The sequence below is a fragment of the Tasmannia lanceolata genome, unplaced genomic scaffold (assembly GCF_043159265.1).
Source record: "Tasmannia lanceolata isolate RefF3 unplaced genomic scaffold, GAP_Taslan_0.1 ptg000002l, whole genome shotgun sequence".
Taxonomy (NCBI): Eukaryota; Viridiplantae; Streptophyta; class Magnoliopsida; order Canellales; family Winteraceae; genus Tasmannia; species Tasmannia lanceolata.
In genome coordinates, this window is record NW_027518679.1 from 16637461 (window position 1) to 16912267 (window position 274807).

General features: G+C 39.6%; 4 protein-coding genes across 5 annotated transcripts; 1 reads left to right on the forward strand and 3 right to left on the reverse strand.

Moving 5' to 3' along the window:
• Positions 1–246: 246 nt before the first annotated feature.
• On the reverse strand, positions 247–135324 carry LOC143880688 (ABC transporter D family member 1-like). The gene is made up of 26 exons (XM_077383679.1): positions 135027–135324; positions 134613–134804; positions 127778–128030; positions 119163–119387; positions 90810–91007; positions 89651–90105; positions 84906–85044; positions 84743–84824; positions 76387–76625; positions 75968–76272; positions 75448–75559; positions 75202–75360; positions 71601–71700; positions 71412–71520; positions 48684–48774; positions 47749–47873; positions 47517–47666; positions 47366–47438; positions 17993–18173; positions 17753–17911; positions 7786–7947; positions 7468–7704; positions 1202–1362; positions 1060–1112; positions 879–957; positions 247–790 (listed from the first exon to the last, which is right to left on the reverse strand). The coding sequence occupies exons 2-26, from the start codon at positions 134672–134674 to the stop codon at positions 704–706; spliced, it is 3996 nt and encodes a 1331-aa protein (XP_077239794.1). The 5' UTR covers positions 134675–134804; positions 135027–135324; the 3' UTR covers positions 247–703.
• Positions 135325–183622: 48298 nt separating this feature from the next.
• LOC143888643 (uncharacterized) lies at positions 183623–186809 on the reverse strand. The gene is made up of 3 exons (XM_077393082.1): positions 185085–186809; positions 183756–184994; positions 183623–183631 (listed from the first exon to the last, which is right to left on the reverse strand). Exons 1-3 carry the CDS (start codon positions 186807–186809, stop codon positions 183623–183625), a joined length of 2973 nt encoding a protein of 990 aa, XP_077249197.1.
• Positions 186810–196820: 10011 nt separating this feature from the next.
• On the reverse strand, positions 196821–200083 carry LOC143888647 (uncharacterized). The gene is made up of 4 exons (XM_077393084.1): positions 198427–200083; positions 198210–198340; positions 198049–198124; positions 196821–197974 (listed from the first exon to the last, which is right to left on the reverse strand). Exons 1-4 carry the CDS (start codon positions 200081–200083, stop codon positions 196821–196823), a joined length of 3018 nt encoding a protein of 1005 aa, XP_077249199.1.
• Positions 200084–239844: 39761 nt separating this feature from the next.
• LOC143882579 (putative glutathione S-transferase) lies at positions 239845–262352 on the forward strand. 2 transcript variants are annotated; one of them, XR_013252275.1, is made up of 2 exons: positions 239845–240304; positions 261903–262039. XR_013252275.1 is itself a non-coding variant. In XM_077386051.1 (2 exons), the coding sequence occupies exons 1-2, from the start codon at positions 260826–260828 to the stop codon at positions 262263–262265; spliced, it is 672 nt and encodes a 223-aa protein (XP_077242166.1). In that variant the 5' UTR covers positions 259487–260825; the 3' UTR covers positions 262266–262352. The 2 variants fall into 2 exon arrangements, 1 of the variants encoding a protein (XP_077242166.1); XM_077386051.1 differs by lacking the exon at positions 239845–240304 and adding an exon at positions 259487–261134 and having other exon boundaries at positions 261903–262352.
• The last annotated feature ends 12455 nt before the right edge of the window (positions 262353–274807 follow it).

Consider the following 274807-nt stretch of genomic DNA (forward strand, 5'->3'; position numbering starts at 1 on the left):
AATAATTAATGAATTTATCACAACAATCAATGGTCATTAAATAACAGAATCATTTGTCTCCTCATAAGGACCAACAAACTCCCAATAAGCCCCTCCTTCCCAGTAACCAATCAACATCAACTTGAGCCTGCAAAACTACAAGGAAATCAAGTATAGGATATCTTCAACTCCCAATAAAGAGAGACCTAAAATATAGATGCCATTGCCATTGCCATTGTCACACACTGCTAAGTTCAAAACTACATCTGGTGTTGAAATGAGCCCATGTACCTGCCTTTATTTTATTGATTCAGAGAAAGATTACAACTATATGATAAATGGGTCTGTCCCATACTTTAAAGTTTTTTTTAATGGCATGTGCCATTAGTGTTCAATTTGAATGCCTTGCCTACCTGTATATAGTTTCCTTTATGCATATCTTTTAGTGTTCTCCACAGTTATTAATCAAATTAAGCATTCGGGTTGCCAACTTCCACTTTTGTAATGCAATTTTAGACCAATTCGGCCTTCAACTCCTCTATCGACAGAGCTAAATCCGGCCATGGAATGTTATTGAGGACCTATCCATTGGACCTGGCTATTGGAGCCATTGTCACATCATGGCATGATCTCCTTTGTAAATTCACTCAGCCCTACTCACCTCGCGGCTAATGGTGCCGATAATGGAGGGCAGAAACAAAATTTCCAGGTCCACCGTAATAACTCAATGGTCGATGGAACGCAACTCCCACTCGCCCTCACCATCAATCATCCGTAACTCAGTGGAATGGAACGGAATCAGGGCTGGACGCTGTGAAAACCCAAGATATGAAACAAAGGTGAGAATTATGCAACATGGATGAGTGGCTTGATTACCTGATTTTGAGATGGAAACTTACTTGTGAGGTGGTAACGACGGTTATGCCCATTTCTTGTGAAAGCTTGTAAAGGTGCTCTTCAACATCAACACTGGTTGCACTGTTATTGAGGAAAAGAATATGCAACACCAGGATTAGGTATCTCTGTTCAGCCAACTGGTATGAGAAAAAGCTAAAACAGGTATTTACTTTTGTTACTTACTTTGTACACTCATCGAGGATGCCGAATTTAGGATGGTGAAAAAATAGGCGAGCCTAATACGAATAACATACAGCATCAAATATCAAAACTACACATAAGATTGTACAGAGGAAAAATGTAAAATTACGTTTCTTCAGCTTACCATGCCTAGTCTCTGTTGTTCTCCAAGGGAAAGAATGTCTTCCCAGTTAGGGCTAGCATCCCAACCTTCAGCCTCCCTTTCAAGAAGATAGATTAACCGTACGTTCTCAAGAATATTCCTCAAGTGTGTATCAAGCAGATGAGCCGCATCAGAAATTTCACCTAAAATTTAAATGAATCTCTCAAAAACTGTAACACCATTTCTAATGTACAAAGCATAAGAAACATAAAACAAGTTACAGACTTTTCTTTTAGGCTATCTACAGGAATTCTAGAGCTTTTTCTTAGTTTCTCAAGGATTGCTACATTAAACAGTAAGTAAAAAAAAGTTTAAATGCACCCAAAACGAGTCCATTATTTCCTACAAAACTTGGGAACCAGCTAAGTTCCAGAGAAAATTGTTACTTTAAGAATTTCAGCTCCGGCATAACCCATGCCAAATGCGAAAAAGTTGTTATAACTAATAAGTGTATAGATGAGATGCCATGTTTTCTCCATGAATTGCCTAGAAGCTTGCTTGTTTGCCAAAGACTAAGCACAAAAGACCATATTTTAAGCTTGTCACTTATATGATTAAGTGCTCCAATGTCCTGAATTTCTGACGTTTTAATTTATTTAAAGCTAGGCATGAACTTGGAACCTCAAGGCTACACCAGAGCACTATCAGATTGCACCAACAACTTGTGTTGTGATCATTGTTGAAGAGTGAAAAGAAGAAGAAGAAGAAGAAAAGAGTGTTGTGAGTTGGGTGCTCCCCCTCGCTAATGTATTCATATATCAAGGAGTGACCATACAAAAAGACAACTATGTCCTTAAGGCTAATATACTAACTTCTAACACTCCCCCTCAAGCTGGAATGAATATATTATACATTCCAAGCATGTTACAATTGTCATTAAATTTAGCATTACTTAAGGGCTTAGTGAAAACATCTGCAAGCAGGTCCAGAGATATTGAGTGAAGGAAACATGAATCTCGCCTCTATGTATTCTCTGGCGAATGAAGTGACAGTCAACTTCTATGTGCTTGGTTCTCTCATGAAAGATGGGATTGGTAGCTATATAAATCGCAGCTTTATTATCACAATAAAGCTGAGCTGGAGAGGATGAAGGAAAACCAATCTCTGATAGAAGAGAACGCAACCAAAGAAGCTCTCCACTAGTATGGGACATGGCTCTGTACTCTGACTCGGCACTGGACTTGGAAACTATGTCTTGTTTCTTGCTCCTCCATGACACTAAATTGTCTCCCACAAAGGTACAATATCCAATGGTGGGCCTGTTTGCAGGAGATCCTGCCCAATATGCATCACAAAAGCCTTCTACTCTGATATGCCCTTGCTTCTTGAATAGGAGGCCTTTACCTGGCGCTCTTTTCAAGTAGCAAAGAATCTGAATCATTACTGCCCAGTGTGAAGTACGAGGCGAGCCCATATGTTGGCTGACAACACTAACAACAAATGATATATCTGGATGAGTGACTGTAAGGTATATGAGCTTGCCAACTAGCCTCATGTATCTTCCAGAGTCTTCGAATAAATCTCCTTCTTCTGGAAGAAGTTTCCCATTTGGGTCCATGGGAACAGAAGCAGGTTTCACTCCGAGATGGCCTGTGTCCTCAAGAAGGTCCATAACATATTTCCTCTGGGAGAGGGAGATGCCTCTAGTAGAATAGGCAATCTCAAATACCAAGAAAATACCTAAGACGACCCAGATCTTTGGTTGAAAATTCCTTCAGAAGGACTTCAGCTTTTGTATCCCTACTGAATCACTGCCTGTAAGAATAATGTCATCAACATATACTATCAATAGCACACAACTTGCAGCGGAGTGGTAACTGAAGACGAAGTGATCCACAACACATTGCTTCATGCCAAAGCGCTTGATAGCATCATTAAATCGGCCAAACCAAGCTCTAGGGGACTACTTGAGGCCATATATAGATCTCCTTAACCGACATACTGAGGACGACATCTCCCCCTGAGCAACATACCCAGGAGGTTGCTCCATATACACTTCTTCAGTAAGCTCACCACGTAGAAAGGCACTCTTGATATCTAACTGATGCAGATGCCACCCTTGGTTCACGACAAGTGAGATAAGAACCCAAACGGAAGGTATCTTGGCAACATGAGAGAAGGTCCCGTTGTAGTCAACGCCAAAAGTCTGTGTATAACCTTTGGCAACCAGCCGCGCCTTAAGGTGCTTGACGGTGCCGTCAGGTAAGTGTTTCACGGCATAATTCTAGCGGCAACCACTGGCCGAGCCCTAAGAGGAAGGGGAACCAAATCCCATGCATGATTGGTCTGCAGGGCCTCCATCTCAAGATCCATAGCGGCATGCCAAGCCTGATGATCAAGAGCAGCTGACAAAGATTGCGGCAAAGAAACAAAAGACAAGGAAGATACAAAATCTCGAAATAGAGGGGATGAGAGTATCATAGGAAATAACAGAAGAAATGGGATGAGCAGTACAATGAGTGAGTATGCGAAGCAATGGGAGAATCTGAAGTAGCAGTAGGAGAGGGAAGCAGAGGTACCTGAGAGGAGGATGAAGGGATCTTCAGCTGAGAGAGTAATGGCGTAGGCTGAGGAGGATGGGCTCCAGACTTCAGACGGCGCTGATCTAGGAAGCACGGGTACTCTCCCGAGGTTCCCGCACCCGTACCCGACACGTATGGGGTGCGGGTACGTCCTGAGTACGTACCCCATTTAAAAAAGAAAAAAAAACCAATTTTGGTTGATGGGTGCGTGTAGGGTGCGCACCCATGCGTACCCAACACGTCCTGCTTCTTCTCTTTCCTCTCCTTTACTTATCTCTCCTTTCCTGTACTCGGTATTTAGTATTTACATGTAAATGTAAATGTCTTTACTATTTTATTGTCCATTTACTTAAGATTTACATGTAAATAACGGAATAACCCCCATTTGGATTTATTAAAAAGAGTTTCAAGACTCAAATCTAAAAGGAAAAAAGTCAACTCTCCTGTTCTAGTACAAAATTCAAAGAAAAAGGGTCGGGTCAAAATTTTAACTTTCTTAACTTCCAAACGATGGGGGGTACTTTTCAAATTCTAAAAATTCATAAAATCTATTGTGTCCAAACATTATTAAATCCCAAAAGTCCGGTAAAAAAATCGCATAATTTAGTCTCTAAAAATTATTTATCTTGTCAGACACTTGTCAACACACTGGCGACGTACTTTTTTTTCTAATGAATGATGTATTGATGCCTCATGTTATGAAATATGGAACTTAATCACTTATGAAATGAAAAGTAATATTAGAATTTCCCATTTTGGTGATGTTATTGATATTTGATTGCTCTACAATTATTTTTTAAATTTTTTATAAATATATAATAAAATATTAAAATATATTATTATATTCGGCGTACCCAAATGTACCTGCACCCGGTTTTTTTGGCAAATCACGTACCCACGTACCCGTGTCGTGTCGTACCCGCACCCTGTACCCGTGCTTCATAGGCGCTGATAGATCTGGCGAGTAATAGGACGGCTAGCCGGAGGAGCCGGTAAGGATGATGAAGGATCAGACACAGGGGTCTGCTAAGGAAGAAGATGAGTAGGATCTGGAAGGACGACCCGAGGGAGAGGAATATCCGAATCGAGAACAGTGGAACGTTGCACAGGAGGAGTGAGAAAGTAAGACTCTGACTCGAAGAAGGTAACATCAGCAGAGACAAATGATCGACGCAAGTGAGGGCTGTAACAATGATAACCTTTCTGAGTCGGGGTGTACCCAAGAAAGACGCATCGCTCAGCCCGAGGATCCAGCTTATCTAAGCCGGGGCCAAGGTTGTGAACAAAACACACAACCAAAAATCCTAGGGGTGAGAGGGAAAGGATCGTGATGAGGATGCAATATGGCAAAGGGAGAAGAGCCATCCAAGAACGAAGAAGGAAGCCTGTGGGCGAAGTGGCATGCAGTGAGGATATCATCACCTCAATAAGATTTGGGAACCCGCATCTGAATAAGAAGTGTACGGGCCCCATCAAGTAAAGATCGCATCTTCCTTTCCGCTACACCATTCTGTTGGGAGGTGTGAGCACAGGAAGATTGGTGGACAAAATCACGAGTGGAAAGAAAATCCTGAAAATCATTGGATTTGAAGAAATATTCCTTAGCGTTATCTGTGCGCAAGCATTTTAGAGTACACCTGAACTGATTTGTAACCTCGGCATGAAAAGTGCGAAAAGTAGAGAAAACCTCAGACCGATCTCAAAGCAAATAAACCCAAGTCATGCGAGAAAAATCATCAATAAAGACAACAAAATATCTATAGCAAAAAATAGAGGTACTCCTCGAGGGACCCCATACATCAGAGTGCACTATATCAAAAGGGTGCGAGGCTCTACTAACAAGCCTATATGGAAATGACACATGGTGGTGTTTTCCAAGTTCACAGGCCTCGCACATAAAAGACTAAACAGGAGAAGTCATAACAGGAGTGCGTCGTAGACAGTCAAGACAGGGATGACCAAGACGGCAGTGCCACAGGTAGGAGTCGACAGAACTGTGCAAAAGTGTGGGAGAAGGGCCACAGTCCAGATGATAGTCCATCCACCACTCTACCCGACCCAATCGTCTTCCCAGTCGAAAGATCCTGAAATAAACAATAAGGCGGATAAAATGAGACAGAGCAATTGAGATATTTAGTAATCTGACTAACAGAAAGTAAGCTAAAAGGGGTAGCCCATACCCCGCCATACCCACGTACCCTGTACCCTCGCTGTACGCCGGAACCCCCCCTTCACCCCCCTGTTTTTTGTTAAATCAAAACCCTAACCCTAACCCTAAATCTAACCCTAGACTTCACTCTCTCTTTATTCTAGTGCACTCATGCCCTAGATCCCTACTAGGAATTTATCTACCTCTCGTTAACTACGGGTTATTGTACCTTTGTAGGCGGTAACCTAGTGTCATGGAGAAGCAAGAAGCAAGATGTCATAGCCAAATCCAGTGCAGAAGCAGAATACAGAGCAATGGCACATACGAGCACTGAACTCATTTGGTTGCGCTCACTTCTATCAAAGATTGGCTTTGGTCCATCTTCTCCTTCGCAGTTGTGATGTGATAACAAAGTTGCGATACACATCGCTACGAATCTAGTGTTCCACGAATGCACAAAACACATTGAAGTGGACTGCCATTTTATTCGTCAAGGAATTCAGAAAGGAGCGATAAGAACTAATTTACTCGTTCAGTGGATCAGTTGGCTGACATGTTTACAAGGTCATTGAGCAAGTCTAAATTGAGTGATATTTGTAACAAGCTAGGAATGTATGATATATACATTCCAGCTTGAGGGGGAGTGCTAGAGTGTGTGATATGCCTAAGGGCATAATGGACTTTGTACATGTAACTCTAATATAAATATAATAGAGTGAGGGGAAGATCCTCTCAACTCATTATTTTCTCCTTAACTCTTTTCTCTCAACAGTTCTGATTCGCAAAAGACGCAACAAAATTTGGGGTAAAGCTAAGTAATAGAAAAATTCTTTTAAAAATAAAAATTATTTTGAAAATATAAGAGATCACTATTACATCTACCAAATTCAACATACACACCTTATTACTTAAAAGTTAAAACATCTAGCAAATGTATGTGGGCATGAAATTGGCTATTGATGAGTCTAATTAATATCACGATTCAGTTCAAAAATTATGATAAAATGACCCAAAATAGGGTAACTCCTTTGAATCTTAACTTTGGAGGCCAATAGGTTGTCCTTAGGTGTATAAGACCATGGATCTTATATTTATTTCTTGAATTCTATCCAACATATATTCCAATTCTAGTTGAATTCTGTCTTGAAGATCACATAGGTTTTGGAAACTTAGAAAATAACATATGTATGCAAGAGGGTCTTTTTAGATAAAGTATCATATGTATATAGAATATCAAATCAAATGTCCTAAAAGATTGAAGTTATGGACATTTCTGATTGTTTTGGAGAAAAGGAAAGGGTCATCTCAGAAATGTAAACGGTCACCCTTGGGGAGATGGGAGTGTTGTACTTCTCCGCAAAGTAACAACTACAAATGATAAAATTCGGTCAAGAACAAACTCATGACAAAACTGGGTTTACAAACGAATGCCTTCACTTATCAGCCATAGGCAGAGTATAAAATGGTTATCCTTGAAAAAGAATATAACAGACATGTAGGTGGCTTTAACACCTATTGTTTATAGAAAGAAATTGGGGTATCCTATTGAAGGCCACAAGAGATTGTGACATGCTTACCTTGCCCAAACATTTTGAATGTTCTCATTTCTGCTTCCCCATGAGAAAGAGGATAAATGATTTGATCCCTTAGGGTTCCCAGACATGTATACGGTCTCTGAGGAACATAGAAGACACTCAAGCCTAATCCAACCCCTTGATTGATATATTGTGGTGGTTTGACTAGTTTCCCACTCGCAATGGGCCACAGGCCCCGAAGGACTCTGAAAATAGAACTCTTCCCACTCCCGTTGGGTCCTTGAAAAGACATGAAGAATTTTTAGACAATGGAAAAATGGAAATTGTGCTCCCAGAAAATAAAATAATCACTTCACATACCAGTAACAAGCAGGCTCTTCCCTGGTACTATGTCACATGTCAACTGCCTAGCCAAAAACTTGTGCCCTGGCGTGATGATATCCACATCAGAGAAAGAAATAATGTCTTTGGCAAAAGCATCATTCTTCTCAGATGCTGCTCGAGAATCAGAAAGCGTAACTTCTGCATCATAAGCAATTGTTACAGTAAGAAAAACATTTTAGGACTGATCGAAAAATCTTGAGAATAAAAGAACAGCTAGCTAAATCAACATTTATCAATCAAACATCAGTTATGTAATTGTAGTCTGTGAACCAAATGCAAAAAGCACAACCAGGAGAACTATATTAGACGGAAAATTCAAATTGATGTTTGTAGGTCAAAATCACAAAATAAGGGTATAAACTAATAATTCAATTGAGAAAATTGAAAAATGTACAACATAAAGTTGCACAATCTTAAAGAGTGGGACTGCAACTATTGCCAAATAATCATCCCAGTTTCTATGTCCACCTCACTTATTTAATGATTTTGAAGTGTATGAAGGCATATATAAAAATGAAGCACATGGGTTGAGGTGTAATCATGGTTTTAAATTTCGGCCAAAATAACAAATTTCATAACTGAAATTTCACGAAATCCCAAATTTTGGCCGAAATTTCGGTTTCGGCTGAAACCAAAATTTAAATCCATGGGTGTAATTCACATCACAGAGTCAAAAATGCATGCCCGATGTCTTGAGATATAGACATCCATCAACTGAGAGTAGATGCCCACATGTCTTCGCTCTAGGCTCATTAGAATTGGGTTCTAGGTTTTTCTCGTCTTCACAATTTCTTGAACCTCTCGTGGTGCTGGTCATTTATGCTTCTTAGTGGAGCTCTTTGCATCCTATTTGTCTTTGAAAGCTAGAAAATCACACAAGTAAGTCGGTGAAGGCGAATATTCCCACTTTTAGATCATTTCTCACTTTACAGCAGACGGTAAAAGTGCAAGCTAAAACCTTTGGGGTTTTGGTTCGGAAGATTAAAAGATTGGTTTCAAGGTAATAGGGGCAATTAGGGATTTCAAAGATGGGTAATGGTTTTGAGATGTGCAAGGGTGGGGAATAGAGTGGTAGGGCATTCGAGATGGGCAATGGGGGTTATGATTTGGGTTAATCCAATGGTGTACAGTAAGTACTGATGTTGTTTGATGACGGGATTTGAGGTTCAACTTGTTTTTTTTTGAAATGTAACATAAATTTCATTGCAATAAAAAAATCACCAGTTGAGGGGATAAGGGATCCCCCGAACCATGTGACAGGTGTTTACAACCGGGTATTACATCCCAAAAGAAAGAAAGAAAATTACAACAAATTATCCATTTCTTCAAAAAATTCCACCAGCATCTGAGAGAGCCCTGATTTTTTGCTCCTGCCTTTGCCAGTTCATCAGCTTTCGAATTTGCAGATCTCAGTCGATGGGCTAATTGGGGCCGGATGATTCGTATCAAGCCCCTAACCTCATCGATTGTGTGCTAATTGCCACGGCCCATTACTTCCATTTCTAGCCCATGAGATCGCATGAGTGGAATCTTCTTCCACAATTACTGGACCCAGATTGTGGGTCACATACTACCTAAGGCCAAAGAGCAGTGCCGTGATTTTTGCTTCATTCGCATCGCATACGCCCACGGGCCCAGAAAAAGACATAATGATCACACCACCAGGGTTTCTAATCACCCCACCAATTCCAGCATTTCTCGGATTACCTAAGGAGCTTCCATCGAAATTCAGTTTTAGCCATCCTGTCGGTGGCGGTGACCAAACAGGGGATATGCTTGCTCAAATTCTCCTTTCGTTAATCACCATGAGTGAATTTCTCAAAATAGTTCCGATTGAATATGGTAATCCTTCTTTGGCCATCGACCATGACATAATTGAGATCTTGATATCTAACGCTTTATGTCGCCACGCACGTCTCTTATCAGTAAAGATGCGGTTGTTCCTTTCCTCCCACATATGCCATATAATTGCAAAGGGGATGACTGACCACATGGCTTGACCAAGTCTCCCGTGAAAAGCCCCTCTCCATTCCAGTACCACCTGCACGATACTCTGTTGGAATACCAAAACGTACCCAAAGAAGTTGATGAGGTCCATGAATAGATGATCAAGTGATTCTTCGTGATTAAGGCACAATACACATCGACTCGCCAAGCTGAAGCCCCGTCTCAGTAATCGATCAGCCGTGTTAATGCTCTTATGTAACAGAGTCCATGTAAAAGCCTTGATATGCGGTGGAATTTTGTGTTTCCATATATGTGAATATTTCTTTCTACCACCGTCCCCTTCAAGCCTTCGGAAAAAGGATTGCACTGAGAATCCACCTTGTGAGTCCGGGATCCACACCCACTGGTCTTTCTCATCTGGAGAAAGGTATATCGTTGATAGTTTGAGCATGAGAGATTCAAGGTGTTCAAATCCCAGAAACAGTGTCCAGAATCTTCGTTTCTTCGAAGATAATCCTCAATTTTAGAATCCTGGTTTGTAGCCAGTCTATATAGGTCCTGGGTATTCCTCACAAAGCAATGTGTTACCCATCCAACGGTCTTTCCAGAATCTAACTTCTTCACCTCTTCCTACTCTGAAACAAACATTACATAGGAACAAGTCCCTTGCTGCACAAAAAGATTTCCACACGCCGGATCCCTTGCCTGTGCTTGGTCGATTGCAGATCCAATCGCCCCATCCACTTCCATATTTTTCTCTTATTATGCTATGCCAGAGGGCGTCCTTCTCGGTTCCAAAACGCCAGAACCACATCCCCAACAGTGCCAGATTACGCAATCTTACTTTACCAATTGCCAAACCTCCCTGGGATTTCTATTTGCAGACTGCCTTCCAATTGAGGAGGTGCTTTGGGTTACGCCCATTCTCTTTTCCCTCCCACAGAAGGTCCCGTCGCAGCTTCTCAATTCTTTTCGCAATCTTCACCGGTATTTTATATAGTGACACATAGTAAACAGGCATGTTCGCAAGGGCGGCTTTTATTAAGGTAATTCTTCCTCCAAAGGATAAGTATTTCCTCTTCCATGTCGTAAGTTTCCACTCCAGACTTTCAACCACAGGGTCCCATAGAGTGGCTTTTATTTGAGGTTCGACTATTAATGAGATGAAAGAGTAGGGTTTGATTGAGAGAAAGTATGGAGAACGCTAAGAAGATAAAGGAGAAGCAAGAAATACGCAGTCTAGAGATTCGAAGAGGCGAAGCAAGTCGAATATTGTTAAGAGAGGGTATGATTGAGAGGAGAAGCAAGTCGATAACACTATGCTATGAAAATAAAGGTTCATGGGGAAGACCTAGGGTTCTAAAGAAGAATGGGAAGAAAGTGACGATCAAGGGGTTAGAAGACGTAAAAGAATAAAGTGTGTACCTATGTTGTATTTGTTAACTTACCAACTTCAACTTACCAACTACTCCAAAAGCTTAAGCTGTTGGAGAAAGGCATTATTTTTCTTTTATACTTTAACACTCCCCCGCACGTGTGGCCCACTTGGCAAACACGTGGCACATGTGGTTCCACTTTGGGCCGACCATCGCATGTGGATTTTTGCTATCCGGGAGGTTTGAACTCGAGACCTTTGGCTCTGATACCATGTTAACTTACCAACTTCTCCAAAAGCTTAAGCTGTTGGAGAAAGGCGTTATTTATCTTTTATACTTTAACAGTATTGAAAAGAACCTCTCTTGAATCTGGATCTAATACCATGTAAAAGCTACCTCAATTGAATATTTTCAAGAGAGGAGAGGAGAAAAACAGATAAGGGTTGAATTTCTTGGGCTTTTCTATCTTGTGAAACGACCAGTTACTCCATAAGCTTAAGCTGTTGGAGAAGACGTTATTTATTCTTTTATACTTTAACACTCCCCCTCACGTGTGGCCCCACTTTCTTTGGGTTGGCCTACACATGGCACATGTGGCCCCACTTTTGGGTTGACCATTGCATGAGGATTTTTTGACATCAAGGAGGTTTGAACTCAGAACCTTTGCTCTGATACCATGTGAAACGACCAGTTACTCCAAAAGCTTAAGCTGTTGGAGAAGGCGTTATTTATTCTTTTATACATTAACATATCTCATTATGTTCTAGAGCATACATACATGATGTTACCAAACAACCCTTATTGAAATACACCATAATACTATGTGGTTGTCTCCGGTTTTGTGTCTAGATGTGCTCGGGTTATGTTATTCCCTTTTCATTTTGTAAATTAAAGGAATGACTATACGATTCTGTCTTTGACGGGTAGTGTGTTCGAAGGATTGTGAAAGCTTGTCTGACGATCAAATGTGAAGGTTCTAATGGTCCCCAGATTTAATTATAAGTATGTTCCTTTTTGTTTGCTATATATGGTTTTAAAATCACAGAAACATACGCAAACATATGCAAACGATGAAATTTTAAAATGAAACTTTGGGAAATGCTAGAATAAGTACAGATATATACTTTTTTTTTTTTCAAAATTGACATATTTTCATTGATACTATGAAAATTACATTGGGGACCAGAAGTCCCACCTGGCATTACATAGTATCAAATAAAGCTGGCCAAGGCATACCCTGAGCCAGAAAGACTGAACAAAAACAACAAAAATCTGGGCCCTTTCTTCTTTAACCATGCCATGGGCGAGTCTTACACTACAATCAATTCAAAAAGAAGCAATGCCCGACCATGCCCAGCCAACTGCCCTGCACTACAATCATTCCAACCTACATTCATCATCTTTGTTAAAACAAGAGTTTAGAGAGAGAAATTAATGAGTTAGGGTAATCTCCCCTGACTCATATCTTTATACTAAAACATAAAAGAATGTACAAAGTCCTAAATGCCCTTAGGCAAGTTACATATTCCAACAATCTTCCTCAAACAGCCTCCAAAAAAACCCCAACACTTCTTTAGCAGCAACACCACCACATTCCTTTACTAATAGCAAGGTAGAAGCATTTCTAGGCAGCATTACCTCGACAAGCAAAAGACCATGGTCTCTCAAGCTATTGAGGATCTAATACTTTCCTCGGCGCACCTGGGATCTGATATTATATGGGACAATTACTCCTGCTATCTCTCCAATCCACCATTCTAAAGTATCACCTTAACACCGACCAACAAAACTAAAACCAACTTCATGGATCCTACAAACTAAATAACAAAACACCCCAATCAACCCCATTCTGTTTGCTAAGGGTCAACATCAGACTAAGTGCCCCACTCGAAGTTAAGGGTCCCACTCGAAGTCCCCCAATCAACCCCATTCTGTTTGCTTTTGTCAACATCAGACTAAGTGCCTCAACTACCATGATGAACAAATACGGTGCCAATGGGTCCCCCTGGCCACAGATCCCCCTAGATGCTTTAAATAATCCTTCCGCTGAGCCATTGATGATTACTGAGAAGGAGTTGGCTGATATCAGTGCTCTGACCCACTTCCTCCAGGATGGCCCGAAACCCATTTTGTCTTGAATGAAGTAGAGGAGGACATCCCAATCAACATCGTCATAGGCCTTTTCTATATCAATTTCGAACACAAGGCCCAGGCACCCACTTCTCTTCACTGAATCAATGAGTTCATTAGCTATTAAGACACCATCAAGTATCTACCTTGAATCAACAAAGGCTCACTGAAACTCCTCTGCGCAGAATGGTGTCATTTTCGTCCAGAAGGTTCAAGCGAGCCAATTGGTCCTCCTCTGATAATGGCCTTCCTCTGATAATGGTCCTTCCTCCTCTCTGAGTTCAAAGGAGGCCAGCCTGTTTAAGATGGCCTCTTTTCTCTGACTGGATTCTTCACAGAAAGCCTTTTGCCACTCCTTGATTTTGAGTTTAAGCCCCTTCAATTTTTGGCAAAGAATATATCCTTTCCAACCCCTAATCTCAATTTCATCCCACCAAAGCTTGACCTTTTCCGCAAAGCCTGGTACCTCTAGCAGATCTAAATCAAATCTGAAAGGCCGCGGGCCCCCAGAGAAGTTTGAAATCTCTAGAATAATCGAATTATGGTTAGAGTCAGTTCTTGGCAACGCTTTCTGGGAGATGAGTGGAAAACGTTCCTCCCATTCTCGGGAGAGGACACGATCAATTCTTTACATAACTAGGCGTACCTGATTGTTGGACCAAGTGAATTTCGCTCCGGTGAGCGGGATATCCAATAATTCATGATTTTGAATAAAGTTGGAAAAATTCCTCCTGCTGGTTGTGCTCCTCGTAACTATATTCTTTTCGAATGGAAAGCGGATTGTATTGAAATTGCCCCACAGAATCCAGGGCCCTGCCATGAGTCTTGGAGAGTATTCAACTCCTGCCACAGTTCGCTTCTTTTGGAAGAACGAACTGGCTCGTAAACGGCTGTGAGCATCCAATCGTCATTCCAGTCAGATGAAGAGAAGATTATAGACATAAAAAATCTCCCTTCTCTGACCTCCTTGCGACGGAATCTACCCTCTCTCCATATTACAATAATTCCCCCTGCTGTTCCAACCGCATCCTTTGCAATCCATTCTCGATGTTTCCTTCCCCAAGACTTGTTAATAGTAGTATCAGTAACCCCCATTAATTTTGATTTGATTATGGCCACCAAATCTAGCTGATTCTTAAATATGAAATTCTTCACCGACCGTAATTTTCTATCTTCCCTTAATCCCCTAATGTTCCAGAAGCCTATCTTCATTGGGAGCGGGGATGTACTCCCAAGGCTACTAAAATCTTCAGACAAAGACCGTCGCTGGCCTTGGACCCACGCAGGACCCTTCCTTCCAAGGCATAGCGGGATTCTCGAAGTTTCCGGTGCGAGGTAAGAGACGTTTCCAAGGATTGTGAACTTGGGATTATTATTTAGGCTCTGATTTTGCGGACCCATCGATTTTGTTTTCTTCCTTTTGCAGACCAATTTTTTGATGGATGTCCCTTTGTAGTCCTTCTTGGGTGTTTCAGGGCTTGCTGTAAGATGCCCAAGGCCCGGTTAACCTTTTTTGTTAGTCTTGGAGGGACCGAGGGCAAGGAGGTCGTTTTCTCTCTGGATCCTGGACGCAATGCTGCCAAAATGCCCGGTCTGGTCACTTTGCTAGATGGTTCTGACAAAGGCATTTGAAATTTGAATTTTGAAAACTCTTTTTTGGGGCTTTGAGTGCTTGCCAGAGTCTTCCAAAGCACGTGTTCGAGGCTGCCACGTGGGGACCGATGCACCGGACTTTTCACCAACACGTGCGCGAGGCTACCACGTGGGGGCCGATGCAACGACTTCTCGCCAGTGTTAGCAAGGTCACCAGAGCAATTCGAAAACAGCACTGATGCCCTTCCTTGCTTCCTTCCGGCAATATCCTGCACCGGGATGTCATCCTCCCCACTCCTTTCCGCAGATCGACCCCTCTTCAGAGATTCAGCATGATTCAAAGTTATTTCCTTTGATCTCCGAGCTTCCGCATTAACTTCTGCAATCGGTTTGACCCCTATTTGGAAGTAAGTACCATTAACCCGGAGGTCCACCAGCGACTTTTGGATTTTCCAAGCTGGAGCCATAATTCTTGCCGATGCAAAACTCATACAATCTTCGTGATGGCCCTTCATATTTGTTTCAAGAACTGTACCGAATAACGACCCCAAGGCTTGCACCGTTGAAATGGCCCAGACGTGAAGTGGAATTCCTGTGAATCTGACCCAAGTAGCTTCAACACATTGTTCATAGCTTGGATTCCATTCCGTGAGAGAGGATAAGTAGTCACCAAACGCTTTATCCCCCTTGCTCCTTAAGTTGGCCACCATATACTCCTCTTGAAACATAAAGAGGACTTCCAGAGGGGCTAGAACGGATGGTTTTGGTAAACTAAGAAGATCCCAAAACCATTTCGCCCATTTCCATACATCTTCCAAACATACCTCAGGGTTTTTCAAACACCCAATCAGACATGATTTTAAGATCTGTTGTCTCTTCTCAATCTCTTTCCCAGAAACCAGGACTGTCGATATTCTATTCATCTTGGTGATAAGGGTTTTACCGGAATCTAGCCATATCTTCTCCTCTCCTGTGATTTGGTGCCGAGGAAGTTTGTTTTGAGACATAGATGGCACTTCTGATCTACCACCTCGTCCACCATTACATCTTCTACAGACTTTACGCCATTTGAAATTCTGGTAACTACACATAGCGCAATCCCAATCCTTTCGTCGGGGTTGGTTTACATGTATTCCAGCTGGTTGTGGTTTCCTCGTCTCCATGAGGCTTTTCTTGGTATTGAACGCATGGCGTAGCTAGGACCCTTCCAATCATGTTTGAGCCTATGTTCAAATCCCCACAGCGAAAGAATGTCTGCCGAGTTCAAGTAAGGGAATGCTTCCCCCAACCACAAAAGGGCATATGGCCTGGCAGGCCTTCCCTTTCCGCTGGAGCTTCACGGGCATTGTCCCATTCCCCAGTCAGATGTTAGGATGTGAGCTATACTCTGTGAGAGCCACACGGGCGCAACTGATGATAATGTCTGGTAGGGTAATAGCTAGCCATTCTAGAGTTGTTTGGGGGTTCCGGGGGGGGCACTAACAAACCATACTATTACCATAAAAGTTACGTTTAACCAATCATTCAAGACATCCAGGGGTATGCTATGTTTCACGAATCTCGAGCAAGCATCTTCCCAATCGAGATAATTAGGGATCGCAAAGGGATAACTTTGAATTGGTTAGATTTAGATGCCCTCTCTGAAACCTCTAATATAATGTCACATATAATTTCACAAATGTTACAAGTTATGACCCTTGCCATTGGAGAGTCTAGAGTCTAGAGCATACCACAAGCATTTTTTTCTTTTGTTCTCAAAAGGATGATGCCACCACTTTCATGAATTGGAGAGACTAGATATTTAATGTAAGCTACGAGAGAAGTTGAATTGACAAATGAAGTGGGACCAGATTCGAGAAGTTCATGGACAATGGATCAATAGATGGGTCACCGTCTCCTCAGGGTTGCAGAAGAACATTCTCTAGAATCGACAATCTTACGGGTACAAAGCTGATCACCACTCAAAATCTTATCTTTCAAGGCAAGCCATGGGAAGGCGACAACGCTAGGGGAAGGATCATTGTTCCAAATAGGAGTGTCGGAGATCTTTTATGGAGTGGAGCAAGAATTGAAAGACTTAATCAAGAATTTTCCTGAACTGTTTAGAGTCCACATAGCCTCATCGTGAATATCTCCGGAAGAAATAACAGGTCATCTAAAGCCTAGCTGAGAATGATAACCATTCATTGGAGGCCCGGATAGAAAGGCCATCCTTTATTATTGGGCTGACAGAAATCAAGGGACTCTTTTTATCAATAGATTTAGCCAAAGTCGCCCTGGGGTTAACAACTTTCTCAAGGAGGTTGGGATAGAGTTATCCATTCATGAGGATAGAGTTTCCACAATCACCTTTAGATCTAATATCTTAGGAAATGGAAGGGATAATTTTCCAAGCTTTCCACATGAGATTGAGTGGAGTTCCATTCCTCAAGGAGAAGAGCGTCATGGTATTTGAGATACATTATTTTTGTCTTCTGACCATTCGGAGTAAGACCATTTAGTAGGAAGGCTGTGTTCCAAGTTCTCATGCATTTAATACCACCACCCCCAGTCACCACCACCATGGATTTGGGGAGATAGACAAGTTTCCGGTTGACCACATGAATTCTCCTAATGGATGGAATTGATCGATTTTGTCTGCCACCGAGGTGGAATCTTAAAGAGCGACATGAAGGAGAAATATTTGACAGAGGATTTTGGTGGCGTTATTCGTCCAGGGAATGTTAGATATTTACCTTTTCCAACACTCAGCCCACCACAAACTAAGACACCACTAGAAACAATTCAGATGAACCTAAAACCAAAAAACAACAACTTGGCATGAAATATGAAGACTACTTTCGAATATAATAATAAAACTAAAATTTACTAACTAAAAATGACGAAAGATGTCATACCTCTTTGAGCAGCATCAAGAAGCTCTTCCAGCTCAAAAATTCGACTGACGCCCCCGGAAAGTTCCATGTATTTTTTATTCAACTCAAGAATGTCACCAAAAGCAAGAAAGCTTTGTGAAACTATTGACGCTAAGAACCGCAACGCATGAGCTAGATCCCCTGAAATGTTTTGAGAAAAGGATTAGAATGGACATCATGAGTAAAATTACAAAGTTACAAGATTAATTTGTTTTATTTCACCTTGAGTAGAAGTCAAAGATCGGTCTCCCTTGTGTTCCATAGCATATAACAGACTCAGTCCCCATGTTACGTTATGTGGGAGTTGCTTCGTGATGAAATCGTCGAGCATACCAAACAACCACTTCTTCTTTAGAAGGATCTCAGAGTGATTAAGCAATTCCCTGAATCTGGAATCAGCCATCTGTTTAACATTTGGAGCACCATAGAGTGATCAAGGATGCAGTATATGGCAACAAAATGAGATTATCAGTCATAAACATTGTTTTAAATTTCGGCCGAAATCCGAAATCCCAAAATTTTGGATTTCGGTTTGGATTTCGGGCAAAATTTGGTCATTTTGATCGAAATGATCGAAATTTGAAAAAAAAAATTGGTTTCGGTAGGGACCGAAACCAAAACCAAAATTTAAATCCAGTCATAAATGGCAGAGCATGGTAAATAAATGAAGATAATATCAACAAAAACGTTGAAGTCCGCAGCAACCGTACCATATACATATCCAATGCTGATAACCGCGTTTATTTCAAGACCTTGATCATGCCACCACATTGACATATACATTAAACATAAAATTTTCCACAGCTACTTTGCTAGGAACATAATATCATCAAGTCATACGCAACCTTATTGCATTGATGAATAAAAACAGGAATCAGAAAGATAAAATGGAACTCATAACTGTCACCTTGATCGACTTCGTATTTAAGGAAAACAATGGTGAGGGATGTGGATGTGATGTGGAGAATTGTACTATGGTTTTCTCCCAATAACAAACAATATTTACAAAGTAACAATTGTGGGAACCAATATTAAGCAAGGGTTTTTAGAATGAAATATCATCTAAAATGGATAAAGAATAATGCCACGGCTTGCGCAAATGTCCGAATGTTGTCATGAATAAATCCAAGGCTATTTTAGTGGAAAACAAAGAGGAAAGAGAGAGAAAAAAGATGAGATGATGTATGATGTTGGGTTCCAGAAATTTATTATCAAGATAGGAACTCCAAGAAGAGAATGCAAGGCATGCTAAAGGGAAAAAGAGAACAAAAAGTAACATGAACAAGCAACCGTTGCTCAAATATGGAAGAAAGAAGAGCTGTATCAAAAGGTAACGTCCAAAATGGAACACCGCAATATCAAAAGGAGAGCCATCAAGATTCAAGGTTACACCGGAACCGAAAAATAGTTGGTTCCTAATATGAACCGTCTAAGGGTGAGAAGAGAAGAAGAAGAAGAAGAAGAAGAAGAAGAAGAAGGCTAACCCAAAAATGACTATCAGGGATGTCTTCAGGAGCTGCCGGATGCTTCCTCTGGTGGCCGCTGTTTCTGGCTTTCCGATGGATTCTCTTATCTGTTCGTGTGGCTTTAACCTTGACCATCTAGCGGGGCACTTCCTAAATTTTATTGAATCAGGGTATCACGCATTGGAAGTGTTTGAATCCTTGGGGGTCCTTAATATCTGCTGCCTGAGGACCTTAAGTTTGTTCGGGAAAGGAGACAATCTGGTTAGGTCCCAGTGGGCTCCTCCCAAATCCCATTCGGGGTCCTTGGGACGTATTGAGAACAGGGACACCAGAGCGAGACGGTTGGAATTTGGGGCTAGAAGAATCCCTGGCCGCAGAGCCACTGAGTTTAACCGACGTATGCCCTCTCATGGTAGCAATTGGATGTGTTCAAAATGCCATTACAAAAACTTTGGACCGCGTAATGTCTGTAGGAATGCTCAGAGCCCAAGACCAAATTGGCACCAGCCATGGTTTGGAGGCCTAAAGTTGGCCCCTCTCAGGTTGATGTACATGATGACCCCTTGCCCTTGAGATTCCAATTAGCCTGGTGGAGGAAAGACATAAGAGTCTTCAAAGTTGCCTCATTGGGAGTTTGAAATCTAGATCTTGGCTGCTAGAAGACGTATGGGAGTGGGCTAAAATATGTTGGTGCCTTTTCCGAGCTGCAAAAGCCTTACTCCATCAACTCAGTGGATATTTTGTTTTGCTTTGAGTCAGAATCCCAAGCCACTGCTATTCTCATGTGTTGAGGTGATGCCCTGGGGGATACCTCTCCTCCCTTCAGCATTGGTTTCCGGCATATAACACGGGCGCTAGAACCATTAAGATCATATTCTATGATATCCCTCTTCATGCCTGGTCTACGTCAACTGCGGAGATCCTCGGACAGCACCTGGGCCATGTGGTCCAGACTCAGCTCTTTGGTAACCACGATCATTGTATGACTTTTGCCTCGGCTTTGGTCATAACTCCCCTTTGGAAATCTATCCCCTCATCTATTAACCTAAGAGTAGATTCCAGCATTTATTCTGTAGGAGTTAAGGCGATCTCTAAGGATAGTATTAACAGTCTGGCGATGCTGGTAATGGGGGAATCAAGTAGTAAAGATAATTTGGCCGCTTTCGAGGGCCCCGATTTGCAGGTTTCCGACATTCAGTCGCTGGCCATGGCTGACCCACAGGAAAAGGTGTCAAATGCTAATCCCGAGGGTCGTGATAATGCCAAGAAGCCGTTGGTGGGCCCCTGTTTGAATTTTGAATTATCCACTTCCTCGCCAGGCCCAGCAACCAACAACTTGCTTAGAATGTCAGAGAGCAGACTGGAGGCGGGTCGGTACAGGAATCATTAATTGCTGCAGCACGAGGCGAGAAAGGAAAGGCTCTCTGTAAAGATATCGCCGACAGTTGTATACTGAACTCAGCAAAGGAGAAAAAGGCTCCACAAATAAAAACCAGATTTAATAAGGTAAGTAAAATTTCTAAGTAGAAGCGTCTACGTATAGGGAAAGGTAATATACCTCGTAGAAGTACTAATCCAGAAGTACGGGTGCTAGCTACCCGAGGTGGTTTCTCTGTTTTTACAAAAAAACTTAAAGGTATTTTTAGGAAAGAGGATCACAGTAAGAGGAGACTTGTTGTTGACTCTCAAAAGCTCATTCGAAATTTCGACAACTTCACTGAGCCAGCTATGCCAGGGAAGGAAGCGACTCAGGGTGGAAACATCTCGATCGCCCAGGACTTTTCATATGAGACTGGAGATCCTGAACTTCTGAAAGATCTTCGCTACAATGAAAAACTGGAAAGGAAGGAATCACCCACCCCATGTGAGGCTTCACTTAGCCCGCTAGGGCTAAAGAAGCGATGGGCACAACTAAGGAAAGATTCTACCAGCAACACCGGCATCAACCTTAACTCCTCTGAAACGACAAGTGATAAGAAATTGCATATGCCTCTCCTCGATCCCCCCATGTTCAGCAAAATATTAGAAAAGGAAAGGCGCACTCATCAGCGCCTCTGGGAGGAGGAAAAAAGGACCGTAATTAGGGACATGGAGAATGGTCGGGACAGCCCGAATGTTGAGACGTTGCTCCCTTCGACATGTTACGATGGGAAGTAGACTAGCGAGTCGAGGAGCTCCCAGGGCCTAGTGGGGATTCTAAAGGTAAGGCTAAACGGGTTGATGATAGTTCAAAAGAATCAAGGAGTTGTGGATCGTTCTCGGAAGAATTCGATGACTTGTTAACAATGGGGGATGTTTCTGGGATTGAATACGATGAAAACTTGGGGGCAACCAAAGACATGTTTCTAGCAATGGCGACAAGAGACAAGGAAGAGAACGAGGTAAGAGCAAAAGAAGCTGAAAAGAAGGTTGGGGAGGGGGTTTAAGCAATAAGTTCATCTTTTAATTCAGTCCTTCTTCTGGCGTAGATTCTGGATTAAAGGGAGGATGATTCTTATGTTGATTGGTTGGTAGTTTAAAGAAGTCTTTTTGAAACCCGCAGAAGAGGCCGTGGGAAGATTTTAAGTATGGAAGGTCCTTGATTAGCTTGAGAGAGTCTTTCGCAATTTGAGGCATTTTTTGTGGCTCCCATCTTGAGGATTTGTTCTATTCTGATTAAGTTTTTCTCTTTAAGTATTCTTGAGGAAGTACTTGACTGGATGAAACGATGAAGATCTTCACTAAAATTAGTCAGGAGGTTTTAGTTGTTGATTTGGGAATTTCAGAAATTGGGTTGTAGGTTTGTCGATGGTAAATCTTCTTGGTGTTCATCGAAGATAGCTAACGTTTAAATAGCATTGTGAAATACCTGTCTATATCCAGAATTACACAATATACAATAGTCATGGATTGAGAGACTCTGTCTTTCGCTTAGACTTTCTTGTCTGATTACTCTAGCCTTGCTATATTTTCTTGGAGGTTCACCTTTGATCTAGAGTTTTAGAGCTTCAGAGTGCAAGTTCGGTATTTGTTAGGAGAACTAGTTTATCCGCAGTTTCAGAAGGGTACAGATGAAGGTGTACAAAGAATGTTATGGGAGTTGTAAAGAAAGCATGCTGTTGAAAGGAATAAAGGAGAAGTTTAGGCTATTGTACTTTGACTTTGTTGCATTTTCGAATTGGCCTTGGGTATGCCCCTGTCTATACTTTTCAATATTTTGTAACGCAGGATGGGACTCCTGGTCCCGAATGCTATCTTAATATTAATGAAATATGTCAATTTTCAAAAAAAATATGGAAGAAAGAAGATATGGACAATACATATTTAATATAGCATGATTCTTTTACGCTAATGCACATACATTAGAAGTACAATTTTGGACGTAGTGATAGAATCCATTTGTATGTTTGGAACAGGACTAAAGAATCCAACTTATCATGAGATGAATCCACAAAAGAGAAATTAAAAATAAAATTTAGGAATATAAGGAGTAGAAGAAGATGGGATGCATCATCACTTTTGATGGTTAGAGAAAAGGTTTTAAATTTCGTTTTGGCTTCGGTGGACACGGAAATGGAAACATTTCGGTTTCGGTGGAAATCTTGTAAAATCATGGAAATGTATAAACCATATGCAAATAATGAAATTTCAAGATGAAACTTCGGAAAATGCTTGAATAAGCACACATACATGCTTAGAAAACGTCACATAAGCAAGAAAACTATCCATAATGGCTTAATCACATCGAACAACTAGTGACGTGTTGTCGCACATGGTGGAACAGTAAAGTCAATAAAGAAGTACAATGTATGAAGTATACGAAAATACAACGATCACTCATCCCTCCAAGGGCATATGTCAATATGACATAGAGATATGAAGTGGTATTGGTCTCGTGCCGATCTGACATCCCATGCATAAGATATGCTTATTTTATTGTGTAGTCCAATAATGTTGCCTACCAAATATCATTCTATACATTATTGAAATGAAATGAAATGCAAATTAAAATGGCTTACAAAAAAAAACATTTCTCCTTGGTTTATGCATTTAATTCGTTTCGAGAATTTCGGTCGAAAATTTGAAATTTCAACGGAAATAATGAAGTGGAAGGAATCCATGGAGATTTCATTTCGGTGGGGGATGGAACCATAAAAATTTCAGTTGTTTTGTATAGGTTTCGGTTGAAATTTAAAGTCGTGGTTGGAGATATTAGAAGGGAAGTAGAAGAGGAGATCCTGGGGAAGAAAGAAGCACTCAAATCTGTATTCAATCAAATAATCATCCAAAAGTAAACAAAAAGCTGCAAATCGGCCCCTAAATAAGTATTTAAGAATCCCTAAAAGAATAAAATACCAAAAAAAAAGAAATAAAGACTGAGATAGGTTCCTCAACGATATTTGATAATGATTTCCTTATCTTGGGACCAAGAGAAAGATCACAACCCTTCTTCTCAGCCGAGCCAAATAGCGCTAATAATACCAAATAATCCCCAAAATATCCCTACTAACAATAAACTAACCCTACAACTAATCAAAAAAGATCCTTACGGCGCCCCATGAGTGCAGCCCCGCCCCGTTTAGAATAAACCCGCAAGGGACATCTAGAATCCCCATCAACCTACATAAGTGTCTGATTTGAAGGTTCAAGGCCTGCAATAAGATAGAAGGATTTTGGGGGTTTCTAACATCTTATTTGTGACAAGAAAGAAATCCCAATATCTTCGCAATTGTCAATCGAAATCAGGTTCTGTCTTTCCTAGCATGATCCTACTACAAACTAAAAACGAGGGGCAAATTGTAACAAAAAAGAAAAGGTTTTATAGTGTCGTGCAAAGAATCAAATCTTTTAAGAAATCAAAACCCTAGCCTTTCTTTTCCTATTCTTTGATTGTGTTTCTTTCTTCCTTTTCAAGGAAAACAATGGTGAGTGCTAGATGAGTGTGTTCATTGTAGCCTTAAGGGCATAGTGGTCTTTTGTATTCTCCTCTATTATGTATTCACTAGTGAGGGGACGTATCCCTAACTCACCTTCTTCTATTCACTTTCTTCCTTTAACATGGTATCAGAGCCCTAGAGTTTTGCTCCCCTAGGGACCACCATCAGCACCTCCATCGGCACCACCATCGGCTTCAAACCTCGCCACCCAACACCAACTTCATCTTCAACCCTCCTCCCACCTGCCTGACGCTCCAGCCCCTCCCAACCCCTTCTCCAGCCGCCGTAACACGCTCCCCTCTGCTCCTCCCCTGCCGTATCCCATCTCCCTCCTCCCTCCTCTTTTCCCTCCCTGTACAACACCCCCCCCAATGCCTCCCTGTACGCCCCAGCCCCTTTTCCCGCCGCCGTATATCCCTCCTCTCTCCTCCTCCCTCGCCGTAACCCACATCCCTCCCTACCCGACACCTCCCCTCCTCCTCCCTCCTCCTCCTCCCTGTACGAACACCCCCTCCTCCTCCAACTGCCGTAAACCCCTCCCCAAACCCTCCTCACCTGTCGTCCACCTCCTCCCTCCTCAACCAAAGCCCCACCTCCACTCCCGGAGGCTTTCTCCCTCCTCCTCCACCTCCTACCCTTCAAAACCCTAACTTTACAACCTTAGTTCCCTTCTTCTCTTTCTCTTTTCTCATGTCTTAAATTCCTTTTTGGTTCTTTTCCTCCTATCTTCGTGACTCCGACCTCTTACATCTTTTTCTTCATGCAAATCTCATTCTCATTCTATCTTATCTTTCGTCGGGGTCGCGACCTACTCTCTACCATTCTCTAGTTGCCTCTTTATGCCCTAGAGGTTCTTTCTCTCTTGCTCTCTTGTTGTTGAAGATTCTTCGTCTCTTTTTCTCTACATGGATTCTCCCATCATTGAGGATCCCTCTCTAGGGCAGCCATCTGAGGTCCGGGTTACTCTACCACCTCCTGCCTCCTCTCCCTCCTCTAGTCATTCTTCCTCAGTAGATGGTTCCTTCCTACTGACGACCACAGCCAAACTCGATGGATCCAATTACTTAAATTGGAAAGTGGCTGTGGAGACCTATCTTCTTGCCAAGCGGAAGATCCATATCATCCATTGTGATCCTCTTACTACTACGGATCCCACTTATGAGCAGTAGGAATCGGATGACGCTCATATTCGTACTCTCCTCTAGTAGAGTATGACTACGCAGATTTCAGGGCCACTGATGCAGCTTCCGACAGCCAAGATCATTTGGGATCATACTGGCATTAAGTACTCTGGCGTGGGTAACCTCACCCGCATCTGTGCCACCTATTCCCAGTGGATGCATCTTTGACGTGGTGACATTCCTCTATCCGCCTACTACAGTCGGTTTGTCTCTCACTGTCAGCAGTTGGATGTTTTTATGCCACTGACGACCGATCTGACTGTGGTGGCACAGCAGCGGGATCAACTCAGAGTTGTTCATTTCCTTGAGACATTGGGCCCTGAGTTTTTACACCTTCGTGAGCAGATCTTTGGTTCCGGCACTATTCCTTCTGTCTAGGAGGCTTATTTGCTGGCCCAACAGTGTCTTGGTGGTGATTCTCTCCCTTCTGTCCTTGTTGATAGTAGTAGTATTGCGGCCTATGGTGCTGGTGACCGTTCTATCCGTGGTGTTGGTACTTTTGGTGGTGGCCGTGGCCGTGGATGTGACTTTGGTCGTGCTAGCCATGGTGCTGGCCTCGATTTCACTAGTGGCAAGGGTACTAGTGGCCGCCATCGACCCTACTGTTCTCATTACCGACGGGAGGGACATTCTCTGGAGACATGCTATGTTCTACATCTCGAGCGCCATCCTCCCCCTGCCCCCTATTTTGGCCGATCAACGCACCTCTTTGCCTCTGACACTTCAGACCCTGTGGCTCCATCATCTTCTGCGCCCAGCTATACAGCAACCCCTGATAGTTTCTTCCTTTCTCGCGGTGACTACGAGGAGTTTCAGCGCCTTAGGCAAACCAGCCACCCTCCTACTGCCAGTTTTGCTCAGCCAGTAGCTCTCCTGCCTCCCTTCTCACTAGCTCGAGCTCTTGGACCATTGATTCTTGTAAAAACCTGGATTTGGGCCAAATTTTTAGTCATGATTTTTTTTTTCAAAATCCCAAAATCCGACTCGCTATCCTAAAAAGGGAAACAACAACTAAACAATTCTATTCCATTAATAGAATGTTTATTACATGATTTCTCTCAACCCCGAAAGAAATCTTATGAGTGCTCTCTCCCATCCTAAGTGCCATGTAGACCTGTTCATCGGCAAATGCTCCTTCACTTTCCTCACTTACAAAGTCTGAAAAATAATCTAAGTCAAGCAGCAAGCTCATGTGACAAGCTTAGATAATAAAAGTGACAAGAATGAAAATCTGCATTATAAAGATGTTTCTCATGGCATTCACATGTGATAAGGAAAAGAAATAAGAATTACAAGATTTATTGTTAAGGATAAAGAATAACAATATGCACATGAGAATGGCAAGGGAAAATACTAAAGACGGCAAATCATGGATTCATATAAGAGAGCGTCAATCCTACAGAGTACATATAGAGATAGGTAAACTACGAGATGTATCATGTCATCTCGACGAGGTATATGGGCCATATCTATCTCCTCATAAGTATATACACGACGGAAATTATCACAAACCCGTCGATAACTATCACAAATCCGTCGATAACTGGCCACACGTAGCTCTACGGCCTTCCCGTACTATATCACGAGGCGTAATATTAATAATAAACAAAACATCATGTATATAGATTATGGCCTAAAAATAAAAAGTCCTACCACAGGAAATTCTATGGGGATAATCAGTTAATTCAAGGACACAGGTGCAAAAAGAATGCGAATAATCATAAGAAACAGAAATATAATCACAGAAATCATAATTGTAAGTAATATTATAAACGCCAGTCATCACTTGCTTTGATATTGAAGTCTAGGTGATCGCACGGAGTCCTGACATACTGATCTGAAGATGAAGATCTCGAAGACGAAAAACAAATCGATGCAAAACCGTTGCTTTTCTTCTTCCTTTCTGCTTTCTTCTCCTCTCTTTCTTTTCCTTTGCCTTAAAGTTTTAGGTGAATAAAAATAACCCTAGATGGGTTTATTTATAAACTTAGCCTAGAGTTTTATTTGAAGAAGGATTCTAACTAAGAGATTCCTAATTATAATCCAATACTAATTTAAGAAGGGGGAAAATATCAATATTAGGTTTCCTAGCTTATTCTAATATATTATTAGTATTTAGGTTATATTAGGTTACTTTTGCATTTTATTTTTTAAATAAAACAACCTTAAAGTTGCCTAATAAGACAAAACTCGTAACTATGCCTAAGCCTAATAGAAAAAGGGTCATAACTTGCTCAAATCACTTCCGAATTGCTAAATCTTGGGTCCGTTGCACAGGTATTCGACATACCTATCCATCGGGACCAAAATCATGTCGAACGGACAAGATTTGATATCCCAAAAATAGGTTATAATGAAAGTGACGAAAATACATTATGACCGCCGATTTTTAAGATTGTTTAATTTAATGCGACGTAGGAAATACAGAAGAATCTTAAAGATTTGGGATCGATTCAATATCTAATTTACATATCCTACGGTTCGAAAACTCAAAATCGAAGATCTAGCTGTTAATCTCTAATCGAAAGATTTACGGTCTAGATTTAATTAGTATTTGTATCTTTATAGGCCATTGGTGGGACCGGGTAATTATATTCTACCGCCCTTAAAGGAATTTCGTCCTTGAAATTCGACTCCCTACCTATATGGCTCCATACCTAGTTTTACCTATCTCACAACTTTGCTAGATACAAGCCCTAGGGCTCTACAGCCTAAGCTCTGATACCAACTGTAACGACCCGGATTTTGGGCAAATGTTTACACATGATTTTTTTTTTCAAAATCCCAAAATCCGAATAGCTACCCTAAAAAGGGAAACAACAACTAAACAATTCCATTCCATTAATAGAATGTCTATTACATGATTTATCTCAACTTCCAAAAGAAATATTATGAGTGCTCTCTCCCATCCTAAGTGCCACGTAGACCTGTTCATCAGCAAAGGCTCCTTCACTTTCGTCACCTAAAAATTCTGAAAAATAATCTAAGTAAAGCAGCAAGCTCATGTGACTGGCTTAGATAATAAAAGTGACAAGAATGAAAATCTGCATTATAAAGATGTTTCCCATGGGATTCACATGTGATAAGGAAAAGCAATAAGAATTATAAGATTTATTGTTAAGGATAAAGAATAACAATACGCATGTGATAATGGCAAGAGAATATACTAAAGATGGCAAATCATGGATTCATATAAGAGAGCGTCAATCATACATAGTACAATAGAGATAGGTAAACTACGAGAAGTATCATGTCATCTCGACAAGGTATATGGGTCATATCAATCTCCTCATAAGTATATACACGATGGAAATCATCACAAACCCGTCAATAAGTGGCCACACGTAGCTCTATAGCCTTACCGTATTATAGCACGAGGCGTAATATTAATACTAAACAAAACACCGTGTATATAGATTATGGCCTAAAAATAAAAAATCCTACCACAGGAAATTCTATGGGGATTATCAGTTAATTCAATAACACAGGTGCAAAAAGAACGCGAATAATCATAGAAAATAGAAATATAATCACAGAAATCATAATTGTAACTAATATTATAAAAGTCAGTCATCACACTTGTTTTGATATTGAAGTCTAGGTGATTGCACGGAGTCCTGACATACTGATCTGAAGATGAGGATCTCGAAGACGAAAAACAAATCGATGCAAAACCGTAGCTTTTGTTCTTCATTTCTCTTTTCTTCTCGTATCTTTCTTTTCCTTTTACTTAAATTTTTAGGTGATGAAAAATAACCCTAGATGGGTTTATTTATAAACTTAGCCTAGAGTTTTATTTCAAGAAGGATTCTAATTAATAGATTCCTAATTATAATCCAATACTAATTTAAGAAGGGGGAAAATATCAATATTGGGTTTCGTAGCTTATTCTAACATATTATTAGTATTTAGGTTATATTAGGTTACTTTTGCATTTTATTTTTCTAAATAAAACAACCTTAAAGTTGCCTAATAAGACAAAACTCGTAACTATGCCTAAGCGTAATAGAAAAATGGTCATAACTTGCTCAAATCACGTCTGAACCGCTAAATCTTGGGTCTGTTGCATTACGTATTTGAAATACCTATCTATCGGGACCAAAATCATGTCGAAAGAACAAGATTTGATGCCCCAAAAATAGGTTATAATAAAAGTGACGAAAATACATTACAACCGTCGATTTTTGAGATTGTTTAATCTAATGCGGGATATGAAATACACAAGAATCTTAAAGATTGGGGATCGATCCGATATCCAATTTACATATCCTACGGTCCGAAAAATCAAAATCGAAGATCTAGCCGTTAATCTTTAATCGAAATATTTACGGTCTAGATTTAATTAGGATTTGTATCTTTATAGGCCCTTGGTGGGACCGGGTCATTACATTCTACCGCCCTTAAAGGAATTTCGTCCCCGAAATTCGACTCCCTACTATATGCTCTTTACTTAGTTTTACCTGTTTCACAACTTTGCTAGATACTAGCCCTAGGCGCCTACAACCTAAGCTTTGATACCAACTGTAACGACCCGGATTTGGGGCAAATTTTTAGACATGATTTTTTTTTTTCAAAATCCCAAAATCCGAATCGCTACCCCAAAAAGGGAAACAACTATACAATTCCATTCCATTAATAGAATGTCTATTACATGATTTATCTCAACCCCAAAAGAAATCTTATGAGTATTCTCTCACATCCTAAGTACCACGTAGATCTGTTCATCGGCAAAGGCTCCTTCACTTTCCTTACCTACAAAGTCTAAAAAATAATCTAAGTCAAGCAGCAAGCTCATGTGACTGGCTTAGATAATAAAAGTGACAAGAATGAAAATCTGCATTATAAAGATTTTCTCATGGCATTCACATGTGATAAGGAAAAGCAATAAGAATTATAAGATTTATTGCTAAGGATAAAAAATAACAATACGCATGTGAGAATGGCACAAGAATATACTAAAGATGGCAAATCATGGATTCATATAAGAGAGCGTGAATCATACAAAGCACACATAGAGATAGGAAAACTACAAAAAGTATCATGTCATCTCGACGAGGTATATGGGTCATATCTATCTCCTCATAAGTATATACACGATGGAAATCATCACAAACCCGTCGGTAACTGGCCACACGTAGCTCTATGGCCTTCCCGTACTATAGCACGAGGCATAACATTAATAATAAACAAAACACCGTGTATAGATTATGGCCTAAAAATAAAAAGTCCTACCACAGGAAGTTCTATAGGGATAATCAGTTAATTCAATGACACAGGTGCAAAAAGGAATACGAATAATCATAGGAAACAGAAATATAATCACAGAAATCATAATTGTAACTAATATTATAAAAGATTGTCATCACTTGCCTTGATATTGAAGTCTAGGTGATCGCACTAAGTCCTGACATACTGATCTGAAGATGAGGATCTCCAAGACGAAAAACAAATCGATGCAAAACCGTAGCTTTTCTTCTTCTTTTCTCCTTTCTTCTCCTCTCTTTCTTTTCCTTTTCCTTAAATTTTTAGGTGATTAAAAATAACCTTAGATGGGTTTATTTATAAACTTAGCCTAGAGTTTTATTTCAAGAAGGATTCTAATTATTAGATTCCTAATTATAATCCAATACTAATTTAAGAAGGGGAGAAATATCAATATTAGGTTTCCTAGCTTATTCTAATATATTATATTTAGGTTATATTAGGTTACTTTTGGATGTTATTTTTTTAAATGAAACAACCTTAAAGTTGCCTAAAAAGACAAAACTCGTAACTATGCCTAAGCCTAATAGAAAAAGGTCATAACTTGCTCAAATCACGTCCGAATAGCTAAATCTTGGGTCCGTTGGATAGGTATTCGACATACCTATCTATCGGGACCAAAATCATGTCAAACGGACAAGATTTGATGCCCCAAAAATAGGATATAATAAAAGTGACGATAATATATTATGACCGTCGATTTTTTAGATTGTTTAATCTAATGCGGGATAAGAAATACACAAGAATCTTAAAGATTGGGGATCGATTCAATATCTAATTTACATATCTTACGGTCCGAAAAGTCAAAATCGAAGATCTAACGGTTAATCATTAATCGAAAGATATACGGTCTAGATTTAATTAAGATTTGTATCTTTATAGGCCCTTGGTGGGAGCGGGTCATTACAATTCTGGAGCCTCGAACCACATGATAGGTACTTCTTCATCCCTCAGTTCTTTTCGCCCTCTTTCCTCTCAGTCTATTACCCTTGCTGATGGGAGTTCTACTCCCATCTCCGGAATTGGGAGCCTCTCTCGCCTTCCTGGTCTTCCTTTATCCTCTGTTCTATGTGTTCCCAAGTCTCCTTTTAGTTTACTTTCAGTTAGTCAGCTTACTAAACATCTTAATTGCTATGTCTCATTTTATCCATCTTATTGTTTATTTCAGGATCTCTCGACTGGGAGGACGATTGGCTCGGGCCAGGAGGTTGATGGGCTCTATCATCTGGATGGTGGCCCCTCCAGAGCCATTTTGCACAGCTCCGATGCTACCTACCAGTGGCACTGTCACCTTGGTCATCCATGTCTTGAGCGTTTGCGGCGCACCTCTATTATATCTTCTCCTGTCCAGTCTCTTTAGGGCGAGGCCTGTGAACTTGGAAAACACTATCGTGTGCCATTTCCTCCTAGGCTTGTTAGTCGGGCCTTGTACCCTTTTGATATAGTGCACTCAGATGTATGGGGTCCTGCACGGACTACCTCTATTCTTGGATATAGATATTTTGTTGTCTTTATTGATGATTATTCTCGCATGACTTGGCTTTATTTGCTCAAAGATTGTTCTAAGGTTTTCTCTATTTTTCGTACTTTTTATGCTGAGGTTAAAAATCAATTTTACAGTACCCTCAAATGTTTGCGCACCGATAACGCTCGGGAGTATTTCTCCAAATCTCATCGCTTTCAGGATTTCCTTTCGACTAGAGGCATTGTCCACCAATCTTCCTACGCCCACACCTCCCAACAAAATGGTGTGGCTGAACGGAAGATGAAATCTTTACTCGATGGGGCTCGCACTCTTCTTATTCAAATGCGGGTTCCCAAAAGTTATTGGGGTGATGCCATTCTCACTGCTTGCCATCTAGCCAACCGGCTTCCTTCCTCGGTCCTTGGTGGCTCTACCCCCTTTGCTACGTTACGTCCTTATCATGACCCCTTTCCCCTTCTCCCTCGGATCTTTGGTTGTGTATGCTTTGTCCACAACCTTGGACCTGGCTTAGACAAGTTAGAACCTGTAATGACTGCGATTAACTTTTCTTTAATAACCCTAAGATTTAGGCTTTGGATCGATGGATCTAAATTTCAAGACTGAATTGTTAGAATTTTTAAACAAAATAATAAAAAGATTTGAAAAGTCAAAGATGCTTTTTCTTTTTTTGTTTAAAAAAATTTTTGGAGGGAAGATTCAAATTATGTTTCCCTCTCTTGTTTTAAAGCAAAAGACTTGCATATGTGGGGACTTGAACCCAAGACCTTGGTGAATGTGCTTGTGGTGTGTTTTCAAAACCAAAACCGTTTTTTTTTCTTTTAATGGTAATTAAGAGAAAAACGTTTTTGTCTTTTAAATGGTAATTAAGAGAGAAACGTTTATGTCTTTTAATGGTAATTAAGAGAGAAACGTTTATGTCTTTTAATGGTAATTAAGAGAGAAACGTTTTTGTCTTTTAATGGTAATTAAGAGAGAAACGTTTTTGTCTTTTAATGGTGATTAAAAGAGAAACGTTTTTGTCTTTTAATGGTGATTAAGAGAGAAACGTTTTTTTATCTTTTAATGGTGATTAAAAGAGAAACATTTTAGTCTTTTAATGGTGATTAATTATCCTCCAACAGTCATATTCTCATCTATAAAAAGAAGAGAACAGCACCATTGGAGATATAGTTTTTACAGAGAACATCAAAGTTTCTGCTTGTCTTCTTCCTTTCCTCCGTTCTGATCTGAGCACAGTTCTACGGTGATTCTGGGTGGACCAGTCAGCGAGTGCACGTGGACTGGAGCCAACTTTGGCTGTTTTATCTTGGAGCGTCACACAAAGTTAAATTATTTCATCAATTCAAAACCCTTGTGTGCGTTGAGACTTTTCAACCCCTTATCAATTCTTTACATCGACTTCAAAGAACATGGATATGATTTTATCTTCAGGCTGAATCCCCTCACACTCTCACTTAGAGGCCGTCCCAATATATACATCCGAGGTCTTTACAAGGCAGGTGATACCTAACTTTGCTCGTATGGCTTTTAATTTATCCAACAAAGAATGGTGAAGTATTTGATTTATATTGATTCTAAGTTATTCTATAAATAAATGAAATTATGTCTTTTATATTATATGTTGAAATGGATTCTGAATTCTGATAAAAATATTCAGTTTAAATTGTATTTCTTGTTAATCATATGAAATAACGTGGGAGCCGTATGTACACTTAAGAAATACCCAAAGAAGAAATGGGAAAGGGTGATGGGAAGCCATTGAGCTATCCTCGTAAACAAAGGTATACAACTTGGGAGAACCGTGCAACTCCAAGTTGATGTCGGAATCCTACGGAGACCAAGAGTCCCTAGGCGGTATGATCTATCGTAATAAGTCCCCGCGGAATCGACCGTGTTGGCAAGGGCAACAAGCTAGTGGGAGCTGGAGTGCCCTGGGAATTAAATTAAATCGTTATAATGAGAACGTAACGGATTTGTAATTATTCTGGTTGTTAGTTAATTATTCTCGTTCAAGTAAGTTGTTCACTTTAAAAATGATCTTCTTATATTTAAATTTGCAAGTAGTTGTATTTCTTTAAAATGAATTCTCTTATTCTGGTTTAGAAAATCTCTATAAATTATCATGTTGGAAAAGTATTTGTTCAGTTTATTTGAATTGATAAATAAATATGGATCTTGATCTGTTGTTTAGATTGAACTATCATACCTGCCAGGTTACTATCACTCTGCTTGACGTTGTTTTCTCCCCAGGATTAGAGGATGCCCACGAGGGTGCGTTTGCGCACAAGGACGTTTAGGAGCATCGAGCGATGGGAGAAATAATTGAAATGACGATACCTTCGTCGACGTCTCGGTTTTATTTAAGAAATTTCTAGTTTGGATTTTATTTAGTAGAACATGTTATTGAAATGTCGATGTTATTGTAAGGAACATTTTAGTTATGGAATAAGAATGGCAGTTGTTTAAGTTTCATAGATGGTTTGTTAAAAAATAATAATAATACTATGGGTATTTTGGCAGGTTCGCTTGTAGCGATCCGGTCATGGAAATCGGGTCGTTACAGTTGTGGTATCAAAGCCCGGGTTTACGGAGAACCTGATGCTTGTGGGTTGAGTCGTTAATTTGGGTTAGATAGCTAATAGGTGACATATGATATGTCACACCTTTAAGTTAACCGAGAATTTGAACGAGATAGGAGAACTACTCTAAAAACTTTAGTAAGTAAACACACGATTAGAGACTTCATGGTACCTCGAAATTTTAGTTAAGAAATGAAGAGATTTCATTCTGACCCATAGTTTTCTCCTCATTCCATGTTATTTTATATTTATAGATGTATCAAAGGAGGAAGAGAACTGGCAATGCTAATCAAGCTCCTGCACCTAACAACAATACTCAGAGCCCAACTCAGACTCAGAATCAAGATGGTCTGCAATTACTGGCTGAAATCCTCAAGACAAATCAAGAGGCTAATCAAGCTGCCCTTCAGGCTATTGCAGCCAGCCTTGGGACTCGTCAGGAGCCGAGACCCCGTGACAATGCTTCACAGGTGCACCGTCAGTTCCGAGATTACCAACCATCCGAATTCAATGGGACAGGCGACCCCTTAACTGCAGACCATTGGCTTACAGAAATAGAAGGGATCTTTACTGTAATTGACTGCACCGACGTGCAAAGGATTCGTCTTGCTTCCTTCCTATTAAAGGGAGAGGCGGGTGTCTGGTGGCGGACTGTGGTTCAGAACTATCCCGCAGTCTTGTCGGGAACTTGGGGACAGTTCAAATTCCGTTTCAACGAGCAATTCTTTTCTACGCGCATCAGGGATCATTTGGCGGGACAATTCGCTGATCTAAAACAGGGAATCTTGTCTGTGGCTCAGTATGGAGCCAAATTTAGAGAACTTTCACGCTTTGCACCCGGCTACGCAGCCACTGAATCTGATAGAGTTCGAAAATTTATTAACGGCCTTCGCCCTTCCATCAGGGCGAGTATTATTAACCTTGGATCACGAACGTTGGCCGAGGCATGTGAGAAGGCAGAAGTGGCAGAAGACTGCGAAAAATCTATGCAAGTAGATAGATCTCAGTCGATTACTAGCAGAAATCAGCAACCGCCACCCAAAAAGCCGAGAACGGATAGTGGTCCACCATCAAAGAACTTGTGCCCCCACTGTGGAAAGATCCACGCTGGGCAATGCTGGAGGACCATGACAGTATGTTTTAACTGCGGAGACCCTAATCACAGGAGGAGGGACTGCCCTAAGGCAGCAACTTATAATCAAAACCGCCCACCTCCGCCACAACAACAGCCAGCGCAGCAACACCAGGGAAGAGGAAATCAGTACCGTCCTCTGGCCCAAGATAAAAACGCACCGCCGGGAACTGAGAGGCGTTTCTTCGCCCTTGTCCACGACGACACTGAGGTACAGGATGGAGCGACTGAAGGTCAGAAATTTACTTATATGATTTCTTAAAATTATTACCCCTGTTACAATTTACAGCTATATTTAGTTGGAAATTTCGTTAAAAGCCTAGATTATGGGAAAAAGGGATCGTTGGGGGTAGAATGTCTACCTAAATTAGAAAGTTAGTAACGTTTACAAGGCAGTGCATAATACGTCGGAATTTTGGATCAGTAAGAGCGTACGATCTATGAAGCTAAGGAACTTAGAGGTAAGATGTTGATCACTATTGGAAGGAAGGGTTAAAACTTTTACGCCTAGGATCACCTGAAAAGGAAGATTTTGAGGATAACTCGAGGGAGTTAAAAGTTTAGGTGGATTGCACGAGGAATCGACTTTAATCATAATTAGGACTCGTAAAGTAAAAATGGATGATCATAAATCTGTCATGAATTGGGATGATAACTAACAATGTACCTAGAAGTATCATCGTACTATAAGGAAAACTTTGACGATTTAATTCTACATGATATGCTACAAAGAAAATTTGATGATTGCTTTCTACGTGTCTATAAAAATTTTGGATGATGATTTATGAGTATGTTATGAAAATTGAAGATGATGAGAACATAATACATTGAGATCTTATCAACAAAGATATTTTTAATTATGAAGATTTTCCTTAAGAATGGTGATATTTTAGATGGTATGTTGCAACCTGTGACAACCTTGTCATAAAATTTTAAAATTTCAGGATGGCACGTACAAAGCTGACAGCTAGAAAATGTATGTTGAAACCAAGACTATGGGATAGGCAGAGGGATCGTGAGCTAGAAGAAATTGCAAGGAGAGAAATGATTGCAGCAAATGAAATGGAACCTATTGAAATTTCCTCTGACTCCGAGGAAGAACATGAAGAACAAGAACTTGAAGAGGGAGAGCCACAAGAAGAGGAACCTGAAGAGGAGGATCCAGAAGAGGAACCTGAAGAGGAGGATCCAGAAGAAGAACCTGAAGAAGAGGATTCAGAAGAGGAGGACCCGGAAGAGGATCCTGAGGAAGAACCTGTTACTATCAAACAAGAAAGCATCAACTTATCATCTTACTCAATCGGTGATCAGACACCCCCATATTCTGAAGACGAGGTCACCAGCAAACGCCGCAGATTGTCAGTCTTCGGTAATGTACTGGACGTATACGAGGATGACGATTACGACAGTGGCAGTAACTGAAAGGTAGATAATTAATTTTAATTACATCATAACTGATAGTTCAATATGTTGCTTGGAATAAGAAAGAGCGGAATTTCGGGGACGAAATTCAATTAAGGGGGGTAGATTGTAATGACTGCGATTAACTTTTCTTTAATAACCCTAAGATTTAGGCTTTGGATCGATGGATCTAAATTTCAAGACTGAATTGTTAGAATTTTTAAACAAAATAATAAAAAGATTTGAAAAGTCAAAGATGCTTTTTCTTTTTTTGTTTAAAAAATTTTTGGAGGGAAGATTCAAATTATGTTTCCCTCTCTTGTTTTAAAGCAAAAGACTTGCATATGTGGGGACTTGAACCCAAGACCTTGGTGAATGTGCTTGTGGTGTGTTTTCAAAACCAAAACCGTTTTTTTTCTTTTAATGGTAATTAAGAGAAAAACGTTTTTGTCTTTTAAATGGTAATTAAGAGAGAAACGTTTATGTCTTTTAATGGTAATTAAGAGAGAAACGTTTATGTCTTTTAATGGTAATTAAGAGAGAAACGTTTTTGTCTTTTAATGGTAATTAAGAGAGAAACGTTTTTGTCTTTTAATGGTGATTAAAAGAGAAACGTTTTTGTCTTTTAATGGTGATTAAGAGAGAAACGTTTTTTTATCTTTTAATGGTGATTAAAAGAGAAACGTTTTAGTCTTTTAATGGTGATTAATTATCCTCCAACAGTCATATTCTCATCTATAAAAAGAAGAGAACAGCACCATTGGAGATATAGTTTTTACAGAAAACATCAAAGTTTCTGCTTGTCTTCTTCCTTTCCTCCGTTCTGATCTGAGCACAGTTCTACGGTGATTCTGGGTGGACCAGTCAGCGAGTGCACGTGGACTGGAGCCAACTTTGGCTGTTTTATCTTGGAGCGTCACACAAAGTTAAATTATTTCATCAATTCAAAACCCTTGTGTGCGTTGAGACTTTTCAACCCCTTATCAATTCTTTACATCGACTTAAAAGAACATGGATATGATTTTATCTTCAGGCTGAATCCCCTCACACTCTCACTTAGAGGCCGTCCCAATATATACATCCGAGGTCTTTACAAGGCAGGTGATACCTAACTTTGCTCGTATGGCTTTTAATTTATCCAACAAAGAATGGTGAAGTATTTGATTTATATTGATTCTAAGTTATTCTATAAATAAATGAAATTATGTCTTTTATATTATATGTTGAAATGGATTCTGAATTCTGATAAAAATATTCAGTTTAAATTGTATTTCTTGTTAATCATATGAAATAACGTGGGAGCCGTATGTACACTTAAGAAATACCCAAAGAAGAAATGGGAAAGGGTGATGGGAAGCCATTGAGCTATCCTCGTAAACAAATGTATACAACTTGGGAGAACCGTGCAACTCCAAGTTGATGTCGGAATCCTACGGAGACCAAGAGTCCCTAGGCGGTATGATCTATCGTAATAAGTCCCCGCGGAATCGACCGTGTTGGCAAGGGCAACAAGCTAGTGGGAGCTGGAGTGCCCTGGGAATTAAATTAAATCGTTATAATGAGAACGTAACGGATTTGTAATTATTCTGGTTGTTAGTTAATTATTCTCGTTCAAGTAAGTTGTTCACTTTAAAAATGATCTTCTTATATTTAAATTTGCAAGTAGTTGTATTTCTTTAAAATGAATTCTCTTATTCTGGTTTAGAAAATCTCTATAAATTATCATGTTGGAAAAGTATTTGTTCAGTTTATTTGAATTGATAAATAAATATGGATCTTGATCTGTTGTTTAGATTGAACTATCATACCTGCCAGGTTACTATCACTCTGCTTGACGTTGTTTTCTCCCCAGGATTAGAGGATGCCCACGAGGGTGCGTTTGCGCACAAGGACGTTTAGGAGCATAGAGCGATGGGAGAAATAATTGAAATGACGATACCTTCGTCGACGTCTCGGTTTTATTTAAGAAATTTCTAGTTTGGATTTTATTTAGTAGAACATGTTATTGAAATGTCGATGTTATTGTAAGGAACATTTTAGTTATGGAATAAGAATGGCAGTTGTTTAAGTTTCATAGATGGTTTGTTAAAAAATAATAATAATACTATGGGTATTTTGGCAGGTTCGCTTGTAGCGATCCGGTCATGGAAATCGGGTCGTTACAGAACCTAGGGCTGAACGATGCATCTTTCTCGATTACTCGTGGACCCAGAAAGGTTATCGTTGCTATAGTCCTCGCTTACGTCACTTCTTTGATTGCGCCAAGGTTTAAAATTTCGGTTTCGGTAACCGTTTCGGACCCCACCAAAAACCGAAATTTCGGTTCGAAATTTGGTAATTTGGTTCCAAATTCCGGACCCAAATTTCGAAATTTCGGCTGAAATTTTGTAACACTTTTTTTTTAATAAATAATGCCATTAAACCGAAATTTCGGTCCGAAATTTGGTAAATGGCGAAAAATTGAATTTCGGAAATTTTCGGTTTCGGTCCCCACCGGTATCCAAAATTTCGGTTCGAAATTTCGGATTTCGGTCGAAATTTAAAACCATGGTTTGCGCCGATGTTACCTTTTTCGAGTCAGAGTCTTACTTTCTTACTTCTCCTGAGGATAGTTCCACAGTCCTTGATTCGGACATTCCTCTTCCTCGTCACGTACTTCCAGATCCCATTCCTTCTCCTCCGTTGCCGGTACCTGAGTCTATTACTGTATGTGAGCCCTCTTCTTCCTTACAGGCTCCTGCGACTCCCCCGCCTGCCCCTCCGAAGACATCAACGCAGATCGAAGTCTGCAGCCCATCATCCTCCGTCTGCGCCATCTGCCTCTCAGCCAGAGATTTCGATCTCCACCTCTCAGGTACCTCCTCTACCCTCCTAGTATTACTACTGATTCTCCCATTGCCTCTCGTACTCGCTCTCATAGTACTGTTCATCCTATTTCCTCTGTTATTTCATGACTCTCACCCCTATGTTTCGGAGTTTTGTGTCTTCTTTGTCTTCTGTTTCTTTGCCGCAATCCCTCCTAGTCGCCCTTAACCATCCAGGTTGGCGTGCAGCCATGGATCTTGAGATGGAGGCCCTTCAGGCCAATCACAAATGGGACTTGGTTTCTCTTCCTCCTGGGGCTGGGCCCGTGGGATGTCGCTGGGTTTATGTCGTCAAACACTTACCTGACAGGAGTGTTGAGCGCCTTAAGGCGCGGTTGGTTGCCAAAGGTTATACTCAAACCTTTGGAGTGGATTACCAAGAGACATTCTCTCCTGTCGCCAAGATCCCCTCTGTTCGGGTTCTTCTCTCACTTGCTGTTAACCAAGGATGGCACCTGCACCAATTAGATGTCAAGAATGCCTTTTTGCATGGAGAGCTTATTGAGGACGTGTTCATGGACCAACCTCCTGGGTATGTTGCTCAGGGGGAGATGTCCTCCTCAGTGTGTCGGTTGAGGAGATCTATATATGGTCTCAAGCAGTCCCCTCGAGCTTGGTTTGGGAGGTTTAGTGATGCTATCATGCGTTTTGGCATGAAGCAATGTGTAGTTGATCACTCTGTCTTCAGTTGTCACTCTGCAGCTGGCTGCGTGCTATTGATAGTTTATGTTGACGACATTATCATTACAGATAGTGATTCAGTGGGGATACACAGACTGAAGAGCTTCTTGCAGAAAGAGTTTTCAACCAAGGATCTGGGCCGTCTTAGGTACTTTCTTGGCATTGAGGTTGCATATTCCACTACAAGAATCTCTCTCTCTCAAAGGAAATATGTGTTGGATCTTCTTGAGGAGACAGGCCACCTGGGAGTGAAACCTGCTTCTGTTCCCATGGACCCAAATGTGAAACTTCTTCCTGAAGGAGATTTAGTAGATAAGTAACCTCATATATCTTACAGTCACCCATCCAGATATATCATTTGCTATTGGTGCTGTCAGCCAACATATGAGCTCACCTCGTACTTTACACTGGGCAGCAGTGATTCAGATTCTTCGCTAAATGAAAGGGGCGCCAGGTAAAGGCCTCCTATTTAAGAAGCATGGGCATATCAGGTTGGAAGGCTTCTGTGATGGAGATTGGGCAGGATCTCCAGCAGATAGGAGATCCACTACTGGAGTACCTTTGTGGGTGGTAACTCAGTATCATGGAGGAGTAAGAAACAGGACATAGTTTCCAAGTCCAGCGCCGAAGCAGAGTACCGAGCCATGTCTCATACCAGTGGAGAGCTTCTTTGGTTACATTCTCTTCTATCAGAGATTGGGATCCCTTCATCCTCTCCAGCTCAGCTTTATTGTGATAATAAAGCTGCGATTCATATAGCTACCAATCCTGTCTTCCACGAGAGAACCAAGCACATAAGGTTGACTGCCACTCCATTCGCCAGCGAATACATAGATGCGAGATCCATGTTTCCTTTACTCGATCAGTGGACCAACTAGCAAATGTGTTCACTAAGCCCTTAAGTAATGCAAAACTAAGTGACATTTGTAGCAAGCTTGGAATGTACAATATCTACATTCCAGCTTGAGGGGGAGTGTTAGATGAGTGTGTTCAATGTAGCCTTAAGGGCATAGTGGTCTTTTGTATTCTCCTCTATTATATATACACTAGTGAGGGGGAGTATCCCTAACTCACCTTCTTATATATGAGGAATGTGGATGTGATGTGGCACATTGTTCTATGGCTTTCCCCTCAAAACAAACAAAAGTTACAAAGTAACTATTGTGGGAACCAATATTGAGCAGAGGTTTTTAGAATGAAATATCATCTAACATGGATAGAGTAATGCCAAGACTTGCGCAGAAGCCCGAAAGTTGTCATGAATAAATCCAAGGCTATTTTAATGCAAAACATAGAGGAAAGAGAGAAAAAATATGAGATCATGTTGATGTTGGGTTCCAGATATTTATCAAGATAGGAACCTCAAGAAGAGGATGCACGGCATGCTAAAGGGAAAAAAGGAACAAAAGGTAACCATAACAAGCAACTGTTACTCAAATATAAAAGAAAGATATGTTTAATATAGCAGGATTCTTTTATGTTAATGCACTTACATTAGAAGTACCGTTTCGGATGCAGTGATTGAATCCATTTGTATGTTTGGAACAGGACTAAAGAATCCAACTTATCATGAGATAAGGAATACAATCCACAAAAGAGAAGCTAAAAATATGATTGAGGATTAGGAGTAGAAGAAGATGGGATGCATCATCACTTTTGATGGTTGGAGACAAGGTTTTAAATTTCGTTTCAGCTTCGGTGGCCACGGAAATGGAAACATTTTGGTTTCGGTAGAAATCTTGTAAAATCATGGAAACGTATGAAACCATATGCAAATAATGAAATTTCAAGATGAAACTTCAGAAAATGCTAGAATAAGCACAAATTAATACATAGAAGCCATCACATAAGCAAAATAACCGTCCAAAATGGCTTAATCACATTGAACACCTAGTGACATGCATTGTCACACATGCTTGGAACAGTAAAGTCAATAAAGAAGTAGAATGTATGAAGCATAAGAAAATACAACGATCACACATCCCGCCAAGGAACTATTTCAATATGGCAGGGTTACGAAGTGGAATTGGGCTCATGCCGACAGGACATTCCATGCATAAGATATCCCATGCATAACATTACATTTCACCTTAGTTTATGCATTTCGTTTGTTCCGAGAACTTCGATCGAAATTTTGAAATTTAAACAAAAATAATGAAGTGGAAGGAATTCATTGAGAGTTCGTGGCGACAGGGATGGAAACGGAAACCTTCCGGTCATTTTGTATCGGTTTCGGTGGAAATTTAAAACCAAGGTTGGAAATAGTGTTAATAGATCGATTGCAAATTCTTTAGTTAATAGTCCAATATTACCAGTTTTTAGGCTCGTAGATACGTCTAACAATCAAAGAATGTAAACAATTTGTTTATGATTTTTTATTCCATTTTAGAAGTAGAAGAAGAAAATGCTGCACAGGTTGTGACCGATACTGTCACTGCAGATCAAAAGGAAAGGAAAATGTTAATGGAGAAGAAAGAACTATTTTTTACTCCTTGTGCTTCTCACTAATTGGATTTAATGCTTGAATTAATTGGAAAATTATCAGCTCATACCAAAACAATTCAAGGGCAAAGATGATAAGTGTGTTCATTAATAACACAATTGGGTTTTGAATCTTATGCAAACACATACGAAAGGGTACTTGGAGCACCTTGATGTAATAACATTTTCTACTCGTTCCATAACATTAAAGGGTTTGCAAGAACGTAAGGTGGGTTTGAGGTCAATGTTCACCACTGATATTTTCAAAGAAAGCTTGTGGGATAAAGGTTTTTGGCATTTGTGTTAATGGAAGCTACAATTCAGACATCTATTAAAAACTGCTTAAAGTGCCAAATCCTTTAATTATCGTCCCACACTAGTAGATTCCTACAAGAGGTCAATAAATGGCTACATATATGAAGCTATGGAACAAGCAAAGGAAGGACTTGAAAAGAATATGGATAATGTGTGGAAGAGCTATATGCACATCTGGAACATTATTGATGAGTGATGACCGTGTTGGAACCAACTGCTCAATTGCCCATTGCAAGCAAAGAGTTATTTCTTAAACCCACTCTTTCAGCAAAAGTAGAGTAAGCAAGGGTTACATACTTTTCTAGGAAGAGTGGTTACAAATTCAAGACAATCAGTAAAAATCAATAAGTAAAGAGACATGTTTAAAAAAGCTAAAGGCCTATATAGAAGATACACAACAAAGTTAACCAATAAAACAAAGCAGCTAGGCAATTTCTCATATTTAAAATGTATTTGTTATGTCATATGAATAAGTTAACAATCATAAATCCTAATAGCTTGTTTCTTTTTGAAAAATAGATCTATGGTGGGACAGTTACGGAGATCATTGTCCAAGATGCAGAAGTTTGCAATTACCATAGAAAGCTTGTGTGCGATCGATGTGATTGTGCGATCAACTAGAGCACATTTGCATAGGTGAATGTGAAATTATGACTTACGGATCTTAAATAGCTTTTAATTTTTATTTGTCCTTAGTTGGGTAATACCACTAAAATATTTATTTTATTTTTGTTGTTTTATAAAAACGCTTGGAAGAGGAATATACTTAAATAGAAGAGGTTGAATTCCCCTATATTTGCAAAATACAACCTTAAACTTCGAAGGGTTTATGCTAAGAGAAGGGCAGATCTAGGTTTTGATCTAATATCCTTATCAAACATAGTGTCCAACGATGAAAGGATGACTAAAAAGGAGAGATCTAAGTTTCCAAAGAAAACCACATTGATGGACATGGGTGAATGCCTTGTGGGGGAGGCAGCGAGAGATGAGATAGGCAATATTTCCAGCAGTCAATATACTCAACAAAAGAAACGGCATTTGAAAGGGGACTTGGTGAGCTTCACTCTAATAAGATTTTGTATTTGTTCCCTAACATTAAAGAGTTCACAAGAACATAGTTGGGTTTAAGAACAACGTTCACCACATATGATTTTCAAAGAAAGTTGATGCGATAAAGGCTTGTGGCATTGTGTCAATAGATCCTACAGTTTGAGTTTCTACTAAATAATTCTTGAAATACCATATCCATTAGTTAAATTCCTACATTTGTATATTCTGATAGCGGCCAATAATAGGCTACATATATGCAGCTATGGATGAAGCAAAGGAAGGAATTGCAAAGAACTTGGGTAATGTGAGGAAGAGGTACATGCTCATCTGGAACATTATTGATGAGTGTTGGAACCAACAACTGAACTGCCCATTCCATGCAACTAGTTATATTTTAAACTCGCTCTTCCATCATGATGACTCATTTGTAGTAGACGTAGAAACTGAGCAAGGGTTATATGATTGTCTAAAGAGTGGTTTCAAATTCAAGACACCGATAAAAAGCGATATGCAGAAAGACATGTTTAAAAAAGTGAAGGGCCTGAATAGAAGATACACTACAAAATTACCCAATAAAACAAAGCAGCTAGATAGTTTTTATTACATTTCAATTTGTTTGTTATGTTGTGTGACAAGTTAACCATCATTAATCCTAAAAAAATGCTTTTGTTTTTTGAAAAAAATAGATCTATGGTGGGAGAGTTACTGTGGTCATTGTCCCAAGATGCGGAAGTTAGAAATTAACAAAGAAAGCCTGACGTGCAATGGAAGTGGTTATGAACACAACTAGAGCACATTTGAGTAGGTGAATGTGAAATTATGACTTGTAGATGTTAAAAGTTTTTAGTTTTTATTTGTCCTTAGTTGAATTGTTGTGTGGAAGAGTTACCGAGGTCAGTGTCCCAAGATGCGAAAGTTAACAATTACAATAGAAAGTTTGTCGTGAAATTGAAGTAGTTATGAACGCAAATAGAGGACATTTGAGTGGGAATGCGATATTATGACATATAGAGGACACTTAAGTTAATGTGAGATTATAAAATAAGTTTTAGTTTTTATTCGTCCTAGGTTGAGTAGTTGTACTAAAATATCTATTTTATTTTTGTTGTTTTGTAGATACACTCGGAGGAGGAATAGACTTTAATAGACGAGGTTGAAAGCTGCTATATTTGCAAAATACAATCTCCACACCAAGGTTTTAAATTTCAGTTATCGTTGCTTCGGAAACAGAACAATTTGAGTTCGGTTGGAAATTACAGTGGAAATGCTGTAAAATTAGAGAATCATATGAAAACATACGAAAATGCTAGAATTTTAAGATGAAACTCATACATGGTAGAATAAGCAAGACAGCCATCCGTAACGGTTTAACAACATCGAACACCAATTGATATGTGTTGCCACTCATGTCTAATAATTAATACAATTCAAATGTAATTCATATAAATATTTATACATAATACATACACCACATTTCGCACGCAATACATATAAATATGATAATGTAACACAAGTGAGATGGTATACTACAAATAAACTTACAGTTTTGGTTTCGGTATGCGTTTCGGGGGTGATGGAAACGAAATGATTGATATCTTTTCGTGTCAGTTTTGGTGGAAATTTAAAACCATGCCGTCAACTTCGAGGGTTTCATGCTAAGAGGGAAGATAGGGTTTGTTCTAATTTCCTCATCATATTGTCACACGATGAAGGTATAGCTGAAAAGGAGAGATTTGAGCTTCCATAGGAAACCAAATGAATGGACATGGGTGGATACCTTATAGGTGAGGTAGCAAGAGATAAGACAGACTGACAGACACTGGCTCTAGTAGTCAATAGACTCAACAAAAGAAAAAGTGCTACCTTTACTTATTATATTGCTTTAATAGTAAAATATTCACGACTTTGTTTTCATTATATTTTTATGTAAAGAAAATGTGAAATGATGAATTGCTTACGTGATATCCAATTATATATATATATATATATATATATATAGAGAGAGAGAGAGAGAGAGAGAGAGAGAGAGAGAGAGAGAGAGAGAGAGAGAGAAATGATTGTGCGGTCGACCGCACCAAGCTTACGTGTAGTCAAGGGCCCAAACTCATGTGGGCCCACTTTGTTAGGATGATCCAAAGCATTCATTTGAAAGGCCCTTACATAGATGGGGTATGTACAAAAAATCAGCTCCATAGGATCATCCTAACCCATCCATTTGTGGAGGTCAAAATGGACAGACACCGTTTGGCACAAATCTGCCCATTTTTGCCCTCGACTTTTGGAGGGGTTAGGATGATCCAATGGACCTGATTTTTTGTACACACCCTATTTATGATGGGGCCTTGCAAATGAATGGTTTTGATCAGCACAAAAAATGCGGGACCCATGTGTTTGGGCCCTCGACCGCACCTAAGCTTAGGTGCGGTCGACCGCACAATCTTATTCCTTATATATATATATTTGAATGATACGATAGCCAATTATATTACAGCATATCTATACTATACAAGTAAATATAAAGAGAAGCCTCCCTCTCATCTTTTGGGGGATGATAAAAATTTTAAAACCTAAGTAAATTTTCACATACAGAGCGAATGTGGTTGAATCCTAAAATACCCCTTCCCTCTTTCCTCTCCAAGAAGATTGTGAAGGATTTGTTTCTTTATCAGAATCTAAAGAAGATGACTAGGGCCTTTGCTTATATTGAGGAAGTAAACGCACAATGTAATTTAAACAGGTGAGCTTGTCAGTAATGAAAACAGCCAACTGGAAGTAACATACAGCTTTTTCTCGGGCCCCACCGCCAAAGAAAGCAATGGATTCTGCATGAGTACGAAGTCTTGCATGCGTGAACCTAATTAAACACTATCATGTTAAAAGCAAAAATATTACGAGACCAAGAAACCAAGAGGTTGCATGCGATGGGATTAACCTGAAGACTCCCTCGAGTTGTTGTTCCCTACTAGCAAGTTCACCAAATTCAGGTGTGACGCTCCTCAGAAAACCCAGTCCGAGTAACATATAAGCATACAATATAGCAACTCCTCTTTGGCCCGTTAACAACTTCATTCTCCAAGTGAACCTACAATTGTTCAAGATCATATATCAACCAAATCCAAGTGCTAAAAAAATTTGAGCATGACCAACATGTATAAAAGTCTCACCAGAGAATGTCAACTGAAGGCTTTACCAATCCAGTAACCAGTCCTGATAGTTCGGCTGTCAATTTTACCACATCATGTGTTATTCTTTGATCGGCATCAATATTTTTACCAGGGATTTGGAATACCTAAAAGAGAGACAGATTTGAGATTTATGTTAAATCAAATAACAATTTCTTTTTCTTTTCTTTTTCTTTTGAATGGTATCAGTAATGATTTCTTTAACACTATAAAAGTAAATTAGGCCCTAAAATGAGGAAATAATTCTAGTTGAATCCCAAACCCAAAATGCTCAGAGAATGGAATTCCATACCATTCAGATATACTACAAAAATATATCCCAAACTGAGCCTTATAAAAAGAGTTGAGCTAACGGCAGTCCATTGACAAATTGGATTATGGATTAAAGTATTGGGTGCTACCGAGATGTATCATTCGATACATCTTTGATTTTCAGTTGGAAGATATAAAAAACCAAGGGTATGCATTATCAGCCAGTACAGCATGTATTGGATTTTCCAATGTCTGATACATACCAGAAATTCATTCCGTGCATTCACAAGGCATTATAATCCAGAAATGTGCTGCGCATCCCAAAGGAAGTGACTGAAACCAAGGATTGAAATTTCGGTTTCGGCCTCAGCCGAAAACAAAATTTCGGTGGAAATTTCGATGGCAATTTCGGTTTCGGTGAAAATTTCGGTAAAAATCTTATATTCTTTTTTTGAATGATAAAAGTCTTAAATTTTTGGCCGAAATTTTTAACGGTTCTAAATTTCAGTCCCGGAAGAAATCCGAAATTTCGGTATTTCGGTCGAAATATAAAACCTTGACTGAAACACACTTGCATTTCTCCAAGAGTATTCAGCGAGATAACAAAAGCTTTGGGATCATTTAGATGCTCTGATCTTTCATTGTAACAAGCATTAGAAGGGTACCTTGTAAAAAGCATTATTTCTCAAATAGTTCTCCACTAGGTGTTGAGTCAAACGAATTCGCCACCCAATGGCTAGTTTGTCTTTTAAGTATCTGTAAGGAAATAACAACTGTTTTAAACTCTACACACCAAGAAAGAACATAAAATATATAACATTTAAAAAAAAAAATCTCCAAATAAGGACATCAAAGTTTATAGGCCATAAGTAGAGTTAACAAAAATTCTCATAACAGATATGTCAAAACCAACATCTGTTAGAAATGGAGTTAGGGCTAAAAAGAGGAAGAAGAAGAGCAATTGAGAGTCTCCACTAGGAAGCTCCTAATGTAAATGATGTATATATAAGCCCCAAATAGGGCAACAATGTACAATGATTGTAATACCACTAAGACTACAGGTGATAACTAAACTACCCTGTTGAGGAAGAGAATGAGAGAGAGAGATTGTGAGTTGGGAAATCTCCCCCTCACTTATGTATTTACATATAAAGAGAGATATACAAAAGACCAATATGCCCATAGGCATATACATACACTAACACTCCCCCTCAAGCTGGAATGTATATGTCAAACATTCCTAGCTTGCTACAATTATCACCCAATTTGGCTTTGTTCAATGGCTGGGTAAACATATCCGCTAATTGGTCCACCGATCTAGTGAACATTGTGCATATTTCTCAATTTTGAATATGATGCTGGATGAAGTGGCAATCAACCTCGATATGTTTAGTTCTCTCATGAAAGACTGAATTTGTGGCAATCTGAATCGCCACCATGTTGTCACAATATAACTGAGAAGGAGATGATGGGGTGTAATGACTGCGATTAACTTTTCTTTAATAACCCTAAGATTTAGGCTTTGGATCGATGGATCTAAATTTCAAGACTGAATTGTTAGAATTTTTAAACAAAATAATAAAAAGATTTGAAAAGATTTTGGAGGGAAGATTCAAATTATGTTTCCCTCTCTTGTTTTAAAGCAAAAGACTTGCATATGTGGGGACTTGAACACAAGACCTTGGTGAATGTGCTTGTGGTGTGTTTTCAAAACCAAAAACGTTTATGTCTTTTAATGGTAATTAAGAGAGAAACGTTTTTGTCTTTTAATGGTAATTAAGAGAGAAACGTTTTTGTCTTTTAATGGTAATTAAGAGAGAAACGTTTATGTCTTTTAATGGTAATTAAGAGAGAAACGTTTTTGTCTTTTAATGGTAATTAAGAGAGAAACGTTTTTGTCTTTTAATAGTAATTAAGAGAGAAACGTTTTTTTTCTTTTAATGGTGATTAATTATCCTCCAACAGTCAAATTCTCATCTATAAAAAGAAGAGAACAGCACCATTGGAGATATAGTTTTTACAGAAAACATCAAAGTTTCTGCTTGTCTTCTTCCTTTCCTCCGTTCTGATCTGAGCACAGTTCTACGGTGATTCTGGGTGGACCAGTCAGCGAGTGCACGTGGACTGGAGCCAACTTTGGCTGTTTTATCTTGGAGCGTCACACAAAGTTGAATTATTTCATCAATTCAAAACCCTTGTGTGCGTTGAGACTTTTCAACCCCTTATCAATTCTTTACATCGACTTAAAAGAACATGGATATGATTTTATCTTCGGGCTGATTCCCCTCACACTTTCACTTAGAGGCCGTCCCAATATATACATCCGAGGTCTTTACAAGGCAGGTGATACCTAATTTTGCTCGTATGGCTTTCAATTTATCCAACAAGAATGGTGAAGTATTTGATTTATATTGATTCTAAGTTATTCTATAAATAAATGAAATTATGTCTTTTATATTATATGTTGAAATGGATTCTGAATTCTGATAAAAATATTCAGTTTAAATTGTATTTCTTTTAATCATATGAAATAATGAGGAAGCCGTATGTACACTTAAGAAATACCAAAGAAGAAATGGGAAAGGGTGATGGGAAGCCATTGAGCTATCCCCGTAAACAAAGGTATACAACTTGGGAGAACCGCGCAACTCCAAGTTGATGTCGGAATCCTACGGAGACCAAGAGTCCCTAGGCGGTATGATCTATCGTAATAAGTCCCCGCGGAATCGACCGTATTGGCAAGGGCAACAAGCTAGTGGGAGCTGGAGTGCCCTGGGAATTAAATTAAATCGTTATAATGAGAACGTAACGGATTTGTAATTATTCTGGTTGTTAGTTAATTATTCTCGTTCAGTTCTCAGTAAGTTGTTCACTTTAAAAAAATGATCTTCTTATATTTAAATTTGCAAGTAGTTATATCTCTTTAAAATGAATTCTCTTATTCTGGTTTAGAAAATCTCTATAAATTATCATGTTGGAAAAGTATTTGTTCAGTTTATTTGAATTGATAAATAAAAATGGATCTTGATCTGTTGTTTAGATTGAACTATCATACCTGCCAGGTTACTATCACTCTGCTTGACGTTGTTTTCTCCCCAGGATTAGAGGATGCCCACGAGGGTGCGTTTGCGCACAAGGACGTTTAGGAGCATAGAGCGATGGGAGAAATAATTGAAATGACGATACTTTCGTCGACGTCTTGGTTTTATTTAAGAAATTTCTAGTTTGGATTTTATTTAGTAGAACATGTTTTGAAATGTCGATGTTATTGTAAGGAACATTTTAGTTATGGAATAAGAATGGCAGTTGTTTAAGTTTCATAGATGTTTGTTTAAAAAAAAAAATTATTGCGAGTATTTTGACAGGTGTTTGCTTGTAGCGATCCGGTCACGGGAATCGGGTCGTTACATGGGGAGAAACCGATCTCTGAAAAGAGAGAGCGTAACAGAATGAGCTCTCCACTTGTGTGTGCCATAGCTCTATATTCCGCCTCCGCACTAGATTTGGAGATAACATCATGTTTCTTACTCCGCCATGACACAAGGTATCCCAGAAATGTGCAGTATCCTGTGGTAGATCTCCTATCAAATGGAGATCTTGCCCAATTTGCATCTGTGTACCCTTCTATCTTCTGATGTCCATGTTTCTTGAATAACAACCCCCTACCCGGAGCACTTTTCAAATACTGAAGAATCTGAAGAACTGCTGCCCAGTGTGAAGTACGAGGTGAAATCATATGTTGGCTGACAGCACCAATAGCAAAGATGATATCTGGGCGTATGACTGTAAGGTAGATAAGTTTACCAACCAGCCTCCTGTATCTGCCTGGGTCATCTAATAAGTCTCTCTCTTCAGGTAGTAACTTCACATTTGCGTCCATGGGAACTGAGGCAGGTTTCACTCCAAGATAACCTGTCTCCTCAAGTAAGTCTCAGACATATTTCCTCCGTGAGAGAGAAATCCCCTTTTTCGAATATGCAACTTCAATACTCAAGAAGTATCTAAGACGACCCAAATCTTTGGTAGAGAACTCATTTTGCAAGGTCTTCAATTTCTGGATCCCAGCTGTATCACTGCCAGTGATGATGATGTCATCGACATAGACTATCAAGAGTACACACCCAACTGTAAACTGACAGCTGAAGACAAAATGATCAACTGCACACTGCTTCATACCAAAGCGCATAATGGCATCAATAAACCTTCCAAACCATGCTCTAGTAGACTGCTCAAGACCTTAAATGGATTTCTTTAATCGACACACAGAGGATGACATCTCCCCTTGAGCAACATACCCAGGAGGTTGCTCCATGTAAACCTCCTCTGTGTGCTCACCACGAAGAAATGCATTTTTGACATCCAATTGATGTAGATGCCAGCCCTGATTGACAGAAAGAGAAAGTAGAACACGCGCTGATGGAATCTTTGCCATAGGGGGAAAGGTCTCACCATAGTCCACCCCAAACGTCTGAGTGTACCCTTTGGCAACCAAGCGTGCCTTAAGGCACTCAACAGAGCCATCAGGTAAATATTTGACTGTATAGACCCAACAACATCCAACAGGGCGTGCACCAGGAGGCAGAGGAACTAAATCCCAAGTCTAATTGGCCTGAAGGGCATCCATCTCAAGGTTCATAGCAGTGCGTCACCCCAGGTGATCAAGTGCTGCAAACAAGGACTCTGGCAAAAGAAACAGAAGATAGAGATGACACAAAACTGCGAAAAAACAGGCGTGAGAGCATCATATGAAAGAACAGATAAAATAGGATGAACAGTACTATGAGAACGAGTGCGGAAGGCAATAGGAGAGTCAATAGATACCTCGGATGTGGTAGGAGGGAGCTCCTGATGGGCTGGCGATGGCGCTGCCGGAGATGGATGAGCTGCAGAGGTATGGCGGTACTGATAGGTCTTCTTAATGACTGGAGCTGGAGGCCGAGCATGTATCTGTAAGGGAAGAGGTCCTGGAACAGGAACCACAGAAGGGGAAGGTAAGAGAGACGATGGAGATTGACGGACTATCGGGTCAGGAAGAATGAGAATCGATAGAGGAAGATCTGAAGAATGAGAGAGAGGGATCGTATCCGGAGAACTCAGAAAGAAGGGCTCAGTCTCGACGAAAGTAACATCTGCCGAGACATAGGATCAACGCAACCGAGGGCTATAACAACAATAACCTTTCTGGGTCCGTGAGTACCTCAGAAAAATACATCGTTTAAATTTAAGATCTAACTTATCCAATCCAGGCCCAAGGTTGTGAACAAAGCAAACACACCCAAATACCCGAGGAGTAATAGGAAATGGCTCATGATGAGGACGTAAAATTGAGAAAGGGGATGAGTCGCCTAGAACCGAGGAAGAAAGTCGATTGGCCAGATAGTTAGCAGTGAGAACTGCATCACCCCAATAAGACTTGGGAACTCGCATCTGGAAGAGAAGAGTGTGAGCTCCATCCAATAAGGATCGCATTTTCCATTCGGCAACACCATTCTGTTGAGAGGTGTGAGCATGAAAAGATTGATGAAGGATACCATGAGTGGAGAGGAACTCATCACAACCATTGGATTTTGAGAAATATTCTCTAGCATTATCAGTGCGAAGGCATTTAAGAGTGCAATTAAATTGGTTAGTAACTTTCGAATAAAAAGTACGAAAAACAAAGAACACTTCTGAGCGATCTTTTAAGTAAGTAAAGCCAACACATACGTGAATAATCATGAATAAAAATGACAAAATAACGAAGTCCAAAAACAGAGGTAGTCCGCGAGGGACCCCATACATCCGAATGCACTAAATCAAAAGGGTGTGAGGCCCGACTAACAAGCCTAGACGAGAAGGACACCCTATTGTGTTTCCCAAGTTCACAGGCCTCGTACGAAAAATGGTTAACAGAAGAAGAAACGATAGATGCCCGCCGCAAACGATCAAGGCTGGGATGTCCAAGACGACAACGCTACTGATATGCGTCGCTGGACCTGTGTAAAATGGTAACAGGAGGGCTACAGTACAGACGATAAAGCCCATCAATCTCACGGCTCCAGCCAATCGTCCTCCCACTCAAAAGATCCTGAAACAAGCAATAAGAGAGATAAAATGAGACAGAACAGTAGAGATTTTTAGTAATCTGAATAACTGAGAGTAAACTAAAGGGTGACTTTGGCACACATAGAACAGAGGGCAATGTTAGACCAACACGAGGAGAAATATCACCAACACCAGAGATAGGAGTGGATCTACGATCCAGGAGCTGGAGCTAGTAAGAAGAGATGCAGGGGAGCTACCTAGCTGAGCAAAAGTCGCAGTCGGGGGATGGCTGGTAGACCTGAGACGCTGTAACCCATCATAGTCGGCACGAGACATAAAGACCCCATCAGCCTGAGGCCCAGTGCTGGGCGAAACTGAAGGAGAGGAGGGCTTGGAAGATTCTGGTGCTGCGAGATGTGCAGAGCGGCCAAAACGAGCCTCAGAGGAAGGATGAAGCTTAGGGTACAGTAAATAGCAAGTCTCCATATAGTGTCCCTCACGACGACAGTGCGCGCAATATGGACATGGTCGGCCACCCGCCTTGCAGGAAGATCACGTCCACCGCCACGACCACCACGACCAGAGTCACGGCCACGGCCAAAGGTGCCCCCACCATGTATAGCACGATCACCTACGCCATAGGCATCAGTGGCAATAATATCGACTGAAGGAGCTGACACAGAGACACCAAGAGCACACTGCTGGGCATGCAAGTAAACCTCCTAAATAGAGGGCATCATGGCAGACCCAAATATCTGCTGACGAAGGTGCATGAACTCAGGACCCAAAATCTCGAGAAACTGAACGACACGTATCTGATCACGCTGCTGAGCGGCCGTAGTCAAATCAGTGGTAAGAGGCATAAGGACATCCAACTGCTGGCAATGGGAAACAAACTGACTGTAGTAGGTCGAGAGAGGAGTGTCTCCGCGGCGAAGGTTCATCCACTGAGAATAGGTGGCACAGATTCGAGATAGGTTTCCTTTCTCAGAGAAGGTAGTAGCAGTATGATCCCAAACATTGCGAGAAGTGGGAAGGTGTATCATGGTCCCGGCAATCTCAAGGAACATAATCTGCCAGAGGAGAGTACGAATAAGGGCATCATCATGTTCCCACTTCTCATAAGTGGGATCACTGGAATGAGGGGGGTCACGACGAAGAATATAGATCTTCCCCCTAGCAATCGGATAGGTCTCTACAGGCACTTTCCAATTCAGGTAATTGGAACCATCAAGCCTAACTATGGTCATGTGAGGAAAAGAACCATCCATCGAAGAAGATGAGGGAATATACGAGGAAGAGGATGGGCGAGTCGGAGGAGCAGTAGCCATAGAGGGCTGCACGCGAGAGGGATCCTCAATCACTGGGCTATCCATGAGTAAATAATCGAAGAGAGAAAATCAACCGAGGAAAAGAAATGATGCTGTGGTGGAGATCAGAGAAATCAATAATGGAGATTGCGGCTCCGAAGAGAGACAAATGAGAAATAAGGCATGCGACAAACCCTTGATGACATGAAGAAGACAACGGATATAGAGATATGAGATAGGAGCCACGGAGAGAGAAAAACAAGAGAAGAATATTGTTTGAGATATAAGCCATTTGGGAAGGGAAGGGGATTTGGGTTGTCAAAAATAGGTCAAAATAGGTCAACAATAGGAAGTCCACAGTTGGGAGGGAGGGGACGGGGGGTGGGAGTAGTGGAGATGCAGACCGGGGCTAGAGAGGGTGGACAGGGGGGTTGGAGTGAGGGGTCGGGGGCATTGGAGAGGGGGTACTGGAGTGGGGGCGACGGGGGTACGGGAGGGGGGGCCGGAACAGGGGGCTGGGGTACTGGAGAGGGGGGTGGGGGAACGGGAACAGGGGGCGAGGGTACTGGAGAGGGGGCGGGGTACGGGCGAGGGGGCGGGAGACATGAGAGGGGATGGGGGGCTGGAGATGGGAGGGGACGGGGACTGGGGGTGGAGAGCGGGAGAATGGGGAGAGGGAAGAAGAAGGGAAGAGGAGAGGGGTTTCTATGGGGGGTCCCTAGGGATTCAAAACCCTAGGGCTCTGATACCATATTGAGGAAGAGAATGAGAGATAGAGATTGTGCGTTGGGAAATCTTCCCCTCACTTATGTATTTATATATAAAGAGAGATATACAAAAGACCAATATGCCCATAGGCATATACATACAGTAACATACCCTAATACATGTTATTCAACACTTCCCCCTCAAGCTGGAGTGTATATACTATCTAACTCCAGCTTGCTACAAACGAGGCTACAACAACCAATTAAAAAGAACAAAAAGTACAATAAGCTCATACACACATCCAGCTTGGTATAACACTCCTCAAGCTGGTGTGGTGAATATATAATGAAAAGCATAACACACAAGACAACAGCCACCATGAGAGTAAAATCGTCAAGTCAGTGGCCACAAAAAAAGAACCGCTCCCCCTGAAGTAGAAAAACGGCGGAAGCGATCAAACAGGGCCTCCCCATGAATGAGAGCACAACGAACAAATCCGCATATCAATGAGCAATGCAGGCACCATTGCAGGAACCAGCAACAGTCCAGCAAGCAAAATAGGCACACCAAAGGCGTGAACAGCGAATAGAGGCGAAGTAGCATTGGCTGGCAGAGACATCAGCTGAGTAGCACAACGCCAAGAGAAGATAACCACTGATGGGTAACCATCGGAGACAAGGTCGATGGGGAAACCATCTCCTGGAGAGAAGAATAAAATGAGAAGATAACCAACCAACGATGGGGAAACCATCATCTGGTGACAAGGTCTACGGTATGAACATCGTCGCCTGAAGATAAGAAAAAAGAAAAGGAAGAAGATAACCGACCAACAATGGGGATACCATCGCCCGAAGAGACTAGATCGATGGGGACAACGTCGCCTGTGAACCGCCCGGAGAATCGACCAACGATGGGAAACCATCGCCTGGTGAGCCAACCAACGATGGGGATACCATCGCCCGGAGAATCGACCACGATGGGGAAACTGTAATGCCCGGCACACCAATTTTTTATTATTAATTTAGATAGTAGATCACCCGATCAACGATCTAGATCGAAAAGATCTCCTTGTTCGGTAATCATTTGTACAAATTTATGATTTAGAGCCTTTCGAACTGTTAGATCAACCACCGGATTCCTCCAATCATCAATCTAGCTCAAGTGGATGACTAATCATACCACTCGAGCATCTAAATCCATTGATCAGCAAGAGATCAATGAATTTGAGAAAATCGATGGCTCATTTTGTATTTTCGTCACTTTTCTTATAGCTCATTTTTGGGACATCAAATTTTGTTCGTTCCTTAGAAGCAGGAATCTTCTGTCGGGGTGCCGATCCCACCTCAAAACCTCGATTCGGCGCTCCTTAGGAAGGAGCTTCCAGGGAGCGCGACCCCAAAGAGCGGGAACTGCTCCCATGATGCTCCCAACCTGCGTCTATTACTCCGTAAGTCCCACCATCACCAACTTCCTTGCATCGAACTCCTCCAACTCTTCAAAGTACTTCATTGGAGCAAGTACAAAGGCTTGTGCATCTTCAGAAGGCACGAGGAACGAGGTGCACCCTTAGATTGTTAGAAATTACTCTTCAAAGATGAATAGAAATTACTAGTCTTTGATATACTTAAATTTTGAAAGATATATATAAAAATGGTTAGAAACTTTTTTTTTATGTACTTGAATTTCGAAAGATATATAAAAAAAATATTACATTACACGCTCCCATGGCGCTCCCAAACTTAGAATCTTATAGACCTCACGCTTCCCCGCCCCCGCCCCCGCTCACGCCTCTGTCCTCGCCCCGCACCCGCTTCGTGCTTCTAAGTTCTGTTCGACTTGATTTTGGTACCGTTAGATGGGTATTTCGGTTATCTATCCAACGGACCCAAGATCCCGTGATTTGGACATGATTTGACAAAGTTATGGGCCATTTACTATTAAGGTATGGCCTTATGACGGGATTTGTCTTATTAGGAAAGTTTTATGGTTGTCTTTTGATGTAAGCCTCTTATTTAATCTCTTGTAAAACTTTAAACGACTTATAACTTTAAAGATTTTATCTAGAATTTGTTTTTCACGAAAAATAATTAAATACGTGCCTACCCATATTTGTGTGGGCCCAGTTGTGTAACTTCAAAGAACTTAAAAGATTTCCCTAAATCTTAAAAAATAAATATGATGACATATTAAGAGTGTAAGATATTAATAAAAATGGAAGAAAATAACCATAGTCAATGAGATAAAGATAGAAAGAGAAAAATAGGAGATTTTAAAGGAAATTTGAGGAGTGAGGCACGATTTCCTCTTTGGAGGATCGTGCGCACTCCACAAATCCCCTCCCCTTCATGAGAGAGAGAGAGAGAGAGAGAGAGAGAGTAGAAAAGAAGAAAAAAGAAAAGTAAAGAAGAGAAGAAAAAGAAAAAGAAAGTCGAGGAGGAGGAAAAGACAGAGAGGGGAAGAGAAGGAGAAAAAGAGAGTGACTTAGTCTTCAACCTTGATCCGCTAAGCACCCTAGGTTTTTGCCTTTTTTTGTTCTCTGGTAGATGCCCATACCTTAAGCTATTTTTTTGTCGAGGGATCCAATATAATTTCGTCGATTTTACAAAATCCCTGGACACAAAATGATTTTTGACATGCAAATTTCAGGTTTGGATCAATCTATGCATATCCCTGTATATTGAAAACAATGTATTTATTCATGTTTTTCTCACAGACAGATTATGCGCATACTAATAAATTTATTCATGCATGATTAGGGATGTTTTCCTTCAAAAAAATAATCGAGATGATTTAAAATGTGCAAATGGTTGTATTCTTTCAAAGATCAAATCATGTGCATGACTTGTATGTTATACACGAATATTCTCTTCAAATCAAATCGTACGGATGATGTTTAAAGCATGTATGGTTCCTGTCTCTTAAAAATCAGATCATACGAATGATATTTAAAGTATATATGGCTCTCTTATATTTCAAAGACAGACAATAAAAGTATATATAGTTATTTCTTTTCGAATCAGACCCTATGTTTGCTATATAAATCGTATATGATTGTTTTCCCTTTGAAAACAACCCATGGTCATGGTGTAAAGTGAATAAATAGTTGTCCTTCTATTCAAATACAGTCCATATATTGAGATTAAATAGATACTAGGGCCACTTTTCCATAAAACAGTTCATGCGCATGGGAAATAAAGCTTGTGTGATTTGTTCCTTTACAAAACAGTTCTTGCAAATGAAATAGAAGTTATATGTAATTGTTTTCTTTGCAAAACGGCCCCTATGAAATGATAAAATGCATATATGGTTGTTGTTTTTGTAAAACAGCCCACCTACTCTATAATTGGCGGTTGTATATTTAGTTTCCTCTCACATCGGTACGTATATATGTAAGTTTTGGGATGTTTTGCGGGTAATAATAATATAATTACTTAACGATTTAATGACCTTAGATCCCAACAGTAATTGTATATATTTTACAATGGTATATACGCCTATATATATATATATATATATATATATATATATATATATACCTTCTTCATGAAACTTTTCTGAAGGATTCATTAGCTGACCCCAACTAGTTTGGGACAAAGGCTTCGTTTAGTTGAGTTGAGTTGGTGTATACGCCGATTCAAATGGATTTTGATGGAACTGCTATCCTATCAGTTGAGTTGAGTTGGTATATACGCCTAGGATTCAAATGGATTTTGATGGAACTACTATCCTATCAGAATATGCACAAAGCCATTAAATGAAATTTTGGATATAGTCTACCCTATCAGTATATACGCAGAAAGCCCCGCATTTATACTTTTGTATGTATACTCTATCCCAACAGTTTTCTTCCTATATATATATATATATATATATATAATCAGATCTCAAAAGTCCTATGTTTGGAACTAAACCAAAATGATTTTCATAAATGCAGGATTCTTTCATCTGTCCTGTGTAGTGTATACTGGGAAGAGTAAAGTGATTTACAATCTCTTCATCGTTTCCTTATTCTTGTATCAAGCTTAGAAGGTGTGTGTATGACCTCATCTTCAGGTTTATATCCCTCACACTCTCAGTTAAAGGCCGCCTTGAATCCCACACCTAAGGTCTGACAAGGCAAGTGACAGTTAGACTCACATGTGTAAAGTTTACAATAATGAATTGGTGCATGCAATATTATTTCATTTTGGATAACACCACTAGTTCTCTCTTATTCACATGTTGATAGATAATATAGTACTTCCATTAAAATGATAAATTTATAGAATCTCTATTTCTTTCCTTAAATAATTGTGAAAGTAAATTTGGAAAGTGGATAGCCATAAATGATTCTGACAGGTGCAAGAAATCATGTCATGGCAAACAGATAAGAGGTATGTTACGGTTCTAAAATAAATAAACTTGCATGGGCATGTAGGAAAGGGGGATTAAGGAGGCGGTCGAGCCATCCTGGCACTCTTAAATGTTAGGAAATAATCCTAACGGTGGATGTGGCTTTTGCAAGATCGATGGTCAAGATCATTTGGTTAGTTAATTGGTTTTGTGAAAAGTCATTAATGAAAAGACTTTATGTGAAAAGGTATGAACGTAAAGAGAGGTTTGGGGAGAGGGATGGGCGTGATGAGGAGTCGCATCTCTTCCCACAAACGCTTATAAAAGGGAACTCTTGGGTCCTATTTGCACACAACAAATTCGTTTTTAATCTTTGAGAATCCACGCTTGAAGAGAAAGAAACCGGTTCCCATCACCGACGGTTGTGTAGCGAAGAGAAACTCAGAGAGAAAGAAAAACCCAATTCATGGCTTCCGGTATGTTTTATTTTTCATTTCAATTTAATCTCTATTGTTCTGTAATTTTCTCAATGTTGAATCGCCAAGATCTGTTGCCTCTTACATGTGGTATCAAAGCCACGGTTTTAGCGAGAAAACGGCGAGAAAATTTTATTTTTTTGGGAATTTTTTGACATCGCCGGAAAACGGCATGCCGCCGGAAAACGGTTGCTCCGATCAGTGATTTTCCGGCATGGATGTGAAGTTCGTCGAGAGACGAGTCCAATGCAACAACGGTGCCTGAATCCGATGTCAAACGAACCCAGAAATTGAAATTGAAATTTGTTGTTTTTTTTTGGGATTTTCTGGAAATTATAACTGCTGTTGGAGAAGATGATGAATAGTGATGGGCCGATGGGCCGCGCAGGCCCGTTAAGGATCCATCAAGGATCCGCGAATTTCTGAAAGGCCCAGTTAACAGATAAGGCCCATAAAACCTGTCTGGGCCCAGCAGACCCAACCCAAACCGGCCCAGGGACAATTTTTTGGCCATTTCTGCCATTTTTTAGGTTTTTGGGTCTGGCTAATATTGGTTCTAGGGGTTTGGAACCCTCCTGAACCCATTTTTGGAGTCAGTTTTTTCATTTGAGCACTGTATTATATGGTTACAGTGTAAATTCAACAAAATTTGGTTTTATTTGTTTGATTTTAGTCAAAAAAATTTTTGAGTTTTGGGCCGGGTAAATCCGGATTTAGGGGATTTCCACCCCTCTGAACCCAAATTTGATGTCTGTTTTTCATGGAACTTGAAAACGGGTTTTATGTACACATGTTTGTACACTTTGTTCATTATTTTAGTTGTGAATGAACAAAGAATTGTGATTCCCACTGGGAAACGGAATCGCTTAGGATTAGTGGTTTAAATAAAGAACAGTGTCGCATATAGTGACACATTATGAACTACAAAACCACTTTAAGTTGCGTCTATTTGTCCAAGAGCAATACTCAGCCCAACGGATGACTGTTGTTTTGCACAAATAGGCGGTGTGAGAGGGCTAGGTCTGGATAACTTGATTTGGGGTTACGCTTCTGCCCAACGGTGATGTGTACCTTAAGTATAGAGTTATTTGGCCCTAGTTAGTCTCATGGATGAGAGCCAAATGTGTGTCGTGGCACGGCCCAACGGACGACCCATGATGATACGCTGGTGTCTCCCTAGAATCACATTTATGTGTTTCTGTGATTCTAGGCAATCCAACTGACTTCCCTAAAGATAAATTGACTTAAAAAATGGAACCAAATGTGTATCGTGGCATGGCCCAATGGACATCCCACGGTGACACACCGGGTGTTCCATCAAGAACACACTTATGTATTTTGTGTTTCTGTTTACTTTAGTCATTTATTTTAAAGTTGGATTACATTAAATCGTGGATTTTACTGAATAAACTCCTTTGGTGGATTTAAATGGTGTCTTAGATAGTGAGCAAAATTGTAACTGTCTGTCTTTTTCGTCTACAGCATTGAACCCTAGTTCTATCTCTAGTTATTTGTCCGGGATCGAGGTTTTGAGTGGGACTAATTTCGGAAAATGGAAGGATCATATTCACATAGTCTTAGGGTGTTTGGACCTAGATTATGCACTTAGGAATGACAAACCTGAAGTGCCTTCTAATGAAAGTACTACTGCGGATTTGGCTACCTATGAAAAATGGGAACGATCAAATCGCATGAGCCTTATGATTATGAAAAGCACGATCTCTACCTCTATCCGAGGAGGCATTCCCGACTCAGAGGAAAATGAGGAATTTACTGCTAGTGAGTACCTACAGGCAGTAGAGGATCAGTTTAAGGGATCGTCTAAGGCTCTTGCCAGTACCCTGATGATGAAGATGATCACTATGAAGTACAATGGTAGTAGTGGTGTGAGAGAGCACATTATGCGAATGAATGACATGGCCTCCCAGCTAAAGAAAATGAACATGGAGATCTCTGAGGGTTTCCTTGTTCATTTCATGATGACATCTCTTCCTGCGCAGTTTACTCCATTTAAAATTAATTACAATACGCAGAAAGAGAAGTGGGAAATGAGTGAACTCATAGCCATGTGTGTTCAAGAAGAAGAGAGGTTGAAGACCGAACAACCTGAAAGTGCTCATTACACCACAGAGGGAACATCGAAGGGTCACTTCAAGAAGAAAACCAAAGGAAAGGGCTTTGGGAAAGGCAAGAAGAAGGTAGCAGGTGGTTCAGCTCAGCAGGGCTTGACCGGTGAGGTGAAAAGTCACATTAGGTGCCATTTCTGTAAGAAACTTGGTCACATAAAGAAAGAGTGCTCCAAGTATGAAGAGTGGCTGCATAAGAAAGGTAATAATTCAGTTTTTGTTTGTCATGAATCTTTCCTTGTAGATGCACCTAGAAATACCTGGTGGATAGATACAGGTTCTACTATTCACATCTCGAATTCCTTGCAGGGATTTCAAGAGAGACGGAGACTCAGGAAAGGGGAGCGAACCATTAAGATGGGAAATGGAGTAGAAGCAGACGTCAAGGCTATTGGCACTTTTCGTCTTGTATTAGATAGTGGCTTCATTATGTATTTGGAAGACACATTTTATGTACCTGCCATGAGCAGAAACCTTATATCTGTATCCAGACTTGATTCCTCAGGATTTGAATTCAAGTTTGGGAATAAAGGTTTTACATTACTCCATGATTCCAATGTTGTTGGTTCTGGTCCTCTTGTGGGCAATCTATATATGATTAATTTAGATAGCTCGTTTGCGCATTCTCTGTTGTCCATGCATGTGAATGAGGAAATCAGTTACCGTGGCAATAAACGGGGTCGAGTTGATGAAAACTCTTCCAGTTTGTGGCATAAGCGTTTAGGCCACATTTCCATTAGTCGTATGGAAAGACTGGTGAAGGATAGAGTTCTTCCTCCTCTTGACTTTTCTGATTTCGGGATTTGTAGGCAGTGTCTTAAGGGTAAACAAACCAAAACTAGTAAGAAGGGCGCCACTAGGAGTACCGGCCTGTTAAAAGTTATTCACACTGATATCTGTGGGCCATTTCCTACTCCTGCCCTAAGTGGCGAGAGATATTTCATTACCTTTATCGATGACTTTTCTCGTTTTAGCTACGTCTATCTCATCAAAGAAAAGTCGGAAGCACTAGATACCTTTAAGATCTATAAGGCTGAGATTGAGTTACAACTTGACCGGAAGATTAAGGTTGTGAGGTCCGATAGAGGTGGGGAGTACTATGGCAGATATTCTGATACGGGCCGCAGTCCAGGTGCGTTCGCACTTTACCTACAGGAGAACGGTATTGTCGCTCAGTACACGATGCCAGGTACACCTGAGCAAAATGGTGTTGCTGAGAGACGAAACCGTACTCTTATGGATATGGTGAGGAGCATGATTTGCAATTCACCATTGCCTGAGTCCTTGTGGGGAGAAGCATTGAAAACAGCCGTTCATATCCTAAACCGTGTACCGAGTAAAGCTGTGGCTAAGACCCCTTATGAGTTATGGGCCGGTAAAAAGCCTAAGCTAGGATATTTGCATGTTTGGGGCTGTATGGCTGAAGCCAAAATATATAACCCACAGTTGAGAAAGTTAGACACTAGGACCATCTCTTGTTACTTCATAGGTTACCCTGAACGGTCTAAGGGTTATAGGTTCTATAGTTCTACTCATAGCACCCGGATTGTAGAGACTAGATACGCTGTATTCTTAGAGGATGGTGATCTCAGTGGGAGTTATGTGCCTAGGTCACTTACTTTTGAGGAGAACCGGATATTTGTTCCAATACCGGTAATCCAAGAAAGAATAGTGTCGATTCCTCCACCTGAGGATATTGATGCACCAGATGGCACATTGGAGGTTTCGCCCCACATTCCTGATGCTCCAGCAACGATTGTCGCTGAGCAATCTGTGTGTAGGTCACAGAGAGAGAGGAGGTCAGCCATCTCTGATGACTATGTTGTCTATCTAAACGAGTGTGACTACGACGGTGAAATGGATGATGATCCACTTTCATTTGGTCAGGCCATAAATAGCGACCGATCAGCTCAGTGGCTTGAAGCAAGGTTTTAAATCTCGGTTTCGGTTTCGGTTTCGGTCATCACCGAAACCGAAACGTTTCGGTTTCGGAACGAAATTTCGGACGAAATCTTGTAAAAATTTCACCGAAATTTCGGTGAAATTTTGGAAATTTCCGAAACGTTTCACCGAAATTTCCGAAATTTCACCGAAATTTTGTACTTCACCGAAACGTTTCACCGAAATTTCCGAAACGTTTCACCGAAATTTCCGAAACTTCACCGAAATTTCCGAAATTTCACCGAAATTTTACCGAAACGAAACGTTTCGGCCGAAATTTCCGAAACGTTTCGGCGAAGTTTGGTACTTTTCCGACTCACAGTGAATTTCGTTTCGGTTTCCACCGAAACCGAAATATTTCGGCCGAAACGAAACGTTTCGGCCGAAATTTAAAACCATGGCTTGAAGCCATGAATGATGAGTTGCTCTCGATGGAAAAGAACCGTGTCTGGGAACTCACCGAGTTACCTAAAGGGGTCAAGCCTGTAGGCTGTAAATGGGTCTTCAAGACCAAAAGAGACTCTAAAGGCGGTATTGAAAGATATAAGGCCAGACTAGTCGCTAAGGGGTTCACTCAGAAAGAGGGAATAGACTTCAAAGAGACTTTCTCTCCAGTATCAAGGAAAGACTCTTTGAGGATAGTCATGGCTTTGGTAACTCATTATAACTTAGAGTTACACCAGATGGATGTGAAGACTGCTTTTTTAAATGGTGATCTTCATGAAGATGTCTATATGATTCAGCCTGAAGGTTTTAAGGCTGAGAGCGAAGAGCACCTAAGCTGTAGGCTTAAAAAGTCCATTTACGGACTTAAGCAGGCTTCTAGGCAGTGGTATCTGAAATTTCATGAGGTAGTGTCTAGTTTTGGGTTCAAGGAAAATGCTGTAGATCAATGCATATATCTTAAGGTTAGTGGGAGTCGATTCATCATCCTAGTGTTATATGTTGATGATATACTACTTGCCAGTAGTAACCTAGGCATGCTGAAAGAAACAAAACAATTCCTCTCAAGGAATTTTGATATGAAAGATCTTGGTGAAGCTTCCTATGTTATAGGAATAGAGATTCATCGAGATAGGACTCGAGGATTGCTGGGATTGTCTCAGAAGACCTATATAGAAAAAGTCCTTAAGAGATTCAGCATGGAGAAGTGCTCCCCTAGTCTTGCCCCTATAGTTAAGGGTGATGTATTCAGTCAGTTACAATGTCCCAGGAACGCACTGGAACGGGATGAGATGAGACATATTCCTTATGCTTCCGCTGTTGGTAGTCTCATGTATGCTCAGGTCTGTACCCGTCCAGATATTTCATTTGCAGTTGGCATGCTTGGTAGATACCAAAGTGACCCAGGTCTGGATCACTGGAAGGCAGCCAAAAAGGTTATGCGTTACCTGCGAGGGACTTCAGATTACATGCTCACATTTAGGAGATCGGATAGCCTTGAGGTGATTGGCTATTCTGATTCCGACTTCGCTGGTTGTCGGGACACCCATCGGTCCACTTCTGGTTATATTTTTATGCTTTCAGGAGGACCTATTTCTTGGAGAAGCGTCAAGCAGAGAATGACGGCTTCATCCACTATGGAGGCAGAGTTTATTTCATGTTCGGAGGCTTCGGCTCATGCCTTATGGCTGCGAAATTTTCTTTCAGGGCTTAATTTGATTGATTCTATTGAGAGGCCGCTGAAACTTCTCTGTGATAATTCCGCTGCGGTTTTCTTTTCCAAGAACAACAAGTCTGGAGACGGCTCGAAGCATATAGATCTAAAGTATCTTGTTCTGAGGGAAAGAGTTCAGAATCAGCATGTATCTGTGGAATACATAAGCACCGCACTTATGTTGGCGGATCCCTTCACTAAAGGCTTGTCACCAAAGCTCTTCAGAGAGCATGTAGCGCGCATGGGATTGGTTGACACTTTTGATAGCCTATGATAGTGGGAGTCCGCATTTGGTATTGAGATACACTATTGTGATCACATTATAATTTATGATTCTGATATATATGATTATTTTCTACCGCTCCATTTCGTGCACATTTTGTAAATGGATTGTTAATAAGAGGTAGAATGTGTCTGTATGACTGTTTTGGACCATGTTTACATCTTATGCATGTATGCTTTTACATTCCTATTAGTAAGAATTACTAATAATATAATCATGGGGTAGGCTATTGGGTAGAGTTGGTGACCCAATGGTTACATGGTTTATTGTTGGTAGTTTTTGCTAAACGGAATGTTGGTTTATTATCTAACTAATTTAAAGTTATGATCCTTATGTTTGGCTCAAAGATCTTGCTAGCCAAGTGGGAGAATGTTAGGAAATAATCCTAACGGTGGATGTGGCTTTTGCAAGATCGATGGTCAAGATCATTTGGTTAGTTAATTGGTTTTGTGAAAAGTCATTAATGAAAAGACTTTATGTGAAAAGGTATGAACGTAAAGAGAGGTTTGGGGAGAGGGATGGGCGTGATGAGGAGTCGCATCTCTTCCCACAAACGCTTATAAAAGGGAACTCTTGGGTCCTATTTGCACACAACAAATTCGTTTTTAATCTTTGAGAATCCACGCTTGAAGAGAAAGAAACCGGTTCCCATCACCGACGGTTGTGTAGCGAAGAGAAACTCAGAGAGAAAGAAAAACCCAATTCATGGCTTCCGGTATGTTTTATTTTTCATTTCAATTCAATCCCTATTGTTCTGTAATTTTCTCAATGTTGAATCGCCAAGATCTGTTGCCTCTTACATTAAGTCCAAAGACAACTTGAGGAGCACATACGGCCTTTTGTTGGTGATGCATCTGAGGGGACCCATCCTCGGAGCGGTTCGTTAGTATATCTGGGTTCCGTAATCTAAAAACCACAACGTCCCTAACTATAGACGGGTGGGTGAGAAAATGAAAATGAAAAAGGAAGGAAAAGAAATGCGAAAAGCAAGAGTGCCTTGGGGGTAGCCGTCTCATGACACTCGAGTCACACGTGTCACTTCTAGTAATATGTACTATTTTAGTTGTTAATGTTAATTGAATCTCTTATCACCTCTATTTATAATTGTCTCGAAAATAGTTAGTTTAAATTGCTAATTGCTCAAGCACATTTACCTCTATTATATTTGTCTTGTAAAATGTTAGTCTTAATCTGTCAATTGCTTAAGGAAATTTTATTGCAAAAATTCAACTCTATCATTGTTTCCTATTAGCATGTTTTGAGCCGTTGTATGATCTTTGCTCTAACCTTATTTACATTATAGGTTTTGTTGGTGGGGATGAAGGAGCCTTCCCCAATGAGAGGCCTAGGGCTACGGGGAGCGCACGGTTTGAGAGTTGTAGTTAGAAATGACAAGTCATGTCATTTCGTCGTGGTCTTTAATTTGCTTATTTGGAATAATTTTTCATAGATGGAATAAATTTACTGGTGATGATGGAACCATGTATAGTGACTTTAAATTATGAAATAGAAGTTATGATGATGGAACCTTGTATAGTGACTTTAAATTATGGAATAGAAGTTTATGTGGTTATTTTAGTAACATGGAATCAAATGGTAATTGAATACCCTTGGTAATTAATTGGATCTTTCTATCTCTTTAAAAAAAAATATTTGGTGATTTTTTATCATGTATTTTTGCTCGTAGCGACTCGACGGATTCGAGTCGTTACGGAAACCATCACCCAGTGAGGCTAGGTCGACGGGGACACCGTCGCCTGTCAACCGACCAACGATGGGAAACCATCGCCCGAAGAAGATAAGCCATGAAGCTGGAAAACATAAGATGAATGTGTAAAAGCTACGCCAAGAACACGAAGAGAAGAAACAACTGAAGAATGAAACCGAGACTCGAAGAGTGGTGAAATACATCAAGGAAAAGGCAACATGAAGAAGACGAAGAACAGAATCCCCAACAATACTCCCCCTCGGGCGAGACTACATGAGCCAGGAGATAACAAGATAAGAGAAGACAACAAGGAAGATACACCAAGACAACACTAACAGTTCCTCTCAAGAAAAGACAACAAAAGAGGACAACCACAAGAAAAAGAACATAACAACACTCCCTCTCAAGTTGAAGGGCGAGAACCTTCAACTTGAAAAGAAAAGAAGACAATCAAGGCACTACACCTCTCTCACACATTTCATCAAACACTTGGTGGGTACCTCGGATAGGAAGAGAAGGGCCATAGAGGCCAAAAAAATATAGAAAAGAGAAAATAAAGAGATTGAGAGTTGAGATTTGGGGACAGAAAAGGATTTTGGGAGTAGATCTACACAAACACAAGCCATAAAGGCCAAAAAATACAGAAAAGAGAAGAATAAAGGAATTTGGAGTTGAGATTTGGGGTTTTGGGGAGCAGATCTAGGATTTTGGAGGATGCCAAAAGGGATTTGGGAAGAAGATTCTTCTCAAATGAATCCAAAAGAGAATGAGAGGAGAAGTTTAGGGATGTGCAAAAGGGTTTTGGGATGCCTAAAGGAAAGATTTGGGGTTTTGAATGGATTGAGATTCAAAAGAATCTCAACAAGATCAGATCTGGAGCTTCTTTTCTATTTTTCTTGAAGATGAATAAACCCCTTTAGTGGAGGGTTTACAGAAAAACAAGAAGGAGGGTGTGGAAGGGGTGAGCACAAGAGGTTGTGGGTGGGCCCACGCATGCGAGACAAAGAGAGTCGGAGGGATGACACACGCTGGATTGGAGGTTTGAAGCTCGCGGGATTGGAGGGGTCCTCTTACGGCGGGATAGAGTTGCTAGAGAGAGATGTCGAGAGATGAAACTGTGGGGAGATTTTAGGGTTTCCACTAAAATATGGAGACAAATCAGAAGAAACGATTGCGAGAGATGAAAATCAAAGAGAATCTAGGAGGAGAAAAATTGTAGGGTTTTGGAAACAAGGATTTTATTGAAAGGGAGTTGCGCACGAGGGAATACGGCAACCCAAAAAAAAAACGAGAAGGGAAATCTAGGAGAGGCGTGCGGAAACACAAACACAGAGAATGGAGTGAGGTGAGATGACTCTCCTTCCTCTTCCTTCCCAAAGGATCTTTGCTCTAATACCATGTTAGAAATGGAGTTAGGGTTAAAGAGAGGAAGAAGAAGAGGAATGGAGAGATGGAGAGTCTCCACTAGGGAGCTCCTCATGTAAATGATGTATAAAATAGGGCAACAATGTACAATGACTGTAAAACCCCTAAGACTACAAGTAATGACTAAACTACCCTAATACATGTTATTCAACAACATCCTAACATTCAGTGGATTCCATCTATGACTGACAAAAGATGGGGAATTAAACAGAAATACATTAACAAATAGCCAAGTATAATTGGGGAAGATACATCATGTTTGCATCATGGGCACGGGATTTGGAAACCATAAGTAATGAAGAAATACATGTCTAAAGATGTGACAGACACAAATTAAAATAAAAAATTAACTCCCAAAAATGCCACATTAAAAGGGAAAAAGAAATTTATAGGTAAAGCAATGAAAATGGATGCATGTCTAACTATAACCTTCAATAAACATAAGAGATCTAATGGCAAAACCAAAACACTTCCCTTGAGTGAAGATAACTCATGAAGATATTAGGATTTATTTCCGCATTATTTAGTTTCTAGTATTTTTATTTCCATGTTATTAGTTTATAGGATTTTATTTTCCGTGTTATTTTTAGAAATTCTTATTTTAGTAGGTTCCTATCTTTTAGGTTGTTAATTGCCTATTTATAGGCCTCTTTACAACTTTGATTGTGAACTTTGATGATTAATAAAGATTGATTGGCTTCTCCTCCCTAAAGGTTTCTTCTCCTCCCTCTAACTTCGTCTTCTTTTCTATTCTTCTTCTATTCTCTTCTTCCCCTATTCTTCTAATTCTATCCCCTTTCATCTATTTCTCTCCCCTTTCTTCTATTTCCCTTCCCGGTCCTACATCAATAACTAGATACAGCATTCCTACAACCTCCAATGCAACAACTAAGGGATAATGCAAAATACACCTATCGACACACGGTAGGACATTGGGCTATGTTACATGGATTCTTCTAAATAGGCGAAGAATCCATGCTGGCCACGTCTCGGATTACTTACAATTACCGCATGTTTTAAGTTTTATCCATCCTAATAGTAAGTTTTTTATATTTCTATATGAAAATAAAACGGTATATTTACTGAACCTACTAAAAAAATTCTAACGGATTCATTAGCCGACCCCAACTAGTTTGGGACAGAGGCTTAATTGAGTTGAGTTGAGTACTGTATATTTATAAATTATAATTAAAAAATGTATTACTGATGCAACATAGCTATTGGGAAACTGTATGATCTCTTTATCCCTGTTCCTTCTTGTCTAAAATACCTCTGGCAAATGCCAGGGTACTAGAAATCAAAACAGGTAATATCAAGTGACCAATGCAAAAAGGTAGACCGGAAGTTAGCCATAGAACTCTAGCATGGATTAATGGAAAATAAATTCAAGAAAAAGGAGTTGCCTAAGTGAAGGTGCAACAAAAGAGTTTGCAGCACTTTGAACAACACTGATGAAAGTTAATCGAATAAAGGATGCCTTGTCCTGCTCCAAAACATACTTTACGCCAGTCCCTATGAAAATTCAATAAAATTACATGTCAGGATTGCTTGATTTGTAACATTTAGAGTAGATAATAAACTTGTAAGCTTACCGTTCAAAGAAGCAATCCGATCTGAGATCCATGTCCTAGACACAACAAGTAATGAAATTGCAAATAACTGTGCACCCTGTTTATCAAGCAGTGTAGGCACCTGCAGAAGGAAGCAAAAACAAGGTAACTTACCTTTCTTAATTCTTGCTTAGTAAGAGAAATTAACTGAAGACTAATGTATCGTATGTCAAACCATTTTGTATAAAAAATCAAGTCTTCAAAGTGATTTGGGAAGGAATGGAACATCAAAAGAGAAACCAACTGAATATATAGCTTACTATACCCAGGTAGAAATAGTCTAGATCATCAATTAAATCTTAAATAAGATAGTAATTCTATGATAGGCAGGAGTGGCCTAATTCTGGCAGATGAAGGTGCATCTCTTTCCACTTCTTCTTTTTTGGTGTCTGTGGTTCTCTTTTTCCAGTAGAGAAGAAAAATGTATCAGAGGATGTTTCAAATGATGTATTTGACAATGAGGGAAAGGAGGGCTTTTCTTCCCATTTTAATCTATTGATGACTTTCTTGAGGACCATATTTCTCCCTTTCGTTCCTTTTCTCAGGTTACCTGTTAATGTCCATCCTTCCCATGGATAGGTGGCGGCTTGCAGGTGAATTTTCCGCATTGTTGGTGGATAGCTCTAGCAAGTCCTCTGAGGAACTTGGCAGTGAATATAGAAGGATACAGAAGCACTAATAAAAATGGTTAATGCTAGTCATTCAGGCAATCTAGATGCTCTGAAGACGGGGTTTGTTCTAGGAGTTAAATTTGCAAGGAAGGAGAACCAGGCAACCGAACTTTTAAACAACCTAGAAAAAAGACATGGCGAAGAGAAATTACAGCAAAACAGGGGGACATTTTTGTGAGTGGAAAGGTAGAAGGCAGTTAAAATAGCTGGCGTCATACATAAACTATGAAGGGGAAAAGAAACAAAGGATGGCCAAGGAGAACAAGGGGAAGGAGGCTCAATATCTAGATTCCAATGAAGAGTGGGACCTGAAACATCAGAGGCAAGGGTCTTAGGAAGACAAAAGAGAAGTGAAGAAGCCATACTTTAAAAGAAAAATCAAAATTTTAATAGTAACAGAATTCAAAATGTAGTTTGTGACGATGGTATAAATAAATCAGCTGCTCGCCGCCCCTTGAATCAATAAGAAAACAAGTGCTAAGTTTTTTTAATGGCGAGATCAGTAAATAAACTGAAATGAAAGAAGAGACATTTCTCGTTCAGCACATAAAACCCACAATGCTCCGCTTCAACAAATGAGAGTTTTCGATGGAACCGGTGAATCAGGCTAGCTGGTTAGATGCGTGGGACAGTGAGCTCGTAGGATGTAGGTAACATAGGACCTGCTCGAGGAGGAACGGTATAGATGGACTGATCTCCATGTAACTGGTTTGGCTGGCGGCATCATTATAATATGGAATAAGAAAAAAAAAAACACATCAAGAAGTGATAAAAGGGGTCACAGTATTGATAAAGTTCTCATCAGTGGGTAATCGCTTTAATTGGGTTCTGATTGGGATGCATGGCCCATAATAATCTAAAAGTAGGGGGAAATCATGGCTGAACTTAATGGAATAACAGGCAGTTGGCCCATCGAATGGTGCATAGGGAGACTCTACAACACGCATTCTCCATAGAAAGAATGGTAGGAGCAGAATAACAAACATTCAAATGAGAAAATTCCAAGATTTTATCAAAAGAAAAACACTCATTGATCTTCCATCAGGTGAGTTCATTTACATCGGCAAACAGACAGCAAAAGTTAGTGATGTGTAGGTTGGATAGGTTCATCATATCTAAATAATGGAAAGAAAACTTTCTAAAAGTTTGTCAAATGCTTTACCGAAATCATTTTCCGATCGCTCCTCAATTGTGCTAGAGTTGGGGCTGGACAGGTGCCCAAAGTCCATTCAAATTTGAGAATGCATAGTTAGACACGTGTGTGTATGCGTGCAGGTTCGTTTTGTTTTTTTTTGTTTTGGTGAGTGAGTGGGTGGCTGCGGAGGGGGGGTGAAGGAACTGCACATAAAAGATATAAGTCGGCTACTGAAGGCAATAAATAAAGTTGAGGAAGTCATTTTGAGGTTCTTCAAAAACCTCGGTAATGAGAGTGTGGAAACCCAATCTAGATGGTGTGGATTTCAAATAACTTCAATAAGAAGGAAAGTTAGTTGGAAAGAGATTTGTTTTTAGCATTGAAAGGGACAATGCTCCAAGTGGGAACTTAAAATGGAATTGGTGGCAATACTTTAAAAATCATGAGAGGACGCACCAATAAGGGAATCAAGGCTATTTTTATCACCCTTATTTCGAAGAACGGAGGAGCAGTGGAAGCAAGAGATTATCACGCATTTAGTTTGGCAAATAGTTCACACAAACTATGGGCAAAGTATTATATATTAGACTAAAGTGGTGTTATCAGAGATGATTGCTATATTGGTAGGCATATCATGGACGATTGCTATTTTATATTATGGATGATTTCAAACAATTTCTTCCTTGTTATTGCTAAAAAGGAAACAGAATGATTTCACCAGCTTGTCCACTTTCCCAATATCATTGGCAAATCTACAAAGAGCTAAGATACAAGCCTGACTTGAAGTCTTGAACTCCTGCATCGATGCATTGTGCTTTTGAAGAGTGTGAAGATGGAGAGGCCTTATATTATCTTGAATGTTATAAGGGATGAATATAACTATTTCAGCAGCTTCGTCCATTTTCTCAGTACACGATGGGATATCTACAAAGAGCTAAGATACAAGACTCTCTTGCACTCCAAGATGAACGCATTGTGGCATTGAAGAGCAGTGAATAAATACGCGGATGTGACGCGGAACGTGGCTAAGAAAACATCTTTGTCGACTCTGTGCGGACGCGGACAAGAACGCATTTGACGCGGTCATAACTCAGGAGAGTCAAAGGAGTTTTTATTGACATATAGGGCAAAATGCGGAATGCAGATGCGGTGCAACACGGAACGCGGCCAAGGTAAAAGGAAGTCGAATCGGGCGAGTTCCGAGTCGAGTCGACGAGTTTTTAAACACTGTTGGAGAGCGTTAGTCCAAGATGCCATTGAGGCTTGAGAGGGCCCATGTGATGAAATATGGGTAAACAGATTTTCATTCAAAATCATTAGATTCCAAACGTAGTAGTAAGGGTGCTACAACTTACAAGCCTATCAATGGCGTTGAAGTATGCCACGTAAATAATTGGAGGAATTGAAAGTTTACAGTAAAATCTTTGCTTTGTCCATGGTTTGACTTTGATAAAGTTATTCACATATTTACGGCTATCCTAGTGTGTCCTGATCAATAATTCAAATGAGATGTTCAACTATATTAACGAGACAAAGATAAATGCATGAGATGGTGTACAGATTTGAGTAAATGGGTCCTGCAAATGTAACTGTTCTAAACATCGTTTTTTCCCTTCTTTTTTTTGAGGCATAACTGTAGAAGTAGTCTGATCGTATTCTGAGCACTATAGCTTCCAAAACAAATAATATCAGCCATTTTGAGGTGGTCAGATGTTATGTTCTAACTCAGCCTTCCAAATAAGCCAAAACATGAATAACAACTATAGGTATTGCTTACCAATACTTTAAACATTGCAGCAACTCTTAACGACAATGCCCTTGGAGCATTCTGTAATTGTGGAAGAACGGCCAACGGAATCTTCAGATCCATAGACGGAGACTTTGCTATTACCTTCGGTACATATGAATGTGCTTTGGAATTGGAGAAAGCATTGCCCTGCCAAAAAATGGACGATAGTCCAACAATGACAATGCAGAAGTTCCAGTAGCCTCTAATACGAAAAGATGAGAAAAACCCTCAGACCTTTATATTGGAAGCAAAAGCTCTTTGAACAGCCATTGCATCACTCTGACGGACTGTTTTGGGTGACTTGAAGAGATCGGGTCCCGCTTCAGTAGGGACTGGAGATTCATCCCTAATTTTTCATTAAAAGGTAAAATTCATATGGCTATAGCTCACAACAGAAATTGAAACATAGAATAAAAAAACCAACTAAATACAACCTCTTGTGGTGAACAAGGTTTGAAATTTTGGTTTCGGTCTCAGCCGAAAATGAAATTTCGGTGGAAATTTCGGTGAAAATCGTATAATTTAAATTTCGGTTTCGGTTTTAAATTTCGGTCCCAGCTGAAACCCGAAATTTCATCGGCTGAAATTTAAAACCATGGTGGTGAACACTCCATCCGCCATCCCCATCCAAGGAGTTTCCTTCAGTAGGGACTGGAGATTCCTCCATAATATTTTCAGAAAAGGTACGATTCATATCGGTATAGCTCACATCAGAAATTGAAACAAAGAATACAGAAAACCAACTACATAAAACCTCTTGTGGTGAACACTCCATTCGCCTTCCCCATCCAAGGACAAAACCATGTTGTGAAATGCAACAAGCGCAGGGCGATGTGATATGGTAATACACGAAGTCCCCATTGCTCGAACTTTAGCACAGAAGCGTTCCTCCATATCTGTTGTGACGGCACTAGTACACTCATCAAGAATTGCAAACTTAGGTTTATGATAGAACAATCTGGCCATCCCCAATCTCTGTTGCTCTCCAAGAGATAGTTCATCGCCCCAGTTTATTTCCTGGTCAAGTGGATAGCGCTCCAACAAATACTCAAGGTCAACCTATAAATAACACAAATATGCATGTTTACTCAATGATTTGTAGAGTGCGAGATTAATGGTTCTTAATATGGTTAAGAAATGACCGAACAAGAGAGGTACAATGGATGACATTACATTTTTCAACGACTCGACCATTCCACTATGTGTTAGTGGCTCTGTCTCATCGTTTGTTGTAAGAGGATAAATTAATTGGTCATGAAGTGTTCCAACAGCCATATATGGTCTTTGTGGAACATAGAAAATCTCCTTATTGAGATCAGAACCAATCCCAGGTTTTACAATCGAGCCAGATACCAGTGGCCAGAGGCCTCCAAGAACTCGAAAGAGTGAGCTTTTGCCACTTCCATTAGGACCTTTTGAAAGAAACACAAGAAAAGATAAGTTCTCATACCTAGAATCAGAAAATGTGCATGCTCGTGGATGTGGTAATAGATGTCAATTAGAATTCTAAATTCTTAGGATACAAACAGTTCCAGATTGCAATTTAAAAAGATCCATCAAAGTAACCAAAATTTATTATTTCAAATGAAAAAGTTATACAATAAGCAGTTCAGATTTCATATAAAAAAAATGTCTGAAGCAAAATAATGCATGTAAGAGCCATGGCCCACCAAGGATTGGCATGCACGGCAGCCATGGCCCGCCAAAGGACTCGTGTGACCCCTAACCTTAGGGAGACTTCTTTTCAATTTACATTTAGCATCGTACGAGGGGTTCTGGGAATTAGAAGATTGAAGTTGATAAAGATGGGACTTTGAGGAAAATGGATCTGGAGATATGGGGAAGATTGGATTCAGCTCTCGAGAATAGTTACTGTGGAAAAATATCGAGAAGACTTTGGAGATTGGACCCTGTTGAATGGGTAGAGATTTAGAGGACCTAACAATGCAAAGCTGTATTATATCAAGATTACATCTCTTTCAAAAAGTGGCTCTTAAGACTAAGTTCCCTGATCTGTTTCTGTTGACATCAGATAGGGGGTGCCTAGTCAAAGACTCGCTCCAAAGGGAAGACCGCGACATTAGATGGAGTGTTCGGTTTCCCATGAAGTTTTTTGATAGGTATAACGAAAGTGTGGCTAGCCTCATGGAACTGCTAGACTCGATTTGCGTGAAAAGAAATGGGGAGGAGAAGAGGTTGTGGGTCTAAAAATCAAGTGGAAATTTCTCGATTTACCCTTTCTATCAGTGCATGATGCCAGCTGCTTTTGTCTCGCAAGCAAGCAGAGCTTGGAGACCCCTTGCTCCCACTAAAGTTTGTACACTTTCTCCTGCGTGCCTCAACAAAATTCTAATGGAGGTTCATTTAAGAAGCCAGAGGAAGATTATTATGGACCATTGTGCTCTCTGCTGAAGGTGGGAGAGACCATGGATCACTTGTTTATTCAGTGTAGGCTCACTTGGGCAATTTGGTCATGTGCTCCAGATATTCAAGGTCAATTGAATTCTACCAGCTCATATCGAGGATCTTTTCAGGAGTTGGTTCTTCACCCCATGGCCTAAAAGGGGTCAAGTTCTATGCAGCTTAGTGTTGATGGCGGTTGTATGGAGAATTTGGAAAGAAAGGAACAATTGGGTGTTCAAAGGAGTCTCTAAAAGAGTCCATAGCTACCTAGGACGGATGTTTTCGGCTCTTGTCTGAGGGGCGAGTGTCTTGCCAGATTCTAGATGTGTCACGGAGAATGTGCTTAGAAGATTGTGGGACGAGAACTGATTTAGCAAAGTTCCACAGAGCAGGATAACCCCTAGATGGTCACCTCCCCCACTAGGCTTCTTGAAGCTCAACTTCTATGGATCAGGCTTAGGGAATCCTAGGCCAGATGGAGTTGGCAGGATTCTCCGTGAGCATAGTGAGACCTCTAGGTGGGCATTCTCGGGCCCGCTAGTACAGATTGGTGGCATTAATACAAAAATCCAATCTATAATAATTGGCATTAGTTTGCCGGAGGCTAGGGATATGAATAATGTTATAGTAGAAGGCGACTCCAAGAATGTCATCAACTGGTTAGTCAAGAGATCAAAATAATCTAGGAGATGTGCAGACGCAGTTGAAGAAATCGTGGATAGAACGGGACATGCAGTCAAATTTCAGCATGTTTCGAGATTGGAGAACAAAGAGACAGACCAGTTAACTCGCTCAGGAGTTAACAAAAATGCGTTGGAAATCTTTGATCCCCCCTCCCTGGTAGGATTGAGTTGCAATGTTTCATTTTTATTTTGGCAGTTTTGTGCTGACCATCTTGGCTTTCTCTTTTTTTTTAAAGAATATATTAACCATTAAAAAAAGGTTATCTGGACATGTTAGAAGTTGGTTTGTGTTAAAGTGGGAGGGCTTAAATGAGGGGTAATTGTGTCCTTTCACCTAACATTACGTAAGCTCTGTGTGTGGGTGAGTGCGTGTGTGGTGGTGGTTGGGTGTGTGTGTGTGTGTGTGTATGTGTGTATGGGGGGTGGGAGGGCAAGGTTTAAATTTCCGTTTCGGTCACAACAGAAATATAAACATTTTGGTTTCGGTTGGAAATTTCGGTGGAAATCCTATAAAATCACGAAAATGTATGGAAACAGATGAAAAGGTACAATTTTATCATTAAACTTAAAGAAATGACAGAATAGGCACAAATACATAGTTAAAAAAATATCACATAAGCAAGACATCCATCCACAATGGTTTAATAACGTTGAAAACCTAGTGGCATGCGCATGTCTGATATTGTTATACATACCACATTTCAAACATAATCCATATAAATACTTTTACATAAAACATAAACCACATTTCTCATGCAACTAATATAAATACAATTTATAAATCATAACACATACTGATATAACATTCCACTAATACACTTATGATTTTGATTTCGGCATGCGTTTCAATTTCGATGATGATGGAAATAGAATCATTTTGATCATTTTGTGTCAATTTCGGTGGAAAATTAAAACCATAGATTGAGGTTTATTTATGGATGTTTATATGAATTATTTCGTGCATAATCTCGTGGTTTCTTTCCCATACATGTCATTTGGGTTATTTAGGCTTGTTACTATCAGTCATCTTGGACTGAAAGTAATCTGTAAAATCCTTCTCGAGACGGCATCAATTGGTATCAAGACTAGAATATGCTGGTACCTAGTTATATAACTAATTTCATATGGATGTAACAAGAGCACGGGGTAGAGGGTCATCAAAACACTCCTGTTGAAGCAAGAGAGAAAGAATTAGAGGCAACTAAGGCAGCATTAAGGTTGCCATGAGATCCAAGAGTGTAATGATAGCAGCAACTCATTCGAAGATAAAAAATTTAACCCTTTCTTTGAATGAGCTCCATGTGCTAAGTGGGGTGAGAGTGAGGAAACAATAGATTGCCCAATTCATGGAAAGAAGCCCTAGAGATTATGAAATGAATTCTGATATCCCTGATTTTGTGGGGAGGCACCATCCTCGGGATGCTATTGATTGGTGGAACATTATGGAATGAGTCTTCGATTATAAAGATGTGTTGGATCATAAAATGCTAAAAATTGTGGCCATCAGTTGAGAAAAAGTGTGTTGGCATGATGTGAACAGCTCATCAGTAACGTGAGAGCATATGTGGAAGCCCTCACATCATTGAAGAAGATGAATATGATAAAAATTTCTGCTGAAAATTATTTATAGCGCTTGTACAAGTAAAAGCAAAATTTGGAGCAAGTCGATTGAAGTGTACATGGCAACATGAAAGAGCTTCACCATCTCATAACCCGGAATGACGAGATAAAGGGAAGAGCAGATTATGGCATGTTAAATAGGCGGACTGCATTTTCCCATACATGTAGTTACTCTCTAACTGATAATGCATATAATTTAGCGACAAAGGTAGGAAAGCAGCAAAATAGTGTAGAGACATGATGGAATAAAAGAGAGGCTACCATCAAAAGAAATTCCAATCATGGGAAGCAAGTTAATTGTAGGAGTGACAATAGGGGCAAGACGTTCGAGCACCCAATCCTCGAGCATTTGGAAGGGAAAATCAGGCAACTTCAACAGTTAAAGATGTGCAAGAGGGTAGAGGTCCAAATTAGCAAGGAGACCCAATACTTTAAATGCCTTAGATTCAAGAATATATATATATATATATATATATATATATATATATATATGAGAAAACGGTTCCTACACATATGTGTAGAGAGTTCTCTACACACTAGCTTAAAATACAGTGGGGGTCCACATTGTTTGAGTGATCCAAGCCATCCATTTTAAAGGCCCTCACATAGATAGGGTGTCTACAAAAAATCAGATCCATAGGATCATCCCAACCCTACGATTTGTGGAGGTAAAATGGATGTCTTTAAACCTTCACAAATTAGTCCATTTTTTGCCTCCACAGTTCGAATGGTTAGGATGATCCTATGGATCTGATTTTTTGTGGACACCCTATCTATGTGAGGGCCTTAAAAATGAATGGTTTGGATCACCCAAATAATGTGGCCCCCACTGTATTTTAAACTAGTGTGTAGATAACTTATCTACACATATGTGTAGGAACCGTTTTCTCTCTCTCTCTCTCTCTCTCTCTCTCTCTCTATATATATATATATATATATATTTACATATCATCAACCTATCCAAACTGATAATTTGTCAACCATGTCGAGGAGGAGAAAGATGAGTAGGAAGGTGTTGGTGATTCCATCTATGACAATGGGCCAAATAAGGCAGCAAATGAAGTCCTGTGGAGTGATTATGGTGAGACATTGGTCATCCGAAAGAGTGTGATTCTTGTAAGGCCTCATAAGAGGGAGATTGGTTGCATACGAACATCTTTCACTCCCGATGCACTATCAAATGGAAAGTGCAACATGATTATTGATTGGAGGAATTGTGAGAACATTGTATCCAAAATCATGGTCTACATGCAACAAGAAAAGATAGAGATGCACCCTAGGCCATACAAGATTGCATGGTTCAAGAAAGGAAACAAGGTAACAGCTGCTAAGCATTTCTAGCATCATTTTCTATTAGTAGATACTATAAGGATGAAGAATGGTGTGATGTAGCACCTCTGGACACCTACTAGTTGGTTTTCGGATGACCATGGCAATACAATCATAGGACTGTCCATGATATGGTGTACTTCGACGAAATGGTGGGCTATCTAAAGCCACTGGTGTGTTCATGAGAATGATGAACCAGATCTACATGCCCTTCATTAGGAAGTTTAAGATGTGCGGCTTATTGACAGGTAGTCGTTCTGGGATGTGGTACAGAAAAAAGAAAAAAGATAAAAAAAAACTTCAGGTGGAGAAGGTGGAGGCTATCCTTACATGGCCTATGCCTACAAGCATTCAATATATCCGTAGCTTTCACGGTTTAGCCACTTTCTATAGGCAGACCAACATAAATTTCTATTCCATCGTTCCATTGACCACTGATTGTCTAAGAGGTGGTACTTTAGAGGACAAAAGAGGCAAAGAAGAAGAGCTTTTAGTTAACGAAGGAAAAGCTGACAACAAGGTTTCAGGTTTCGGTTTTTGTATGTGTTTTGGTCGTGACGGAAATGGAAACATGCCAGATTTAGATGAAAATTTCGGTGAAAATACCGTAAGATCACAAAAACAAATAAAAAGGTATGCAAATGATGGACATTTAAAATGAAACTTTAGGAAGTGATAGAAAAAGCAAAAATACGGACAGAAAAACCATCACAAATAAAAAATGCATAATGGCCTATATATATAAGATGCTGGTATAGTATTACACAAACACAAAATAGCAAAGGAAGATATTTTTCCTTTTTCAAAATGATTTTTTAACATACTATAAACAATTATAACAAAGATATAAAATAGTAAAAAATGCAACATAAATGTTATGTATGACAATGGATGTCTAAAGGTGTATATGCCTTGATATTGTTTGTTTTTTCTAATAGTTAATTTTTTTTACTTTTAATAAAATGGAATGTGCTAGCATCCATTGCAAAAGACATTTCGCGGATGGGCTGTTGCATGTGAGAGCAGCTAACTCGTGAATGAAGACAAAATCTGCTGAAAAGTGAGCCTGTATGTCTGCTCACAAGCAACAGCCCATCCGTGAAATGCCTTCTGCGATGGACGCTAGCAAATCCCTAATAAAATATAAAAAATTATAATATTATAAAATATGGTATGTAACAATACAACAATATGCATTGTGTCATTTATATTATTTTCTTGGCCATTCTGATTTTTATGATTTTTAAATTTAATTTACTGTTTTCTAATCATTTTAGTACAATAAATTAATTTTCCCTATTTTAAATAAAATAAACAATTTTCTAGCATTTCCTGAAGATTCATTTTAATTTTCTGTCATCTCCATATGTTACCTTTTCATGATTTTATAGGATTTCAATTGAAATTTCCAGCTAAAACATGTTTCCAAGTTTTGAAAACATCCAAGCTCACCAAATTAGCCTAAATTTGAGGTGTTTGTCTAGTTTAGTTCTTTCTCTATTGGTGTTTGGTGTCCTTTTGTAGCTCTTTTGAGCCTTCTGTTTTCTTTTGCTTTTCCTTCCATGTTCTGGCAAGGTTGCCTTTTGATCTTCATGTATATCTCTCTGTTTAGTTATATATCTGGTCGGGGTCCTGCCTAACCCCAGCTTGCCCATCAAAAAAAAAAATGTTTCCAAGTTTTAACTGAAATAATGTAATATATACACCTAGGTTTTGGTTTCAGTATGCATATTGATTTCGGTATGCGTTTCGATGGGGATGAAAACAAAAATATTTTGTTCGTTTTGTGTTGATTTCAGTGGAAATTTAAAACCATGTATGACAGAGCCTCAAGTTTTAAAGGTCAATGAGCTGGATTGTGATGCCTGAGAATTGGAGCGATATCGAGCTAGAGGGTTGTCATATAACTTTCATCAGTGAAAGTAGACCAACACTACTGTTGATACTCTACATACGAAGCTGAGTTTTATGCCGTTGTTCAGGTTTTTCGCCATTGGATGCCTTATTTGATTCAACGGGAGTTCATTTAATTTTTCAGATAATGAGAAACTTAAGCACATTAATGGAAAACATAAATTGAGTAGCCGAAATGCTAGATGGGTAGCTTACCTTTAGGAATTCACCTTCATCATTTGACATAAGGCAGGAACCCAGGATAACAACATAAGTCAGGATGTCACAATAAAATGGCAAATGCTTTGAGCATAAGCTTCGTGTTATTGATCTCTATGTTTGCCAAAGTAATTCGGTTTTTAACATGATGTAAAGTTATATGCAGAGCAAGGTTTTAAATTTCGGGTCCGAAATTTTGAAATTCGGATTTTGGCTTAAATTTTGGATTCAAAACCGAAACCGAAATTTCAATCCTTGATGCAGAAGGCGTGGATTGTTCTACAATATGGGCACAACGTTAGCAACTTAGCATGGAGCGGTTGACAACTAATTGGTTTAGGATGGGTAACTCTCCAAAAGAATTAGGTTTTGCATTCCGACTAGTTCTTTGAGAGAACATTATGTTTGAGTTACATGGTGAGGGCCTAGCTGGACACTTTGGTAAGGGGCAAGACAATTGCCTCTATAGAAGAGTGGGGGCCTAGATGGACACTTTTGCTATCATGTCTTTTATGTTTTTCAATGCACAAAAATAGAGCCAACTCAACCAAAGTTCTTAGGTAACAACTATGTTTTTCAATTTGACTAAAATAATCCTAGACACTAATTCATGATTTATGACTATACAGATAAAATGACAAGAACAACCATGTAGTACGATATGATAACAATTCTAATATATTAGTTCAGTACTCGCACTTCTATAAGGAGAGTAATTCTTCTAAACAACTAATTTGTAATGTTGAAATGTATGTGAACTAATTTAACCAACAGACAACTTATCTTTCCCTCTCTCCAATTATTCAATATCCACACCAGATCCAATTCTATATAACTTCTAGATAACCAAGTCTAGGTAAGTGAAAATTCCATGGAACTCAATATGTAGGGAATACTGATACCATTAGCCCATAAAATGGAATTAACGCTATACAAATGGAACTGGAAAAAAGGGAATCCTTTTGCTACCCAATTAAATATTGTGGGTAGTTGGCATGGGTATTTTACTATTGGTCATGGGATGACTATTTTGCCCCTCACAAAACAAGAAATACAAAGAACAACTAAGCTCTCATCTTAAGAGTTATGGGAAGCCTACAAAAGCCAATAAAATCCCACTATTTCCCCATTCTCTTAGGAACTCTCAAGAAGACTAATTTCTGAGAACTGTATCGCCACCTTGATATAGAAAAAGGAAGCAATGAGTGAATCTAATTGCTTTACAAACATATCTCAAGATGGTCCTATTCTATTGTTCAAACCACAATCTACAATTATCAAAAACTATAGAAAGTAGCATTACAGCCGCCAGCTTAGCTCTTACATAAACATTAAGAATGAATGAAAGAAGGCTTCATCAAGTCTATTGACCAAAAAATTACCAGTTATCAACAGATTAGATCCTGGCTCAACCTTAAGGGTCAAATCTTTCACCAATACATTACCTGTCACAGGTGTAACTACCTAGAAACACATTTCTGATTGTTAGTAATAAAAAATTCAAAATCTAATCGAAATCAAAGGAAAATCAATTTATTGAAGTACCTTGACACCGGAAAACTCAATAAAGTTTGCTTCACTAAAATAGTTCCTACTTGCATCAGTTTGAATAGAATATTTTTCATGAACACCACTTAGCTCTCTTGATATGACCAGTAATTCATGGATGCGGTCGGCATAACCACTGTCAATCAGAAAAATAGAATGACAAAAAATGTTCACAAAGCAACAAATCATTGCGACGAAAAGTTAAATACCTTCATGTATTAAAATTCAAGACCCGTCAAAGTCTCAAAAACAAAATGATGAAGAAAGTATGCAACAAAAGACAACTATAACAAATATTAACAGCTAAGAATATAAATGTAACACGTTCAATAAGTGCACACGCACAAACGCACGCACGCGCGCGCGCACACACACACACACACAAAGCTAAAAATTTATTTTGACCTTGGAATTTCTTATAAAATTATTTAAATAAAAGTTCCTTTTAATCACCAAATTTAACATAATTTTGGCTATTATGTTGTTCAAAATATATACAATATTTTCATCAGACTATAAGCAATGCTTCTAAATAATTGTTGATTTTCCCAAAATAAAAAGGAAATAAATTTCTTTTCAGTTAACCCAAATATGACAAGAAGCAACCAAAATGATTACCAACATCTGCTGGTATTGGGCCCAGAGCAGACCACATATGCCAAAATTTTACGGAGTAGGACCACGAATAGCTGTAGTCATTATTCAATGACAATCATAGTACAAACCATTACCACTTAAAACAAAGAGATCAATGAGCCTTCTGAATCATCAAACAACAGAATGAATGAAAGTGGGCAATAATTCGTTATTAGCTAAAGTCCTAAACCTAGAAGCCTACCTCTCCACATAAATGAGTCTAACAAAGTTAGTGAAGATTACACTAAGAACACTAGGAAAAGCACCTCAGTTAGTCCGGTACGATGCCATGTCATAATATTAGTTAGTGCGTGTAAGAGGTGTCAATGCAAAATATCAATCCAAATTATGGTGAAAGATCCTAAGCGCCTCAACTTGCAAAAGCAGGTCACATTTAGGTACAGTATAGAAAGTTAAGACCTAGGGCATCCTAATTCTGAGAACGAAAACCCGATATTATGCATGCCCAAGCAAAAAAATAAGTTGTAGACTAGCTACAGTTAGTTCTGGATGGGTATCGCTAGTCATATACCTGGTGACTAGGCAGCCAAACAAAAACGTTGAGTGACTTCCTAATACATCAAACACACGACGAGTGTTTGAGGTGTACCCTTGAGGCATATAGTACTTTGAGACGCATGCATCAAACCCCTGGCAATGAGTTCGTACTGGGATAGTCACTGGATAGTGGCTTGAGCCATTCATAGTCATACGACTCATACTTCATAAAATTGGTTAGAGTGGTCTGTCCTAGGCCCAACACCAGCAGAACTGTAAAAAAAAAGGGCGGCCCAACACCAGCAGGACTGTGTGATTTATAAATCATCAAACAATAAAATGAATGTAAGGGGGTGACAAGTCGATCTAAGATAAGGGCATATGCGCCATGTCTGAGGCATACGCCCAAATACAAGGGTGAAGTAGCAACTTTATAGAATCACTGTTTTCTTAGTTTCTGTTCATTTTAAGCTTCAACATGTTCTAACGTTTAGGTTAAGCTAAGGGATGCATGTAAAGCTATTTTACAAAGAAAATTATCTCATATTTAGAGATAATTTGAGGTTAGGGCGAGCGGCGTCGAGGTTTTGGGAAATGATTAATATTCACAATTACTCTGCAATTGTTGATCAAAATCAAAATGCAACACTTTTAGGTGATTATTTCATCAGGATCTAACAACCAGAGTAGAAATCTTCTTGTTCTCATCATATTTTCTTTCTACCATCAATATATTAAAAAATGATATAATCCATTTTCGGGTGTTGCTTTGAACTGTTATGGAGTTGTTGAGTTGTTTTGGAATATGGGGTGTATTATAGAGTTTTAGCTTATCATGTTGCTATCTGGCAGGAAGCAGAAGTTTGCATGGAAACATGCACGAGAAATGCTGAGAGAACAAACCATGGGTTACATTCGTTATTATTAACTGAACAATGATATATGGTTGGAAAGTGAAGCGTCTCTATTTCTAGGAAAAAAATTCTTTTTGGCTGTTATCCTAAATTTTTCTCATTCTCTGTCACTATGAAACTTTTAACTATAAGAGTGTTTTTATAAAACAAATTGAAAAATATAACCATTAAAAAAATGAAACTTTTCACTATAAATATCAAGATATTTATGAGGTTTACATCTCGGAAGCGCTTTTGATCGTCTTATTTTTTCTACACTTCTATGCTCTTGTTTTTCTAAGGTTTTTCTTTTCGAAGGGCCTTCGCTATAGCTTAGAGGGAAGCAGAGCAAGGCTGGAGGTGAGCATTTGTCGCCTTTGCACCTGCAACCCTCACCCCCGACACCACCAGCGTCTCCTCGATAGGCAATTTCACCAGCTTTTGACAATACGCACTCAATACCTAACTGGATAAATGTCGAAGGGTCGGCCATTATTTTGAAGAACAACCCATTATCTCGAACCTGGCTGTCGGACAACTTCTTAAAAATGGCAATGACTGTGCAGAACAAATCACTCTGTCTGAAGAAAGTCAAATACCTAGAAGGCGGTGGTGTCACAGAATAAATCATTGTCTGAAGAATGTCAAATACCTAGAAGGCGGCGGTGTCACATCCCTCTTCACCACTAAATCATCTATTGTTCATTAAAGATAGTCAAATACCAAAAAATGTCATCTCCATAGATCCATTGCACCATGATTTATCCCTACTTATCACTCAATCCCCAATAGTGCCCATGGATGGCAAAACCAAGGTTACCAGAGCGGGAATCGAAAGCGGGAATCGAAGGTTCCCGGGATGGTCGGAAGCGGGAATCGTGAAGTCGCCGAAGTCACCGGAGAGTCGTCGGGGAGTCACTGGGGAGTCGTCGGAGAATCGTCGGGGAATTGTCGGGGAATCGTTGGGGAGTTGGGCATCACCAGGGAATCTCCGGGGAATCGCCGAGAAATCACGTTTCACATAACATTAAAACGAGGTTCCCAAAGTAGGAATCGGGTTTCCGGGGAATCATAAACTGCGATTCCCAAAAGTGGGAATCAGGTTTCCACCGAATCCAAGCCGGGATTCCCAATTTTTGGGGATTCACGAAGATTCCCGTTTCGGATTCGAAAACCCGGGAATCGAGGTTCACCACTCCCAGGGAAGAATCCTGCTTGGGCAAAACCCCATTATTGGCAGATCCTCTTGCCGTCAATTGGACTCTTAACAATTCTCAATGTTTACAGTTTGAGGAGTATTATTGTGCCTGGCAACCACATCAAATGGCATCTTTGTTGACTTTGAGGGAGACCCCACTAACCCTTTGAATTGGCAACTAATCCTTCTAGGGTTGTCGTCGTTTGAATACCCATTAAAATCATCATCGGGTCGTGGGATTTCTTTGAGCAAAAGAAACCATTTTTAAATGTTTATTATGGCCCCTCTGGTCATCCACGACTCGAAAATCCCTCCTCTCACTCTCCCTAGTTCCATCCATACCAGTTGATCATATCTTGTTGTTCCTTGGCTTCATGGTACAATTCGCCGCATGGAAACCACCATCGTAAACCCCATAGTTTGATGGCTGTTAAATAATCAGTCTAAGTAGTAGGAAAATAGCAATATGAAATCAATTCTCTAAACGGTTTTCATCACAAAAAATTTGTAAATCCAAGGTTTTGATTAGTGGTGACCACAGCGAGAGAGAGATGAGAGATAAGAGAGGAGAGCTGAGAAAGAAGACAAAGTAGAAGAGGAAGAATCATAATGAAGAAGATTTTTCCATTTTAGAAAAGTAACAAAAAGTGCACAAAAGGGGGTAGAAATTATGGAAAGGGGGATGGAAATATCATTTGTTTAAATATATTGGAAATTTCTCAACACCGATTACCCCATTTTGGTCCAAGCCCATAAAGTATCCCTCTTCTTTGGGTCATTAGAACAAAATAGTAAAAGCTCCTCATCACAGCCAATCCTACTCTTAAGAAACACTTGTATATCCACATTCTCTATTTCACCAATAGTCGTCCTCCCAGCATAAACAATTAAAAAGTCAAATCGACTCAACCATGCGCCTTCTCTAGATGTAGCACCATATCTATAGACAATTGTCATTTTGAGGCTGAATTAAAAGAAAATTCCAGGTTGCTATGTAACAATTGAAAAACGTGGAAAATGATTTTCTTAAATGGGACAGGTGTCAGACATTAAAACTTATTTCTTTAGTGAAGGTTACTCTGAATTTCACATTTCCAGAAATTGTATGAGTTCTTTGTATTGTGTGTTTCCATGCTTATGTAGATAAACAATTTCTGAAACTGCGGAACTAACATAGTTATCACTTATCACCAAAGATGTGGTAAGTTTCAAATACCTATGAAAAAATTCAGTTCACAGCTTATATTATACATGGGTTTTGCTAACGAGTATCCTTATGGCACTCGTTAAGGTGAATTGGAAAAGAAATTTGACACATGTTTTGATAAAGAAATCTCAAAACAGGTGTAAAAGTCTGCACGCATGCGCGCGCACGTGCGCACACACATATATCAACTCAAATAGCTGTAATGATATTATTTGAAGAGATCCCTAAAATAAATAGAGAAACATATAAGTATAAGGAACTAATATTCCATGTAATAAACAGACAGGTCAATAATGGTTCAAAAAATAACCTGAGACGATTTAGCCGTCGTGAACTGATAGATAGAGTACCCATCGACTGAAACAAAGATATGATCACAGTTGTATGATATCTTAGATTACTTAACATCTGTGCTCGTCCTAGAGTCGAACCATCAGGTCTCAGATTGCCCGCAAAAAAGGGCTCAATAATGAGGACAACTCCGAACGTAGCACCAAGGTATTTCAACAGGAAATCTTGAATCATTCCAAACCACCAATGGTCATGCAGAACAAGATTCATGTGCCTAATAAGAGTCTTGAACTGGTTTTGGATATGAGACGCTTCTCTATTCTCCCCACCATAAAATGCCACACTTTCTGCATGGGTCCTTAACCGTGAATGGAGCTGTCTATATTCCCCTTCCAATTGTTGCTCCTTGGACATCAGTTTTCCGAATGCAGGAGAGAAGTTTCTAATCACAGCCCCTGCAACTGTTACATAAGCCTGGAAAAGCAACAAAAAAATGATAACTGGCCAACACAGTGAACAAGCATGGTTTTAAATTTCGGCCGAAATTACAAAAATTTATAGGAAAATTTTAAAAATTTTGGCCGAAATTTTCAGATTTACATCGAAATTACCGAAATTTTCCACCGAAATTTCAGTTTCAGCTGAGGCCAAAACTGAAAACGAAATTTCAAACCTTGGTCACAAGAATACCAATGATTGTGATACAATCCCAAAACACTGAAACAGTTAAATATGTACCTTACTCAAAAACTTTACAGTGAAAAATATGGTTCTGTGCATAGTGAAAAATGTCATTATCAGTAACCTTATCTCAAGAATTTATCAGGATATTTCCAAAAATTAAGGCTTCTTGTAAGATATTACCCGGAAAACAAGTAGGAAAAAAATAAAGTGTATAGAGTTGGAAATGAAAAACAGGGAACTTGAAAAAAATAATAACAGAATACATGTAAAATAGGATGGAACTTGAAAAAAAATAATAACAGAATACATGTAAAATAGGATTACATTGTGAAATAAAATGGCAATAGTATCGTCACAAAAATGTTGGGAGATCATATTGAGAAAATCTTGTTTCTGAAAATAACATGACAACATTGCAGGTTCCCAAAATTGTGGAGATAACTAGAGAAATGTGTGAATCATTCCCATTAACTATAAGATGTGGAAACGCCTACCAATATCCAAAGTATATACTTTGGGCTCGTATAAGAACACAAGCACCAGGTATACAGCAGACCATCAGTAACAGCTGTCAGATCCTCCTGTACAAGGTCACTCAGTTCTTCACATAACCTTGGTATATCACTTGCAATTCGTTGTTCTGGATTCGTAATTCGGCCATCAACATGTGAAATTTTGTAGTATGCCATATTCTGGAACCCAAAAGAAATCAAATGAACCATGCATTAAGATCTCTATTATTCTACATGGGCTAAATATAATATTATTCATCCATAGTAGGCTGTTCCTCAAGTAATTTCATACAATAAAAGAATACAATGAAATTACTCTACTATATTGTTACCAATATGATCAGTAGGTAACATTAATGGATTTCTATGCTCTTTAATCATAATAATAAAAAAAAGTATAACTGTTTAACAATAACAAAGTTTCAATATAGCTGGAGGATCAGATCCACCCATTGATCACATACTGTCATAATCTGATGTATATGAGGGCATTAGGTATTTTCAAGGAACCTTCTTCACGCAATATGGAGTGCATACTTTGACAAAACATTCATGCATTGAACATTTTTACAAATTTATGGCTATGTCAAATGACAAGGGCATGGACTATATCCGTCTCGATTTCATCATTGGTTCCAAGGTGGCTAAACGACCTTCAAAATTTCTCCATTCTCATTTCTATACATAACATCCACCCCTGTCGGGCCTACAGTCCCAATTAAGGTACCATAATACCACTGTAAATGAACCTAATACCATTGCGTAGAGGGCAATTCCATGCAATGCGCTTTTTCTCCCTCATCAGCAGGCAAATAATGATGATTTCCTGACCTCAATGGAAGTCATGACAGGAAGGCCCCAAAATTCCTTCTGTTACTAAAGCCTTTTGTTAATGCTGTTAGAATAAGCTTATGTAGCCTAAGGGCATTATAGACTTTTCATATTCTTCTCATAATAAATATATATGTGTGTGTTAGGGCAAGACGGCTAACACACACAACATTTCATTCTCAAATCTCTCTGTTAACATGGTATCAAAGCCCTAGGGTTCCTCGATGCTCGAGGGACCTCCATTGAAGACCTCTTGTCTTCCTCCATTGAAGTCCATGCCCATGCCCTAACTCCTTCTTCTTCTTCTTCTTCTTCTTTTCTATCTTTCTCCTCCCCTTTTTCTCTGTACAAAACCCGACCTGTTCCCTGGTTGCCCCCCTGGAACACCCAACCTCTTCCCTGTTTGCCCCTGCGCGCCCCCCCTGAACGCCCCCTGGGAAACCCAGATTGCCCCCTGCGCGCCCCCCTGTGTGCTCCCCTGGAAACCCAACCTCTTCCCTGTTTACCCCTGCGCCCCCCCCCCCCCCCCGCCCCCCCTGAAATCCAAGGTTGCCCCCTGCGTGCCCCCCTGGAAAACCCAAGTTGCCCCCCCTGCGCGCCCTCCTTTCTTTTTTTTAACATCTTTCCCCATCTTCTTTGACCTATAAGGGTAGCGTTCTTCTCTTCTAACCGTCGGGTGTTCCTGCTTTAAATCTTCCCGTTACATTTCTCACCTTTTTGGTCGCAGCTCCGCTTTGTTACATTTGTCTTTGATTCCTACTTGATGACTTAAGCTTTGTCTCTATGTTTCGTTGTAGTTCCACGAGTATAAGGCTTCGTGCTTGTTCTTTCGGGGTCCTTTCGGCGGATGTTTGTGGTTTTTCCTTTTGATTGTTTATCTCCGTGGTGATTTGCTTGCCTATATTTGGCTGCCCTTTTCTGTGGGTGTCTGTGATAGTTGTGGTGTCTTGTCTGGTCTGCTTTACCGACATCCCACTAGAGTTTTGGTGTTTATTATGGCCTTGCCATCAGCTTCTTCCTCCGGTTCATTTTCGGTGTCAGTGACCTCTATGACATCCATTAAATTGGATGGTGCTAATTACCCTGCCTGGAGTCGTTCTGTTCACCTCTATCTGCGAGGTCAGGGCAAGTTACGTTTCCTCACGACGGATCCTCCGAATCCAAAAGATGTTGGGTATGATAAGTGGAGTCAGGAGGATGCCCAACTCCAGTCTCTTCTCTGTCAGAGTATGGAACCAAAGATTGCGAGCCACATGCTATTTCTGGATACATCACGGGCAGTCTGGTTGCGTGCTGAGACACTCTATTCCGGCAGCAACAATCTCATGCGGATTATTGATGTTTACAGTGACTTCCTTCGTATCTCGCGTGGAGATAAGACCGTCGCTGAGTACTATTCAGATTTTGTTGGTCTTTGTGAGCAGATTCATATTTATCATCCACCGTCCACCGGCCTTAAGGCCTTGGCTCAACAGAAGAATGAGCTCCGTACTACTTGGTTTTTTTATGGCTTAGGGCCTAAGTTTGTCCCTCTTCGGCAACAGATCCTTGGGATAGGCACGCTCCCATCTTTGGATGAGATCTTTTCTCTCGTTCAGCGCACTCTACGTATCGATCCGACTATCTCTGTTGCTGGTGACCAGTCCGCCTTTGCTGCCCAGTCTGGTTCCTTTCGGAGCACTCGTGGTAGGGGTCGTGGTCGCGGTCGTCGCGGACAGGGCCTTGGCTTTGGCAGAGATTCAGGGGGAGGCCGTACTTATGGGGGTCGTGGCTCACGTCATTGCAGTGATTGTGACATGGAGGGTCACACTATTGATTTCTGTTACGATCTCCATCCCGAGCTGCGTCCCGCTCGAGCCGCCCACTTCGCTTCTAAGACACCTGCTGCACCTATTCCTGCTACCTCAGACACCATGGTCTCTCGGACTGAGTATGAGTCACTTTTGCGCCTACAGGAGAAAGGGAAACAACTGGCTGCTCAACTTGCCACAGAAGGTAGCAACCCATCTTGCTCCCTTAGCCATTCCGCTTCCTGGCTCATTGATTCTGGTGCCTTTCATCATATGACCGGTAACAGTACACTTCTTAGTTCCTTTACTTCTTGTGCTCCTACTAAGATGGTCACCTTGGCCAATGGGACTCAATATCTTATTTCAGGCACTGGGACTGTTACAGCCACCTCCCACTTATCCTTATCATCTGTACTTTGTGTTCCTACTTTTCTCTGCAATCTTCTTTCTGTTAGTCAGCTTACTAATCGCCTTAATTGTTCAGTAACATTCTTTCCGTCTTATTGTGTTTTTCAGGACCTTGCGACTGGGAAGAAGATTGGCTCGGGGCATGAGACTGATGGTCTATACTACCTGGATGATGCTATCACTCCCATGGCGTTTAGTACCTCAGCATATTTTTTTGTGGCACTGCCGGCTCAGTCATCCTTCTCCTGAGCGTCTGCAGCATTCTTCAGTTGTTTCTGGTGTTATTAGTCTTTTTCATTGTAAGTCCTGTCAGTATGGAAAACACCATCGTGTTTCCTACCCGTCTCTTTCTGTTAGTTGTGTCAGTAGTCCTTTCGAGTTAGTGCATTCTGATGTTTGAGGTCCATGTCGTACTCCTTCTATGTTTGGTGCGAAGTACTTTGTTATTTTTGTTGATGATTTTTCCAGGATGACCTGGCTTTATATAATAAAGGATCGTTCTGAGGTGTTTTCTACATTTTGTTTATTTTATGCTGAAATTACAAATCAATACTCATGTTCCCTTAAATATTTACGTACTGATAATGCCCGTGAGTATTTTTCTGATCGGCACGGTTTTCAGGAGTTTCTTTCTAGTCGTGGAATTATTCATCAGTCGTCTTGTGCCCACACTTCACAACAGAATGGTGTTGCCGAGCAGAAAATACGGTATCTTGTAGATATAGCTCGCACCATTCTGTATCAAATGCATGTTCCCAAATCTTTTTGGGTTAACGCTATGCTTATAGCCTGCTTTCTAGGTAATCGTCTACCCTCTTCAGTTCTTAGCAATCAATCCCCTTTTTCGATGTTACACCCTTTCTGGGGATCCGTTTCCGTTACCTCCCAAGGTGTTTGGGTGTGTTTGCTTTGTCCAGGATCTCACTCCAAGACTTGATAAATTGGCCCCAAGGGCAATCAAGTGTGTTTTCCTGGGTTATTCACGAACCCATAAGGGTTACCGATGCTACAGTCCTCAGGTTCGCCGCAAATTTATCAGTGTTGATGTCTCCTTTTTTTAGGATACTCCCTACTTTCTTGCTTCCTCTTCTTTACCGGTATCTCCTCCTCCGTTGCCGTTGCCGGTTCCGGTTCCAAGTCTGCCACCGGATCTGGTTCAGCATCCCTTCCAAGTATATACTCGCAAGCGTTCTACTACTTCAGTTGAGCCTGCATGCCCTGTCATCTCTTCTCAGCAAGCAGGTCCTTTACCCTCATCCTCTGATGATGCTGCTCAGGTTGATGATTCTCTTGATGCCCCCATTGCGAGTCGTACTCGTTCTCGTACCACTCATCACCCTATTTCTGATGCGGTAAGTTATGCTCGATTATCTCCTTCGTATACTGCATTTATATCCTCTTTGTCATCGATTTCTATTCCTCGCTCTGCACGAGAGGCTATGCTTGATTCGAGATGGCGGGCAACTATGGAGGCTGAGATGGATGCTTTGGCCAAAAATCAGACATGGCAGTTGGCCTCCCTTCCTCCTAGTGCTCAGGTAGTCGAATGTAAGTGGGTGTTCACCGTCAAATACCTACCTGATGGCTCTGTTGAGAGGTTAAAATCACGTCTTGTTGCAAAGGGCTTTACTCAGACTTATGAGATTGATTATGTTGAGACATTCTCTCCAGTGGCAAAGATTCCGTCCATCCGTGTATTGATTTCTTTGGCCGTGAATCAGTCTTGGCCACTAAATCAGTTGAATATCAAGAATGCGTTCCTCCATGGTGATTTGCAAGAGGTGTATATGGAGCAACCACCAGGGTTTGTTGCTCAGAGGGAGTTGCAGCATACCGTCTGTAAGCTTAGAAAGGCGATTTATGGTCTTAAACAGTCTCCTCGTGCTTGGTTTGGGAGATTCAGTGAGGCCATCCTACGATTTGGTATGAATCAATGTGCTGTAGACCATTCTCTGTTCAGCTTTCGAAGCAAGGATGGTCTGATTCTCCTAGTTGTATATGTTGATGACATTGTTATTACAGGGAATGACAAAGCAGGAATATAACGCCTCAAAGATTTCCTTCATAATGACTTCAGCACAAAAGACCTTAGTGTTCTGAGATACTTTTTAGGCATTGAAGTGGCACATTCACAAAGGGGGCTATCTTTGTCCCAAAGGAAGTATGCTCTTGATATTTTGGAAGAAACAGGTCTTCTTGGGGCAAAACCTGTACAGACTCCTATGAATCTGAATGTCAAGCTTTCACCTGATCAGGGGGAGCCACTAGACGATCCTGGTCGATACAGACGGTTAGTAGGACGGTTGATCTATCTCACAGTCACTCGTCCGGACATTGCATATGTTGTTGGTGTGGTTAGCCAGTATATGAGTGCGGCTCAAACATCACATTCGTCAGCTGTGATTCAAATAGTGAAGTATCTGAAGAAACCTCCAGGGAAAGGTCTTCTCTTCCGGAAGCATAACCGTTTGAGAATTGAGGGATACTCTGATGCAGACTGGGCCGGATCTCCTGCTGACCGGCGATCTACTAATGGCTATTGTACCTTCATAGGTGGAAATCTAGTATCGTGGAAGAGTAAGAAGCATGACGTTGTGTCTCGATCCAGTGCAGAAGCAGAATACAGGGCCATGGCTTACACCAGCTGTGAATTAATTTGATTACGATCGTTTATGTCAGAGATTGGATTCTCATACTCGTCCCCTGCGTCCATCTACTGTGACAACAAGTCAGCCATTCACATAGCTATGAATCCGGTATTTCACGAACGAACTAAGCATATAGAAGTGGATTGTCACTTTATTCGTCACAGGATTCAAACAGGCCAAATTCAAATCGAACGAATGATCAGATTGCAGACATGTTTACCAAGTCGTTGAATTGAGTTCGATTGAGTGATTTATGTAACAAGTTGGGCATGTATGACATTCATACTCCAGCTTGAGGGGGAGTGTTAGAATAAGCTTATGTAGCCTAAGGGCATTATAGTCTTTTCATATTCTTCTCATAATAAATATATATGTGTTAGGGCAAGACGGCTAACACACAACATTTCATTCTCAAATCTCTCTGTTAACAAATGCCATTACTGAAAACCCAATGGATACTGAACCTTCGGAGGATAGATTTCCATCCTTTTGGAACACCTAACATAAATGAATAGATGATTGCAAGATTTTCTCTTTACACATCAGACAAATATTAGCTAATCAAAAAACACTTCAAACTTTATCAAGGATGTTAAACCCATACGGAGTTTGCACGCCAGCTGGAATCGTGGGTTTGCTCCCCATAGACGCGAGTTCGAAGCCCCCCGGGCTTACCTGATGCATGTGGTTTACGGGTGATTGCGTGCATCCGTAGGGATTAGACCTGCCTTAAATGGGGTGGGGATACCCTATGTCATAAAAAAAAGGTGTTAATTTCACAGTCCAACAACTAGCATAAATTGTTGGAGTAATGGAGTCTTCCACACTATACCCATCGAAGCAATGGAATAATCATCCCCCATAAATGACCAAAAGGACTCAACCGAAAACTATCATTGGACTCAAAGGGAATGCACACGTTCTTTCAAAAAGATAATGTCTACAAGGTTCTGAATCTCTTTAAATTTTCTTTCAAATAGCCACCAATCTCATATTTTTAAACTTTCTTCCAAATACCCACTGATCACAAAGTTTAACATTTCCAAATACATAATAAGAAACTACCCTCCGCTGCAGTTTTAAAGGTATCTGACTTGCCGGTATCTCACAATTTAGCTTTGGAAAATTTCTCAGTTGCAGTTTTTTAAACGATAGGATCCTGTTCTGTGGATTTCTGTTGTATCAAACATCAAAACTAAAAGTGGTCCGAAGGTCATGTTGAATGGCATTGCTTGAGTGATGGGTTGCAGCAAATCTAATCTCCTTGCACATATTTGAGTCTCCAGCAATGTGTTTGTAGATCGAATTCAGCTCTCTTTTTTTTTTTTTTTTGAATGGTATCGAGTTCAGCTCTTTGGAACCCAATAGTGGAAAATTTGAGAGGGAGCAGAAGAATCGATTTGCTCAAATCTTCATTAGCCCCAATCTCTCAATCTATTCTATGCCTTTTCTAATGCCCAATTAGTGTGAAGAGGGTTGGAGCGGGAGGAATCCAGGGAAGGTGATTAGAGCGCTTGCTTCGGGAATATGGATAGATATTTTTGCAAAGCTGCTGAAGACGTCAAGTTTATGTTTGGATCAGGAGACATGATTAGGTTTTGGGCTGATCCAAGATGTAGCTGCAATATGTCTTTGCAGGCTTTATTTCAAGTTGAATGTTGTTGAGGAAGAGAACGAGAGAAAGAAATTGTGAGTTAGGGAGTCTCCCCCTCACTTATGTAATTACATATAATGAGAAATGTACAAAAGATGGATATGCCCATAGGCATATACATACATTAACACTCCCCCTCAAGCTGGAATGTATATGTCAAACATTCCTAGCTTGCTACAATTATCACTCAATTTAGCTTTGTTCAATGGCTTAGTAAACATATCCGCTAATTAGTCCACCGATCTAGTGAACACTGTGCATATTTCTCCGTTTTGAATCCGGTGCCAAATGAAGTGGCAATCAACCTCGATATGTTTAGTTCTCTCATGAAAGACTAGATTTGTGGCAATGTGAATCGATACCTTGTTGTCGCAATATAACTGAGAAGGAGATGATTGAGAGAAACCGATCTCTGACAAGAGAGAACGTAACCAAATGAGCTCTCCACTTGTGTGTGCCATAGCTCTATACTCCACCTCTACACTAGATTTGGAGATAACATCATGTTTCTTACTCAGCCATGACACAAGGTTACCTCCCACAAATGTGCAGTATCCTGTGGTAGATCTCCTATCAGCTGGAGATCCTGCCCAATCTGCATCTATGTACTCTTCTATCTTCTGATCTACATGTTTCTTGAATCGCAACCCACTACCTGGAACACTTTTTAAATACCGAAGAATCTGAAGAACTGCTGCCCAGTGTGAAGTACGAGGTGAACTCATATGTTGGCTGACAGCACCAACAGCAAAGGAGATATCTGAGCATGTGACTGTAAGGTAGATAAGTTTACCAACCAGCCTCTTGTATCTGCCTAGGTCATCTAACAAGTCTCCCTCTTCAGGTAGTAACTTCACATTTGCGTCCATGGGAACCGAGGCAAGTTTCACTCCAAGACAACCTGTTTCCTCAAGCAGGTCTAAGACATATTTGCTCTGTGAGAGAGAAATCCCCTTTGTCGAATATGCAACTTCAATACCCAAGAAGTATCTAAGACAACCCAAATCCTTGGTAGAGAACTCATTTTGCAAGAATGTCTTCAATTTCTGGATCCCAGCTGTATCACTGCCAGTGATGATGATGTCATCGACATAGACTATCAAGAGTACACACCCAACTGTAGACTGACAGCTGAAGACAGAATGATCAACTGTACACTGCTTCATACCAAAGCGCATAATGGCATCACTGAACCTTCCAAACCATGCTTTAGTAGACTGCTTAAGACCGTAAATGGCTTTCTTTAATCGACACAAAGAGCATGACATCTCCCCCTGAGCAACATACCCAGGAGGTTGCTCCATGTAAACTTCCTCTGTGAGCTCACCATGAAGAAAAGCATTTTTAACATCCAACTGATGTAGAGAAATCTTCGCCACGGGAGAAAATGTCTCGCCATAGTCCACCCCAGACGTCTGAGTGTACTCTTTGCCAACCAAGAGTGCCTTAAGGCGCTCAACAGAGCCATCAGGCAAATATTTCACAGTATAGACCCAACGACACCCAACGGGGCATGCACCAGGAGGCAGTTGTTGTCAAAGATGGATGAGCTGGAGAAGTATGGCGGCGCTGATAGGTCTTCTTAATTAATGGAGCCGGGGGCCGAGAAGGTACCTGTAAGGGAGGAGAGGGAACAGGAACCACAGAAGGAAAATGTAAGAGAGACGATGGAGATGGACAGACTACTGGGTCAGGAAGAACGGGAATCGGTAGAGGAAGATCTGAAAAATGGGAGAGAGGGGTCGTATCTGGAGAGCTCACAAAGAAGGGCTCAGTCTCGAAGAATGAAACATCTGCCGAGACATAGGATCAACGCAACTGAGGCTATAACAGCGATAACCTTTCTGGGTGCGTGAGTAGCCGAGGAAAATGCATCATTCAGATTCAGGATCTAATTTATCCAAACCAGGTCCAAGATTGTGGACAAAGCAAACACACCCGAATACCCAAGGAGGAAGAGGAAATGGCTCATGATAAGGATGTAAAATGGAGAAAGGGGATGAGCTGCCTAGAATCAAGGATGGAAGCCGATTGGCAAGATAGTTAGCAGTGAGAACTGCATCGCCCCAATAAGATTTGGGAACTCGCATCTGGAAAAGAAGAGTGCGAGTTCCATCCAATAATGATCGCATTTTCCGTTCAGTAACACTATTCTGTTGAGAGGTGTGAGCACAGGAAGATTGATGTAGTATACCACGAGTGGAAAGAAATTCCTCAAAACCATTGGACTTTGAGAAATATTCCCTGGCATTATCAGTGCGAAGGCATTTAAGAGTGCAATTAAATTGGTTAGTAATTTCTGAATGAAAAGTACGAAAAACAGAGAATACTTCTGAGCGATCTTTCAGTAAATAAAGCCAACACGTACGTGAATAATCCTCAATAAAAATGACAAAATAACGACGTCCAAAAACAAAGGTAGTCCGTGCGGGACCCCATACATCGGAATGCACTACAAATGGGTGTGAGGCCCGACTAACAGGCCTAGACGGGAAGGACACCCTATGGTGTTTCTCAAGTTCACAGGCCTCGCACGTAAAGGGGGTAACAGAAGAAGAAACTATAGATGTCCATCGCAAACGATCAAGGCTGGGATGTCCAAGACGGCAGTGCCACTGATATGCGTCGCCGGAGCTGTGTAAAATGGTACGAGAAGGGCTACAGTCCAGACGATAAAGCCCATCTATCTCACAGCCCGAGCCAATCGTCCTCCCAGTCAAGAGATCCTGAAGCAAGGAGTAAGAGGGATAAAATGAGACAGAACAGTTGAGATTTTTAGTAAGCTGACTAACTGAGAGTAAATTAAAGGGTAACTTAGGTACACATAGAACAGAGGACAATGTAAGTCCAACACGAGGAGAAATATCACCAGCACCAGAGATAGGAGTGGAGCTCCCATCAGCCAGTGTGATGGACTGATCAGAAAGTGGATGAAATGAACGAAGTGTGGAAGAAGTACCTGTCATATGATTGGAGGCTTCAGAATCAATAATCCAGGAGCAGGAGCTAGTAAGAAGAGATGCAGGAGAGCTACCTAGATGAGCAAAAGTCGCAGTTGGGGGATGGCTGGTAGACCTAAGACGCTGTAACTCATCATAGTCAGCACGAGACATAAAAACACTATCAGCCTGAGGCTCAGTGCTGGGCGGAACGGAAGCAGGGGAGTGCTTAGAAGAATCTGGTGCAGCGAGGTGTGCGGAGCGGCCAAAACGAGTCTCAGAGGAAGGACGAAGTTCAGGATGCAAAACATAGCAAGTCTTCATATAGTGTCCATCACGACGACAATGCGAGCAATATGGACGCGGTCGGCCACCACGCCCTGCAGGAAGATCACGTCCACCGCCACGGCCACGACCAAAGGTGCCTCCACCCCGAGTAGCACGGTCACCTACGCCATAGGCAGCAGTGGCAGTAATATCAACCGAACTAGCCGACATAGAGTCACCAAGAGTACACTGCTGGGCACACAAGTAAACCTCCTGAAGAGAAGGCAACATGCCAGATCCAAATATCTGCTAACGAAGATGCATGTACTCAGGACCCAAAGTCTCGAGAAACTGAACGACACGTATCACGCTGTTCCGCGGCCGTAGTCAAATCAGTGGTAAGAGGCATAAGAACATCTAACTGCTGACAATGGGAAACAAATTGACTGTAGTAGGTCGAGAGAGGAGTGTCTCCGCGGCGAAGGTTCAGCCACTGAGAATATGTGGAACAGATTCGAGAGAGGTTGCTTTTCCCGGAGAAGGTAGTAGCAATATGATCCCAAACCTGGCGAGCGGGAAGCTGTATCATGGTCCCGGCAATCTCAGGGGACATACTCTGCCACAGGAGAGTACAGATAAGGTCATCATCCTGCTCCCACTTGTCATAAGTGGGATCACTAGAAGGAGGGGGTCACGACGAAGAATAGAAATCTTCCCCCTAGCAATGAGATAGGTCTTCACAGCCACTTTCCAATTCAGGTAATTGGAACCATCATGCCTACCTTTGGTCAAGGAAGGAAAAGAACCATCCATCGAAGAAGACGAAGGGTTATAAGAGGAGGAGGATGGGCGAACCATAGGAACAGTAGCCACAGGAGGCCGCCCGAGAGAGGGATCCTCAATAACGGGGCTATCCATGAGTAAATAATCAAAGAGAGAATCAACTGACGAGAAGAAATGATGCCGAGGCGAAAAGCAGAGAAATCAATAATGGAGATCGCGGCTCCAAAGAGAGACAAATGATAAATAGGGCATGAAAGAAACCCTTGCTAACATGATGAAGACACACAGATCTAGGGATATAAGATCGGAGCCGCGAAAAGAAGACGAAAGTAGGTAAAAGAGATTTAAGCCATTAGGAGAAGAAAGACAATGAGAAAGTGAGGCTGCGGGAGCAGATTTCTAGGGTATAGAAATATTTTTTTTCCGGGTACTGTAGTGGTACCATAGCGGTTACTGTAGCGGGGAGGAGAGGTGGTGGGGCAGGTTACTGTCGCAGGGAGTGGAGGAGTTAGAGGAAAGGGAGGAGGGGCAGTGGGAGGAGGAGGAGAAGGGAAGGGAAAGGAAGAGCGTGGGGGGCAGGGATGTTGGGTTAGGGTTAGGGTTAGAGGAGAAGGGAGAGAAGAAGACGGAGGGTGAGGGGCTGCTATGGGGGCCCCTAGGAAACAAAACCCTAGGGCTCTGATACCATGTTGAGGAAGAGAATGAGAGAAAGAAATTGTGAGTTAGGGAGTCTCCCTCTCACTTATGTATTTATATATGATGAGAAATTTACAAAAGGCGGATATGCCCACAGGCATATACATACACTAACAAATGTCATGGGCATACTAATTCACTAGCCTCACAACCATGCAGATATTGTGCAATGTTCAACCATTTGCCCCAACTAAGGCAACCCAAGTGGCCTAGCCTTATACCTAAGGCAAGTAGGACCAGTGTTTCAAAACACGGATGTGGGTCAAAACGTGGCCAAAGCAAATCCGCAAATCCCATTGGACTCAGCCCGACGAGGTCGAGTACTTCGTTGACGTGGCTGAGTACTCGGTTGGCACAGTTATAACTCAGAAGAGTCAAAGGTGCTTTGGATTGACTTTGTAGTGCAAAATGCGGACTCGGAAAAGAGGCGGCGTAAGTAAAAGGTTATCCATGATGACGGGGGAGAGTTTTGAAACTATGTGTAGGACAATCAGACTCAAACATGGAAGCACAAAAGCTATGATTCGTGGACACGGGATATTTTCACCATTGACCCGTGTCGACACGTGTCGACACGGACACGTGTATGGACACGTGTCGACACGGGTTTCGACACGCACATACCTTCAGCGAGATTTCCTAAGTGCTTATTAACTGTATCGTATTGAATCCTATATTACGCCAAAAAGAAAATGCATAAGCTGCCAGATTAGCACTTAAAGTATAAACTGCCAGATTCTATAACTCTATTCTGAAGGTTTTTTATTACCTGCCTGCACATCATCAGAGACAAGACATATACAATGACTGACAATGGCTGAGCTGACTGCAGCAAACAGACTGAGCTTTTGTATTGTCACTGTTCTGACTATACTTATTGCAGCTGCAGGTCATGTGCTAAGCCGTCAACATCAAGCTGCCAACACTGCATATTTTTTTTTATTGTTAATGTTGGATGTATGTAATAACCCTGAGGGCATAGTTGTAATTGTGCTTATCTCTCTTTTAATAAATATATTAGTGAGGGGGAGTTTCTTCTCTAACTCACTTTTTCTTCTCTAAACCTCTCTCTCAACATGGTAGCAGAGCCCTAGGGTTTCTGATCACTACGGATCCCCTTTAGCCTCCATCTTCTCCATCCCATCACAATAACCTTCCACCCTAACATGCCCATTTTTCTTGAATAGTAGTCCTTTCCCTGGTGCCCCTTTCAAATAGCGGAGAATCTGAACTACTGCTGTCCAGTGAGAGGTACGAGGAGCATTCATAAACTGGCTAACTACTCCAACTGCTTAGGAGATACCTGGGCGAGTAACAGTGAGATATATGAGCTTACCAACTAGTCTCCTATACCTGTCAGGAACTTCCAACAGATATCCTTCCTCTGGAATAAGCTTCACATTGGGATCCAGAGGCGCAAATACAGGTTTTACTCCAAGATTTCTTGTTTCTTCCAGTAAGTCCAATACGTACTTTCACTGTGATAGAGATATCCCTTGAGAGGAATATGCCGCTTCTATCCCAAGAAAGTATCCATGCCGACCCAAATCCTTCGTAGCAAACTCTGCCTATAAGAAACTCTTCAATCTCTGAATTCCCCTTGAGTTGCTACCTGTGATGATGATGAATCAACATACACAACCAAAAGGATGCGCCCTGCAGAAGATTGATGACTGGACACTGAATGGTCTACTGCACACTGTCTAAGTCCAAAACGTATGACGGCCTCACTGAATCGACCAAACCATGCTTGTGAAGACTGTTTCAAGCCATACAATGATTTCTTAAGGCGACAAACAGAGGAGGACATCTCCCCTGACCAGCATACCCTGGAGGCTGCTCCATATAAACTTCCTCCTAGAGGTCGCCCTGTAGAAAGGCATTATTGACGTCTAGGTGATGTAGAGGCAAACCATGATTAACTGCCATGGATAGGATCATGCGAACTGAAGGAATCTTCGCAACTGGCGAGAATGTCTCATGATAGTCAACCCCAAATGTCTGAGTGTAACCCTTGGCAACCAAACAGGCCTTCAACCTTTCAACTGTCCCATCAGGTAAATACTTGATTGAGAATACCCAACGACAACCAACTGGTCGAGCCCCAGCAGGAAGTGGAACAAGATCCCATGTCTGGTTTGATCAGAGTGCACCCATTTCTAGATCCATAGCAGCTCGCCAGCCTGGATGTTGAAGAGCCTCCTGTAATGACTTTGGTAAAACAACAGAGGACAAGGACGAAACAGAGGCTTGGAAAGAAGACGTGAGACGGTCATAAGAAACAAAATGAGACGGTCATAAGAACAAGATCCCAATGTGAAGCTTATTCCAGACGAAGGAGATCTGTTGGAAGATCCTGGCAGGTATAGGAGACTCGTTGGTAAGCTCATATATCTCACGGTTACTCGCCCAGATATCTCCTATGCAGTTTGAGTAGTTAGCCAGTTTATGAGTGCTCCTCGTACCTCTCACTGGACAGCAGTAGTTCAGATTCTCTACACCAGGAAAATAACTACTATTCAAGAAAAATGGACATGTCAGGGTGGAAGGTTATTGTGATGCAGATTGGGCAGGATCTCCAGCAGATAGGAGATCAATGATCAATCACGGGCTAGTGCCCTTTGTTGGTGGCAATCTAGTGTCATGGAAAAATAAGAAACAAGAAGTTGTTTCGAAGTCTAGTGCCGAGGCAGAATACTGAGCTATGTCCCATACGAGTGGGGAGCTTCTTTGGTTACGTTCCCTCATTACAGAGATTGGTTTTCCTTCTTCTTCTTCAGCTCAGCTTTATTGTGATAATAAAGTTGCAATTCACATAGCCACAAATCCCGTCTTCCATGAGAGAACCAAGCCTATAAAGGTTGATTGCCATTTTATTCGCCAGAGAATCCGTAAGGGCGAGATACATGTTTCTTTTACTCGATCTATGGACCAGTTAGCAGATATTTTCACAAAACTCTTACCTAAGTCAAAGTTGAATGATATTTGTAGCAAGCTCGGAATGTATAATATCTACATTCCAGCTTGAGGGGGAGTGTTGGATATATGTAATAAGCCAGAGGGCATAGTTGTAATTGTGCTTATCTCTCTTTTAATAAATATATTAGTGAGGGGGAGTTTCTTCTCTAACTCACTTTTTCTTCTCTAAACCTCTCTCTCAACAGTTAAGCATAAATAAAAGAGGGAAAAAGTACAGCAACAACAGGGCACTTCAAATTCCCACCAAACTTGTCAAACGTAGCTTTTGAAAATAATCAAAAGTGACCTATTTGACGATTTTTGCAGAGAGAAATGCTTCATGTTTTCAATATAGACCAAGCTACTGATTTTGGCACTACACTGTTTTAATAATAGCACAAAATCTGATTGTCTTTTCTTTGTAAACCAGCTTTTGAGAGCTTTTCTAGGGAACCATGTCGTCGTTGGTAACTGTGTCCCTGTTTCTACTTTTTCGGAGGTTGTCGTGTCCGACACTCAGTGTCCGTGTCGACACACGACACCCGTGTCCGTGTCCACAAATCATAGCACAAAAGTGAATGGAAAGAATACCTTATATTGCTCTCATGGATGCTTACAAGTTCAGAGGTTTGAAGGTAATTAACAAATGAGACACCTTGTCCATTTATGGGCTACATCCTCTCATACCAGTGCTCTAAATCTTTCCATTCGGCAATCATCCAACGGTCTAAGACCATCCAAGAAACTTCTACGCTCTCTAGAATTCTCCATACATGTCTCTACCAAGTGATTACAAGAGAACTCTAGAGACACCTACAAATATTTATAATTGTATACACATTTCCAGACTCATCCAAGAGTCTTCTACACAACTCTATACTTCTAGGATGTTCTCAACTCCTCCATGACATTATAAAAGTCAAATTTTCACCTTGTGACAATCTTTCCCCAAATGTTCGATCCACCCATCAGGTTTTTGATTGCGTTCGACTTGAAGCATCCAATCCTTGTAGCTTGTTTTGCTACTTCCTTCCCAAGTTGAAGGCCTTGCCACTTCGCCTCCTCTGTCGACACAAAGTTGTGCCTTGCGCATATTCCAATCAAGGTCCTCATAGCTATACTGTGTAAACACATCCAAGTGCATCAATTCTCTCTTCAACGATTTAGTGCCCATCATTTGGCCCTTAATCGCAAGGAGGAGGCTTAAGGCATCGGTTTGTCATTTATCCTAGTGACACTCACTAAGTGCTTGACTCTCCTTGCGATCAACCCTACTCTCGTTAAGAGTTTCGTTCTTTAGGCAATTCTTTGCTTGGTGGCCACGCCACATATGAAGCAATCCCTACTATCCCTCACAGACGGAGAAAACATCGCTCTAATACCAATGGAAACAGGCCTGCTAATTCACTTGCCTCAGATTCATGCAACATTCATGCAACACTCCATCATTGACCTTCTGTCAGGCCTAACCTTGTATCCAAGGCAAGTAGGACACTTAGTCTCTCAAAAGGAAGCACACAAGTGAATTTTTATTTTTTGAAAATTGACAATTTCATTGATACTATGAAGATTACATTGGAGACCAGGGTCCCTACTTGCATTACATAGAATCAATTAAGGGTGGCTAGGAGCATGCTCCTAGACCAGTAAAAAGACAAAAAAAGATCTTATGGGTCAAACACTACAACAAGTTCTACACTTCCATGCACTGCCACCCTGCCGAAAACGTATTTCACTTCCCTTTCGAATTCTTCATCTACTACCGCAGCTGAAAATGCCTTCACCATTCCCCCTTCCTATCATTTACTTTGCACAATGGTCTCATTTGAAAGTGCCATATTTGAGGACCCCATCAAATCAAAGCTGTGACCTGCCACATCACTCAGACTGCTCCACCACTTTCTAGCCAGCTAATTCAAATTTTAAAAATCCTGCTCAAAGGCCTAAAGCTATTGTGCGCCACTAACCGTGCACGATAGTCAATCCATCGAATCCGATCCGGCGGCCTCCACCTTACACCACCGCCCGTTCCGGGGGATCCCCAGTAAACCACCAAGTCAAAAACCGTAATCTAACCCAAGAAACCACCACCATTTTTTACCCTAACTTTTTCCCCTTCAGATTCATCAGAACCTAAAATCCTAATCCTACCCTTATTTTCACCTAATCCTATAGAACCCACCATTGGTCATCCTAATCCTACCCTTCTAGCCCTAACCTTGCACCTCAGTCAAACCCCATCTTTACCCTCCACATCCAACCTGTTCCTTTTTTCCCCCGAATCCGACCACCCTTTTTCACACTCCTGCCACCTCCACCACTTCCGACAACTCATCAGCCCACTTTCTCCATCCACCCAACCCAGATCCGATCGTTTCCCCAATAAATCCGGCCCACTCGGACCTAGATCCGGCCATTTCGCACTCCAGCCACCATTGTTGCATCCCCTACGAGATCTGCCCAACTCTGGGCATCATCCGGCCACTAAAACTTCCCTTTCCTATCAAGGGAGAGAAAGGGAAAGATCAAAAAATAGGAAAGATAGAAAGAGAGACAAGAGAGGAAGAAAGAGGGGGGTGTAGAAAAAGCAGAAAGAGAGAATAGGAAGAGATCAGAAAAGTGAAAGAAAAGAAGATACGGGGAGAAAGAGATAACAGGAAAGGAGAGAGATCGATCGAAGAGAGAAAGATAAGTGAGAGATGGGGGAGAAAAAGAGAAGAGAGGTAGAGACGGAAAAGACGAGAGAGAGAGACGAAATAGGGAAGAGAGAGAGACGGGAGAGAGAGAGAGAGAGGAGAGAAAGACGAAATAGGGATGAGAGAGAGAGACGAAATAAGGAAGAGAGAGAGAAACGAAATAGGGAAGAAAACGCCTCTCTCCCTAGGGTTTCCATCGACCTAGGGAGGGTGCTCCAAAATTGCCTAAAAAATCACCAAAGATTGTTGGATCAAAGAATGGTAATGTTGTTATAAGCACACAAGTGAATTGAAAGAATACCTCATACTGTTCTCAAGGATGCTTAAAAGTTCAAAGGTATTAAGGTTATTTGCAAACGAGGAGGCCTCACCTATTTCTAAGCTACCACCTCTCATACCAATGGTCTGGATCTTGCCACTTGACAATCATCCAATTGTCTAGGACCATCGAAGAAATTTCTAAGTTCTCTGGAATTCTCCATACATGCAGATAGTAGGCCAAATAAGAGGCATATTTGCCCAATAGACTTTTAGACTTTATTTCCTTGTTATTTAGTTTCTAAGATTTTATTTCCATGTTTTAGTTTTAGGGATTTTATTTTCCATGAAATCTTATTTCAGTGGCCTATATAGGCCTCATGTATTAGGGATTATGAAGTTTTGATGAATAAAGATTGATTGGCTTCTCCCCTCTACAGGTTTCTTCTCCTTCCTCTATTCCAAGTCCCTTCTTCCCCTCTTCTTCTTCTATTCTTCTCCCTAATTTCTCTTCTCCTCTACTCCTATTCTTCTTCTATTCTTCTCATCTCCTTCTCTTCTTCCCATTCTTCTCCTCTTCTTCTCCTCTTCTTCTCATCTTTCTTCTATTTCTCTTCCTTTTCTTCTACTTCTCTTCCTAGTTCTACATCAAATTTGGTATTTGTTGCAAAAGAGATAAGAGAGAAACTGTGTGAGTTGGGTATCTCTCCCTCACCCTTTTATTAATATAATAAAAGCTGTACAATAACTACAATGACTAAAATGCCCATAGGCATATAGGCTTATTCTAACACTCCCCCTCAAGCTGGAATGTATAAATTCTATATTCCTAGCTTGTTACATATGTCACTCAGTTTTGATTTATTTAATGGTTTGGTAAACATGTCAGCCAACTGTTCTGCAGAACGAGTAAATACAGCGCGTATCTCCCCTTTCTGGATTCTCTGACGAATGAAATGACAGTCAACTTCAATATGCTTTGTTCTCTCATGAAAGACTGGATTCATCGCAATATAGATAGCTGCTCTGTTGTCACAATACAACTGTGACGGCGAAGGAAACACAATACCAATCTCAGCTAGGAGTGATCTCAACCAAATAATCTCAGTCGTAGTATGCGCCATGGCTCTGTATTCTGCCTCTGCACTTGATTTTGCAATGACATCCTGTTTCTTACTTTTCCATGAAACTAGGTTACCTCTAACAAAGGTACAATACCCGGTAGTCGATCTCCTATCCGCAGGGGATCCAGCCCAATCAGCATCTGAGAACCCCTTAATTCGTGTATGACCATGTCTTTTGAATAATAATCCCTTTCCTGCTGCACCTTTCAGATATTTGAGTATTTGAACCACTGCATTCCAATGCGAAGTACGAGGAGAAGTCATGTACTGACTAGCCACCCCAACGGCATAGGATATATCAGGGCGAGTAACCGTAAGGTATATAAGTTTGCCCACAAGTTTTCTATACCTACCAAGATGCTTCAACAACTCACCCTCTTTTAGAACCAGCTTCACATTTGGATCCATGGGTGCAGCTACAAGTTTCACACCAAGATTTCCTGTCTCTTCTAACAAATCCAGAACGTACTTCCTCTGTGATAGAGACAAACCACTAGAAGAATATGCAACCTCTATCCCAAGAAAATATCTGAGGCGTCCCAAGTCCTTTGTCGCGAACTCTTTTTGTAGGAAGGCTTTCAGTTTCCGAATTCCCCCTGACTCACTCCCTATAATAATGATGTCATCGACATATACAATTAACATAATGCATCCTGCTGAGGACTGATGACTGAATACTGAGTGATCCACACCACAATGCTTGAGGGCAAACCTCATAACTGCCTCGCTAAATCTGCTAAACCATACATGTGGCGATTGCTTCAACTCCTAAATTGCTTTTCTGAGGCGACAGACTGATGAGGACAACTCCCCCTGAGCAACATAAAATGGTGATTGCTCCATATACACCTCTTCAAGGAGGTCGTCATGCAGAAAAGCGTTTTTCACATCTAACTGGTGAAGATGCCATCCATTATTGACTGCAAGGGAGAGGAGAACCCGAACGGAAGGAATCTTCGCCACTGGGGAAAACGTCTAATGATAGTCGACACCGAATGTCTGAGTGTAGCCCTTGGCCACCAGACGAGCCTTCAGTCAATCAACGGTGCCATCAGGTAGATATTTAATGAGAACATTCAACGGCATCCTACAGGACGAGCACCAGCAGGTACAGAAACTAGATCCCATGTGTGATTAGAATGCAGAGCTCCCATTTCAAGATCCATTGCAGCTCGCCATCCTGGGTGATGAAGAGCCTCATCCAGAGACTGGGGTAACACAGCAGAAGACACAGACAAGACAAAGCTTTTGAAATGAAGAGTTAGACGATCATAAGAGACAAAATTAGAAATTGGGTGAGCAGTAGAATGAGAACGAGTACGTGAAGCAATAGGAGAGTCAGAAACAACTACGGGAGATGAAGGTACCTGATGAGAGGGTAAAGAGATCTCTGCCTGTGAAGACGATTTGTCGGTGTGAGGAAGTTGTGCCTGTTGTTGATGACGTTGATATTGGACTTTAGTAGGGGGACGATCCACCCTAGGAGCACACGAATCAACCTGTCCAGTGGGGCAAGCAGGAGGAGGTGCTAAGGAAGTCGGAGGAAGAACAGGAAGAGAAATGGTCATATCAGGTTCCGTTCTGACAACATGAGAAACGGAGGTAGAGCCAAAGAATGATTCTGATTCAAAAAAGGTCAGATCAGCTGATACATACCAACGGCGCAGACGCGGACTATAGCAACGATATCCTTTCTAGGTGCGAGAGTAACCAAAAAAAACACATCGTTCTGACCGAGGGTCAAGCTTGTCGCAGCCAGGTCCCAAATGATGGACAAAACAAACGCAGCCAAAGACGCGGGGCGTAAGAGGGAATGAATCCTGATGTGGATAAACGATGTGAAATGGAGAATCCCCATGAAGCACCGAAGATGGAAGACGATTGGAGAGGAAACAAGCAGTGAGAATGGCGTCAGACCAGTAGGTTTTTGGAACATGCATCTGGAAGAGGAGAGTGCGAGCCACCTCAAGTAGATAGCGCAGTTTTCTTTCGGCGACACCATTTTGCTGCGAGGTGTATGCACGAGAGGATTGATGGATAATGCCATGAGAAGAGAGATAATCCTGAAAGCCACCAGTACCAGAAAAAAACTCACGTGCATTATCAGTACGCAGGCATTTAAGACTGCAACTAAACTAGTTTTTTATTTCATTATGAAAATTTTGAAATGCAGAGAAGACCCGGGAGCGGTTTTTCAATAGATACAGCCAAGTCATTCGAGAGTAATCATCAATAAAAACAGCAAAATACTGAAATTCATTATTCGACACGACCCTAGAAGGTCCCCCATACATCACAATGAACGAGCTGAAATAAACTATCTACTCTAGTGACAACTCGAGAAGGGAAAGACACTCTATGATGCTTCCCGAGTTCACAAAACTGACAATGAAATGGAGAGATAGAAGAGGGAACTACGGATGTCGCCCGAAGGCGCTGAAGTGATGGGTGACCCAGTCGACAGTGCCACTGAAAGGCATCCACTGAACTATGTAAAGCTAACGAAGATGGGCTACAGTCAAGACGGTACAGGCCTTCCACCTCACGACCCGATCCAATCGTCCTCCCAGTCGAAAGATCCTGAAAAAGACAGTAAGATGGAAAGAATGAGATAGAGCAAGAAAGATTTTTCATAATTTGGCTAACGGATAATAAACTAAAAGGAGATTTAGGTACACACAATACTGAAGATAGCAGAAGATTAGGTGAAGGACATGTGGTACCAATACCAGTGATAGGGGTAGTGGAACCATCAGCTAAAGTAATGGACTGAAAAGCAGATGAAAAAGTGCGAAAAGAAGAGAGCTATGATGAGTTACCAGTCATATGGTTCGAGGCTCCAAAGTCAATGATCCAAGACCCGGAGCTAGAAAGTAATGTGGTATATGAACCACCTGGCTGGGCAAAGCCCGCAGTGGCCTGTGAAGCACTCTGTCGAAGGCGCTGGAGCTCCTCATAGTCTGCCCACGTAAAGGAGAATGAGTCACCAGCAGGTGGCAAGGCAGGGGCAGAGACGACTGAGTCAGATGGGACAGAATAGCTGAGGTGAGCTGATAGAGGCGGCATGAGCTCGGGGTGCAATGTGTAACAAGTCTCAATGACATGGCCATCGCACTGGCAGTGGGTGCAATAAGGACGGCCACGCCCACTCCCAACACGACCACCACCACTGCCACCACGGCCACGAGCTCGTGAAAAAGAACCACCACCCCGAGGAGGATGAGTACCACCACCACCATCATATGCTGCAAGAGCCGAACGGTCAGAAGTAGGGCGGGAGGGAGTCTCGCTAACGCACTGCTGAGCTCGGAAGTAAGTCTCGCGCAACGAAGGAATGTTCCCAGAACCAAGAATCTGATGGCGCAGATAGGTAATCTCTGGACCTAGGCTCTCAAGATAGTGCACCACTCGAATCTGTTCCCATTGACGCCGGAGAACATTAATATCAGAAGTGAGTGGCAGAAAGACATCAAGCTGCTGACATAAAGACATGAACTTCCCGTAATGAGTTTCAAGAGACATGTCGTCATGACGGAGTTGTATCCACTCAGAGTAAGTGGAACATATACGAGTGATGTTCTCAACCCTAGAATACGTCACTGCAGTATGATCCCAGATCTCCTTCGTAGTCGGAAGAATCAGAGTAGAATAAATATCAGGAGTCATACTCTGCCATAGAAGACTCCGTATCAATGATATTCATGCTCCCAGCGAGTATATATAGGATCCTTAGGCGAAGGAGGATCCTCATGAAGGAAACGGACTTTGCCTCGTCCAAGTAGGTAAGTCTCAATCGCAACCTTCCACGGTAAATAGTTGGTTCCATCAAACTTGGCAATATTCAACTGTGGGTAAGAATTTTCCACAGGTGCCAAGTGAGAAGAAGAAGAAGAAGAAGAAGAAGGGGCCGAGGTTGTGGTAGAGGCATTGACGTCAGTGGCCATGCCAATGGAGGGATCAACAATGACGGGAGGATCCATAACGACAACGAATACAGACGAACAAAGAAACCACTACCAAGGGCAACAACAAATAAAAAGGAGAGAAAGATAGGCAGAACCAACTAATCAATAGAAAGAGTCATATGACGATGTCAAAGGTGCAGGACATGAGTATAGAGAAACCCATAAAGAATCAGGAAGATGCTGAAAGAGAAATGGAAAAGAGGATTAAAGAAGATCAGCACATTGAGCAAAGAAAAACAATGAAACGCAAGACCAGGAAATAGATTAGGGTGTAAATGAGGGTTTTAGAGGGTATAATAGATTAGGGTTTAAAAGAGAGGAGAAGTAGCGGTACTGTAGTGATACTGTAGCGGCACTATAGCGGCACTGTAGCAGTACTGTAGCGGATTAGGGTTAGGTTAGGGTTAGGGTTAGGTGAGAGAGAGGGAGAAGGGGGAGGGTTTAGGGTTAGGGTTAGGGTTAGGGTTGATGGAGAAGATGGAGGGTAAAGGTTTCCCTAGGAATCAGAAACCCTAGGGCTCTGATACCATGTTGCAAAAGAGATTAGAGAGAAAGTGTGTGAGTTGGGTATCTCCCCCTCACCCTTTTATTAATATAATAAAAGTTGTACAATAACTACAATGACTAAAATGTCCATAGGCATATAGGCTTATTCCAACAGTATTAGAGCAAAAGATCCGAGGTCTCCAGCAAAAATCATTGAAAACAATCAAAGTTAAGGCCTTTTTCTTCTTGCTGCCAAGTTGACTCAGCCAGTCAACTCGGCTGTCTACAACCCAACACCAGCCCATTCTACTTCTCCCCTATCTCTTCTCCTTCTCCTTCTCCTTCTCTTCCTCTTTTTCTTTTTTTTTTGAAATGGTCTTCTCCTTCACTTCCTCTATTCCTCTTTATTACTCTTCTCTTCTTCTATTCTTCTTCTACTTCTCCTATCTCTTCTCTTTCTCTCCTCTTCTTCTTCTCTTATATTTCTACTTCTCTTCTACTTCTTCTCTTTCTCCTCTTTCTCCTCTTTCTTCTATTTCTCTTCCCAGTCCTACATCAAATTTGGTATCATATCAAAAGATCCGAGTTTTTCCGAGAGCCATGAGCGAGTCGTTGACCAAAATCCATCTAGCTGTTCCTGAATCCAGCCTGAATCCACCTTGTTCTCAGCCTAAGTTTTTCTTAATTCTCAGCTCTTACCTGAGAGGAGTCCGGCAGATTTGCACACAAAATCTGCTAACAAACACATCCCAAAACGCTTATTGTTGCCTCAGATTTTCATTCCTGACTTTTAGCCACTTACAAACCCACTTACCTCTTGAAATTGTAAAAGCACCTTGAGTAAAACATCCTCTAGAATCCCTATAAGCCCCTATTTTTTTTCCCTAGAACCAGTCCCTTATCACAGAACCCAACAACTCTTCAACCCAACCCCATCTCCTTTAAACATAACCTTAAACTGTAACCGCACAAACCCACCACATCAGCCCTTCCAAAACCACCACCAGAAACTCTCTTTTTTACAGCCAAGTCACCCGTACGCCAAACCTTGTCCCTTCAAGTAAGTTATATATAACTTATTAAACCCTTTTTCCCCGTGGGCCACCCCCTATCTATTACTCACGTGACCACTTCCAAACAGGAAAAAAAAAAACCAGACCTATCCCCACCCCAATCTACCCCTGGGCACCCCTTTCCATTTAGAAACACCAATTAGACCCCCTCCTTTTACCTTTAGGCACCCCAAAAAAGGAGAAAAGAAAAAAAAACAAAAAAAAAAAAGGGGAGCAAAAATTTTGTCTTCTCTCTCTATACTTTCTCTACACTTTCTCTCTCCCCTTTCCATTTAGTTTTTCTCCTTACTTTCGGGCTATTTCCACTCAAAATTTGGTTTCTCCATCAACACGAAAGTTGTTCGTGACAACTTTTCGAGTCTATTTAGCCCATTATTCGAAGCCAACAATTAGCGCAACCACTACTAAGAGCAACTTTTGGCATCGGTCGATTTTGGTCAGAACCCCAGTTCGAGCAATCCAGGAATCCGATCTGAGACCCAAGAAAAGCATTGTCTTCCATTCGATATGACAGGCAGATCATACGGTTGATTTCATTTTTCGAACCCGGTCCAAATGGCTCCACCAGTTGTTCCATATTTTGATGGATACGGCGATCTATATTTGCAAGGTTATAGTCCCTATAACTATTGTGAGGATGCATATCTAGAATGAATCGCTCTTGATGCATACCATAAGTACTATGGTTATGATCATCAGATACCCATTCGTCAAGTCAAGGACATGGTGTACGGCGAAGCCAGGTCGAAATGGAGATTCTTCGTGCTATAGCGCAAATACTTAGGTACATGGTTTTAAATTTCGACCAAAATCTGAAATTTCGGATTTCGGTCGGCACCGAAACGAAATTGACCCGAAACCGAAATCACCGAAATGTACTAAATTTCGGCGAAATTATAAATTAAATAGTATTATTTTAATCCTTTACCAAATTAAGACCAAAATTACCGAAATTTCGGTAATTTCGGCCAAAAGTCTGGCCTCAAAAAACAGTATTTAGTGGGCTTTTACCCAATTTTGTGATTTCGGTCGAAATTTGTGATTTCGGCCGAAATTTCAGTTTCGGGAAACACCGAAATTTCGCCCGAAATCGAAATTTAAAACCTTGCTTAGGTAGGCCACCGTTCAGTCTATGGGAAGAGGTTCGTTATGAGTTTATGAGGATTTATGCATATCAGTATCAACAGAGATTGAAACGTGAGCAAGCAGTGTCTAAATAAAGATTGATGCATGAAGAAGCCGCTCGGCGAGAAGAAGCTGCTCGACTTGCACAAGAAGCAGAAGTTCAGACCATATTGAAGAGGATAGTGCGTGACTTGGATGAGAGAAAATTGACAAATCAATCAGCTGAGAAGGACTTTGCTAACACTACTGAGGAGCCACCTCATAATCCAGCTGACATTGTGGATGAGACCATTATAGTTGTTGAGCCCTTGCTTATGTCAGTTACAAAGTCCATGTTGGCAGACACAGAATCTGTATGTAAGATATAGAGCCAGAGAGTCAAGTGATTGATGATTCATTGGCAAGCATGCAGAGCACGAGCAGTTCATTGAGGATGCTGATTCCATATCAGCACATGCGCACAGTCACAGGATTGATTCTACAGTAGATGTTCCACTCGAGATGATTGTGGAGGTTGAGACAGAGGATTTCAGTGCACATGATGATCATCACGAGGGCTGTCAACCTGACATCACTGGGCCAGATACCATTCTAGCAGTTGGTTTTGTTCCTGATTTGATACTAGCAAATGCTGACCTTATTGAGACTAGTCATAGATTGGTACTTCCCATAGCTGTCATGTTGATCCCACAGATCCAAGAAGAGTACGTTGCTATCTTCCAAGCAAGTTTACTTCTCCGGCGCAGTTTGTGTCCTTATGATTCTACGTGAGCGATTTCTTCCCTATTGCTCTGCCGGCACATCAGGCTACTCTCACGATTGTCGCAAGCATTAGACATCACGAGTTCTTTTGAAGGATTACGACTCCTACTGCTTGATTGGGTTGTGTACATATTTGATCCAGGAGGACTAGAACTCGAGGTCGAGTTTTTTTTCCAACCGGGGAGAATGGTGCAAATAATAGGCCAAATACATATTTGCCAAATAAGACTTTTAGACTTTATTTCCATGTTATTTAGTTTCTAGGATTTTATTTCCATGTTTTAGTTTTAGGGATTTTATTTTCCATGAAATTTTATTTCAGTTGCCTATATATAGGCCTCATGTATTAGGGATTATTAAGTTTTGATGAATAAAGAATGATTGGCTTCTTCCCTCTACAGGTTTCTTTTCCTTCATCTATTCCTCTTCTCTTCTTCTCCTCTTCTTCTTCTAATCTTCTCCCTAATTTCTCTTCTCTTCTACTCCAATTCTTCTTCTATTCTTTTCATCTCCTCCTCTTCTTCCCATTCCTCTCTTCTTCTCATCTCTCTTCTATTTCTCTTTCCTTTCTTCTATTTCTCTTCCTGATTCTACATCAAGTCCCCTTCAACTATCACATTAGATTAACCATCCCTCTTTAAGAGCTTTAAACCATGGTAAGCCGCGCGCACCTTTGCTTCCAATGCGTCCGCAATTCCAATATGGGGTCCCTGTTGAACTTCATCTTTATTTGGTTTTAAGTATTTTATTATTTTTGTTGATGATTATTCGTGAAATATATGGTTGTTTTTTAATGAATGATCGTTGAGAAGTTTTCCCTGCATTCCGTACCTTTTACTTCAAGATTTGCAATCAATATTACTGTCCATTGGAACCTTTCCAAAAAAAATCATTGTTCCATTGGATGTTTACGTACTGATAATGCAATACTTTTCTACTGGTGATGGTTTTCAATCCTTCTTGGAGACGCATGGTATTTTTCATCAATCTTATTGTGCCTATACCTCCCAGCAAAATGGAGTGACAGAGAGGAAACTTAGTTATCTTATTGATATGGCCTGCTCTCTTATGTTTCATAAAAAGGTTGTAAGCCCTATTGGAGTGATGTTGTACTTACTCCTTGTTTCCTTAGTAATCCTCTCTCCTTTTCTGTGTTGGATAGTCAAACTCCAGTTTCGGTGCTCCATCCCCTTGGTAGTCCCTTTCCTTTGCTCCCACGAGCATTCGATTGTGTATGTTTCGTTCACAAGTTATTTAGAGCAGCTGATTTAGAGGAAAAGGGTGGAATATAGAAGCGAAAGAAGGTGGTTGTTAGGTAATCTCCACCATGAACAGCGGAAAGAAGAAAGATGGAATGTAAGGGAGAGAACAGATGCGGCAACAGCAGCAGAAACAGCAAGAAAGAGGAGCAGAAATGTAGGGAAACGGGCTGGGAAGAGGGGTGGCTGCTGGGCCCAACCCATGAGGTGAGGTGAGTAGGGATAGAGGAAGAAGGGAGATGGGGAGAGAACTGCCGACCGCAGTCTTGACTACTGGCTGGCCGAGAGTAAGTTTTGAGATTAGTATTACAGCATGTTTGAGTGGCTGCTTCTTGTGCAGTTGTTTCTTTGCCTCTTGTTTAGACCATCTTGGTCGCTCCCCTTTTATCAACAAAATTTTCAAAAAAAAAAATGAAATGACAAGTGGCATATATTATTTACATAATGGGTCAGCATTAAGTCAACAATTCTAGGTGAATAAATGGCATGTACAAAATCCCATTCGACTACAAATAATCACTAGTACAAATTGTAAGGATCAAAAGATAGAGTATAGAAGTCATTCCATGCCCTATAAATATAATAATGCAGAAAAAGGATTACCACAAAATACCTCAAAATAATCTGCATGAATAAGATTCGTCAATATCTTTCTGAACTGCAAACTTAATGTTCCTGTTATGTACTTGGATGTGGAAAATAGCATAGACTGAAGAAAGCATAAAACAAGATTTTCAGCAATTAAACGCAAGAAAGTTGGTATGCGTCGAAGAAAAGCAGCTCGAAACAGGAATCCTTGCACTTGTGCCAATCTATTGCTCAAACTTGTTCTCAACACCTGAAGTGAGTTAAAATTTGGTGTCAATATCAATTTTACAGCGATCTCTCCAGCATATGATGTAGACATAGATACACGTGCATCTGCATATGCATGAATACTTATCTAAGACTTTATGTCCGTGCACTCCAAAGTCCACATAAATGCATACAAACCCTGCAAAAATATTTTCTACCAGACCAAATATTTCCACTCATGTTAGGAGACTAATAGAACCCTAACATGTGTATCACTAACCATTAAAAATAAAACATTTGTAACGCAAACTGAAATAATCAAGTGTTTATAACACAAAATATCACAGCAGTGTCAGTATGTACTGTGCTCGTCATGCAAGAAATTGAAGTACAGTTCAAACTTTAAAATCAAATAATGCATCTACGACAGCGCATGTTATTAAAAAAAAGCATAAAATAGGTTCTAGGGGTGAATCCACCACAGATTTCGAAAGAGATCAGATACTTGTAACCATTTTGTTCCAATAAAAGGTACCTACTCTTTATTATTGAATTTTCTTTACACTGGCAGTTATAATTCTTAACTGGGCACTGGCAGTTATAATTCTTAATTGGGTGTCCAGGACGGGTGTACCAACTACCAAATACCAAAATGATGGGTGGTAAATATCAGATCCTTTTGCGTAAATAATCGGCATTCCAAAAAAAAAATTGTTTTCAAGGATTTTTTTTTTTTTTCTTTTTTGAAAAATAACGCATTTATTGCGTAAAAAACCAAAGTTCAGCAAGACTGCAAAATAAGCATGCATGGAATGAGAAGTCCCAAAAAAATACAGAAGGCACCCCAATTGATCCCACCCACAGTAATCTAAGATGTCGCCCCAAATTGTTCAATAGAACTGGGTTTGATGATGATCAAATTCGCCAACTCCGCTCCTTCTTAAGCCAACGTGTACGCTTGTCCATTGGTATATCTCACTCTATGCTAAAGTTTTGGGTTAATGTTGGAACATATCTCTGATTTCCACTATAATTCCAATTAGTTTCCATGGCCAGCGGATTTTTTTCGCCCACCCAATAGCATTAGAAGAATCCCTTCAACTAATTCAACAATTAGACCGCGGACACCACTTTAGGGTAGCTTTATTATTAACATTTGTTCTTGTATTATGGTCCAATTTCTCAAGATATACTATGTAATGTAAAATCTTGCCTTCCTTGCCCAAAAGATGAGATCTATCTTGAAATCTAGCAGTATCCTTCCTAATATTCTCCTATTTTCTTTAAAGATGTGGCTATTTAACTCCAATATATTCCATATCACCACATACGATACCAATCTACAAAGAACTCTACCTCATAATTATCTACCAATCATGAACCCCACACCTCATGGCATACGGCTTTTTTTATGGCCTCAAACCACCAGAGTATGCAAGAGATTGGTACCAAAGAACTCTACCTGATCTACCAAAAGGTTTGCCACCCCAATGGAGAATAATATTCTTGATTGATCATTGAAAATTTGAAATACCCAAGACATACCAATTGAGATGATGATGTGTTGCCACCAAAAGTTAGTGAGTCAGGCCAATTAACCATGGGAAGATCTATAGACTCCACCACTTTTCTTACAGAGAATGCACAAACAGGCAAGACAACATTTCCTTTTTCTGTACTGGTTACAAATGTTGATCTTTTCTTTCACCACCGTCCATGCAAAAGCCGTCACCCAAGGGGGCGCAATCAATTTCGAAAGTCTTGAGCACCTTGATTCTTTCGTATCCTTCTTAGCCATGCTATAAAAATTAATGAACCGAAAAGGAGCCCTGATTAACTGGAATCCGCACTATTTTGCCCTTAATAAAAGGGGAACAATAGGAAGAATAAATGAGACCTAATAAAAATGGAAGGCTACCAACTTCACTATCCTTAAAGTTACGCCTAACTATGATTTGTGGATACGGACAAGGGTGTCGCGTATCGACACGGACACGGACAAGAAGTGTCAGACACAGAAAACCTTCAGAATTTAGAAACGAGGACACAGATAAACCAGAAACAGGGATAAGAAAAACTAATAGGATACGATGAATATAATTTCAGAATAAGAATTTGTTGAGGGTTTTAGGTTTAGGAGAGGGGATATAACAACAAATATTAGTTAAAGACACTTGACATGGTACAAAAATGTGTCGACACGCCTACATTAATCCTGACACTACACGACACGTTAGTTAGAAATAAATTCAAAGTGTCGGCTGAATCATAGCGCCTAAGCCTAATGATCCACTACAAATAAGTTCGGAAATGCATGGCACAAGCAGGGCTCACCTAGCCATAGATCTGCACAGAATCTAGTTCCCTCCCCTCTCCCCACACTAAATCTAATTAGGGGCACAAAGGATGCCCTAGGACAACAAATAGACTTCCATGCATCCGAACCTTTGCCTATAGACGGGTTCCTAAACTCCCAATCCCCCCAACCCCTCCCATATTTATCCCCAATGATTTTATGTCAATGCGCTTCTTCTCCTCACCATATCCCCATAACTAGTTGTCCAATATCGCTTTATTTCGCAATCACTCTCTTCCAATTCCAGGACCACGCTGCTTCGTTAGCCTGCTTACCTTCTTCCAACATATAAGATGTTTGATTTTCTTGTTGAATTCACCTCCTTCCCATAAGAAGTCACTTTATTATTTTTCTTTTTTCTTTTTTTTTGCCACCTTCGCAAGGATCGTGAAAAGGGACATATAGTAAACCGGAAGGTTTTCCAAAGCTGCCTTAATAAGAGTAATTCTTCCCTCATAAGACAAATATTTCTACTTCCAAGATGCTAGCTTTCTTTCGAATCTTCCACTACTAGATCCAAAGATGTGCGGAAGGTAATCCGTAGCGCAGAGGCAAATCAAGATATGTGATGGGAAACTCCTCTTTTCTGTACCCTAGAGCCTTAGAATGTTCCAAGCTTCTAGCATGCCCTAATCCTCTATATTTATACCTAATGTTGAGCTCTTGGCAAGGTTAACATTTATCCCAAAGATCACCTCATACCATCTGAAAATTCTCTTCAAGTTCATCATTTTCTCAATATTTTTATTGAGGAAGAAGAGGAGATCATCCGCACACTGAAGATGGGTTATGTAGCAAGCATTCCTGCAAGGTTTAGGACCCTCAATAAAATCGATTTCCTCCGCTTTGGATAATAGTAGGCTGATAGTTTCTGTCACCAAGATAAATAACTAGGGAGACAATGGATCACCTTGTCTAATGCCTCTCAAACTTTGATAGAAGCCAACTGGAGCACTATTTACCATCATTGAAAACTTTGATGTTGAAATGCATTCTTTAATCCATCCCCTTCATCTCTCACTGAATCCCATTGTTTAGATATAATTAATAAATTCCCAACCTACATGATCATATTGATGCAGATATTAGGATTTATTTACATGTTATTTAGTTTTTAGGATTTTATTTCCATGCTATATAGTTTCTAGGCTTTTATTTTCCATGTTATTTAAAATTAAGGAATTAATTTATTTTTCATTGAATTTTTGTTTAATTGCCTATATAAAGGCCTCATGTATTAGGGATTCTTAACTTTGAATGAATTATTGAGATTATTGAATTGAGAGCTACTCCCCGAGAATTCTTTCTTCCTCTATTCTACTCTTCTCTTCTTCTATTCCTCCCTCTCTTCTCATCTTCTCCTATTCTTATTCTACTCCCTAAATTCTTCTCTTCTACTTCTAATCTTCTCTTCTTCTTCCTTTTTATCCTCTTTCTTCTATTTCCCTTCCCGGTCCTACGTCACATATGCTTTCTCCAAATCAATCTTGCATAAAATTCCCTCCACCCCTTCACGTTTCCCGGTGTCAAGGATCTCATTAGCTACGAGAATTTCGTCTAAAATTTGCCTGCCATTTCCAAAAGCTCCTTCGGACTATGAACTGATCCCTTCCATAGCCTCTTTGATTCTTCTTGCCAGAAACTTGGCCAGGATTTTATATGCACTATGAATTAAGCTAATAGACCTAAAATCCTTTAGTTTCAAAACCCTTCTTCTGTATGAGAGTGATAAAGGTAGTGTTGTTATCTTTGTCCAATGTGCATCCACTGTGAAATTCCCGAATAAATGTCATGACATCCTCTATGATTTGTCTCCCAATACCTTTGGCAAAATGCCATAGGAAAATCATATGGGCTCGGAACTTTATCTTTCTTCATGCTGAAGATTGGAGCTTTAACTTCTTCTTTTTTCAAATTCTCTTTCTTCTGTTTGAGTTTTCTTTTTTTGAAAGATGACAAATTTCATAAATATTCAAATAGCATTAAGGACCAGGAGTCCCATCCTGCAATTACAAAATATTTAGGTGAATTAGCACGGGCATACACGAAGCCAATTCAAAGCAACCAGAAGAGATTACAAAACTCAACTATTCTGTCCTCTATTATAATGCCCATATTCCTTTAGCTATACATAATTCTAATGTACACATAATCCTTTCCTCTCTACGTTTGTTCATTCCTTTCCTCAAACCTTTCTCCTGTACCTTTTAGGACCGCACATAATCCTAGTTTTTGTAAGTACTTCTTGAGATTATAGGAAGCTGGAATTCAAGAATACTACCAGTGCTACAAGATTCTGAACCAGCAGACGTGCCACCTGAAATTCTAAGGCTCTAGATTCATCATAGAATTTCAAGGGAGACAGCAGATCTAAAGCATCCAGACTAGATAACCTTAGCAAAAGAATGCGAAAGAACGAGTCTCTCAAGCTTTAGCTATTGGAAGTCAAAAAACTCCTGGATGACGACTAGCAATCACATTGCTTTTAAACAATATATACCTTGAATGGTTGGGGGGGGGGGGGGATTACTCACTACCATCCTACAACCCAAATCCTGTAGTTTCAACCAGAGCCACCATCTCTCAAACTAACTTATTTAACCATCTACTACATTCTTCTTTTCAATTTCTTTTTCTTTTCCCTTTTTTTCTTCCTTATCTCTTGCCTTCACTGCAAGAAACATTTTTTTGGTTGCCCCCAATTCTTCCACATATGTAATCCCAAAAACGTCCCCCACCGACAATAAATCATTGAACTCTTCCGAGAATGATCCCCTACTCCTAGAATCTTCAGAGCTATCATCAACCTGCTTTGCCTTACTTTTAGGGTCCTTAGAGACTTGGGGCTACTCAGTATACAGATCTTCAATCTGTCCTGAGATGGTCGGGGCAGCAGCTGCCTCCGGAATCGGGTTGGGTCGATTGTTTTCCAGGTTTCTGATAACAGTTTTTCTTTCCTCCTCCAAAAGACGCCATCGGGTACGTCTTTCCTTTTCTAGAACTTTACTAAATATGGGAAGATCAAGGAGAGGTACGTGCAGTTCCTTATCACTGGTCAATTCCAAATTAAGATCAAGACTATTGATGGAGGAAGAGTTTTTCTTTAGCCGGGCTCAACACTTTTTTAGCGGGCTAAGAGAAGTCTCACAAGGGGTGGGCGATTCCTTCCTAGCAAGTTTTTCATTATAGTGGAGGTCTTTCAGCAGTTCGATATCTCCATCCTCAGAGAAGCCCTGAATTGGCAGAGAGCTTCCATCATGAGCCGATTCTTTTCCTGACATTGCTGGAGAAGCGATGGCGTCGAAATTTTAGAGGAGGTTCTGAGACTCGACAATTAGTCTCCTCCTGTGATTTTCTTCCCTAACAATACCTTTCAATTTTCTCGTAAACACTGAAAGACCACCTCGAGTAGCTAGTACCTGTATTTCCGAGTTAGTACTTCTACGGTGTGCGTTAACTTTTCCTGTATGTAGGCGCTTGACTTTAGAATTTTTATTGTTGTCACTATTGAATCTAGTTTTTATCTTTATAGCCTTTTTCTCCTTTGCCGAGGTCAAAATACAGCTGTCAGCAACATCTTTTCGAGAGGCCTTTCCTTGCTCGCCAAGAGACACTATATTTAATGTTTTCTGTGTCAATCCACTTTCAGCCTGACCCCACTTTGCAGTCACATCAGCTTTCCTACTCTCTGACATTCTAGATGAGGTGATGGCAGTAAACTTGGGAAATTCAAAATTCAAACCGGGTCCCACCAACAGCTCCCTAAAAGGGTCGCAGGTATCGGGATTAGTGCTTGTCACCTTTTCCGGTGAGGCAGCCATTGCCGGCAGCTGGACACCGGAAATCTGTTCCTTGCCCTCACAAACGTCCAAATTATCTTTACTGCTTGATTCCCCCATAACCAATACCGCCATACTATTAATGCTATCCTCAGAGAACATCTTAACTCCAATAGAATAAATGCTGGACTCCACTCTTAGATTAATGGATGAAGGTATAGATTTCCACAAGGGAGTTAATAACAATGCTGATGCAAAGGACATGCAGTGATCATGATTACCAGAGAGCTGGGTTTGGATCACCTGACCCAGATGCTGCCCAAGGTATTCCACAGTTGAAGTTGACCAGGCGTGAAGAGAGATATCATAAAATCTGATCCTAATGGTTCTGGGTCCCATGTTATAAGTCAGGAACCAAGGCTGAAGGGAAGAGAGAAATCCTCCCAAAAGGTCACCTCCACACTGGAGGATTGCAGTCGCCTGCGATTAATAGAGAAGGGCTTCTGCAACTCAGGCAAGCCCCAGCATCCTTTAGCCCCCTCCCATAGGTCTTCCAGCAACCAGGATGCCGATTTCAAGCTCCCAATGAGACAACTCTTTAAATACCTCTTTCGTTCCTCCACCAATGTAATTAGGATCTCAAGGGGTAAGGGGTCGGCATGAATATCAGCCTGAGAGGGGCCGGCTTTAGGTCTCCAAACCATGGCTGGGGCCAATTTGGACTTAAGATCCGAACATTTTCTACAGGCGTTTCGCGATCCAAAATTTTGGATTGGCATTTCGAACACATCTGGTCACTGCCATTGGAAGGCAATCGGCGATTAAATTCAGAGGCTCTTTGACCAGGGATTCTTCTGCCCTCAAATTTTAGTCGTCTAGCTCTGGTCTCCCTGTCCTCAATACTACCCAGTGACCCTGAATGGGATCTGGGAGGAACCCACTGAGATCTAGTAAGATCGCCACCTTGCCCAAACAAACTGAGAGTTCTCCGACAACAAATATTAAGGAGGAAAATGATTGTGAGCTCGAAGCTTGGAGACCCAAACAAACTGAGAGTTCTCCGACTACCATGCTCTGCTGTATTTTCCCTCCTTTTTCCCTTGTAAATATGGAAGTCGGCCAAAATAATCAATTACTCTGATGGCATCAAACTTTGGTGGGTGTCAAATAGGAACACAAAAGGTGAAGCTTGGAGACCCAAATCATTATATGTTATGACAAATGACAGCTTCTGCATGCATTTTTTTCAAGAAAATAACAAGTTGAATTTTTATTATAAGTGAACAAATTTATCTAACTCAAAATCCCAATGGTACACAATACACAACCTTGCTACCAAATTCATATCCCAAATAGTCTAGAGGCTGATAACGTTTCCATCTAAACATGCATGCCACACTCCTGCACACATTCAGGTCACTGCAATGCCATATGTTTTTGCAGGTCCTTTGAGTAGCCATTACTCAGAAAAAGAGCAAACGGAAAACCATACATGGCTAAGACTAGTGCAACTGAGAGCCATAAGGCTTTGGAAAATGGGTTTGGTTGCACTAGAATGAATCAGTGAATGATGGCTAAAACAAGTGCAGAGAGAAATGAGGGAGGAATAATCATATAGCACAAATAAGCAACCAATGATGCAACCAGACAAAACTGGCCCACATGGTGTAAATAAACAATAGCAAATAGAAATACTGCAGAAACATTGTCTTTTTAGGCCACAATTTCCTAAATGTATGTGTCTGACAGGCTTCATTCTACCGGGAATCACTGTTGGCACTGCAAATGAACATCGAGCTCTAGCTCCATGGGTTCCCTCTGTTCATAGTAGTGTGATGTGGGCGTTCACCATGTAAGTGTCCTACACCTTTGCACATCACTAGCATCATACTTCTATCAAATAGTCCTACCCCATGAGCATAAAGCTCATGTCAAATTTTCGTGACAGTCAAGTGGGGCATAGTCATGTCAAATTTTCATGATAGCCTAGTGGTAGGATGGTAGCAAAAACAAGAGGACAACAATACCTAATTAGAATTGCATGAGAAAAGAAAACTAGAGCTCTTTCACTTTCGAATGTATTGATGGTGATGAACTAGGTCAATGTGCTGAGGATATACTGTTCCCAAACTAATATAACCAATGATTTAATAGCATTATCTGATCACATGCATGGACAATAGAAATTAGAATATCAGAGTAAAACGTACATTGCAAGTAAAACCATGAAGAGAATGACAGAAAATAAAAGTACGTCAAAACATCTGTACTGAGCAAAATGAACATCCAGATGCTCACCGCAATAGCCACCAAAGCTAGAAGATTCTTGACACCCATTTGGCCCATCTTAGAGAGTAGGATTGCAGCTAGAACATGTAGAGATCTCAACCCGCCCTTTTTTGATCTGACGCTCAATTTTTCTTTATTATTAGCAGCTACAACATGATGCCCGGAACCATCAGGCATAACAGATCTGTTTCGAAATCGTGACTGAATGTATGCAACAGTTCCACCAGCTACTAACACGCTTGTGGCTACTGCCAAGGTTTTCCTGTTAAAGAACAACAAACACATAAGGGCCCTAGAATGGATGGAAAGGGTAAAGAGAAATAAATATATTTCACACCAACAATTGGAAAAAATTGAAGTTGAACCTTTGGGCTAGTGGTTTTGCTCGAAAGCTTGTAGCGTTTAGGTCAGAGTTCAAATTTCATAACATTCCAATGCTTAAACGCTTATTAATGCAAAGCATACATGACTTGAAATTAAACGAGCAGAAAATCTTGCCCTTAATTTATAACTCATACAACCATCTCTAGTAAAGGGGGCAGCAGTAAAGGAGAAAGGCAAATGTCCCATTAGTTACTGGGTATAAGCTATATCCAGAAGCATAATCAATACTTCAGAGGAAAGAGTTCTAGTGAGTATTGGTCTCGACTGTTTGAGAGAATGAACCTTATGCAAACCTAGATTTGAGCTAGAATTAAAAATATCTTATCTTTAAATGACAAATCAAAGGGCTTCTTTTTGTTTCATTTTTGTAAGAAAGAACGATTAAAAAAAGAAGCAATATTGTATCTTTTTTTTTATTTTTTGTAAAAGGAAGCAATATTATATCTTATAAAGCTTAATGGCCAATTTGAGTCAATATCAATATAGATTCCTTCTTATTGATTGCATCCAATAACTTTTTTTTCCCCCTGAATGGTGAACCTTTTAAATAACGAAAAGAAAAACAGCACCGATCTGGTCAAGGGAGACACCCTGTAAAACGACCAGTTAGGGGATGGCGGAGGGCGCGAGGGGGGGTGTGATTCGGGAGGTTCAAGGGGGTGATCAATCACCTCCAAATCCCCTCTCTCAACCCTAGGATGAGCTAGCATATCCACCTCACTATTAATTGAGCGGAGGACCTGTCGAAAATAAGTCGTGTCCCCTTCCACCCTTTCCAAAATTTCCTCCGTGGCATCGAAATTCTTCTGTAGAAACCCATTTTCATATTTCCCTGTATGAATGATGTTGAGTGAATCCCCTTCCAGCACCAAAATCTCAAGGAGGGAGGAGTTCATAAGATGAATCCATCTCAAAAGACCTAGAATTTCCACCACATTAAAAATCAGCTTTGCCCATCAGAATAGAGTAAGCCCATCTGACAACACTCTCAGAACTACAAAGAAGGCCTCCAATACCAGCAAGGTCTGGGTTTCGCAAGTTGGAACCATCAAAGTTCAACTTGACAAACCCAAGGGTGGGAGAGGATCATCTAGACATTGAAAGATCAACGTGAATTGTGCTTTGATGAATCACATCCCACAAGAAGTGAATGGAAGACTCCAAGAAACCTCTAAAGTCAGGATGAATAGCTACCAATTGAACCACATGAGAGATCCTTTGGTTGGATACTACGAAAGCCTCTGTTGGACCCCTTGAATATCCTTCTGTTCATTTCCTTCAAAATCAACCACATGACTGCCAGAACAGATAAACTCCAAAACAATCTACCCCTGATGGGTCATGGCGCAAGAGCCCAAGCCCAGACAAGATCCGCAATATGAATTGGGAAGGACCAAAACACCCCAAGCACACCAAGAATGAAGAGCCATATCTCCCCGACAAAGCTAGAATGGATGAAGTGATGGTCCACTGTCTACCATGCTGCACCACACATATAACATTCATTGATGATAATGTTTTCACAATTACACAGAGTCAATCATCAGAATCTTGTCCAGGCAATCTAGCAAGAAGCACAAACACGGTACAGAGGAGAAAAAATTTCACGCTCCAAGCTAGAAAGGGAGACGTGAATAGGGCCAGATGATCAAAGAATGATCGGATAGTGAATTTCACTGGTACTGCTCACCCAAGCCTGTCTATCCTCACCCATCCTTTTGATGAGGTCTGAAATCCAATCTCATTATAAAAGCGTCCACTATGTCGAGCTCCCTATCAAAAGAGTTCCTTGTGAAATGAACCCTCCAAACCACATTCCCCTTTTGATGACCATGTGATCCACCAAACTCTTTAAAGACCCGAATAATCATACATCAGTGACCTCTCATCACACCATAAATCCTACAAGAAGCGAATCTGCAACTCTGAGCCCACTCTAAAACGAATCTCTGACTGAAAGCTCTCCACAGATCTCATAATATCTTTCTAAGCAATGACACCATAGAACTTGAATACATCCAAAGAAAACCACCCATCGAAAGTAAAACCGAACTTGCTTGTGATAATCATCTACCAAAGATGGTTCAGCTTTTCCCCAAATTGTCAAAGCCACTCATCATCTACCAAAGATGGTTCAGCTTTTCCCCTAAACCCGAAATCGGGTAAAACCGGTTTTTCCAGGGGCAGTCGACTGGCGCACCCAAAAACTATGTTTTACATCGAAACAGTAGTTAAGGGGCAGTCGACTGGAGCGCCCAAAACTATGTTTCGCTGAGAAACAGTAATGGAGGGGCAATCGACTGGATCGCCTAAGAGGGATTTTTTTTATATGGGGACAGTAGCCTTCGGCCAGTCGACTGGGCTCTGGTGGAGCCCAGTCGACTGCCAATGACCTGAAAATTGTAAATTATTTTGGGAATTCCTAATTCATCTTGTGTGTTTTGCCTTAGCTATTAGGCCTTTATGTGATGTGAATGAACTATTTGAAATAGGTATTTGACCTCTAAGGAAAGGGATAAAGAAAGTGATTCGGTATTGAGGTAGGTAATTTCGTACTACCTTAGTGCTGCGATTTACCTTTTGAATACTATGACATTGTTGATTGTGAACCCCAAACTTTTTCAAATTGTGAAGCTATTGATAAACTTTGGATCTTGCATGCTCACCCCTTTTGTTTTCTCAAATATATGAACCCTTGGAATATTGATTTATCTTTATTGTGAAATTATTTTGGAATCAAGTTGAAACACTTGCCTTGAACTTTGAACACCTTCTTTCGAACTGTGTGAACTTTGAACACCTATTGAGAGGCTTAGGTTATGTGAACTCAGAAAAGACCCCCACCAGTGGGGCATAGGCATTAGCCAATATGTGAACTGTGATCCCACCAATGGGGGACAAACGTTGGCCCAGGTATGTGAGCCTAGGAACTAGTTCTGACCAAGGTTGCCAAGGCGGGAATCGAAAGCGGGATTCGATTCGGGATTCAAAAGCGGGAATCATGGGTTTGCCAGAGAGTCGACGGGGATTCGCCGGGGATTCATCGGGGAATCGTCTGGGATTCGCCGGGAATTCGCTGAGAGTCGTGGGGAGTTGGGATTCGCTAGGGATTCGCAGGGAATCGCCTGGGAATCGGGGTTCCTATAAAGTGGGAATTGGGGATTTCATTAATTGGGAATCGGGGTTCCCAAAATTGGGAATCGGGTTTCCCCAGAATCGGGGATTCGAATCGAATCACGGTTCGGATTCACGATTCGGGGATTCGCGAATCCCCAACTCTGGGTACGAATCCTGCTTCTCTGGTTCTGACACCGTGGGCGGTCAGTGTAAGCAAGAACTCGCTTTGTGGACCCGTGGGCAGTCGGGGTGAAAATAACTTGTTTTTTGGACTAAGTCGATGATCTCAGGGGGGTATCATAACCATATTAATTACCTGTAGTGACCCCTTTGAATATTGTGACCTTCGATGTGATACTAGACTTGTGCCCTTATGAACCTTTGCTCCCTCCTTATTGAACTTGTGATGATCGCTTTACTTGTGGCTTATACCCTCTCTATTTAGCTGTGAACCTTTCGTTTGTAGCATGTAATGATCCCACTTTGTACTGCGTTATTATGTACTGAGCTTTTCAGCTGACTGTGGTTATCTCAATATTTTTCAGAGTTTGATCCTCGTGGAACCGGCGAGGAGGCGCAGGAGTGATCTTGATTTCTGGCTATCTCTACTTATTAGTGCTTTTCATTCTTTAGACAGTGAGTATTGTTTAGGAATACTGAGACTATGTCATTTGATTATGTACTTTGATTTTATAGGATTACGAGTTAGATGAGAGAATTGGAAAAGAATTGATATTTGATTATTGGACGGATGTAAGACATTCGAATTTGGATATTTAGATTATTTGGATTATTGCAGATGGTTTTGATATTTGCTTTGCTAGCCTTGTATGCTTGTGAAGCTTGCTTTGCAGGTGTACGGCGATGTCGCACCCCTAAGACTTGTGTATTGATTATGTGTGTATGTGTAGGGCTTGGGAGCGTGACAGTACTGTATCAATCTGACTTCATCAAAGACCTCTACAAAGATTACCTTAAGTTCGCTAACATACTACAATGTTGCTTGAAGGGAACTGATCCGAAGGGAGAGTTTCTACATCGTGATGGACTTCTCTTTCAAGGCGCCTAGCTTTGTGTGCCTGACTATTCATTTAGCAATCATGACCGAGCTTCATGGTGGAGGTTTGGAAGGACATTTCAGCCATGATAGGACTTTGGCATTAGTCGAGAAGAAATACTGGCCGCATATTTATAGAGATATCGCACACTAAGCAAATCAACGTTGTATTTTCTAAGTTTTGAAGGGTCACTCCTCCTCTCCAAAAACCAGTCTATACACCTGATTACCATTTCCAAGTGCTCCATGGGAAGATCTACGAATAGAACCTTTTTTGTAATGGCAAATCTAAGCATGGACTTTGTGTTGGGTTGCCTTCATGGACTTCAAAAAATTAACACTTCAGATTAGAATGTGAAGTTTATGAGCTATTCTTGGAGGACTCTATGAAAGAAGATGGGAACGAAGCTTCAAAATTCGAGTGCCTACCATCCACAAAAAATACAGTTAAAAAAATAATAATGAATAGAAGCCTTGAAAAACTATTTCTGAGTATTGTTGGAGAAAAGAAGATTCAATGGGACTTGGCACTTCTCTAAGCTGAGTTTGCCTCAAACTGTGGGCAAGTCACCATTTGAGATTGTAAATGGAAGAGGCCCTAAAAAAAATTTCGACCTAGTCCCTATCCCATTGCATGACACTGATAGTGAGAATGTCGATGCTTCTCATAGGCAAATCCATGACATTACGACTCAAGTGTGTTAAAAGATTGAGGCAACCAACAAGTATCGAGAGGCTACTAATCAACATCAAAGAGCACAAGTTTCCAAATAAGGAGATCTTGTTATGGGGTGTATCTTTGATGGTAAATATTTTTAGCAGGGACAAGTAACAAGCTCAAACAGAAAAAGATTGTTCCGTGCAAAATTCTAACATTAGGAGTGTAGGATTTTCCCTAAATTAGGTTTTGTCCTGCATCATAGAGTTACCAGAGGACAATCAAATATCACCTACATTGATCTCTTCAAATTCTAAGGTGATGATACAGCAACCAATGCCAAAGTGCACATCCCTCTTCTAAAGAAGCCAAAAGAAAATATAATTCACATACTCGACAAAAAGGTCATACGATCCCATGGGAAAACATCTTATTGATACATTTTTTTTTTTTGAAGGATAACATCTTGTTGATACCTTGTTAAATGGGAAAGGAAGACCTCTTACAAATAGAACATGGCCAACTAAAGAAATGAGGCGCAATAATGTTCAATAGTTTGATTCAGTTTGAAGATGACACCTCGAGGACAAGTTCCTTCCAACCCAAGGATTATGATGAAAAAGTGTCAGCAAAAACCCTAAAAATATGTGTAAGAAAGAAGACGAGGGGGGTTCTCGAATTTGGGCCTAAAGGGGTAGAATCATTGACGCCAGCATGATGTCAACCTGAGTCCTTATGATGCCAGCAGATGAGTCCCACATGGCAAGAAGGGACGAAAAGCTCCAAAACATGTCATTTGGGGTTGTTTAAAGTTTAAACTATGTGCATTTTTTTAAATTACAAGTTTAAATATGTTAAAAAATAAATAACTACACCTGTGCACTTGTAAGCATTAATAACAAGGTGACATTCCTCAGAGCCTATATAATAATTAAGATATCGAACTGCTAAAGCACACAAAGAATGGTTAGATATTCCATGACAGGAACCAGCTCCAAGATTGACACAGAGAGAAAGCAATCTACAACCACATCATTAGTGCAAATTGTTTGCTAATTGAGATAATTTATGAAAAAAAATATCTTTCTCCGGCTCACAATTTTCATCATGTGCTGTGTAATTCACAGATCATGCTTCAAAATCTAATGTTGAACATGTTATTTATAACAAGATTGACAATTTGTATAAGTCTGTTAACCACTGCCAAGTCCAATTTGACTGCAAGCCAGGAATCTGTTTTAACATGGATTAATGTTTGAAGAATTAGCCAACATTGGACTTAATCATAATCATGGTTTTAAATTTCGCCGAAATTTCGGATTTTGGTCAAGATCGAAACGAAATTTCGGCCAGAGTCCCAAATTTCGGCCAAAATTTTCGGATTTACTTTTTTCCGAAATTTACCGAAATTTTTGAAATTATTTTGGTTTTGGCTATGTTTGAAACCGAAACCGAAACCGAAATTTTAAACCATGATCATAATTTAATAAAAGAACAGCTGATACATAGGCATGCAAACACACCCACAAATAGTGAGTCATCAGCCATACTGGCTAACGATTAGATGTAGATGATGTGTCCAATGAGTAAAACAAAGCAAAGAACCATTTGGTAAATAATGGAAATACCTCCTAGAAGCCAATAAACTCCGACCATGCTCAGTTAACTGAAGTAACTGAAGAGATGGCATGGTTCAAAGGTGAATATTCTCCCACTAGCTATTATCAAGATCAAGCAACGACCAAATTATCCTTTAATGATTCAAGACGCAGAAAACCTAACATATTAAAATGTAAGATTCCACAATTGCAAGCTTCGTCCTACAGAAAACATGGAGGAAAGAAATGTTAGGAACGCAAGATGTTTCCATGAATAAAAATGTCTAGTCTAAATACAACACAAATTATAACACAATAGTGAGATACTGAAAATTAACACACACGCACAAAAGCACGGCTCAAGCACACACACACACACATAGAAAGAGAGCAACGCACAAATCGAAGAAGAAGAAGAATGAGGAGAAAAATGTATGTGCAAACCCGCGAAAAAAATTAAATCCAACTATATAAACATGCAGCCGAATTGGGGTCTTAGCTTTGAACGCAAAAGAAGACAAACCCTAGCTTCTAAAATTCCACCCCCAAATAACCCACCACACCAGACCAAAATGAGGTACTGCTGTGAAAGATAGACAGAGAAAGGGGGGATGGAACGCAAATTGGTATGTGAGAATCGGGTTCTTTTTTTAAACATAGATTTTAACCCGATTTAGCTGGCCTTTTTTCACACTATATACACAGATGCAAAGTACCAGCAAGATATTATGCTGGATACCCGGTGCATGAGCAGGATTGCTTAATTTACGCACTCCTTCCTTGTTTTGATACAACCACCCACTTTATTTACATATACGCCTATTGCCCACTCCATAGGATGATCCAAACCGTCCATTTGTTGGGCCACAACGTAAATAGGTTTTGCTCTAAAAATCATTTCCATAGGAAGATCCTAACCCTCCGATCTATGAGGGTTAGGATCATCTTATTTTTTTTAATTTTTTTAGGGGTAGCTGGGATTAGGCAAGACCCCTACCAGATATATTAATACCAGATATATTAATAGATAAAGAAAGATCATACTGCGAAGAAGCAATGGCGGAGATTTTCCATATCTATCTTTTTTCTTGCGGAGATTTTCCATATCTATCGTTTTTCTTTTGAACCAATTGCCAAGGGCCTTCCGCACCGGATGTTCCCATAGTAACACTATCCGCAATCAAGTATGGATCAGTATCTTGATCTCCCAGAACTAAAAGTTTGTTCCAGTTGATATTAGCTTGAGGAGGATTTTGTGCAACTCTCGAAGTTGGGGCTTGAAGAGCGGCTCTCGAACTTGAGGCTGCATTTGCTTTTAGATAATTTGTCCCCATGATTGGCTTGGTTTGAGGGTTCAAGGTACCCAGCTTCTGAATCCAATCAACTTTACTCTGAATCGGTTTCCATACCATCTTTGGGGCGGATCTTGTACAGGGCATACACTCCCTAGTGTTGTGGCTAAAATCGTTGCATACTGTGCAGGCCTTTGGCTTTCAATCACTCTTTGTGGAGGTTCTAAGATTTATCGAGTCGGGAAGTGAACGATCAGCTGTAATTCTAATGCACATCCTTGCATAATTGAGTCTTGTCGATTCAGCCGTTGGAGTGTCCATGTAGAGTGGGTAGCCAATTATGCTTCCGATCCTACTCAAACAGTGTGGGGACCAGAATTTGACGAACCCAAATGGGAATCTCAAGAAGTTGTTTTTTCTCCATGGAAGCTGAAGGAGACCATCCTTGGAGAATGATAGGTCACCCTCCAAAGTAATGGCATGTATCTTCCAGGATCCGAGTGCAATCTTCGGGGGAGGAGAACTTAAAGAGAAGGAAGCCATTTTCCAAAGTAAACAATTGCAGATTACCTTGAAGATTCCATTTCCGATGTAGACTCTCTTTAAGAGCAATGAAGTACGGCCTTTTGCCTAGGAAATAGCCCACTAGACAATTGGCCCATTTGTTTTCCATTTCTTCAATTTCGCCATCTTCAAAGAACAACTCCAGGTTATCTTCTTCTATTTTCTCAGGGGTAATGAAATCTAGGGAGATAGGAGTTGGAGTCTCGGGTTGGGGAGGGAGTATTTTTTTTCCATGGGTTAGTGGAAGCTGGAGGATCCTCAATCCCACCCAGATCCCCAAACTGGGTATGGTGACGGGTAATGGTCCATGGATGCCTCCATCAGGGAGAATATCCCCATCAAAACCGACTCCATTGAAATAAGATGGAGATTTGGTGATGGTCGAGTGCAGGATGGAAGCCGAGGGAGAGGGATTCTTATTGCTCGATTCTCCTATATGAAACTCTGAGGAGATTGTTGGGTATTCACTTGCTGCTATGGATGGGATGAAGCTTCTCTAAAATGAGGACCTCTAGTGCCTTCCTTTAAGCTATCTATGGCAGTTAAAGTCTCCCCAGCAGTGCCCTTAATACTGACGATATTGGGAATGCATGTTAGTATTTTAATAATAAAACAAAAAGAAGTCACTTTTTGCTTTTAAAATGATTCCTTTTGCTTTTGAGTTTCCCACCCAAATTTGAATCTTTCAAAGAGATTCTCTCTTTTATACTTTTCCCACCAAAGAATTCAAATGCTTTGAAGTGAGCTCTCTTACCTTCTTGAAAAGAGTCCCAAATGGGAAAGTGGGAAACATTTCTACATCCATATAAGAGGGATTGTTGAGCAAAGGCTTGGGCCTTTCAAGAGCATTCAAGTTTGTTTGGGTTGGAGCTTTTACATAGAACAAAATAATTCAAGTTAAAAATACACGTGCACGCCAAGCCGAGCCGTGTCGGGTGCGGGTGTTCTTTCCTAAACCAAGTTATCTTTCTTAAAACTCTAAGGGGTGGGTCGGATTGGAGTCGGTCAGGTTGCTCGGTCGGATCGGGGTCGGTCAGGTTGCTTGGTCGGTACGGCTTGAGAGTTTGGGTCTGTGGGATGACCAAACGGTCGGCGCTCGGACGGGGGCGATCAGAATTGTCGGATCGTGAAAGACGTGTCCTCTTAATCCCACCGTTAGAACTTTCTTAAATAACGTTTAAAAACGGCTATATTTTAAATGACGTTTTAAAATGTCTCTACTTTTTCTAAAGGGTGTATTTACTGTTTTAAAGGGCGTCTTCAACAGACATGTTTCGCCTATCAACGTTTTATACACACTGCTTAACATATATTTCAGATCTTGTCTCTGGTTTTCCAAAAAACAGAACGACGTTTTCGTTTTCTGTTGGTTATGTCTTTTAACAAAACAGTTTTTCTGTCATTTTCTTCCGTCTCTATGTTGTTTTATTTGCTAGGCATTTGGAGTGTTCGTCGCTTGGTTCATATTTATCTGATCATGCAGTTCAAATAAATACCGACGGTGCATCGGGCTGTTGTATCCTGAGGGTGATTGCATTCGGATTTGTTGCACAGGAGGTTTGTCCGCATAAGTTCAAATTCACCTTAAAGAGAGCGACCTAGTCCGTGCCTCATCTTGCCACATTGAAAAGGTTTCATCAAATCATTTATTTTTCTGTTTTTCACAGAAATAAAAAATCAGGTATGCCATAATTTGAATTTAAGAGGAAAATTCTACAACAATTCCAATCTTCTCTATAATTTGAATACTACCGGGCATGAAGGCTTAGCTGAATTAGGTTTGACCACCTCTACCTTAGAGTCTTCAGTACAAGGACAAGGATGGTCCTTGTGACCAATGGATGGAGAAGGCAAGGTGGCCAGAACATTTAAAGAAGGGACAGGGTCATTTAATGAAGGCTTTTCAAGAGATGAACATTTAGATATCAAGGGGCTTAAATCCAATTTTTGTTCAATAGGCTTTGGGGGCTCTCCTTTAGTGGCAAAGCATGCTGACAGGGGCTTTCTTTAGCATTGGATACCGCTTTGACAGGGGTTAGGACCATCTTATGGAAATGATTTGGGGGCACAACCTATTTACATCGTTGCCCAACAAATGGACGATTTCGATCATCCTTTAGAGTAGCCCATGATGTAATTTTTGGAAAATATAAGTTCATAAGGCCACAAATCATATATAAATCTCCCTAATAAGTTTCTAATTTTGGTTGCGTACTAGAGCAACATGCTTGATCATGTAGTGTTGATGGTCCTAATAAGTTTATAATCTTGGTCGAGGTAGTGTTATTATCAATTTTCAGTTTAAAATAAAACGTAAAGAGACACCCAAAAAGCCAATTATCAGTTCCGAGATCAATTCGATGTTTTGGAAAGCAAAGGGGGTTTGTCACATAGGATTTCAAATCCCCAGAGGAATTCCAAGACTATAGGTCCATTATAGGGATGTCCAACGGATTGTGGGTCCCTTTAAGAATGCCTGAGACTCTTCATTGAGGGACTTCAGTAAGGATTTCAGAGTGATCTATCACCATAACTGTCTCTTTGAACCACTCAACCTGTTAGAGTAGGTGCCCTAAAACCCAGTATATTTCGCAAGATAATCAATAAAAGTTTCTTTTCATGACAATTAATGGGTAACTAAAAAATTAAATATGTGTGGCATGCTAGTTGATTTGACACGTATTTGTCCTTAAGTAGCAAAGTAGGAAACCCATGCTCATGGATTCACAGATCCAAGGGAGCAAGGAGATATGGGATTCCGATTTTTTGCAGACTTTAATAGTTTCTAGTTGGGGTTGAGGTTGGACACCTCTTCCTGTATACAACTAGCATATATCTTGTTAACATGCACGTGATGTGGAGTGACTTATCTCAATCATTTGGGTAGTTGACCCTAAGCAAGATAGAATGGGTACGACAATGAGATTACGTACTGAACAGGATCACATTAGAATAGCTTGTGGACAAGAGACAGTTGAGTTATTCTACCAGACAGGACCCTTTACATGTTCTTTGACTTGAGGGGTCAAATTGGTCTGTTGGCGAGTCTCTCATTTTTTGTCTATCTAACCGTGATTCTCTAGGAGTCTCCAGAAGGTAGTACTGAAGTGTTGAACAGACCTTCGAGGTCAATAGTGATACCCGACATGGAATTCTCCACCTATTTTATAAGATAACATCTACAGTTTTGGTCAAAGCAGTAGGCCTAGAAAAATACCTGGCCAAGTGGATTTGATGAAGTGTCTATCAAAAGGATTTCATAAAAATAAGTTTTGAAATATTTTTTAGCAAATGCATTTGCGGGCCATCACTGCTTGACTGAAAGGTATACCATGAGTGAGCTAAGGGGGGTAGTTAATGTCCACCCCCCATAGGACTCAATTCGGTAGATGTGGACTTGGAGAAATGACTTGCACATTTGATGTGATTAGGGGTATGATGATTTGACAGTTCTGTTCAGGGTTACGTCTCGATGGAGGCCACTAACTCAATGCGATTGTAGCATTGGCTACAGAGCAATAATCGCAAAGGGCCCCATTTATGGGTTCTGCAGGAACTACTGTTAAATCCCTGGTATGATTCCACTCACTACTCGATTGACCTATTATAAATCTATTAGATAGAGGTTCTGCATTTATTTGGTTACATATAAAAACTAGTTTCATGGCATTTGATGCATTGAAAGGATATGTACAATGTATATAGTGTATATGCATTATGGGATACATTGGAGATACCAAAATGGTTAAGTATAAACCATAAGGGTATTTTGGGAATTATAGAAAAATATAGATGGAGCTTTTATCCCTTTGGATGGGAGAAAATATGTTTATTTAATTAAAAAATTAAATAAACAATTGTAAGTTTAGCTTATAGACTGGGTTTACTAAAACAGTCATAACTTACTCATCTGTGGTCAAAAATTAATGTGTAAGTACTTGTTTCGAAGGATTTTGAAAGATCTACAACTTTGTAGTTTATGATATTTTCTAATTCAGCTATTTACTTGTCAAAAAAGGAGGTCAAAATTTGACCTACTAGCTTATAGCGAGAATGTTGAAAAAGGAAAGAGTGTAGGAGATATTTTTGGGATTGTTTTTATCCAATAAAGCAACCACATTTTTTACTTGAAAAAAACTCAATTTAGGAATTTCTAAAAGTCCAAGAATTTCTAAAAATATTCCCACATTGTTTGGTTTTTATTTTGAAAAAGCCAACTAGCTTGTTTCCAAATTGGAGCTTCCAATTGTGGCTAGTTTTCATGTTTTGTGAGATTTCTCTAAAAGCTTTGATTTGTGCATATGAAAATTGAAAAATCTATAAATATGAGACATATGGCTGGAGTTTTCAAGAGCTCTTCCATAATTTCATGTGCTGAAAATTGGTAGAGACACCCCAAAGTCTTTCTCTTCTTCTCCTTCAAGTCCATCAACTAGTTTTGTCTTTTCTAGATCAAAGACAAACATCCAACCAAGATCCATTGATCTAAATACATATTCACACTATATAATCTGATTTAGATTAGGTTATAAAGTGAATAAAGAGTTGTTCACAAGATCCTTCATACAACAAGAGAAATCCATCGATTCAACTTGCGGTTTCGCGTCGATTAGATCGCCGACGAATTTTCGAGGAGTAGATCAAGCAGACGAGTTCTATTATACATAAAGGTATTTATATTTATGTTTATTGAATCACAATAAAATCAATTAGTCCCTATGAATCCTGGGTTAGAGGAAAATTTTTGTTCTATACGATTTATTCTTCCGCAACGTGTAACGATTTTGCTTGAGGTTTTACAACCAATCTAACACAACCATTCTAAGCTAAAAGTTTCTCATAATACAACCATCAACCTTATGCAATTTCCACACCTAAAAGACGCCCAAAATCACATCCATACCAAATTCCTCACAATATATCTTAAATTCTTGTCCCTACTGACAGATTTGCCTATCATGAAAAGTCCAACAACACCCAAACTTTGCCATAGTCTTCTGGGTTGTTTTTCCCAAATTTATGTTGGGGTTGTTTCAGATAGCTTTAGAAATAACAAAGAAGAGAGATATATGTATGTTGGGGATGTTTTGCCCTAATTTATTTTGGTAGCTGAGGTCCAGAGAATGCCATTTTTAACATCTATGTATCTTTGAAATCAAACATACCCGGAAACAATTTCATATCAAAACCTAAACCAACTACCACCATGCATTAAGAAATATTTGTAAAACGACGCATCTACGAAACACAGTCAGAAATGATTTTCTAATATTGAAAGTTCTAAACTTAGGAAGTGGTTTTCTAAGATTAGAAAGTTCTAAAGTTAGGAAGTAGTTTTCTAAAACTAGAAAGTTCCAAATTTAGAAAGTGGTTTTCCAAGATTAGAAATCTCTAAATTTAGGAAATAATTTTTCAAGAAAAGAAAGTTCTGAATATAAGAAGTATTTTCTAAGATTAGAAAGTTCGAAACTTAGAAAGTGGTTTATAAGATTAGAAAAATCTAAATTTAGGAAATGGTTTTACAAGAAAAGAAAATTTTAAATATTGAAAGTGATTGTCTAAGATTAGAAAGTTCTAAACTTAGAAAGTTGTTTCTAAAACAAGAAATTTCTGAACTTAGAAAGTCAACTCAACTCAACTCAACAAAGCCTTTGTCCCAAACTAGTTGGGGTCGGCTAAATGAATCCTTTAGAAAAATTTCATGAAGAAGGTGAAAGGAATCTATCCGGCTCTAATCCTGGCTCTAGTTGGGTTCTTCTATGTGGATCATTTTTTTCCATTCTATCCTATCCAAGGTCATGTTCTCTGTTATGTTCCTAGCTATCAAGTCTTTCCTCACTGTTTCTACCCAAGTTGTTTTCGGCCTGCCCCTACCTCTTGTTACTCCTATTCTCACCGGAGCATCCAAAGGCCTCGTTGGATATGTCCAAACCATCTTAAGCGGTGCTCTCTCATTTGGTGCCACACCCACCTTTTTACGAATGTCTTCATTTTTAATTCTACTTAACCTTATGTGGCTGCACGTCCATATAAGCATTCACATCTCTGCAACACTCATCTTATGCACATGCTGCTTCTTGGTGGCTCAACATTCTGAGCCGTATAGCATGGCTAGCCTATGAAGATAAAATCTTTGATTTCTTCGAGTCCTTGTATATAAAGTCACCCCTCTCTTTTCTGTTTTCTCTTTATTTCTTGAATCCTTTTTTAGTAGTGTTTCAACAGCACCATAACATGAGGTAGCAAGGAGGGTGGCTCTCGACAGAAAGTGGTGTTCGAAAATTAAAAAGTTCTAAATTTAGAAAGTAGCTTTGTAAATTTAGAAAGTGGAGTTCAAAGATTAAAAAGTTCTAAATTTAGAAAGTAGCTTTGTAAATTTAGAAGGTTCTAAATTCAGAAAATGGTTTTCCAAGATTAGAAAGTCCTAAATTTAGAAAGTAATTTTTTAAAAATTGGAAAGTTTCAAATTTAGGAAGTTGAAATCTCATGTAATTTTAGAAAGCCTCACATTAGTTTCCATGCTATAACATTAGAAATTATATTTCTCATGCTCTCATGCTAGTAGTTATGCTCTCTTGCTAGAAATCATATGCTTAGGTTGCTTGCTTTTCATCCTACTCTTCTTGCTTGTTATGTTTAGAATTTGCATGCTTAGGATGTTCGTTTCTGTTTCTTGCATGTTTAAGGTAATTGCTAAAATGCAAGTGTGACAACCCTAAAGGGGGGGTGAATTGGTCAATTAAAAATTTCTTGGCTTAATTAGTTGGATTATTAAAATTAATTTTCTAATTAAGCATTATTTAGTCAAACCCTTGTTCAAATAATCAATATAATGAAAGCTAGGGTTTAGATGTTACTTTATGCTTATATGCTCTAACCCTTGTTCAATAAACAACAAACATAAAAACAAGTAAAGGGTAAAGTTTCCCAATCACCACAAGTGCAAGCAGAGGAGAAAAGAAAACATCCACAAGGAACATGAGATTTTATAGTGGTTCGGTCTATCACAAGACTTACTCCACTCTTCCAAGTGTATCACATTGGGTACTCCACTAAAGTTGAGGTTCTTCAATGGCAGACCTCTAAGCAGTACAAACGACTCCTCCAATCTCCAAAGGGGACAAACCCTTTCTGCACGAAGCCTTGCGAGGGGACACTCCCTCTTACAAACGATTCTCCTTTCTTAACGGCCGAATCGAAAACCCTCAATACAATGAAGAAATAAAAAGAAAGAACTCTCTTTGCCTCTTGATAGGCGGATACAAAGATTGATAGCTCATAAACACTCAAAGGAAAGATACAAATGTAAAGCCTATGGAGATCCTCTTGATAGAATGTAAACATATTAGTTCAAAGAGATTTAGCTTTTGATATAAAGGTTTTTTGCTCAAAACTATGGGATTTGATCTTTTTAAAATGTTCAAAAGCTTTTTTAGATAGGTTTAGATGATGTATATAGCCCATTTGAAAATATGACCTTTTGGGGGTAAAACTGTAAAAAACAGGGTTGAAAAAGTCAACATGCGCAAGCCCCAACGGCTCTTTTGCTAGATCGGCGCGGTCGATCGAGCCACCGCGGTCGTTCGCCCCTATCGGGCTACCTTTTTTATTTTCAAATTTTATACAGTCGCGGTCGACCGGGCCCATGGCGGTCGCTCGACGAGGGCTACCTGTTTGTTCAAGAAATTTAGGCTCAAAAACCTATCCGCAGTCGATTGGCCCATGGCGGTCGCCCGACTTACCCTGGTCGACCGGCCCGCTATTGGAATGCAAGTGCTGAATTTCCAGCCTTGCTTCCGCGGTCGCCCGGGACACACCCAGTCGACTGGCCCTGTATAAAATTCCTTTTTAACTTATAAAAATCAGGGGCTTTGGGCCATGGTCTTTGGGCTTTAGTCCTAGGTTTTCAAACACATTTTTGGGTATGTTAATGGGTTCCAAAGATATAAAAAGTTAAGTATGAAAACTATTTGAAAACCTATTGAAAGTGCATTTAACATAAAATCAAGAGGACTCTAAAATACATCCTAAAAGTGTATACCATTGAGTCTTTTTGGAATGTCTTTGCTCCTTTGCACTTTCTTGGACTTCTTAAACTTGTGAGTGAACTTCTTGCACTGATTTGACTCTTATGGCTTCCTCCAATCTTCAATGCAGGTTGAAAGGTACATGAGGTGTCACCAATGGCTAGTTCAACTCAATTTAACTCAAATTAAGTAATCAATGTCATAAAATGTCAAAAACACTCACAGAGGCACATAGGCATGTAACAGCATGCAGGATGGACTTCTGGCCCGCATGAGTCTAAATTGTGAACGGCCAAATAACTAGAAATCCTCAGGTCAATTCAAATAAAATACACATTTACCCTATTTAGTTAGAATTTAGACAATTAAAGCTTTTAAAATAGTAAAGACCGAATTTCGTCGGGCAAGAATGGTGCCTAATACCTTCCCTTCTTATAACTAGGTAACTTACCCAACTCGAAATCGTAGACCAATCATTCAGAGTTAATCATGGCTCCTAGGCCCTAACATAGGTAGCGACTGTGGTCAGCTTCTTTTGTGAAGTTCGATTTTTTTTTATCCCAAATTCACTAGAAAAGCAAAGCATATTCAAATTCAAATTCAAGACAAGAGAAAACGCTATAGAAACAAACAAACCCTCATGGGTTGTGGAAGGGACGACCTCCCAGATTGGATTCACACTTAGTATTAACTTCAATAATCTAGCCTTCTATTCTGTAAGATTGATTCTGCATTAGGAAAAATATTATTTTTTGATATATGGTAATTTATATTTTATTTATGAATATAATATGCTAATAATTTAAAGAATTTTATATTACCTGTTTATCAAGCCTTATTTTTTCATCAATGATTATGTCAATAGTCACCTTATTTGAAGAACCTTTTAATGATGGTACTCCTTTTTCTTATTTTTTGCATTCTTCTATCATCATTTGATGACTTGTAGACCTCAATTCTAAACTATATAATATTTTGATATACATTATGTAATAATACCATTTCTTTTATAGTTTAGCTGCTTCTATGTCTGGATCAATGTCAATCATCGTGTTTCCAGTTGTACAAAGAGTTACTCCTGTATTACAAAGTAATAAATTATGTTTAAAGGTGAAATGAAATGGATTAATAGCAGTATCATTCAGGTGAAGAATATCTTTTTTTGTTCAATATTATTAGTTCATTTGTTTTTTTATGATTAGATAATGATTTTGGATATACACACACGGACCTACACATTTGAACATAATGTTTACCTTGAAATGGTTAAGCGTCGATTGACACTGCAATTATTATGGGATATTCTTCAACCTTTTTAGATATGATTTCTCCTTCTTCTGTTGTGAAACGCCCTCATAATGTCAACTGTACAGGCAGTGTACATCTACAATGAATATAGAAATTAGTATTTTAGATACATTGTCTACGTATATTTGGAACATAATTGGTAGGGATTTGCTACGCTATTTTGTGGGAAACCATTTCACTCACTTTTGCATGTGATAATAGCCACAAGAATTGACTTGTCACTTTCACATTTTTAGATAAGCAAACAACGGTCTAAAGACATTGAGTTCTTTCGACATTCCTTGTAAATGACGGTAGCATTCACTGATATTTGTTTTTCGCATTAAAACAAGATGCTCTCAAATAGTTCATAGATAACGAATGTAATGGATTTGGAAATTTTGATAGACAATACTTGTACAAAGAGTCTGATTTGGGTAGGCTGGTCTACTAAACTTTAAATGACAATTCAATTTAATGTGGTAAGAGATCCAAAAAGCTTAGTAATGAAAATTTATAACATCAACACAAGTATAAATTATCTTGGAATTTAATGTGGCAAGAGATCCAAAAAGCTTAGTTAGGGGAATTGATAACATCCACACAAGTATAAATTGATGAAAGAAATCTATGTATCATGAACAGGGATTTCAATACAGCATAAGTTATTTGTAATATATAAGTTATGAGTATACATGCTTCTAAATATGTGAAGACTCCATCAACTACTTTGATTGAGTATGAGTTGAGTCAAACTCATGAGCTTTCTGAGTGAGAGCTCTAAATTTATAAACCTTGTTTATTGACCACTACAGCTAGTGATCATGATCAATTTTCATTTCATTTTTGTTATCCTTTTTTTATATCTGTTCTAAACTGTTGTTCAGCTTTTGAAATTTGTGGACCTATGTAAGTAATTCAAGCGAAATGCCCAAATACTTGCTAACTGAAAAAATGAAAAAGAAATACATTAAATCATAAAACAAATTAAAATCTAATTGAAATTGTGACTTAAGCACTCTACAAAATCAATGTAAAAGAATAAAGCAGAGGTCTTCATTAGATGTCATACATGTAGAAGGCAAAATTAGATCCAGCACCAAATATAAAGAAGCATTTCTTGAAATTTGAACGGAATAGTCGAACATTAGGAGAAAGATTTTAGCGGGGTATAATCTATTTACGTTGTAGACGAAGAAGGAAATGGTTTGGATCATCTTACGAAGTGAGCCCCACAGTCATTTTTGGAAAGTAGTGGATTTTAAATACATACTATGTGAAATCTCTAATTTACTATGCGAAGCAAAGGAAATTTTGACAAGAGTCCATAATGAGTTTACTTTATGTGCTGAATAAGACACAGTAATCTATGTAGATAGGCACAATGCAACAATCAAATCCGCAATGGAAAACCTAAATAGCATAGATCGAGAGATAGGAAGTGTGATGAGAGATCGTTAGGTACTCCGAATTGATGATTTCAAGTTGTCTGCGTGTAGTTGTTGTTCCATCTGTTTTCTGAGTAGTATGTAACGCCTGGCCCACTTTATTTACAATTGCAATGATGTCTAAAAAATATTGAAGCATATGTTAGTTTTTTTTATAAATGACAAATACTTACATATATTTTAAATTTGGTTGGCACTTCAAGGTACTGAGCATCATCACTTAATGGAATGAACGTGATTATGAAGGGAATTTGTTCGTCAATGGTTGCCTCAGTTATTGTATTATTTTTATTGAAGATAACTTCGATGGAACGTCCACTATTGTATGGATAATCTTATTTCTTTATAGCACCATTTGATATATAATACGTTTGGCCCTGCTATAACTTCTCACTAAATAGCTTCATTCCTTCAGCAAATAAGACTGCTCATATCTGAGTATGCTATAAAAAATCAAGGGAGTAAATGTCAGTATATTTTTTTATTCAATCATAATATAATAATAAAAAGAACATAGATTAATATGTTTTTTTACTATGTTCAGTAAATGTCGGCATAATTTTTTTTCAATGATAATATAATAATAAAGCAGATAGATTAATATGTTTTTCTTACTATGCTTACTTCTCATCCATTAAAGTGATGTTCAATATTGAACCGTATCCTTTTTCAATGCAGTAGCATCTATTTTTTCCTTTCTGGAGCACCAAACATTTTAGTGTGCAATTCAAATCGCCTAGATTTTGGGTATTTAGTAGTTGATAAGTTGGCTGAGCAATCTCTTTCCCTTTTTCCTTCTCCAATATTTACCTGCATAATATAAATAATTTCTATGTAGTAAAAAAATTCACAATATGAATCATTTGTTCTGTGTAGGAAATTACCAATGAAAATAAAGAATCGTTGCATCTTTTTAATATGCATATCATGTAGACAATATTTTTTTTGTATACGTCGATTGCACTGGCATGCTTGTTGGCTTGATAAGTACTTTTGTAGTATGTCCTGATACACCCTCGACAAGGCTACATAGAGTTGGCCATTAGAGAATATTGGTTTTGGCAAATATATCTCGACATAAGGAATTGTAGGGCGGCAACTGGGAGGGGCGGGGCTGGATGTTGCATTCCCCGTCCCCGTCCCTGCCTCAGGGAAAATTCCCCATCCCCGCTTCGGGGATTGCAGGAAATCCCTATCCCCACCCCGTGGGGGAAATCTAATCCCCATCCCTGTCCCATCTCCGTCGGGGGAAGAAAATTCCCGTACAATGAATTAAGAAATGTGAGAACTGCTTACATATAGAATATAAGACAAACTTATATCACAAGCATATTTTTATGGAAAATGATATTTGCATAACCTTAGTTGTCTTTTCTTCATTAATTGGCTCGTGAAAGCCTTTGGGAAATGAAATGATCATTTGATAGATCTTTAACTACTAAAAGACAAGATTAGTTTGAAAATATTAAAGTATGTGTGCTGATATCATTTCCCTCATACGCATAAGGGCAGATTTGAAATTTCAAATTTTAAATAAGTTATTTTTTATAATGCAAGGTACTAGTAATGAATCGGGGCGAGGCCAAGGTCCTCCCCGTCCTCGCCTCGGGGAATTTTTTAAATCCCCATCCCTGTCCGCGCCTAGATCGGGGAATCCAAGCCCCAAACAGGGCGGGGCGGATCCCTGGTTTTCCAGATTAAATTGCTAGCCTTGAGGAATTGTTTGGCCCTGAGCTTTATTGATCGTGATTGCAAATGCAAGCGGTATTGGAAATTGTTTTCGCTTAAACTGAAATGGATATGCTTTATTTCAGCTGGACACAGAGGTATTCTTGTTATTAAAATCTTTGTTCCTTTGTGCCACCCAAAAGAAATTTCAACAAGTATAACGTTGGGCTTGAAACTTAAGCAAGTTAATTTCATTCCATTACACAATCTATCTATTGGATCCAAGTTCCAAAGCAATATAATAGGACAATATGTTTTCAACTCTAATTTGTGCGGGGCCAATCCCTTTGGGGTAGGCAAATTAAGAAATTCTTCTTGATAATAACCATTCATATCATATGTAGCACTGTCATAACTATAGTATGTAACTTCATCTCATTTACAACTGCCAATGATACATTTATTTAAATCATCAACATACTCACTCATTGTAGTTAATATTCCTCTCTCTGCAAGAAATTCACTACTCAACATTTGCTTATCCAAATCTGGAAAAATCACATCAATCAGTTTTTTTATTATCTTTACCATCTTCGTATTCAATCAACATATCAACTGGGATTTGAACAAGATTACTAGAAATCGTTTCTTCATTGCCATTACCTATTTGTAATGAGTATTCACTGAACTCATGATCATTTTTTGCTAGCATATTACTTTTCAGTGTCAAAATTCCCATCTTGTTCTATAATTATGATCTTATCCAACTTGCATCAATTGTTTCTTCTCGTGTGGCTCGCGATACAACTGGAAAAACTTGTCTAAAACTGGCTCCAAAAACAACAACTTTTCCATCAAATGGTAGAGATGATTCCATAATATCTTGAAGTGTATCGTCTAATGCTTCTATTGCTTATTTTTTAGACATTGATGCTTCATCCCATATAATCAATGCAACTTTTGTTAATAATTTGCCATACTACTTTGTTTAGTTGTTCTACATACATCATTCACTTTTATATCAATTGGTATCGTGAATCGCGAATGTGAGGTACGACCACCTGGAATGATGGCAGCTGCAATACCAGAAGTAGTTGTCGCAAGAGCAATATCATTGGACTCTCTAATTTTAGCAAGCAATGCTTTGTATAAAAATGTCTTCCCGGTTCCACCAGGTCCATCAATGGAAAAAGTGCCATGTTTACCATGACGAAAACGTTGCATTATTATTTCAAAAGCATAATTTTGATCAATGTTCAACTGTGAAATTGCTTCTACATCTTCAGTTGGCATCACGATAGATTATTCTTCAAATATTTCTTTTAGCAGCATAGCATCCGATTTGCATTCTTTTAACAACTTCGGCAAATCATAATCTGATAGCTTCTTTCCCTTACTTTTGAAGAGGTTATCAACTTCTTTTAATACATAATTAGCTTTCATGCCAACATCAATTTCTGGAATGGTCCTTAGGTCTGGTATTTTGGAAATAGAATTTTCAGATAAAGGGATTCTTATGATAAGCGAAGATTTAGAAAGCACTACCTGGACAATGTACTTCGATGGAGCATGCAATGTGCATGGGAATGGAATAGGAGCACTATTGGTCTCACAATGAGAAGAACATGTTCCTATTTCCATAAAATTACAATTTCAATGTACAAACAACATTGCAGAATATGAAGCTTGTATAGCTGGACTAGAAGCTACTTTGATTCTGAATATATCTGATACTGAGGTATTTGAAGATTCAACTTTGATTATCTGTCAAACCAAGGGAAATTGGAAAACTAAGAATGATAAACTCATACCTTATCATACTTATCTCAAAAGCTTGATGAAGAGATTTCGGAGAATCAATTTCACATATTTGCCCAGAGCAAAGAACAGTTTTGCTGACGCCTTAGCTACCGTAGCATCCATGATTGATATCCAGTATGGAATTCAAATTCGGCCCATTTCCATCAAACAACAATGGACCCGAGCTCATGTAAATGATATCGAAATAGCAGCCAAATGTTCAGTAGGACAGCCATGGCATTTCGACATTAAAAATATCATCTCAGGCAAGGGGCATCCTCCTCAAGCTTCCAGAAAGGAAAGAAGAGCCCTGCAAAGAATATCTGCCAATTATGTCATCTTTGGAGAAGATCTGTATAGAAGGTCATTTGATGGGATTCAGCTCATTTGTGTTGATGAAAAGAAAGCATCTGAAATCCTGAAAGAGATCCATGAAGAGGTTTGCAGACCTCATATGAATGGAAAGATGTTAGTAAGGAAAATCCTAAGACTCGGATATGACTGGTCTACTCTAGAGGCAGATTGTTTCACTTTTGTGAAGAAATATCTTCAATGTCCAATCTATGGCAACTTGATACATATACCACACTCAGAATTGCACTTGCTCACTTCTCCTTGGCCATTTTCGATTTGAGGGATCGATATAATTGGGAAGATCCCACCAAACGCCTCCAGTGGGCATGACTATATCGTAGTAGCCATAGACTATTTCACGAAGTGGATAGAAGCTCAATCATATGCTTCTCTGTCTTCTGCATCGGTTGCTAAGTTCATTTGGACAAACGTCAGTTGTCAATATGGAGTACCCCATGAAATTATCACTGACAATGGTTCACACTTCAAGAAGGACGTGACTTCCTTATGCGAAGAATTCCAGATCAAGCATCATAAGTCGTCTCCTTACCAACGTTAGACTAATGGAGCGGTAGAAGCTGTAAACAAAATATTAAGTCCATTGTCAGCAAGATGACCAAGACATACAAAGATTGGTCAAGTAAGATCCCATATGTGCTTTGGGCGTACATGACTTCAATTTGATCTTCCACAAGAGCCACTCTGTATTCCCTGGCATATGGAATGGAAGCAGTTTTACTAGTAAAGTTGAAAATTCCTTCACTCAGAATACTGATGGAAAGTAGTTTACCTGAAAAGGATTGGGCCGAGGCTCGATACCAAGAGCTACACATGATTGATGAGAAGAGGTTAAGAGCTTTGTACCATGTACAAGGATATCAGCGTGTAAGCCCAAGGGTTCCCATGGGTTCAATCATTCACCTTACCTTCTTGTTTTGGTGCTAGCAAACCCGAATTGATTAGCATTTATGGACTAATGTGTTGCTTTGAGGTGTTGTGCATTATACAAGAATTTCACATGTCATATCGCCATTACACAACTCATCTCAACACATGGCTTGAGGATCAAGATGCAATGGAACCAAAGAGCTTGCACATACATTGAAGACATCATTGGAAGATGTTCAAGTCAAGAAGCTCAAGATGAAGATCCCACAAGCATGCCTAGCAAGTGCCAGTAGAAGCTTGGAGTTGAACTAGCATTGGTGACCTTCTCATGGACCATTGAAGATGTTCAAAGAATGGAGGAAGTCATAAGAGCCAAAGCAAGTCAAAGAGTTCACTCGCAAGTCAGAGATGTCCAAGAAAGTGCGGAGGAGCCAAGCAATCCAAGAAGACTCAAGGTTTTATCTTTTTAGATTGTATTTGGAGTCTTCTTGTTTTAAATGTATATTTGCACTTTCAAATGTTTTCAAAATGGTTTTCTTAAAACAAATTTGACATCTTTAGAAACCATCCCCACTCTTCAAAACATGTTTGAAAACCTTGGACAAAAGCCCAAAGACCATGGCCCAAAGTCCCTTAGATTTTATATTTAAAACTCAATTTTCAAACAGGGTCGGTCGACCGGGGTTCCCCGGGTGACCGCGGTAAGGTGGCTGGAAATCCAGCACCTACCGGATTTTAGCGGGCCGGTCGACCAGGGCTTCCCGGGCGACCGTGGATGTGTTTCTGGAAACCTAGAAACAATCCATCATGGTCGGGTCGGTCGACCGCCATAGGGCCGGGCGACCGCGGATAGGACCTGGACAAAAATAAAAAGTCTAGGTAGCTCTCGCCGGGCGACTGCCATGACTTGGTCGACCGCGACGGTTTGAAATTTGAAAATAAACAAAGAGAGCGCCTGATAGAGCGGGCGACCGCGACACCTCGGTCGACCGCTTCGGTATCGAAAAGTAGCCGTTGGGGCTTGCGCAGGTTGACTTTTTCAACCCACTTTATTACTATTTTACTCCCAAACGGTCATATTTCTTGTTGGGCTATTTATACCCTATCCTAGACCAACTAAGCAACCTTTTGGCACTTCATTTTCAAATATATCAAGCCAAAAACTTTCAAATCTAAAGGTTCTTTAGTTTCCCTTTTCATGCTTTGATTTGTGCTTTTACATTCATCAAGAGGACCTCCATAGGGCTTTACTTTGCTTATCTTTTGGAGTGATTGTAAGCTTATAGTTTTGTAATCTGCCTATCAAGAGGCTTGAGAGTTTTTCTATTTGTTCTTCATTTGTATTGAGAGTCTCTGATTCGGCCCGATAAGAAAGGTCAATCTTGGAGTTGTAAGGGGTTTTCGCTTCGGCCTTAAGGAGAAGCTTGATTGTAAGAGGGTCTTCGATTCGGCCTGTTAAGAAAGGAGAATCCGGAGCGAAGAGGGTTTGTTCCCTTGGAGATGAAGAAAGAGTTGTAAAGCTTGGAGATTAGGCTTAAAATCTCAACACTAGTGGAGTACCCAAGGAGCTAAACTTGAAAGATTGGAGTATGTCTTGTTGATAGACCGAACCACTATAAAAATCTTGTGTCTCCTCATTGTGGTGTGCCTTCCCTTCTCTCCTCCTTCTCACTTGGTGCTTGGTAACCTCTAACCCTCTTAAGTGTTTATGTTTTAATTGAACAAGGGTTAGTAAATGCATGATAGCAATATCTAAACCCCAGCTTTCATTATCTTGCTTATTTGAGATTAATAATTGCTTAATTAGTAAATTAATTTTAATAATCCACCTAATTAAGCCAAAGATTTTTTAATTGACCAATTCACCCCCCTCTTGGGTTGCCACACTTGCATTTCACAGCGCCGAATAGAAAGGACTTATAACTAAAAGGGCCGCACCAGGAACTTGAAGAAGGGAGACATGGTGCTCAAAAAATGCAGAGCCCAATATTTGGTCCCAAAGGAAAATTAAACCAAACTGGGCAGGCCCTTACATCATAGAAGAAGTCTTGCCTGGGAGAGCCGTCAGACTGATTGATAAAAATGGAGAAAATTTGATAGAGCCAACAAACATAGACCAACTCAAAAAATATTATGCCTGAGATACCGGAAGGCCTTGCTTGGCCGTTTGAACCTTGAAAAGAGGTGAAACCTTCAAGTTTGAAAAACTAAAATGGGGGTACGTAGGCAGCATGGTTTATCCAGGTGCAATCACACTTTTGAAAACTCAAGCTTAAGTCGTTTCTTTCTAAGCCCTACCCAACCTATAAGCCCTACTCGAAAGCGCGGTCTAGGCAAAAGTTAGGGTCATTTCACGCCTGTTGAACTGAAAAACCAAAAAGGCAGTTCAGGCAAAAGAAAAGGCATACAGTCCGCCAAATCAAAAACCTAAAGAAGGCGATTTGGTCACTGGCAAAGACTTCTCCTTGAAAAGGTCAAAAGATGGTGAAACCAAAGATATCTCTTCATTCGATTATCAAAGACTTTCTTTAATGTTATCAAAGCAGGGGCATTAAGACTGAACAATCAGAAATGGATAATAACCATGACTAAAAATGGAAGGAAGAGAGTAACTCTCAATGTGGAACAACATTTGAGATCTCTTCTGAGAGGCCAGACCTCACCCAATCAATGAACTAAAATGTGTTGATTCCAGAAGAAACTTGGAGTCCATTCATTCATTGATCTTCAGAATTCATTTCCCTAGTCTTTCAGTCAAGACCCAAAGCTAAGGTGGTCATGTAACGGGGCGACTTTTCAAAGGCAAACGTGTCAAACGACGCAATACTGATCATGTTCAGTATTTGAAGAACCCTTGTACTTTCCTCAAGACATTGCAATGAAATTTCTTTGTTTTGAGCTAATTTGTTTTGCTCTGCTTTGTTTTTCCTTGTTAGGAAGCATTCACACTAAGGGCATTCTTTACAATTTGTTTATCTAACTATGATAATCAATATGTGCAAATGCTCTGGAATAAAACAAAAGTACTAACGATTAATGGACAAATAAGAACACATAAACCAAAGTATTGTCTTGTATATCAAAATGATCAGTATCAAGCAATACATCTGTCGAAAAACCTCCAGTAGCCTTGTCCTCCGAAAGGACAGTTAAATATGATGAACAAGAAAGACCAAAGGAAAATTGAACGAGAAGATACATAAATGGAATTCAGCCCAAATCTATATATGCATTCCGTCCCTCAAAGCTTATTAGCTCATACAACCAGTATGAGGTAGCCTGAGAGGGGAAGTCATCATAGCTAAGGCATTCCACTGACCCTTCCTGAAAGGTTCCGGCATGGAAAAGACAGAAGAAGAGAAATCAGAAATATTGAAATTTGCAAAAAATTCACACAAACTAGTTTTTTCAGCAAGCTTGCTGACTTTTCGTAGTTTTTGAGTCGTATGAAATGAAATTTCTTACAAATAAAAAATGTACGAAAAGTCAGAAATCCTGAAACTTTTCTCCGTTTTGTACTAAAATTTGATTTTTCAGAAAAAATCAAGAGAAATTCAAAGAAATTAAGGAGAAAACGTTCATAAACATGAATAAAACACTCCATCGCAAACATTTGCACCCAAAACACCCCAAGAATGAGCAAAATGGAAAGATATCAAAGAATTTCTAAAACAAGAATCGATTTTTTCGAAACAAAAAGGGGCGAAGAGCTCACCAATCCAAGCCTCGCGCAGTTTGACAGTTGCTTGTCCGTGTATGTGAGGAGAGTCCCGCCGTACTATCGAGCTACGGGATGGTTGGGATCCAAAATCGGTGTCTCTTTCTCTCTTCCTGCTTCGTCAGTGGGATCGTCTTCTTCTCTCCGCCTTCGCCGTGGATTTGGCGCTCGTGGAGCCATGAATATCTTTTGAAATCGAAAAAATGATCGTTTGGGTATTTCTCTCGTGAGGAAGCTCAACCGTTTCATGAAAATCACGAATGAAATGAGAAAAGCATTTTTAAAACCGTCACGAGAGATTCTCGCTGGAATTTCATATGAATTTGAACTTCATACGAATTTGAAATCGCGTGAAATTTCAAAAAACGTACGAAATTACAGTTGTATGAAAAAAGGCTTGTGAAATAGAAGTATTTCCAAAATTTCTTTTCTAAAATGAGATGTTCCGATATTCTAAAGGCATGACCTTTCCTTATGACTTGCTTAGGATAGCTTTCCAAGGTTCTTATCTAAAAAGATTTGAGAATTTGTCTGGTTCAGAAGTAAATTCTTGATTTTCTTGTATGATAGCTTTCCTAGGATCTTTACAATTGCAAATCCTTATCCCCAGTAGGGAGCAATTTTCTTATTCTCTTCGGGGATAGCTTTCCCCATATTTTCTTTCTCTGGTCACCGAGAGGGCATTTTATTATTTCCTTCGGGGATAGCTTTCCCCATAATTCTTCTCTGATAGCCGAGAGGGCATTTTCTTATTCTCTTCCGGGATAGCTTTCCCCATATCTTTTCTCCGATCGAGAGGGCATTTTCTTATTTTTCTTCGGGGAAAGCCCCATATCTTTTCTCCGATCGCCGAGATGGCATTTCTTATTTTCCTTCCGTGATAACTTTCCCCATATCTTTTCCCTGATCGCCGAGAGGGCATTTTCTTATATTTTTTTTCGTGGATAGCTTTCCCCATATCTTTTCTCTGATCGCCGAGAGGGCATTTTCTTATTTTCCTTTGGGGATAGTTTTCCCCATATCTTTCTTCTGATCGCCGAGAGGGCATTTTCTTATTTTCTTCGGGGATAGCTTTCCTTATATCTTTTCTTTGATTGTTGAGAGGGCAGTTCTAACAAAGCATATCAAGATGAATATCTTGCGCTAAATGACGAAAAGATATTCTAAGCTTTCAAACCTTGCTCAGGGTGTTATAAAGACACCTCATTATGTCAAAATTCTATATTCACCTGCAAATTCTTTCATATTTTCAAAATTTTTCGGTGAGGACTTTCATGTCCCAGACCCGATTCGGTGAGGATTTCCACATCCTAGGACCAGACCGCACTTTCTTTCATATATTCAAAAAAATTTGGCGAGGACTTTCTTGTCACAGGACCCGATTTGGTGAGGATTTTCACATCCGAGGACTCAAACGCATTTTCTTTCATATTTAAAAAAAATTCGGTGAGGATTTCTACATCCTATGAACCGACCATTCACCATGCTTTAAAAATCATTTTCAAAACTTGTCAGCGAGAGATTTCCATTCAAGGACCTGACGGCAAGATTCTCTTGGTGAGGGACATCCAAGGATCGAAGGAACTTGTTCTTCATTATCAATCCTGACTTTTCAAAATGTCATTATCTCTTTTGCTTTGCCATTCTTATACTTCACATCCTCTACCAAAGAAGAGCATCTGTAGACACCCCATTTTTTCAAGATCGGATTAATAATAGTTTTGCAGCGCGATGATGATTCCAATGATGAATCCATGTTAGGGGATTTATACTTACCCTTGTGGTATAGTGTCTTCACATTGAGGACCAGAGAATTTTTGTTGGTGTTTTCCTGAAAAATGGAACTATGATCTATTATAGATGTAAAGAGTGGGAAGAATTCTTGCACAAAAACCTTTGCTTGATCCCAAATATCATTCAAACCCGTCATAAAGTTTGACCCATTCAGTTTGCAACCATAGCCCTGAGCTTGCATACCTGAGATCGAGCCCACAACAAGAAAACAGCTAGTTTCTGAGCTCCGTCAAGCCTTTTTCTGAAATTTTGTACATTTATGTGTACAAACTTGATTTCATATGTTTAAATACATACAAATTTTTTTTCGTTAATTTAAAAATGTATGAACTTCTAGAACTTGGATGAAATTTCCAAACCATAGGAAATCCATATACGAAATTTAGATCGTACAAAAATCAGATTTGTAACCACTTTTCAAAATTTGTGCGGGAATTTTCCTTCCCACTTATGCCCATAAACAAGCCCTAGTTCTAAAATTTAGAAAAAGAAAAATTTTGGGTGAGAAAAACCGTTGGAATTTTGGAGTGATCTTTTGCCTCTAAATTTTCCCTCCAAAATTTCCAAAAAGGAAACACTTGCCAAAGCTCGTCGGAATCTGACCAACAATTCGACGGAAGAATTTCAAAGGAGACTAAGGTTCTAAAGGCCTTATCCGATCTCCTTTCTCAAATCTTCCGCTGAATCATCCGTGAAGATTGATTGAGGAATCGGAGCACCGTCAGAGTTCTCGTTAAAGCTTCGTCGATTTCACCATTCATCTTCAACTATTTTGACCTTAAAACAGGTTTGAATTTCATTTCAATTGTGTTTCAAAGTTAAAATAATCTAGATCTAGGTGAAGATCTAGATCTAGAGAATTACTTCACCTCAAATGTGTTAGATCTAGGGTAGGACTTTAAGAATAAGGTCTTAGAATTTGAATCCTATGGAAATTCAATGAGAATTTGTCAATTATGGAGAATTCTTCCTTCATTTTCAAATTGTTTCAAAGGAATTCAATACAATTTGATTTCTAGAGAGATCCAATAGGAAATTTATTAGAATTAGGTTTCTAATAACTCCTCTAACATCACTAAAGTTTGGATCTCGAAAAATTCAGAGAATTAAACAAGAACTTCTGAAGAACTGGAATTTCGTATGAATTTCCAACCTATTTTCGTACAAAATTGTTTGTACGAAAATAATTCCAAACACATACGAAATGTCAATACTTTTAGGTTTCTTCAAAATTTAATTCAAAATGAAATTTCATACGAAAATTGTGATTACTTTGTACGAAATTACAGAACATACATAATTTCATATGAAATTTCAGAAGAGAAAACTAAGCTAGTGAAATCTTTAGAACTTTCGCAAGATCTGATTCTTAAGACCAGGTTTACCTGGGCGTGAGTGGTGCCTAACACCTTCCACTCGCGTAACCTAGTACATCCTAGAATCTCGATGAGACCAAAGCCTTAAACAGAGTTAATTGAAGGGACCTAGGCCCAATTCCTAGGTGGCGACTCTACAAAAGTGTAGACACTCCCATTTTACTACACCTTAAAAAAGTAAAAGATTCGGTAGTTTGTCAAGTTTCGAGTCCGTATTCCACCTAGTATTAGGCATCTGTGCATTTTAGGGTAGATTTCGCCTCATTGAAGGAATTCTGAAGTTGATTCGCGATCCTAAAGGTTTCTAGGGTGTTCCAATGGTATCTAAAAGATGAAAGTTCGAGTTTTCAAGCAAGTGAAAAAAACTGCTATTTTTAGAATTTTTAGGGTTTCCCTCATTGTTGCCATTTTTTGCACTACAGGGGTATTTTAGTCATTCCCGATGTGTCCTGTTTGACCCCTGAGTTGTATTTGAGAAATTTTGAGTGATTTTACAAATTTTGAAAAAGTTGCTATTTTTAGAAACTCTCTCAGTTTTTCCCCAAATTGGGTACATTGGGGGTTGTGTTGGTCATTTCTAGTGTGCCTGAGACTATCTCTAAAGTATGACTGAAAAATCCTTGAAAATCTCAAGTGTTTTAGGGAACCTGCTATTTTTAGAAACTCATGGGGCTTCCACATTTTCATCATCTTATGGATATTTTAATAATTTCTCATATATCCAAAATCATCTTGAGGGTATGGCTGATGAATTAGGAGTAATTTCGTAAGATTTGGGAAACTTGCTGAATTTAGATCTCTCAAGATTTTCTCTTAGTCTTGCACTTCGGCGATATTTTCGTCATTTCTAATATGTCATATTATGTCCCTAAGTTATGTCTAAGAAATCTTGAGTCCGTTCATAAATTTTCGGAAATCCGCTAGTTTTGGAATTTCTCAGGGTTTTCCTTAGTCTCCCCAAATTCTTGCATCTCGGGGTAATTTGGTTTTTTCCTGTGTGATTCTTTTGATCCCCGAAATATGTCTGAGAGATTATGAATGATTTCCTGAATTTTGGAAAACCTGCTAAATTTAGAATTTCTCAGGGGTTTCACTTAATTTGGAAATTATGAATGTTAAGGGTGTTTTGGGTATTTTCAAGGGATATCAAATGATGTTTGATATTGCTCACCGAAAGGACCCAACTTTAAAAGTTTCTATTTTTGAAGTTTGGCCACAAAGACTTTCCGTTTTTAATTTTTCCCTTTATGGGTGAACCAATTTGAGGGTATTTTGGTTACATTTGGATGTCTAACGGTCAAATAGGGGCATTTTGGTCCGAAAAAAAGATGATTCGATCATGTGTTAGAGATGCACCATAAATGTCAAATCGGTTGGGTCCATATATAGAATGTTGAATTTAAAAAGATTTTATTGAATTTTTATGGAAAAACCCGAAATGCGTGTGAAATGACCCATTGAGCTAAAGCCCGCAATGATGGAGCTCATGTGGATTCACCCATGTGGGTCGACCACCATGGTGGGCTCCCCACATGGCTGACTCACATGAGTTGGGCGCCCAACCTTGATGATGTCACAATGGTGACATCATATTTGTTAAAAGAAAAATAAAAGAATAAAAAGAAGGAAAAGAAGAATGAGTGCTTAAAAAGATTTTTTTTCAAAGAAGCAATGTGGAATGGGAATAGCATGTCTTGATTGACAAGAAATTAAGATTGGAATCAAATCCAATTTGAAAACAAGAAAGAAAGAAAGCAAGAGGAGAAATTGGAAACAAACCAAAGATGGGAGCTCTCACATGGGAAACTATTATTTCTCTCTTAACCCTAGCTTTTTGTATAAAAGTAGGAAGAAACAACCTTAGTAAGGAGCTGAAAAATTCGTCCACCTCTCTCTCCAAGAAAAGAAAAACCCTCACTTTCTCTAAGTGTGTTTGGTTCATCTCTCTCAAGTGCTCTACACAAAGGGTTCTTGAATTCTTCCTTCTTCTTCTTTAACATATCATACATCAAGGATTATTAGGTCATTCTTTGGGTCTTCTTGAGCATATAAAAGGGTTGTACAAAGCGTATATCTCGGATCACCAACCCTAGAGACAAGGATCGCGATCAACGGTAAGGATTCCTCATGTTATAATATAGATTATAAGTTTTCAAAATCTAAAATTTTAGCAAAAAATTAATTTTCCTCCATATAAATATTGATCTTCTTTCTTTTTTTCTTTGATATGTCCGATTTTTGTGTGAATTTTAATTGATGTCAAATTATAATACAAATCCATGAAATTTTTACCGTCGTTTACTATCATGATTATATATATACTGTAAAAGTTTGACTTGATTTGAGATTCATATGCTATGAGTTGCTTTGTTAATCTACATTCTGACCTGAATCTTGGAAAATAGGAAATTGGTAGTACATCTAAATTAAAATTCAGGAAACGCTTTCGATAAACTATAATCATTCATATCTTGTTACGGGAAAATTCTCAACTGATTTGGAGTTTGATTGCTTAGGGTTTCTGTGTAATCCGAGCAATCTGGTCATAATGTTAATAAATCACAACTTAATAGCAAATCAACACAAAAGTCAGTAAAAATCTTCAAAAGACCTTAAATTTTCATCATGAATTCAATCCCTAACTTGTTTGAAACAGAAACCTTAGGGTTCATAGATTGCCTTTGTAAATTGGCTATGCTGTGACAATTTAACTGCCGAGATCGCAATCATAATCGTATGCTAATTGCGATCGATCCTGCATAATTGGAGTGTGTAAATTATAGTCTGTTGTTGGCTCTGAGGTTCACTGTCCACGGAAATCTTGAGAAACATGCCAGGCAATAATATACTATAACTTACGTGTTGAATTATACAAGGGTCGAAAGTACAAGCCCTAGAGCCTTTGATAATACTTAGATCTTAGGAATCGAAAGCTTTTAAAGAATCGAAAATTATTAATTCAAGCGAACTGGATTAACTTGACGTCTTTCGAACCGTTGGATTACGGTTTCTCATCGTAGGAACCCTTTAGGAGCCCTTAGGAACACTTACGTCACGTCGTGTCCTAGGCTTTAGGGAGTCCTAGAGTTAGGAGTCTAGCCTCATCACGGCCGTTTGCTACGGATAGCAACCGTGCCATAGATCTAGTTACACTAGTTAACCCAATTTTCCCATAGGACAAGCCTAGTTACCTATGATGTAGGTTCACCTGCATTAGTCTAAGGGATGTTTTGCACTTAAATAGGACCATATAGCATCTTAGATAGAGTCCTAAGATAATAAAATCTACTCAACTTGAACTAAATAATCTCTCTTAAACTGTTGAAACAGTCATTTCAGTCTAGATTGGTGTCTAGGCATATAGCTTAGTTTAGGCACCGAACTACGATCGACTCTGATTCTAGTGAGGCTTGGATACGTAGGCAGCTTTGGATGCTTTGAATGGCATACCAAGCACGAGTCGGCCCACTACAAATGGTGGGATTTTGTATATTAGTTTTTTATGAATTCTTAACTAAATTAATTAAAATATTTAGGACTTTCCATGAAATTAGAATTTTATGAGAACATTCACTTAGATTGAATCCAAATAAATCAAGAAAAATCAAGATACACATTAGGAAATACATTGAAATTAGATTTCAGGATGCATGTCATATAGTTCGCATATTAATAAAGAGTTAAATGAGTCATTTAAAAGAAATTCAAGAGAGTTAACTTTTGGAATTGAAGACCGGATTATCGGGCAAGAATGGTGCTCGTGGTGGTAACTCCCCATACTTTCCATTCTCGTAATCAGGTAGCGAATCTAGATTTTTGGTCATTTACGGGTCCTAGATCCCTCATCTAGGTGGCGACTCTGTCATTCTCTTTTACGTGGAGTTCGGATTGCTTTAGTAATTCCAAGTTCACGGAAAAGACGAATTAAATCAATAATAAACGGCACACGTCAATCGCGTGGGTACGAGAGACCAAGAGATAGCGTGGCGGCTCGTGCCCCAGGCCCCTCGCTGGATCGAGTCCCACAAAAAGTCTTCATTAGATTAATTTCTTATTAGGATCTTGGTTTGATCTTCACATGAATTTCAAACCATTTCAAAAATGACAATCAAGTGAGATCAAACCTGTAGGTTAAAGAAAAAGCGCTAAACTAATTTTCATGAAAAACTTAATAAAAACACTTCTTAACTTGTTTCAAACTATTACACAAAATTTTATGCGATAATAAAATCATTTGGATGCGAAAAATCCAAAAACAGTCCTGTACCGAGGACTGATCCGGATAACATGATCATTTGAATAACCTAAGTGGGAATTAATTATTCAGACGACCAACCAAGGTTCTGATCATACTACAAATATCTCAAATCATTGTTTGGAAGGTTTATACCTGGGTTAGAAACTTCCCAAACCGTTTTGGGATTGAACGGAAAACATCCCTTTATTCTAGCAGCAAAAAAATTTGTTTTTGGCACAACTTGAAAAGTTCATATCTCACAATCCGTTTATCGGATTTTGATGATTCTTGATGCGATGAAATCCTATTCGAGTCTATTTTCTAGCCATGTAAACAAATCAATACAAAAATTCTAGTAAACAGATCGTTTCCACTAATCTTTGCACAACAGTCCCTATGTCTATTAAATCGCACAATAGGTTAGGAACATCAGATAGCCAGGATAAACGTTCGGGCTCACAACGGGTAATCGCATGATCTATCTTTGGTCGTTAACTCCCTAATCTATTTCCTAGTTAACTATAATACCACTTGTTGGAAGGGTTTACACCCCTAGGCGAAATTACTATGCGCAATGGAACTAGAAATCGTATAGAACAAAACTTTTCTTGTCGATTTTGCCTGTTAACCCAGGAACCTAGGGTATAGATGATCTGATGGTGATTCAAATAAAAATATAAGACATAAAAATACCTTTGTGACTGACCATAATATCAGCCTCTGCTTGATCTACTCCTCGAATGGCCACGAACGATCCGATCATCGCGGACCCACAAGTTGAACCGATGGATTCTTTCAAATTGTGCATAGGAAAATTGAAGAATTTTTCTTCAAACATATGTACTGATCTATATCAGCACTCTTGGATGGAAATTTGATTTTTCTTGATAGAGCTTTCAGTTTTGCAATGATATTGAACTAGAAAGTAAAGAACTAGAAGAGAGAGAAGAGAGGAGAAATTTTGGACGTTCTCCCAAGGAGGAGAGAACGTTTTTCCTAGCCAAAGATCTGTAGAAAATATTCTCATGTGTGTTTATATAGTTTTTCTTTCCTCCTTTAAAGTTTCTAATTAATTCTCCTTAAAACTAGCTAATTCAGAAAACTAGCTTTTTATCTTTTTCACTAAATAGAATAAGATTTAATTGAAAATCTTTAATACTAATTTGGACTTGCTTCCCACAATTGAAAACACATTTTTCTCTTTTGAAAAACGTTCCCAATTGGCTCAAATCAAATTCCAAAAAAATCTCCTAAAATCTCTCATATATTCTCTCCTTTTCCACTTTCTTGCTGCAAAATTGCTGGCCAATTTTCGACTTCATTTTTGGACAATTAGATGGCCAAATCTGGAAAAGCATAAACCAAAAAGTTGTAGCCCCTTCAAATTTGTTCGAAACGAGTACTTACACACTCCTTTTGGCCTAGAGGTTAGAAAGTTCTAAGGGGTTGTTGTGTAATAAGTGCATAATGTCCACTGAGAGTCCATGCATTTTTTCCTCTTCTTCTATCCCTATCCCCTAGGTACATTGTTTGAATCAATAGAGAACATTTTCTTCTGTATGAATCAATATTATTCCATTCCAATTCCTTCCCGATACCTCCCAAGGAAAAACCTGAATTGGATCCAAAATTGAAGGTTTGGTGTGAGTTTATCCATGCGGTTATGCACTCTTCGAATAGGAATCCATTTTCTTAAAGATCCTAGCTTTTGTGCTATGGTAGGTTGTTCGGGATCCTTTCGATGACCTATGTTGTGTTGAAGGGATATATAAACTATTTTAGTAAAACGAGTCCATAAGCTTGTTATTAAAATTTTCTAATTAAATAAACTTATTTCCTCCGATACAATGGGATAAAAGCTCCATCAATAATTTTCTATAATTTTTCAAATACCCCTAAGTTAAAAATTAACTCTTTGGATACTCCAAATGCGTCCTACGGCGTGTACACCAAAGGAACTACATAAATCTTTTCCCTCGCATCAAATGCGACAAAACGAGTCTGTTAGTGCAATCTAGTAAATGCAGGACCCTTATCTAAAGGATATAAATAGATCATTCGACTTGTGAGTCAGATCATTGCAGGGATCCGATGGTCGATCGAACCCAATTATGAGCCCCACTGCAATCTTGCTCCGTAGTTAACAACTACAATAGCATTGAATCAGTGGCCTCCATCGAGACATAACATGAAGATGACCGTCAAATCATCATACTCCTAATCACATCTAATATGTGCAAGTCCTTTCTCTATTCCTCACTACTAACTTGCGTCCTACAGGGGGTGGACAACTACTTCCCCTTGGACCCACTCATGTTATACCTTCCAGTCAAGCAGTTAGGGCTCGCAAATGCATTTGCAAAATCATATAAAAACATGTTTTAATAAAGGGTGATGATATATTCCCACCCACTAGAGGATGATTCACACCACTTATAACATTATTTGACGTCAAAAAGTGTTAGAAGTTTGCCACAATTCATGTTATATGGGGTGCGAATCATCCTATAGAGGGTGCAAATTTATCATCTCCATTTAATAAAACATTTGATAAACCATGTAGCAAATCTGCATGGCCAAGCTATTTTATAGGCCTACTTCTCTGACCGAAACTGTAGATGATATCCCCTTAAATAGGGGCGGAGAATTCCATGTCGGGTATCCCTATTAGCCTTGTGGGTTTGTCCATGACTCTAGTACTACCCTCCGATGACACATAGAAGGACAATGGTTAGATAGACCAAGAATCTAGGTCGGGCCCACAAACCAATATGACCCATAAGGTCTAAGGACATGTAAAGTGTCCTGTCTAGTAGAATAGCCTTATAAACTTCTGTCCACAGGCTATTCTAGTGCTATCATGTTCAGTGCGCAATCCTATCATCGTACCCACTCTTCTTGTGTAAGCCCAAGGGTTCCCATGGGTTCAATCATTCACCTTTTCCTTGTTGTTTTGATGCTAGCAAACCCAAATTGATTAGCATTTACGGACTAATGTGTTGCTTTGAAGTGTTGTTCCCTATACAGGAATTTCACATGTCATATTGCCATTGCACAACTCATCACAACTCATGGCTTGAGGATCAACATGCACAAAATGAACCAAGAAGAGCTTGCACATACATTGAAGACATCATCATTGGAAGATGTTCAAGTTAAGAAGCTCAAGTTGAAGATTCCACAAGCTAGCCTAGCAATGTGTCAAGTAGAAGCTTAGAGATGAACCTGCCTTGGTGGCACCTCATGTACCTCTCAACATGTTTTGAAGATTGGAGGAAGTCACAAGAAGCATATCAAGTTAAAGAAGTTCACTCACAAGTCAAGGATGTCCAAGAAAGTGCCAAGGAGCCAAGACAATCCAAGAAGACTCAAGGTTTCACTTTTTTAGATTGTGTTTGGAGTCATCTTGATTATATGTAGATGCACTTTCAAAGGTTTTTCAAATGGTTTTCATAAAGAACTTTTACATCTTTGAAAACCATCCACACACTCAAAAATGTGTTTGAAAACCTTGGACTGAAGCTCAAAGACCATGGCCCAAAACCTTGGAATTTTAAATGTTAAAATGGAATTTTAAACAGGGCCGGTCGACCGGGGTGTCCCGGGTGACCGCAAGGTAGTTGGAATTCCAGCACTTGTAAATACAAAGTGGGCCAGTCGACCGGGGGTGTCCCGGGCGACCGCGGATACGTTTTTGTTGAAGCAGAAACAATCCAGCATGGTTTGGGCAGGCGACCGCCATAGGGCCGGTTGATCGCGGATAGTTTTGAGCTGAATTTTTAAATCAAACAGATAGCCCTCACTGGGCGACCGCGACGGCTAGAAATTTAAAAAATATACAGTGCGCCCGATAAGGGCGGGTGACTACCGTACCTCGGTCGACCGCCCCCGTCTGGAAAAGTAGCCGTTGAGGCTTCTGCGGCTTGACTTTTTTAACACAGTTATTTACTGTTTTGCCCCCAAACGGTCATATTTTCAAATGGGCTATATATACACTATCCAAACCCACCTAAACAACCTTTTTCAAGATCATTGAACATCTTTTCGAACCTACACTTTCAAATCAAAGGTTATTCCTCTTTCATGATTTGAATTTGCATTCTTCATTTTATCAAGAGGACCTCCATAGGGCTTCTACAGTTTATTATTTTCTTTGGAGAGTTTGAGAGCTACCATTTTTTTATCAAGCCTATCAAGAGGCTAAGAGAGTTTTTCTTTTTGTTCTTCATTGTATTGAGGGTCTCCGATTCGGCCCGGTAAGAAAGGTGAATCTTGGAGTTGTGAAAGGGGTTTTTGCTTCGGCCTTAAGGAGAAGCTTGATTGTAAGAGGGTCTCCGATTCAGCCCGTTAAGCAAGAGAATCCGGAGCAAAGAGGGTTTGTCCTCTCGGAGGCGGAGAAGGTATTTGTAAAGCTTGTAAATTCGGCGTATAGAATCTTAACATTAGTAGAGTACCCAAGGAGCAAAACTTGAAAGAGTGGAGTAGGTCTTGCTGATAGATTGAACCACTATAAATTTTGGAGGGTGTACATCTTCTTCTCTTGTTTGCCCTCTTCATTTGGTGATTGGTAATATCTAAACCGTAATTTCATTGTTTTGCTTAATTAACAAGGGTTAGATTTAAATTGATTTAATTGGTAATATATCATTCTTCATTTTCAACATTAACATATTTGAACATGGGTTAGAATAATTTAGGATTAATCTCACACACCCTTCTATTTAAGGCAAAAAATTTTAATTGACCAATTCACCCCCCCTCTTGGGTTGCCACACTTGTATTTCATTTGGTATCAGAGCTAAGGCTCTTACATAGGCTTTCTATTGAAAACCTTCAAGAGAAAGATCTAATTGGCAACCTAATGGCATCTAGGCTCTCTAGCTTTGATGGAACCGACTTTTGATCTTGGTCGATCCAAATGAGGTCTTATCTAAAGAGTCTAGACAATGACTTGATAAAATAATTGAAAATGGTTTCACCTTATGCAAATCTAAAAGAATTAATGAATATGACAAAAAATTATTTGCCCTAAACTCTAAAACCATGAATGCATTATGTTGTGCTTTACCTTCCTATTTATTTGATAAAATCTTATCTTGCAAGAATGCAAAAGAAATTTGAGACTTACTTGAAAACAATTTTAAAACTACTTGTCTTATGGCTTTTGAAAGTAATAGTAATGGTGAAAATGTGTTTGAATCTCAAAATGTAAACGAACTTCTAGAATTATGTGAAAAATTGAAAAATAATCTCAACCTTGAAGTTTCTAAAAATGAAAAACTTAAACACTCCCTTTGCCTCTATCTCCAATGAGTTCCTAGAATCCGAAAAAGATTATCAAGATCTATTGAACGAAGAAAATGAGCTAATTGAGAACATTAAGAAATTAGAAAAAGAAATAGAGGATTTGAAATTAAAAGAAGAAGAACTTCAGACAAACTCATCTCAAGAATTAAATGCTCTAAAAGAAGAAATCAATGAGATGAAGATTAAAAATGAAGAACTTGCCCAAAATAACAACAAGTTACAAGAAGAAAAAGATAAACATGAATGTGAGCATTCTTATGGTTCATCATGTTCATCTACCAATTCATTTGTATCTTGTGATTATTGTGGTAGATATGGACATTACAAATCCAAATGTAGGTTTAGATTTGTAAAATCAAACAAATTTGTGTGGAGAATAAAAGACACATCACATAACGCAAGTTTAGTTGGAACCAAGATGGTATGGGTTCCAAAACCCCCACTACTAGACCTCCCTTCTTCAATAGCTTTAATTATCCCTATTGAAAAGCTAGGATGAGAGTCTTTTTAAAATCCTTAGATTTTGAAGTATGGAGAAACATTTAAAAATGGATATAAAGAACTTAGCATCAACATGGAACTATGGAATGACAATGAAAAGAAAGAATCCACCATTAATGCTAAAACCATGAATGCCTTGATTTGTGCCTTATCTCCCGAGGAGTTCAACCGAATTTCTACTCTTGAAACTGCTAAGGAGATTTGGGATATGCTAAAAGTAGCTCATGAAAGGACAAATCAAGTCAAGAAGTCAAAGATGAATCTTCTCTTTAGAGAGTATGAACTCTTCATGATGGACCCTAATGAAACCATTGCCGAAACGCACACTAGGTTCACAAACATAACCAATGGTTTGAAATATTTAGGGAAACAATTGTCCAACAAGGAATTAGTTACTAAAATACTTAGGTCACTACCTAAAGATTGGGATCCTAAGGTTACCGCCATTGAAGAGGCAAAAGATGTATCAAAAATGGGCTTAGAGGACTTAACAGGTTCTTTGATAACTTTTGAAATGATTTTAAAAGGAAGATAAACTTTAAACGGACAAAAAGAAGATACAAAAAAGAAAGGGATAGCTTTCAAAGCAAGAGTTGAGAGTGAAGAAGAGAGTGAAGAAGATGATCTTGCTCTCTTTACTAAGAAGTTCAAGAAATTTCTCAAGTACAAGAAAGGAGGCAACTCTAGCCAAGCAAGAAATAGACCTTCAAGCAAAGAGGAGATGAGATGCTGCAATTGCAAGAAGATCGGTCACATACTGCCAAATTGCCCTCTCAACAGCAACAATGACAATAACAAGAAGAATAGAGGAAGTGGCAAGATGGCTTTGTGTGCGGCGGCTTGGGATGAAGGGAGTGCTTCATCCGGAAATGAATCAAATGGAAAAGATGAAGATGACCTTTGCTTCATGGGACTTGCCGAGGTGACAAATGACATCTCCATTTCCTAAGTAATTGATCTTGATAATATTTCTCATGAATTTTCTAATGAAGAATTGTTGATTGCATGTGAAAAACTTCATGAAAACTTGGATTTGCAACTTGCCAAAAACAAAATAATGAAAAAGTCCTTGCCTGATATAGCTTGAGATTTTGGATTTTTAAAAAAGAAATTTGATTTACAAACCAACACAAGTGAAAAAATAATTTTGGAGAATAAAGCTTTGAATGAAGAAGTTAACAAATTAATTCTTGAAAACATGAGCTTGAAAGAGGAAAATGAAAAACTTATTTTGAAATGTAAAGAACTAGATTTATCATTTAGAAAATTTTCATGTGCCAAAAACAAATTGGATGAAATTCTTAAAAACAATCTTATCTCTTTAGAAAAAGTTGGTCTTGTTTACTAACCATTTTAAAAAAGAGAAGCCTCATTCAAGAATAAGGTTGTAAAATATTCTTTTCGCATGCATGCTAGTTCTTACTCATTTGTTCCTACTTGTCACTATTGTGGCAGAGTAGGGCACTTAAGATTTGCATGTAATGTTAAGAAATCAAAAGCATATAATTTTGTTTGGGTTAGAAAAGATGAACTTTATGATGTTGCTAACCTTAAGGACCCAAGAAAAAGTTGGTACCTAAAGCTTCAACATGACTTTTGACTCTTGTAGGTATGCTTGAAAGGCAAGCCATCAAAAGACAGATGGTTTTTGGGTAGCGGTTGGTCAAGGCATATGACGGGAGACGTAATCAAGTTCGCCTTCGTCACTATGAGCCACCAAGAAAATGTCACCTTTAGAGACGACACAAGAAGCAAAATCATCGGTGAAGGCAAGGTTTTAAATTTCGGTTTCGGTACCGATTTCGGACCCCATCGAAATCCGAAATTTCGGTCCGAAATTTGGTAAATTTTAGGAAAAATCATTTAAATGAGGCTGAAATTTTGAACCGAAATTTGGTAAAATATAAGAAAAATTCCGAAAAATTCCCTTTTAAAAAAAAATGAAAAAAATTACATTCAGGACCGGTTAAATGAGAGTATGCCACAGTGCGGGTTGGCTACTAGCATTCTAAAACAGTAGCCATTAATACAGTAGTGGGGCTACTAGCATTTTACTTGGGACAACCCTTGCTAGTGTAAAACAGTAGCCACTAATGCACTAGTGAGGGCTGTCCCAAGTAAAAAAGGGGAGACAATGTCACTTCACTTTCTTTGCACCCTCTCTTTAATTACACAAATTCAGCTTGTCCTTTCTTTTATAATTAGTATATGATATGCTTTTTGGGTACCCTAATAACCCTTGACAGCTGCTTAAATTATAAAGGACAAGATAAGTTATTGCATTTATAAATAAACGCACTGCTGTGGACCCCGATCTGAGAGAGGCGCGGCGGTGGAGGACGTGTGCCCCCACGCGAGTCAGTCTCAGGATCATCCACGTGAATGGAGAGCTCTACCAAGGAACTCTCGAAAGAAGTGCCCCTCACAGCATGAGTGGCGATACAAAGGTGAGATACCTCTCGATTCGGGGACTAGCCCAGATTCGAGGCGTACCTTAAACAAAGAAAAGTCGCCATCCAAGGAAAAAGGCAAATGGGCCCTGGATCCCATACTATGCTCTGTTGCAACGGATAACCAGAGATATAAAATAAGGTTCGTGCCTGGTTACGAATTCGGAAGGTCTAAAGAGCACCTCATCCGCCCAAGTGCAAACACCTGGTCTCTTATGCCATTTACTTAATAATTTTGAAGGGCTTTGGGTGAAAATCATATGGAATGGGAATGAATATCTCCGAGAAGACGTCTATCTAATCATGCATGTCTCGGAGATGAAATCAAAGGCACACAAGATAACATAAAAGAAACATGTGTCACCTAAGCATAACTAGGTTATAAGTGACATGCCTAATGGGTGTCTAAGTTCTGATGAACGAACACATGCACGACACACCAAAAAAGTATAAGGTCTGCGCAATAAAGTAAGAAAATACTGCAAAACATAGAAAAATGACTCGATACTATACAACCCTAAGACTCTAATCTATACCTAGGCCCGAGTCTTTAGATGATCTGATGTTCATCCAAAGAAGCCTACGTATCCCCGCCTCCACGAGAATCAAGGCAACGTAGTTCTTCGCACCTATTCTAAGCTATGATGCCTAAGACATCTAGACTTCTATCCTAGACTCGATCTAAAAGACCGGACTAGTTCTTAAAGCTTCTTATGTGATTATTTAAATTTCAATGGATTGTAGATTTTAGGACACCCTATATGCCTTAACTAAATGCAGGTTAGCCCTAAGCTAATGCAGGTGGTTCCTATAATCTATGTGTAGCTAGGCTGTACGCCCTAAGGGAAACAATGGGATCACTAGCGTATCCAAGACTTAATCATCATTCGGCGATATGAATCGCCAACTGACTGGACGGAGGCGCTCCTATAACTCTAAGACAAACTCCTAACTCTAACACAAACACAAACAAACCACACAACACATCAAAGACAAACTCAAAACTCTAAAACTCTTTAACTAGGACAAACTCCTAACTCTAGAGGAAGATTTTGTTGAAAACAAGGTTTTGAAGATTTTTGGTATTTTTTCTTAAAATGGGTAAATGATTTATTTACAAAGGTTTGGCTGGACCTGAGATAAGAATCTCAAGCTGCACTACGTACCTCGTGAAAGAGGATCAAGCCAACGTAGTTCGAAACAGAAATCCTAACTACTCTCCTAATGACTCAAGATTTTTGAGTTTTTTGGTGTTTTAGATGTTTTTGATGTTTTTAAGTGTTTTTTTTTTTTTTTTCAAGGGAGACAAATCCTATCATCATAAGGGAAAGACAGACTCCTGATATCCCGCAAAGGTTGGACAGCATCCTATGCTTTGCGGGGGAAAAGAACAGAAACACAGCTCTACAAGGGTTGGACAGCATCCTATACCTTGCAAGAGCGGATAGAAAAAACACAAGATTTGATGAGAGGTTGGATAAATCCTAACCCCTATGATGATAGGACTGACTCCTGAAAGAAAAACAGACTCTCTAGCTAAGGACAGACTCCTAGGCTAAGGACTGACTCTGAAAATAGGATTCTTAAGAAGGAGATGCTAATGAGACACAGCTTGTCTCCTAAAAGAAAAAGAGATAAAGAAGGGTGCTAGTGAGACTATCAAGCTGAGATAAAACTCACAAGTAATAAGGGAAGACCTTGTGCATATTTAGCAAAGGTAAAACATCCAGCCGGGCCGGACAGCTACCTAGCCCTAGGGTGCAACAAATGTGCAACCAGATACCCATATAGGATAGGGGTATGAAGCCAAGCCGAGTAGGGTGTTCTCCCAAAACCAAATGATACACAAAGAGGATTTAAGACCTATGAGACTAGAGATAGTCTTCTAGAGGTTAACTCAGGTTGATTCATTAATGAGACAGTGCCTGTCTCCAAAGATTTGGATCTAAAAGACTAGGCAAGTCTTTTGAGAAAATAGAATGCTATTTGGACTGAGCAAGTCCCCTAGAGATGGGCTTGGGCTAGCGCCTTCATCGCCCTTTCAGCGAGAGGGAACTCTAATATCTAAAGAAATTTAACAGAAATCTATAAGACTGTGTTAGTCTATCAAAAAAAAAGAAGAAGAGGCTACCAGATAATCGCAAATTCCATTCTATTCTTATAAAAATAAATCAAGTGTTAAGCAAAGAAGAATTTTTAATAAAATAGCAATCATAAAATGGTAAACAACATTAATTAGTCCAGACCAGCCGCTGGATAGCCTAATAAAGTAAAAGAAAACAATATCAAACACTTCTATGCCCAACCACAAACACCACCCCAATATGGGGATGAAATCAGATGATGCTAAAGTAATCATCTGATATCATAATACACATGATAATATTTCCACATCCCGCCTTGAAATCAGACAGTACTCATGTCGATAACATCGAATAGAGTAGTCATCTGATTTCCTTCTTCCTATTTAACAATTTATTTAAATAAAAAAGGAATGAGTATAATGAACTTTGATATAATCTCACCTGAACAATCCATTTATCTTCAGACTCTAATCTCAAAATTAAATAAGAGGAAAGAAGAGGGGAGAGGGTATTATCATAATCCAATAAATCTCTCTAAAGGTGGGCTTAGGCTATCGCCTTCATCGCCCTTTTAATGAAAGGGATACAAATATCTATATATGTCTGATAAACTAAACATTGATGAGCAACATTTGCATGAAGTAATGAACATCATTTCTATACTTTTAACCGAATCGAATCACAAATATAGAGTATAGAAAACAATGAATATCGATTAGGCATTGCTAATTTCAAATCGCTTGATGACATAAGAAAATATGAATCATTTAGAGAATGGGTACAATATGATTTTCCAAATGAACAAGTTATCTAGAACATTTTAAAACATGAATAGGTCCCATTTTTACCAAAATAGCTTTAGATATATGAATCAACAAATTTCTAAAATGAATTTCTCTATAGCTAAAAAAAAATTTCATATTCTGAACTTAATATTTGGGCTAAAAAAATCTGTGCTAAGTAAGGCAGCTTTATGAATCAAAATCCATGCCAAACAAGGGTAACAACATAGGCTCCAATCTGTGCTAAACAGGGGTAATAGCATGGAGAGAAAAAAAAAGAAATTTATGCAAACACTAGACCAACTTCATGAACAGAATTCGTACAAAATTTGTGCAAAACTGAGTTGTTACATGCATGGAAATATGCAGGGAATGAAACACAATTCATAAACAGTTTGCATACAAAACTGGGCTAATATGTACATATATGTGTAGAAATTATGGGCTGGAATATGAACATATTTGTGTGATAGTAATAAGCTGAAACATGAGAAGGATTATGTGTCAAACAGGAATAGATTATGTGCCAAAACAGTGGACAACTTATAAGTTGAACAGAGGGTTAATTTCAAACAGATTTTTATACCAAACAGTGAACAATTTATAAGCCAATCAAAGGGTTGATTTTAAACAGATTTTTATACTAAGCAGTGAACATTTTGTAAGCCAATCAGAGAGCTGATTTCAAACAGATTTTTATACCAAACAGTGAATAGCTTATAAGCCAATCAGAGGGCTGATTTATATGCCAAAATACAGTGGCTATGCGTTACAGGGTAATAATCATGTGCCTTTTACCTTAACTAAAAAAAATAATAATCTCAATTGCAGAATATATAACAAGTAGTGATAGTAACTATACATTTGATGGACAACCATTATATGCTCTCTATCTTAGTCCAAAGTCGTAGTTATGAAACACACCATAAATGAAACATCAATTAAGTATTGTAAAAAATTGAGGGCTGTTTCAATAGGAACTAACTATGCAAAAATTGGAAATGTTTCGGTACAAAATTGAGGTAAATTTTAGTGTAAAATGAAATAGATTAATGAACAGATTTCATATGCAAATCTGATATAGATTTCTGGGCAACCTTTATGTGCAAAAACAAATTAAAACTGTGACAGATTTGTACAAAACCGAAGCGGATTTATGGCAAAACAAATATCAAATTATGGGATGGATTTATGTGTAGAAGACAATGAGCTTAATTATAGATTAGCATTACACAAAAACTATACTGAATAATGAACCAATATTGTAAAAAATTTGGGATGATCTGTAAACAAAATATGTGCAAACAGGGAACTGATTCATTGAACTAAACTATCACATAATAAACTGATTCAACAAGGGTTAAAACAAAGGCTGTTTTTGGATAGAAAGTGGAGGGCATACATTCATAAAACATCAGCCATGGTCATTTCCTTGTTCAAAGGACCATATAAGGGCTGCTGTCAATCCCAACAAAAGATGGGAACTATATATACTTGAAATGAAAGAGTGTTACAATGCTAAATTGAAATGAAAAAAAATGTACCTGATAATGTTCCAAGTGGCAAACACATGAGCTACACTATTAACACAACATATGAGCTGAAATGGTAAATGCAACTATACAATAATGAAATGGTAACTGTCAAATGCCAGAATGAAGTCTACGAACATATTAGCAGAATATGTTTGTGGAAAGTTATAACTGTGAAATGAATGAGCACTTAAAAAAATAATAATTATGCCTCAACATTCATGACATTACCACACACACATTTGGTAGTTAAGCTCTATCCTATCCATATCTCATAGTATATGTTCTAAATCAAAATTTTAACCAAAACAAAATGAAGATTTATTATCTTTGGAAATTAATATAACAAAAGACTTAGATACCAGGATTATGAAGATAGCAAGCATGTATTTGAACACTCAGGTACATGATCAATTTTTCGAAGAACTTAACAAGAAAAATCTTAGAAATTGAACAATCATCTAGTAATATATATATATATTTTTTTATCCATATGTATTGCCAATATTTTCTTCAAAAACCTCAAATAATATTTAAGCAATCAAATAAACGAAATCTTTAGATCAAAACATCATTTCTCCTATATCTCATCCATTCTTCTTTCCACAAGTGTCCTTTAGAACTATTAAAGCTACTCTATACAATTTATTATTTCCACAGTTAATAATCAAACCCAAGGTTTATAATAGAAGCATCCAGCCTAAAAAAAATCAATCAATAAACTATACAAAAAATATTTTCATCTGTTTCGAAGAACCTACCTCTTATACAAGCCGAATGAATGATGAAAATTTCCAAACTGAGCTGCTGTCGACTAAAGCTTCATCACAAATTTCCAAATCACTTGCAAATCTTTATCAACTCATATTATTCTTCTTGTTTTTCTTGATTTTTATGAATAAATGTTACTGATGACTCCAAACTCCAATGAAATTTTCTGCTAACACAAGAACTTTCCAGAAATTGTAAAAATTGCTTGAGAAGAATGAAGATTATTTAGATCTTTGCCTTGTACATGCAGATCTAAGATTTCGAAGGAATATAGCAATAGACTAGTTTAGATCCGAAATTTAAAAGGAAGTTAGGGTTTCTAATGGGGAAATGAAATGGATCAAGGCTCTAAGAACATGAATAGAAGCAATTGAAGAAGAAAGAGAGAAAGAAAAAACAAAAAAACAAAACAAAGTTATAGCCGAGAGTTTGCTGAAATTCGGTCAGATTCTCGCCAGTGAAGAGGAGTATCCTAGGGTTTGGATCTAGGTTTGACAATAAGGATCAATGGTGAAGATGAAATGACAGACCGGCGATCGGGGTATTACCGGAGCAAATCGGAGAAAATGATCGGAAAAGATGGGTTTCCGGCGAGATCTACTTTCTCTCACCTCAGAGCTTCTCTCTCTAAAAATTAGGAAAAACTAATCTTTTTTGTTAGAAATCAGCTTAAATGGCTATTTATAGTTTTTCTGGGTGCTGATATTGGCACCCCCACTTGATAAGCGCACATATGTGCGAATTCGAATGGCTAATTCACCCCCTCTGCCATTGATAGCCACACAAACTCAGCTTGTCTTTTCCGAATTTTTTTGTCAGATTTTTCTAGAATTTTGCAAGGGCTTTTCTGAAGTCCTAAGGCTTCTAAAAATGTATTCATGGGCACCTAGGGTCTCTGGATAACTGAAATTTTCCCTAAATACAAGGTTTTTAGGGTAAAATGAAGATCCTGGTGGGCCACCCCCTATTTACACTACACACACCCTCTCAGCCCGATTGCTGGGCAAACGAGTCCCGATCTCGATGAAATTTTGCAGAGATTAAAATAAGGCCTTAATCAGGCTTAGAGCGAAGTTTGGGACCTTAAAGCTAAGATTCGGATGGATTTGGCACGAGCCGGGAAGATTTAGGGCTTAGTCAAAATGGGGTGTCTACAGATGCCCCTCTTTGGCAGAGCGTGCTTGTCGTGCGAATGTCAAAGCTGAACAGACGTCACATTTTGACTAGCCCCAAAATTGATTTAGAGAACAAGATGGAGAAAATGATTTGGTGAAGGTTGGATTATTAGAGGATTGGTTTGTTAGGAATGTTGGTTTTCTGCTCAGAGGCGGATGGTTTTATGCTCAGAGGCAAAATGGTTTATGCACGGAGGTTGAAAGGTTTTAGCTTAGAAGCTAGGGAATTTTAACTCGGAGGCCTGAGTCTTTGCACAGAGGCTTGTTTCTCTGTTCAAAATCATGGTTTTATGCTCAGAGGCAGGATTTTATGCTCGGAGGCAGGGTTTTATGCTCGGAGGCAGGGAATTATGCTCAGAGGCAAGGAATTTATGCTCGGAGGCAGGATTTAAGCTTGGAAACAAGGAATTTAAGCTCAGAGGCAATGATTTATGCTCGGAGGCAAGGATTTTATGCTCGGAGGCAGGGTTTTACGCTCGGAGGCACGGATTTATGCTCGGAGGCAAGGAATTTATGCTCGGAGGCAGGGAATTATACTCGGAGGCAATGGGTTTATGCTCGGAGGCAGAGTTTTTATGCTTAGAGGCAGGATTTTATGCTCGGAGGCAGGGTTTTATGCTCGGAGGCAGGGAATTATGCTCAGAGGCAAGGAATTTATGCATAAAAGCTTGATTTTTAGCTCGGAGGCTAAATAGTTTATGCACAGATGCAGATGATTTAATTTGAATGCTTGGTTTATTTACATTTTGCGGATAGAAACTCCACTGGGGATTATGAGATAGATTTTCAATAAGATGATAAGAAAGACTCTCAGAGGAATTTGACCAAAAACTCTACTGAAGCTTTTCTTATCTTCATTTAATGAAATTAATTATCTCAATTATCAGAGTTCACTTGATATCTTTTATAACCTGAACAGGTTATAAAAGATGCCCCTAGTACGAATTTACTTCCATGACAAATTCATAGGAGAACAAACATAGGGAACATTGTAGAAAAGGTTTTCATTTCCTGAATTTTTGAATTTACAAATCTTTTCAAATACAACAGACTGAATCTGATAATTTTCTTCTCTTTCTGTCCGCTGCCAATACTTCGAATGGTCTGAGTACTATCCTTCTGAACTCTGCTCTGCTCTGTATCACTTTCGAGAATCTACAATCTCATCATTTTTCTATCACTCCAACCTTGGAGAGACATTGACCACACAGTACTCCCCACACAAGACTTTGGAGTTTAACCTTGACTTTGACAAGGACTGAACTGTGGCTAACAATAAAGGAGGACTTCGACCATGACTTGGATTCTAAGAGAAACTGAATCTGCTTTTCAGCCTGATAAGTACTTTAAAATGGTATAGTCTACCACTTCTTAGAATCTTTTAAAAACCGTATTTAAAGGTGTTTCATTCCTTTTTTCAGGTTTTCCGTCATGGTTATTATCCCTTTGGTTTGCTTAGTCTTAACTCCTTAGCTTATAGAGTGTCAGAAGAATCTCTACTGGCGCTTACTCAGACTTCAGAGTAATGCCTCAGAAGAAATAAAAGTCTTGCTGGCATTCAGAGGTTTTATCCTTTTGAAGTCACTGCCATGACCAAATCACCTTTTCGGGTTTTTGATTTGGCGGACCGTCTGCCTTATATTTTGCCTGGACTGTCTGCCCTTGCAGATTTTCCATCCAGCAGGCTCTGCACCTTGATTTTTGCCTAAGCCGCCCTTTCAGGTTTTCAACTTAGCAGGTGAATGACCCTAATTTTTGCCTAGACCGCCCTTTCGGGTTTTCAGTCTAGCGGGTCTAAGACTCCATCATTTTTTTTTCTTTCTGTTTCTCTACAAACCTGGACCTAAAATACACCAGAAGGATTTTTAGGTAGGCTTGGGTTCAAACAGGTTAAAATTTTGGTTTGTTTTATGTATTTAACCGAATCTGGCCCTCCAGACTGCCTACGTATCCCCAAAGAAAATGGGAATCAGGTCCGCGTAGTTCGCCCATTTTTGGAGTCTCAAGGATTTTTTGTTTTGTTCTTTCTTTCATATTTTCAAGGATTTGAAAGATTCGAAGGATTTGAAGAATTTGACCGAACCCGAATTAATCAGGTGGCCTACGTATCCTGTAAAAAGGAATCAGGTCAGAACGTAGTTCAAGCTTACTATCTTTTATGACGCAAGTCATAAAAGATGCCCCTGGTTTGTGTTTGTCAAGAAAAAGGGATTTTTTTTTTTTATAGGCCCAAAGGGTTTGCAAACGGTATTTTGACTTTTGGGTTGTTAGCTTTTGGCTCTGATCGATCAAGGATGGCCTCCTGGTGTATTTAAGCATAGTACTTCTTTAGTTGGTCCAGGTTTGTAGGTTCTGTTAATTTTTCACCATTTTCATTGAGGAGTCTTACGGCTTTTCCAGGCAGGACTTCATCAACAATGTAAGGACCAGACCAATTTGGCCTGAATTTTCCTCTGGGATCGAACACCGGTGCTCGATAAGATTTCAAGACGAGATCTCCTGGTTTTAGGTCTCGAACCTTGACTTTCTTATTGAATGCCCTTTCAATTCTTCTCTGATACCCTTGGATGTGGTATAAGGCTCTGAGCCTCTTTTCATCAATCATCTGCAATTCATCATGTCTAGCTTTGGCCCACTCAGACTCTGGCAGATTCGCTTCCATCATAACTCTTAAAGACGGGATTCTCACTTCAACAGGGAGGACTGCTTCCATTCCGTAAACTAGAGAGTACGGAGTTACACCTGTAGAGGATCTGATCGACGTCCTGTAAGCCCACAAAGCATACGGGAGTTTATTTGACCAATCCTTATAAGTCTCGGTCATTTTGCTAATAATAACCTTGATGTTCTTATTAGCTGCCTCTACAGCACCATTTGTCTGCGGTCTGTAAGGAGATGATTTATGATGCTTGATTTTAAATTCTTCGCACAGGTGCACCACCTCTTTCTTGAAGTGAGATCCATTGTCAGAAATCAACTCATGAGGTACTCCATATCTGCAAATGATGTTTGCACGGATGAACTTCGCAACTGTATTGGAAGTTATGGAAGCATATGAAGCAGCTTCTATCCACTTCGTGAAATAGTCAATGGCCACCAAGATGTACTCGTGCCCACTTGACGATTTAGGATAGACTTTGCCAATGATATCAATCCCCCACACTGAAAATGGCCATGGCGAGGTCATAGAATGCAGCTCTGACGGAGGCATATGAATAAGATTCGCATAGACTTGGCATTTATGACATTTCTTCACAAATGCGAAACAATCTGTTTCCATTGAGGGCCAATAGAAACCGAGTCTAAGGATCTTCCTTGATAGCATTTTACCATTCATGTGAGGACCACAAACACCTTCATGTGTTTGTTCAATGAGCTCCGCAGCCTGATCTTCATCAGCACACAGAAGCTGAATCCCATCAAAGGATCTTCTGTACAATTCTTCACCACAAATGATGAAGTTAGCGGCGAATCTCTGAAGAGTTTTTCTCTCTTTGCTGGAAGCTTCAGGGGGATGGCCATTGCCTGAAATGAGATTTCGGATATCAGTATACCACGGTTTTCCATCTGGACATCGCGCTGATATCTCAATGGCATTTACATGCGCTGGAGCCCATTGCGACTTCACAGCTAAAGGCTGGACCTCCATTGTCTCAGAAATATCCAACATCGAGGCTAAAGTAGCCAAGGCGTCTGCAAAATGATTCTTGTTTCTTGACAGATGGGTAAATGTGATACTCTTGAATTTCTTGGCCAGAGATTCAAGATAAAAATTATACGGAATCAATTTTGATTCTCTTGTCTTCCAATTACCATTGGTTTGACAAATTATCAGAATTGAATCTCCAAATACATCAATCTCTTGGACTTTCAAAATTAAAGCTGCCTCAAGTCCTGCGATACAAGCTTCGTATTCTGCCATGTTATTTGTACATTCGAATTGTAACTTGATGGATATTGGGATGTATTCTTTCTTGGGAGATATAAGCACTGCTCCTATTCCTTGTCCTCGATTGTTAACGGCTCCATCAAAGTACATTGTCCATCTGGTATTTGGAATTTCTTCTTCAAGCTCCATGATCTCTTCATCAGGAAATTCAGCCTTCAGACAAGCATTCTCCTCAACAGGAGCATCAGCTAGCTGCTCAGCAATAACCCGTCCTTTGACAGATTTCTGAGTGACGTATGTGATGTCAAACTCAGATAACAATAGCAACCACCTTGCAGTTCTTCCTGTAAGGGCGGGCTTCTCGAATAAGTACTTTAACGGATCCATCCGTGAAAGCAGGAATACCTTATTCGATAAGAGATAATGTCTAAGCCTTTGAGTCGCCCAGACTAATGCTAGACAAGTCTTTTCCAAGATAGTGTACTTTATCTCGTACTCTAGCATTTTCTTACTGATGTAGTAGATAGGCTTCTCCTTCTTAGATCCTACATCTTGCTGAGCAAGCATACAACCCATTGCTGTATCTGTGATGGACAAATACATCAACAATGGTTGACCAGGAATGACTGGGGATAAGACAGGAGGCAAAGACAAACACTGCTTGACCTTTTCAAATGCTTCCTGACATTCTTCATTCCATTTCTTGGAGGAATTCTTTTTCAATAATTTGAAGATGGGTTCACATGTCATAGTTAAATGAGATATGAATCTCCTCAAGTATTGCACCTTGCCAAGGAATCCACGAATTTGCTTTTCCGTCTTTGGTGGTTGCATTTCTTGGATAGCCTTGATTTTCTGAGGGTCCACTTCGATTCCTCTTTCACTGACCATGAATCCCAGCAACTTCCCTGACGTGACCCCAAATACACATTTATTTGGGTTCAAGCGAAGTTGAAACTTTCGGATTCGCTCAAAGAACTTCCTCAAAGCGACTGTATGCTCTGGCCGAGTCTTGCCTTTGACAATCATGTCATCGACATAGACCTCGACCTCCTTATGAATCATGTCATGGAGAAGAGTAGTCGCAGCCCTCTGATAGGTAGCTCCAGCATTTTTGAGGCCAAACGGCATTACTCGGTAACAGTACGTACCCCATTGAGTAATAAATGCCGTCTTCATCATATCCTCAGGCGCCATCTTGATCTGATTGTAGCCTGAAAACCCATCCATGAAAGATAACAGAGCATGTCCAGCAGTGTTGTCTACCAGGATATCGATGTTCGGAAGAGGAAAATCATCTTTCGGACTGGCCTTGTTCAGATCTCTGAAGTCAACACACATCCTGACTTTTCCATCTTTCTTAGGCACAGGAACTATATTTGCAAGCCATTCGGGATATTCCACTACTTCAATGAATTTTACTTCAAGTAGCTTCTTAACCTCATCATGAACTTTCAACTCCCATTCTGTTTTAAGTTTTCGGAGTTTTTGCTTCTTCGGCTTGATGCCCGGAATTAGAGGTAATTTGTGTTGCACAATGTCCTCACTCAATCCCGGCATGTCATCGTAAGACCAAGCAAAAACCTCCTTAAACTCTTTTAGTAAGGTGATTAATTCTTCGCGCTCTTCAGGAGATAAAGTTTTGCCAATCCGAATCTCCCGAATTAAAGTTTCATCACCTATATTTACGGTTTCAATTTCTTCTTCGAGTGGTTTTGCTCGGCGAATCTCCTCTTGTTGAATCATGTATTTGATTTCAAAAGGAGTTTCGTCGGCTTCCTCGTTTGAGGGGGAGTCTTGATTATTATTATTATTAGTTATTTGATCAGGCTTTGAAGCAGAATCAGAAACAGAATTAGAAATAAAGACAGGATCGTACACAAATGAATCTTTTATTTCTTTTGCAGAATTGATGATTACATCGAATGATTCACCCACATCGGGCGTTACAGACTCTGAATTCAAATGAAATGACATGTTGACATCAGTATCAACATAGACAGGACTATGTACAAATGAAGAATCAGTGAAAACATCTTCTGACCGAGACTCGACAGGAACCGACTCTTCACCACCTCCGAGAACTACTCCGACCTCTATGGTACCTGCATCAAAAGAAAAGTTAGAAATGACAGACTCTGGGTTGAACTCAGAAACTGACACATTTTTTGAAATGACTGACTCTTTTGAAAGGACTGGACTATACTGGAGGACTACTTGGGGTATAACCTGTGCGGTCCAATTGTCTAAAGGTCCAGTGGCTGGAGTAATGCAATCCCTTGGGCTCGTTAAGGGCACATCTCCTCCAATCATAGCGACGATTGGGGCCTCAACCTGATATAGGGAGTCTAGGAGATGCGGCTCAATATTTTCTGCCCAATCTGCAGCTGGTTTTTCTGCTATCGATGCCAAGGTAAACTGCTCACTGTAGAAATCTTCTGACAACTCATCTGTGAAGAAGATCTCTAACCCTGGAAGCCTCTTCCCAGTCTTATCGCACCAGGTCTCAGGAAAACCATAGAACGGACAGTCTGCCCCTTCTCTTCTGAATCGGCCATTCATAATCATGCTGTACGGTCCTGTCGGAAATTCTGTACCCCGACGACGACATTCAGCCCACTTCATTATATAACGCTTCATTTCTTGAACCTCTTTCGGAGTTGGCTCGTACCCTAACCCGAATAATCCGCCGACTGCTTTCAATTCCGGCCACTCAGTTGGGCCCTGCAGATTTCTTCCCAGACCAGTTCCCGGGACATAACCATACTTTCGCATTATCTTCACCACTTGAGTGTTCGTGCTTGATAAAAACATTATCTCTTCATTCATTGCTTCCCCAAAGGAAATTGTAGAGATTTCTAAAGAAAAACCGGTTAAACTAACATCTCTTGATTTTTCAGGGTTCAGTTCAGATGTTATTTGTCCAACTTCCGGCTCAGGGTCTCCTCGGACTGTTATCACTTTGTTATTCCTAACAAATTTCAACTTCTGATGCAAAGTTGAAGGAATAACTCCGACCTTGTGCAGCCAAGGTCGGCCCAGAAGAAGGAAGAAAGAAGTCTTTATATCGAGTACTTGGAATTCAACCTCAAAGGTTTCTCCCCCTATTTCGATATCGGTGGCCAGTATCCCGATCACGTCTCTTCTCGTACCATCGTATGCTAATATGCCTTGCTCAGATGGTATGAAGTTGTTGGGCCCAAATCCCAAAGTAACAGCGGTGCTCAAAGGACATACGTTTAGAGCAGACCCGTTGTCTACTAGTACTTCAGGTACCCTTTTCTTGTTGCAGATTATGGTAATCCTGAGAGGTCGAGTGTGATCTCTACCCTCCGGAGGCAAATCCTCATCAGTGAAGGATAAAGTCTTTGAGGTCCTTGCCATGGCAACTAGACTGACTAGTTCGTCAGGAGTAATCTCGACTGACACTTGGGATGCGTTAAGCTCTCGAAGTACAACTTGTCGGTGCTTTGGGGATGCCATCAACAAACCCCAAATTGAAACATTAGCTTGTGTTTTCTTCAATTGTTTCAACAAGTTGTCTTCTTCTTCTTCTACAGTCTGTCTTTGCCTCTGATTTTCTGATGCTCGGGCTATTTCGGCAGGATTCTCAGCTCTGAGTTCAACTGGCTTAAAGACCCGACCACCACGTGTGACATGACGAAGCTCGTCACACTGATCCTCTAGAAGCAACAAGTCTTCTTCCTCTAGTCTCAAAACATAGGGGACTTTTTCTTTCATCTCTTCTTCCTCCTCACTCTTGAGGACATAAGAACAAGAACACTCAGAGGATCCTGTTAATCCTTCATCTAGAGGGGACAATATGTAAGGTTTCTTGTTTTCGATCGCTTCATCTTCATCATCCCATTTCAGAACATACGGTCTATCAGAAATAACCGCACAAATACGGGAGTGATCTAAGAGGATTTCTTCAGTGAAAATGGCATACACGTTCGGGGGAGGCATTGCATGTGTAGGCAATGGGTTTCGAGTGACATTCGGTGCTTCAACGGCAAGATCCTTTGCTTCTATCATGTCTTGTATCTTGTGTCTTAAAGCCATGCATTTGTCAGTCAAATGCCCTGAATTCTGATGATAATCGCAGTACTGGTCCTTCCTCCAATACTTGGGCAAAGGGTTAGGAAGCTCTCTAGGTTCCAACAAAGTGATTTTTTTATCTCTCAGTAACTTCTTCAAAGCCACTGATAAAGAGTAAGGGAGAGGGTCGAACTGACGAAAGACCTTCTTTTCCATCGGCCTCCTGACCTCGGTCACTGCTCTGGATTGCGGTCGGTCATAACCTGGTGGTCTGGCATAATTGGGAGGCCCGGTATAGTTAACATTGTGCACCTCCTTTGGTGCCACAATAGGTCTTTTTCCTTCTCTCACATCAGACGAAGGTCTTGATCTCAGTCCCTTGGACAAAGCATCTTCGATTTGAGTTCCGGTTTTGATTAGAAAATCAAAATCAATGAAGTACTGGATCGCCATGTGGTGATAGTATTGAGATGATAAGTTTTTCACAACAATCTTAATCTGCTCTGAGTCAGGCAAACGGTGAGTCATCTGCGCTGCCTTTCGCCTCCATCGGCGAATGAAGGACGTGAAGGTTTCATTGTGCCCTTGTTTCAGCGCCTTCAGATCTCTTTTTGTCACATCTATTCCCTCCTCCATGGAGAATTGCTCAACAAATCTATTGGCAATATCCTCCAGAGTTCTGATCTCTTCGGTTTTCAAGCTTAAAAACCATTTCTTTGCTGTTCCAGTAAGAGATCTAGGGAAAAGAAGAGCAATCTGCTCTGGAGTAAGCCCATGCTGCTGTAAGAGAGGAATAAGGGCTTTCAGATGACTCTTGGGACATCCTGTCCCATCATACTTATCATGATCCGGCATCTTGAAATTAGGAGGTAGCACAACTCCCGGCATTATCATATACTCGGCCATGTTTAATTTTTTTGGACCCTGCATTTTCATGCTCTCCATCTCCTGGGCCATCTTATCCAACCTATCGACTATCCCCTTGCCTTTATCCAGATGGGGGAGACAGTTCTCTTCTTCATACTGCTCGTCATCAGAATGGTCAAAGACTGGCAACACAGGAGGCTGAGCCATCATAGGAGGTGGGCGAGGCATGATTGGGGTTTGCTGAGGTGCAGGATTCTTGGTAGTAGATTCTCTGTCATTCTTTAATCGGGCTATTTCTTCATTAATGGTACTCAATTGCAACATTATAGCTTTCATCATCTCAATGGTGTCCATACTATTTTGCCCATTCTCTGCCATCGCTTCAGGGGTTGGTTGGACGGGTGAAAGTATTTCTTGAAAATTCAAGGAAGGCGATAAAGGAGAAGTAAAAGAAAAAGGTGATAAGGATTGCCGGCTCAGCCTGGAATCAGATGTCTGACGGGACCAGGTTGGTTTTGAAACGAGGATTTTCTTAGGAGCAATGGCTGCTCAATCAAGAATCCTGAAATGGAAGTATAATCACTAGATTAAAATTTTGATAATCGAGATAAACTATCTTGATCAAACAATGACAAAAGAAACAAAAACACACTTTCATTAATAAAATCCAAATTGTGATTACAACGGATGAAAAAAATAATCTCTGATCACAGCTGGACAAACAGACTGACAAGAATGGGAAATGTAGAAATCGGAATAACAAAACATGATATGGATCTTCAAGGTTCCTCAATCCGAGCTCGCCGGCTTGCGGGCTCTTCCGATATTTCTCCACGTCGGAATTTGCGAGATAGACCTAACCTCCTTTCTATATTTTTGTTTCCCCAAGCAGCCACAATGGATCGGACGAGATCAGGAGTAAGATCTTCACAAAGAGGAGGGACTATGATTCCGGGAGGACATGGAATTCCCGTAATCTGATGGAGAATTCGAATGGGTGCATAAAAAGAAGATTTCTCGATACCCATGAGGTAAACAAATGAATGTGGGTAAGTGCTAGTAAAAACATGAAAACATGAATGACTTACCCAGCGAAACTGGCTCTCCTCTACATGTTGTAACCAATTGTGCCATTCATCAATGGACTGAGGTTGGTTGACTATTGGTTTCCATGTATGGAAATTCTTCAGGGTATACGGATTTTGTTTTTGTCGCTGAAGAATTTGAAATTTTTCACCAAGCCAGACATACAACAACTTCACACACCCACAGAAATTGTCTTTGATATTTTGGGAAGCAATAAGATCTAGTCCCAAAAAGGTCTCTGCTAACATGGTAGGAATGGGATTCCTCCCTTTGTTAATTTGGTCTACCACAGTTAACAAGGTTAACGGAGCAACACGAGGGTTTTTCCGAATGACATATCGCGCAAAGACACTAAAAATCAAAGCATTGCGTCGACAACTCTGAAAACGAGAGTTAGTAGGATCGACGTTTTCAGAAAAAAGGGTGATGAGGTTTTGAACTTGTACACACGTATCCGTTAAGCATGAAAGTGCATCAACGGTTTGATTTTTGAATAGCTTGCAAAAAATGGAATGAGAGGAATCTATGTTCGAAGATTGTATCCAAAGTCCATCTGTTGGGAGCTCTAATAAAGCACACCAATCTTCGAATATAGGACAAAGCTCGAATGATCCAAATCGAAAAACATGAAGATTAGGATCCCAGAATCTAGTGGCTGCCTGGAGAAACTTCCAATTTATATCGGAAACACTCAAATGACTGAAGGCACAGATGAACCGATCAGCCATACTTCTATCCGAGGATTCTAGCGGAAGAGCCCCAATAGTCTCGCTTATCCAGTCTTTCAACAAATTATTCGCCATGATTTAACCTAAACACAAAGAATAGGATGGGATAATTAGGGAATGGAGAATAACTTGGAATAAACAAAGAGTAAAGATGGACTTAACCAATAATCACAAGAAGGATATAATTGGCGACATCAAATGTTCCATTGATGATCAAAGATGATCAGAAACTCAGGGAAGAGACCACGGTCATAAAATGACAAAAGTAGATCATAGACCGGATCTAAATCTGAAAGGTGGACGACAAAAATGTACGATCAAGAAGATCAATAATGATAGACTATGGTCATAGAGACAGCAGACAGGCTATCGACCATATCTAAGACAGGACGAACAATAATCTGAGTAAAACAACAAAAGAATGGATAAATGAAGTTTGCATTTGAAGGATGAAAACAGGTAATATATTTATCATTACTGGGTCGAGGAATAAACCATAGCTATGAGTGTGACAGGTAGAAGCCACTAGCTAGGTTTAGATCTGAAAAATGAATATACACGATTGATTGATTAAAGCCCAGGAATCTCTACTAGAAAGTAGGTCCTGATCTTATAATCAAAAGATATATGGACAAAAAACTCAATGAATAGAGCAAAAGATAGGCCACGACCATGAGAGGGCAAGTAAAAGCCATTGGTCGGGTCTAGATCCGAAGAACGGACTGATATGACTAATTTGATTAGATAAGGAAGCCTCACTAATGAGTAGGCTCTAATCTGATAATCAAAATATAGATATATACATATATATCCTAACCAGGGGCACCAACCCTAAATATGATTCCATAGAGTCAAGAAGCTTGACTCAAGACAGGCATGTGAGTGTATTAGGACTGCGATGTAGTCACATAAGGTGAGCTACAATAATCTAAGAAATAGGACATGGCTCCTAAATCTAAGCTCCAACATGTGTGAGCAACACATGTTCGTCCTTATATGAATGCAATATATATATAAGCACATGCAGATCCTAATTGGGTTTTACTAAATCAACATATATATCCATGTACATAATATATGTAAAATGAAAGTAGAGCTCCGGACTCAATCAGGTACTATGCATATGATCCATACTTTAAGTATATAACACAAGTACACCGAGTGTTATATACAGTATGCTTCATTGCTCACCGGCTGCTGTAAACACAAGTACACCGAGTGTTTACGACTGCAGCACTGGCGCATAGCTTGGTAATAGATACAACAGCACCATCTGGATAGTGATATCCCATGAGGCACGCATTATATCTATCCCGTGGAGCCAATAATAAGAAAATCAATAAAAGAAAATGAAGAACAAAAATGATGTATGCTGTGCAATGTGTGAATCCCTTGTTTTAAACACCTATCTGGTGCCCCTGGATTCTAAGCGATTAAATTCCCATTTATAATGATTTTAGCTCAAAATTCTTCAAAATTAATAACAAATGGCATTTTAACAGAGTTAGGCAATGTTCCAAGAACTCCCCAGCAGAGTCGCCAGCCTGTGGACCCCGATCTGAGAGAGGCGCGGCGGTGGAGGACGTGTGCCCCCACGCGAGTCAGTCTCAGGATCATCCACGTGAATGGAGAGCTCTACCAAGGAACTCTCGAAAGAAGTGCCCCTCACAGCATGAGTGGCGATACAAAGGTGAGATACCTCTCGATTCGGGGACTAGCCCAGATTCGAGGCGTACCTTAAACAAAGAAAAGTCGCCATCCAAGGAAAAAGGCAAATGGGCCCTGGATCCCATACTATGCTCTGTTGCAACGGATAACCAGAGATATAAAATAAGGTTCGTGCCTGGTTACGAATTCGGAAGGTCTAAAGAGCACCTCATCCGCCCAAGTGCAAACACCTGGTCTCTTATGCCATTTACTTAATAATTTTGAAGGGCTTTGGGTGAAAATCATATGGAATGGGAATGAATATCTCCGAGAAGACGTCTATCTAATCATGCATGTCTCGGAGATGAAATCAAAGGCACACAAGATAACATAAAAGAAACATGTGTCACCTAAGCATAACTAGGTTATAAGTGACATGCCTAATGGGTGTCTAAGTTCTGATGAACGAACACATGCACGACACACCAAAAAAGTATAAGGTCTGCGCAATAAAGTAAGAAAATACTGCAAAACATAGAAAAATGACTCGATACTATACAACCCTAAGACTCTAATCTATACCTAGGCCCGAGTCTTTAGATGATCTGATGTTCATCCAAAGAAGCCTACGTATCCCCGCCTCCACGAGAATCAAGGCAACGTAGTTCTTCGCACCTATTCTAAGCTATGATGCCTAAGACATCTAGACTTCTATCCTAGACTCGATCTAAAAGACCGGACTAGTTCTTAAAGCTTCTTATGTGATTATTTAAATTTCAATGGATTGTAGATTTTAGGACACCCTATATGCCTTAACTAAATGCAGGTTAGCCCTAAGCTAATGCAGGTGGTTCCTATAATCTATGTGTAGCTAGGCTGTACGCCCTAAGGGAAACAATGGGATCACTAGCGTATCCAAGACTTAATCATCATTCGGCGATATGAATCGCCAACTGACTGGACGGAGGCGCTCCTATAACTCTAAGACAAACTCCTAACTCTAACACAAACACAAACAAACCACACAACACATCAAAGACAAACTCAAAACTCTAAAACTCTTTAACTAGGACAAACTCCTAACTCTAGAGGAAGATTTTGTTGAAAACAAGGTTTTGAAGATTTTTGGTATTTTTTCTTAAAATGGGTAAATGATTTATTTACAAAGGTTTGGCTGGACCTGAGATAAGAATCTCAAGCTGCACTACGTACCTCGTGAAAGAGGATCAAGCCAACGTAGTTCGAAACAGAAATCCTAACTACTCTCCTAATGACTCAAGATTTTTGAGTTTTTTGGTGTTTTAGATGTTTTTGATGTTTTTAAGTGTTTTTTTTTTTTTTTTCAAGGGAGACAAATCCTATCATCATAAGGGAAAGACAGACTCCTGATATCCCGCAAAGGTTGGACAGCATCCTATGCTTTGCGGGGGAAAAGAACAGAAACACAGCTCTACAAGGGTTGGACAGCATCCTATACCTTGCAAGAGCGGATAGAAAAAACACAAGATTTGATGAGAGGTTGGATAAATCCTAACCCCTATGATGATAGGACTGACTCCTGAAAGAAAAACAGACTCTCTAGCTAAGGACAGACTCCTAGGCTAAGGACTGACTCTGAAAATAGGATTCTTAAGAAGGAGATGCTAATGAGACACAGCTTGTCTCCTAAAAGAAAAAGAGATAAAGAAGGGTGCTAGTGAGACTATCAAGCTGAGATAAAACTCACAAGTAATAAGGGAAGACCTTGTGCATATTTAGCAAAGGTAAAACATCCAGCCGGGCCGGACAGCTACCTAGCCCTAGGGTGCAACAAATGTGCAACCAGATACCCATATAGGATAGGGGTATGAAGCCAAGCCGAGTAGGGTGTTCTCCCAAAACCAAATGATACACAAAGAGGATTTAAGACCTATGAGACTAGAGATAGTCTTCTAGAGGTTAACTCAGGTTGATTCATTAATGAGACAGTGCCTGTCTCCAAAGATTTGGATCTAAAAGACTAGGCAAGTCTTTTGAGAAAATAGAATGCTATTTGGACTGAGCAAGTCCCCTAGAGATGGGCTTGGGCTAGCGCCTTCATCGCCCTTTCAGCGAGAGGGAACTCTAATATCTAAAGAAATTTAACAGAAATCTATAAGACTGTGTTAGTCTATCAAAAAAAAAGAAGAAGAGGCTACCAGATAATCGCAAATTCCATTCTATTCTTATAAAAATAAATCAAGTGTTAAGCAAAGAAGAATTTTTAATAAAATAGCAATCATAAAATGGTAAACAACATTAATTAGTCCAGACCAGCCGCTGGATAGCCTAATAAAGTAAAAGAAAACAATATCAAACACTTCTATGCCCAACCACAAACACCACCCCAATATGGGGATGAAATCAGATGATGCTAAAGTAATCATCTGATATCATAATACACATGATAATATTTCCACATCCCGCCTTGAAATCAGACAGTACTCATGTCGATAACATCGAATAGAGTAGTCATCTGATTTCCTTCTTCCTATTTAACAATTTATTTAAATAAAAAAGGAATGAGTATAATGAACTTTGATATAATCTCACCTGAACAATCCATTTATCTTCAGACTCTAATCTCAAAATTAAATAAGAGGAAAGAAGAGGGGAGAGGGTATTATCATAATCCAATAAATCTCTCTAAAGGTGGGCTTAGGCTATCGCCTTCATCGCCCTTTTAATGAAAGGGATACAAATATCTATATATGTCTGATAAACTAAACATTGATGAGCAACATTTGCATGAAGTAATGAACATCATTTCTATACTTTTAACCGAATCGAATCACAAATATAGAGTATAGAAAACAATGAATATCGATTAGGCATTGCTAATTTCAAATCGCTTGATGACATAAGAAAATATGAATCATTTAGAGAATGGGTACAATATGATTTTCCAAATGAACAAGTTATCTAGAACATTTTAAAACATGAATAGGTCCCATTTTTACCAAAATAGCTTTAGATATATGAATCAACAAATTTCTAAAATGAATTTCTCTATAGCTAAAAAAAAATTTCATATTCTGAACTTAATATTTGGGCTAAAAAAATCTGTGCTAAGTAAGGCAGCTTTATGAATCAAAATCCATGCCAAACAAGGGTAACAACATAGGCTCCAATCTGTGCTAAACAGGGGTAATAGCATGGAGAGAAAAAAAAAGAAATTTATGCAAACACTAGACCAACTTCATGAACAGAATTCGTACAAAATTTGTGCAAAACTGAGTTGTTACATGCATGGAAATATGCAGGGAATGAAACACAATTCATAAACAGTTTGCATACAAAACTGGGCTAATATGTACATATATGTGTAGAAATTATGGGCTGGAATATGAACATATTTGTGTGATAGTAATAAGCTGAAACATGAGAAGGATTATGTGTCAAACAGGAATAGATTATGTGCCAAAACAGTGGACAACTTATAAGTTGAACAGAGGGTTAATTTCAAACAGATTTTTATACCAAACAGTGAACAATTTATAAGCCAATCAAAGGGTTGATTTTAAACAGATTTTTATACTAAGCAGTGAACATTTTGTAAGCCAATCAGAGAGCTGATTTCAAACAGATTTTTATACCAAACAGTGAATAGCTTATAAGCCAATCAGAGGGCTGATTTATATGCCAAAATACAGTGGCTATGCGTTACAGGGTAATAATCATGTGCCTTTTACCTTAACTAAAAAAAATAATAATCTCAATTGCAGAATATATAACAAGTAGTGATAGTAACTATACATTTGATGGACAACCATTATATGCTCTCTATCTTAGTCCAAAGTCGTAGTTATGAAACACACCATAAATGAAACATCAATTAAGTATTGTAAAAAATTGAGGGCTGTTTCAATAGGAACTAACTATGCAAAAATTGGAAATGTTTCGGTACAAAATTGAGGTAAATTTTAGTGTAAAATGAAATAGATTAATGAACAGATTTCATATGCAAATCTGATATAGATTTCTGGGCAACCTTTATGTGCAAAAACAAATTAAAACTGTGACAGATTTGTACAAAACCGAAGCGGATTTATGGCAAAACAAATATCAAATTATGGGATGGATTTATGTGTAGAAGACAATGAGCTTAATTATAGATTAGCATTACACAAAAACTATACTGAATAATGAACCAATATTGTAAAAAATTTGGGATGATCTGTAAACAAAATATGTGCAAACAGGGAACTGATTCATTGAACTAAACTATCACATAATAAACTGATTCAACAAGGGTTAAAACAAAGGCTGTTTTTGGATAGAAAGTGGAGGGCATACATTCATAAAACATCAGCCATGGTCATTTCCTTGTTCAAAGGACCATATAAGGGCTGCTGTCAATCCCAACAAAAGATGGGAACTATATATACTTGAAATGAAAGAGTGTTACAATGCTAAATTGAAATGAAAAAAAATGTACCTGATAATGTTCCAAGTGGCAAACACATGAGCTACACTATTAACACAACATATGAGCTGAAATGGTAAATGCAACTATACAATAATGAAATGGTAACTGTCAAATGCCAGAATGAAGTCTACGAACATATTAGCAGAATATGTTTGTGGAAAGTTATAACTGTGAAATGAATGAGCACTTAAAAAAATAATAATTATGCCTCAACATTCATGACATTACCACACACACATTTGGTAGTTAAGCTCTATCCTATCCATATCTCATAGTATATGTTCTAAATCAAAATTTTAACCAAAACAAAATGAAGATTTATTATCTTTGGAAATTAATATAACAAAAGACTTAGATACCAGGATTATGAAGATAGCAAGCATGTATTTGAACACTCAGGTACATGATCAATTTTTCGAAGAACTTAACAAGAAAAATCTTAGAAATTGAACAATCATCTAGTAATATATATATATATTTTTTTATCCATATGTATTGCCAATATTTTCTTCAAAAACCTCAAATAATATTTAAGCAATCAAATAAACGAAATCTTTAGATCAAAACATCATTTCTCCTATATCTCATCCATTCTTCTTTCCACAAGTGTCCTTTAGAACTATTAAAGCTACTCTATACAATTTATTATTTCCACAGTTAATAATCAAACCCAAGGTTTATAATAGAAGCATCCAGCCTAAAAAAAATCAATCAATAAACTATACAAAAAATATTTTCATCTGTTTCGAAGAACCTACCTCTTATACAAGCCGAATGAATGATGAAAATTTCCAAACTGAGCTGCTGTCGACTAAAGCTTCATCACAAATTTCCAAATCACTTGCAAATCTTTATCAACTCATATTATTCTTCTTGTTTTTCTTGATTTTTATGAATAAATGTTACTGATGACTCCAAACTCCAATGAAATTTTCTGCTAACACAAGAACTTTCCAGAAATTGTAAAAATTGCTTGAGAAGAATGAAGATTATTTAGATCTTTGCCTTGTACATGCAGATCTAAGATTTCGAAGGAATATAGCAATAGACTAGTTTAGATCCGAAATTTAAAAGGAAGTTAGGGTTTCTAATGGGGAAATGAAATGGATCAAGGCTCTAAGAACATGAATAGAAGCAATTGAAGAAGAAAGAGAGAAAGAAAAAACAAAAAAACAAAACAAAGTTATAGCCGAGAGTTTGCTGAAATTCGGTCAGATTCTCGCCAGTGAAGAGGAGTATCCTAGGGTTTGGATCTAGGTTTGACAATAAGGATCAATGGTGAAGATGAAATGACAGACCGGCGATCGGGGTATTACCGGAGCAAATCGGAGAAAATGATCGGAAAAGATGGGTTTCCGGCGAGATCTACTTTCTCTCACCTCAGAGCTTCTCTCTCTAAAAATTAGGAAAAACTAATCTTTTTTGTTAGAAATCAGCTTAAATGGCTATTTATAGTTTTTCTGGGTGCTGATATTGGCACCCCCACTTGATAAGCGCACATATGTGCGAATTCGAATGGCTAATTCACCCCCTCTGCCATTGATAGCCACACAAACTCAGCTTGTCTTTTCCGAATTTTTTTGTCAGATTTTTCTAGAATTTTGCAAGGGCTTTTCTGAAGTCCTAAGGCTTCTAAAAATGTATTCATGGGCACCTAGGGTCTCTGGATAACTGAAATTTTCCCTAAATACAAGGTTTTTAGGGTAAAATGAAGATCCTGGTGGGCCACCCCCTATTTACACTACACACACCCTCTCAGCCCGATTGCTGGGCAAACGAGTCCCGATCTCGATGAAATTTTGCAGAGATTAAAATAAGGCCTTAATCAGGCTTAGAGCGAAGTTTGGGACCTTAAAGCTAAGATTCGGATGGATTTGGCACGAGCCGGGAAGATTTAGGGCTTAGTCAAAATGGGGTGTCTACAACTGCTAATGTCACCAACTTACTTTTTGTTGTGTTTACGAGAAAAAGCCAACAGTGAAATACATCATTGCTGTGACATGTGGCAGGAAGAAGATTTCCTATGATTCTTATAGAGTGTCACTTTCACCTTTTGCTCTCTACTTGCAAAAAATAAAGACAACCCTCGAAACTATCACTGCCACATGTATAAAGCTACACCAAAGATGGTTTTCCAATTAATTATCTGTCAGTCACTTCCAAAAAAACAAGGTAAGTGATATATGCAGCCCTTGTTTTACTTGGAATAGCCCCCTCTAGTGTATTTATGGCTACTCATATACACTATATGGAGCTGTCCCAGGTAAAAACAGGGGCACATATATTCCAATTTTCAGGGCAATTTCGTGCTATCACTCATGTCTTGAATCATAAAGTGAATTCTAAACATAAAGTAAAGAAATACAATGTAACAAAGCATAATGTAAACACAGTAGAATCGGCAACCACCCATCTAAGGAGTCCAACTCGATGTCAATACCACATTGAGTTACGAGGCGGTTCGAATCCATCATCCCTTTCTCAAACTTGGTCATGATGGGCACGATGCATCTGCTGGCGAATCTGGTTTTCAATGAATAAGTAGTACTCTTGCCAGGACATGTGAAGGACGTATGACTGTTGGTATTGCTGGACATAATACTGATAGACATATGGCTCAACTTGCATCAACAATCCCACACGTGGGTACGCCATAGTAGGGACAAGCGCTATCGGTGCTGCTTCGAACGAAGATGATGCCTCGCCATGTGCATGTGAATCATATGACATCCCATACCCATACTCATGGCCATAGCCATACCCATAAGAAGCAGTCGAACCCCATCCACTCTCGAAAGATGCATCGATCGGTCCATAACCATAACTCTGTGGAATCCCACCTTCAACGCTCAAACTCTCGAATGTGTCTGTCAAACTATCAACTCCATAACGAGAATGCGCATGTAAGGAGTCATCTTCTTCATCAGTGGGATGATACTTCCATCGTCGTTGGAATACTTGTCTTTGCCTTGGTTGGGATCGTGCACCGTGATCCTCATCTTGTGTAACGTGGTCAAACCTCAACTCCGCTGTGAATGGGCTAAGTGGCCTATAAGGTTCATCACCTCCCACACTACCCCCACCACCAGAAGTTCTAGCACCTCCCACACTGCCCCCACCACCAGCGGCATTCCCACCTGTATCATCATCCGATGGAGAGTCTATGGACAAATCATCGTCACTAGTACCCTGTATTGGAACGCCAATGGGTTGAGCGAGGCCCTCTGTATCCGGCGGCAATGTATCATCATCGTCTTGCATCTGTTCAGCGATTATAGGATTCGGTCTACCACCCGGTGCATCTAGCACTGGCTCTCCAACCTCCTTCACCCACTCATAGAGAGGGTCATCCTCATCATTTTCACAGAAGATGTCTGTGAGATCAATTGGATCGGTGTAGTCCTCCAGGTTTTCTTCTATAGAGGTGTGTTTCATCCTCAATCGTGTGTTATAGTGGACATATACGAGCTTCTGCAAGTTTTCATGTCCAAGCCTATTCCTCCTTTTAGAGTGGATGAGGTTGAAAGTGCTCCAATTTCTCTCACAACCTGAAGAAGACGCTGTCTGAGATAACACTTTTATGGCTATCTTTCTCAGGTTCGGAGCATTTCCCCCATATAACACCCACCACTCAGCTGCAAAATAACAACAGATTAATTAATTGGTTGCTCAATCAACAACTAATAACTTAACTAGCTTTAGCTTATACCTGGTAGTGTCTTATGTCGTCCAGCTATGCCAGCTGGACGTCCAAAGGATCCAAGTGCATCCCTAAACATCTTGATCTACAATAGAATTAACAATAATAGCTATTAGTTAAAAATTACAATATATACTCATCTATTTATAGTGAAATAATGCAATGTTTACCTCTCCTAAAGCAGTGGCTTCTGCACTCGCATCCGGTTCCAACTTGGCGACTACAATCTGTAAATCTTCAATGAGATCAGCGCGAGTAGCAAGTTGCTGGGTGTATTGGTACTTTGGATTGAGATAATATGCTAATAAGAAATAATTCATTACTATATCATAAATCACGACATAAGAGATAATAAGACTATGTTGGTGTTGTCTGTTTTGATCATACCAGCCGAATGAAGTGGATGGAGGAGCATATTTGTCCATCTATTATCGATGATGGTATGATAGCCTTGATAGGATCGGGGAGCAACTGCTTTTATTGCCTCCTTCATCAATCTAATGGCGTGATACAAAGAACCCATAGTAGGTTTTTTGTCCCCATCAAGCATCCTCAATACCTTTACAATGGGCTCCAATATACCAACTACAGTTCTGCACTGATCCCAAAAGCTTGGTTTACCGACGATCTCCTCAGCCCTCTTTCCAGCTACACTCCTGCTCTCCTTGTACTCATTCCACTCATTGGATGAGAATAACTGCTTTAACCCAACCTTCTTGTCTAGCATACTCTGGAGAGCAATGTAGTTTGTGGCAAACCTAGTAAGCCCAGGGCGTACCAAATCTCCTCCACACATGTTCCTCATGATGGACAATATATACCCGTGGTTGTATAAGAAATTAGTCACTGATCTAGCCTCATCAACTACCTTCTTCACCGTCTTCTTTTTTCCAATGTCTTTCAACATAAGGTCTATACAGTGCGCTGCACAAGGAGTCCAGGATATTTGATACTTCGACATAATCTTCTGTCCAGCTTTCTTGTAGTTGCTCCCATTGTCAGTGACAATTTGAACAACATTCTCCCTCCCAACCACTTTTATTACATCGGCCATATGCTTGTAGATGAACTTATAATCTTTCACAACGTCAGATGCCTCAATACTCTTTAGGAAGACGGTCTTACCGTCACAGTATACCATAAAATTGATGATCGACTGTCTCATGGGACCAGTCCAACCATCAGACATTATTGTTACTCCATATTCGGGCCACTTGTTCTTCAACCCATTGATGTACTCCTTCAGTTCTTTAACCTCCATGGGCAAATATTTGTTCATAATTTCATATGAGGTGGGGGCTTTCACACCTGTCCCATACTGACCAGCTACGTCTACAAAGTGCTGCAAATATGGGCTATTTGCAGAATTTGCTGGGATGGCGTTGTGGAAGGCGAATTTTACATATGCCCGCTCTACAACTTCCTTTGCATTCCCCCACATGTTTTTAATACTTCTCTGTTTTCCTTTTCTATATAGAGCCGGGTCCATGCTTGCTGGATCCCTTAAGCTAACCCCACGTGTCAAGGTCGTCTGCTTCGGCCTTTCTCCCTTTGAACTACCGCCACCCCCCTCATGTATGGATGGGCCAAATTTCGGCCTGGTAGAGGCAAGATGGCTCATCTGCCTCCTCTCGTCCTCATCATTCCTGGACTCTCTCAATGCACGCTTATACTGCATCTTTTGTATGTATGTCTCTATATCAGATGGGTATGCAATATCGTCGTCGTCGTTGTCATTTCCACCGTAGTCTCCCGCCACAGCATCAATGAACTCTGCTCTTCTCTTCTCTCTGTTTTGTTTATCCATTTTCGACTCCTGTACGGACTTTGAAATGATCTCCTTGGCCTCTCTAGGGCAAGATAGGCATGCTGTCACATCTCCCCCTTTACCTATCAAGTGATGTTTCAATCTTGTGATACCTCCACCGCCTATTTTCTTCCCACAAAAATTGCATATAACCTTTTGTGTGCTGCCGCCATCAGGCCGCCCATATTGCCAACCAATGTCTGCAACTTCATCCTCATCTCGACCATGACGTGGCATGGTGAATTAGTTACAGGCTTACAGCTTGAAAAAATCTGCCAAAGAGTATGTTGTTTAGAATGTTCCTACTTTTTTACACATGAAAGATGCTAACTTGATATTATCGTTTTAAATTAAAAAAAAACTAACTTTGACAGCACTTTACATACTAAAATACAAGATGGGTTAGTGAAATTATCAACATATGGTTGTGGGATATGTTAACAGCATAACCATGCTTTGATATTTGCACAAACTCATCTGTCCTTTTATCATTAATTGGACAACATTTTGGCTGTGACCCATGTAATGAACGGTTTGGATCACCATACCGTACTTTTAAGTTTTAATTAAGTGAGGAGTCCCCTCATCAAAATACAGTAGTGCTGATAACATTTCCCAAACAAAAATGGGTTTTCATTTCCTGGTCCTCTTTTTTACTTGGCACAGCCTCCTCTAGTGTAAAAGATAAGTGAAAAATACACGCCAACAGTGGTGCTAATGTGTACCGCAGGGGGGGTGAACATATCATTTCCTGCAAAATATTTATTTTGACTTTTTTTCCCGTAATTGTCATATGTTAGAACAGCCTTTAGGTATTTTTTTCATAATTTTCCTACTTTCCTTCCTTTTTTCGTAATTTTCCATTTAAAACTTACTACTTTTGTCAAATCTTTGCAAAAATCGGTAATGATTACTATTTCTTTTCATATTATTTTTTTGCTAGCCACCTTTGCACAAATCTACTTCTGCCAAATCTTTGCACAAAAGGATGTGCTACAAGCGGAAAAGTGGCCTAGAGAAGGTGGCTAGCAAATTCCTAAACAAAAACAAAATCTTAAAAAAAATAAGGGGTTACAGAAAGCCTCCGATCTACAGGGGTTAGGGAAACCCTCTAACATTCAGATCGGAGGGTCAGGATCAACCAATGGAAATGATTTTTGGGACGCAACCTATTTTGGCTATGACCCATGTAATGAACGGTTTGGATCACCATACCGTACTTTTAAGTTTTAATTAAGTGAGGAGTCCCCTCATCAAAATACAGTAGTGCTGATAACATTTCCCAAACAAAAATGGGTTTTCATTTCCTGGTCCTCTTTTTTACTTGGCATAGCCCCCTCTAGTGTAAAAGATAAGTGAAAAATACATGTTAGGGTCCTCTTTTTTACTTGGCACAGCCCCCTCTAGTGTAAAATATAAGTGATAAATACAGGTTAGGGGACTGTCCCATGTAAAAATGAGGCCACTTTATAAATTTTAACTTCTCATCAAAAGTCAATACAGAGAATCTGTCTTCCTTTTTTTTAACTTGCAATGGTTTGAAACCAGAGAGAAGAAAAAAAACCCTAAAAGCTTACCTTTCTTGAAAGTTGAAATCGGAAGAGGAGAGGAAGCAAGCGGCTACAAATTGAAGAAATTTTGCATGATGGAAAAGAAGATGACAACCTTGTTTCTTATAGGGAAGATTATTCCTGTAAGATTCCATTCAATCTCATTTTTTGAGCTTTTTTTGGCTTTGCACATGGCTTTGCACATGGGCTTCAGACCCCTTTTTCTGCCTTTCTCAGAGAAACCATGTGGGTGCACTGCACGGAATTTGCAGGAAATTCCCCCAAATTTCGATGCAATTCCAATTTCCCACCAAAATTTCGGAAATTTCGGCAATTTCGGAAATTTCGGTAATTTCGGCCGAAATTTCGGCGACATAAAGTATTTTTCCGATTCAATGTTCTTTCGGTTTCGGTGTCCACCGAAACCGAAACATTTCGGCCGAAATTTCGAATTTCGGCCGAAATTTAAAACCATGGGTGAAGGTACCATTAAAATTAAAGATATTAAAGTTGAACATGTCTTGCTTGTTGATGGTGTTTCCTTTACTTTGATAAGCATTAGTCAACTATGTGATCTTGGGTACAAAATTCTTTTTGAAAAAGATAGATGCAAGATTTTGAATGCTAAGAATAATGAAGTAGAATTTGTTGCATATAAAGATGATAACATGTATTCATTGGCCTTAGAGGACCTTGAGAATCAAAACATCCAATGTCTCTCCACCATGGAAGATAACCCTTGGTTATGGCATATAAGACTTGGTCATGCTCATATGGATTTGATCTCAAGATTGTCATCTAAGAACCTTGTGAGAGAGCTACCTAAGCTCAAGTATGTTAAAGATAAAGTTTGTAGTGCTTACATACATGAAAAACATACTAAAGACTCTTTCAAACCCATAAGTATGATATCTACATCTTATCCATTACAACTTCTTCACATGGACCTATTTGGTCCCGTGAAGACTCGAAGTAGAGGTGGAAGTAGATATGTGTATGTGATTGTTGATGATTATTCTAGATTCACTTGGGTGTTATTTTTAACTAGTAAAGATGAAACCTTCAAAAAGTTTGTTAACTTGTGCAAAAGAATTCAAAATGAACAAGGGGTTTTCGTAAATGAGATAAGGAGTGATCATGGAATCGAGTTTGAGAACATTGACTTTGATACCTTTTGTAAAGAAAATAGAATCAAACACAATTTCTCGGCTCCAAGAACTCCCCAACAAAATGGGGTAGTTGAAAGGAAAAATAGATCACTTATTGAAATGGGTAGAACTATGCTGAATGAGCACAATGTTCCTAAAATTTTTTGGGCGGAAGCCGTTCACACAGTTTGCTATATTCTAAATAGAGTGCTCATTAGACCTCACCTTAACAAAACAACATATGAATTATGGAGTGGAACAACCCCTAAAGTTAGTTATTTCAAAGTTTTTAGATGTAAATGTTTTATCTTAAACATGAAAGATACTTTGCACAAGTTTGATTCAAAATCCAGTGAAGGTATCTTCTTAGGTTATTTAACTCATAATAAGGCTTACGAAAAGTCCGTCCATGTTAAATTTGATGAGTCATTTGAACCCCCTAAAGTCATTGATGAAGATGATGATGATGCCAATTTTCTAAAGCCTCCTAGTCAAGTAAACACTCTTGTTCAACCCTTAGAAAATCTTGATTTAGAAGGTCAACCCATAGAAGAAGTTGAAGTAGAAGGTCCTCATAAACATAGTAGAATCATGTTTAGTCATCCTTCTACTCAAATCATAGGTGCAACTTCTCAAGGAGTCAAGACAAGATCTCATTATAGGAATGTTTGTGCCAACATGGCATTTATTTTCTAAATAGAACTCAAGTCCATAACAGAAGCCGAAAATGATGAATTTTTTATGGTTGCTATACAAGAAGAACTAAACCGATTTGAAAGAAATAAAGTATGGAGATTAATTACTAGGCCTAGTGTGGATCCCGCCTGGAAGGGTGGCCCATGAGGGTGCTTTTTTTATGATAGCGCCTTTGTCCATTGATTTTAAATATGATTGCTTTTCTCGTAAATTTAGGATGAAAATCCTAATTTACGAGAGAAGCCATGACCAGAGTCGCCACCTAGATTAGGGATCTAGGTCCCATGATTAACTCTGTATATTTGGTCTACGATTTAAATTCTGTGTAAGTTACCTGCTTACGAGATCAGAAGGTGTACCACACGAAGTGTACAGCATCGATCTTGCCTGACGAAAGTTAGACTTCCACTTTTAAAAGCTTCAATTGTTTAGGTTAAACTAAGGGGGGTAAATGTGAGTTTTATTAACCTAAATGCATTATAATTGTGTAGCCGTTCACAGTTTAGACTCATGCGGGCCAGGAGTTTCAGTCCTAAATGTCTAGCTAAGATGCCTAATGCCTAGCATGGGTCCTATGTAGTTGACTGAGACTGAGAATTGAATGTTGTTGGATGTTTGGAAGCTTATGAAAGCTAAGTTCTACATGTCTAGAATGTTGGTTCTATATGACCCTAGAACTAATGCAGGGAATCCTAAGAGCCTAAGCTAAGGCTTGGGTTTGAGGTACGGGATTGGATATCCTTGGATAATATATCCTAGAATTTAGGTGCTAGGATAAGGTATTCTAAGACAGGGTATTCTAGGATTGGGTATCCTAGGTTTGGATTCGGAGAGTTGAGATAAGGCATCCCAGTTTTAGATTCTACGATTTGTATCCAAGATTTTGGTTCTAGGATTAGGATACCCTAGGTTTTGGGAATCGGAATATGGTATTCCGGGTTTGGACTTGGGTTCAGGGTTTGGGTCCAACTTGGGTGGAGTTGGACCGGGTTGGGTCCGAGTTGGACTCGGGTTAGGCTCAGGTTGCAATTTGGGTCCGGTTGAACTGAATTTAGTTGGATGTGCTCAAATTGAATCACATTGTGTGGACAACGCCTATTGTTTCACACGTTTTAATCATTCATGGGTACACCACAGAGTGTAAATATGCATAGCACATTCATACATGCATACAATTTATCAATGTAGTTATTCACTTATTCATGATGATCTTGGTTATGCATATATATACCAAACAAGGGTGTATATGAAAATGGACTTGATTGTAAGCATGACACACAGTGCATGGATATGGTTAATCATGATGGGCTTGGTTATGCATACACAGTACATACCAATTTTGGTTATATTGCACGTGTGCATGCACGGTTGAATTAATTCATTGGAACGATACAAACTATAAACACTTGTGTACACACAGTGCATGAGTTTGATCAAAGGGGGTTCTAGCTCAAGATCAAGGTTCGGCTAGGTGGCGCATGTTGGGACTCGGCTATGGCTTGGTCGGGTTAAGCGCGTTGGGTTGGGCAAGTAGGGTGGTTCTTGGGATCAAGGCCAAACATGCCGTGGGGTTTGGGGTCAAGGCCGAGTGAATTGCAAGGTTGGGTCAAGGCCGATTAAGCCATGGTTTTGGGGTCAAGGCCGTCTGGGATCTACCTAAGTGGGCGAGTGGGGTCTAGCTAAAGAGGGGTCCTAGGGGTGGGTCAAACTAGTTGGGCTAGCTAAGGGTAGGGTCGGGTAGGGTCAAGGCCTTGTTGGCCGTGGATTCGGGGTGCCAGTTTGGGTAGGGGTGGCTTTTGGTGTGGATGTGGCTTTAGGGTGCGGTCTTAGGGGTGCGACTTGGATAGGGATTTGTAGGGCAATAGAGGTGTTGTTAATCCATTATCTCATTTTGTTATTTCTTCATTGAAGCTACTGTTTTTCTTATTCTTTTTCATGTGTTTTTCTTAGATTTGTTATAAACAAGCAAAAGCACACCAATGATAGACAAGCTACTGTCATGATGGGAAAACATAGCTAAAGCTTATGAGAATAAAGCTCATTTGAAACTACTACTAAAAGAACACAGCTAAAGCATATTGGAGGCTAATGTCATCATGTGAGAAAGCAAAATAAGATTAAAGCTTATTTATACCTATTATCATCGTGAGACCGATTTAAAACCGGGCTAAAGCTCATTTGAAACTGCTGTCATCATGAGATTTAAAAATGTTCATTTGAGTTATTATCATCGTGAGAGTAAATCAAAAGTCCAAGACAAGATTAAATATTATCCGAAACTACATAGCTTTTTTGTACGATGAGACTCGAGTAGAGCTTGAATCCTATGGGGCTCGACCAAAGCACCGAAGGCTGAGGGTGTTGGTTTAACAATGCTACCGCGGAGGGTACGGATATAATGGTGGTGCTACTATGGTGGAAGAGGGAACGGTGGGGTTGCTTGGTGCTACTATGGTGGAGGAGGGAATAGAAATGATGGAGATGGTGCTAAAGGGGTTGTTGGAGAGTTGAGGAGATGGGGCTGCAAATGGTAAAGTGAGGCCAAGTTGGCTAGGAGAGGGCTAGAAGATTGGGCAAGTTCTTAAAGGGGAGACGGATTTTGAGAGGGGGGGAAAGACGGGAATCTTACCGTTTTTTTTCACAAAGGAGGAAAGTGATCTATTTATAGGCCAAATTGAGGGTAGTTTAGGGAAGGGTTAAAGGGAATTGGGTGTAAGGCTAGGATTAAATCGGGTTTGATCTAAGGGCCTATATGGGTTGGTTAGAATGGGATAAGATCAAGAGGAGGAAGGAGAACCCACCATTGGCTAACAAGTGATAAGCTTGCTAGCTAGTGATATGCTTGCTACCTCTCCAAATTGGTTTGGTTTGGATTGCTAAGATGATTTTGGTTAAGATCTAATGGTTGAGACCGGTTTGTTGAGGAATGATAGGCGCAAAAGAGATGGTGGAGTTCTAGGATTGGCTAACTTTGGATGGATTTGTCACATAACCCACAAAATGGTTGCAAAAATCCATTCTAATTCAATTCGGACGGATGAGATGAAGTCTCCTAACAAAGAGTGATCTTTGAATGGTGTAGATGGATTCACTTGGTAAGGATAAGGAGATAAGAATGCACCATTCTCATGGTGTGAGAGAGAGATAAGAAGAGACGAATTAGGGGGGCGGGAGATTTGCAAAATTATGGGGGAAAGAGGGAGGATCGGTTGGAGAGAGAGAGAGAGAGAGAGAGAGAGAGAGAGAGCAACGAAAAAAAAGGGGGGGGGGGGGGGGGGGGGCGGTGTTGGGCGGCTAAAAATGAGGGGGAGAGAGAGGATCGGTTGGGAGAGGCAGAGGGAGAGAGAATCGTTTGGATTCTCTCCCCTCCTTTTTCTCTTACATTTTTTTCCAAAAATGACAGAACCCCCATCCTTTTTTACAAATTGCAAGACTACCATCTTTATTTGCAAATGCCTAGACTACCCCTCATTTTAGCAATTTACAAAGGAGAGAGACAAGGATAACCCATCAAATGAGCGGCTCGGATCTCCCTACGTGTGGATGATTCGGATTGCGACTAGATAATGATTGGGCCTACGCAATGCGTGGCCAATAAAATGGGTGACTCGGATCTCTTAAATAGCTTTTAAAGAATGATCTGATTCATTCAATTGCTAAGCCATATCGCAATTAGGCCGTATCCCAAATCCATTTGGTGGGGACGATCCAAACCATTCAATAGATAGGTTTAGCTTGTAAATTGGTTCCGTCAGGGATTCAAGGAGATCTAGAATTGATTTTTCTGATCTGATTAAACCGGGCAACTATTCGAACATGGCCTTAAGTCGTAACACCTCTTCGAGGGCTGTAAATGACTTTACCATAGGAGATCACGCCCTTTGAATCTAAGATCTCGAACGCTCTTTGATCTTGGTTGCTCATTGAAAGTGCGGCAGAAAAGAGACCTATGTTATTTTTCAGTTGATTAAAGATCGGTATAGTTAGATCATCGTTTTGACGACTCAGAGTGTCCTGAAATCACCCTCGATGGCTTTTCTCATGTGGAATGTTGCCGGTTAAGGCGTAGAAAAATGGGGATGTCTAGACCTAGTGATCACCCGGTTATTGGAACCAAATGGGTGTTTAGAAACAAACTCGATGAGCATGGAGACATCCAAAGAAACAAAGCTAGATTAGTAGCCCAAGGTTACAACCAAGAGAAAGGCATCGATTATGATGACACCTTTGCTCCGGTTGCTAGGTTGGAAGCCATAAGGATGCTTCTCTCATTCGCATGCCATAAGAACTTCGAGTTATATCAAATGGATGTGAAGAGTGCATTCCTCAATGGGTATATCATGGAGGAAGGTTATGTTGAATAACTTCCTAGTTTTGAAGATTTCAAATACTCTAATCATGTCTATAGGTTGGATAAAGCCTTGTATGGTCTAAAGCAAGCTCCTAGAGCGTGGTATGAGGCTTAGCTCCTTCCTATTAGGCAGTGGCTTTCAAATGGGCAAGGTTGACAAAACCTTGTTCATTAAAAGAAAAGGAAAATATATGCTTATTGTTCAAATATATGTGGATGATACCAAATTTGGTGCTACTAATGATAAGATGTGTGAAGATTTTGCACAATCCATGAAAAAAGAGTTTGAGATGAGTATGATAGGAGAGCTTACCTATTTCCTAGGACTTCAAATTAAACAATGTAAAAATAGAATTTCCATCAATCAAGAGAAGTACACTAGGAAACTCCTAAAGAAATTCGGAATGGATACATCTTAAATCATGTTAACTCCAATGAGCACATCCACCAAATTAGAAAAGGATGATATTGGAAAACCGGTTGATGAAAAGAAGTTTAAAGGAATGATATGTAGCCTATTATATTTTATCGCTAGTATGGCGGATATATTGTTTAGTGTGTGTATTTGTGCTAGATTCCAATCGGCTCCAAAAGAGGCATTTGAGTGCGGTTAAGAGGATATTCAAGTATGTCAAAGGAACTCCTCTAGGTTTGTGGTATGAAAGATTTAATGAATTCAACCAAGTAGGGTATTCGGACGCCGACTTTGCCGGATGTAGGATTGATAGAAAAAGCACAAGTGGCACATGTCAATTCCTTGGTAGGTCTCTTGTGTCTTGGTTTAGCGAGAAACAAAACTCCGTAGCCCTATCTACTACCGAAGCCGAATACATTGCGGCTGGAGCTTGTTGTGCACAAATCTTATGAATGAAGAACACTCTCATGGATTACAATCTTGAATTTTATAATGTTCCAATCCATTGTGATAACACAAGTGCAATCAACTTGACGAAGAATTCAATTCAACATTCTAGAACTAAGCACATAGAGGTAAGACATCATTTTCTAAGAGATCACTCTAAAAAAGGGGATATTTCTATTAAGTATATCCACACAAATGATCAATTAGCGAATATCTTCACTAAACCCCTAAATGAGGATAAATTTTGTGACATTAGGAGTGGACTCAACATTTGGAGTTTGGATCAAGTTAAAGAGTTTGAAAATGATGCATGAGTGGGTGATAATGTTCTCTCTATGTGTGTGTGTCTATATATATATATATATATATATATATATATATATTTATCACCCTTGTTTTTTGTAGTGACTACATGGTTTAAGATGATCAAACCCAACCTCTAAAACTCACTCAATTGGTGCCCATAGCCGACTTTATTCAAAGGGGGAGTCGGTAACGTCACCTTAATTAAAAGACGTAAGCTTTTGGCCATGTGCCATCATCTCAACCATTGTTAAGTCATATGTGATGTTCATGCTTTAGATGTGTAATTAACATATATTGATTTGGTGATATATATATGATCATTAGCTTGAATATGTATATGTATTGTCATATATATGTAATGCCTTAAGTGTGTGTCAAAATGGAGTATCTTTATTGAATGTGCTTTTCAATGCAAACATTATTGTGTTAAAAAAAAGGGAATCCTCGGAACTCCGAGAAATTGAACCAGAAATAACCTGGAAGGAGTTCTCAGGATAGAAGTTTTTTTTTCACAATTCTCGAAACCCCAAGACATTGTCTCAGAACTCCGAGAGTCGGTCTAGGCGCGATTAAAGCAAGAATGATTTCCAGCATCTTTAGTGACATACCTTGCATGAAGTGCATTCCACATTTCCAAAGCAGTTTTGTGAAGATATAAAATGTCAAATAGAGTATCCATCATTGCATTTAGGATGGTGCCACGGCATATGTAGTCATCTTCTAACCACTTTATTTGTTCCGGTGTATAAGTATTATTTGTTGCATTTTCACTCGAAGATCCACTTTCTAGATATGGTACTTGAAGAACATACGCGACTTTTTGTATCGTTAAGACATAGTGAATTTTCAAAATCCATCGCTTGAAGTAGAGACCGTCAAATCGATTCAATTTCTTGAACTCAACGGTAGGAAGCTTCACACCGCTTGTTACCATTGGGATTGAAGAAATTTTACTGTCTTAAAATCATTGGAAATATGCTAAAGTGGTGATCAAATTTGAAAATAATGGGAGGAATAAAATTTGATGGGAGGAATAAAATATGATAATAATCAAATTTAAGGGCAAGGCGCACCACTTAAGGTACTGTCCTTAATACACTAGATTCCTCCACAGTAGGATGGTATCCAAAAAGAATTGCAGGTGCTTTAGGAATCTCTGCCCCAAGGATACAATGCCCGGCACGCTCTTGAAAATCAACGGCTGCAATCCGTTGATTCACAATAAATCAATCACCCAAAAATAACAAGAAAAACAAATAATATTGGTAAGGGTTAAGTCAACAAGAGCACTTAATGGGAAGAGAATTAGAGAGAGAGCACTATTTCAAAGTGAATGTACTGTTGGAAAGAACACTCCTTTTTTAAAGTATATTTTTTCTCATCCTAATGTTATATTTTTCACTCTATTTATAGAGTTATAGAGTTCTCTCAACGTCCTTTTTTCTCTCAAAGGGATGTGTCTTTTAAGACACACATTTTTCCATTTTTCTCCACCAATAGATGTGTCTTTTCTCTCGTCTTCTTTCATCCAATAGGAGATATTCTCTCTCATAATCACCACTAACTAACCCATTTGAATTCAATAGGTGTCTCTTATGTATCTCTTCCTTTCAAAATTTGAAATTTAAAGGTTGGTTATAGTTAGTTATATTGTATCCTTTGGGAGTATCAATCTCAACCATTGGATGAGATTTCTGATCAACAGTTGTGATCATCCCATAGAGGAGATCAATTTCACGAAAAGGTAATTCTCTTAAGACTTGAACCCATGACCTTTAATATAGACAATCAAATACTTACCACTATATCCAAATGCTTTTTATAAATTATCATGCACTATTATTAAATTTAACATGATTTGTTTTTGAAAATACCCAACAGTTTTAGCTTCAAGTTCATCTTTAGCTGGTGTTTTAGAATTTTCTACTTAATCCTACAATTGTGAGCTTTGGGAGCTGGCCTAAGAATTAAAGTAAAAAAAAGCAGTTAGTTATCATGGCTCCCAAAATTTACTTATTAAATTTGTGTACAGTATGCTGCCATTCTGCTAATTACACTTGCATCGTGTTCCAATGCAGGGCTGGGACTATTGTTGTTTGGTGATAGCAATTTAGATTTGCAGGTAAGAGACCTTGTCTTCTTCTCTATCTATGAGTTTTGGGTTTTGATCCATGCAGGGGTGAGCATGGATTTCCCTTATGTCAGTTTGAAAACTAGGTTTTGTTTTTTTGAAAAGTGACAATATATATATATATATATATATATATATATATATATATATATATATATATATATATATATATATATATATATATATATATTAGCAACATAGGAGGATTACAAAGTGAAGGGACAAGATGTCCCTTAGAATACATCATATGGTGACCTAGAGGGTAACTCTAGTCCCCTGAAAAAGCAAGAACCAAAAAACTATTCCCCCTACCCCCTTCCCCTTGCATGTTTCGCGCTCCATCATTTTCCAAATTTACGATCTTCCCAGAAGATCCCTCCAAAAAAACTTTTAATACTTCCACCAAAACCTTTGCGATCTTCCCCGAAGATCTTGAAAGCAGAAAAGAGGTTCCTATCATCATGATGGGCCAACCTCGAAGACCCTAGGTACACCCTGTCAAAAACTTGTCCTTTTACAGGAGAACCATAACCCACTCTCGTACGAATTCACCTTTAATCAGAACATTTTTCCAGAATCCCTAAGAGGGATTCAATCTCAAATTCCATCTCGTCTTCTTCTGAAATGAAAGCAGGAGGGTCCTCAGGGATTACCGCCACGATTCCAAAAACCATTTTCTTAGCGATCCTTTCTTCCAGCTTCCTTATCCCTACCACCTTATCCGCCTCCCAAGTAAAGCTTCTCAATCGCCTCTCATCAGCCATTGATTTAATAAAGAACGGGTGTTTGTACATAGGTGAATGGGTTTCCTTTACGCTATGTGACCTAGTCATAAGGAAGAACTCTGCAGAATTCCGATAGGCCTCATCCTTAAAAAGTTTTCATTGTCTGCTACGGAGATCCTTAACAATTTCCTTTGGGGTAGGATCAAGTTTAGAAGCCCTCTCCTCATTGTAGACCATTGCCTTCACCCTAGTAAGGATCTCCTCCAAGTCTGTGACTGTGAGGTTCGTATAGGAAATCTTCCAAGTCTGTGACTGTGAGGTTCGTATAGCATTTCCTTTTCCGGCTAGTGGATCTGGAGGAAGGGGAAAGGGTTATTTTCTGTTCCATTTTGGTATAGTTGAAAAGACAAAAATTTCCCTCTTTTAAATCTCCCGGGTGAGCCCAAGAGGTGCCTTTTTAAGAGGAAGACTATCCAAGATATCCACCAATATAATCCCACATGTCTACAGAAACATGAGTAGCAAGGCAAGCATTTAATGCGGTCAAGCTTATTTCTATTTTCCTGACAAATCTCTTGGGAAGTACTGCAACTCCCTACAACGCCTTTATAGTTTCAAAAATTCTAATCATGATTCTTGTTTCATTCAGAGAGGCCGCCACTTCCAATTACTATTTTCAATGATAAAATTAAATTCCCAGTAGACCCTTTTCCATCCAATAGTCACTCCAAACATCTGTGATTTGTTAAAGAGTACCTTTTTCCTATTTCCACCTCTTGTAATATGGAAGCCCACCCTAAACCAATAAACCTTTCGACTCAGTATTAATAAAAATACTAATAAATATACTAAACCGGTCAAAATACCATTAATGTTACCAATGCCTGATCAAAAGAACCTTTAGATCAGCTTCCCTTGGGGTAGGAACTGGGGAAAGCAAGAAAATCCAGTCACCCCAGGGTGATGCAAGCCCTGGAGAAGGACTGAGAAATATTCAGAATAATGGGGATCCACTCAACCCCTTTTCCCTTCGAAAGGTTTCCTGAAGGGGCATTGAAGTGAAGTTTGATTTGTTAGTAAGAGGTTTATCAGGGTAGCAACACCCAAATGGGTTTTTAAAACTCCTTGGCCAACTCTCTATTTCCACAATGAAGCAACATCCTGAGGCTTAAGAATCATGCCAGATGGACGCAATCCAGAGGTCCCTTTCTTGGTAATGCCTAGGGTATTTTTTGACGTGGTAATGCCCAGAGCCTTTTTGTCTTGAGACCTGCCCAAAAGCCCCTACTGGAGCTAAAATAGATCCTAAGGGATTTCCACTAGTCCGTAAGGGATTCAAAACCTTGGAGGCCTTGGGAACACCACCCTTTCTCTTTGGAGGGGGTTTAAAATTTAAATTTGAATGTACAGATCCCAAGGACTCAACCGTCTTCCTGCAAGGATTCCTTTGCTCAACCGGCAACCCATTAGCCAATGCCGGGACCTCTAACAACAACCCTCTACCCTGCTCAAGACCCACAAGTGGGTTAAATACTGGATCCAGGACCGGTGGAGACACCGAAGTCATCGGATTAGAACGTCTCGATTGTTGGGAGGCAATGTTATTCGAACTCAATTGGGGCTTGTGACTTTCTGTGGTACCCTGATCCCGCGAGAGGGGCGTGGGGCGCGAGCCGCCGCGCGCTCTCTCTTTGGTCTCTCGTTCCCACGCGATTGGCGTGTGCATTTTAATATTGATTTGAATTCGTCTTTCCTGTGGACTTGGGATCACTAAGGCAATCCGAATTCCACACGAAAGAGACTGACAGAGTCGCCACCTAGATGTGGGATCTAGGACCCATAATTAACCAGAAATCTAGACTCGCTACCTGGTTACGAGAATGGAAGGTATGGGGAGTTATCCACCACATGCACCATTCTTGTCCGATAATCGGTCTTCGATTCCAAAAGCTAACTCTTTTAAATTTATTTTAAATGGCTCATTCAACTCTATGTTAATGTGCGAACTAAGTGACATGCATCCTAGAATCTAATTTCAATGTGAATCCTAGATGTGTATCTTGATTTATTAATTTGTCTGGATTCATTCTAAGTGAAAGTTCTCCTAGAATTCTAATTTCATGGAAAACCCTAACTGATTTGATTAAGTATTTACAAGAAAATTAATATACAAAACACCACAATTTGTTGTGGTGCCGACTCGCGGGTGGTATGCCGTCAGACATCCAAGCTGCCTACGTACCCAAGCCTCACTGGGATCAGAGTCGACGTAGTTCGGTGCACCTAAGCTAAGCTACATATGCCTAACTCAACTAGGACACCGACTTAGACGGATTTGACTGTTTCAACAGTTTTAAGAGGAATTATTTAATTCAAGTTGAGGATTTTATTATCTTAGGATTTCATCTAAGATGCTATATGATTCTTATCTGAATGCAAGTTGTCCCTTAGACTAATGCAGGTTTTGCCTACATCCTAGTTTACTAGGCTTGTCCTAGGGAAAGATCGGGTGACTAGTGTAACTAGACCTATGGTACGGTTGCTATTCATAGCAAGCGTCCGTGATGAGGCTGGACTCCTAACTCTAGGACTCCCTAAAACCTAAGACACGGCACGACACCAGTGTTCCTAAATTGGGCTCTAATGGTTCTTAGATTGGAAACCATAATCCAATGGTTCCGAAAGACACAAGATAAATCGATTTAAGTTCTCGAGGTTAATGAGTTTCAGATTTCGAAGATTTTTAGTTTCCAGACATTTAAGGATTACCAATGGTTCTAGGGTTCACCAATTTCGGCCTTGAATGGCATCCAAAGGAGGGAATCGTGCGCTCTTTCCTTGTGCAATTTAATACTTAGGTTATAGCATCTTATTGCCTGGCAGAATCTCAGGATTTCCGTGGACAATAACCTCGGAGCCAACAACATGCTATAACTTAAATATTCAAATTGTCAAAGATCAAGTTGCAATTGGGATACGATTATGGATGCACGGGCCATTTTTCCAGGAAAATCTAAAGATCCTAAAATTTCTGTTTCAATGGATTAAGGAGTGAACATGTGACAGAATTTTAAAGTTCTTTAGGAATTTTTATATGATTTTCAATTAATTTCGAATTTTCCATGGATTTTATCAATTTTAAGCATATGAGCGGTTTTACAAGTGAAATTGTTGCAAATAAATTCCAAATGATTTGAAATTTCTACAGCAGCAAGATGAAAATGTATGTAGCTTACAGGATGAGTTTTGCATATTTTTACATTAAATTCACATTTAATCTTGATTAAACCATTAAATGTCCAGATTGCACAATTAACACATAAACTAGTAGAAATATAACTCTAAATCCTATGAAATTTCTACAGAAATACTATATGAATCAAAATAGCATGCAGTAAGATTTTCATGAATTTTAGAAATTATTTACTACCAATTTCGGATTTTACAATTTCCAGACCAGATTATAAATTAACACTACATCCCATATTAAAACAGATCCAAATCACACGAAAATTTTACAGTAACAAGTAATATGGAAGATAAGACTACTGTAAAACTGTTATGAATTTTAATGATGATCTGATGTTAGTAAAAATTCTCCTAAAATCTGATAAGTTTCAAAGAAAATATTAAATAATATACCAAATAAACTCCAAAAATCTTTACAAATTCATGGTAAAATGAATCAGTAACATATTATTTTCCCACGAAATTTCATTAATTTTAGAATCTGTTTGGTATATAATTTAATTTTTCTTCGTCAAAAGATGTTTTTTGAAGAGTTTTCCATTTTTAAAACACAATTTGCGGAAAAAATCAGAAAAATTCGGAAAAATACAGAAATATTTTGAGAACAATGCACCTACCTGTGGTGAAGATCTCCGCCCAATCCAAAAAAATATAAAAAATCCTGCCGCCGCCGATCCGCTCCGCCGTCTTTCGCTTTCTCTGGAGTGTTTAGAGGGAGTGATTGAGGGAGTGAAGAGATAATGGAAGAAGAATATTAGGGAGAGGGATGGAAGAATATATTGAGGAAAGGGATTGGAGGGAGTGATTAGAAGAGATAATGGAAGAGAAAGAGATAATGGAAGATAAATTTCTTTTTTTTTTTTCTTCTCTTATGGATGGGAAGGGAGATATATATAGGGAGAGAAAGAGAGAGAGAGAGATATGTTGGTGGAGAGCTCATCATGTTGTCCCTCTTAGTGGAGAATCCATCATTATTGTTCTTAGTGGAGGGCCCATCATGTTTCTTAGTGGAGAGTCCATCATTATTGCTCTTAGTGGAGGGCCCATCATGTTTCTTAGTGGAGAGTCCATCATTATTGCTCTTAGTGGAGGGCCCATCATGTTTCTTAGTGGAGAGTCCATCATTATTGCTCTTAGTGGAGGGCCCATCATGTTTCTTAGTGGAGAGTCCATCATTATTGCTCTTAGTGGAGGGCCCATCATGTTTCTTAGTGGAGAGTCCATCATTATTGCTCTTAGTGGAGGGCCCATCATGTTTCTTAGTGGAGAGCTACCATCATTGCTCTTCATAAGAGGCCTCACAAGAGGCCCCACTGAGGCCCCACAACGCGGGCCCCACAATGTGGGCCCTCGGTTGATTCGATTTTAAACAAATGTTCAATGCGGGCCCACCAAACGAGTCCAAATTTAATCAAAATGCATCATGCGGCCCCACCAAATGGGTCCAACTTTCTCGATCCAAATTTAATCGAAGCACCCAATGCGGGCCCACCAAACGGGTCCCAATTCTCTCTGGTTTAGATTTTTCTGAATAATCATTCTCAACATTTAGCGGGAAAATACGAAACACGACGGAAACGACCAAAAATATTTAGAAATGTAACAAACGGATGCGGGAAAGAAAGACATTGGAAAACCGACGGAAAACAAACCCTAATTTCTTTATCGATTAAGGTAGAGCAAAATGGGGTGTCTACAGATGCCCCTCTTTGGTAGAGATGACGTAGTCATCGAATACCAAAGTCAAAATGACAGAGCCATTTTGCGTAGCTTTAATCGACAAAAGACTCTACACAAACGGAACTTAGACGCAAACATTTACTACCTAATGCAAGGCCCTAAATGAAATCCTAGAATTAGAACATAATAAGAAATCCTGATGCGGTGCCGTTCACAAACGGGCAACGAGAGAATGAGATACCACTTTCGAATGGATTCCGAACAGAAAGAACAAAGATCGTTCTCAAGCGGTTTTTTTTTTTTTTTTTTTTTTTTTTTTTTTAAAAAGAAAAAAGAAAATGAGACATCTTTCACAAGCGGGCTCAAGGAGGATAAGAGACCATTCACAAATGGATTCAGAAAATGAGGTACCGTTCACAAACGGGCTCAAGGAGAAGACGAGACCATTCACAAATGGACTCGAAAATGAGGTACCGTTTACAAACGGGCTTAAAGAGAACACATGACCATTCACAAATGGACTCGAGAAACGAGGCACCGTTCACAAACGGGCTCAAGGAGAACATGAGACCATTCACAAATGGACTCAGAAAATGAGGTACCATTCACAAACGGGCTCAAGGAGAATAAAAGACCATTCACAAATGGGCTCAGAAAATGAGGTACCGTTCACCAACGGGCTCAAGGAGAAGACGAGACCATTCACAAATGGATTCGAGAAACGAGGCATCGTTCACAAACGGGCTCAAGGAAAACATGAGACCATTCACAAATAGACTCAGAAAATGAGGTACCGTTCACAAACGGGCTCAAGGAGAATAAAAAGACCATTCACAAATGGGCTCAGAAAATGAGGTACCGTTCACCAACGGGCTCAAGGAGAAGACGAGACCATTCACAAATGGATTCGAGAAACGAGGCACCGTTCACAAACGGGCTCAAGGAAAACATGAGACCATTCACAAATAGACTCAGAAAATGAGGTACCGTTCACAAACGGGTTCAAGGAGAATAAAAAGACCATTCACAAATGGGCTCAGAAAATGAGGTACCGTTCACCAACGGGCTCAAGGAGAAGACGAGACCATTCACAAATGGATTCGAGAAACGAGGCACCGTTCACAAACGGGCTCAAGGAAAACATGAGACCATTCACAAATAGACTCAGAAAATGAGGTACCGTTCACAAACGGGCTCAAGGAGAAAAAAAAGACCATTCACAAATGGGCTCAGAAAATGAGGTACCGTTCACCAACGGGCTCAAGGAGAAGACGAGACCATTCACAAATGGATTCGAGAAACGAGGCACCGTTCACAAACGGGCTCAAGGAAAACATGAGACCATTCACAAATAGACTCAGAAAATGAGGTACCGTTCACAAACGGGCTTAAGGAGAAGACGAGACCATTCACAAATGGACTCGAGAAACGAGGCACCGTTTACAAACGGGCTTAAAGAGAACACATGACCATTCACAAATGGACTCGAGAAATGAGGCACCGTTCACAAACGGGCTCAAAGAAACAAGATAGCTTTGATTGATGAACTCAACAACGAAGAATTTAGAGTTTTTTCATGAACTTGAATTTGACATAGGATTGGATTTGATGAATTTTTGATTTTTCAGAAATAAGGCACCGTCCACAAACGGGCTCAAGGAGGACATGAGACCGTAAATGGACTCAGAAAAATGAGACACCGTTCACAAACGGGTTCAAGGAGAAGACGAGACCATTTACAAATGGACTCGAGAAAAGAGGCACCGTTCACAAACAGGCTCAAAGAAACAAGATAGCTTTGATTGATGAATTCAACAACGAAGAATTTAGAGTTTTTTCATGAACTTGAATTTGACATAGGATTGGATTTGATGAATTTTTGATTTTTCAGAAATAAGGCACCGTCCACAAACGGGCTCAAGGAGGACATGAGACCGTAAATGGACTCAGAAAAATGAGACACCGTTCACAAACGGGTTCAAGGAGAAGACGAGACCATTTACAAATGGACTCGAGAAAAGAGGCACCGTTCACAAACAGGCTCAAAGAAACAAGATAGCTTTGATTGATGAATTCAATAACGAAGAATTTAGAGATTTTTCATGAACTTGAATTTGACATAGGATTGGATTTGATGAATTTTTGATTTTTTTGAACTTAATGAAATCGAGGATGTTATAGATCGTGCCTGACAAAGATATCGGAAACTAGGACTTTGACGAATGATGAAACGGCAAACCGAAGAACCATTACTAACAAGAATGGATTAGAAACACTTTTATGAAACTTCAACAAGATTTTTCTCAAAGAGACTGCTGGTCTTGTCTTTGGGGATTTGGATGACTGAAACCTTGAACAAGACACTTGAAATTGGTAATCTAGAACAACGGCTCTCTTGGATATAATCATGGAAAAGTGGGACTTGCCTCTTGATAGGTGTTTAGATAAACATTTCTTGACCAGGAAAGTATTTAACTAACTGGAAGGAAATTCTGAATTTTAACGGTTCATCTTTCTGAGAAATTGGCTCGACCATCATTGCATCTGAGGCTCTTCCAAGCTTAAGATGCCTTCCTGGGGTATGATCTTTTTACGGAAGTTGGGCTTTCTGATGTTTCTACTTCTGAATTCTTCTGGGTTGATCATCTTTGAAATATAGCTGTTTGACTAGATTCTCGAACTTTTTCAGGTACAATCGCAGGGAGCTGACGAGGCCGGGCCTCCTTCACCGAGACAGTTGCATCATTTGGACATATGGATGACGATTGACTCTTTTTAAATAGAAAACTTAGATGAAAGGCACTACTCATAGGATTGAGCAGCTCTGAAGGAGTGAACATAGATTAACAAAGATTGACTAATTACACTGACAGACACAGTAATGCTTCTGATTTAGTTAACGTTTTCTTTGGTAAGTCTATCCTTTCGAGGATTTTTTTTTTTTTTTTTTTTTTTTTTGGAATCGTAAACACTGGACTACTTCCTTGAAACAGTAATGCCTCAAGGATTTAATTACGACCCCTAAGATTGCTTAGCTTCTATGCCCCCAGTTTTAAGGATGTCACTTGAATTTGTTTGAACTTCAATTGATCTTCAGTCCTGATACCGGCTGTAACCTTCTTATAAATTTGCTTGAACTTCAGTTGATCTTCAGTCTTGATACTGGCTGTAGCCTTCTTATAATGATTCTCTTACCGTGACCAAGTCACCTCTTCAGGGTTTTTAACTTGGCGGACCGTGGTAGCCTTAACTTTTGCCTGAACCGTCTTTCTAGGTTTTCGATTCAGCAGGCTATCCCCTTAGCTTTTGCCTAAGCCGCCCTTTCGGGTTTTCAACTTAACAGGGGAATGATCTTAAATTTTGCCTAAACCGCCCTTTCAGGTTTTCAGTCTAGCAGATCTTCAAACTCCATTTTTTTTATTCATCATCATTTTTTTATTTTTTTTCGGGACCTAGATCATTAGTTCTGAACACCGGAAGGACTTTATAGGTAGGATAGGGCTTTTCAAAGAATGGCTTAAGGTTCAACAAAGATTTCGACCGAACCTGTGAATAGGTTGCCTACATATCCCAAGGTAGGAATCAGGTCGTGTATAGTTCAGGGCGAATGCCCCTAGTTTGAAGATAAATTGTTCGAAAGTTTATTGATTTTTCTTTTTTTTTCTTCTTTCTGGAATAATTGACCTCTCTTCTTTTGGAACTGGTCCCTCTTTTTTTTGGAACGATTACATTTCTTTTCCTTTTTTCTTTTTTTTGAATCGACCGAACTCGGTTTAACCGAGCTGCCTACGTACCCCAGTGTAGGGATCAGGTCTCGCGTAGTTCGGGGCGAATGCCCCTAGTTTGATGGGTTTTCAAGAAAATTTCATTTAGGCTCGAAGGGTTTACAAACCAGTATTCTTTTGACGTTGGGTTCTGATTTTGGGATTTATTCGGCCAAAGGAGGCCTTCCGATGTTCAGATTGGGAATCGATCTAGGTTACTAGAGTCCCTCTGGTACTGATTATTATTTTTTTTTCATTTTTTTTTTCGGAGTTTGACGGCATTTCCAGGTAAGAGATAATGGATCTTCTTCTTTCAAGATTCTAATACGTGCTTTCGACTTTCATAGAGCGAAACTTGTTCTTTGACATCGTCCATTTATGGATTTGTAACTCTTGATATCTGATGACCACTTTTCAATACTTGCTCTTGAACTTCTTATCTTGAATTTGTTAGCTTCATGTTATGAATTTGAGAACCAAGGTCATTGATTGGAAATATGAAAGTTGTTTCCACTCCATTCCCCTTGCATAGCATATGATATTCACTTCATTCTTTCTTGAACCTTCTATCTGGGTCTTTCTCTTGGCATTAATGGTAACACTTACCGGACCATCTTTTTATCCTCAAAATGGGTTTACCAATTCTTCACACTTTTCAGAGGGTAATGTATTTTCAATCGGCATTTACTGGATCAAGGTTTCAGTGCCAGTGTTTACCACTTTAATTTCATCTTTGAAAGGCTGAGATTGGCGCTCCTCCTCTTGTTCAAGTAATTGTTGTGACTCAAGTGGAGTTTCGCCAATTTTGTCCTCATTTGAGGAGGGAGTCTTACTTTAAGATCAGAAGCATACTTAAGAAACAGACACAAGTGAACTATTGAAACTTGAAATTTTATTTAAAGGAAAGGCTATTACATCTGACGACCTATCCTGAACATGCTCAGGATTCACAACTCTGAAAAGAGAAAAGCAAACGATAACTTGCCTGGACTAGGCATTGACCTTGAAATGTAAGACCAGACTCAACAATTGTACTGACCATGATTACTGATTCGCATAGGGGAACGCCCCTAGTTCAAGGATTATGATAGTGAACTCTGAAGGACTTAGCAAAATATTCTTGAAAAAGGTTGCCCTTAGAGTAAGAAAAGACCAAGGGTACAAGCAAGATTGGATCATCTGGACCAGGCATGATCAGATCATGAGATTGCATAATCGAAAGATTGTGAGATTCTGCTCCTGCCAGTTAGGGGATGGCATGAAGATACGATCGAATCGTATGACAGAAGAATGAAAGACGCACGATCAAGAGATTAGATGAGATAGTATAAGATTGCTTTCAACGGATAGATCATGAATGACTAATCCTATGAGATCTTTGGAAATGATGGGATTTATATCCTAACCCCAAAGGAAAAGTTTTTAGTCTTCGCACATTTTAACAGTGTTACCTGAAGGCATCAACCCTAATCCTAATCTAGCGGAGTGGAGAGAGGATCTCGACTCATGACTTTGTTTGTGTACCTAGGACCGATCGTAGCCATTGGAAGATGGACTACGGCCTAATCTAGACACAAATGGGTAAGATATCCTAAACTAGGCTCACACATGTGGTGCACATGTGTTCGTATACTGCATGCATGTGTGGGTTAATCTAGGGGTAAGGCCAAGAGTCCCCTTAGCGCGAATCCATGTTCGATATACTGTACCAGTGTCCGGCGTATCAGTACGTGAACAAGAGATCCGTTTACGCACCATAAAGGTACTAGGCTAAGGGTGGAATGCTTCTCTATCACAGAGGCACCAGGTGATGAAATCCCAGTCAACCATGCTAGATAACACTCCGGGTTCCTAAAATAGGACGTGTGTGCATGTGAAATGCAAGGGTTTAGATGCAAGTGATGTAAGTGTGTGCAATAAGTTCGCGCAATCTATGATGCCTTCAGGTTTTGTTAAATTAAGTTCGAGTAAAATATGATGAGAAAATAAAACGAGACAAACTAATCTAACAAGTATAGAGTTTTTATGAGCCGGTTAAATTAAATTCAAATGAATTATCTTTTGAAATTTTAATGAAGTTAGGTGGTCCCCAGCAGAGTCGCCAGACTGTGGTACCCTGATCCCGCGAGAGGGGCGTGGGGCGCGAGCCGCCGCGCGCTCTCTCTTGGTCTCTCGTTCCCACGCGATTGGCGTGTGCATTTTAATATTGATTTGAATTCGTCTTTCCTGTGGACTTGGGATCACTAAGGCAATCCGAATTCCACACGAAAGAGACTGACAGAGTCGCCACCTAGATGTGGGATCTAGGACCCATAATTAACCAGAAATCTAGACTCGCTACCTGGTTACGAGAATGGAAGGTATGGGGAGTTATCCACCACATGCACCATTCTTGTCCGATAATCGGTCTTCGATTCCAAAAGCTAACTCTTTTAAATTTATTTTAAATGGCTCATTCAACTCTATGTTAATGTGCGAACTAAGTGACATGCATCCTAGAATCTAATTTCAATGTGAATCCTAGATGTGTATCTTGATTTATTAATTTGTCTGGATTCATTCTAAGTGAAAGTTCTCCTAGAATTCTAATTTCATGGAAAACCCTAACTGATTTGATTAAGTATTTACAAGAAAATTAATATACAAAACACCACAATTTGTTGTGGTGCCGACTCGCGGGTGGTATGCCGTCAGACATCCAAGCTGCCTACGTACCCAAGCCTCACTGGGATCAGAGTCGACGTAGTTCGGTGCACCTAAGCTAAGCTACATATGCCTAACTCAACTAGGACACCGACTTAGACGGATTTGACTGTTTCAACAGTTTTAAGAGGAATTATTTAATTCAAGTTGAGGATTTTATTATCTTAGGATTTCATCTAAGATGCTATATGATTCTTATCTGAATGCAAGTTGTCCCTTAGACTAATGCAGGTTTTGCCTACATCCTAGTTTACTAGGCTTGTCCTAGGGAAAGATCGGGTGACTAGTGTAACTAGACCTATGGTACGGTTGCTATTCATAGCAAGCGTCCGTGATGAGGCTGGACTCCTAACTCTAGGACTCCCTAAAACCTAAGACACGGCACGACACCAGTGTTCCTAAATTGGGCTCTAATGGTTCTTAGATTGGAAACCATAATCCAATGGTTCCGAAAGACACAAGATAAATCGATTTAAGTTCTCGAGGTTAATGAGTTTCAGATTTCGAAGATTTTTAGTTTCCAGACATTTAAGGATTACCAATGGTTCTAGGGTTCACCAATTTCGGCCTTGAATGGCATCCAAAGGAGGGAATCGTGCGCTCTTTCCTTGTGCAATTTAATACTTAGGTTATAGCATCTTATTGCCTGGCAGAATCTCAGGATTTCCGTGGACAATAACCTCGGAGCCAACAACATGCTATAACTTAAATATTCAAATTGTCAAAGATCAAGTTGCAATTGGGATACGATTATGGATGCACGGGCCATTTTTCCAGGAAAATCTAAAGATCCTAAAATTTCTGTTTCAATGGATTAAGGAGTGAACATGTGACAGAATTTTAAAGTTCTTTAGGAATTTTTATATGATTTTCAATTAATTTCGAATTTTCCATGGATTTTATCAATTTTAAGCATATGAGCGGTTTTACAAGTGAAATTGTTGCAAATAAATTCGAAATGATTTGAAATTTCTACAGCAGCAAGATGAAAATGTATGTAGCTTACAGGATGAGTTTTGCATATTTTTACATTAAATTCACATTTAATCTTGATTAAACCATTAAATGTCCAGATTGCACAATTAACACATAAACTAGTAGAAATATAACTCTAAATCCTATGAAATTTCTACAGAAATACTATATGAATCAAAATAGCATGCAGTAAGATTTTCATGAATTTTAGAAATTATTTACTACCAATTTCGGATTTTACAATTTCCAGACCAGATTATAAATTAACACTACATCCCATATTAAAACAGATCCAAATCACACGAAAATTTTACAGTAACAAGTAATATGGAAGATAAGACTACTGTAAAACTGTTATGAATTTTAATGATGATCTGATGTTAGTAAAAATTCTCCTAAAATCTGATAAGTTTCAAAGAAAATATTAAATAATATACCAAATAAACTCCAAAAATCTTTACAAATTCATGGTAAAATGAATCAGTAACATATTATTTTCCCACGAAATTTCATTAATTTTAGAATCTGTTTGGTATATAATTTAATTTTTCTTCGTCAAAAGATGTTTTTTGAAGAGTTTTCCATTTTTAAAACACAATTTGCGGAAAAAATCAGAAAAATTCGGAAAAATACAGAAATATTTTGAGAACAATGCACCTACCTGTGGTGAAGATCTCCGCCCAATCCAAAAAAATATAAAAAATCCTGCCGCCGCCGATCCGCTCCGCCGTCTTTCGCTTTCTCTGGAGTGTTTAGAGGGAGTGATTGAGGGAGTGAAGAGATAATGGAAGAAGAATATTAGGGAGAGGGATGGAAGAATATATTGAGGAAAGGGATTGGAGGGAGTGATTAGAAGAGATAATGGAAGAGAAAGAGATAATGGAAGATAAATTTCTTTTTTTTTTTTTCTTCTCTTATGGATGGGAAGGGAGATATATATAGGGAGAGAAAGAGAGAGAGAGAGATATGTTGGTGGAGAGCTCATCATGTTGTCCCTCTTAGTGGAGAATCCATCATTATTGTTCTTAGTGGAGGGCCCATCATGTTTCTTAGTGGAGAGTCCATCATTATTGCTCTTAGTGGAGGGCCCATCATGTTTCTTAGTGGAGAGTCCATCATTATTGCTCTTAGTGGAGGGCCCATCATGTTTCTTAGTGGAGAGTCCATCATTATTGCTCTTAGTGGAGGGCCCATCATGTTTCTTAGTGGAGAGTCCATCATTATTGCTCTTAGTGGAGGGCCCATCATGTTTCTTAGTGGAGAGTCCATCATTATTGCTCTTAGTGGAGGGCCCATCATGTTTCTTAGTGGAGAGCTACCATCATTGCTCTTCATAAGAGGCCTCACAAGAGGCCCCACTGAGGCCCCACAACGCGGGCCCCACAATGTGGGCCCTCGGTTGATTCGATTTTAAACAAATGTTCAATGCGGGCCCACCAAACGAGTCCAAATTTAATCAAAATGCATCATGCGGCCCCACCAAATGGGTCCAACTTTCTCGATCCAAATTTAATCGAAGCACCCAATGCGGGCCCACCAAACGGGTCCCAATTCTCTCTGGTTTAGATTTTTCTGAATAATCATTCTCAACATTTAGCGGGAAAATACGAAACACGACGGAAACGACCAAAAATATTTAGAAATGTAACAAACGGATGCGGGAAAGAAAGACATTGGAAAACCGACGGAAAACAAACCCTAATTTCTTTATCGATTAAGGTAGAGCAAAATGGGGTGTCTACACTTTCTTGGGAAACTTCGATTCCAATGGTGAAGCAATCATCCCGAATCCTGATCTGGATAGAAGGACGAGATAATTTCCATGTAGGGGTCAGGATTTTAGCCGACGTAAAGCTCTACAATGACCATGGCTTCTTTCCATCCTAATTTCCAAAACCGTACCACAATATTTTCCTATTCCACCGTGAAGGTAGCCCAAGCATGTAAAGGGATTCAATAAAAACTAACCCAAAGTTCTTCCGCTCCCAGCACAAAGTCCTTATGCCAAGCAAAGAGAGATAGTAGCCGACTTCCACATGCCTCGAAGCCTTTTGCTAGAATCTTGGCAGACATATCCATGGTGAGAGAGTGAATGTTCCAGAAGCTTTTAGCCCATTCCCAAAGATCATCCAAGGTCCTGTTGCTATCCCTTTTTCTGCCAATCAGACACGCCTTTAATATATCAGTCCGCATTTCCATTTCCTTCCCTGAAATGGATAAAGTCGGAATCCTTGCCTCCATAGATGTTCGGATCTCCCCGGAATCATGCCAACCCATGCCCTCAGCCTCGACATTAGACGATGTGATCTGTGGTTGGCAGTAGATAGGGGTCACGATTGGAGGATGAGCAATTTCCTGTTTATTCTGGTGGCACCACCGGCATCGATTCCGCCGTGTAAAATTGAAATAGTCACAAGTTAAGCAAAGCCAATCCCCAGGTCACAAGTTTGAAAACTAGGTTGTCACATGTACAAACTTTTAGAACGGATACAATTGTGGAGTTATGAATGTTAGCATTCCATTGACCTTCAGAACAGATACAATATTTATACAGCTCTTCTCACTTAAGTCAAAATAATTATCATATATTCTTTATTTATGTGTTTTATTATTTGTGAAGATGCTAGGGAATGTGTCTCTCAAATGGGATTCTGGAATACTTTCTTGGGGTTTTGTCGACATGTTTATTACTTTGATATACTATGCTCAATGGCATAAGTTGAAGGTTTTTTGGTTACCTTTGCTGCTTTGATATTTTGAGAATTTGTTTTTTTTTAGGAGTAAAGAATGGTAAATAAAGTACCATGCTTGGTTTAGAGATATTTATTTATGCTTGAACATTGAGCAAGGGTTGGTGAAGCAAGAGGACCTTATAGCCACAACTTGTTACCAATGCATTTGTATTCAGTTCCTAGTAAGCTACCACTAGTTGGTTCTGATATTACTGGGCTTTAAGGTCTCTTTTATGGCATTTGTTAAACATGATAGCCCTATGGGTAACACTCATTTTCATTAGTGGTGGAAGTGGAGGTACTGAAGTGGAATATTGACTTTTGAAGTGGTTGAGAAAACATAACATGGAAGGCACTATCAGTATGAATAATAACTGATTTGCATAATGAACACTTCTTTGCAGCCATCGTCAGGAACTGATAATATCAATGCGGTAATTGCAGGTTAGATAGAGTGTATCCCCTAAGCAACATGCTCAGATTGTTCATGTGTGTGGTCAGTCATGTAGAGATGAAACCTGGAGAAGGCATTTCAGTACATGCTGGTGTAGATACCCCATTTTGACCAAGCCCTAATTGACTTTGTGTAAATAGATACTCCATCAAACCAATGATTTAGAGCCCCAAATTTCATCCTAAGCTAGGTTAGGGTCCCACCAAGGTCCCTGTGAAATTTCGTCTAAATCCGAGCGCATTTGCCTAGCAAACGAGTCAAGCAATGTTGTAGTGCAAATACAGAAGAGGGGGGTGAATTATCCTGGAGATGGCCGATCCAAGTCCAGAAAAGACACGATCCGTTCGCGTGCCTTAACAAAAAATTGCGCAAATCCGCCGCCCATCAAAATTAGAGTGCCAATATCAACACCCAAAAAACCCTATAAATACAACCTTAACCTCTCATTTTGAAAAAATTATGGTTTTCCTCTAACCTAATTAAGAGAGAGAGAGAGAGAAGGATTTTTCCCCAAATCCAAACCCTAACCTCCTTTCCCCTCTTTTCCGATCAAAATCCTTTCTTCTCCGGCGAATCATTGGCCGGATTCCGATCATTTTCCAGCCGTGCGATCCTCTTGTTCAACCACCATTACCTCCTTCCTCTTGTTTTCTTCTACCTTTAGTCATTGTCATGAGTCCCAAGCCTAAGATCTATCTTAAAACCTTAGCTCACTTGTAGTAATTCCTTTTGAGTTTCGAGTCTTTGCAAAAATTTTGTCCGAGCTTATAAAAATCAGAGGGAAGTTCAGATCTGTGTTGGAGGAAATTCATAAGAGAAAAAGAGAGCAATTTAGGGTCTCTCCCCCAAATTCATCTTCTCCGGTAAGACTCCGGCTGAATTCTGGCCATTTTATTGCCGGCAAATGATTTCTAAGAATCATTTATCATCTTGCTGTCCTATTAGATTCAAAAGGGGCTTGGGAGGAGAACTACGAATTGTAAGAACTCATTCCTTGGAGGATCTTCAAGAACAACACACTCAAAAGGCTCTAAAAGCTCCAAAGAAACCTTGAAGTCTGCTAATTGATCCAAACAGGTACGACTTTATATTTAGCTTATGAAATCATCATTATACAACTTTGAAAATCTCATGAAATTAGCATGTTTCTCTCTGACTTGAACTGTTTTTTCATAGTAACACCTGGCAATGGTAGTGGTTATTAGCTATTTGTTTTTTCACTTTTTTCATCCTCCTTTCACCAATAATAAGAAATGAAGTGAGTATAGTGCTATTATCAAAGTGTAGTGCCTATAGATATTAATGTTAATATTACCATATTTCCTACCATATCTATGTAGTTTATTTCTTTTTCTGCCATCAGTTTTCTTGTTTAATTTCATTTCTGGAACTACAACAATCATGGTTAATAGATACGATGAAATCTGACAAAGGAAATCTGACAAGGGAAATTTGTATGGTGTTGGAAATTTGGTTATGAAGAAAGACCAATTCTTAATATGATTGGAGGAATTGTAGTCATTTTTGCCTTGAGGTTTGGGTGATCAAAAGACTCAAAAGGGAGTATGGTCAAGTCATTTATATCCAAATTGTTCTGTCCAAATCAAGGGCATTCATCCATTTTTTAATGGAATCATGATGTTCCCTATTATCTTACCCATTAATCCATCAATTCTGGTCGTTCGTCATAATCGCATATGCCCTGTTGCTTTGATCCTAATAATTGTCTCAATTTGGTCAATTGGTTGGAATGCTTGTGTTGTGATAACATTATTATTTTTTTATTATTCACTGCTTTGGAGATATCTTAATGTTTGTATTCACTGATGATCACATTCTTGTTCAAGCTGCTTGACTGTACTTATAAATTGATTGATCATTCGTTCATGTCCATTCGAACTCTTATCAACTACTATATGTTTGAATTCCCATTTGTCATGTATTTTGCTTTCCTCTCAAATGTTCATGTGTCTGCCACCTAAAATTGGTTTGCCCTTTCAGTTGAGTGCTTAATTAGAGAGATGGATAGAATTGGTGTTAGTAGTAAGGAAACATAGGTTCTAGCTTAGTTTCTTTATCTCATGTTCAAGATTCTTGTGTAAATATTAATGCTCTTTGATCCTTTAATGCTATCATTGCCATATTTCAATAATTATATAGAGCTTAAATTGATCTTCATATATTTTCATGAATTCTTATTAGTCTCTGGTGATGGGAATGCAGTCCATTTGTTTCTTTTAGAAGAAGTGCTGAAAGGAAATTTTAATGCTGGCATAAGTAAGATTTTTTTAAGGGTTCATATATGTATTGTAAAGGAATTTGAAATTCTTGCTTCAACTAATTTGTAATGTGATGTGTTTCACCAAATTTTTCCTGCTTAAGATGAAAGATAGAGTAATGTAGAGATATTCTCTTGCTAGAGAAAGAAATCATGCTTTTTAGTTTATGACAGTATAAAGTCAAGGGCTTTATTTAAGGCTTAGCAATCTGATTTCAATGATGATGGTGTTGGGCGTTATAATAGCTATGCAGTAATATGTTTAAATTCTGATTTTTTTTATTCACATGTTCTAATAGTTGAATGGAGTCTGGAGCCATCTTTACATCTTGGTTGGGAAAATGATTATATATATCATGATTGTACGTTGTTGAATGTACTGTTATAAGGTCAAAGATATGTGATTCCTTAGCTCCGTGGTCTTTTTACTTCCTCATGAGTTATGACAGTATAGTCCCAATTTATTGAATACTAGATGCCGGATTAATTATCTTTATTCAATGATGGTGTTGGCCTGTTATTTTTATTTTTTTTAAAAACTTAAATTTTTTAGAGTGTTCTCTCTCTTCTTATGATTGTAAATTCATGGTTGCGATAAAAGAATTGATTCATACAGGGGTATAGCTGTTTGTGAATACAACTGTTTGTGAATACAACTAGAATGATTGTAAATTCATGATGGCAAACGAATACAACTAGTTTTCCTTGTCATATTATAAACTTTTAGCTTGCAGGTTTACCTTTCTTAACTTCTTTAGTTATCTTGCCTTGGAATTACTTGCATACTATTCCTTCGTGGAATTTTCAAGTAAACATTTCATTTTAGTTCATTGAATTATTTAATTGATAATATAAATATTATTACTGTTTTGATGAATGTATTAAAGCCTTGTATCTCATCAGGTAGTATGCAAGTTTCAGATTACAGGAATGTGGTTAAAATTCTTGATATTTACTTCAGGCTTTCTTTAAGAAAATCTTTGTTGGTTTAGATGTTGAATTGTGATTAAGAATTCATTAACAGTTTTTCTGATTGGTGCAAGGGAAGTAGCATACATCTCCAATTTTATGTCTTTGAGTTATAAGTTTGACTATTTTAATAAATAGTTGGAATATTTCTTAATATTGAGCTCAAGTATCTAGGTAATCATTGCCATTAAGGGTGATGAAGGCGTTAGCCCAAGCCCATCTGTAGAGGGACTTACCTGAACATGGTAGTACCCTCTGTCTTCTTTCCCCTTCCTTCTTTTTCTTTGTATAGAGTTTTCTTAGCTTTTTATGTACCTTTAAGGGCAATGAATAAGAGAATCTAGAGCCATCTAGAGAGACAAGCTATGTCTTAACAGAAAAATCAAACCCTTTAGAGAGACATGCTTTGTCTCGTAGAAAGCTTACTCTTTGGAGACATGCTTCGTCTCAGTGGTGAGTCTGCCCATAGGAGACTATCCAAGTCTCACGAGTAAAATACCCTTATTAGTTGAAGACCGACTTGGTCTGGTAGATAGCCTATCCTCCCATCATTGTAAGGGCAATGATAAGGTTACTTGGAGCCCTCTATAGGAGACGTTCAGTGTCTAGCATAGAGTTAGCTGTTTATCTCTTAGGAGACAGGCTTTGTCTCTTTTCCTCTACTCGTGACATCTTTTTAGGGAGACTCGCCCAGTCTCATCTTTGTTATTTAGGGAGACTCGCCCAGTCTCATCCTTTTTCTTTCAGGAGACTTGCACAGTCTCATTCTCTTGTCGATTCTTCTTTTTTATGAGACAGGCCATGTCTCATTGATCCTAATGGTCATTTTCATTTGAGAGACAAGTCTTGTCTCATCTGCACATTCTTTCAGAGAAGAGCAGTGCAAGACTTCATTTCTGACTCAGTATTCTTAGGTTTTTACACCTTCTCGGGATTTCATCCATTCTATCATCTATTTGAGACACCGATTTGCTTGTTTAGGACAACCCTTAAGCTAAAAGGGTTCCATCTTTTCATCTGACACTTCTCCAGGCTATGGATCACAGGAGTGTTCTTCTCCTTCTGATTGTCTCTTTGTTCCCCCTTTGGCTAGAAGGGAAAATCCTTTAAAAGTTCAAAAAATCAGAAACTCTTGAAAATCCAAAAAACATCAAAAACTCGAAACATAAAAAAACATTAGAAACTTGAAACAATTCAAAACATATCAAAATTCCAAAAACATTTGGAAATTCCAAAATTCTCGAAAGTCAGAGTCATAGGAGAGTAGTTAGAAAAGTCTGTTCCGAATTACGTTGGCTTGATCCCTTTCCACAGGGTACGTAGGCAGCTTGGGATTCTTATCCCAAGTTCAGTCAAACCTTTCAAAATAAACATTTCAAACCTTCCAAAAATATAAAAGTTTTTCAAACCCTTTTAAAAAAGATCTTCCCCTAGAGTTAGGAGTCTATCCTAGATGTTTGGGGTGTTTTAGAGTTAGGAGTCTGTCCTGATTGTGTTTGTTCTAGAGTTAGGAGTCTGTCATAGCTAGGAGTAGGTTACGCCTCTGTCCGGCCAGTTGGCGATACTTTTCGCCAATTGATGACTAAACTAGGATGCGCTAGTGAACCCATTATTTTTCCTAGGGACATAACCTAGTTATACATAGGATGTAGGGCCCATCTGCATTAGACTAGGTTAATTTGCATTTAGTTAGGGCATATAGGGAGTCCTGAAAAATCCACAATTCACATGAATTTAAATAATCGCAAAAGAAGCTTTAAGAAGAGGTCAAGTCTTCTAGGTCGAGTCTAGGATAGCAGTCCTAGATGGGTTAGGCATCATAGTATAGAATAGGGCGAAGAACTACGTTGCCTTGATTCCTGTAAGAGGCGGGGATACGTAGGCTTCTTCGGATAAACATCAGATCATCTAAAGACTCGGGTTTAGGCCTTAGAGTCTTAGGATTTGTTGTTAGAACTTTAAGACTTATGTTTGTATACTGATTATGATTTCTTGCATAGGATTATGATAGCGTGTGATCATTTCTTTACCTACTCACATGCTTAGTTGTAGCATTTATCTGCTTGCTTACTTTGATCATATGTTTAGCTGTAGCTCATTTATCTTTCTAGCTTATCATGTTGTTATATCTTGTGCAGACCTTAGACCTTTAGCTGTAGCATGCATGTGTTTGCACACCAGAACTTATACATCATTTAGGTATGACACTCATAACCTGGCTACTCTTAGGTGCCACTTCTTTCATTTATTTTGCGTGTGCTTATTATTCATCTCCGAGACATGCATGAGTAGGTAGATGTCTTCTCGGAGTATATGTTCCCATTTCACATGACTTTCGCCAAAACTCTTCAAAATCAATAAATAAATGGCATAAGAGACCAGGTGCTTGCACTTGGGCGGATGAGGTGCTCTTCGGACCTTCCAAATTCGTAACCAGGCACGAACCCTTTTTCTTTTTTATATATTGTGTGTTCCAGACATGGTTTTAAATTTCGGGTTTCGATCGAGAACGAAACCGAAATCAATAATGCACGAAAAGGTAGTTTATTCGGCCGAAATTTTGAAATTTCGATCAAAATTTCGTTTATCCTGAAATTTAGGGCACGTTTGGATGCCCAGAAGAATTTGATTTGGATTTCTCACATTTGCAGCCCTTTTTGCACTGTAATTTGGATATGGATCAAATCCTTCAATTTCTAAATTAGCGACTGACAGTGAAAAAGCAAATTTCCAAATAGGTTGTGGAAATAAGAAATTGGAAATCCACATATCTGGCAGTTTCCTTCACCCTCTTTGCTCTTCAACCTCTCCCCTCCACTAGGAAGTACCCCCTTCCCTCTCTCTCCCCCTCTACGTGAGCTGGCATATCTATTCATTTTGTATTCAAAAGTCAATTCCAAATCCAAATACAAAATATGAGGTATCCAAACGCCTTAAGGGATTTCACCCAAAAATTCTCGATTTTTGATAATTATTTAATATTATCCCAAAATTTCAGCCAAAATTACTGAAATTACAGAAATTTTGGCCGAAATAAACTACCAGATAAAATTGTTGTTGAATTGATTTCGTCGGATTCGTCTGAAATTTCAAAATTTTCGATCGAAATAAACTACAAGATAAAATAGCTATTGAATTGATTTCGTCAGATTCGGCCGAAATTTCGGTTTTGGTGAGGAGTGAGGACCGAAACGCATACCGAAATTGAAATTTGAAACCATGGTTCCAGTGAGCGTAATTAAGGGGTAAAACATTCGTTTACTAGAGAATGATACTTAAACCTCCTTTTGTTTGTCTTCTCTTAAAATTAAATTATAGAATTTCCACCCATTTTGCCTTTTTTTCCAAGAAAATTGTTAGAATTGTGCCCATCAAACAAGCCTGGCGACATGGCTTGGCTTGACTTGTATATGCGCGGTTTGGATATAGGATTAGGGTTTTACTTGTACCTACCCGTGGCTAGCTACAAGTCTATTAATTCCTCTTTTAAAATATCTTAAAGAGAAACAAGTCAGCTATATATCTTGGAAAGGCCAATCGAGCCAAGTAATGGAATATGGTATTATTGGAAAGGCCAATCGAGCTATCTTGGGATCTCAAGTATCTCAGGCTTGAATTTCACATATGAATTATTTTTTCCTTCTTTTTCATTGAGAGAGTATTTAATTATAGGATTTTTTTTACATTGAGCTTACATCCAAAACCGTTAAATCTGGAGCTTTAATCATCATTATATCTCAACTAACATCCTCACGTGACGGGAAAGACGATGTGTTGGAAACGTATTTTCTTAGAATCTGTCTGGTTGCACAAATGCTCGGTATTCATTGGAATTTCAAATGTCGACGGGTGCCGATTTCTTGTTTGGTTGCCAATATTGCATTGAAATTTCATTTGACTACACATCATGTTTCATACATCATTATTGTTTTTTGTCTATGTGGCGCCATGTGTCACTGATGTCCACCTACTCAAATTCAAACCAAATTCTACTAAAATGGTAAAATTTTGGTAGAAGAGTAGTGGAAAAGGTATTTTCTTTTCTCTTTTTCTCTCTTCCATATCTCTCTCTTCATTCTCTATATTGGTAATGACACCCCTACTTTTTTGAATACTCTCCGAGAGGACTGCCGCGCAACCAAACACTACTGACCATGAATCTTCTAGACAAATCAAATGCTTGTATCATCCCTTTTGACTTCTTATTTGACTACTCTCTGAGCCACCCCTTTGCAACCAAACATAGAGTAGGCTTTGTTTGGATGCATGCACTCCTCTGGCAGAGTAGTAGGGAAAGTAGTCAACAGATAGGGGATAAGTCTTGGAAACTCCTAGGATTTACCAAGTAGATCAACAAATCTGTTGTTTGGAAGTAGGTAGAATGTTGGGCGAAGTTTTTGGGACTAGATATTTGTTCTGCGAGGTTTACATCTTTTCGGCGAGGATTCCGACAAGTTTTTGTCGAGGTTTAAGCTTTCGTACAAACTTTAGGCTTTTCCAGTGAGGTTTATGCCTTTCCAGTGATGTTTCCGGCAATCTTTCCCTCAAGGTTTAGGCTTTCCATCGAGGTTTATGCTTTCCATCAAGGTTTACGCTTTCCAGCAAATTTTCTGGGGAGGTTTACACTTTTCCGGCAAGGTTTCCCTCGAGATGTGAGAACTCACGAAGTTTATCTTCGATTTTGGGTGTTTTGGAGAGGAGAGGATAGGGATGCAAGCCATGACGACACTAACTCGACCAAGCATGTAGACTTCGCGTGATTTAAATCTAGTTTGGAGTCCAAATACTATACTTGCTGATTAGCATATATCCCTAAAATTGGGTGCATCCTAGGCTTAAAAAGAAGCATCCAAAGAAACTGGCATACATTGAACTTGCCTAGGGGTGGCATACATTGAACTTGCTTAGTGAACTAGTGAAGTCTATATGGTTTCTAATTATGAGTTATGGGCAAGCTAAAGATAACTCCCATTAAGGGTCCCAAGTTAGCAAGAGTTTGGTGCAATTTGCTCTTGAAAACCCACTTGCAATTGATAATATTCATGTTGAGCTTGGGAGGAACTAAAGACCAGCTATAGTTGCGGAGAAGGGCATTAAACTCTTGTTGCATGGCTACTGGCCACTTAGCATGTTGAGAGGCTTGGATGAAGCATGCAAGATAAGAGGTGGCATCAAGAGTAGCGAGATAACATTTGAAAATAGGATATTTGACCACAATCTAGGCCTTAGGTTTTCGAATGCCATCTTTCAGCCTGGTTCCATGGGGTGAATATTAGTGGGAGGTGGTGAGGGAGGGTGTAGTGAGAGAGATGATCGAGCTTCTATAATGGTGTGTTCGGTAATGGATGAGGCGTGTGGCAAGTCAAAAGAAGGGGGCGAGATAGAAGTGCTATCAACAGGGTTAAACGTCAACTGGGATTGGGATAGCTGTTGAGGGTTGGTCCATTCCAAAATAGTATACATGGTGGTAGGTGATGATGGATCCTGTGAAAGACCTACAAAAGAGAAGGAGGATTCGTCATGCAACACGACGAGAGATATAAGTGCGACTGGATATGGGTTCAAGACATTTGTAACCCTTACGCTGGATGCCGTAATCGAGGAAGATACATTGCTGAGTTTGAGGAACAAGTTTAAATTTGTTGTATGACACCAAGAGAGGGTAACCAACACATCTGTATGCTCAAAGATGGTGATAATATAGATATGTCCTAAATAAGAACTTAAACAGACTTTTGCTCTTTAGGACCGGGGTTGATAATCTATCGATTAATTAAGTAAAGCATAATCTGAAATGCTTCCAACCAAAAGGATCGAGGCAGTCGAGCTTGATAAAGAAGGGATAAACCCATTTCAATGATTTGACGGTGCTCTCCTTCTAAGATCTCATTTTGTTCAGGAGTGTGTGAGCATGAAATGCGGTAGCGAATTCTACTAGTGGAAAGAACGAGAGTGAATTAATGTCTGATATATTCTTCTCCGTTATCCGTTTGAATTGCTTTGATTTTCATAGAATCCTCAATTAATAGCTTAATCTTAGCAAAACAAGATGCTACATCACGTTTTGAAATAAAGGAAGTATCTATGGGAAATAGGAAAAATCATCCATTTTTAATAAATAAAACTGATATCCAGGATATCCAGCATTACTTAAGGTAGGCGTAGGACCCCATAGATCTGAATGGAGTAATTCTAAAGGGATGAAAATCATAATGGAAAATGTAAGAAATAAATTTTGCAGTTTTTTTTAGCCGTACAACTTAAACACAATGAATATTCAACATAAACAGTAGTAATATCGATGGACTTAATAAATGCTAATTTCTGCAAAACTTGATCTGAAGGGTGCCCCAAGCTCATGTGGTAGATGTATCGTGAAGCTTAAATTACGGAGTATGCTTGGGGTAGGCTAGATGGATCCGCAATAGTTGAGCAAAGAGCGTAAGCCCAACTTCATCATTGAAGAATTTTCCCCAACCATATCCTGAATAGTAAAACCCAAAGAGTAGAAGATGAAGACACAATCAATTTCCTATGTAAGTTGAGTTGCAGAAATGGGGTTTTTCTTAAGTTGAGGAACACATCACATTATTTAAAGGAATAGTAGAGAGATCAGTGCTAATACCAATTGATCTAGCATGAGATATAGATAGAGCAGATTCATTGGCAACATAAATCGATGAATTACCCGTATAGTCTAAGCAATTTTGAAGCAAATGTTGATCTAAGGACATATGATTAGTGGCACCGATGTTGGGGTACTACTACTAATCCATAATGCTGATGTCGAGGGCAGTAAACAATTGAGGTAGATCATCATTGTGAGAGAGTTGTCTATATCTCTTGGGCATTGCAAGGTTGATTGACCACGACGATTGTAGAGCTGACATGGGACATTGACATGATCAGGTAGTGATGGAGCTTGACCGAGAACACTGAGATTGGAGTTGTCAGGAGGGGGTTGTTGCGAGGTGTGTTGGAAATTAATCTTGACCACTAGATCATGATCATCTATCCACTTGACTTCTTGGCTTGGAAGATTCTTGACCACATTAGAAATCTCCTTTGTGGCATTTAATGGCCTAGGGACTATGTTTTGTGTTTTGGAATTGTTCTAGTCATTTTCTTTTCATGTGATAGTGTGTTAGTGGTACTTAGGGAAGCTAATATTAGTTAAGTCTTATTAAATTCGGATTTGGAATGTAGGTTATGTTTTAGACTATGTATCTTCTTCATTTGTAAGTTCTTTAAGTGAATTTTGAAGGGTTTTGAGTAGTACAACAACTTGGGTTACTTTCTTTGTGTGTTTGATATCAAGAGAACAATCTTCTTCTCTTGAAACTCATCTTCTCCCTCCAACCTCGTTGGTTTCATTCCAACAAAGTGGTATCAGAGCATAGGTTGAAGTCATGGCTTCCAATATGTTGCAACCTCAACTTCCTCGATTCAATGGCAAGAACTACAACCAATGGAGCATCCAAATGAAGGTTTTGTATGGATCTCAAGATCTATGGGATATTGTTGAGACTGGCGTTGAAGAACCGGAGGATCAAGCGGCTCTCACTCCACAACAACTCAATGAGTTGAAGGACAATCGAAAGAAAGACAAGAAGGCTTTGTTCTTTATCTATCAAGCGGTGGATGAAGTCATCTTTGAACAAATTTCATCGGTGACTACGGCAAAAGAAGCATGGGATACACTCTATACATCGTACAAAGGAGAAGACAAAGTAAAGTTGGTAAGATTACAAACCCTTAGATGTGAGTTTGATGCATTAAGGGTGAAAGATTCGAAATCGGTTGAAGATTTTTACAATCGTGTTATTTCTCTTGTGAATCAATTGAGAGTAAACGGTGAAGATATTCAAGATCAAAGGATAGTAGAGAAAATCCTTAGAAGTTTGACTCGAAAATTTGAGTATATTGTTATTGCAATTGAAGAATCAAAGGATCTTGCTTCTTTATCCATAGAAAGTTTGTTGGAATCACTCCAATCCCATGAACTACGAATCAAGCAATTTGATTCTTCTCCTTTAGAACAAGCTTTTCAAACTCAAGTCTCTTTTAGGGGAGGCTCTAGAGGTAGAGGAAGAGGAAGAGGAAGAGGAAGAAATTCTTTTCGTGGAAGGGGGAGAAATGGTGGAGAAAGAAATCAAGAATATGAAAAAGATGAAGGTGGTTCTTCTACAAGAGGAAGAGGGAGAGGAAGACCTCTATCCCAAATTCAATGCTATCATTGTCAAAAGTTTGGTCATACCATGAGGTATTGTAGAAAGAAGATTGCGGAAGAAAGCAAGAAAAACTCCACCTTCATGCATGAGAAAGAAGAAAGTAAAGAAGAAGACACTTTTTCTTGCTTGTAATGTGCAAGAAGTGGCTCTTGAAGAGACGTGGTATATTGATAGTGGTTGTAGTAACCACATGACCGGCAACAAAGGCATATTTGTAAAGTTGGATGAATCTCTCCAAAGTGAAGTTCGAACGGGTGATGACAAGAGGCTTTCCGTAAGGGGAAGTGGTGATATTCTTGTTCAAACAAAGAAAGGCATCAAGCGCATCTCTAATGTTTTCTATGTTCCCGGTCTAAAGCACAATCTCTTGAGTGTTGGGCAACTTCTAATGAAAGGGCACGATGTTCATTTCAAGGAAGATGTATGTGAAATCAAAGACAAGAATCTTGTTCTCATAGCCAAGGTGAGAATGACTCAAAACAAGATGTTTCCTCTAAAGTTTCAAAGTGAAGTTTTTCCTTGCTTCAACACTATTGTCAAAGATATGTCATGGCTATGGCATCTTCACTATCGTCACTTGAGTTTTAGCACTTTATCTCTCATGAACAAGAAGCATATGGTGAGAGGCATGCCGAATATCGACCGCCAAGATCAAGTGTGTGAAGGATTTGCACTTGGAAAGCATCAAAGAGTGTAGACACCCCATTTTGACCGTGCCCTAAACCATCCAATTTTGTGCAAAACCCCCATCAAATGAATGAATTAGGGTCCCAAACTTCACCTTTAGCTAGGTCAAGGTCCCAACTAGGTTCCTGGAAAATTTCGTCAGAATCTGAGCAAAATTACCAATTAAAATGAGCGAAATAAGAAGCGCAGTCTTATCTAAGCTTCACCCTAAATTTCCATGTATTTGAGGGAAGTCCAAGTCAACCTAAGTCTCTAAGTGTTCATGACCGCATTTTTGAAAACCTTAGAATCTCAGAAATCTCCCTGCAAAATCTCAGAAATTTTCGCCGAGAAATTACACTAAAAGACAGAGCAAGTTGGTGCAGTTATCAAGCGATAGGGGGTGAAATAGCCTGTCAGAATCGCGCATTTGTGCAGATATCAATCAGTAGTGCCAATATCCACATCATCCTTTTGCCTATAAATAGAGTTTAATCCTCATAAAGAGAAAAAAAGGAAGGTTTTCGTTTTTCTTTTTTAGAGAAAGAGAGAGAACGAGAGCAAATCCCCAAACCATTACTTCGATCGATTTGTTTCCTCCGATCATCTTCTCCGAGCAAATCGTGGCCAGATCCCCAACCAAAAATTCCAGCCGATCTCCTTCTTTAAGCTTCTCTGTCTCTATCCTCCCTCTTGTTTTCTTCACATAGAACCCTAGATCTAAGAACCAAACCCTAACTCATCCAAAACCTCAGATCTGTAAAAAAAGAAAAGAAAATTAGAGCATCAGAGAGAGAGGGAGTAGATCTGACGTGGTTTTCCTTTTCCCGATCATCTTCTCCGGTGGATCCGACAAGGCTCCGGTCATATTCCGATCCGATTCCGCCTTCTTCTCCGAGCAGATCTGGTCGGATTCCGGTCGTCTTCTACTTCTAATTCTCAGATCTGCAAAAGGAAAAGCCCTAAGTAACGAGAATTTTTCATTGAGGTATTTTATTTATTTATTTTTATTATTTCTTTTTGAAGAAAACTCTAATTATCTTTAATTTTGCTACATATGTAAATAGCTTGATGTTCGATTGAGTTATTCTATTATGTGATTTTGTAGTTCTTGAGCTAATCTTTTATTTCTTGTTACAATCTGAATTGTATACTCAGATTTATGAATTCATACATAATATACTTTAAATCAGGAAGTAAGAGGTACACATTACATAGATCCAAGTAATATGATTTTTCAGAAAGAGAGATTTGAATAAAATAAGGTTCTCGTTATGTAATTCATTGATGTGCGTAATTCCAGATGAGTTTTGGTTTTGGATAAGTGTTTTAATTTGTAAGTTAAAACTGCTAACATCTATTCGAGTACTTTCTCAGTGTATTCATGTATTTGCCTATTTTGTTACTAAGAAGAGAACATTTTACATTTTCAGTATAGGCATGTCTGAATTTTAATAGTGAATAAGTTCTAAGTTCTAAGATTATGCTTCCCTGTTAAGATTGTTTGTCAATGCTATCATGTTCAGCTTACCACTTGATGTTCATTACATCATGAAATTATTTTGTATATTAACCTCATTAGTTCAGGTTCTCTTGGTTGCATTTTTTTCAAAATGATTTCCTTTTTTTTTGAATGATAGCAAAATATATTAAAAGAAGACTGAGGAAGTCCCCCTTACAAAAACAGAAAAACATAACACTCCCACGGAACTGAAACTGCCCCGGGAGATACAATTAAGGAGGGAGAAAATCATACAGTTCTAAATCCTGCTTCGATACTCCATCTTTTGCCAACTTATCAGCCACTTCGTTAGCAGATCTTCTCACATGCTGGAAAGAGACTTGAAGCCCTTGTAAGATATCTTTAATCTCGTCAAAGAATTTAAGAAATCGCCACGGGTACTCCGAGGGCCCCTAAGCCAGCTGATAACATTCTGCGAGTCACCCTCCACAATACATCTTTCTGATCGGTCCCTAGCCAAGCTCAGAATACCTTGATGCGCTGCCCTTACCTCCGCTTCATTCGAATCTGCTATACCGATTGGACCAAAAAAAGCCTTAAGTACCCCACCATTACTATCTCTTAATACTCCACCAATCCCTGCAGGGCCAGGGTTGCCCAAACTTGATCCATCGAAATTTACTTTGACTATCCCTTCATGAGGAGGGCACCATTGCTGATTGGATACATTCATAATTTCCTGGCTATTGCAAACCACACCCCACCCTTCCCACAAATCAAAGGCCGAAACGAATCGGAATAACGGAAGTGCTCGAGCCCAAGAGATAGTAAGAGCAATGATCTTAATAAATTGAAAGTAAGGGGATTTGGCTTGCCCTTCAAAAACTCAAGAGTTCCTTTCAGTCCAGATAACCCATAAAAAAGCCATCAAAGAGAGCCACCACAACCGCTTGCCTTTTCTGCCCCAAGGTGTGCATGTCCAGCCGGCGAACAAGTCTTGAAGAGAGGAGGGAAACACCCATTTGATGCCAAACCTTGCTAAAATCCTCCCCCAAACCTCCCTAGCTACTCGACAGTGGATGAAAATATGGTCTACCGACTCCCCTAATTCAATACACATAGTACAGTGATCAATAATCAGCATATTCCTCTTTCTCAGAAAGTCCACTGTTTGTATTCTATTTCTTAACGCTGACCATCCAAAGAAACATACTCTAGGGGGAGCCTTTGATTTCCACACCTTTACTAGCAGGGCAGTTACCTCAAAAGGCAACAGACTATTATACAAAGACTTGACCGAAAAACTGCCTGAAGAAGTTAATACCCACAGCCTTCTGTCTTCCCTTGAAAAAATGATATAAACCTGATCAAGGATCTCAAGTAGATTGGTCACCGAGGGCAATTCGCGATCAAAGAAGTTCCGACGAAAAAGAGGGTGCCATATAACTTTACCTGCAGTACGCTCATAGCAATCATTCACAAAAACAGACTTATCAGCTGCAACTAGAAACAGGTCCGGACATAAAACTTTTAGCGGGACGCTCGAACACCACCTCATGGACCAGAAAGAGATCCGGACGCCGGAGTAGACTCTATATCGAATTCCTCGACCAAAGAGAGGAGTTAGGCATAGGATATCCCTCCAAATTGTTACCCCAGGTTTGTTAAAGTTATTCAAAGAAGCCCAATCACCTGAATCAGCACCATATTTTCCTGATATGACTTTAGTCCATAATCGTGATTTGTCTTCACCAAACCTCCATAGCCATTTTCCCATCAGTGCTTGGTTTAGCAGCTTGATCCTTCTAATGCCGAGATCTCCTCCTTGTATTGGCATGCAAACCATTTCCCAACTCACTAGGGCCATAACCCGCTTCTTCTCTGATCCCCCCCACAAAAATCTTCTCTGAATCTGTTCTATACGCTTTACAACAGACACAGGGCATTTGAATAATGATAACTGGTAGATGGGTATATTGGCCATGGCAGCTTTAAGCAAAGTTAATCTGCCTCCTTTAGATACCAAGTTCCTCTTCCATGTATCAAGCCGTCGCTCGATTCGATCCACAATGGGATCCCATGCACTTTTTCGAGGTCGCCCTATTCCCAGGGGCAATCCCAGATAAGATGCCGACAAACTCTCCAACGAACATCCCATAATATTGGCTATAGTAGAAGCTCCTTCCTCACTTACATTCACAGCGTAAAGTCTGGATTTTGAGAAATTAGAACGAAGCCCTGTTACTAATTCATAACACCTGAGAATTGCCTTAAGATTGAGGATCTTTGAGGCCTGGGGAGAGCTAAAGAGTAGGGTGTCATCCGCAAATTGCAAGTGCGATACTTGAAACCCGGATTCGCTACATTTGACCCCGGAAATCAGACCCTCCGCTCGCCCTTTCATCAACAGCACGCTGAGAGCTTCCGCAACAATAACAAATAGAAAGGGAGAGAGAGGATCCCCTTGACGCAAGCCGCGAGACGACTTGAAGAACCCTTGTGCCGAGCCATTAATCAGAATAGAAAAGTATGCTGAAGATAAGCATCTACGGACCCACCCGCGCCACTTCCCTCCGAAACCCATTCTGTGTAGAAGGTAGTCCAGACATTGCCAATCCACTCTGTCATACGTTTTTCCATGTCCAGCTTACAAATAATACCTTGCTTCCCTGACTTAGCCATCCAATCCACCATTTCATTTGCCACCAGCGAGCAATCTAAGATTTGTCTCTGGCCAACAAAAGCACATTGATTCTCTGAAATGATATATGGAAGTACCCTCTTGAGCCGGTCCGCCAATACTTTGGACAAGATCTTATATAGACATCCTACCAAGCTAATAGGCCGAAAGTCGGATATTTTCACTGCTCCTTTAACTTTGGGAATGAGAGCAATAAAGGTGGCTCCTGTTCCTCGATCCAACTCCAACCCAGCATGAAATGCTCGAAAAAAGGCCATTATATCTCCCTTCACATACGCCCAACAATCCTGAAAAAATGCAAGGCAGAAACCGTCCGGTCCCGGAGCCTTGTCACGATTCATCGAGAAAACTCCTTTCTTCACCTCTTCTTCCAAGAATGGGTCTTCCAGCCCCGAGAGGCTAATATCATCGAGTGAATTAAAGGGCACCTCATCCAGTCTAGGCCGAATAATATCTTCCATTGTATATAACTTCCGGTAGTAGTCAAGAATTTCCATGATAATCGCCAATTTGCTACTAGATAGGGAGCCCTGCACCTCCAAAACCTCGATCCTATTATTCTGACGCCGTGCACTGGCCATGTTATGAAAGTAAGCAGTATTTTTATCTCCTTGCTTTAACCAACTAACTCGGGACTTCTGCCGCCATGCTATTTCTTCCTGAAGGAGGCAGCCTTTATGTTCCTCCTTTATTTTTCCCAGTTCATTCAAATCTTCCTCTGTGGCTGACCTTTCCTCATCGGCCAAAGATAATTCCCGAATCCTTTTTTGTAGCCATACTTGACGCTCGCGGAGAGCCTCTTGTCTGAGCGCATTCCACTCTTTGAGCTTTTTTTTTACAAAACGAAGTTTCGCCCCTATGATCCAATCAGCTGCACCTTCCACGTTATGAGATTCCCACCAGCTCCCCAGCCGCTCCACCATCTTAGGAATTTCTAACCATGCTATCTCGAATCGGAAAGGCGAGGGACCCCATGAATCCATTCTTGGATCCAACAATAGCGGGCAATGATCAGACACAGAATGGACAATCGCCTTCTGACACACTTCCGGGAACATGGAAAGCCATCCAGGGCAGAACAAAAAGCGATCTAACCTACTCTTCCTGGAGTTTCTGGACCAAGAAAATTGAGCCCCCATTAGCGGAATATCAATGAGTTCAGTCTCAACAATGAAATCTGAAAAAGCAAGCATATTCTGGGAAGTTCTGTTACACCCTAATCTTTCTTCGACCCTCCTGATTTCATTGAAATCTCCCCCTAAGCACCACAGATTTCCCCATTTATTCCTAATCAAGGTAAGTTCTGCCCACAACTGATGCTTCGCTGTCCTATGTGTAGGACCATAGATGCCTGAAAAAGTAATCACATCTTTGTTGCCCACCTGACCGAGAACTATTGAGACGGAATACTGACCTACCCAAGAATTGTGAATCTCCCATTTAGATTGATCCCACATAACTAAAATACCTCCTGCTGCTCCTTCAGCGGCCAAAGAGAGCCACTCCCAATTGGAATTGCCCCCTATACTGTTGATCAGAGTACTATTTTCCACCCCCATTTTTGTTTCTTGTATACAAACTATATTCGGCTTATTTCGTTTTACTATATCTTTAACGTGTGCCTTTTTCTCCAAAGACCCCAAACCATTTACATTCCAAGATAGAATCTTCATGGACAACCGGACAACCGCTGTGCACTTCCCCTAGGACAATTTTGACTGTTAGATCTCGAATTTCGAGCCACTTTCTTACTGTCGGGAGATTTATCATAATTCACATCAGATTTCAGTTTGGAGAGCTCCCGCAGCATCTTCCTGACACCTTCAATACTTGAAGGATCTGAACAGGTCCTATGATCCATTTCACGAAGCTCAGCAACTCTGAACATAGAACGCAATTGATCTTCTGGTCCGGAGTATGTTAAGCCCAATACTCTACTAGTGGAAATTATATGATTCACAAAAATCTCCAGAATTTCTGATTTAGGATCGACCCATGAGATAGGACTAATATTCTCCTCCACACTTAATACTAACGCCAAGCTATCATCCACTGCATCCTCCTGAGAGCCCAAACCCCCTTCAATATACTCTGCCTCAACCGTCTCCTTCCTTCTACCAAAGTGAGAAAGAGCATCCATCATTCTGCCAGGACAAAAATCTATTAAGCCTTGCTCTGAACAATCCACCTGTACTTGGCTAAGGCAAAGTTCTTTATCAGAGACCAAAGCCCGTTGTGCCTCACAATAATTTGGAATCGCGCAGGATATAGTATCTAGATCGGAGAATGCTGAACCGAAAGGATCCATCCCTCCCCCCTGTTGCAAAATGTTACCCGCTTGGGTTTCTTCAATATTATGCGCGTCATAGGACACGCCAGCAAATGCCTCTGATAAATTGACCATTAGACAAGAGTTTTCATCCCCTATCCTATCACCGATTAGAAGAAGACGGGATTTCGAAAGCTGCGAAAGATCACCTAAGTCCGATAGTTGAATAAGAGGTGAAAATGGGCTTTTGTCCTTTGCAGAAAAACCCACAATTTGGCCCGCAACCCTATTGAAAGAGGTAAAAGGAGATAGCCCAGTATTATAGTTTTCTGACAGGCCCACCACCTTGTGCTGACTTGGAGGGGCCCACATCTTCTCAAGACATCGATCCGACGGATAGGAGGACTCCATTTGAATCAATGGAGAGATCAGAACCTGGGAAGTTGAGCCGAGAAAGGCTGATTTCCGCCGGCTGCATGCACTTTCTCCCATCGCCACGTCATCCTGGCAGAGAAGACTAGACACGACTTGTCTATCCCCCTTCCCCTTTTCGTTTCTTCGTACGCTAACACTCCCAGCAGGTGACACGTATGAGGTTTGGTGTATATAGGCAGGTGCGTGCGTTAGACCCACCATCGCTTGATTACTAACCTGCGCCATCATCTTCTCCGACCGCTTCTTGCCGGAGAGACAGAGAATTTCCGACCAAGTTCGCGAGAATTCGTCTGAGTGTTGAACTTTGTTTGCGGGCGGATGTTAATCATTTCTTGACACCTTCACCCAATACACTGTTTCATCTATGTAAATCGGTAATTTCAGAGAATCTGGGGAAATTGAAGAAGTCATAAGAAAAATTAAAGCTTTCTCATACCCATCCCCTTCATCGCATGATCCACTAGTGGCTAGCACCCTTCCAATACGACAGCCTATTTTCCTGAAATTTTCCACCATCCATGCATGTGGAGGGAGCCCTACAATCGACCACCATGAAGTCGTGAAGTGCCCTGAGAATTTATCCTTCCATGCACATAGCTCTGCAAAAGGACTATCCTTGGCATTTACCCATCGGAGTCTGCAATCAACGAAAGAGGCGTCCGGAGAAGAAGTTATAGCAACCTCCCCTTGGGCTATCGCAAAGATCTCGAACTCGGCTGAAATTCCCGAAGCTTCCTCTAACCACATTTTTAGCTGCGAGTAGTCTTTCATTGAGCCTGTTCTAATTTTACCCCAAAAAGTTCTTTGGAGGTCAAATCTAGATCCCATCTCTATGGATTCAGCCCATATTTCCTCCGGGCACTGAGAGATATTGTCCATCACCTTCGGGCCTACTCCAACAACATCCGGCTCCGGCGGGCTCTCTTCTGGCTCGATCTGGTGCCTTAATTGTCTCCCCTCCACCCGCTCCTTCAGGACATTCGTGGTAAACGTCTGCTTCCCAGATTTGGATGAGCTAGACAGGATGGTACGTTGAAAACCAACTCGGATATTAATGTCAAAGCCCGACCACACCTTCCTACATCTGTAGCATTCCGGTCGTCGTCTAAAGTTTACGAAGCTGCACTTGGAGCATCGCCAATCCCCCATATTACTAGCTTTTCTTTTTTCTAGAACCCTTTGCAGCCTCTCTTCTCGGCGGCTTTTTTTAATATGCCATCGGCCACCTGAGGATCCCCGGCCTACGTAGTTCCGATTACCAATATCAGGTTGGAAGATAAAACGATTCGGCTCCATCCCACTAGAGCGCATATTTTTCGTGAATTCCTCCATTCAACCAGCTGAAATACCCCACCCGTACCTAATACACAATGTGCAGACCCCTCTCTCCGCCCACTTCCGAGGATGAAACAGGAGGAGAAGAAGATTTTGAGATGGAAGACGAGACAGAGACCGAGACAGAGTATGATGAACCAGAAGTTTACACAGTAGAATACTCAACCTCTGAAACAGAAAGTGCAGGCACCGCAGAAGACGAAGAAGGAGATGAAGGAGAAGAAAATGAAGAAGGAGAGGTAGAAGAAGGCCGAGATTCGTCGGATGCTGAAGACAGCGACGAAGAAGAGACAACTGAAAGGAGAGAGGGAATAACAAGCCCTATCAGGAGATCCCACTCTCAGGCGGGTATAACCCGCTGGAGACGAAGCCCAACTCCCGACAACCCCTCCTTTGAAGCTTATTTGAGGACCTTGCAAAACCCAAATCCTCCCCCGACAATGAGTCCGATCAGAGACGACGGAGTGCCGGAGCCCATGTTCTTCTTAGCGACATCTTCGGACGACGAAACCTCATCAACGGCCCTTTCAAAATGATTTCCTGAGCATTGTATGTATATCTTTCGTCAGTTTAAGGCTAGTAAAAAGAGTATTTGTTATACTTGTTGAAGATGTGTGAAATGAATAAGCTTGTGATGTGTTTTAAGTCAAAAATATGGCAATCACTTATTTCTAAAATTATTTTTTAAGATTTTCAAATGGATATTATATTAGTTGGAAATTGTTATAGTGTAGTCGTTTCAATAAATTGATAAAACTAAATATTGTGATAGATATATTATCTTTTATTGTAGTAAAAATTCTATTGTTGCCAACTTTATGATACTGGTTGATATTATTTTGTAGTTGAGATAGGTAGTGTGTAGCACTAGTTATTATATTGAAGTGTTTTGTGAGCTCTGTTATCATATAAATGCAATTGTATAATCAACAGTTTTTAATATTGGTCACTTGTGGTTCTTACCTTGAACTCAAGTAGAGATTCTCTTTAAAATCATTTAAGATCACATCTTTCTTTAAGATTTTTATTTATATTGTGATTACAAAAAGATTTGTAGCTAAGTTCATTCCAAAGGGAGAAAATTATATCAAGGTTTCAACCCTTTCAATAGCCCTTTTCACCATTATTTCATAGACAAATCAGCTATGTGAGTCTTGTGATAACGAAAGAGTATTTGTGTATATTTCTCTTACATTGGTTCAGTTAAGCTCAGTTTTGGGGTAATAAGTAGCATATATATAGAGGTTTTAATAAATACTCGTGCATTGATTCTGTGGGGTCTAAATATTTTCAGTTTTAAGGTAGTGGTACAACACACACTTAATCCCATAATTCACGAGGCACAATGTACACCTATCTTCATGTTACCCCACATAATATGATACTATTCTCAGGTAGTGTTGGAAAATTGTATAAAATCAGATGTCTGAACATGATTTCACAGGATAGTAACACTTTATGGGTGATTCATTAGTTGGTACTATCATGATTTCATAGTTATCTTTAATGAAGGGTCATGGATTGTCTTTACGAATTCTTTCAAAAATTGTAACCCTGTTAGTTTCAATAATGGCACAAATAGTTTTGTTAATTGTACAAGGTCAGTTGCAATTATTATTTTTGGTTTGGAATAAAGGATGCTAGAAGTTGCTGATACTTGCACTATCATATTTTGGTAATGACATACTATTAATTCCTTCTTTATGATCATGTGCATAAAACATATTTTATACTCAATGGGCTTTTGCTATGCTATATTAAATTGCATAATTTAGGGAGCAAAAGAACCCAAGGCTGGGTAGGGGAAATCAACTGTCATGTTGTGATATGTTCGTTTTTGCAAAATGCACTTATGTCTTTATTCATAAAACTATTGCTACATGCTTAGTATTTATTGGTTTTTGTATTCTTGGAGTCTTGCTTGTACAAGTACGCTTGTGGTCATCATATGTCACTTGCATGTTGATTATTTGATATATATAAATGTTAAATTCTACTAACAATATGGGTCCATGATTAGGCTACTATACCATTCTATCGTGTAAATATAGTGATGAGATGCCTTATATTTTGTGGCTGAAAATTATGTCAGCATGATCATAGGTTGGGCAGTTAGTATCCTCTTATTATATGTATATATATATATATTAAGCTGAAAAGCAGGAGATGATGAATGAATGTTTTGGGATCATTAGATGATGATATGCAAATCATGGAATTATAAAAGTACAGATAGCAGTTTAGTAGCATGAAGTGGGATAAGTTTAGGGTCATTAGTAAATTGAATTAATGCTGAGGTATAAAAAATGAGATGATTTTCGTAGTCATGTAGTTTCTTTTTAGGTCTCAACACTTAACGCTACTACTGTTGCTCTCATTCCTCACATATGACAATGACCTTATGTTAATAGAATGCTAGGTACATAGTTTTGATGGAATTGATGTGTGACAAAGTCGTTCCCATTTGGTTATGATATAAAAATTGTTTCAAGTGTTGAAATGGTAAAACTTTTTGTCTTGTGTTTGGTTTTGGACAGCGGTTGATTGCTTAGAGGATGATTCCTTGACATTTGTTATCACATATTCAATTTTTGTCACTTATGTCATTATAAGATGTACTCTTTCCACTTATTTGTAATGATTAGGGTTGAACTGTCCAAATAAATTCAAAACCAAACAGTGTGTTTTAAGAATTACGGTGGGCTGTGAATGAACTATTCTCAGATTTCTAAATTACATGGCAACTATAGGTTCTGATGGTTTATTTTAGGATGTTATAGAATTGAAAAATCATTCTTTTATGATGTGAAATAGATCAGATTATCTGCAGCATAGCAAAATAACCCTATAAGTTGATTTGAAGAATGAATTCCTTTTTTTAACGAGGGTTCCCTTATTCTAATATGGTTTGAGTTCCTTTTAATTTGATTATTTTGTTTACATATTTTCCAATGCCCTATATTTCATGTGTTAGATGTTTTTTTTATATTTTGTACTAATTTAATTTACTTTACTCTTTTAATCTCAGTCTTTAAATATGAGCAAAGATATTTGAGTGGAAATTATTATATGAATATATAGTGAACTGTTTGAATTTTCATTCATATTTTCTTCATTGGATCTAAAATTGAAATATGAGGTATAAAATATTTTGATTTTGTTTTATAATACCATGATATGTTAGAATGCATTTTACTTCAATTTATTATAAAGATAGAATGGTAATATGACATCTGAGTTCATTTGGGATCTCATGGGAATACAATTCATTTCTGAAAAACTTGAAAATCTTGTTCTGAAATTTAAAGTGAAGGTTATACCCAACTCTTTCAGTACAAGAAATTATTTCTTTTTGTCCGGGTTTTCTTTTGGCATTTGTAGTACAATTGTAAGTCATTCATTTTAATTTTACTCTAATTACAGGTAAGTAGTATGTTACTTCTTAGTCTTATTATTGCTATTTTGTTTAATCGTGAGTGTATAGTCTTAGTGTGTTATTTCTTTATCTTAGAGTTTATATCTCTACCACTTGAAAGCTTGTACAGGTCAGAAGAGTTCTTCCTCTTTAAAGAAAGTTAAGATTTTGTCCTATCGCAAAGGGCGATGAAGGCGTTAGCCCAAGCCCATCATTGGAGGGACCTACCTAGACATGGTAGTACCCTCTTTCTCCTTCTTCCTTCTTTAGGTAGAGTTCTTAGTCTTTCTAGATGCATTTAAACACTAGTAGCCCTTTCTTTGCAAAGGGCGATGAAGGCGTTAGCCCGAGCCCATCATTATGGGACTTGCTCAGTCTAGGTAGCACTCCCCTCTTTTGTTTAAAAGACTTGCCTAGTCTTTTAGATGTACATTCCTTAAATCTTAGGTCCCCATTCATTGCAAGGGCGATGAAAGAGTCATCTAGAGCCCTCTTTTAGGAGACAAGCTATGTCTCGGCAAAAAATCAAACCCTTTAAGGAGACAAGCTATGTCTCAACAGATGGTCAATACCCTTTAAGGAGACAAGCTATATCTCAGCAGATAGTCAATACCCTTTAGGGAGACAAGCTATGTCTCAGCAGAGAGTCATACTCTTTAAGAGACAGGCTTTGTCTCATTAGTGAGTCGCACGTAGGAGGCTTGCTTAGCCTCATCATTAGAAACTCCCTTCTTGGTTGAAGACCAACTTGGTCTGGTAGTTGTCCTAATCCTTTCATCATTGTAGGGGCAATGATAAGGTTACTTAGAGCCCATCTCTGTGTTTAGGAGACTTGCCCAGTCTCACTAGCACCCTTCTTTATCTCTTCTTCTTTTAGGAGACTAGCCTAGTCTCATTAGCACTCCCCTTTTAGGTTTGTGTGCTAAGAGTAAGTCTTTTTCTATTAGCATAGGAGTCTGTCCTTAGCTAGAGAGTCAATCCTTCTTTCAAGAGTCAGTCTTATCATCATAGGGGTTAGGATTCTTTCCAACCTCTCATCAAGTCATGTGATTTTATCCAGTTCCTTGCAAGGTATAGGATGCTGTCCAACCCTTGTAGAGCTGTGATTCTGTTCTTTCCCCCGTAAAGCATAGGATGTTGTCCAACCTTTGTGGGATATCAGGAGTCTGTCATACTCTTATGATGATAGGAATTTGTCCTCTTGAGTAAAAAACACTTGAAAATTTAAACACATCTAAAAACCAAAAATCTCAAAAATCTTGAGTCATTAAGAGTAGTTAGGAAAATCTGTTCCGAACTACGTTGGCTTGATCCCTTTCCATAGGGTACGTAGTGCAGCTTGGGATCCATATCCCAAGTCCAGCCAAACTTTCAAAAATAAACATTTCAAACCTTCAAAAAATGTAAAAATTCTTCAAAACCTTTTCGAAAAGATCTTCCCCTAGAGTTAGGAGTCTGTCCTAGCTGTTTAGGTTGTTTAGAGTTAGGAGGCTGTCCTGTTTTTGTTGATACGGTGTGTCCTGTCGTGTGAGTATCCCTAGAGTTAGGAGGCATCAAGTTGATCGGTTAGACATATAGTCGAACCGATGGCTAGACTAAGAAGCATATAGTCAGCCCATGATTTTATTTAGGATGCACAGCCTAGTTACACATAGGATGTAGGGCTCACCTGCATTAGCTAAAGGCCAATCAACTTGTATTAGTTAGGGCATATAGAGAGTCCTAAAAATTGCAATTCACTTGAATTTAAGCAATTGAACAAAAAGCCTTAAAAATCAGTCGAGTCTAGTGGATCGAGTCTAGGATAGTGGTTCTAGATGGTTAGGCATCGTAGTTAGAATAGGTCATCGAACTACGTTGACTCCGATTCTTCCCGAGGCCGGGATACGTAGAGCAGCCAGGATGGATGGCCATTCTGGTCCGAGTCAAGTCCTGCATTAGAGTTTTAGGATTTGTCTTGTCCAGTCATGTATAGAGTTGATTTGTGTTGTGTGTTTTGTTTTGTTTTCTTACTTTCATGTACAGATCCTATACTTTTAGCTGTAGTATGCATGTGTTTGCACACCAGAACTTAGACAACAATCAGGTATGACATTCATAACCTAGTTATTCTCAGGTGACACTTATTTCATTTCTTTTATGTGTGCTTATTAATCATCTCCGAGACATGCATGATTAGATAGACGTCTTCTCGGAGATATTCGTTCCCATTTCATGACTTTCGCTCAAAACTCTTCAAAATCAATAATAAATGGCATAAGAGACCAGGTGCTTGTACATGGGCGGACGAGGTGCTCTTCGGACCTTCCAAATTCGTAACCAGGCACGAACTTTCTTTTTATATCTCTGGTTATCCGTTGCAACAGAGCATAGTATGGGATCCATGGCCCACTACCTTGGATGGCGACTCTTCTTTGTTTAAGGTACGCCTCGAATCTGGGCTAGTCCCCGAATCGAGAGGTATTTCCCTTTGTATCGCCACTCATGCTGTGAGAGGCACATTCTTTCGAGAGTTCCTTGGTAGAGCTCTCCATTCACGTGGATGATCCTGAGACTCGTGTGGGGCTCGTCCCCCGCCTCTCTCGGATCGGGGTCCACAAAGAGACTCTTTTCACATTGGAAAGGCATGGAGGGCATCAAATCCTCTTGAGCTAGTGCATTCGGATTTATGCGGGCCTATGCAAACAACATCAATTGGAGGTAATCGATATTTTCTCACCTTCATTGATGATTATAGTAGAAAGAGATGGCTTTATTTTCTTAAAGAAAAATCGGAAGTCTTTGGATGCTTTAAAACTTTCAAGAGCTTGGTTGAAAAGCAAAGTGGTTTCATGTTGAAAACTTTGTGTTCCGATAGAGGTGGTGAATATGTTTCTCATGAGTTTGAGAATTTCTTGAAAGAGAATGGGATTCGGCATCAACTTACCACTCGGTACACACCTCAGCAAAACGAGGTTGCCGAAAGGAAGAATCAGACGATTATGGAATTGGCTAGAAGTATGTTGAAAGCTAAAGGGATGCCTAATATGTTTTGGGCGGAAGCCGTTGCCTATGCTATTTATCTCTTGAATCGGGCATCATTAAAAAGTGTTCAAGGTATGACTCCTCAAGAAGCTTGGAGTGGTCATCAGCCTTGTGTTTCTCACGTGAGAATTTTTGGTAGTATTGCCTACTCATTTGCCGAATGAAACAAGAAGAAAGTTGGATGATAAATCTGAAATATGTATCCTTGTTGGATATAGTGAAAGTTCAAAAGCGTACAAGTTGTTCAATCCCATGACTAGAAGATTGTCATAAGTAGGGATGCGAAGTTCAATGAAGAAGAATGTTGGAATTGGAATCAAAGTAAGAAGAAGAAATAAGTTTTGGTAGATATGGATGAAAGCAAAGATACTCATGATGGTGGAATTGAAGAAAATGAAGACGATGTGGCTCCTACTATCACTCCGTATTCTTCAGCTCCATCATCTTCATCGTCTTCAACAAGCCCCGACTCTCCTCCAAGGAAGACGAAAAGCATCAGAGAAATTTATGAAAAGTCTAGAAGAATTACCAATGAAGAGTTGGCAAATTTTGCTTTGTTTGCCGATGCCGATCCCGATCCGATTAGTTTTGAGGAAGCATGTTTAGAAGAAAAGTGGAAGCAAGCAATGAATCAAGAAATGTGTTCAATCCAAAGGAACAATACTTGGGAGCTAACGGAGCTTCCAAATAGGCAAAAGACTATCGGTGTGAAGTGGGTTTACAAGACAAAGTTGAATGTAAGTGGTGAAGTTGAAAAGTATAAAGCTCGCTTAGTAGTAAAAGGCTACAAGCAAAGGTATGGCATTGATTACAAAGAAGTGTTTGCTCCTGTTGCTCGTCTTGAGACAATTCGTATGGTTCTAGCTTTGGCGGCACAAAATAGTTGGAAGGTTTATCAAATGGATGTCAAATCGGCATTCCTAAATGGGTTTCTTGAAGAGGAGGTGTATGTTGATCAACCTCCCGGTTATGTGAAGAAAGGTGAAGAAAGCAAAGTGTGCCGATTGAAGAAGGCTTTATATGGCTTGAAACAAGCACCAAGGGCATGGTATAGTCGCATTGACGGATATTTCATGAAGAATGGTTTTAAAAGATGTTCTTATGAACACACCCTCTACATCAAAGAGAACACTAAAGGTGAGCTTTTGATTGTTTGCTTATATGTTGATGATTTAATTTTTACTGGCAATAGTTCAAGTATGTGTGAAGAATTCAAAAGAAATATGATGCAAGAATTTGAGATGACTGACATGGGTCTTCTCCATTTCTTTCTTGGTATTGAGGTCAACCAAAGAGATGATGAATTTTTTATTTCTCAAAAGAAGTATGCAAAGGATTTGCTAAAGCGGTTTAGAATGAAAGGTGCTACACATATTAGCACACCTATGGAAGTTGGTTTGAAACTATGCAAAAATGAGGATGAGAAAGGAGTTGATGCAACTCTTTATAAAAGTCTTGTCGGTAGTCTCATGTACTTGACGGCTACAAGACCGGATCTTATGTTTGCGGTGAGTATGTTTAGTAGATTTATGGAATCACCAAAAAGAAGTCATTGGGAAGCCGGTAAAAGAATCCTAAGGTATGTAAGTGGAACGGTTGATCATGGGATACGTTATGGAAGAGTTAAAGATTCAAGTTTGATTGGTTATTGTGATAGTGATTGGGGCGGAAGTGTTGATGATAGCAAGAGTACTTCCGGCTATGTTTTTAACATTGGTTCTGGTGCAATTTCATGGGCATCAAAGAAGCAATCGGTTGTTGATCTTTCTACGGCGGAAGCGGAGTACATTTCATTATCTTCGGCGGGTTGTCAAGCTCAGAATCCAGTTTTTCATGGCAAAAGCAAGCACACAAGGATCAAGTATCATTTCCTTAGAGACTTGGTAAATGGTGGAGTTGTCAACGTTCGTTTTTGCAAGACTCAAGATCAAGTTGCGGATATTTTTACAAAGGCTTTGAAGACCGATACATTCATCAAGATGAAGGCAAAACTCGGTATTGTAGTGGTCTAGCTTAAGGAGGGCTGTTGGAAATTAATCTTGACCACTAGATCATGATCATCTATCCACTTGACTTCTTGGCTTGGAAGATTCTTGACCACATTGGAAATCTCCTTTGTGGCATTTAATGGCCTAGGGACTATGTTTTGTGTTTTGGAAAATGTGCTAGTCATTTACTTTTCATGTGATAGTGTGTTAGTGGTACTTAGGGAAGCTAAGATTAGTTGAGTCTTATTAAATTTGGATTTGGAATGTAGGTTATGTTTTAGACCATGTATCTTCTTCATTTGTAAGTTCTTTAAGTGAATTTTGAAGGGTTTTGAGTAGTACAACAACTTGGGTTACTTTCTTTGTGTGTTTGATATCGAGAGAACAATCTTCTTCTCTTGAAACTCATCTTCTCCCTCCAACCTCGTTGGTTTCATCCCAACAAGGTGAACGTCCTCAGGGAGTAGAGCGGTGCCACGGGCGACCATGATTCCTTCCTTGAGTGTTTCTTTATCGATCCACGAAGGCAGTAATATGAGTAGGTTCTTGTGCAAGATGAGTAGCGTGCTCAAGAAAAGTTCATGACTAAGGAGGAGAGAATATAATTCACTAAAAATAGGTAGGTGGCTGGCGAACCGAAATGGTCGTGCTAAAGCTAGTGTTTTCACTCTCAAGCCCTGTAAGGGTTGAACATAACAAGAGCGGAGTCGGCCACAGGACGTTGGATGATGGAGAGAGCAATGACTATGTTCTTGATGCAGTGCCAACATGGCAGCCATGTCATGCCTAGGTGGTTTTGGTGGAGTTCCAAGGTGCAGTTCCTCATTAATGTTGCTGGCCCGTTTTGAACCTGATTTTTGAGCTTCTAAATGGAAGAATTATGGAAAGTGGTAGACTACAAAGTTGTAGGTCTCTTTGAGATCTTTCCAACAAGTATTTGTGCTTGAAAATTGGACAAGAGGGTAGAAAGTTATGGCAGTTTTTGTGGACTGTGTCTGTGGGTTCCCAAAACAGTCAAAGTTAGTGAGTTCCTATGCAATTAATGTTATGTTAGTCCCTAAGCTAGCTAGTGGAGGAGCTTGAACGAATTTGCTTTGGTTTTCTTTTATTTAAAGAGTTAGAAACTATCTTGAGAGGGGAATTTGGATGTTGATAAACTTATGTAATTGATGGAATATCAATTGGGTTGAGCTTTGCTCCCATTTTCTTCTTCTTCTCTAAGTTGTGTTCTTGTGTTCTAATTTTCTTCTTCTTCCCTCTTAAGCACCCGCATTATCTGGTATCAGAGCCAACGTTACTCTCTTGGGCTAGCTTCAATTTGATTTTCATGGCGGCACGAAGAGGTAGAGGAAGGCGTGGTAACCAAATGATGGAAGATTTGAGAGATGAAAGAGATGATGAACTTCAAGCACTTCGAAGACAAGTTGAGCAACTTACCATGCGACTTGAACGCCAAGAGGCTCGTAGTGAGCATGGTAGATCAAGCCGTGGAGGTTCTAGTGATGAATCCGATGTGAATCCCTTCGCCAATACTCGTGAAGAGGCTAGGTTGGGAAGGTTCTATCGTGATTTCGACACTGTCAAGATTGACTTGCCGGAGTTCCATGGTCGTCTACAACCCGAAGAGTTTCTTGAATGGCTTAGTGCCATTGAGAAGTTCTTTGATTACAAGGAGACACCCGAAAGCCAACGTTCGAAGCTTGTGGCTACGCTTCAACATGGTGGGATAAGGTTCAAGAGATGAGAATCCGCAAAGGAAAGCGTAAGATCTCTTCTTGGGAGAAAATGAAGTCAAGGCTTAAGGAGAAATTTCTTCCGTTGGATTTTTCCCAAATTATCTTTTCTCAATTCAACAACCTACGCCAAGAATCCAAGAGTGTGTTGGACTACACCGAAGAATTCTACAAACTCATGGCTCGTAATGATATTCAAGAGGGTGAAGATCAACTTGTGGCAAGGTACGTTGATGGTTTGAAGTTTTCCATTCGTCATGAGGTGGAAATGCACCGTTCATTGAGCGTCAATGATGCTTATCAACTAGCCTTGAAAGTGGAGGCTAAGCTTTCTCGTTGTGGTGCTAAAAAGTATGTGGATGTTCGTAGTCTCTATCCTTCTTCTAAAGGTGAATCTTCACATGGTGGAGGTACAAAGTCAAGGTTCGAATATTTCAACAAAAATTCTACAAAATCAGCCCCTACACATCAAGTTGGAAATCAGCTCAATCGCCCCAACAATTCAAATGCTTGTTTCAAGTGTGGTCAAGTTGGCCATCGTTTCAAAGACTGTCCAAAGAGGCAAGTAGTTACCTTCGGTGATGAAGAAAATTATGATAATTTTGTTGATGATTCAAATCCGCCCATATATGATGAGGATCTTATTGACTATTCAAATCAACCCATATATGATGAGGAAGATGGCATGCAAAATGAAGAAATCGAATCCGAAGAAGGAGAAAGTTTGGTGATCCAAAGAGCACTTGCTACACCAAAGGTTAAATCCGATGATGATTGGCTTCGTTCCGATATTTTCAAGACTCGATGTGAATCTCATGACAAGGTTTGCTCCATTGTGATCGATGGTGGGAGTTGTGAGAACATCGTATCTCATAAAATGGTGAACAAGCACAAGCTCAAAACCAAACAACATCCAAAGCCGTATCGGATTGCATGGTTCAAGAAAGTGTATGAGAGTAACTTTTTTATTTCCAAGAACGAATTTGATCAAGAGACCAATGATAATGGTAAATTCAATGCTCTACTTGTTGTTGAAACTAACGAGGAGTACGAGGAACTTCATAGACAATTCAATGAATTCATCACCAAAGAAATTGGATCTGATTGCATATTAGGTGAATCGATGGATATTGAAGTGATGGGTGAATGGAAAAATATTACATCGATTTTTTCATCCAATTACATCGATCCATTTTTATTCGATCCTACATTGAAGCTCACAGTTGATATTTATATATATTCAAACATGTTCAAAATCTAGACAAATTATCACTTCTTCATGGAGATTATGAAGCGGAGTTTGATCTTGGAAAGTTTCAATTGATGATCATTCTTCGATACTTCAAGGTTCAAGGGCGAGTTTTCTTGAACCAAAGAAGTTTAGCAAATTTCAAGATCGTGTGGATGCCCCTTTTCAAGTGCTTAAGAAAATTGTGGATAATGCATTCAAGGTTGAGCTCCCTCCAAATATCAATACTCACCCAACTTCAATATTAAAGACTTGACAACTTATCATGGAGAGCTTGATGAGAACTCGTGGGCGAGTTCTTTCTCACCCGGAGATAATGATGCAGTGCCAACATGGCAGCCATGTCATGCCTAGGTGGTTTTGGTGGAGTTCCAAGGTGCAGTTCCTCATTAATGTTGCTGGCCCGTTTTGAACCTGATTTTTGAGCTTCTAAATGGAAGAATTATGGAAAGTGGTAGACTACAAAGTTGTAGGTCTCTTTGAGATCTTTTCAACAAGTATTTGTGCTTGAAAATTGGACAAGAGGGTAGAAAGTTATGGAATTTTTATGGACCGTGTCTGTGGGTTCCCAAAACAGTCAAAGTTAGTGAGTTCCTATGCAATTAATGTTATGTTAGTCCCTAAGCTAGCTAGTGGAGGAGCTTGAACGAATTTGCTTTGGTTTTCTTTTATTTAAAGAGTTAGAAACTATCTTGAGAGGGGAATTTGGATGTTGATAAACTTATGTAATTGATGGAATATCAATTGGGTTGAGCTTTGCTCCCATTTTCTTCTTCTTCTCTAAGTTGTGTTCTTGTGTTCTAATTTTCTTCTTCTTCCCTCTTAAGCACCCGCATTAGTTCTTGAATTGCCGAAGATAGTCAGTCATGGAAATGGTGCTTTGCGCAGGTTCTGAAGGTCCTGATGGAGTTGGATGATACGAATGAGTAGAAAAGGACCTTTAGAGGGCTATCCAAACGGCACCAGATGTTTCGACGTTGACGGCTTGAGAGAGAACATGTTTCGTTAATGTTGCATTGAAACAGCTGAGAAGAGTCTAATCAATTTGTTCCCAGCTAGTATAGTGGGGATTGGGAATAGGAAAAGCAGAAGAGTCATAAAAATAAACTGAGGTGGGGAAGGAGATGAGCCATCAACAAAAAGGTGTAAGTCTTGGTTGTGTAGTTTTGGGAGAAGTTGACTATGCCATAGGAGGAAGCTATTGTGCTCGAGAAAGACAAACACAAGATGTAAGATATTTGAGACCAGAGGGAGTGCAAAGGGATAGAAAGATAGGGTGGAGAGGGAGGACATTGGAGAGAGGTTAGCAAGGTTAGAAGATATGCTATTGTAGTGTCGTTGGAAGAGCCATTAGAGTGAAGGTTAGCAACGTTAGATTAGAATCTCTCGGTAAAATCCTAAACATGGCTCGATGGCCTAAATGCCCTAGGATAATCCAATCAGGCTGTTCTCAATTTGGCCTCGGAATGACCAATCTAATGATACAAACAAGGCAGAAGTGGGACCCAATAAGCAACTTTTAGAAATGAGCATACATTGTGTCCTTATAGTGAAAGTGACTTTCTCTGTAGTCTTTCTCAATTTCATGTTATTTATGCTCAAGAGGAATTTTTTGAAAGTTCTGAAACTACAATCCCAACGTTATATCATAATCTGTAAATGAACAGTTTGGACAGTGAAACGACAAATGTACAAAAAATCCCTAGAAATTTACGCATGCAATGATGTCAAGAGAAGGAAGACTTTAAAAAGTATCTGAAGGCCTTTGAATACTTAATTGCACAGTAGTCTCTCAATGCCTTGGAATATTCACATCTTAGATGGAGAGAAACTGCCATGGCTCACTATAAATTGGAGGAGGAGTGAAAGGGCTTCTACCATCCGAAAATCTCATAACTATGGAAGAATTGAAGTTGTTTGGATCTTTTATAAGCCCTTTCTCCCGTAGAGTTGAATGGGCTTTGAAGCTTAAGGGGATTGAATATGAATTCGTTGGAGAAGATATCATCAACAAGAGTCCATCTCTTTTGAAGTACAATTCGGTCCACAAAAAATTTCCGGTGCTCTTGCACAACGGAAAACCAATTGTGGTGTCGCTCGTAATCCTTGAATACATTGAGGAAACATGGAAAGAGAATCCGTTACTGCCTGATGATCCTCATGAGAAAGCCATGGCTCGCTTCTGGGCTAAATTTATTGATGAGAAGGTAATGGTTTTATACATTATTTTTCTTCTGTTTTTCCAACCTAATATGATTTTGGCTGTAATTTTGGAAAATTGCATCTAAAATCCAAGTGGGTTACAGAGCATTCCCAATTTTATTTTTTGGTAAGGTAACAATTTTATTCATTTAAAAGGAGAATGTAGTACATGTGATGTGGGGTGGTCGGATTCCTTGAAAAGTCAGAGTCCTAGTTAGAATTCAATTCATAATTCTAGATAAGAGTGCTAGTAATTCTAAACATTGATCGTTTGGTGTGCTAATGCAGTTTTTATTGAATAAGAGTTGCCACTTCCACTGGGCCAACATGAAAAGGGCATTCCCCAATTTGACGCCCAATTAGTAAAAAAAGTAGTGTTACTTCAGATCCCCCACCCCCTATCTTTACTTTGAGCAGCCCCCCAAGCCCCCTCTAAAACTAATTTAGAGCGGCAAATGCGGGGAACATTCCCAACTATGGAATGCCGTTCATCTCTTGAGGAATGCTAAACTCATGGGCATCCTTGCAAAAATCAGCTCAAAGGGCGCCCCGGGGCAGGTCACCAAAGAGCATTTAATACTCTTTGACTTGCACCTTGGTGACCTACGCCCAATGGGGGCAGCCCTTTGAGCTGTTTTTTTTACAAGGCACACCTGAGTTTAGCATCCCACTTATCTCTTTAAGCCATGAACACTTTGCTTTAATCCTCGTGAGGATCTCTGTTTTGATTTCGTATCTAATTAAATTTCGTTGGTTTATTTCTCTCAATGTAGTCTTTGGCTCTCGGGAGAATAGCATTCTTCTCACAAGGTGAAGAGCGAGAGAAAGCATTAGAGCTGACATGGGAGGCACTGAAAACTCTCGATGAAGAGATCAAAGGGAAGAAATTCTTCGGCGGAGAGAATATCGGGCTTGTGGATTTGGTTGCTGGTGTTATTGCTTATTGGTTCCCTGTCTTTGACGAAATCGCGGACTTGAATCTTCTCTTTGAACAGAAGTTTCCATCTCTCTACGCATGGAGAGAGAATTTTATCAAGGTTCCTGCCATCAAAGAGAACATTCTACCTCAAGACCAAATGCTTGCTATCTACCGTGAACGGAAGAAAAAATTGCTTCAAATACCCACCAACGAATGACAACGTTTATTATAATTGATGCTTCTTTGTGTTTCATGTTCAGTATATAGAACCCAATAATGAAAATATCAAAATCAAATAAATTGGTGTTAGAATATCTTTTCTTCTTTATAAAGATAAATGATATTTGCATAGTCTGGACCCTTCATTCGCAGCAATGCTTAGGTCACCTATGTTGGCAATAACATGGATATTACTCAGGCATCTTCTGGTGTATAGGGGTTGCATTAGAAAAATCATTTCCCTCTGAGAGGTGCATTGATCCAAAATCTACATCAGAATGTGGGTTGATTTTTTATGAACCGAACAACTATTTTGCTGGATAGACTCTCCTCCAGTGCCTTACGTTGACCACAATGAAGGACTCTAGCTGAAATTGGTCACATTCTTAGCTAGAGATGCTATTTTTATTTTTATTTTATTTTTTGAAAATTTACTCCCAAAGTAAGGGTATTTTGGTCATTTCAGTTATGGCGGAGGCTCTTTCTTATCTTCTTGCACTTGGGTTACTGTTTCAATGAACAAGACTAATCATGGATGAGTTGTTATGGGCTAGTTTTGTAAATCAGTTGTGATGAAAGATGGAATTACTCTTTCGAGGACGCACCTCACCCAAATCGAGCAATTGTTTGGTTTATCAGGACCTATCATTGATAGGACCTACTTGAATCCCAAATGACCCATCAAGCAGATAGAGGCTTGGAAAGGTAAACTACTCTCCCAAGCTAGAAGATTAGTTCTCATTAATCATGTCCTGTCCAGCACGCCAATTCACATATTATCAGCAATTTGTCCTCCCAAAGCAGTCCTTAAGAGGGTAGAAAGCTTGTTATCTAATCTCTGGTAGGGTAATAACGAATAAGGAGCCAAAACGCACCGGGTATCATGGAGTCGCATCTCCAAGCCCAAAGTTGAGGGCAGCTTAGCAATTAAATCACTTTCGAAACTAAGCTCAGCTTTCATATTAAAGTCTCTTCACCACCTCGATGCCGACAACTCTTTATGGAGCTCTCTAATCAGATCGATCTACTGTAGAAACCAGCACATGAATATAATTGAACCAACTTGCTGGTGTTCAAAAATGTGGAAAGAATTCTTATTGGTCCGAGGAACTTGGATTCAGTATTCGAGATGGATTTTTGGAAATGGGTCCATCTCCTTATGGGCAGACCTATGGATGGGGTAGCACCCCATTATTCTTCTTGGCTAAAAACAGAGAATGCATAGACGTTACAACAACCATCAAAGACCTGCAACTACCAACAGGGGGCTGGAACCTAGAGATCATTGCACCACACTTGTCAGCATTGTGGATTGAGGAGTTGTTTAACACCAAGCTCCAGCTGAGTGAATCTCCAAATATCTGATCCACGTAGAAGAACCCAACTAAAACTAGGATTGGAGCCGCGTAGATTCCTTTTACCTTTTTCATGAGTTTTTTCTAAGTGATTCATATAGCCGACCCCAACTAGTTTGGGACAAAGGCTTTCTTGAGTTGAGTTGAGTTGTGATTTGCTGTGATTCTTTATCTTTTTCATTCTCTGCCGCTAAAAAATTGGTGGAATCCCTTCTTATGATAGTTGCAGAACACAACCTTAGTTGGCAATGCCATTTCGGTTGTTTTTTTTTGTTTTTAATTTTTAGAGATGATGCTACATGATTTGGATTTTTTTTTTATTATTTTGATAAAATTGAAAAAAAATTAGACAGAAAATGTTGCCCTAAGAAATAGATGGAAGCTCGATGTAGGAAAAGCTTATAGGAAAATTGGTTATAAATCATTGTCTTCAACCTGTGACTAGGGCTTTAAAAAACTTTCAAAAACTTAGATGTGCTAAAAAAATAAGATTTTTGTTTCTGTGCTTTAACCGTCCCATTTAATTGGGAAGGGTAACCTCGTAAGAATTAAAACAATCATAATTTAAAGGTAAAAATGAGATGAATGACATCAAAAGTCCAATATTTTTATTATTCTTGCGGTGCGGGGTTGGAATTCTCAATATAAGAAGCGAAAATGACCCCTGGGTGCAATTAAAGTGGAGGGAAACATTGGAATATGTTTCCCACCCCAAGAGGTGGTTTTTTGTTTTTTTAGGACGTCATCCCCACTCCATTTGGGGCAGGACTAATCCCAAAGGATGCACTCAATCACCCGTAAACCATATGCATCGGGTGAGCCTGGGGGATTCGAACTCGTGTCTATGGGAGGCAAACCCATGATGCTAGCTGACGTGCCAACCCCACACGGGTTCTGGCATTTTGATTTTGCCATGGATGAAATTATGTTTTTATTAGATCTTTTCATATTAAGTTCTAATTTTATTTTATTTTATTTTTTATTTCTTTTATAGGAGAATTAAAATAGGAAGCCAGTTCTGAATCTTGATTCATGCAATCCAAATGCTGCCTTTTGTTATGTAGGAGAATCAGGATAGAAGTGTTCCTTCCCAAAAGACGTTTTTGGGGCCCAATTTTGCCATGCGTATATGATAGGATGCACACAAAAATCATAAGTCAAGCGAACTTCCATTTAGCTCCCTTGTAAGATGATATTAGGCCCGTGATTTGTCATTGATTAGATATATCCATTTACCAAGGTCACGTGGTTCATCTCACGATGTTATACAGATCCTTGCCTGTTTAGAGTTTTTTATAAATCCAATAAGTTATTTACTTGTGAAGAGGTTATTTCCTGGTTCCATTGTACATATGCTAAGTGGTCTTTTCTATTTCTTCATAGGAAAATATTTAAGAATACATTATTGGATAGAGTTTTTGTATGGTTGTGTGCATGTTTTATTTTTTTCTGCAAAATAAATAAATAAATAAATAGGGTTGGACACATCTTGTTTAAAGTTCCGAACCTTTCACATCTTGTTCGTAGATCAGAACCAATCATTTGTTGGGTCCCAACGTAAAATGGCTATGTCCCGAATATCAGGGGCGGAGCGAGGAATTTACACTTGGAGGGCGCACCTCCAAGCCTTGCAATCCGACAAAGACATTCGCTTTTCCGAGCATTGACTCTGCCCAAAAACAGCCTTTGTTCTTCTCTTCATTCTTCTCACCACTAGGATTATGGGAAACCTCTAATTATTTATACTTTCTCAAGAAAGAGATGGAACACTTATGGTGAGAGGAAGAGGGACCAAGAGTCTATATATTTATAGGATAAGAAGCTCCCATTAAACTTCTAAAAATAAGTTAAATTCATCTGGATACTTAGGCACAAGATTTGTAAGAGTTACTAATGCTAACTTGCCTTACTAAAGCTAACTTGTCTTCAAAAAGTTTCCAAACTTAACGGATTAGATACTAAATAAAAAGCTTGATTAAAATGCAAGGGCACATTAGTTTTAGAAACTCTAAAACATGGAAATGTTTAACTCCACACTAAGTTTAGAAACGTGTAACAAGTGCATCTTGGAGTTTTCAATTTACAAAACTTTTGTTTCCAATACTAATATGACTTGCTAAACTAGAATTCTATTCATGAATAAAATACACCTAGGTAGAAAAACTTAAACCTATTTCCATCTAGGAAAAATTGTGAACTGGTGACAGAAAAATACGAAAATAGTGAATGGGTGACACCCTTTTGAAAGTTTGTGAACGGAGGTCGAAATACGTTTTCTGACATGGCCTTTTACGTAAATACCCTTGAGAACGAAAAACCCAATGTACAGAGGCTTTTTTTTTAACTGTAGAGAGGCTTTTTTTCTCTTCGTTTTTGACTGTACAGAGGGTTTTTTTTTTACTTTTACTCCATTTTCATTTGAACCACCTGAAACCCATCTTCTCCGGCGTGAGGTGTGACCGGCGTGAAGATCTCTCATTTTTCTCTGGAGTGGGACGGTTTCCTGCATTATTCCGAACCTCTCTCCTCCGTTATCAAGTGTATTCCGGCGAGGGCTTCATTTTTCTCCGGCGAGGGCTTCATTTTTCCGGCGAGGGATTCATTTTTTCCGGCGTGGGCTTCATTTTTCCCCCATCCCCATCGTGCAGGTATGTTAGGGTGTCGTATTTCATATTTTTTTACTTTTTTTTTTCGTTCTATTAAGTTACCTTTGTGGTGTATTGTTTCATTGTCAGTATTTGGAAGTCTTTACACGTCTAGGGTTTAAATTTTTTTTTTGTTCCCTATTTTGTTTGATTTTGACTGTGGAGAACCCCCTTTTGATAATATCTCATTCTCGGTGTTGAGAATCCCCTTTTGAGATTCATAATATCCCTTTTTCACTGTTGAGAACCAATTTCCACTGTTGGGACCCCCCTTTTCCAGTGTTGGGATGCTTTATATCCAGTGTTGGGACCCCCTTTTGAGGTTCATAATCCCTCAATTTAAGTGTTGAGGACCCCCTCCAGGTAGATTGATAATTCCTCATTGCCAGTGTTGAGAATCCCCTCATTTCCAGTGTTAGTAACCCTCTCTAGGATGTTGATAATCCCCCATTGCCAGTGTTGAGAACCCCCTCTAGGTAGTTCATAATGTCCCATTTGCAGTGTTGGGAACCCCTTTTCAGGCTGATAATCCCCCACTTTCAGTGTTGAGAATCCTTTCTAGGTACATTGATAATCCCCCTTCTCCACTGTTAAAAACTCCCTATTGAGGTTGATAATCCCCCTTCTCCAATGTTGAAAACCCCTGAAGGGAGGTTGATAATCCCTATTGCCAGTGTTGGGAACCCCCTGTTGAGGTTGATAATCCCCATTCTCGTGTGTTGAGAACCCCCTGTGGTTGATAATCCCCCTTCTCTTCTGTTGAGAACCCCCTGTTGAGGTTGATAATCCTCATTGTCCAGTGTTGAGAACCCCCTCCTGAGGTTGATAATCCCCCTTCTACAGTGTTGAAAACCCCCTCAAGGGAGGTTGATAATCCCCATTTCCTGTGTTGAGAACCCCCTGTTGAGGTTGATAATCCCCTACTCCAGTGTTAAAACTCCCTATTGAGGTTGATAATCCCCCTTCTCTAGTGTTGAAAACCCCCTCAGGGAGTTTATAATACCCATTTCCAGTGTTGTGAATCCCGGTTGAGGTTGATAATTAATATTTGTAGTGTTGAGAACTCCCTGTTGAGGTTGATAATCCCCCTTCTCCACTGTTGAAAACCCCCTCAAGGGAGGTTCATAATCCCCATTTTCAGATTGTTGCCAATCCTCTTTTGGATCATTGTTCATATAGTAAATTTTGGTATGGTTTCTACACTTGAGAATCACATATTTGAGTTGCGAACCCCATTTTAAGAAACATGAACTTACATTACAATTAATTATGTTTTTTTTTGTGACAGTTATATAGTTGGATTGGGAGAAGGCAAAGTCTACAATGAAGACGCGTGTAAGTGTAGTCTTTTTTGTTCTCGTTTTAGATTGTTAGTCAATAGAATGCTCTTTTATTCTCTAATTGTGTTAATAGGCAAATGAGAGCCGGAGTCGAAAGTGTAATAGGAAGCCTGCAATGGGTTTAAAGAATGAGGAGATTAAAATGAAAGGTAGTAAGGGGAAAATGAAATTGAAAGGTGAGAAGGCAAAAATGAAAAATAGAGGCGAGAAGAAGATAGTTGAAGTGAAAGGTCAGAAGATGAAAACCAAAGTGAAAGGTCAGAAGATGAAAAGCGATGTGAAAAGTGAGAAGATGAAAAGCAACGTGAAAGGTCAGAAGAGTGAAGTGAAGGCGAAACATGTAAGTGTATTTGATCTTTACAGTTTTAATCTAAGTTACTTGATAAAAGTTGAAGCTCTGATTATGTATGTTGTTTTACAGGATCCATATGTCCCTGCACGATGTTCTCCATCGTGCTTTATTAAGGAGATGCGGAGTACACAGTTCCTGCAGTCCCACTATGATGCTATAGGCAAGACCCCTTTCAAGGACTTCATCCGCCTAGAACAGAATCCACTAGAAGAGGCTGTCATGCATAAGCCTCTAATTAGAGCACTACACAGTAAGTGGGATCCGGCGACGAAGACATTCATGCTAGGAGGTATCGCAGTTCCATTTAGGGCTAGCGATGTTGCATTGGCTTTAGGCCTTCCCCTTAGAGGGGAAAAAATTAATTTGGCGAGGGTTCCGTGGACGGACAAGAGTAAACCCACTCCTTTACTGCCTGGGTGGCCATTTCGTAGAGGATCTGTTCTGGCATCTGACCTTTCTGTGCAAATCAAGGCCTTAGTTGGTCTAGAAGACCAACCCTCCATAGAGACTTGTGTGAAATATGATGTGCTACACCTATTCGCTACTGTGTTATTCACTCAGGCTGCACATCGGGCCGACCAGCTGTTTTGGCCCTATATCGATGATTTAGAGAAGATGTGCGACTATAACGGGGGGAAGCAGTATACAATTGGTTACTCGAGTATTTAAACGCATCCGTCGCAGGGGGAAAATATCTTGGAGGTTGCTCCCTCACATTGCAGGTATCATGGCCTCTGCAATAGTTTGCCTTTTTATTTATCTTCCTATTAATAAAATATTAACAAAGTCTGTCTTGTGTGTGCAGGTGTGGCTTTTCGAGCACACGAAGTTGTGGATACCAAAAAATCCAGATGCCTGTCCACGTATTCTGAAGTGGAAGTCGAAAGGAAATGAAACGAATAAGTACTATATGATTGAGCATGGGAAGATAGACAAATTTGAGGTGAGACCCTATCTACTAGATACCATTTTAGATAGTCTGTAATATTTTCTGATCTAATAACTTTCTCAAATCGTTAGGTAGTGGTGACATTGACGCCACGAGAGGACGAACTGCGGTACATTCCTGAGCAGGTATCGCAATGGACCTCTTTTTATATTATGTTTTATTTAACTTGGTAATGTTTACAAATTTTGTGTGTTGTATCCCTTATTTGTATATTAGGAAGCCGAGGAAGAATGAATCATTGGGCAGGGAGAACCATTAGGGCAGTCACCTACTGTCCCAGCATTGATCGGCACACCTGCGTTTGAAGGAAGGGATACTGTAGTTGAGGAGGGTGGTCAGGAGGGTGCTGAGGAGGCCAGTGAGGATAGGAGGATAAAAAGAGAGTGGGAGAAGAAAGGAGAGGCATGGGACAATATAAAAAGAGAGAGGGGACAGAATGAAGAGGAGAAGGAGAGGTTAAGAAGAGTCAGGGTGGAGATGAAGGCGGAGAAGGAGAATTTACGAATACAGATTGCAGCTGAGAGGGAAATTATACAGAAAGAGTGGGAAGCGATGAGAAGACAGGAGGGAGACGAAGCTGAAATGGAGAAGGAAGAATTGAGAAAAGATGGGGAAAAAAGAAGAGAGGAGGAAGATATGGAGGTCATAAATGTGATGAGTCAGGCTGAAGATGTTGGCTTCGTAAATGAAGCAGTTGTAACAGGAGCGTCAGATGTTGTTACCATTCTCGATAGCCCTGAGGGTAAAGAGAAGAGGAAGAGGACGGAAAAATTAGGGAGCATTGAGAGGAGAGTGAAAAATCAGAGAAGGGATAGGAAACCAAGCTACGCCAAGAGTAGCCCCTATACAGTACCCCCAGTGACAAAGAAAAAAAGTGAGAGGGCAACGAAGAAAGTAACACGGAGGCGAACTGATCTCATTGAGAAGTTGAAAAAACAAGAACATAGGCAAGTACACTTGTTTTCAATTAACCATTATTCAAAGTTAGATACTTACTTCCTCTAACCTTTGTATATTTTTGCAGTCGTATTCTCATGACCGTTGACGGGGTAAAAGTCTTGGCCGAGGATCTCGAAACGTTGTGGAACCTGAAAGGAGTCCTCAGTGGCCAAGTAAGTGTCATTTTTTAAATTAAGTGTTGTCTTCAGTACCCATTGTTGAGGTAATTAAGAAATTTTTTTGAGTTGTAGGTGTTGGATGTATATGGGAAGTATTTGTGCGCCTCCAGCAATGCCTTGATTGGACGGATTGTATATATTCCTTCGTCAGTACATGTAAGAGGCTTTTTTGTAGCTATACATGTTACTTTACAACTTATCCATGATCTAGTGTTCCCACAAAATTCATTTCATTGTACAGGGATATAAGACTTCAGGGCGTGATTCAATGGATGACAAAAATAAGTTGGACTCCGATCGGTTGGCGAACGAGCTATTGCATCGTACACTTGACCATATCCCGTCAGAAGATATTGGGATGCTTTTAATCTCATGCTGTCAAGACTTTCATTGGGCTCTTGTGCTTGTTGATATGGTGAATAAAAAGATGGTCGAGTTCAACTCAATGGAAGGGGACTCATTTCAGGAGCGAGCATCTCCCACTGTAAGTAAATTAACATCTTCCGTAACATTTAAAGTTACTTCCATATGTATAACACTCAATATTCCTTCCTTGTCTTAAATTCAGGTAGCATTAATGAAGGAATATTTGAAGGGCCGGGGTTGCAACATCGATGACTTTCCATATTCATAGATGGATGGCTTCTGAAAGCAGAACAATGGGTGGGTTCAAACTTAAAAATTTCGAATTTTTGTTAGTATTCCTATCTCATTCGTAGTTAGCTTAAAAGTTAACTCCATTCAATGCATGCTTTTATACAGGGTTGAGTGCGGCGCTTTTGTCCTAAAAGTGATTGAGCATCTCTACCATGGTCAACCACTAAACTTTGGGCTGACAGACATTTCTGAATTTCGGCTACAACTCTGTGAGAGATTTTTACGAGGAGAGTTTGGGGACTGCACACTTATATAGGAACACCTTCTAATGTTGGTGGATGTTTATTTTTTCTGATGATCAAACTTTATTTTTTAATGGAGATTGGCAGGGGATTTGTTAAATGGCAAGGGAAGTTGTTATGGTCTGTGTTTTTGTTTGTGAATGGGTGGAGAACTTGTAAATTGAAATAGGTTTAATGGAAGTGTGTTTGTGTTTGTGAATGGGTGGAGAACTTGGTTGGTGAAACAGGTTTTATGGAATTGTGAACTTGTTTATGAATGTGGAGAAGTTGTAAATGTAAGCAGGTCTTATGGAATTGTGAACTTGTTTATGAATGTGGAGAAGTTGTAAATGTAAGCAGGTTTTATGGAAGTGTATTTGTGTTTGTGTTTCAATTTGAATATTGGAACTTGTAAATTTAAACAGGTTTTAGACATGTGTGTTTGTGTTTCTGAATGAGTAGGGAAGTTATAAATTTAAACATAATATGAAGTGTGTTTGTGTTTAAACAGGTTTTAGACATTTTCAATTCCAGCAGCTTTACTCCCCTGGAAATGGGTTGGTGACCCTTTTTCTGGGTTAGTAACCCACATTCCAAGGTCAATCACCCAAAAAAAGGGAGGTTGGTAACCTTAATTTAGAAGTCCAGGAGCTTTACTCCCCGGGAAAAATGGTTGGTGACCCTTTTTCTGGGTTGATAACCCACATTCGAAGGTTAATAACCCAAAAAAAGGGAGGTTGGTAACCTTAAGTTCCACTTCCAGCAGCTTTACTCGGCTGGAAAAATGGTTGGTGACCCTCTTTCTGGGTTGATAACCCACATTCGAAGGTTAATAACCCAAAAAAAGGGAGGTTGGTAACCTTAAGTTCCAATTCCAGCAGCTTTACTCGGCTGGAAAAATGGTTGATGACCCTCTTTCTGGGTTGATAACCCACATTCGAAGGTTAATAACCCAAAAAAGGGAGGCTGGTAACCTTAAGTTCCAATTCCAGCAGCTTTACTCGGCTGGAAAAATGGTTGGTGACCCTCTTTCTGGGTTGATAACCCACATTCGAAGGTTAATAACCCAAAAAAATGGAGGTTGGTAACCTTAAGTTCCAATTCCAGCAGCTTTACTCGGCTGGAAAAATGGTTGGTGACCCTCTTTCTGGGTTGATAACCCACATTCGAAGGTTAATAACCCAAAAAAGGGAGGTTGGTAACCTTAAGTTCCAATTCCAGCAGCTTTACTCGGCTGGAAAAATGGTTGGTGACCCTCTTTCTGGGTTGATAACCCACATTCGAAGGTTAATAACCCAAAAAGGGAGGTTGGTAACCTTAAGTTCCAATTCCAGCAGCTTTACTCGGCTGGAAAAATGGTTGGTGACCCTCTTTCTGGGTTGATAACCCACATTCGAAGGTTAATAACCCAAAAAAATGGAGGTTGGTAACCTTAAGTTCCAATTCCAACAGCTTTACTCGGCTGGAAAAATAGTTGGTGACCCTCTTTCTAGGTTGATAACCCACATTCCAAGGTCAATGACCCAAAAAATGGGAGGTTTGGTAACCTTAATTTTCAAGTCCAACAGCTTCACTCCTCGGACGGAAAAATGGTTGGTGACCCTTTTTATGGGTTGGTAACCCACATTCCAAGGTCAATGACCCAAAAAATGGGAGGTTGGTAACCTTAATTTTTCGGTCGATCACCCACTTTCAAATGTTGGTAACCTCGTTTTGAGGGAGTCGATAACCTGGATTTTGAATTCCAGTAGCTTTATCAACCAAGGGAATGGGTTGATGATCCAATTTTGAGTGTTGATAACCTCACTTCCGATTGGTTGATGACCTATTTTGGGGGAGTCGATAACCTAGATTTTGGTTGATAACCTAGGGAATTGGTTGATAATCCTATTGATTGTGTCGGTAATCCAAATCTGACTGTTGATAAGTCCCTTTTCATGGTTTAGATGTAGGAGAGCGACATCTAAATAGAGAACAAATAGCATATCTATATCCAAAAAAATTGTTTATGTTTTGATGTTCCAATTACAACCATTCTTTACAAAATAACAAAAAAGAAGTCATCACAATATCTGAGAACATTCAAAAAATTCAATTACACCCTTACACAAAGAAGGGAGCTTGACAAGGTACGCCCGACCTACTGAGTATGGGTGCAGAAGGCCCAATAGCAGTTTGGTCAACTTGTTGTCTTACCACGGGTGGTTCTTTGCAACTTCTTCTATTGTGGCCAAGTTGTCGACATCGGGTGCATTTGTAATGTAATCCACCTTTCAATTCGCGATCAGTTCTTCTCGTACGCGGCCTTCCCTGTGGTCGCTTTGCAACCGGCGGTAATATTGTCATCAAGGATTCGGGATTTAATTCCCATTGGGTCCTGTCTAGTGTCGGGTGCAAAACTTCAGCGTACGTATCCCGATATCTCTCTACATGAAACCATTTCTCGCAGTAATCGTATGCATCAAAATCTGTGATGCCAATGGCTGCCATGGCATGTCCACACGGGAGTCCAAATGTTTGGAATGCACGACAACTGCACGTGCGAAGTTCCAAGTTTACGCCATCTGTATGTTCAAGGGACCGTACTTCATTCATGAACCCCAACTCGATAAGCTGTATACTGGCGGCTCTCTTCCCTCGCTAATGTTATACGTTCTTCTGCGTAATGAGTCAACTTTGTTTGCCAACTATGACCCAATTTCTGACGCTTTTGAATGAAGTCTGTAGTCTGATGTCTACTGTGCTCTACCAATGATGCAATCGGCAATCTTCTCGCATCCTTCAGGACAACATTGAAACACTCCGATCTATTTGTAGTCAATAAATCATACCTATTCCCCTTAAAATAAAAACTAGCCAAGTGTTCGTTCGCAATGTCACTTATCCACTTGTGTGCACGTTCATTCCTCACCTTAATCTTCTCCATTGTTTCTCTGAACACACTCTCTCTCAAAGTCCGTGCGGCTTTCCAAAACAATCTCTCAAGTAGAACATCTTTGAACTCGGATAGCAAATTGGCGGCGAGGTGACGCATGCAATAACTATGATGAGAATTGGGAAATATATTAGGCACTGCCTGCAACAACCCCTTCTGTCGATCAGAGCATATGGTGAATATGTTCATCTCCGCTGCCAATACGTACTGCCTCAGCAACATAAAAAACCACCTCCAACTATCTTCGTTCTCCGTCTCAACAACCCCAAATGCTAATGGATATAAACCGTTGTTACCATCGACCCCGATTGCAATCAATAAGATTCCTAGATACTTCCCTCGCAGATGTGTCCCATCAACCAAAATTATAGGCTTGAGTGTTCGATGAAAAGACCGTATGCTAGGACCAAATGTCCAAAATAAGCGAACAAATCTATCATCTCCCCTAGGTCGTAAATCTCTGGCTCTGAAAACACGCATATAGCTGCCGGGATTTCTTCTCATCATCTGAACTGTAAGTGCAGGCAATATTTGATAAGAGTCCTCCACATTCCCACACTTAATCTCAAGTATGATGTTCATCGCGTTGTACGCCTTCCAATAGCTTATAATTATACCCCAATGCATCTTGATATATTCTCGTATGATCCTCGTCCTCACATCATCTGGGCAAGCAAATAAGCGTAAACATGTCTGAGCAACCCAAGCTGCTGTGACAAGAGGGTGTCATTGCCCCTTAATTTAGTTCTACACGTATGGTCGGGGACAAACGACTTCACTAACACACAGGTCATATGATTAGTACCCGTTATACGCCATTTGCAACCCTCTACCTTGCATCGAACGGCATACTTCTTCGGTGTTGACTTTGACCTCACGAACATAAACCTCTGCCGAATAGCGTACTCTTTGACAACCTTTTTGAAGTGTTGCATATTAGAAAATATTGCCCCAACCGTTAACTGCTC

Bases quoted from the DNA above. Each gene is read 5' to 3' on its own strand.
- LOC143880688 (XM_077383679.1), bottom strand. From the start codon at position 134,674: ATGCCATCTCTTCAGTTACTTCAGTTAACTGAGCATGGTCGGAGTTTA. The intron at 90,106-90,809 runs GTAGGCGTTTCC...TTGCTTTTCCAG, and splicing joins AGTATATACTTTGGATATTG to GCTTATGTAACAGTTGCAGG. The intron at 47,874-48,683 runs GTACCCTTCTAA...TCTCTCTTTTAG, and splicing joins GAAATAATGCTTTTTACAAG to GTATTCCAAATCCCTGGTAA.
- LOC143888643 (XM_077393082.1), bottom strand. From the start codon at position 186,809: ATGGCAGAGAATGGGCAAAATAGTATGGACACCATTGAGATGATGAAA. The intron at 184,995-185,084 runs GTAGAAGAAGAA...GCATCCCCAAAG, and splicing joins ATCAGAGGCAAAGACAGACT to CACCGACAAGTTGTACTTCG.
- LOC143888647 (XM_077393084.1), bottom strand. From the start codon at position 200,083: ATGCCACGTCATGGTCGAGATGAGGATGAAGTTGCAGACATTGGTTGG. The intron at 198,341-198,426 runs GTATGATCAAAA...ATTTCTTATTAG, and splicing joins CCATCCACTTCATTCGGCTG to CATATTATCTCAATCCAAAG. The intron at 197,975-198,048 runs GTATAAGCTAAA...GTTATTTTGCAG, and splicing joins ACGACATAAGACACTACCAG to CTGAGTGGTGGGTGTTATAT.
- LOC143882579 (XM_077386051.1), top strand. From the start codon at position 260,826: ATGGAAGAATTGAAGTTGTTTGGATCTTTTATAAGCCCTTTCTCCCGT. The intron at 261,135-261,902 runs GTAATGGTTTTA...CTCTCAATGTAG, and splicing joins CTAAATTTATTGATGAGAAG to TCTTTGGCTCTCGGGAGAAT.